Below are 261,871 nucleotides of genomic sequence, written 5' to 3'. Positions count from 1 at the left end.
GTGTGATTAGAGATGTAGTGGAGACACCAGTGTTAACCCTTTAAAACCTGAGCAAATTGTATTAATTTCTTTCAAAAGCATGGGAAGAAGGCAATTTGCGATGACAGAAGAAATAACCCAAAAATGATAAATTCTCCTTTATACATTTTTCCCTATCTTTTTGAATATTTTTATATCTAATACTAACACTTTTTTTAACCCTCGTGTTGTCCTTAGGGTCATTATGACCCCTAATGAAATCTTTTGCCGTCAAAATATGTTTTTTATACTTTTTTATACTTATGTAAACAAGGTCTATTGGCCCTAAATTCCGAAACAAAGGGAAAAATGTGTGGTAATGGGTTGGACTGAAGTAAGACTAAAGGGGTCACACAGAATTGATTGACAATTTATAGAATATGCTTTAAATAACAGTCAAACCAGACGGGATCATTTTTTACCCCAGAGGACAAAAGGTGTATGGCAGTCAGGAGGACATTACGAGAAACCACGCCAGTGTGATCAAAGGTTTCAATATCTGTGAAATGCATCTGAAAGCAGCGCAAGACAAGTGTTGTTGACCCACGTTTCACAGGGTTAAATCCGAAGTGTGCAGTCAACAAAACTCTGAGAAATTGGTGACCCCTTCTTGGTGACAAAATATTATTATGCAACTAAGACAGCTTTGGAGATGATGTGAGGCACAATTTAAGCTCCTGACAGAGACCAGCAGCTCAGCTACGTCAAGCTTTGGTGCTCGGCTCCAACAGGCTAAACACGACCTGGGGCTATCTCTGTACTGGACGCACACGGCTGAAATTGATATTGATTTTCTTTTGTGACCAGGTTTTTATAGCAAACAAGCATATTTCCTTTAAAAGCAGCTAGAATCAAACTCCAAGCTTTCATGCTCAGTTCTGGTCATTTTTTATTATAAAAAACCCAACACATTGAGCTTTTCTTTCCTATTTGGTAATGTGGATGAGCAGGTTGTGCTGCAGGGCTCTGGAGACTGCAAAGCCCTGTCATCTGCATTGCACACCATTATCAGACATGACTAATTCAGCACGTGGCCAAAAGACTCTAAATGTGTAATTAAATATTTAATAAGGCCACAGACTATCCACCCACCTCACACTAGCCATTTTCTGTGCAGCATTTATGCAGAAAGGCAGTTGAAGCTCGGGGCTCCTGCCTTACCTGAACACATCGTGGCTCTCACGGCTTGTCATCTTCTTGATGTGCCTCTGGTCAAGTGTCATGTGGGATTTAACCCTTAAACGGCCATTTTAATTACATGGTTGAGATTTTTTGCAATCAAATTGTTGTACTGAAAACACAGCAAAAGACATTGTGGGCTGTTCTTATTCCTCTCATTGATTAGAGTGTGTAATGATAATTATTTTCCCTGGGTCACAATTTTGTAAAAAAGAAAAAAAAAAACATACTGATGTCAGATGTTGATGTCTTTTCTGGACTTTAAATAACAAGTCAGAAAAAAAATTGTATCCTGTTTTATGTTCTATACCCCCGAATAACTACATTTTTGTGAAACGAACTTGACAGTCAGATGAATCCTTATTTTACTTGTGAAAGTTGCCCAATTCCTGTAAAAAGAAGCTGATGCCCTCTTTACCTCTGCATAAACACTGCATAAGATAACAATGTAACATTATTTGCCAATTTCAACGAAATATGTGTGATGTGTTTTATCTTATGATTGGCATTACTACAGCCAATTACTCTTTCCTTAAAGGTTTTAGCACAGTAAGCATGATTTACACTGACTATTCTTTTTTTTACCAAGTAGTTTATGTCGACTTTATTACTCGATTGATTGTTTTTTGTAGTTATTTAGTTTTTATGTATTTATTTTATTAAGTCTCTTTTATTTGATTTCTACAACATCAAATACTGCAATTTTAAAAAACCTTATAGGAAGAGAAATATTTATTTTTCTACATAAATTGATGCATTTTGGTAACATACTCTACAGTCTGTAATATTTCATATGAAAAAAAGCAACTTTGGTTGCACAAATGAAAAAACAAACAAACAAACAAAAAACATTGATGCCTAATACATGTTAATTTATTCTACCTGGGCATATTAACCAACACATTCTCATCCCAAGTTGTCACATAGGGCCTATTGCCGCTTTGCAGTTGGACTTCCGTGTCTACATATTACATTTTCAATATTCTTCTACATCTGCTCTTTACATTTCAAGATGTTGCTCCTGAGATGTTAACACATAGTGGTATTGAAATGCATGTGTTTATGTTTAGACAACATAAGCACATGGAAACTAACGCCGGGACGTAAACAAACGCACATACATGCTAGCACACATGGTTTGGTTCAGGGGAGGGGGGCATATTCAAACAGGAAAGTCCAGGTTTGTTTGACTCATCCACCTCACCAAATGTCCTATAGGGACCCTCTGGCTCCTTATATGACATCATAACTAGCAGCATTTCAACCTGATATCCCCTATGCATGTATCGGGTAGATGCGGAAGGTGTTGTCCAGCCATATGCTGGCTTATAATAACACCATGACCAGCTCTGTCCAGCTGCACTCTCCTCTAACAATGTCTAGTGGTGTTTTTATGCACACACAAAAGGTGCCTTTTGGCATCGCACTCAGAGTGCTATTTTACATTTTATTTTCAAAATGAAAACAGGCTGGTCAGCCAGTTGGTTGAGTAACATATCCACTTTCCATTGTATGGGTCTTCTTAAAAAAAAAAAAAAAAAAGAAGAAGAAAGGAAATGCTGCTAAATGTGGAGTCAGGAACACAATAATACTGAAACATAATGTTTTGCAAATGTTTTTGTTCGTGTGCCTGTTAAATGCAGGTGATCTTTATGCAGAAAAATGCCACTATGCGCTGGCTGTGTAAACATGTAATCTTCCTGATTTCTCCGTTTGGTCCTAAATTGTTTGTTTTGTGTGAACTCAAAGTTGCTATCTAATCTGTGGATGCAGCCCCATGTCATTTGAATTTGTACAGCTCGTGCAGGATAACACTGTCAGGGACATTAAAACCCCAATTTAAGTGTGACCTTTTTAGCTGCTTTTATCTAAAGGACTCCGGGAAAGGCGACCTCTCTCATTGTGAGGATTTCTTCACGAGTCTGCTCAGTAGCTATTCATAAATGAGCTTTTGTCCCTGCTTAATATATGCCAAATTGTCCAAACCTTGCACGAGCCTAATAACCTTTTAAATTTGGACTCAGCTACAGTCCCCGTGCCTTTAATCACACATCACACAGTGCTATTTTTAAAAGGCCGACTTTTGTACAAGGCTTATTTTAAGTGATGCATTGATCTTCTGTGGCTGGATACATTCAGGCTGTGTCGAGCCCCAGTGTTGCTGAGCTGGGATCTGGCCCCAGTCCACTTCCACCGTGGCTGGGGTGTTAACAGTGCGGGGGAGGCTGGGAGCATCCAAGCCAGAGAAATCATCGCTGCTCACATCGCCATCCCCCAGCCATGTTTCTGCTGAGGGAGGAAGAAAGGGGAGCCAGAGATGTGAATATGTGTCAGCTTATGGAGCATACAGTGAATAATGCGATTGTATGTGTGTGTGGAAGAGAATTCGACCCCGCGGATCTCCTCATGCGCTGAATGAGGGCAGGCCTGTACATAAATACAACTGCAAGGAAATGTTGGCCATCGCCTCTCAATGCTGCCGTCCCTGTTAAGGTTAATAATTCCATCAACGTGATAGCATCGAGCAAGATGAAAGTGGAATATATTTGCAATGATGTCATTTGAAGTTTGTGAGTGAAATGGGAAAATGGATGAAGAATTGGTCCGAAGCTGCTTCCCTCTGCATTATCTGCTTTGATATTAAGGTTTTCATGCAGTGTTTTCGCTACACCTACACTAACTGTGCATGGCATATCATCCAGCTCTGAATATAACACAAAGTTAAAAGTGTAAAGCCCATGTGGCCACTGTAGATACAGCGATTTTTATTATATCTTACAATATGGAAGCAGTTGGGTAATGTTTGTAGAGCTTCTTTGTAGAGGATCTGAAAATATTTCATGCTTAACCCTTTAAAATCTAAGCAAACTGGCTTGATTCGTTTCTTAAACATGGCAACAACAAAAGCAACAAAAGAAAAAAATGATCCCAAAATTAGCAAGAAATTAGTTAAGACAAAAGCCCAAAACAAACAACAAAAAAAAAAGTTAAAAATTAAAAGCAGAAAATAAAAACACAAAAAACAAAACATGTAAAAAGTGCTTTAAAATCATAATAACTTCTGTAACATAATTTCAAATGTGTAATTATCAAAATTATAAATGAGTTTTTTCCCTAGTTTTTTCATTCGATTTTTTTTTCCCCAAAGCTGTAAAAAAAGCTGCCATGACAGCATGATATGCGGGCAGTCATGTAGATTGTGGCTAGACAGATACTGCTACGTCTTAATATCATGCAGCACTGTCGATTATGACATAATATGTGGATGACATCTGAATTGCCGGACTTTCATGCTTTTGTCTACACCTTACCATGTGCCTCCTTCCCCTAATCCTAACCATACATGCCCTTGTTGCCTAATAATACACCATATATGGCAGCATGTGTGTTTGTTGATGTCCTGGCATTAATTGACATGTGCTTTTGTTGCATAAACATAACCATGTGCAGCATAATCCCTCTATGTGCTTGTGTTTAAATAATTGTAGTGGCATCCCGCAACGTAAATAGCAGATGCAGAAGGATACCTAGGGTGGAGTAATATGTAGACTGGGAAGTCTGCTGCAAAACGGCAATATGTGATGACTTGGAATGAGAACATTTGGGTGTGATAAAGCATCAATATTTGACAACCTCAACCAACATCATCGCCGCTGCGCTCATACCACTGATATTGGAACAGCATTGTTGTGGAAGCATAACATCCTCTGCCTCCCCCATCATCATTGCCGTGTGTGTAGCCTTGTGTAGTTTATGTTAGCATAGAGCACCTTTAAAGGAAAACTGCTCATCAAATTCTCATGATTTTTGTGTTCCAGGTAGAAACTTTGGCCTGATATTGTCGTAAAAATGAAAGAGAGGGGGTCAACACCTTAAGATTAATACTCAACTGAACATCAATATTAGAAGCAAAATCCATGCAAATCCAACCATTGAGATACGGGGACAAGAGCACTGGTCAGAGATAAAACTTTGTCCCGTTGGTGCTGCTGGAGAAAGGTCAAAATTTAGCAGCTGGGACCTCTGAGCAATGTTAACAGCTCCTTTTTTGGAATATTACATGGCCTCAGGTTTGTCCTGTGGTACTGGTGCATATAGAATCGGCTGAAATAATAAATGTCTTAAAGGTTTTAACACTGGGCCCTTCTTAAGGCAGGACCTCAGGATTATGTATTAATCCTTTCTGTTGTTGGCCTGACACTTTGTGCTTTCTGACTTTTACCTTCAGCTCTCAGTCTGTTGGTTATTAGAAGTTGTAAATATTTAAAAATAGTTTACGAATAATAAAATTAAGTAAATAAATGTTTTTTTTAAGTAAATGCTTTTGGGACCAATTTTTTAGTGGTGAGTCAATACATATTTTAGAAAGATCACTTCATAGTTGGTTAGTTTTTGAACATTGAATTTTCTAAATTAAAAATAAATATATATAAAAATCACCTGCGTTATTACCAAAATACTCAAAAAAACAAAAAATGCAATAAAGCACTAGTTAGATGGGGGGTGGTTTATACCCCTCCTGTCTGCATATTATACGGCCAGGCCAGGTGCTGTCCGGCAGGGTATCAATAACACTGCGAACAGTTCTGTCCCGCTGCACTGAAAACTGACACCACCGAGCGGGATATCATACTGCTGTGAAAGGTGGCTTTTGGCATCAATATCTTATGCCAAAATCACTGACAAAGTGGCGGAATATGGCGACTTTAAGACGAGAAAGAACTGGATATCAAGCTGGTTGAAAATTGTTGAAGTATCTCTTTACTCAGATTACCACAAATTGGTTGTCTGACCATGAATGTGAGGCATTTGGAGGCCCCTGTTAGATCTGGGGCCAAAGGAGGACTTTGAGAAGGTAAACTCTCTAATGAATATTTAAAGATTACCTGCTCAAATACTGAAAAAAATGTAAATATAGCTAAGTCAGAATGAAGGATGAGGCACCTACCTGCATTATTTAGTGAAATCAGTTATAATACACAATTGTCTGATCAGTGGTGGTTTAATGACTAGTTTTAATGATTAACAACAAGAAAGTTGAAACTGATTTTGGCAACATCACATCGGCCGCTTCCTGCATTCTACTATCCATCAACATGCCCGTCGGGTCACATTAGGTGGGCTGTTTATGTCCTTGAGAGCTTTGCCTCTTTTGACTATTACTGCTACATTTTTTTTCATCAGCGTCTGCTTCATGTCTGGATACTGCAACACCACTTTTGAATAGATGATCATTTCCCAAGGTGCTTTGAAGGTCTCCTGGGGTGGAAGGGAATTCGCTCTCATTTCAAGGTGCCTGCTCTCCGCCATGAGACCCTGGATTATATGCATGGTCCTGCTTGCGCATGCCTCTTAGTCACTCCCATGTATTAAATTGCATGCATACTGTGCGTGTTATAGATAGATTCCTGACGCAAGACACAAGGGCTGACAAATGAATGACATTACAGCAACTCCTATTCACCTTTGATTTAAGATCTGGAATGGTTCACACATTTCAGAATTGAGATCACAATTTTCTCCCATGACTCTCCCATGTCTGTTTATGAGAAAAATATTAATTATAGGCCATGTTGTTGTTGTCATTGTGCAGACAGACCAATGTGAGGACACATTTTATGCAGCTGTAAGGAGCAAAATTTTTGAATAAGTCTCCTCTCAGCTTTTTAGAGTAAATTTGAACAAAAGTTATCCTATGTGCATGAAAAGCTAAGATTGTAGTTAATACACAGCTCACCTGTTGCCATGAGTTGCCTGTTCACCAAAACATGTACAGGTTTCATGTGCAGATACAGGTTCCAGGGTTAACACTTTAACACCTGGGTCAACATACATTTTCTTTCTCTGGCATTTTAAGCCCCTGAAACCTGAGAAAATTTATTTGATTTCTTTCAGAAACATGGGCATGACTTGAGATCACAATCTTAATGTGCAGTCCAAACAAAAACAGTGTATGTTTGTCCAAATGATTATGGATTTGATATCAGAAATCTTCTTCAATCCATAAAATATTAGTATCGGGGATAAAAAAAATGCTGGTCCAACCCTGACTGCCTTGTTGGCTTAGCTTAGCCAGAGCTAAGTAGACACAGGATTTCAGATTCTGAGGCTCTTACAGTTACCTTTCACTTTTCAATCTCAGCAGAAGGCAGCTGAAGGCAAATAAAGCAAGTATTAGGTGAGCTGTAGAAAGCCCATTTTCCTGTAGCTGGTGTGGATAGAGAGCACTCAGAGGTCAGAATTAACTGCAGAGTGAAGCGTGTTTGCTTTGTTGTATGCTGAGTTTGTCAGTCAGCTGACTCCTAGCTGTGCCCCTTTTGATATTTTCCTCCCTGCAGATCGCAGAAGAAGACATAGCATGAACCTACTTGAAATCATCCCCCAGTGGTGGAGGTCAAGGCTTTAGAAACCAAAAGTGCTCCATGTGTTCAAGTCAGTGGCACCCCCAGAGATGTTTCATAGGGGTGGTCAGATGGGGCCACTGAAAGTCTTTGAGATGGCACACCAAAACCAAGAGCCAAAACTGAAATTCAGGAATTCTATACTAGTTCCACAATAGTCCTGTTTTAATGTGTATATCTGTATATACATGTGGTAAGTGAAACATTGTTGTGATAGGTTGGTTTTCCTTTTCTTTAAAAACACAAATATACAGCTTTAATTTCAAGGAATTGATTGTTGATTTTAAGGAGCATAACACTTACTAGGAACAAACACACTTTCTGTCCATGGAATTCCCAAAGCCTCTAGTTTGTGGTTGAGAAGTTCCGTGATGCCATTTTAGAGGTCATAATCTGACCTGCCGGTCAGTCGCATGGCACCGATTGTGGGTGCCAGTATGATATGCCAGCGGGTGTTGTCAGGTTATAACACAACTGGACAGAATCTGTTGAGGCTATATGATACGCTGCTGGATGGTGTCAGTTTGAAACGCTAACGGTGACGACATAAGGAGCTGGAAAGTCTCTATAGGGTGGGCGGAAGGGGTGGTGGATGGGTCAAAAAAAACCCAGACTTTCACCTGGGAGCCCTTTTTGTATGAATGTTGAGCCAAACCATGATGTTTTATTCTAAACCAAACCACAGGCTTTTGTTGCCTATCCCTAAACCTAAACTTGCTTGTGCTGCACAAGGAAATAAATGTAAATACGAGATAAATGACCAACATTGTAGGCATATTTTGAAAAAGACTATGCATCTAATTAGCAGAAACTGTACATTTGTGAAAACAATTGTGTATCTTGAAAAGACACAATTCATCTAACAGGCGTAAATAGACACGTTGACCTGGAATGTCAACAACAGATACAGGAGGATACCTGGTTCGTAATATGTAGACATGAATGGCATTGACCAAGAGGCAATGTTTGACGAGTTGGGATGAGAATGTGTTGTCACAATAGGTCATTTTAAACAATGAGGTTAAGTTTCAAAAAATGCTGTCACTACAATGAAACAGCTACTTTAGGGTGTAGCAAAATCATACATGGGTACAATTCAGCTCATTGAATCCGCAAGAGTTGCAGCTTCTCTGTCATACCTAATTATGCAACTGCAAGACTGTTTAGGGACACTGGTATGCAGAAATGTGCACATTTATGGAATAGGTGAAAATGACACATTTATGCTGCACAAAGAAACAGCATGGCTTTTGCCAAAAACTCAGGATATCTAGAGTTCTTCCCCTCAATATACCTGATACATTCAGTGTATTGTAACTAAACAAGACAATCATGCTGTGTATTGGATGTATTTATTTGTTAACATCCATACTTCAGCATTTTAATTGTTTTAACCAGAAAAAAAGCAATACATCTGGGGTGGACTGCCTGAATTAATATATAGATAGGCACATATTTCTCATGATGGAAGGGAGACGTGCTTTGTTTTTGTTTTGCACAACATTTTCCTACATAGTGTGAGAATTAAGAATCCTGGATTATTAATTACTCTGAATGGGAGTAATGTATAGATTTAGATTTCTCTATCATAATACAATATTCACATGTAATTCTTATATAAGAGGTTTATTGGTCACTATAATTATTCTTCCTGTCCTGGTCCTGAATGTGTTTGGTTAGCACAGACACTAGATGTGGGAAAGCCGTGGTTTATCTTCATTATGAGTGGAAAAAGATGACACTCCTTACAAAACGTTGAAGGTCCTTAAAACTCACATCTTCTCAGGTACTTTAGCAAGCCGTCCTGCACATACAGGATATGCAAACATGTTTTTACAAAATCTGGACCTCTGTTAGAACAGAAATAGCTCCAAGGTATTAATATGTTTTTAAAACCACTGTCTCATTTTGTGTCCAGGTTGTGTTAAATAAGCAAGAAACAGCTGCTTGCAGGCATAATTCATGTTTGCCAGTGCTAGACTAGCAATTTTCTCCTGGTTCTAGTCTGGGTGCAAAGTGAGTGCTCCCAGATCTGTCACAGTTCATGTAAGCAGGCCATGGACCACAGACTTAGCAGAGACTTGGCAGAGAGTTAACCGTGGCCAAATGCAGGCTTACAGACAGCTACATAGGGGCAGAAGAAACAGGCAAATAGAAGTGCAAATGTAGGCAGGATGCCAAAACACATGTTCAGATACCAGCAGGACGCAGGCAGAAATGGTACAATAACAGCTATCTGGCAAGGGATGAATGCAGGCTGGATACTATATAAACTGGGAGTTAATTAGCAATGAAAGAGTTAAAACTGGCAAGGTAAGAAAGGAAATTGGTGACAGGTAAAGATGAGCATAAACTCTACAGTTTGAGCTTGTTTCTGACCAGATTTTAAGCCACACACTCACAGTAGAGTTGGACTGAATTTCAGCATCATTTGGCATTGGATGTATGGATGACTTTCTGGCATGTCAAAAATTCTGGTCAGCCATCTTCAGGCTCTTGCGCAGTGTCACAACTTTTTATGCCTCTACCCCAGTGATAGCTATGGTCATGGGCATTATGTGCTCAGATTGCCACTCAGTCTCTCCATCCAATTCTCTTTAACACGCTATCTCAAGTCCATTCTGAAGATTTCTTTAGATTTGGCACAAACGTCTACTTGGACTCATCGATGAAATGTTTAGAACATGGTGCATCAATGGTCAAGGGCACTATGACTTGCATCTGTTCCATTCTCATGTAGACAATATCTCAAGAAGGCCTTTAGGGAGTTTTCTCAAATTTGTCACAAACGTCCAAAGTGAAGTGATGACATTTTATATCCAAAAGGTCATAGGTCAACTTCACTGTGACATCATAATATTCTGCAAAAACCCTTTCTGGCCATTTTTCAACATCATATCTCAACAAGAGGGACAGGAGGGGAGACATTTGGTCAGATACTGAATTGCTGACACTAATCTTTGGTCTCCATGTTGAAAATTGTGCTGACTGCATAGATTCTGTGTGCTGCTGGGTTTGGGATATGTGTACAACATTCAATTTTTATCAACATGGATGTTAACTGTAAGTGCAATTTCACTGGTTTGCAGTGGCATATAACCACTCGGCGGTACTTCAATGCCATGGTGACACGATGCATCATGTGGATGGAAAAATATGGAGGCTATGTTGCTCGAGGTGTGGCAACAATATATGTGCCTCTTCGATGTTTCCTCATCAAGCTATCATGACCAATATATATGAGAGAAATGTTATAAATGATGCATTATTGCAAATCATACTGGCAGAGTTACAGACCCATCTAGCAAACAAACTTCTATTCACCTTGGAGTTTTCAACTCTTTATTGACAATTTTCAATAGCCAGAATGGTCCAATGAGGCCGATGGACCATTTTATTTTCAACACATAGAGTGTGACACATAAATCATATGTTTTGGCTTTACGTCACAATCTATTTATTCGTACAATTGGAGTTGATATTAAACAACAACATTCCTAAAATCGGACTGTGAGACAGCTTAAGTGAGATATGGCAGGGCCTGGATAATGCCTTATCTATACAGGGAGAGAGGGATGATAGATATTAAAGCAATAAGGCAAAACAGTAGAATAAAGTCAATAACAGAAAGCTGCTAAAGCACATGCCAACTGTTCAGCTAATCTCGTGATCATTTGGGAAGCTTTCACACATCCACTTAGCTTGTAGAAGATGTTGCATCAGAGCTGCCTCCTCAGGCTCGTCTGCACCTGGTGTCTGGTGTAGTTATTTGGCCCCCTCTTCCCCTACTGTACCTTGATCCTGGTGTGTCACCCCTTTTGTCATGGCTGTGATCGTTATCATCTCGTAGTCTGCCTTTTTTGACTCACTGGTTAAAAGGTCTGTGATGGCTTTGGCCTGGCTCCCTAGGCTTCTGGTTCTCTCTTTTGCTCATTCATGTATGAGGTATAAAGATCAGGCTCTTAGCAATTCATAAAGTCATATCCTCATATGTCAAAATGGCTTTTTTTGTATTATCTAGAACAAACCATATGGACAAGATGATGGAATATTTTACGTTTTTACCAAATTCAGTTCTGTTTTATTTGCAACTTCATGCCCTCAAAGTCATTACTTCTGATGATACACAAAAGTACAGTATATGGACATCTGAACAGTACACCTATAGACAATCGTTGAACATCTCATTAAAAAAACATGGTCACTGGGACCCTTCACTCTCTCGTTTTACATTTTTGACTAGATATTGGAACCTCGCTGCAGATATTTACTCCCATTCAGCGAAGGAATCACTGGTGACGTCCAACACTGATGTTGTGTGATATGGTTTGACTACCAGTTTGTGTTCCAGTTCATTCTAATGGTGTTGAATGAGGTTGAGGTTGGTACTCAGTGCAGGGCGATTACACTGCTATACGTTACTCCAGACTCTGTTGGTATTGAGCATTGGGATCTTAAGTTGCCCTTTCCCCCAACAACCTATGTTGGTATTTTATATTTTGAATAGGTGTAAGCAAGTTGCAACTCTGCCAGTGTGGCTCTGGGCTACCTCCGGTTTTTATCCAGCTATAGATACACCACAAGCAGTGGTGTGAGGTTACATCTTAGATTGCTGCTGACTATTTTTACGCCTGCCCAACACATTGAGGGAGGGTCTGCTCTCCCTATGGGACCTCCACCCCATGGGACCTAGTTTTTTTGGGGGGGGGCAAGAAAACAATTTTTTTGGGGGGTGAGAAAAAAGGTTGGATTGGCTGTCGTGGTCTTTACATTAATAATAGAGGCAGCAGTGGCACCCTGGCTGTCTGAATGCACCTTTAGGCTTTTGTGCCACTGCTCAGCCATGGAATTCCATATCACAATACCCCTTAATAAACACTTACTGTGTGGTCATAGCTTTCTGACTTTTGTAACCAAGGATAAACACTTCTTACTCTCTTGTGTGGCCTACATCTGTCCCCTTAACAGCAGTGTTGGATTGGAAGCCACTGACCTCTTCCGTATGACCTAATGTTGAGCATTGAAGAATGCATGGCTAAATGCTTTATTTTATTAATCTCTTGGTTATGTGTCAGACTAAAGCAACTAAACCCACTAATTTGAAGGGGTGTACACATACTTGTGGCTATGAAGTGTAATCAGACCACTCTATTTTTTTCTACCCTGTAAGTCTGACCAGAATGACTTACAACAATACTGACAGTTCTCTGCAGACATTATACAGCCAAAGTTGGAGGGGTCTCTTCCAACTGCATCTGTCTTGTAATTGCAATGTCTTGGCAGAGTGAAGTATTTGCTTTTTGGCTGGATATCTATGAGCACATTTGGAAACTAATCATTCAGTCCTTCTCCGATGGAGCAAATACTCCAATCAGAACAGTTATGTTAATGCCCCCAATGTACTTGCTTACTTTAATTGGTTTAAGGTTTGATTCAGAGTAAGTATGCACCCTGGTTCGCTTTGTGTGTTCATGGGTCATGTAAACACCTGTGTCAGATTTCTCTCTTCATGCAATGGCCCAAATATTTATTGATAAAACTGACACCATGGTATACATTTGCAGTACAGACACTAAAAGCAAGAGAGGGGCTCTCTTGTTTCCAGTTATATCAAGACAACAATATTATGGTTTTGGAAAGCACCATACTGTCAATAATCAATGAAATTTAAAATCAAAACAGATCAAAGTGGATCAGCACATATACTTAGTAGCTTGGTAAGGTACCACTAGTTTTATTGCTTGCTGAACACATTGTCATGTTATGATAATAAAAATAAATTAAACTAAACTGTTTTCAAATGTGCAACATATTGTTGTAAAGTTGATAGTATTGATTTGTATTACAATAATATCATGATTTCCTCCTCCTTATACCCCTAAACCCATTGACATACACCCTCCAGTCAACATTCTCATCAGATGTAGACAAACAGGAAAGGCAAATTCTCTACCAGGGTGGCAGGACGGTCTGCAACAATTTTAACTACCTCGGCTGGTCCCTTTCTAACTGCCACTTTTTGCACACCTGCTCTTTTTGTGGAGATCCCTATGCCAGGAATAGCTGCACCCCCATCCCAACTACACCTGCGGACTCACCAGCAAAGCACCTCTGTACCCCCATTAGGGTAAATTTTCTAGCTACTTCTCTACAAAACCATCCAAATAAATTGTTTGGTCACTTTCTGATCAGTGGCTTCACATGTTTCATCCATCCATAGAAGTCATTACTGAAAACTCTCATATGTGCCACAAACCTGAGTCCACTCTCTCTGAACCGTACACCATCAACACCCTATTAGCTAAAGAGGGATGATAGGCCCATTTGGCAATGAATCTTTCCAGTTTTCTGCCCAATAGGTATTGCCACTCGGAAGTACTCCAGAAAAAAAGAGGCCGATAATAAACTTCCCTTCATGGCTTATATATTTCTAGCAGCATCATACCTAGTCCAGATATCTTCATGCAATGCACAACCACTGACCACACCATCACCTTCTGGCAGGCCATGGAGGTTGGTTTACCAAAGCAGACATCACTAGAACTTTCAAAATGTTACCCATCCACCCAGACTTGGCCATTAATCCAATTGCCCCCCAGACCCCCAACTAAGTGCATAGTTCTGATGAGAGTGTAGTTTGCAGGCTTTCCACTAAACCCTTTCAGTACAATAATTAGAATCATACATGACTAATACAGCTTTCAGATGCTTTCTTTAGTCTGTACTCAATGAGTTGCATCTTGTCATTATAGCTGCCAATGCTTGTGGGCTTTAATGGTCTATGAAGTTCATACGTATTCATCTCCATAACACGACAGTTGTAGAAATCCTAAAAAAAGGGTTGGTCTTGCCAAAATATTTGACTAACTTGGCAGCTGGAAAACCTTTCATATGTCCTGCAAGAGGCCATCCTACGCAGCCTCACACGCAATCTCTCAACCTATCTTACTGGCTGGAAAAGTTCAAAGCACTTCAAACAGCAATCCAGCTGCCCTTTCCCTCTCTAGATGTTATGTCTATCAGCAATTTTATCACCCACTCGTATTCCATTCTTAAAAATCTGCTCCTCTGCTGCTTGTCAGGAATAATCTTTTCTATCAAATTACTGTAGTTACCAGTGGCCATGTTCCTCTCCCATTCCCACATCTCTATGCTAATTATAGGCTGGCAAAAACAGAAACCCACTCTCACAGCAAATTCCTTGCTAATCACCAGCCTCTGCATCCATTTATTTTTACATTCAAACTACTCATCCCACATAGTTGACTTAACTTTGGGATCCATGTTCTTGCTGGCTGTTTCACAGCTCCCTGTGGTGCTCTTAATTTGCCTCAACTTAATCTACCTATAACCCTTCCACTCATCCTAGTCAAGTGGATATTCATACATATGACTCTCATACTCTCACACTCTAGAGAAGTTCTGTAAAACCAACCAACTGAGAGCTTCATTCTATCTACATTTTTAATCTAGACTCATCTTATATGAGTCACTAAACAAATACATCAAATCCAGGTATGGCCTCCCCTCAAGACCCATTCTTTCTCACCGAAACAAGGAGGATGGCTACTCAAGAAGAATTCTCAAGAATTTTCAATTCCTGAAAATTAGTTAAGTTAAACAAGTTAATCTCATGCTATGGTCTTCACAGTCACCACATTTTAAACCAACAGAACATCTATAGAATATTTTATTGGCAAGTTTTGGACAGTACCCTTCACCACATTAAGCAAAACACTAAATGAAGAAATATCTATCTACTTCAGGCATTTCACAATTTCAGAAATGTGGTAGCTGATACCAATACCAGAGAAATTCCATGATACTTGGTCCTCAATTGGGTACCACAGTAAAAATGACAAAAAAAACCCCAAAACAAAACGAGTCATTTGTGCTTAAACATACACTGTGTTATTCAAAACACTTGAATTAAATTAAATTTAAATTTTATTTAACAAGAATTTATTTTATTGGGTAACTTGCCATCATCTTCGATTTCATGTTCTTCTTTCAGGTGATAGGTGGCGTTCGTCCTCCTTTGGCCCAAACAGCAGACTAGAGCATTTGTAGGGGTAAATGTTGCCTCATTGGGATTCAAATCAATTGCATTCTACAATTCATACCTTCAGTACAGGCTAAAACGAGTACCATCACATTTTGAAAATGTTGCCAATGACTTGGTATCAAAGTATTGATTTTTTGTGACATTCCTTTTTATCTATTGTTCTAACGTTCTATCTATCGTTCTCTCGATCTATCATTGTTTCTATCGTTCTATCTATCTATTGTCTGTCTGTCCATTGATCCAATCCATCCACATGCCCATTCATTCATCTATCCATCTACTACATATTCCAAGAACCCAATGTCTTGATTACTTTGCAGTGTCTTTTCTTTGACATTGCTTGTACTTGGTTGGTGGTAGTGTGGTTATTCATTCTTATCTGAGGATGAGGTGGTTGCTTTTACCGATTAAAATATCTAATATTCTGTGACAATTTAAAAACACTATGTACAGCTCATAGGCTTTATATATGAATTCATGTTTTAGATCTCTCCAATGGAAAAAAAAAAAAGATTGTCGCCTGTGCTCATGGCGCCCCAAAACCATGGCACACTTTATGCATTAAATTTGTAATCCATCTGTAGGCTGCAATGTTACTACTGTAATTGATCTCTTTCCAACTGCAATGTTTATAAAATCAGTCTGAGGGAGGAAGCCAGTGCTGTGGGCTTGTGGGACTCATGTGTCACTGGGGCCTGTTTACTAACACAAACATGAAGCTGTTTAAATGCAGAAAGTGCATTTTGGAGATCTTTGTGACTGCATTAAACATTATGTAATCAATACTTTTTAATAGGTACTGATACCAAATGAGTGGAGTATTGAGTTGTGTATCTAGGTATGGATTACTGTGGTATTGATCTGAGCAGCTGTATCTGACAGGAGGCCCTGCTCTAACAGCAGGAAACCTTCTCCTCTCCTCTCTTGGGTCTTGAAACTCACTGCTTTTTTTTTTATCTGCCCTGTTCTGAAGTGTTTTTCTTCCTCCTTCTGTTCCCATCCTCTTCCTTCATTTTTATGCACTCCCACTAATCTGCAGGATTAACTTATTCTGCATCTACCTGTATTCTTTGATTATTGCCGAAAGCCTGAGTGCTGAAAACTGGCTGGGATTATCTCCCAGTGGAGTGTTTGATGTTCCCCTCTTAATGAGGCTGGCAGCAGAAAGCTGCCACGCTTAAAACCTTTCCTTTTATGTTGATGTAATGTTACAGCCATCTTAAAAGCAGTTATTACAGATCCATCGCATTTATTCAGGCATGTCCACTCCTGCATCAATTCAGGGTCACACCCGGGTCAAATGGTGTTTATGCTCAGCAGCATCACAAATAGTTTTGATAGCTTAAGGCAGTGCTGAATATCAGAGAGGCGTTTTGAATTGCAAACATCCCTTCAATGCAAGATAACACATCCACACACACAAACGGCAACAGCACATATAGGAAATGCTTAGTGGATGATACATGGAGCTTAGTTTATTGAATGATTATGCGAGTGCGCGTTGTATGCGTCTAAAAAACTGAAATGATCAAAAACTGTAAAGCTTGCACTAATTTGTCATCCTGGTGAGACATGCACAATCAATTCTGGTTACAGTAAAAACAGAAATCCATTGTAAAACTTGCATGCCAGTCGGCATTTTTAAGTGTCTTCAATTGTATTTTTAATTCCCCAAAAGAGAAAATCAGTTAAAAAGTAAAAAAAAAATGGAATTATTAAAATTTGTTAAATTTATATTTCTTTTTTTTGGCTCAGCCTCTACAACTATTAGTGAAAAAGTCATGATGTTAAATTTCTCTGCCGGATTGCTGCTTGCTGTCTGAAAACAGGTTCACCAGCAAAAATGACAGTAAAAGCCCATCCCAGATGTTATGATGGCATCATGGTAGCCCTCCTCTTCCCTTATGTGGTTATTGTTTGTTTTCCCCTGTGTGTGATCCTTCATGTTTCTCCCCCTACTCTGTGTCTGTGTCTTTAAGCTTGGTGGGCGTGGCCTTCTCTGGCAGGCTGTGCCAGGTGAAACTCATTCCAGCAATCAACCCTCCAGCATAAGAAGACCGGCTTGAGACTCACTGATTGCCAGATCGTTCTGTCTGCTCGTGTGGTAAACTCCGCTGTTGATCCTGGCTCCCTGTCAGTTTGTGTGTTTACCTGTGTGCCTAGCTTGTGAAGCTAATGTTTCATTGTGTTTCTCTGCTGCAGATAGCCTTGCTATTTTGTGCTTCCACGTCTCATTATCATCACCTGCCTGCCTGCCTGCTTGCCGCTTGTTGACCTCCCTCTGGACTGTGTTCATTGTTATTTGTACTGTGAACACCATTACCACGTGAAGGATGCCACGTTTCCGGATCGGAACGCCAACTCACTGTGGACGCTCCCCAGACACATCACCCCCTGCCTTTGCACAATCGGACTGTAGATATCTCTGTTCACATTAATTCACTTAGTTCGTTTTGTGTCTTACACGTGGGTCCTATGTTCGTCAGTCGTTCCTTAACACCAGATCTGTTCTAGTTTAGTGTTGCCCATGTTGACATGCTCCACTCTGTGAAGGCTCTGTTAATGTTGAAAGGTACATACAGGTTTTAAAGCAACATATGCTGCCATCCAGGCAATGTCTCTTTCATGGATACCCTTGCTTATTCCAGTACAACAATGCCAAACCACATTCTCCAAGTTACAACAGTGTGGCTTTGTTTAAGAAAAGAGTATAAGTACTAAACTGGCCTGCTTGCAGTCCAGACCTGTCCCCAATGAAATCCGCGTCACATCATGATGTGCAAAATACGAACAATGGAGACCCCTGACTGTTGAACAACTGAGGTCATAAATCGATTATAAGTAATAATGGGAAGAATTTAATTTTCAAAACTTCAACATCTAATGTCCTCAGTCCCCAAACATTTACTGAGTGTTGTTAAAGGGAAGTGGTAAACCAATTCTGCATCAAACATATTGTGCTCTGGGTATCCTTCGTCGTCTGCTGTTGAAATTCCGGAATGCCGCTACCGTGATGTCAACACAAGCTCATGGAGGGATTACACTGCATGTGGTTATGTTTAAGCAACAATAGCACATGGCAACCAAGCTAGGACATCAACAAACGCACATGCTGGCAGGGATGGTAAGCATTAGGAAAAGAAGACACATGGTAAAGTGTAGAGAACAAACATCACTTTCAGTGAAAGTGAACACCAGACTCCTTCATGAAAGTCTGGGGTTTGTTGGACCTATCCTTCACCCCTCCCATATGCCCTATGGGGACATTTGTAATCGTTATATTACATAATTACTGGCAGCATTTCAACCTGATGTTGACCAGCATCTTATCAAGTGGACGCAGCAGGTCCCGTCCGGCTGTCCAGCTACAGTGGCACCACAAACTGTTCTGTCCAGTTGTGTGCTCAGCTGACAACGTCCAGCTGTGTATCATGCAGATGCAAAAGGTTGCTTTTGGTGTCCGGATCTTATGCCAAGAGCGCTACAAAAGAAGTTTGGAATGTTAACAGGTTCGGTAAACATGCCCCTGTCCCTACTTTTTTGGTACATGTTGCCAGCATCAACTTCAGAGTGACTGTATATTTACAAAAAACAATCCAGTTTATAAGTTAAATCATTAAATATGTTATCTCTGGACTGTTTTTGATATAATATCGGTCAAAAATGATTTGAAAATCAATGTATTCTGTTGGTATTTAAGCTTTACACAGCATCTCAACTTTTTTGGGAATTGGGGTTGTATTCTTTAATGTTGGCCGAGTTGTTATCGAATAGTAATAGCTGTGTCACTGCTTTATCCATCTCTCCTTGTATTTGCTCTTCACCGATGATTCAGAGGGGACAAACAAAAAATAACAGGCTGGAGTGTTAAGGATCTCTGTCCCAATAATTAAAAAAAGCAGGTACGTGCATTGAGTTCTTCTGGAGGAGAAGTAATGATTCTCTCTTGACTGAGCTCCCCCTTTTAGTATGAAATCAGTGTGCTAGGTACCTTAATAGAGGAGTAATGAAAATATTAGGACATATTGGAATGATTCTGTTGCATTCCATCCTCAACTTTTGACAATGGAAACAAAAAACTGTTCTAATGAATAATGAATTGAGCTGAACTGGACTGCTTGGTGGAAACAAGTCTTTCTCCTGAAAATCTTATTGTTTTTATTTATATATTTTATTTGCTCTAGTGTCATGGCCTAATGGTGGTTGGTGAAGAAGATTTTGGGAATAATTAGAGGGTATACTGCTAGTACATTTGGTATGGTGCATTTAAATGATCTATCATCATTATTGCATGTACGACTTAAAATGATATCAGTTGCTGAAAACGAGCAGCTCCAGATCATCAGAGAGCCTGATGGCTTCCTCCGCCCTGAAACGAATCCAATCCAATCCAGTCCACGCCAGCCCAGCTGCTCTGGAAGGACCAATAAGTCATGGTTCACTAACTGACCCTCCAAAGGACCAGTCATGCAAGACTGAGTGTTTGAACGGCATGAAATAAGTAAGCTGGAAGAATATTAAACATGCAAGCAGAGATCACTCACACATTCTCGTCCCCCGAAGTTTCCGCTTCATTTCCTCCTCCCCTTGTCTTTACAAACATGTGAAATAAAGCTTGAATATGAAATGTTGTTTTATAAGTGAGAAAATGAGAAATTGTTGTGGTGGAACCATAGTGATGCAGGGCAGCACTTTTTTTCCCCTTCAGAAACTTTTTAATGTGTTTCTATAAATGCTTCTCTCATCAGATTCTAATGCCAAGTCAAGTACTCATCAAATCAGCAATTTATTCCACTTTGATTACTTAAACGGGAATAAATTATGGCAGCAAAGCTCTGCTGGTTGATCCATATGTAAGGGCTTAATACAGTTGGCTAACCTTGTTGAAAAAAATCTCCCAAAACAGCCGAAAACAAAGCAAAAGAAGCGTTGGAAGGCAGAGTTCCCCTTCATGGACTGTGTCTTATTTTGGAGCGGTGATCGATTCTGTCATGTCTGAGATGACGGCCGATAAAAGTGTCTGCTAATTTATCACCTTTTGCGATGCTGAAAATCAAAACACATGTTGTGAGAAAAAAAAAGAGTGGCTCAGCCCTCTTCATAAAGCCCAGGAGTGACAGGAAATCCATTTCTGTCGCATGCAATTACCAGCATGCTGATTCGGGGAAAACACTCCTGCTTTATATTTCATCAAGGCCATAGAGGCGCTGAGGTGGCGCTCAATACTGGCCTCCAGAGCAACGCACACACACACACACACACACACACACACAGACACACACACGCACGCATGCACACACACAGTAAAGATAACTAAATGTACGAACATGTTTAGAAATGCTGCACAAGGCTAAACATTAAAATGCAGATGCAAGAGAAGTCAATTTCATTTATAAAGTGAAGAGACACATAAGAGGAGAACAGGGAACTGAAGAAAACTTAAGTCCTCCATTTGCATATTGGAACAAAACATATGTAAACAAATACAAACAAAACAATTATGTTTTATTAATCCATCAACAGACAACCATCCCCACTATAGTTTTTGGCAACCATCACTTCCTCTGACTTAGGTCAATATCGTAATGCAGTGCCAGTTCTTACCAATGTGGCTCAGACAAGAAGCTGTCAAAGGCCATGTCCACACAGAAAGGGAACCTGTACCATTTCTTTTTCATTTTGAAAAAGTTTTCCGTAAACACAGAATTGTCTCAAGAAATGTGTGTGTCCACACAAAACCACTGAAAACGCTGTAAGTGGCGCTGTAACGCTGCCACAGAAATACACCAAAAACAGAGAATAAGGCATGTTGTTGTTGTTGGTGGGGTTAGCGCATGCGGGTTAAGGGAGAGGTGGGGCTACGGCATCATCGGTTCAGGAAAGATGCGTTTGGGTTGTACACACGGAAACACAACGGTGGCGTCGTCAGATTTGTTCACTCTGGGACCCGGTTTCAGAAATTAGCGTGTTCTGGGTCCTAAAACATCTGTTCCGTGTGGGCGAAACGTCCATACGATGGACGATGGCCTAAGACTGCATGCCTGAGTTCCATTAATTCTTCATTCACACTATAAGTATGCTTCTCAAGTTTGGAGATCCTTCTGTCTAGACAAGGAAATTCTTCTGTATCAGAAAAACAGACTTCACAAACAAAACCCACAAGTTGACTCAAAAAGTCCATCCATTCACTTTGTCTTCCACTTCAGTCAAGAGGATGGCTCTGGAACTGCTTTCTGGTTAGCCTAGGAAGGCCTTTGTTGTGGCAAAGATCTGCAGCAGTGGGGCTACAGTCAGTCACTGCATTGCTTTATGTCATTGCTTGGGCAAGATCAAGGGTCTCTTTATGTAGGAATTTGTGTAAACATGAAAGTCAAGTCAGGTCAGCTTTATTTATGAAGCAACAATCACAATTTACCTCAGAAGGCTTTAAAAAATATGATATTCCTTTGCACTTAGACCCTCACAGCGGATAAGGAAAAACTTTGCAAAACAACCCCTTTAATGGGGGAAAAAACAGTAGAAACCTCAGGAAGAGCAACTGAGGAGAGATCCCTCTTCCATGCAAACAGACGTGCAATTCCAGCCACGTGTCCAAAACAGATTGACATAATAAAATTACAATTAAGAGTGAGTGCAAGAGAGAGATGCCCAATGATAACAACAATTATAATAACGATAGTGACTACAACAATAGTAATAGAAATATGAATAATAATAAGAGTATTTTATAATAGTGTGTGAGTTTCATAAATATGTTATAGTATATGCATGTGACAAAATATGTGTAATAATAGCAGTAGTCGACATCAGGCAGGACTATGGCATCAGCACAAGACTACAGACACAGACTACAATTCAGGTGCAGCTGCGATCTGAGGAAACCTGCGGAATTAGGGAGCATCAAAGGCTCCCTAAAAGCGAGTTAGTGGTAAGCAGTAGTAGGACATGGATGTTTGCAAATGAAGAGAGAGAGAAGGAGAGAGGAGCTCCATGTACAAAGTCCCCTAGACCTATATCAGTCTAACTAGGGGCTGGTTTTAGGCAAGCCTGAGCCAGCCCTAACTATAAGCTTTATTAAAGAGACTGAGAATAATTACCTGAGTTTTGGAGAGAGGCATTTAATGGTGGCAGTGAAATTGTCAAGTGCTATATTTGTTAAAGGAAACGTGCATGCCCAACATGTGTTTGACAGCTGCACAAGTTCACTGTCTTACAGTTCTAACTTCCTTTGTGTGTCTATAAACTTTTGGTGTTTCATGCTCATAAGATGCCACTCTGCATGTGTGACACGAGACAAGATTCAGCTCGTGTGTGTGTGTGTGTGCGTGTATGTGTAGGTGTGTGTGAGTGTGTGTATGTTCCTTAGCATCAATTGGTGTTCTAAGGCAACCAAATATTGTCCAGAACAGAGCAGCTAGACTTGTCATACATTGTTCCATAAGAGCAAACACAGATAGCATGCATAGTAAACTCTTGCCTTGACAGTAGCTGCAGTTGCCTCTTGTGAACAACACTCTATCGTCTCACTCTGAGTGGCAGACGAGAGGTATGTGGTAAATGGACTGCATTTATATAGTGCTTTTTTGTTCTTAGCAACCACTTAAAGTGCTTCGTAAGCATTAAGCACCATTTAGAACATTCATACATTGGTGGCCGAGGCTACTAGACAAGGTGCCACCTGCTCATCGTGTTGTTTGATGGGGTGCATACTTCAGCAAAAAGGATCACATTGCCCCAAAAGTGTCATACACTCAGGAAATTCCCTTTTTTATGGCTTTCAACTGTATTGTCATGACCTCAACAAGTTTATTCCTTGCTTTCTCACTGTGCAGGCAACTGCCACATGTTGCATCTAGTCCCTCCTTTCCCTTATTTCAGTGAAGCTTGCAATCTCCAGCAAACTACAGTCCTTGTGTGACTTGGTGGTTTTATGTTTTTGAAACAAGCTTGGCTCCTTCTCTCCCTCTCCAGTTCTTCATTCCACCACTGACACATAGCTCCTGTCTGAGATTTTATACCAAAAATCTGGCAAGTGAAGCAGAAAATAGCATTTCTCCTAGAGGAGTATTCCAGGTATTTAAAACTCTGGATCTGTTTTTCTTGAAAGTTTTTCATAAAATACATGAATAAAAAAAATGGTTGAAGCTACTTTCTTTTGTCACTACAACAAGTTCACTACGTGTGCACTGTCTCACCTCCTTCCTTCTCTAACTCTCTCTCTCTTGCCTACCCCCTCTTTCTTTGCACTGACAATCCAGCTCTTTTTCATTCCATTATCCTTAACGCTGCCAGTAACAATGTGATTTAAGGAGCATCAAGGTTCATACTGAGCAGATGTATGGGTTGGTGGAAGGGTCCAAAAAATAGTGGACTTTCATGCAGGAGTCCAGTGTTTGCTTCTTGTCTGAATGTGATGTTTTACCTCATCGTGTGCCCTTTTTGCCTAATCCTAACCCTCCATGCCAGCATGTGCATTTGTTGACGTCCCAGCATTGGTTGCCATGTGCTTTTGTTGCCTAAAAATAACCACATGCAGCTCAATCCCACCATGTACTTGTGTTGACATCATAGTCGCACCATCCCAGAACGTCAAGAGCAGACACAGAAGGAAACCTAGAGCATAATATGTAGATGTGGAAGTCCACTGCAAAGTGGCAACATGTGACAACTTGGGATGAGAACTTGTTGTACAATGAGACACAAACATATTGTATTCAACAAGAAAATGACTTAAAATCTGATTTTTTTAAATTTTTTTTTAAAGAAAACAGAATATTTGCAATGTAAATAGGCATGAGAGAAGGTTGGGCTGGAAATCACAAAAAGTGAAATCATTGTGGAGTCCACTGCAATGAATGTGGGAGAAACAGAAACTGCCCTGGCGTTAAAAATATGTGGTCTTGACTATCTGTCCACCTTTATATGTTTTTCTCTATTTTTCTCTCTCTGTGCCGACTCCATCCTACTTTCTCTCTCCTTCTCTTTCTCTCTCCAATGTCCTAGGCTGTCCCACTTTGTGCTGTCAACCAATAGACAAACATAACAACCAGAGTACCTATAACCACAGACTGTATGAATAATGGACTTAACAACCGTGATGTCATCCATTTTGTGGACTGCCCTTTTGAAGCCTCAAGTTCAGCATTTTGGCTGTCGCCATCTTTTGGAGCCAGAAGTGACGTATTTGGATGAAACAGTGAGGCTGTGGAGGGACGAGGGGTAGATCTGACTCACAGACTGTTGTGATGTCGCACAGACGGCCTGTCACTCAACTGGCCCCGCCGTTAAATATGCAGAACTTTGGGCTTCATTAAAATGCATAAACAAGTGAGTTATATAACCCCCCACATACAGCTGCCATGAATGATGAAATTAGCTACAGAGACCAAACTGATTTTTGTACCAGACTGTAAGCATTTGTGCTTTAAAGTTAGGCAGTTTAACATGCTGTTCTATGGAGATTCCCATTTTGGAGCTAGCCTCAAGTGGCCATTAGAGGAAATGCAATTTTTAGAATTCCACATTGGCTTCCTTTCTCTGCCTTAGAGGTTGCCGCTTGCAAATAATCTAATAAGAAATATATATTGACCCACATACAAATGAGAAAGTTTTTGCCACCATACTGGTGCAGTCACATCGCCAACTGGTCAGAGCAAACTATTACGATTTACAGCTAAACAATACATTAAAAAATCTGAAAACATTTAAGGCCAGAAATAGGCAAGGCAGAAACACAATCTTGATTTATATTTAATCAAATGCCATTAGAGGAAGTAGGAAGAGGTGGAAAAACATGTTTTTTTCCCCCACAGATTATCTGTCTCATACTTTTTTCAGAATGTAATGACATTTCCAGCAATTATGAAAAAATGTTTTTTTCATTAAAAAAAAATTTCATTCAAAGTTACCAGCTTTAGCTTTAGTGAATACTAAATCTATTATATTAAATATAATATATTAAATATTAAATCTATTAAAGCCCAGTGAGCCTATAATGATTTGTTCCCTGTTTATAACAGACAGTGCCACAAAATCTTATGTCGGAGGTGTATTTATAATATCAGAAAATGGTCTTAACAGTAATTAACCCTTTGAAACCTGGAGCGACATCAATTTTCTTGTTCTGGTTTCAGACGCCTTCAATGAGTATTTTCATCTTCTAATCCTGAGAAAATACGATGTCTTTTAAAAACACAGGGACAAGAGGCAATGTGCAACTTGTTAAAAATGTTCTATGAATTGCAAGAAATACTGTAAGTAGATTAAGGAAATTATTTTTAAAAAGCTTGGGGGGAAACATATTTATTATTATCATAATTACATATTTAGAATTATGTTACAGAATTTTACACTTTTTTCAGGTCATTTCTTTGTTTTGTTTTTAATTTCTTTCTTTGATTTATTTTTTTCTGTTTTTTTGGCTTTTTTTAAAACTAATTTTCAGGTAATTTTCTTCTAATTTCTACTAATTTCTTATTGATTTCTTCTTTCATTGTTCTTTGCTTTCTTCACATGTTTTTGAAAGAAATCAGGCAAATTTTCTCAGGTTTCAAAGGTTTAATAGTAATTTATATATATATTTATAGGGGTACTGAGATAGGCTTCAGGTGTGTTTGAGCACAGCTAAAAAGAGTCTAAAATTGCCAGTGTCTCCCGGCCTGTTGACTGATGTCTGTGAGCTCCATGGGATGTCTCAGTTTGAAAACTGTAATAAAACATCAGCTCTTCAAAGAGTCAAATCCCTAGTTTGATGTCAGGTGGCCTGTGGCCGTAACGCTGCCAGGCCTGAATAACAGACTTTTGGAAAGGTGTGAGTTCAGTCAGGTCTGCCTTCAGTGCAGATAGAAAAAAACAAGAGAAAAAAGGAGATGAGAAGACAAGACAAGAAACAAGAAGAGAATTTTGCCTTTTATTCTTTGTGTTATTTATTACTTATACTACTTCTGTGGTAGAATATGTGAATACTTGAGGTCACATAGTCTTTTATGTAGTGACAACATGTTCTTATCCCAAATTGTCACAAATTGCTGCTTTGTAGTGGACTTCAGCGTCTATATATTATGATCTAGGCATCCTTCTGTCAACTAATGCACATGGTGGGATTATGCTGCATGTGTTTATGATAAGGCAGCACAAGCACATGGCAACCAATGCCGGGGAGTCAATAAAAGAAAATGCTGGCAAGGATGGTTAGATTTAGGCAAAAGAGGCACATGGTAAATTGTAAGAAAAAAATATCACATTCAGACAGGACACCAACTCCGCATGAAAGTCCAGGGTTTATTGGACACATTACCACCCCTCCCAGCCACCCTATAGGGACCTTTTTGCTTCTTATATTACGTCGTTGCTTGTGTTACAATCTGATGCCATCCAACTGCCCTTTTCAGACACAACAGGTTCCATTTGGCTGTGTCCTCAACTAACGCCATCCGTCTGTGTATCAGGCTGCTGCGCCAGGTGCTGTCTGCTGGCGTACAATAACACCACGACTGATTCTGTTTGGATGCTCTTAGCTAACACTATACAGTGGTGTATCATGCGGATATTAAAGCTGGCTTTTGGCATCAGGATCTTACACTGAAATCACAGCAAAAGTTCATATATTGTCTTTCTATTTTCTTACGAACTACACCTACCAACAGTGTCACCGTCCAGAAGGAAAAGTTTATCTACTCATGGACGAGAGGCTTGCGCTTGACAGTGTGAGATGTAAACATTATTGGTGTCTTCCTCAGCTCAGCTGTAAGCTAGCAGTAGATGCATGCTTCCTTTTAGAGAGAAAATAGTTCCTTTTTTCTCTTTGTCAAGAGATGGTGAAAATTGCTGCCACGACAGAAGTGGCTGGTCTCTATTGCTAAAGGTGTTTTCATGTTAGGCATGATTATTTTGTACCGTGCCTGAGCATTTTTGCTTCCCCCTCTGCTCCCCCGTTGGTTTCACAATAGTAACGTTGTTCCATGCCGGAGTACAGTTGCGTATGTGCACACTCATATAGCAGGTAGTGATATGCACATAGTTGGTTTGGATTCTGCCAATACACACAAAGAAGAAGAAGCAACTGCTTGTTTCATCAACAAGGCACGTTTTGGAAGAGACAGGAGGCATTGAGGAATGCCTTTAAAACTGTAATCCCTGACTGCAACTTACATTCGTCCAAGATGAAAAACAGACCAGTTGTTGATTAGAATATTATTTTTTTATTTCCACAGTGCATTTTAACAAGCTATGTTTTTATAATGGCAGTGACCGCGGCACACACATATATATAGACACGGTTGCTTTCACATCTCTGCGGACCATACTCATGCCCGAGACCGGCTTTTTAAGCCCAGTCTGGTACACTTGTGTTCACACAAATCATATGAGCTGGACTTTTGGATCAAGTTTACTCAGATCCAGGCACAAGTCCCTAATGTGAAACCATGCATATACCGATGCTCACAAAAACAAACAAACAGCACACTATGAATCATGCAGACGCCACATATGTAGATTGTGTCTTAAAGATGATAAATGGATGCATGTTAGTAGCCTGGAGCCAGACTGCACAGGCTGCAGTCACAGCAGAGCTAATTAATGGCTTCTGCAGCCAAATGGCCATGTGAGAGTCATTTTCTAACAACACTGTTTGCAAGGGTTAAAATAAAGGATGCTGGATGACACAGCAGAGGAAAATATCTCACCTCCAAATAACTGTCAACTTGGTTCATCCAGCGAGCTCTAACAGTATCCGACAACATATTAGCAGGTTAGACAAGCCGTGCAGGGTGCACATCACATGCTCAGAGGAGAGCTTAGAGGAGATTTCAACACTTTAAAAGATTCATTGGGGATGGCCTCAGGCGGGCATCACACTCTGGTGTCGATGATTCTGCACCGTTTAAACTCCACATGAAACTCCAGGAAATCCCTACAGGCTAATCATGCAATTGTAATCATACAGTCTCTCTCATTAAGTTTAATGGAGTGATATGTACTGATATGAAGCTGTTTGTCTGATGATGCAACTATCTCAGCTTGTTTATTTAACCCTTTGAAACCCAAGCAAATTAGCTTGATTTATTTTAAAATCACTGGAAGAAGGCAGTGAGCAATGATAGAAGAAATGACCCAAAAATTAGCAATACATTTGTAAAAAGAATAAGAAAATTACCATAAAATAAGTTAAAATAAATAAAATAAAAGTTTAAAATGTATCAATAACATGACAGAATATTTTCTGCAATGATCCAAAATCCAATGGAAAAATCCCATTGGCTTTTTGATGAGGGAACCAAGGCGACACCAACTTCTGCATCAACTTACAGAAAAATGTCATCCCTGGGGTACTCTATAAACTAATCAATTTTCTCATTATGTTCTTTTAGCTGTAATGGGCCAGTAATGTAAAACAGACTTAAGCAAATCAGCACGTCATGGTTTGAAGGAATTAGATTGCTTTTCATATGCAAGTACGCTAAATGTCATACATATAATATAGTTAACTTTTAGATGCAGCATGGATGATTGGCCAGAGAACACTACAAACATAATCAGTATCTCAGTATGGGCAAGAACCTTACAAATTGAATAAAACAACAGTATTTTTTTTTCTGCATTACCAAACGAATACATGGAAGTTCCTGTATCAGAAATACAGTTTGCTCTCCCGTAATTGCTTTATTTGGTGGCATTGTGGCTCAACAAGTTTGCATATTATGCATATTTCTCAATGGACAATCTGTATTGCTCATAGAGAGAAACAACAGAAAAAGCAAACAGATCTATTTGCTCTCCTTAACACTCTTTTTCTGGATTTAGCAAGAATGGTGACACCTTTTCAAAAGGATTTGAATAGCAGAGGGGTGGCGCTTTGTACAGGTGATTTCAATCCAAAACTCTGAACATCTGGATCTCATCTGGAGCAGGTTGGGTCTGCAGCATAAGTTACAGTGGCGATCTAGCCAGGTTAAACGAGAGCCACCGTCATGACATTGAAAACTCTTTTGGCTCAACATACCTCATTAAGCCACTAATCGAGAGGTGTGGGACCAGGCTAATGACCTGCAAAAAAGGCAGCACATGATACTGATACCATACCAACAACATACTGCCCTGGATTTAGGTAGAGAATAAAGTTTTAACTGCTGAATAATCTAACTTTATCAATAAATAAAGTCAGTTACAAACATTTGACATAATATGCCTCTATTGGGCAGAATGGACCAACCTCATAACTCATCTGTATTGGAAGCAGTTGTTAATTTTAATATGTCCGATACTTTTGTTTATTACATCCCCATAAACCTCAGCAGTTCTTTATGGTGAGTGCTAATTAGCATTTGTTAGCATACTAACACGTAACAAAGGACAAAGTCAGCTGGCAGGTCGGGAAGAGAGAGTGAAAGGGTCTTGCAGGTCTGATTTATAGACTCCTGATTCCAGCCGGCTCTACTGCATCTTAGCTCCATCCTCTTACTTCCTCAAACTCAAAATTTTTATGTTCTGTTTGAAGATAATTTAGCTAACTTTAACTAATATTTTCCCTGTTTTCTTGCTTTTCCCCTTGTTTGTAGAGTTGACATTTTTGCAGTGTACCACTTAGCTTCTTCTGGTTTATACCTTCCACAATACAAGACTAAGATAAATTACTGAGAGCATTTCATAAGAAACAACTAATCAACATAGCTTACACAAGTCACAAATACATAATTTCAGAATTTACCATGTCTCTCTAAGGCTGAGCTCACATTTCTACAAGCCGTCTCTGTTTTTTTGGTTGGTCTCTGTACTGATGTTGACTGGTAGTTCGTAGAGACAATAACAATCACTTTCTACTCCATTTCTAATTCTAACATCAGGAGAATCTCAACCAGATCTCAATGTTGACAGGCTTTTGCAACACGTCATGCAAAGTTTAAAAGAAATTTGTGTGATGGGAATAGTGGAAAGTGCATAATCCAAATTTTGCATATTCAGGTTTTTTGCATTGGCAGGCGTGAGTTCACATGTATTTGTGTTGACTTTGCACAACATTGTACCGCGTGAAACATTCGCTTCATGTTGGCTCGGAACACTCCATAAGACTTGTTTGACATTCAGTGCAACTTGGTTTAAGGTAAAAATTGTCCTCATTGTTAAATATTGACACAAGATATGAACCATCTCCTCCAACAACTCTCTACAGATCCCAACCTCTACACTTTTACTTTTCACATAGGTACAATAAATACTACTTCCTGCACTGGCACTGGACATTAGTTAGTGGACATAAATTGTGTCCTGCAGAATCGTCCGACTGGGCGAGTGCTTTGTAATTTCTCTACAGAACGCTGACACCATTAAGAAACTGGACAGGAGGAAATTAGATGACATTAATTAAAAGAATTTTAAAAATGCAAAGGTTTTAGTCTGTGGTGATAGGAGTGCCAGCAGTGACACTGTGATTTAACTGATGGTACAGCTTCAGGGGTCCCTGTGTGCGTGTGTGTGTGTGGAAGTGACCAACACTTGGGGGTCTGGCCGTCCTGTAGAGATAGCTGGGAGCAGACAGAGGCAGGATAAGAGGAGTAATAATTGTGTTCCTTTAGGTGTGTGATAATGGATGAGGTCCAGGGAAAGGAGAAGCTGGAATATCTTGCTAGGCCACAAGGTGACATGGCAAAGAAAAATAAGTGTGTGTGTGTGTGTGTGTGTGTGTGTGTGTGTGTGTGTGTGTGTGTGTGTGTGTGAGAGAGTGTGTGTGTGTGCCCATGTGCTTGTGGGAGATACAGTGAAAAAAGGTGAGCGTGTGTAAGCATGTGTGTATAAGTGCTTCTGTCTGTGTGTCTTAATGTGAAGGTGCTTCTGCTCTGAATTGTTTTAAATAGGGAACTCTGCCTTCATTAATAATTAACCAGCCCCTTCTTTTCCAACTTTTGTTAAATGTACAAAAATGAAAACTTTATGAGCATTTCACGCATGAGGGGCTTGCTAATAATAAATAAGTTAAATGTGAACGTCATGTCGCCTGCTGTTTTACTTCTGTCTGAGGGAGGAAACTTGTGAATTAAACAAAGACAGCAAAGTGAAGCCGACTCTTGTCATGTCAGGCCTTTCACTTCTTCTATCACAGGCTGATGTTAATGCTGCTTTGTGTCTGCGGGGCATGTACGGAGGCAGCTGCTCGCTGACACGTTTGCCATGAAGTTGTAATGACGGGGTGAAGTGAGGTGAAGGTGATGATAATACAATTGTTAAAAGCTTGTTCTGCTGCACCAGAGTGGTCAAAACATTCCAAACAATCTTGCAAAAGCTAAGGCTAAATAATTTCTTTTTGTAGTCCCCAGAATTAAAGCAGTTTTTTTCCCCTTTTTGGGTGGAATGAAATTAAAATGGGTTTTTAAATGCATTTGACTTTCCACTTGGCTGTAATTGAACTCTGCAGATGATACATCAATGTGCTGAATAATCCAAGGTGCTCTTCTTGTGCCATTGTAATAATGACTGTTTCATAGGGGTGATATTGGCAGCTTCAAGCTCTTGCTCTACTCGTCTTTATGCAACTCTATACCTTCACCTGTTTAGGTAGCTGCAATTAGGTTTCTCTAATGAGTTACACTCTTATCATCCGTAATTGTCACGCTGGGGACCGAGGACCCAAAAGCAGACAGACAAAGACAGATTTTTCTGATTTTTTTTTTTTATTACAAAAGTGGAACGTGCAGAAGAATGATGGATGGATGGCTGGCTGAAGGTGAAGAGTGATAGATAGATAGATAGATAGATAGATAGATATACTTTATTGATCTCAAAACTGAGAAATCGGGGTGTAGCAGCGCCATGCAGTAAGAACAAGAGAATAAAGAGCACACATTATTAATAGAATATAAAGGAATACGCTTAAAAAAACTAAAAAACTAAGAGACTGTACATATATACATATATACATGTGTAAAGTGCAGAACAGTATCTGAATAAATAAAAATAAAGTCAGCAGTGTAGAGTGACATGGAGTTAAGACCAGAGTTTAAAGAGCAGACAGAGGTGAGTTATTGTACAGGTGGATGGGTTGTGGCAGGAAAGATTTCCTGTATCTGTCCTTTCGACAGAGTTCTTGTGATGTGTTCAGCTGGCGGTGTGGACTGAGTGACTGGCTGGAATCCTGGCAGAGATCACAAAAACAAAAACATAAACAGGCAGGCGGGCAAAAACTGCCACTGAAGATATTTGCACTGCAACTCCAATTAAAGCGCAACTGTACAATCCCTCCATTGAACTTATTGTACATTCATTTTGTGTTTGATATATTCTATTTTTCATTTTAGATTTTTGTATTGCTTCTAATTTTTTAAATCTTAGGTCTTATTCTATGTTAATTTACTTTTTCTTTTTTTTTTTAATTCTTCCTTTATGTTCATTGTCTTGCACCAAAACACCAAGTCAAATTCCCTGTATATGTAAATGTTCTTAGCAAAAAAAAAAAACAGATTCTGATTCTTATTCTGAAAACTGTAGTGGTAAGAAAAAGAGCTGGACTTGGCTTGGAACAAATTGTGTAGGGCAACAATCCGGCAGGGAATGACATAGAGCGGGCTCTTTTGTAGGCACAGTCAGGTGTGCTGATTGATGCGTGCCACCAGGTGGGAAAAGTGCAGACAAGGGGTGGGGGAGAACAAAGGAGAGACAAAACCAATACACAACACGCACACACCAAACACACAAAAGTGACTGAAATAACATAAACCAAAAAAATCCCACTCACGCAGACACACAGGAGTCAGCTACAGTAGTCTTGTGTAACTGGTCTGATCTTTACTGAGCTTCTATAAAATCTGTTGGTTTATTTAGTTGAATCATTCATTTCTACAAATTTTGGGTTTTATTGTGTATTCTATTATTATAATGATTATTATTGGTATGTTATTCATTTGTCTATACGGTTTAATTTCCCTTGTTTGCCTTGTTGTCTGGTCTGCTGTGTGGTGTGAGTGTGTGATTGAGAGATTTGATCTATTTTAAACAGGCTGATTATAAGGGAAAACAGGACAGAGAAAATGATTAAAACAAAATAATCTGGGAGGCATTCGTCTGTGCAAGCTATTTTGCACCTGTGTAACCTTGTTGAGTCTAGCGTAAGTTCATAATAAAGTCACAGGGTGAATTCCCCTGGGGGGTTTGTCAGCAATACTATTTAAAAAACAAAAAAAGCTGATCGCCCTGCCACAATGGGTTAGTAAGAAAACAAATGTAACTTGCATCAGCCTCTTAAAATAAAAAGTAAAACCAATTAATTATATAAACAATTTAAAGAATGACCTAAAAATAACAAAAAGGGCTTTATTTTTGTGAACCCTGTGGCGCAGTGCAACTATCAGCTGCACTCTGCCCAGTGTGTCGTGGGCATGCCAAAAGGACTTATTGTATATTCATGGCAAAACTCACCAAGCACACCTGTGGCACAGTTGGATACGAGGTGGAATCACTAAGAATATATTATAATACATTATGGGTGAGTATTTTAGAGACTGTGACAATTATGGCCGCAGTAATTTGATAAGACTTGTTAAGAAAGAAGATGCAGTCGTCCAGCTTATCCAGTATTTTTGGATTGAGACAACAGTGGAGGTCTGGCAGTAAGACCAGGAGGGAGTTATTAGCAAAGAGACAAGTTTTAATTTTGATTTTTCAGGAAACTGTGCAAACTCTTGTCATTATGTCAGCATTCAACACATTTTTAGATTTGCAGTAGAAACCATAGCATAGTTAAACAAGATGGCATGTTTAATGCTTACTGCATACCAAAGGACTTTGAAAATACTAAAGAATGACACCCTCCGACATCCAAAGACAATGTCAGTTTATAGTCACACAATAGTAGATTTTGCAAAGACTGGGGATCTTGCAAGATCACTATTTTCAAAATTAGAACTAGATTGCTTTTGAGATTAATTACCCTCCTGTTCCTGGTAAGAACAAATATGACACCAATCTTCCTTTAGTAAATATGATTATGATTAATTCCTTACATGTCTGCAGAAACACATTACTCTAGGAACACACAACTCTAGAAACATAAAACAAAGGCACCATATTTTGTCATTGTAGTACAACTTCATAACTTTGGTGACAGAATCAGAACCGATTCTGTTTGTGACATTCATGGACAGGATCTCAAGGTGCGGCTGAAGGGAGGAAGGGGTCTGGTTTGAGGACCTCAGAATTGCATCTCTGCTCTTTTGCAGATGAGGTGGTTCTGTTGGCTTCATCACACCTCCAGACCTCCAACATGCACTGGGGCAATTTGCAGCCAAGTGTGAAGTTGCTGGGATGAGAGTCAGCACCTCCAAATCTGAGGCCATGGTTCTCTGCCAGGAAAACGGTGGATTGCCCCCTCCAGTTGAGGAGAGAGTTACTACCCCGAGGCGTCTGCAGTAATGCAGGCACTCTGCCAGACCATTGTGATACTGAGGAAGATGAGCCGGAAGGCAAAGCTCTCGATTTACTTGTTCATCTACATCCCAACCTTCACCTCTGGTCATGTGGTGTCCGAAAGTGACCGAAAGTATGAATTTGCAGACACAAGTAGTTGAAATGAGTTTCCTTTGTTGGGTGTCTGGGCTCAGCCTTAGAGAGAGGGTGAGGAGCTCGGTCATCGAAAAGAAAATTGGGGTAGAGCCACTGCTCCTTTGCATCAAAAGGGTCCACATGAGGTGGTTCAGGTTTCTGATCAGAATGCCTCCTGGGTACCGCCCTATAGGGGTGTTCCAGGAACTCGGACAGACCCAAAACACACTGAAGGTATTACATATCTAATCTGGTCTGGGAACGCCTCCCCCAGCAGGAGCTGAAAAGCGTTACTGAGGAGAGGGACATCTGGACTACTTTGCTCAGCCTACTGTCTCCTCGATCTGGCCCCAGATAAGCGGATGAAAATGGAAATGAAACTTTACATTTTGGATTTTGTCTCCTCACCTCTCTGCCTGCTTCCATTAGTAAGGTTGGCTATTTCAGTTTTCAGTTAGAATGTAAGAATTTGTTTTAAAAATTAAGATTTCTCACCCATATAAGTGCTAGCTGATGAACCAGATACACACCAAATTAAACACACTCATGAAGACACAACTCCACCAATTTCTCCTCCTTTTCCACAGTCCAAGATAACAAAGACTTGACCTTGTTCTTGTAGATCTCCAGAGTCCCCTCCATGTTCACTCTCTACCTAGTTTAATGCAATATTTTGTGCTGGAGGGAGTGCAGCTATTTGTTGTTGATGTCACATTCATGTCATTGAGCTTCAATGTTTGCAGGAGCAAAGACTAAAACTGTACGGCATTGCTAAACATGTTTGATTTTATTAGAACGTCAACATGAGAAAAAGACTGACTTAAGACCACTTGAACTGAGTTTTATGTCCATTTTACACCAAACAATTGAGATCATGGGAATGAGGACCAACTGAGGTAAAACTCTTTACAATTTTATTCAGGCATTGGAAATTTTTCTGCAAAAGTGAGATCACTTGAGCAGTCACTTTGTATAAGGCTGGCAGTAGTTGCATGTAAGCAAGGTTATTTTTTAGCATTATATTTTACAGAAAGTTTATAAAATCTGGTGCTTAACCATTCTATCTGCTATGTGTTATTGTAGTCTGATAGTGCACAACATCATTCCAGTTAGAGACAGATGGAAAAGACACCTAATGCCTTCAAATGGCTGTAAAAGGGGCAAAGGTAAGAATGAAACTTGTGCAACCACATGTCAGCTGGTTAAAAAAAACATACAAATGAAGGCAAACAAACCAAATAAACAGGGTTTGTGTTTGTATGATTTCAGAGAGCACTTTATGTGTGTGAGTCTTTACCAAATAAAGCGACAGGCAGCAGAGCGTGCGAGACACACTCATTCTTGGCACAAAGATTGCAGCGCACCACTGGATAGGCATCACCTCTCCTCCCACTGCGGCGCACCACAGGTCACCAAGAAACCAGCACAGTCAAGGAAATAACCTCAGTGTGACCCAGGAAAACACTAGTTCACCGACGCAACCCTGCACAGACATAAAAATAGAGCCCTGCATGACAAGAGAACAAAGCAGGCGGCAGAGGATATCTAACACAACGAATTATGTGATTTTACTTCTAAAATGTGCAGCACATGCACACTTATAGGCCCATAGACTATACATATGTCTACACACACACACACACACACACACACACACACACACATAGAGTGGAAACCATAATTAGGAAAGTGAAGACAGCTTTGAACCAGGAAAAATGCTAATATGAGTAGCATGTGCTCAGTGTAATCCCAGCAGCTGGATCTGGGATAACTCCTCATACAGTTGATCTGAATGACTCTATTTAGAGACTAAAACAACTCAACTCCACAACGACACATGGGTCAAACATGAAAACAGAATTACAAGATTCAAGATTCCTTTTATTTGTTTTTTTTATGCTCCACATAAAAACTAAATTGTTTCACACATCCACCACTTAGTAACTGAGTGCAAGACCATAATAACTGTAAAATAAAAAGCTAATAAATAGGAGCATGTATAAATGAGCTAAAATGATGCTAAAATAGAATAAAATGAATAGTTTTAATTCATAACTGGAAATGATTTATACTGGAAGTGATGTTAAAACCAAGCAGCAACCTCAGGAGCTGAAAAAATGAAGCCAATGCAGAAGTGCCAAAAACTGCAGTCCCTCTAACGGGCATTTGAGGCTGGCTCCAAAAGTTGGTCAGTCTCTTTAGACCTCCATGTTAAAATGCCAAACTTTAGAGAGGAAATAAACATATTTATAGGCTAGTACCAAAAATGGTTTTGGTCTTTTTAGCTAATTTCAACCTTTCTGATGTACGAGAGTTGGATTGTTATATAACTTACCTGTTTCAATGTTATTAAGGCCAAAAATTATGCTAAAATATGTGCGTGGTCCCTTGAGTGGGAGGAGGTCTGCTGATAGAGTCCTCAGCTTCTCAGTCCACACCTTGCTCCTCCACAGCTCCACCCTCTCGTGAATACATGGTCACTTCTGGTTCCAAAAAACCAAAATGGTGACGGACAAAATGTTGAATTCAAACAGCACTCCACAAACCAATGGCTGACGTTATGATGGTTACGTCCATTATGAGATTATTAGATTAAGTTTTCTAACAAATTCCAATTGACTACGTTAATACAGCAATAAAGTACTGAATCTTGAATCTTGAATGCTGTGAAAATTAAGTGTGGGCCAACATCTCAACATTTCTACACAAATACTGTGAAAATGCCATTTTAGTCAATAGTAAATAAATACAAAAACAAATACATGCAAACATATATCTATTGAATATGGCAATGACATAAATCTTGAAATAAGTAAATGATGACATACATGTGTAAATAAAATGTATGTATGTACATTTATAAATACATAAATGAGTTATTAAAGAACAATAAATACGTAAATAAATAGGCTTTTAATTTTCCAGGAAGGATATTTTCCAAGGACTACATCTATTTATTCCAGGGGCCTTTGGTTTCCTAATGCCACATTTATTACCCAACCTCTTTTTAGTTCCACCTGTTTCAATAACCATGACATACTTGATAAGGTGTTAGTGGATGTTAAGTCAAAATATCCATGAAACCTATGGCAGATACATGATAGCATGTTACAGTAAATCTTCAAAGGATGAATACTCACTAAATTACCAGGTAAAATGTCTTTTATTTCAATATTTCAACTGGGTTTTCTAAGTTGAGGAAATGCATACATACAGCTAAAGGTACACGCTCATTTGATGTATAATTTGTGTGGATTTGAAAGAAATCCAGCTGTTAAACCAGGCTTTTGTCTCACTGGTCCTGCACATGACGCCACCTCCTGCTGGGAGAGCGATATCCTGGAACAGTTAACTCCCAGCCGGCTGCCTGCTGAGCTCTGACAGTGGGGGCGACTACATAATATAGCGATCACTTTTCAATAATGTGTATTAAATGAAACAACTGCATAGTGAAATTGAAAGCCAGATATTCACAAACAAGTCTTTTTTTTAACCTGTTGCCCCTACGACCTGGCCCCAGATTGGTGGCAGAAAATGGATGGATCTTTTTTATTTTTTACCTTGTATCTTTTTGTTATGTTTTTATCCTCTGCATTGTCTGTCATCTGTGTTGAATGGAAGCATTGCAAATTATGCTGCAAAGCAAATCTACCTATGGGTACAAATAAGGTAACTTGAACCTGATAAAAAAAGGGTAGCTTAAATAGTCAGTATTGAACTTTGGACATGTCTTGAATGTAAATTTGTGTAAATACACCAGAGGATAAGTAAATCTCATACTGTCTGCATAAGAGAGTTCAACAAATGCTGGGTGGAGAGCTAGGTAACACTAAATACTTGCAACTTTGGAGTTGAAGTTGTTTTACTCTGAAATATTTACGTTAATAATACTGTATACATATTTTTTGCATGTTCTGATTGTATTTTTGTAAAGAGACTACAGAGAAATAAATATGTATGATCATTATAACCTTGCTAAAATAACAAAGTTTAAGGTGGCGTAAGACTTTTGCACAGTGCCGTATGTAGACCCAGAAGTCCACTGACAAAGTGGCAATATGTGACGACTTGGGATGATAACATGTTGAATATTACTGATTAATCTACAATAAGCTACAATAAGTTGTTGTTTGGTTGTATTGCACTTTCTTTTTAGTATGTTAGTTTGTTTAATTGTATGATTTATTTCCTTTATGTTTCTGGTGTGTTATTATTATTACCACTGGCTTTTCATGTTTTTGTACTTCTTGTTTTCTTTGTTCAATTGACTGTGGGGGTGTATGCAATGACCATATTTTAAAGAGTACTTGTCATTAAAAAAAACATGTTCAATTAAATGTGTTTTGTATATTTTTAGGATCCCATTTAGAGTGATTTTCAATCCTGCATGACCTTGTTGAGTCTTAAATATAAGTATGTGGCATTGTTGACAATAATTTAGAATAACTAACAGTTAACCAAAGTTCCAGCTGCTCATCGTACCACACTGAGAGCTGTGAACAGGATTTTATACAAAACAAGTGATCACCGTCACTCTGCCACCCTAAGACTTTTGCTCCCACACTGTTTCCTTAATCAAAAGTTTATTTATTCTAAATTTTAGAAAAAGACTATGTACAATAATAACCAAAAGAGCACAAGACACAGCCGTTAACAGCCCAAAAAACTGTAACAGCAATATGACTGCAACACAAAAGTAAGGGCAAAACACCTACTTCCCTTGCCACCTCCACCCCAGGACTAACAACGATGAACTGGACCATGACCAGGTAAGATCTACATCCACTCCTTCAAGATTTCTGCTTTTCCTCCCACATTGTTACAATACTCAGCATCCCTTGTGGCTAGTAATCAAATCAGATCAAATGTTTGATAATACTCTGAATACAGTGAAAAATGAAAACAAAAATCAAAATTCACTCAATTTATTGTACTGTCTCGGAGGATGACTTGGCCAACCTCAACATATAGTTGGCTGACAGGGAAGGGTAATTTCCTTGATTAAGCTCACCTGGACCTTCCAGGTTTTAAATACTGCCCCTTTGTTACTCCAGCAGTGCTTTATGCCCCTATCTTAGAGAGGGAGGTAAAGAAGGAGGTATATAGGTATAGACAACCCATGTGCAGAAGAGTCGTTTCAGCAAGAGCTTTGTCAGGTCTTTAAAAACATAATAATTTTATCCATGCTTGTCAAGTTTTGACACTTAGGAAGAAGCCTCGGCTGTGATTATTGTGACGCTTTTTGCAATGTATCTTATTGCAGAGGCTCGACAGTTTGGTTGATGCAACAAAACTACTTGGTTAAGGTTAGGAGATCATGGCTGACCTACATTTCATGTGACTAACGACTGACGTGCCAATAAAAACTCTATGTTTACTTTTTGTTTCACACATATCGCAAATCGCTCTCCTGGGTCAAAGTCCTGTGTGTAGAACCCAAGGTTGATAAGGGCAAGTTTCCTAAGTCAAGTGTTGCTAAAGGAACATTACTTAGTCCACCAGTCCAACGTTGCTCATTTAACTCTCATGACATTACAATGGACATTGAGGACCAGCTGAAACTTCTCTCACTCTGTCCTCCTGTTTTAAATGCCACTTGCAAACGCTTCACAGGGTGACTTAAAAATCCATCTCCCACTTCTCGTCCTTGTTCCCAGTCCATTCGTCTTACCAGGATTCCTGTGTTCTGTGTATCGATTTGCTGCCTGCTGTTACACTCCTGACCAGAGAAGACCTTGAAAGGAGAGAAGGCCGGTAATGAAGTCGTCTCCCCCTTGTTATCCCCCGTTGTCTGAGCAGGACAGGAAGCAGCCATAACCTCTATATGACCTTCACCTCCTCCCCAAAAATGAGAGATGTATACCATACAAAGTTCAACCCAACTTTCAGATTAGATGTTGGCAGTATGTGTCTACAACTCACAGGTATGTTATATTTGTATGTTATGTAGCCGACACTACATCGATACTCTACATTACATCAATGGTTAATGTGTGGTTAGGTTTAAGGCACGAAAACCATTTAGTTAAGGTTTTGGCTTAAAATACCAACGTTGGGAGGCATAATCCCAACAGGAAAAGCAGCGCTGTCTCAGCAAAAAACAACCACTTTTAGTTGCATTGTCCAGAAAAAAAACATAGTGATGGCTTGGTAAATAAACAGCTGCCTTTCTTGGCACCATCCCCATTAGAAACAGAAGCAATGGGTCACTTAACAAAAGGAAAAAAAAAACATATTGTTGGCTTAAAAGTCCATTGGAAGCACAGAAATAAAATAAACGTTTTACAGAAAATGCAGCAATGTTTTGTTTGAAAGCAAACATCTTTCATGACACTATCCTAACAAACAAGGCAGTAATGGCTTTTTGAAAAACAAACAACCAATTTTAGTGGCACCATTGGTAGTGGAAACATGGTGACGGGTCACTAAGGGAGACCTATATATTTTGGGTAAGAAGCCACTAGAAACACAGCAATTTAAACACTTTGTTGCATCAGTGCCAACATGTGTGTTTGATGTTGTGGTGTTGGTTGCCATTTAGTAGTAGTACAAGTTTATTCATTAGGATAAACCCCATGAGATGATGTTTCCTAAACATAACCATGTGCAGCATAATCCTTTTATGTGCATGTGTTGACATCACGGTAGCAGCACTCCACATAATGTGGAGATGTGGAAGGATACACAAAGTGTAGTAGACACGGAAGTCCACTGCAAAGCAGCAATATGTGACAGGGTGACAACGAGTTGTTATGGGTCGTATGACACATACAAATGAAATGTATTTGTGGTTTGCAGAAATGTACATCGCAACATTTTCTTCTGGCGACTCACCTGTGAAATGTATTGTACAGTGAGGGATGTGCTTTGTTCTCGGTTTCCCTCCACCTGTCACTCTGTAGTGATGACTATCTCGACAACTTGCAAGATGTGAGCAAAAATAAAGAGAGCAGATGAAGGAGCATCATCATACAGTGTATCAGACAGAGAAGAATCAGGGACAGGAGAGGTGTACAGATGGGAAATTTACTGTCCACATGAGAACTTTGAATCATATCTTCGCGTGGTAATTCAGTCATGATTATATGGAACAAAGGCAGTATTATCACCCAGAGCTGATGCAAAGTTATTTAAATGAGACAAAACTGTGTCCCAAGGTGACTAGTTGCAACCTGTGTCCTCACCCTCCTCCCCTCCCTGCGCAACACCATCTGTTCACTTAAAGGGGCACTCCAACAATTTTACAGGTCAGACTTATCAGTTTACTTAATACTTGGCTTGTGCGGGCAGCTTTGTAATATCTTCTGTGGTTCTCGAAGAGTTTTGTCAAATCCAAAATGACATGAGACATCAGTAATTTTAATTTTGGACTGGAGACAACAAACAATAAACGCAACTGTACATATGGAGTTTGACAGATGTTGGTATTTACCAGAGGAAGAGATGCTATCTATCAGAGGTATAGACTTGGGTTGCATGACTATAGGCTCAAATCACTCAGTTAATGAATCTGATGACGATACAGACTAGTACACAGACTTAACACCGATTATCCAGCCTGTTCTCATTCCAAAGTCGTCAAATACAACTGCTTTTGCAGTGCTTTACATGTAAGATCTTAATGCCAAAAGCCACCTCTTGCATCTGCATGATACGCCCCCTATGCATGAAAGTCCCTAAAGGGTGGGCAGGAGGGGTGGTGGATATATATATATATATATATATATATATATATATATCCTTTATTTAACCAGGTAAGAGACTCATTGAGATTTAAAATCTCTTTTCCAAGAGTGACCTTAAAACAAGGTTACAACAATAAATACAGACAGACAAATACAACTAAGTGTGATGTTGTTGTTTTTTTTTCTGCAACTTAAGAGCTATGCCCTTTTTGCCAAATTCCATCTACCCGTGCTAGCATGTCCTATATCTTTGACGTCCCAGCGTTGTTGAAACGGGGTGTGTATGAACCCAGAAGCAGTACGCCAACACTCAAAGTCAGTTGGTAATAAGCTTTATTATCGCCAACACAAATAAAGATCAGCTCACAAATGTTCAGTCCGTTCTTCGGGTGAATTACCCAATTAATGTCTCTGGTAATCCCACGAGGTGAAGACACGAAGCTGGAACTCACTGTGGCTGGAGAGTAGGAAACCCCGTAGCTCGAGGAACCGACAACACGTGTGGAAACGTCGTCGGGGAAAACGCTGGGTCGTGGTCGGGGACAGGCAGGGGATCCGTAGCCGAGGAAACAGTCCGAGGATGCAACGGTACCGTCGAGGAGCAGGCTGAAGGATCGTCGTGGTCGAGCGGGGAGGTCTTTGCCAGTGAAGCCGTCAGAGATGCGGAACGCCGAAGCGAAGCACGTGGTCAGGGACAGAAGGCAGGTAGGTACACCGGGTGGCAGGCACGGAGGGTTGGTCGGGAACAGGCTGAGTCGGCAACAGGAAATCTGGCAAAGGAACGCTGGAAAGTCATGCATGGCAGAGGAACAATCTGGCAAAGAGTGAGTGAACTGGAGAGTCTTAAATACTGCACTGATAGGAGATGAGCTGCAGCTGAGGGGAGAGCAGGCTGCAGCAGTGGGCGTGGTTAGCAGGTAGAGCAGAGCAGAGTGAGGTGAGTGGAAAAGTACTGGCAGTGAAGGAAAGGAGGAGAATGCAGGAATCATGACAGTTGTTGGCCATGTGCTTGTGTTGCCTAAACATAACCATGTGCAGCGTCATCCCACCATATCACAGTTGCGCCATCGCAGGATGTCAGCAGTAGACACAGAGAGATTCTTAGAGGCACTGAAGTTCACTGCAAAATGGCGATATGTGATGACTTGGGATTCAAATTCAGTGGTAAATACTCAACAACAAAAAAAATCAGACTACATGCAAAATGACTAAATTATCAGTGAGTTTAACTGAAACTTGTTTGACATTAAAATTAGGTTTTTGGAGATGGATGTGGTTAAAGCAAGAGGGGTGGATGTAAGAGGGGTAGTAAGAAGGGAAGGGGCCATTGTGTCAGATCCTACAAATTAGCGCCCTACAAATAACGCCTACCCTACAAATAATCCTGTCAGGGTATTTGTCATAAAATAACCCAAGTACATGGGTTATACACAATTTACTGGATCATGAATACGTTGGATATGTACAAATCTTGGTGCATTATTTTTCTTAGAAATCTACAAGAGTGCATGAGAACTGTGGTGGGCCATGACCCAAAAGAAGCGAGCCTATAGGGCATGTAGGAATCAACACTTTTGGTGCTCTATCCATTCCAAAGACTTTAAGTCAGGATACATGCAGCTTTAACTTTTACCTCCTAGAACTATTAGCCACCAGAGTCATGGGCAAATTTCAAGATGTTGCTTGAGTGTCTAAATGAGTGGCTGTTACCTTTATCAACAGTTTGTGTAATTTATTCAAACTCTTTGCTGGTTCAATTCTTTATTTATTCATTTGATTTATCCAGTCCACACAGCCCCTGTTGTTACACTGTGCTCCTTAATGTTTCTAATAACTTTGAGCGTAATTAAGCTCTGCAGTCACAACTGTGAGAAAGATTAACAGTCAAAAATGGCAGAGAGGTAGTGCATACCTGAATGTAGAAACCACAGCTGGAGGATCAGTCATAAGCATTTTAGTCAAACCCAGCATGGTCACACAACATTGTGGGTGTATGCGCGGGCCACTTAGCATGCTAACTGGATGATGCAATTAATTCAGTGATTGATTAGGTGGATGTAACCTTTTTGTACCTTTGCCCTGGCACAATAATTTTAACCCAGAATGGAGTCATCTATGATTTATGTCTGCTGTCCTGCTGCGACTGTCTTTCTCAATGGCGTGCATATGCTGCACACTGGCATGTTAGTCCATGTTGCCATGAAATGAAACATGGCATGGTGTTAGGCCTATCTCACTGAGCAAGCATGTTACTTGACAGCTATAAAACTCAACATCTATTATTCTTTCTCTGAGTATACTGTCTGTTAGAGAATGCAGTATAATAAAAACACAATGAAAGAGATTACTGAGCAGGAAAGATACTGATGGCACTGTATTACTGTCAGCTCCCAAGGCTTACATCGAGCTTGATAAATGTAACCCTGCTAATGGAGGTGAAACAATAACTTCAAGATGCCAAGCCTCTGTAACATACAGTAATTGAATACCCATATATTTATACTTCTGTTTTACAGCGGCAATTATTCTGCTACTAGAAAAATGATAGCAAATCAGCAATTAAGCAAATTTTCAACCAGTGCTCTCCTCGCCACGCTATTTGTGATTTTTATCAATCAACATTTATAATGGAAGTCTGAAGCATGTGAGTGAAAAACATGTGTTGCAAGCTCCAAAGCTTGTAAGTGGGCTTAAAGTTATTTTGTCACACATACTGATCCTATATTCAGTCACGAAAAGCTATGCTGAAGTTAAAAATGAACTTTTGGGATTTTCATGTTCTTCAAAGAAAGCGTTGGATGACCTGAGACTAGCTGTGCAGGAATGGAGCCACACAATGCAAACATTCATAGCCCAAACAGCTGGTTATCATTCCAAGTCGTCAAATTCCACCAATTTATTGGTGATTTCAGTGTCAAAAACAGCCACCTTTGTGGCAGCCAAATGGAACCTGTCATGATAGTATGATGCACCAGCAGACAGCAGAACGTGTTGGAAAAACATAGTAGGATATAAGTATATAAGTGACGTAGTATATTAGCTGACTTTGTCATCAAGAGGTGGAGGGGATGGTGGATGACATTACTAAGTGGTGACCAGAAACAAATGCCATTTTTTTCTCTCGTTGTTGTGTTTCCAGCCCTACCGTGCCCCTGTAGATGAGTACAACAAACAAGTTGCGACTTTCTGAATCAATAAAAGGATGGATCTGTAATGCACATTTGCCAGCAGAGCTACAATATCTTTCACATGTCAGCAATGCAATTGGACTGGTTGTTGGCTCCTTGGATTCGCTTCATTTTGCAGCATTGTACTCTATTACATCTACTGGCCTCCATAAGTGTTTTCACAGCACACACAGCTCAATAAAATCAATGGCTTTACACATTTAAGTGGGAGGAAAATGCGTGAGTGAAGTTCAAGGCATTATGAGGCTTGTGTACACAGAGGTATTGACAAAAATCAAAGCAATCTTTTCTTTCACGTAGATATTCAATAAATACTATCTTATATACAAGTAAGACTTGTTGATTACCACCTCATCGATTAATCTTTACATTAAATAATGTTTTATTTATACATATATATTTATTTATTTATTTATACCTTTACAACAAAGAGCACTGTCTTTTACTGCATTATCTTTGACTGAAAGGTGCCTTTTGCCATTGCGTACTTACGCCAAAAGCTCTGACAGAGTGGTGCTATGTATTTGACGAGTTCAGAATGAGAATAAGCTGAAACAGCCAGCGGTCAGCAATGGAGAGATAGAGTTTGGGTGTATTTAGAATTCAGTTTGACCAAACCGAAGCTTGTGAAGCAACCCGTTCTCACTTGTCACATGGTGATGCTCAGTCAGTGACCTTCCATGTAGGAGTGTGATGCCAAAAGCCACCTTCTGTGTCAACATGCAACATGCATGAATGTGTCTGGTTGCATGCATCTGAAAAACTAAAGGACAGCATCGGGTAATAACGCTGCCCTTAGCCATGTATTATAAGAAGCGCAAGTGCACTCACAGGGTGGGCGGATGATGAGGTGGATGGATCCGACAAACAACTGACTTTTGTGCAAAAGTCTGGAGTTTTCTTCCTTTGTGTGTGTGTGTGTGTTTTTGGCACCTTACCATGTGCCTTTTTTGCCAAAACCTAACCATACTTTGGTGCCTAATTCCAATCACTGTGAAAGTCCACACTGTTGTGTAAAAATAGGGACCGTGCTGCTTCATCCAACCAAACGTGCATTTGTTGAGATCACGGTGACAGCATCCCAGAGCGTAAACAGCTAACACACACAAGGATACCTTAAACATTGTAGTTTGACCCGGAAAGTCACTGACTGAGAGTCACCTTATGATGAGTTTGGAGTGAGAGCTTGCTGTGTGAACAGTGGACTTACTAACTTCATTACTACTAAGAGTAACGAAGATGGTTTAGATGAGTTTTATGTAGAGCTGCACCTAACAGTTATTTTTTTATCGATTATTTTTTTGATTAATCAATTAATCTATCGATTATTTCTTTCATTGATCTAACTACTATTGTTTTTGTTACTTAATTAATATAACAACAAATTTACCAAAAATATCATTTTAAAACTTGTCATACACTGCAGGGCATTATTCCCCAACAAAAAATAGTCCAGTCTTAACTGGTAATCTGTGTTTTACAGTCTGATATAAAGTCTCTCCAAAATAAAGTTAATGCAAGAGCTTGTTCCACTCAAGTAAAATGAATGTAGTGCAATCTACATTTAGCAATCCAACAGCAAAATAAATAAAACAATGAAAATTCAAGTCACTTTTAGGAGGAGTAACACAACAGTTACTCTTTTATACAGTAACAAACCTCAAACCGAGCAAAATAATCAATCAACTCAAATAGTCCAGTCTAAACTGGGCCTTAAGGCATATCCCTGCCTGCTGATATGAGTGCTGTATTTTCATATTTATAAGCACATATTCCTTCATTTATGAATTTATACAAGCTCCTGCACAGCTGACAACCCCATCCTGTAAATGTTTCAAAATAAAATGCATTGTATCAGCAACTGATGGCATTCTGTCTACAGAGACGCAGTCAGATAGCTTTTGTTTTGAAAGGGAAGCAAGGAAGTTGAGGTAAAACAAACATCTTTGTATTTCCTCATCTCTGTGACAGAGACACACTTTAAACTGCAGTATAAAGTGGTACAGAGTCAACAAAAGCGAGCATCACACTTAAAAAAACGGTGAGCCGCCGTTTCTCTAGATGTGCTGCAGCTGACACGCAGCTCAGACGCGACTGACAGGTGCTGCTCAGGGGGGTAGTGAGCACGCTCTAACTTGATACATGAGTGTCGAAACAAAAAACAACCTAAAACAACACGCCCTGCGCTGCTCACGCTCTCATTATGGTGTTGTGTGAACCAGTGTGACGCATCGATGCACATTACATGAATCGACGTATTCACGTAAGCGATTACGTCGATTATGTTGGCACATCGCCCCAGCCCTTGGTTATATTTGTTTCTGTCGAGTTTAAATATAGTGTGTTTGTGCAAATATTAGCATGCTAATTTAACATCAGGTCAAGGGACAACAGTTGGACAAACACTGGACAGTGATGTTGATCAATGTGCATTGTTGCTGAGAATAAATACATATTAACCTAAAATGGTGAACATGGTTAACAGTGTGCCTGCTTAACATCAGGATGAAAAACATTTCTCTTTTGGAGAGTTCCATTCAGTGCTGCATTGACTATGACCTGAACATGAACGTCTCATAAAGACACAGTCATTTTAATGATGGATGCAAAGTGACTGTATTCATACCACATTGTGTGCAGCACTGTGTAGACAGCTATCATTTAGAAGAATAGAAAATGTGCTAGGTCCGTTTTGTAGGGTAGGAGGGACGGCGAGTGCACCCTTCATTCACACGATAATTCGGGTCCTTATTAGGCTGACTGAGTGGTTCACTTAGCGCTTGGTTTACATTTCCGGTCTTCGCTCTTGCTCTGATTCTCCAGGTGTCTGCAGGATGATTATGTGTGAGTGATTTCTCCAATCGCTACCATCTGGGTAGGAGGACGGGAGTACACAGCCATCTCTTCGCCCGGCTGTCTGCAGCACGCAGAGTCACACGGCAGACCGTGCATGTGCTGCTATAACACAGGCATGAAAAGCAGCTGAGAGCCACACACTGTAAATAACTATCAACATGTTTAATACAGATTGTTGGCATGATATCAGCCTTTGCAACCTCTCCAAGACACTACTCTAATCTATTCAGGGTTGTTTTTTCCACAGCATGTCTGCATGTAAGGGCATTTTCTGTCCAGTGCTTTCTTTTAACACATTTACATTAAAAAATGTTCTAATTTATATTTTGACTGGGCTATAGCATAGCCTGTATAATGGAGATAGACAACATAACAGCTCCCAAAAGTGAAGCCAAAACATCTGGATAGCCCCCTGGTGGCGGCCTGTAAACCCTGCCCCCTCCATGAGACATGGACCAAATTAAAAACTGAAAGTACAGGTCAGTATTTGTCTTAGAGAGGCCCAAGGCCCACCTGGCCATCCCTTGGAGGTGCCACTGAATGAGGGAGGGTTTAGGCCTGGAACACACTGCCTGCATGAGCAGTGTTGGTCAGGTGTGGCTTAACTGTGTCTCAGCTAACGCACATCTAAAAAAATGGTGGCTTGATGATTTTTTTTTTCCAGCGTGACATGTACAGTTGCCTGCAGAAATAGGCAGTAAAAATGGTGTTTTGATGATTATGTTAACTCCACAGCACCTTTACTGGAGTTCCAATGTCTTGATCTGTCACAGACATATGGAAATGCAAAGTAATCTGTTTTAGTCAACCTTTCATAATTTCTTTTCAAAATAAAAGCCCTCTGACAACATTTCTGTCAATAAAATCCCATCAGTTATTGTTGTTGTTTGACAATGCAGGAGTTTGCACAGCTTCATAAATGAGTGGGATGTGTACTTATAATTACATAAATACACTAGTCATAGCAGCAGGCAGCCCTGCTGAAGCATTGCAGCAACAACGCTGCCAGTGTGAACACTGCAAGCCGCAAGACGCAGTAGTTTAACAAGTTTGCCGTCACGCACTGCTCACGCATGCAGTGTGTTCCAGGCAGCTTTTTTAATTTCTTCAACCAGGTCAAAACTGCAATTCCTGAAATCAAATCAGCAACCCTAAAGTCATAAGACTTCCAGCTCTAATGCTGAAAAATAAACTGCACAAAATGTCAGCCACAGTCAGCTTTGAAATATCTGATTAGTACCACAGTGAAGAAGATGTAATGGCAATGTACTGTATGTGGATATTCAGAAACAATAGCCCTGCTGGGAATACTGATGCATGCTTCTGTTTGCTCTTAAATCAGCCAATTTCACAAGGATGAACAACCTCGCAGCAGAATGAAGTGAATGGCACAGTTACCCTGAGGGATTGTGTTTTATTGTAGACACAATGGGCTGAGGAACTATAGATCAGATAAAGTGAGCTGTGTATGTATCCTTGTGTGTGTTGTGACACTGAGGAGGCCTGACAGACTTGTCTTCTGTCAGCAGATGGAGGCATGCATAATTCAATCTGGAGGCAGTTTCATGCTGTTTCTCTTCTTGTCTCATCACTGTTCCAAAAGACGGACAAAGCAGGATTGGGCTAGAAGCGGGGGCGACAAGTCCTCTTCCCTCACTGGCCCAGCAGTGGTCTGCTACCCTCATACCATGCAGCCCAAGCATCTGTCCCCAACGCCCTGTTGCATTCACCCCAACCATCATGAAGCAATTTGAGAGGCTGGTCCTGCTTATTTCTAAACAACCTTTTTCTCATTGCCAGGTCACAAATTTGGGTGTCTTAGGATAGCAAAGGCATGATCCGTCCTACTCTTCCATTTCGTTGGTTAGATTGGTAATATTTTGGCAAGAGGTTTGGGTTTTGCTAAGAATGTCAGATTCAGCCAATCAAAATCAGAGTAAGGCAGAGTAGGGCAGGTTATTCATTCCCCATTTTAGGAAACACAAATTTGCTCCTCGGTCATCCAGGGATACAAATGCCCCTTGTAGTGTGATTTCAGAGCCAAAGGCACCCTTTAGCATCTTTAAGCAACACACCAGGCTTTCAACAAACTCCAATTTTAGATGCTGAGAGCAACTGACATAGTGTAAAGTGCACTACATGGTACTGGCTCTACTCTACTCTACTCGCCTTTGGTATCAGGTACTTTCTGGGGGTCGTTTTCCATTATAAGATAGTACCACCTCAGAGTTATTATAGCAACGCTACGTGAAACTGCCGTGACATCATCTTCAAAGCACACACACCTATGCACAGACTCACACTCACTGGATAAGCTCGTCAGCCAGCAAGGTGAGGACCGTTTGCACCTCCTCGAGCAACCATGGTGTGATCTTTCTGGTTGAAAAAAAAAAGATGTAAAACTGCGGCTGCTACAAGAGCTTGAATGTTTAAAAATGTCGGGCATTGGTTTGCGCTGTCAAGGGTATTCCGTGCGTGCCGCTGATTTGTGGCAATGTGCTTTATAAATTAAATTGAATTGTATCGAATTAAATGGAACTCTTTGTGAGACCAAAAGTAAACACTGTTTTAACATAATGTTATGTTACTAAATACCATTGTTCTGTGTGAAACCAAAAGTAAACCAAAAAGTCAACATTGTTTGAGGTTACATAACTTACAAACGCGTTCACATCCCAGCTCATCATACCGCTTCATAAATGGACTTCAAAATATTACAGTTAGGTATCCTTCTGCATCTGTATTTACATTCCAGGATGCTGCTACTGTGATGTCACCAAATGTGCATGGTGGGATGATGCTGCACGTGCTAATATTTAGGCAACAGCTTGGGCCTGGTCGGGCTCAAAATTTTAGATTATGTGATGATCTCACAAATCGCTTTACAGCCATCACTGATCTTTTTTTTTTTTTTTTACTGAATATGCTAATTGCCAACCAATTTTTTTTTAAATGCATTAAATTTCTACTGTCTTCTGTCATGTTTAACTTATGTGTTTCAAAGGCATTTGCGTATATTGTGAACATAACAGAGCAAAGTCTAATTAAAATTGTAATTTCTAATGATGACAAGCAGTATTTATCTGCATTCCTTATATTTACAGTAGTCGGAGTGGTCAGAAGCAGGTGTAGATTTGTTAGTACCTTTGTAGTAAGAACAGATTGGAACTACTAAAATATTGATGAATGCCAGAAGTTGTAAAGTTGTATTTCTCTGTTTAAGAAGAACGGGTGTGGGAATATTACTTTTCTTAACATGTTGTTAGTTTCTATTTTGCATTTATGAGTCTGAAAAAACTAAGAGTGCTTATTGAAAATGGCGAACTTGGCGGTCAGGGGCTGGCTTAGTTGGGGGTTGTGCAGTCAAAAAATTACGACCTTAGGAAAAAATTACGCCCTTAGGCCTAACATCAACATTGTTATAATGTAACAATACAAATGTACATACATACGTTCTGTGTGAAACCAAAAGTCAACGTCACTCACATGACGTCACTCACGTGAAGTTATTGTTTCGTAACACACATAATATTATTTTAATAGCAAGACAACAGACAAGACAAAAAGACATACAAACAATACAGGAGAGACAATTACAATGAGTACAGGCCAGTTAAAATAACATGTTCATGTTTCACAAGTTAATTAGCAATATTTGAAACAAATTTAGGGTTACTACATGTTTGTTGTGAGCACATAAGTATGTGTACTAAGTTCTCTGGTGGAGGCTATGGGCAGGTTGGATGGGTGAAAAGGTACAGAGAAAGAAAAAAAGGCAAATAAATAGATAGATGAATAAATGAATAAATAACATGATGTTATAGCTATTATTATTATCATCACCTTTATCACTAGCATAGTAACATGGAGTCAATGTCATTGATATTGAGCCTTAACAATGAAAATAGGGGGAGTGTTGCCCAGCTAAGAACCATAATTATGTACTTACTTTAATAATAATTTATAATAAGCTTTGGTAGGAGATCCAGATCAATCAAGACTTGAAAAATTCCACAAAAATACCAAATATTTGCGTAAGACACATCATTTGTGCCTTGCTCAGTCTGTATATGAATAGTTGTTTCCTTCAGGAGCTTTCCTACAGTCCTTGGAGCTCCTTGGACGTCCTGTGCAGTGTTGAACTGTGGTCATGTCTGCAGCATCTGTCTGCTTAAATGTCCGTCTGTTCCTGTCTGTGCTGCCACTCCCCACCGCTGCTCCTCTCTGCTCATATACTTTGTGTTTGGCATATGCTGCCATGATTCTCCACACTGTTCTCCCTGCCATGTTTAATAATTGTGCAGTTTGAGTGTCGACCAGCTCTGCTGACTTTTCAGCCCCATACTGTCTCTTATTGTATGTATCTTATAGAAACACACAAATGTTGCACAGGAGGAGATGCTGCTGCATGAATGCACTTCTCATGACAACCCTAATAAATCAGTCCATCTACCAACATTAATGCTTTCTCTGACCCAAAACACACACAGTTCTATATTTTTCCCCATTAGAGATGGGGTCAACGGTTTTCAAATGGAATGACTTACATTTGTTTTTCAAGGTAGGCATCCACTGGTACCATATTGTTACAGCTTGTCAGGAATGCTATACAATTGGGCTACATTTTGGAAATGAAACAACTGGCATGTCCATTTTGGCCAGCTGAAAATGGTAAAACTGTTTGACCAGCTTGTTTGACCCCCTTAAGATATGTTTTTGCATCATTTTTGGTGGTTTAGCCAGTGGTACCAGCTTGTGATAGTCATTCTAGCTGGTTTATCCATTGAAGTTCCTGTAAAATTGAAACTAAATTTCTATCCTTATGTATAGAGAAATAACAGTGTGATGACGGGGAGGAATGTAAAGCAAAGGGAAAAATCAGTTACATCTACTGTCATGGGATATGTATTAAGATAAAAGTGCACAGCTTGATAGGCTGGTCATACCAGCATGTCCAGCTGGTGGTCCACCCAGCTAAACCATCGTAGACCAGCAAGAACTGAGTCAGGACCATCTTTTACCAGCTAGAACCAGCGACCACCATAATGGTTTTTAGCTTGTTTTTGTTTTGTGTTTCATCAGGGAGGGGTCCCCTGATCTCTCACCTCCAGATATTTAATTGAAAATAGGTTCTATGGGTGTCAACTTGTCTCCCTAAACTATAGAAAGTTTGTTCCCATTAAGTTGTTCCCTACAATCAAGGTACTCCTTCAAATTAAGTTGTAGCCTATATTTGTCTTTTCAAGGAAAAGGACAACCAGCCTATTTTAAGAGCAATTAATGAGCACATGGCAACAAATGCTGGGATATAAACAAAAGCACATGGTTAGGATTAGGATACAAAGGCATGGGTGTTTATGTTTAGGAAATTACATCATGGTTTGGCTCTACATTTATACGGGAGGCAAACAACGAGCCCTGTCCGCCCTGTTATAGGCACCCTTGTGCTCCTGATATTACATTGATATTGGCAGCCTTTCAACCTGACGCTGTACTGTCACGTTTCATGGCAGACACAACTGTTTTTCAAGTGACGCCACCCATGCCTGTATCATCCTGATGCAGGAAGTGTTGTCTGCCCTTCCCAGGCGTATAGTAACAGTGTGAACTGTTCTGTCAGGCCCTGATCTCAGCTGATGCCCGACAGCGGCGTATCATGTGGATGCGAAAGGAGGCTTTTGGTGTTTGTATCTTACACTGAAATCAATGCAAAAACAACAGTATTTGACAACTTTGGATTGGAAATGGGCTGGTAGGATATGGATTTTGGTGAATTCATTTTCATAGGAAAATGTACCCACAGCCTGCTACGAGTGACTCCTTTTACATTAAACAGAGTCATTTGACCCATTGTTAATATGAAGATTTTGGTAATTGCAGATTTAAGGAGATTTTGCCTCCCGTTAAATGGACATTAAAGAGAGAGAAAAAGAAAAAGAGAGAAAGATGGAGAAAGAGAGAAAACGAGAAGACAGTGAATAACAGACACAGAAAGATTACAGGATACTAGAAACATTCAGACCGACACCAGAACCTACAATATCTTGGCTAGTATGAATGTTATGAAAGCTGACCAATTAAAGTGTATTTCTGTTATTAAGTCTACATTCTCTCTATGCTTTATTTTACAAATTGCAACACAGAAACTCAGATTCCGCATTAAGTTTCCATCATAATTACTTCTTCAGGGAGCATGCAATATTCCTATGCAAATGAGTAGACATCCAGCTGTGTAGCAACAGTTGCTGGACCATACGCTGATGACAAAAAGTTGGAAATTCAAAATAAAGAGCTCTCTATGGTGTTTTAGATGTGTCCCAAAATGTAAGAATTAAAGTCACAGGCCAAAGTGTTTTAAGGCAGACAGGGGCAGTTTGTTTCACACAGTGACAGCATGAAGATGGAGTAAAGGGAGGAGAATCGTCCATCATCACAGACACATACAGTACAACACTGACTGGCCGAGATCCAGAAGATGTCATTAACAGCTCGATTACTGGATCTATCAGTCTCAGTGTGGACAGGACAGCTGGCCAAAGTCTCTGTAGTTTTTCTTGCCATATGCACCACACTGATCAGACAGTGGGAGGGTGTGAAGGTCACTTTGGTGTCAGCGAGGCAGATGTCTCTGTGGACACGACGCCCCTGGAGAGATCCCAGTTTATGGTTAAAAGAGCTGCAGCAGTCAGAGCGGAGCAGGGTTCAACTGCACAACACAGAGCCGCCGAGCTGAGGGGAATTTTAATATCGGAGTTAAAGCAGGCAGAAGCAAACATGAGGCTTCCGCTTAAATCTGTCACAACAAAAAACCTGCATGTGTTTGAACAAAATAAATGAGGGAATTTGTCTGAAAAAAACCCCCAAAAAACTATCTAGGCCAATACAACAAAAAAGGTTTAACTTTAAGTTTACATCCATAAACAAAATTTTGATTTACATTAATGAAGTTATTACACTTTGTACAGTGTTTTGGATAATCCTCCAGGATATATATTTTTTAATTTATGTTTTTCAACTCTTCAAATCTTCATCTGTCCTGCTATTTAGCATTTATAAACTCCATATAAAGACCTCATAAATATGGCTGGACTGCGTGTGGGATCTGTGCTAGAATTGTCAGCTGTGGGATAGTTGGTGGTGGTGTCTATAATGGGGATTCTGGACAGACTGTAAAACATCGTAGACAGCCTGTCACTCAGAGTGGCCATGCCCTTTATTATATGTAACGTTTTTTAAACTTAAATGAACAAAACAAAAACATGAGAAGATAGACAGATTGATTGATAGATAGATAGAAAGACAGATAGATAGATAGACAGATAGATAGATGTAAATAATGACAGAGACAAAATAAAAATAAATACATAATAAATAAATACATATGTAAATACATAAATATGTAAATAAACAAACAAATAAATAAATATACATAATTTTAAACCATCCAAGAGAGTTCACAAATCATTTATAATTCATAGGTTGATAAATAGTCTATTTTAGCAGGTGAGACAAATAGGGGAGAAAAGGAAAAATAATGTTCTTTATGTTATATATTTAAACCATTTCTCCCACATTTCTTCACACACACACGCACACACACACACACACACACACACACACACACACATATATATATATATATATATATATATATATATAAATTTCACACTGGTGAGTTTTTATAAAACAAAAATCTGTCTAATATAGTTTTCATGAATGTGGAAGTTGGCTTTAGAGACAAAAACTGTTTTGTTTTGTGTTTTTTTTCTACCAGGCTATAAACATGTTTATCTCTGCTGTAAAGCTGACATCATATGCCATCAGCATACTATTTGACTGTGTAAAAAAAAGCAGGATGTGTTTCCTCTGTGCTTGTTGGTTGATTATTATTATTGGTTGGTTGATTGTTATTCACAATATGGTATGAACATTTTTATGTCTCACATCTCTGCTGCATTGCAATGCAATGTATTTATTGTGTATTATAATTTATTACCTTTCTGCTCTTAATTGTTTTTATTTAACATTTCATTAAGATGAACATGTAGTTATTTACATTGTATTCTCCTAATGCTGATCTGCATGACTATTGCTTGCTAAAGATGAATATAAACAGTATTGCTTCATGTCGTTTTGCATTTCTACTTATAGTAAATCATAGATGTTTTTATGTAATTGCACCAATGTTCCTTACTGTGATTCTTCATAGTGCACTATCTGTAGTAGAGGATGCTGATCTTATTGCTCTTGTTGTTGCTATGACATCTTATCATCTTATCTTAATACTGTATGCCAGTGATACTCAATTTACAGCCCACAGGCCAAATCAGCCCCTGACAGGGTGCTGTGTGCCCCTCCCTACCATTTTCTAATTCACTAGGAATTCACTGGGAATTGTTTTAGTATACATAAGGTGCTGCGTGCATAAAACAGTATCAAAAAAGAGCTTGTTTACAAAAGAAAGTGCAAGTGGAATATTCCCAGCAGCCCCCCAACAGAGTTCCCAGCTAAGCCCCTAATGTCCTATAATCCTAGAAATGTCCTAGAAGTCCTAGAAACATGTATATATATATATATATATATGAAGTATTATATTAAATTGTATTTTAAGTTGGAAAATGACATTCTCTCTCACTGTGAAATCATGGTGGGGTTTAGAATAGTCATAATGGATCCTTTTTCTCTTGATATAGTGATATTGAATATTATCCTATTATATTGTTGTCTTAAGATAATTTTCATTATTGAAAACCAAATATAAATATTCATACAGTTTCACAGAATAAAGAAAACTGTGGGATGCTTATTATGGCTCTTGCGTGATTATTTACCACATTGTTAAAATAATATTGTAGGCCTATATATAATATAAAAACAACAATAATTAGCCATTTACAATGTATTTATTAGGGGAGTAATGATCCATTAGTCTGGATCGATATATGGATTCCATGACCAACAATGTAATTTGATCAACACTGATCCATGTCATCATCTTTACCACACTCTTTTATTTTAAAATTCTGAATCACTATCAAGCAGCAACAGGCAGATCAGGAGCAACAGGAGCCTATTTACTCATAAATGAATCTGCAGTGTTCGGTGAAACTACATGTCAACAGAAAGAGCATACAATTTAGGTAAACAACGACATTATAGGATTAAAGATGATGTAGGCTACCTGCCTGGAGAGGTGTCTCAACTGGCTAGCTTTTAGCAGCAACATTAGCCACTCTGTTTCGACAATATTTGGATAAAGTAGCGAGCATGCAGTGTGACCACGCTGTTTTGTTGGGAGATGCAGTGACTTTATTTAACCAGGGTTAAGTGAAAAAAAGTATAAATAAAACGTGTAAATTATCAGGCTAAACTCCACTAGCAGCTAGGCTAATGTGTACAATGTAAACATGCTTAAGCTAATATTGTGTCATTAGCAAAAAAACCCCAGCTGTTTTGTCTGTTAACCTTGACAATTATTAATGAACCAATTTTTTTTTACTTGTTAAGTGAGCTTGTTATAATAATCAGAGCTCTAAACCAGATTGTCCTTAAAATTTCTATAAAAGGTAATTTGGTTTAAATTGAGAACATTTCTTAAGTGTGTCAGTGGAGGCACTTAACCATTTTACCCTTTGAAACCTGTGGTTAAATTGGTTTGACTGTAGGTATATATATATATATATATATATATATATATATACATATATATTATATTTAAAAAACCTATTTATACTTAGAATCATAATTTTTTTTTCCATTTTTGTTTATTTAATTTTGGTACATTTCTTGTCACTTTTTTCTATTTTTTTCACAATTTGTGGGACATTTCTTGCCACATTGGTCATTGCCTTTATTTCTTTTTTTTTTTTTTTTTTTTTTTTTTTTCAATAAAAACAATTCACTCAGGTTTCAAAGGGTTAAGAGTTATTAACATGTTTTTGTCTGTTTATCTTTTATTGTTAAAAGTGAAACAGAAAGGCCTGGCAGCTTCTTCTGTAACAGACTGTGTTAAATGGACGGATAATATTGTTTGACATCGATGTTAGGCCCCTGATTGAAATCAAATTGAAATTGTAATGTGGCAGACTTTGTGATCTTGGCAAATAGTGTACTGTTGTCCAAATAATCAATATAATGTATTGTGATGAAACTGCAGTTTCACCGTGGTGATTTGCATCTCTAATTTTTATATATCTGAAATTATCATTAGGAAATATATGTTTTGGAAATGGCATTTAGTCTGATAAACAACAACAACAACAACAACAGAAAACAACAACAAACAAAAAAAAAAACCCATGATATTTAGCTTACTAATCTCCCATTTAGTGTTAGCATTAAATTTACACAAAATACACAATATAACCCTAGCTTGTTCCCGATACGTTTTCCTGAGGTTTTTAGAAAATAATTCTTTTGATCTACTACTTTCTTGCAATTTAAATAGGATATTTTTTTTTACCAAGTTGCTAATTGCCTCTTTTCCCATTTACCAAAATTGAAAAATAGATAAAAAGTTAATAGGTTTAAATATTGTAAATGGTGTATCAAGGCAGCACAAGAAAAATGATTTTGCTCAAGGTTTCCTGGCTACTTTTTTTAAATACTAAAAATAATTACTTATTTATCATTTAACTTTTGTATGTTCCTTTTGGGTGAAAGTGTGACAAAAATGAAAAATAAGAAATGTGGTTTTGTTTTCCCTATTCTGTCAGGAACACAGAAATTGTGATAGTTGAAGAATAACCTCCAAGGCAAAGTAATATCTTGTCACTAATTAAAAGCATTAAATGAAATATTATCAAAATATCTTGAAATATTGGTCATAGTTCTGAGATCCACGACACTCACTCATTTTCAGTCATGCTGTTTGATCACCACACAGGGTCTTGTGCAGAATGAAGTCCATCCTGTCAACTACAAATCCCACAGATCCTTGCTGGGGCTTAATCTGGTCATATGACCAGGCAGCAGGAGCAGGTGGCTCTTGGTCACATGATGTTGTTAGCCGAGGCTGAGGAGCAGGAACATCTGAGCTGAATCACAGCCCACATCACTCCCTCCACTGAAAGGTAAAGCTGGAGGAATCCCTCCTTTTCAGCCCGTGTTTTTGTGCCTTTAGTGACAGAGGCAGCCGCCGTACACAGAGACAGGGGAGGAAGAGGAGGAGGAGAGGGAGGAGAGGGGAGGAGATGGGAAGCAGGGATGAGGGGGATGGGAGGCCATCAGGGATGCCTCTTCGTTGCTTCCTTTAAACAATAAGGAAGCACAGATGTTTGTAGTGTGTAGATGTATCGGCTGTAAACATGTTGTGCCTGAGGTTGTGCATGAGGAGTGTGTGTCTTTGGAACCTTGCCATATTGTTGGAGATATGCAGAAATCTGATAGAGAGAAGGGATGGAGTGTGTTACAACCATCTCCTCTTTTAACATACAAGCTATGTGTTCTCCTGAAAGGAAGCCAAATATGGATAGATGAATCATGTTTTCTCATGCCCTCTTATTCTTCTCTTCATTCCACTCAAGTCTTAGAGAATTAGGTTTAGGCCTGTCACAGTTATTACTTTTGATGGACGACTTTGAGTCCATTATATGCCACAGATGTATTGACAGTAGGCTAATAGTGGTCATGCAGGTAAACCCTTTCGAAGAGCAATCAACTTTTAATTCTTAAAATATTCTTTAAATTGAAAAAAAAAAACAAAACACCTATTAGCCTCAAAATTATCTTCACTTTACCTGGTTTACTGTTCTTCTGTGTGTGTGCCACAGAGAACACGTGAGAATAAAATGGTAATGTGGCCAGAAATTACAACAAAACTATCAGCATAGTTATTTTCAGGTTATTTGGCTTAAACTCTGTGAAAAAAAGCCTGTTCTCATTCTGAAGTTGCCAAACACAGTAGCTTTTTCAGTGCTTTTGGTGAAAAATCCAGACTGTGTGTTCACTGTGTTATTATTCACCCTTGAACAGCTGGACAGCACCTGCCAGTCTGCATGATACGTGGACAGTTGGCATTAGTTAAGAACTAGCCGAATGGAAACTATTGCGTCTATATTGTGGATGCTGCTGGAAGCATTCAGGTTGAAACACTGCCAGTAATGACGTAATATAAGAAGCATGAAAGTCCCTATAGGGTGGGAGGTGCGGTGGATGAATCCAAAAAACCTTGAACTTTCATACAGGAGTCTTGTGTTTGCTTCCCTTCTTAATGTGACGTTACCATCCTTGCGAGCACATATGTGTCTGTTGTTGTCCCAGCAATTGTTGCCATGTGTTTTGATTGTCTAAATGTTGCCATAATGTCGTCCTGACCCACACTGCTGAGATGCCATTGTCATGAAAGTGTAACCCCCATGACCTGGTTTTCCCCTCAAATTTACACTGTTAGCTCTGCAGCACTGCTGCCATTGTTAGCACTGCGGAGATACTTAAAGAGAGTAAAGTCTGCAGCTTTGTGAGTGCAGTGGGAGAGCAGAGCTTCCTAGCAGCTTAAAAAGTCAACCAAATTGTGAACGGTACATTGGGTAGTTTCTGCTGAGAGTGGGGTACTGTAGGGGGTAGGGGTTAATTTGTCTGCTGACCCAGCTAGCTGCATCATTCGAACACAAATCTTAACATAAGGTCACTTTCGGCATAGACTTTAGATACTCTTTATTCCACAGTGACTATTCAAGAAGTTATGTGGACATAGTTAGACATGTGCAGTATCATACATACATAATACAAGATAGTTTAATAGAATCAGGTTCAATTCCTTGCTTACTGTGGGGCAATAATACACAATAAAATGACCAGAATGCAGCAAAATACATCAGGACAGAAACAACTGTAGTGTGTGTTGGTGTACAGTTGTGTGTTGCACATGCCATTCACCTTATCAAATGTTCCATTTAAATATTACATAACTTATAAAAGTTAGAAAGGCGGATGTGTGTTTGCTTAAGTTTATTAATATAATCTGAACTCTCTCCATATTTTTTGTCATGCTGGAAATGAATTCTTTCTCTGTGGTGTGTTAAGCAGAGTATATGTAACAGGATGTTGAATGGTGGGTGTTCTCTGTGTGACTCATTGCTCATCTAGGCGATCTGGACAACAGATTGCTCTCTTACCACTCTCACTTTTCTTTCATCTTCCTGTTTGTTATTCAAGTTGCTGCTTGATTATCTGCTGTTTGTCGTGATTACTCAGTGATGATTCAGTGTATCACTGTATGACTGAATACATTTTTATACCGGACCAACAATGCTTTCAGGAGTTGGGACCTAATTTGGGGTCACTCTGGAGATGGACACACTATGAAAAATATCTGTTAGGGTCAGGATAATTTGGGGGTTAGAACTGGGTCACAGCAAGCAGTTCCCTCTGGGGCTGAAAGGTGAAGCCTTTGCTGAAGTCGCCGAAAACTGCAGTTCCTCCAATGGACACTTATAAATCCCATGTTAAAATGCCTGACTACAGCAGGAATAAACATAATTACAGCCTGGTCTAAAATACAGTTTTGGTGTCTATAGCTAATTTCAGCATTTATGACAACTGTATGGGTGTTACACTTCTATTTAACTTACAATTTTCAATGTATTTGAACGTGGACGTGGCTGCTTTGACTGGCATGTGAGTTTTCACTATTTTAGTATGTTTTCAGTTCATGAAAGTTAATTCTAATGTTTTGGTCGCTAAAAAATAGTCTTGTTCAATGTTTGGGTGTACTGAGGGAAGCCCTACAAGGAGTCAGATATTCAAACTTTCGAGTAAGTGCATTTTGTTGTCATGATTTTAAGCCTGTTTTTGTCTGGCAAAAATAAGCACTAGTATTACTATTAGTATTATCAGAGTTAACCATTGCTGTGAATGCCTTGCAAGACAGCAACTACTGTCAGGGGTTTAGCACCACTATCTTGTCAAACTATTGCTAGCTTTTTAAAGCTTCAAAACAGGAGTCAATAAACAAATGGGTGATTCCACTTTGGCTATGTCTGTTAATTGTTTACAGCCTATTGGTCACTGGCCACAAACTGTTAAGCTAACATTTGTTAATACCTCAATTGTTCAGGTGCCCAAACAAAACTTGAAGGTGAATGTGTTGTCATTTTTAAAAGGACTTTCGGCTGATTATGGGCATTTGTCATTTAATACTGAAGTAGAAACTGTGTGAGTAAACCATGGAAGAGCTGGCAATGGCAGAGCCTAAGAATTGCCACACCTAAATGGAATGCAGCTAATTTAGATAACACCAATCACTTCCGGGTGGACAACTGGCAATTGATTTAAATTGCAGAGATGTAGAAAATTGTTGTTGTCTTGTTGTCATTTTTCACCCTGTTCTCACTACAAACTTGTCAAAACCATCTTCTCTGTCAGTACTTTTGGCATATGAGCCTGAAGCCAAAAGCCACTGTCTCTGTCCACCCGGAACGTGGCTGGATGGTGTCAGATGAGAATGCGACCAGACAGAACTTGTGGCGTTGTTATAATACCCCGGCAAATGGCCGGACAGCACCAGGTGCATTCACATACAGCACACATGGGCTGCGTCACATGGCCAGACAATACCAGCCGTGTGTGCATGCAACCTGAAAGGACGGCATTAAGTAATAACGCTGCCGATAAGGATGCAAGTGTGCTTATAGGGTGGGCGGGTGTCCCAAACCATTGACTTTTATGCAGGAAGTGTGTGGTTTTTTTGTACACCTTACCATGTGCCTCTTTAACCTAAACCTAACCATCTGTGACTTTGTCAGCTAATCGTACTCATCATGAGGGTCCGCTTCGTTTGCAATAAGCTTATGTTGTGTAAACATAAGGACCGTTCTGTGTCACCCAACCATGTGCATTTGTTGACATTAAGGTAACAGCATCCCAGAGTGTAAACAGCTGACGCAGAACCTAAAATGTCATAGGCAGATGCAGAAGGTCACTGACAGAGCGGCACCATGTGATGAGCTTGGATGAGAATTTGTTTTCTTTTGTATGTTTTCACCCATAACTTTAACTTTTTGATATTTAAAGTTTATCATTATGGTCTGATCTATCTGAGTTTTTTTGCTGTCTTTGTTTTATGCTCTTTGTTGCTTTGCTAGAATCTTTGATAAATTGAATTTAGCGGCATGGATGGTAAGCAGTGTACTGCTGTGGACCTGGTAGCATGTCCACAGCTGCACCGTTCGGTGCTTGGGCCCTAATAAGTGTACACTATATTTGTATCTTTGCTTTGTTTTACCTAACAAACTAACTGATTGAGGCTGTGGTAGACCACCAGCTCCAGTTTTCACCTGTGTTTTTTATGTATGTGATGCTGAGGATTTGGACCTGGAAGTTATTGTCAGTAAACATAGTGATTCTGTCTTTAGCAGGGCCCAAGAATTAGCACACCTAAATGGAATGTAGCCATCATAAAAAAAAAATTGTTAGTGGAAAAGCTGAAGTACTAATATTTTTAAATAAAAACAATGGGGCTACCCCTTGAAAGTTGGATATTCGAATCATCAGTCAAATCCATCAGTCGACTGAGATTGCTTTAAGTCGAGCAGTTGTTTCTTGTTTTTTTTTTTTAAATCAGTGGCTGTGTTTGCTTCTGGGGACGTTTTGGTCCCTAGATTTTGCTGCAGAGTCAGCGTTCTTGACTTTTATGATTCTTATTGATAAAGCTGCCGCTGACACAATGCAGCAGCACTGAGATGAAGAGAGACTCTGCACTGTAAGGCTCTGAGACAACATTATCTTCCCTCCTCTGCTTAGAAATGTTAAAATTTGCAGTGCACACTAATTAAATACAGTCTGTGGCTTTTGTTTTATATCTAGTGTCGGCAAAAGTGTTGAGCTCTTGACCCCTTTTTAGCACCATTAGCTCGCGTATAACATTGCGTGTGAATGCCACTGTCACACTGAATGTCCTGCTTAGCTCGTTCAAACGTTAAACCTTAATATGGAAAACAACAAATTGAAGAATATTGAAAAATTGCAAATTGCAAAATTCTGAATTGAGTTCAGCCCTAAACAAAAAACAATAGATCAAATGACTAAGTGTAATATGAAAGTGGCTGCTGAGTTATGTGATGTGATGAGTTATGATCTGACAGGATGTAGCTCCTCAGCACTAGGCAGCTTTTGAGCATCTTTAAGGTCATTTTCTTGGTTTTAACGCTGCAACTTTACTGCTTTGATTCAGCCTGAATGCTGCTATTCACCTTGATTCCAGTGACAGCAGTTTTAGTTCCTTATGCTGTTGCAAATATATCACTGTTGTGTTTACAGCTACCATTACAAAGGCCTGTTATCCTCAAAGTAAGAGGTACAAAGAGGTACAGACAGTTACAGATACAGATAGTTCTATTAAAGAACTAGCAAGAAAACTACAGCCACTGAAGCCAGGATCTTGCCTCATCAAAAAAAGAAGAGCAGACAGTAACCTATATACTGGGCTTTGTCAACCTTCTATGACCCCCAACCTCTTTTTAGGGTCGCCAGTTTCTCTTGACCGCAGCAATTACGGAGCATTTCTTGTTGTCACATCATTTTTTAGTGGAGAACATTTGAGGTAAATCGAGGTGACAGTTTATCCGGTTGGTCTGGTTCAAAGAGTGTAGTATTGAAATCTCCTCAGAGACACTCGGCTGTGTCAGCATGACACGAGCCCCACAGCCTCCATCACGTTGGTGAATAATGTTTACGTATGGCTCCCATTCAGAACTGCCATCTGCTGTGGTGTTTGTACAAATACACGATCATCCGTTGGCAGACAGTCCTAGTCACACTGTGGCGATAATTTGCTTTTGCTTGGTATTGTGTGATTATTCCAGCAGTCATAACACTAAGAACTCAGCTATCCATCAGCCATCATAGAGGTAACTGTAAACATTCTGCCACTGCCAGTGTATATTTCCTGACAATATGTACTTTTCTCCCGGGCAAAACTCAATAAACATGTCACGTCGCTCTGACCTGTAACTGGCATTCACCCAAGTCTGTGAGAATGTCTGAGGTAGTATATGTAAGAGGAGTGCAAAAGAAAATTTGTCCTCTTTTCTGTTTCTTAGTATTGAATAATTTGTTAACCCTTAGGGTCCGCTTTAATATTACACACCCTCATATCAGTCTGCACAAAAAATGCGCTTTTCAGAATGAAGCTCTACAAAATATCATACATTAATATTATTTTCTACTTTTATTGAGTTCATTTTGTAACCAGCATTAGTCCCACTCACAAGTATTAAATATTCATCAATTTTCAAAATTTTAACCCTTTAAATCCCAGGTTTTTGTTATGATCCCACAATGTTTTAAGATAAAAAAAATATATATATATATACACACACACACACACACACACACACACACCCATATATATGTATATAATATACTGCATGCTAAGTTGAATTTTATTATTATCATCATCATCATCAACATTATTATTATTATTATTATTATTATTATTATTATTATTATTATTTATTTATTTTATTTTATTTTTTTCTATTATCACAGCCTGAGATTTGTTAATGATTTGCAGCAACATTGGTTATTGCAGTGCACCTAGTGGAAATAACACGAATGTTCTACATATGCCAAATACGGTAAAAATTACATCATCAGGTGGAAAATAGTTCAAATTAGAAATTCCAGCAAAGTCCAGAAAGACACTCAAAAATAATGCAATGCATGTTTTTATACTTTGATGGCTGTGGGATCAAAAATTGCAGTTTGAATGGGTTTCAATACTGCATTTTTTGCACTTAACAGTATGAATGTAACTATTTTAGTTTCCACAGTGTATTTTAGACTTATTGTAGGAGCTGAGCTGGAAATTCCAAGATTCAACAAACATGTACTAAAGCCCTACAAGGACATATTTCTATACATTTAATTTTCTCTGTTTTCTCGTGAAAACAACATATTTCCAGTTGTTTTCTCGAGATCACGACTTATTTATGCCGTTATCTCTAAATTTGTGATGCTCGTTTTCTCGTGATAACGGATTCATATATCTTGTGAAAATGAAGCCCATTTTGTCGAGATAACAACATAATTTTCTGGAGATTAAGAAAACAAAACATCAGGCTGGTAATCATAAGTAGAATCCTCAGAGTTAGACAAGCACAAAACTCTCTCAAGTAAACAACCGGAAATATGTCGTTGCATGAGAAAACAACAAAAATTAAATGTATAGAAAGATGTCCTTTTAGGGCTTCTGTAAAAATGCACAATCTTGCTAAATACATGCCATATGCATGACCTCAGCTAAAATTATCAAGACACTTAGTTATCATCACATGACCCCAGTATGAGTGACAACTATGCAAACTAAGCAATGTCCTGCTGTGGAGGGGTCAGCAACAAAACCTATTTTAGCAGGGATCAACATACCATGTGCATATGCACAGTAGTGCACATAAGATTTAAGCTGTGTGTGCATATACAGCTGCCAACTCACATTCTGACAGTAAGACTCGCTTATCACAAGCTCTCACGCCACTGTCTTCTCATGCATTGAAAAACACATAACAGATAATGTTGCTGTCAAGCCAGCTGCAGCCGCCTCACCATGCTGTGGTTAATTTAAAGCGTACTCTGTTTCATCTGTTGTTGGCAGTCCGAGGACAGTTACCTGACCTCCCAGCTCTTGTGTAACTCCTGGCAACTAATGTTGGGATTATCAATCTATTATTATTTCAATAACAGAAAAAGGTACTGTTTATTCAGTACCTTTATATTGAAAAAACAAAAATTTATATAAAAAATATACTAAAATGGACTCATGTATTAGGCTACACTTAGGCTATTGTAATTATTAATGTGTGGTTCATTTCTTTTACAAAAGTATTTTATTAGAAAAAAAGGCTTTTTTTCAGTTATTTCCATGTAATGCGTCCCAGTGTAATACTAAAATGTATTGGGCCACTGGACACACAGGGCTCACCTCATCATTTATTGCATCTTCTATTTTATGTAATTACTTTTATGGAAAACTGATGTTTTTTTTTCATAAAAACTTCCATGTATTGTGACTCAACCATTCAATTTTAATATCAAAATGTATCTCTGCACAGGATACACCACTGAAAAAACATGCTTTTAACTGTCAGTGTCACATGTCAGTGTCGTTCATATTTACAAACAGCATTGACAGCTGTTGCGATCAAATTAGTAATTAAAATGTAGATGTCAGTACTCAGTCTGTAAAATTAATTAACTGATTTACAGTTTTTTACAAAATAAAAGAAAATGATTAACCAAAGAATTCCTAATGGCCAGACATCAAAATATATCTTTCTATTTTAATCAGATGTCTTCACAGGCTACATAACTAATCACATTCCACGCATGGCATACACATTACTACAGCTTGAAACACATTTTTACGCCTCTAGTTTATTTTGTGCACATCTGTGACTATGAAGGTTCTGAGCACTGCCAAATGCAGATGACCTACACTGAACACTGTTCTTGAAAGCATCCTGTGTGACAGGGAGCATGGAGTCTGCTGCTGTTCTCTCCACACAGCCGGTGGAGACAATTGTATGATTTACATGTGAGATCAGCAGGTGGATTGGTGCCACATCAGCAGTAATACGGGCACTGCACCACGCTGTGATGGTGAAGCGGGAGCTCAAATTGAAGGCGAGGCTATTTCATTCACCAATCAAGACGTTACAATGCACAACAATGGACATGAGCAGCGGGGAGGGACTGACACACTGAGGGTACAAGTGGTCCAAATGACTTTCCATAAATGGAGCCACTTCAGGTACTTTAGACTTTTATAAAGGGTGTCTAATGAAAGCCTACCATGCTGACCTGCTGTCACAGACACCCAAACCTGGATAAGTGGTGGATAATTCATAGATGAATGAGTGTGTAATTTTACCATCTTCCTATGTTATGGGTCATTTTCATTGTTGGGAAGTAAATACATGTGTGATGTGATTAAATTACAAAGTAAATGTTATTGTAATAAGCTGTGGTTACTGAGAAAAAAACATGCCATTAAATTACAGGTACTAATCAAAATGTTGGTGATGACAAAGGGGTTATGCCATATCTGAATATATTATTTTAATGCCTCCACACTGGTGACAGCTGTGGCTGGAGGCATTATGTTTTCGGGTTGTCTGTCTGTCGGTCCGTCCATTTTTTCTTGCCCTGTCTTGTGAACACGATATCTCAAGAACGCCTTAATTTCTTTGAATTTAGCACAAACATCCACTTGGATTTAAGGATTACATGATTAGATTTTGGTGGCCATAGGTCAAAGTTCAAGTTCACTGTTAATTCATCTATCTCATTCTTGTGAATGCAATATTTCAAGAACACCTTGATGGAATTACCTCAAATTTGGCACAAAGGTTTGAGTAGACTCAGTGATGACCTGATCAGATCTTGGTGATCAAAGGTGACAGTGACCTTACATTCATCTCAGTCTTGTGACAGTGATATCTCAAGAACATCTAGAGGGAATTTATACACATTTGACACAAACATTCACTTGGACTCAACAATGAGCTGAAGAATTTTGGTGTTCAAAGGTCAAGGTCACAATTACTTTGCATCATTCCATCAGATGACAGATCTGTGAGCAGGAAGATTTGGGCACTCATAAGATGGAAAGAAGTTTACCGTAAATCATTTACACATACTAGCCACATTGTTTTAAAACAAAGCTTCAGTGACATTTCCTGTACTGGCAATTTGACCCATTTTCACTTTTCAGTTGTCTGAAATGCTGGTTATCACATCATTAAGCTCACGATGTTAGGTGTGAAATGTGGACACACTGATTTGTGTGTGTGTGTGTGTGTGTGTGTGTGTGTGTGTGTGTGTGTGTGTGTGTGTGTGTGTGTGTTTGTGTGTGTGTGTGTGAAATGTCTGTGCTGTTTTTGTACACAACAATTTGATGTGCATGCTTGTTGCAAAGACGCCGATAAAAATGTATCTTTGTTGGTATGACTGTACTTCGGGGTAAACTGTAGGGTAAAAATTATCTCTTTCATTCAGAACACAACATCAGCTACAACACTACTGGGGACTGAAAACATGTCCCCTACACAGAGACAAACCTGTAACGAGGATTATTCAGAGATGTTGGCTGTTTTCTATATACTTGTATGCTATATAATCAACACATTCTCATCAGAAAACGTCACATGTTCTGCTTAGGTATCCTTCTGCAACTGCTCTTTACGTTCCAGGATGGCACTGCCGTGATGTCAACAAATGCATACTGCACGTGATTATGTTTAGCACATGGCAACCAACGCCGGGACGTCAACAAATGCACATGCTTCCAAGGATGGTAAGGATTAGGGAAAGGAGACACAAGGTAATGTGTAGAAAAAAACCCATCGCCAGAATCCGAAAGTCCTGGGTTTGTTGGACCTATCTGCCCTCCTACCCTATAGGCGCCCTCGCGCTACTTATATTATGTTGTTACTGGCAGCGTTTAAATCTCACACCGTCTGTGGTGTATCATGCACACGATTCTCAAGTGACACTGCTAGTATGTTTGTGATGGGGATGGGAACCTGGTTCTACTGAGGACCTGGTTCCATTTTTTTTTTTTTAAACACAAAAATCAAAAACGTTGGAGCTTACAGACATACAATTTAGTAAGACAATTAATCAAGGGGAAATAGCAATCAACAATACATGAGTAACAAACACCTAGAATGGATTAGAAACAGATTTTTTGTGTGGGGGAAATTATTTTTGATATTTTTACACAAGAAACATCCAAATTTAATAATTGTCATGATTACTTAATTAAATGAATTAACCAAACAAAATTAATGCTTACCGGAGCGCAGACAAATTTCACGACACATCATGAGCATTCTTCTGAGGCCTAAATATTGACATTGCACACAAAATATCTCATTCACAGATTGCTATGAAAATTTGAATTCATGTTCTCCTGTGGCATTTTCCGTTTGCACCAGCATGTTGTTTGTTATGTACAACACTAATATTGTGGGATTTAATAAACGCCGTAGCCTCTAGCAGGGCTTTACACCTTTAGTCTTGTTGTGACACAAAATATGCCATAGGAATGTATTTTCTCCCTGCCTATCAGAAAATGATGTTGGAAATGACTGTTGTAGCTCACCTAATAGCTTAAGTAAGTGACTGGAATGCCGGATGACAAGCTAGACCCTTTAGTAAGGACAGAGAGGAAAGGAAAGGAAGCCTTTTTCTGGATTTAATTTGTGAATTCGGGGAGACAAGAGGCCTCGCCGTCAGAGATAACAAGGCCAGGCTCTGTGATGTGTGAATAATGGCTGGACAGAGGTTTGGACATCATTAGAATAATCAGTCCTGATGTGGTCAGAGATGCACGGCAATACAGGGGAGGCCTTCTGATGGCTGATAGTACACTAATTAAGATGCTGCTGGTGCACTGTTGTCTTTTTTGACAACGCAGACGTACTGTGATCCAACCTCTGCCTGGGCGTCTGTTTGAATATGCCTCGGCTCAGTTTGTCCGACTAATATGCCCATTAGATTTCATTCATCTTTACTTCTTTATTCATTAAACCAACATTTTTCCTGTGTGGATTGTGCTCTATTGTGTTGGTGCTCTGTTACAGTTTTGCCTGAGCAACTCTGTCAGATATTTTTTTTTTCTTCATTTAGCTCATGCAAAACAGTGGAGCTTTTGGGAACAGTTTAGCTGCAGCTCACTGCTGCTGGAGAGCATTCAGCATGTTTGAGGTTTTATCGTATTCCGCTACTCATCTCGCTGTCTGCCGGATTGGAAATGCCATTGATCATATCAGATTGGTTAAGTAATTGATTGTTACTGGTTATTAACCTCCTAGAACTTTGGACCTGCTTGCCAGCCACGGAGAACAGCCTGTAATCAGTCACAAATGGCAGCCGCTAATGAAATTAGTTCCTGGTTCTGCCTCACAACTTTGTTTGTTCCACAAAGTATTGGCAAGGGCATAGAGATGCCATGGTTTACTCTCCCCAGAGAACCGAGTGATAGAACAACAGAATGCAGATAATGAGCTGCTGTGTCTGTGTTGTCGCTTTGTAATTACTCATGTGTCTGACCAAAATATAAAGATGAGGACATGAAAACTTGTACTTGCAACAGTTTGTGGAATTTCCCCAATGCCACTGCAGACTCGTGGCCTGAGCAATGTGTGTGCTTTAAGCACATTTAGCACAGTTTTGTCAGAAGGCTGTATTTGACCATTTACTTTTTACAGTCTGAAAACTGAAGTTCAATTACAAAAGCATGAGAGAAGACGGATGAAGCAGATTTAAATTTTTCATCATAGTATGGTGACCAGAGTTTTTAGAGCAAATCCAAAGGTATGGGAGCTTGAATGGTATTTTTAGCAAAATATATGGAGAATGAATTGAGAGAATTGCTATGAGATTAACTTCAAAAGTAAAGTTAAAGTAAATGTATTTGCATACTTGCATATTAATGTACTCACTTTAACCAATAATGTAATAATTTCCTAAAAAAAGGAATAACGTCTGAATATGAAATACAGTTTTCACTTTACCTGATTGAAAATATAATAAACACCAATAATGTAAAAAAAACAAAAAAAAAACAGACCAATGATGTAACTAACATCACTTTAAATACTGTAAATCAATCAGGGGTGTAAAAAGTAGGGATGCAAGATATTGGATTTTTTTGCTATTATCTCATGTACTGATATATAACAATTAATTTGACCAATAACAGATACTGATATATCCACTTTTTCCCTCACTTTTTTTTTAGTGATCATCAGGTCTCTTCTGTCATGGAAATAACATGTTATTGTGATGGCTCACCAGCAGATGGGAACATGAAATACAGTGCTTTTCAGTTTATATAATATTCAGTCATTGTGCAAAATAAGAAATATACTTCATCTTAGGGTTGATGTTTTGTACAAGATTACTTGGTTATTTGCATAAAGCTGTGTTGCAGTAGCCTAGCATTGAAATCTGGTTGAAATTCTCTCGACGTTAATAAGATTCAGAAAAAAAGAGGGCTTGGAGATCAGTGACCAGAGCTCTGATGTTACATGACAAGTTTATCTTTTATTGTGGAAAATAAACAACAAAGGGTGTGTAATGCGCTGTGACTGTCTGGTGAATAATAGAGAGTGTTACCTTTTTAGTTCCGTCTGTTTCAGGGCACAGAGCTTTCGTATTTACATCCAGTTATCTGTTGTGCTTCACTGCAAATCAAGTTAGCCATTAGCTGCCTCTCCGAGCCAGCACAACCATAGCTGTTGATGGCGAATTTTCGCAAGTTGCACCATGCTCCAAAAATACTCCAGCAGCTGTATACTGCATTAGGAATTTCTGTCATAGCTTCCTTTAAGCCCACTAGCTGGTGCCCAGTCTCTGTGGTCCTAACCCTTTTCCTGCCCCCTTTACGTTTGGCTGGTTAATGTGTTATCACTTCCAGTGCACCAGTGCATGAAAGTCACCATAGAAACCAGACACCAAAATTCTGGCGACAATTTGCCTAATCAGCATTGTGTAAACTGGTTTGGCCAGGGGTTGAATTTAACAGATATTTGTGTATTTTAAAAAATCCCTCACTACAGCAGTAATTGTTGACTTTAAGTGGCTCATAGGTGAACAGTTTGTCTCTGTGTGTCAGCCCTGTAACTGTCTGACAACCGGTCCAGGGTGAACCCTGCCTTTTGCCCAATTGGGATTGGCTCCAGTCCCCTGCAGCCCTGTAAGGGATAATGCTGTATTCATGTGATTTCAGAGTTGGCAATAGTTCTTTTGACTTTGTTGTGTTCATGTGCTTTTAGGCTGGAAAACAGGGTTGGAAATGTACTTTTTTGTCCACCTGCCACTGTGGCCGTTGGATTCCAAAATCTACCAGTCAATGGAATACCACTGTTTCTTTTGGCTGGTGAGTGAAGTAAGTTTAGCAGCCACTGGCATATTTTCCCAGTATTTAGCTGGTGGCTGGTGCGAATTTCCAACCCTGGTTGGAAAGTGCGAACAACATGGAAGCTACAAAGATGATAGTTTGCATTTTAATGTTAAGAGCATTTAAACAAGAGGTTGATAGCTGTTTCCAGTTCATTTATATTTTCATAGATTATCTTATTTTTTTAACATATTCAATATATGATATATTTGTATATATTTTTATATTTAATCTAGGTCACTCTACATGGGCAGCAGTTAACATTTATACCATATTACACTTTATATTTCATCAAAAATGTATATTCAATATGCAAATTTAGAAAAAAGTTTCTTACAATTGACCAAACATTGACTTTTATCCACCATGTGTATACATTTATAATGTTAAGTCGGCAACTCGGGTTATAAAATATTGTGTTATCAGTGTCAGTAAACTCACCTCATAATTATGAATTTTGAGGGCTGTTCATGTGGTTGTAACTCTTAAATATGGTAAATTCGATATTTCCAAGGAGGGCTTGAAGGCAGCATAATTGGCTACAGATAATGAATGGATGGATGGACAATGATGATAAAGGTCCCCTAACCCAAGAAAAGTAATTGTTCTAATCTTAAACTTGATCTCTCTCTGTTTTCACATTATAAAAACAAATGTTTTTCACGAGTGATTTGTAACAGTCTTTGAAGATACAGGCAAATGATGTCACCCTGCCTGATAATGTTTCCCAAAATACAATTCCTTTAAAGCTTACTAATACTGCTTATTAGCATGAAGTCCAATATAAGTGGTCTGCATAGCTGCCTTTATGCCATTTAATTTCCTCAAAGTTCTCTTTCATACATGTAAACTCTCCACCATTCTATCCACCTGCCTGCTTACATTTATCACTCTCTGCGGAGCCAATGTGATTGCAATATAATCAATCGTGTTTGCTTTCAAACTACTCTACAGATTAGCCCGAGGTTATCAGTCAGCCAAAGCAGCCCGATTGTTTCCCAAAGCATGACCAGACGACTGCTGGGTATTGTGTTTGGAAATGCCTCTGATTATCTTGTCATAACCAGAGAGTGAAATCCATTCATTCAAGGGTCGGCTTTTGTTGAGGCTCGACTGAGACGCATCTTATCATCTAGTGGCAACAATCCTGCCCCATGACACGTGAAATTTGGATATTTAGGAATATTAAGAGAAAGTGATGGTCCAGCATTACCAGTATGTGTTAGGCTGATAAAATAATATCCCACAGTGGCTTTGGAGTGCCTTGCATGTGCTGATTTAGGGCTTCAAGAGGGCTTTAATGCTGGTGTGTGTGTGTGTGTTTGTGCACGCCGAGGTCTGTTCCCCACAACTGGGATTGTGTAGCCATGGTGACGGCTGTGAGGGACTGTGAGAAAGCAATCTCCAGGAAGTCATAGCCGCAGGACGAAGCATATGTGGCATGAGGATGGCACCAGAAGGCCGCATCGTGGATGTCCATTTGGCCATCTGTTGTGGTCCTGCAGCCAGGGCCAGGAAGCCCCCCAGAAACCACACAGGAAGAACGGCATTTTCAAATGCCAGGGCCCGGGACAGCGTTCGTATCCCCCCGGAGTTCCTCAGCACATCCCAGACACTGAGCTTCAGACGCTCTCGGTGGGACTTCCAGAAAACATCCTCGACTGGAGCGATGACTCCGTGCGGAGCATTTGTTGGTGTGCAGCATGAGACCGCTAGAGTGGAAGCAGCATGGCTCACTCATCGGCCAAAGATCATTACTCTTCCTTATCTCGGGCCAAGTCCTCGGGCTGCTCCACTCTGCTCCAAACAGGGAGCCCATTACCAGACTGCTCACTGGAGGCCAGTCCACACGGCCTGAGGAGACCTATGGGCATTCCATTGCTGGTTAGGGACAATATTTGCACTTCCGTTACATCTACTACGCTACAAATGAAATGAAATACTCAGTGTGGCGTTTTACAACCTCACAAAGTCTTCTTATTTTATCGCAAAACACATGGAATAGCACTTTACCCCAGATTACCTTTTGTATATCATTCTCTCACCCGGTGTTGTGTTGAATTTGTGAAGAAAACTTTTTTTTCCTCTTGCATGCCACCGATGGAAAAAATAATCCAAAAACAAAGAAAAGTCTTGATGAATTAAGGTCATAGTGGTCCACATTAAACATCAGCAAAACTCTCTCAATACAGTTTTTTTTCAAAAAACCTTTATTCGCCATTTAGTGCAAACATATAATAAAATACAAAGTCTGTAAGTGATGATATAATGATTTTATGATAAAATGAATGTAAAAGTTAGAAAACAATACTAATCAACATAAATATACTTTAAAAAAAAAAACAAGAAGACAAACAAACAAGAGACAATGAAAAATTAAAACATTGTTTCCATACTCCCACCCAACGTGTGAAGTATAATCAAGGTTTCAGTTATCCAGTTGTATGCTTAGTACAGTAAAACATATCTACACTCTGCTTCCTGGATTGAAAGTTCGTTGTTTGTGTTGTTTGACTTTGGTGAATCCAAACTAACCTTTTAAAATAAAAAGGTCAAACAATAATACAAACTAACTTACTGATCAGGGAAGCATAAGACCTGTAGCTCCCGTGTTCAGTGAGGTAAAATTGCTGTGTATGTCAATGGAGTCTGGCTTTTAAAAAGGCATAGATAAGTTTCATTTTTAGTTCATTTCCTCTTGAGAAAGGGCTTTCTGATTTTGCATCCTTTGTTTACCAGAGGTGTGAGAGAGAACAAAAAACAATTTAGCCTAACACATGATGAGTGATTGATATACAAATGGTCATTTGGGGGTTGAAGTATTCTTTTAATGCCAATGTCACCCACCTCAAGGCCCATACACACCAAAGCAACACCAGGGAGCCAGCGTTGAAGAAACCCCCATGCTGTGTTGGTTGATGTCGCTGTGTCTCAAACAAAAAGTTGCACATGAGCACACCAAACAGACGACCAACCAACACGTATGTCCTGCGCCTGTGTGAGAGGAAATACTGCTCCATACCAGCAGAGGACTTAAGTCCATAATTGTTATACAGAGAGAGAAACCGGAAGGCCATCTTGACGCTGGTTAGCACAGCAGTGAACAGCAACACAAACAATCAGGAAACATTTCTGCTGAAGAACTCAACGGCTTAAGACAAACAAGTTTTTTCTCCTATAACAAGTTTGTTTTGATCTCACTCCCTCTTGACTTTAGCCCTTTCTTTACATTCCACACTTTGGGTCCTCTTCTCCTGTGCTGCCAGTTAGAGTGATTTATACTGATAGGCTCCGCCGTCCCCGCTGCCGATTCAAGATGCTGTATCAGAAAAAAGCCAACTAAAGCCAACAAGAGCCAACAGTGAGGGACACACCATAGTGACAAGAACTGTGTACGCTCACCGATGGCTCAACATGGACCAATGGCCAACCGTCGGCTGTGTGTGTGGCTTTTACATTTTTGAAAAATCTCCATTTCCCTCCTTGTAAGCTTTATCTTAAGGAATTGGCTTGATTCATTTCAAAATCATAGGGAAAAAAAGGAAATGAGCAATGGAAGAAGAAATGACCCAAAATTGGCAAGAAATTTATAAAAAAGAATGAGAACATTTACCTGAAATGTAGCTGGATATAAAACAACAAGAAGAAATGACCTGGAGTGCTTAAAAAGTATAACATTTTTTTTAAAATCTGTGATTATGATAATTATTTTTTTTTAACAATATTTTTTATTGAAAGTTCAAGTGCATATCAAACTTTATATTAAATGTACAAACATTTTCATTTATATCCCCTCGAACAGACATTCATTCACACAGACAAAAAAAAAACAAAAAAAAAACAAATAAGAGGCAGAATCATTCCATAACCTGTTCAGTCAACATTATCTGTTTCATTGGTCAGGAATGACATAAATGAATCCCAAATACAAGCAAACTCCTCCTGTTTACCTTTAACAATGTATGTCAATCTCTCCAGTCTAAGACAAGTCATCAACTCCTTCTTCCATATTGCCAGTGATGGTGGTTCTACATTTTTCCAATATAATGCAATCACTCTCCTTGCATGGAGAAGTCCAAAGTCAATCATTTTTGATTGCTTAGTTGTTCTGTTGAAATCCTTGGGGAATAATCCAAGTATACAGATTGTTGAAGTTAGAGGAATGTTACACTTAACCATTTGTGATAAACATTTAACTACATTTTCCCAAAATACCAAAATCTTAGAGCATTCCCATAAGCAATGAATCAATGTCCCCTTCTCGGTCAAACATTTAACACAAACATCAGGAATGTTAGGGGAGGTATGATGAAGTTTTACAGGGGTTATATAAACTCTCATTAACCACTTATACTGAATCAATTTTAATCTTGTGTTAATTGAATTCTTTTGCGCTTTTAAACATGCTCTTCCCCAGTCTTCTTCACTAATATCTTTTTGTGTGTCTTTTCTCCAAGCATTCAGTTTATCTGATGCTGATTCAGTTGAGTACTCCGCTAACAGGTTATAGAATCTAGATATGTGTTTTTTACCATTCAAATTATTAATCACCGTTTCCTCAATAATCGATAACGGGGGTGTGGCCATGAATGTCTTATATTTTGATGCTATAAAACTTCTTAATTGCAAATATTTGAAAAAATGCTTTTGAGGTACTCCATACTTTTGACAAAGTTGATCAAATCTTAGAAGGGTACCTTCAGAATAAAGGTCCGCAACCGTCTTAATTCCTTTCTGTGTCCATAATTTGAATCCTCCATCCTTTCTACCAGGTTTGAATTGTTTGTTGCCCCAGATAGGAGTGAATTGTGACAAAGTTATTGTTTCATCAACAAAGTTATGTGCTGCATACCATACTGATATTGTATTTTTAACGAAGGGGTTTTTTGTCTGTTTTTTCAGTGTCTTGATGTCTGAGGAATATAAATACTGCTTTATGGACAGATCTGACACTGATTTTTGTTCAATACTTACCCAAACGGGTGGCGTGGATGAAGAAAAATAGTACATTGCAGAGCTTAGTTGGGTAGCCCAATAATACCATTTTAGGTTTGGGACCCGAAGTCCTCCCCTTTCATAGGGTAAAAATAATAACTTAAGTCGGAGTCTACCTTTTCTATTGCTCCAAATGAACTGACTAAATATACTATCAATTTTTTTATAGAAATTACTTGGTAATGGGAGTGGGAGTGCTTGAAAGAGATATATAAATTTGGGTATAATAGACATTTTAATAAGATTTATACGACCAATCATTGATATCGGCAATTTAGACCACCGGCCCAATTTTTCTGTCACTTCATCTACTAGAGGGTCATAGTTTATAGGGACAATGTCGCCAACTTTTGGGGCAATCCTTATACCCAGATATTTAAATCCATTTTGCGTGGCCATAAATGGTGTATTTATTTTGGGATTGCGTCTTTCTTCTTCATTTAGTAATAGCAATACTGACTTGGATTTGTTTATTCTGTATCCAGAGAACTCGCCAAAGTTTTCGAGTAAAGTAATCAAATTTGGAATACTGTTTCTCAGGTGCGTTAGGAAAAAAATTATGTCATCAGCATATAATGCTATATGATGTTCTATGTCCCCGATCCTGATGCCGGATATATTCCTATGTGTCCTTGCTGCGATCGCTAGAGGTTCCATTGCTAAAGTGAAAAGCAGAGGAGACAAAGGGCAGCCTTGCCTGGTTGAGCGTTGTAAACTGAAAGGTTTAGAAATTGTATTATTAGTCAGTATTTCTGCTGTTGGGTTTGTGTATAGTAATTTAATCCATTTGAGGAATGTTTCTCCTAAACCATATCTAGGCAGTAGATCAAAAAGGTATTTCCATTCTATTCTATCGAATGCTTGACTAGCATCAATTGACAACATTGCAGTATCTTTGGCATTATTTTTCTCAAACAGTACATTTAAAACTCTCCTGATGTTATGGAAGCCTTGTCGTTGTAATACAAAACCATTCTGATCATTACTTACCAATTGAGGAAGATATTGTTCCAATCTCTTAGATGGAGCTTTGCATAATATTTTTGTATCGCATCCCATTAAACTAATGGGCCTAAAAGATGAACAACTGGTTGGCGATTTGTCAGATTTTAATATCACAGTTATCATAGCTAATCTTAATGATGGTGGAAGAGTTCCTGTCTTATATGATTCGTTGAACATATCTAATAAAGGTTTCGCAAGTTTCTGTTTAAACTTCTTGTAAAATTCTATGGGTATCCCGTCAGGACCAGGTGCTTTCCCACTGTTCATACTGTTCATAGCATCATAAAGATCCTCAACTGTTAATGCCTCATCCAGTGTTTCCCTCTCATCCTCAGATAAGCTCTGGAACTGCAGCTGATCGAGAAATGCTTGTTGTTGTGTAGCTCCTGCATATTCTGACTTATATAATAGTTCATAAAAGTTTCTGAAGGTAGCATTAATTTCAATTGGGTCTGTTGTTAAATCACCTGACATTGTTTTTATACTGTTAATTGTTCTTTCGGCTTGCATTTTCTTAACCCGCCAAGCCAGTAATTTGCTTGGCTTTTCACCCTGATCATAGTATGCTTGCTTGGTCCATAGGAGGTTTTTAGCAACTTTGTCCATTGTTAGTTTATTGTATTCAGCTCTCATTACTGTTAATTGTTGCTGTTTGTCCTCGTCATTATTGTCATAAAGATCTAGTTCTAGTGATTTAATCTGTCTTTCCAATGTTTGTATTTCCTTTTTGTACTGTTTAGTCTTTGAGCTTGTATATTTAATCATTTCCCCCCTTATATATGCTTTGAATGCTTCCCACCTTACGCTGGCGGTTGTTTCATCCGTATTTAGTTGGAAACAGTTATCTATGCAGGTTCCTATGAATTTAAGAAAGGATAAATCTTGTAACCAATATACCTGGAACCTCCACCTCTGCGAATGTTGAGGAAATGTAGATTATGATAATTATAGATATACTTTTACTTTTTTCCGCAGACATCTTCCCCTAGGTTTTTAGAAATATTTTTCTAAATCTTCTAAAATCTTGCAATTTGTAGAACATTTCTTACAGAGTTGCTAATTGCTCCGTTTCTTATCATTTTGAAAGAAACTGCACTAATTTGCTCAGTGTTCAAATTGATGTTGCTCCAGACTTCTAAGGGTGAAAGGGGTACAACACCAATTTACACATCAAACTGGGTTTACAAGCCATGAGGAGAACTACTGAGCCTTTGCAAACAGTTGTGTACGGTGTATGTAATTCTGCGACTTTGAATTAGTTTTGTAATGTCTTGAAATCTGAAGCACCTTTTACCTGAGGTGTGTGCAGCTTTGCTAACGACACAATTAAAGTGTAAACCTTAAAAGGAAAAACACATTTGCCCACATCTCTAAAAAAGACTTTTTTTTTTTTTAATTTAGGATGATCATTTTTTTTCTTGGTAAAGTTTTTCAGGGTGCTAATGCCACAGCTCTTAGAACATACCCTTTAAGGAAGAGAAGAGTTGTCCAGAAGCAGTTGTTGTAACATGGCGTCACATCCTGTGTGTGATGTGTTTGTGCTTTTGTTGAACCAAAAATATGTCGTTGTGACATATGAGTATGTTATTATGCATCAGCCTTAACTATATTCCAACATATGCCTTCTGGTTATTTTCTTTTTTGCCTTTTTTTTTCTTGTTTTCTTTCAGGGGCCACCGTTCTAAAAATACAATCAGCTGAGGTAGCTGTTGAATACCCTGAGTTGAGGTATTACTGTAGGTATCTTGGTGCGTGTAACACAACCCTGAGGTAACATAATAGCTACTTCTTTCAAAGGTCAGATTAAAAGAAGGCCAGACACAATCTACTGCACGCACTGCTGTCCTTTAGAGAAAGGCCACAAACAGTCATGAGAGCGAGAGAGGCTGAAGAAAAGGCGAGCAGGACAGTTTTTATGTGCAGATTAGTGTGAGGAGTTTGTGGAATAATGAACAGTCTCCCCTTAGGACCATCACCTGCTCCACACTGCATTCGTATGCATGCAAGGCAACAACGTGCAGCAGAAAACTCTCATCCTGCCATTGACAATCCAATCAAATAAGTGCAGAGAGGACAACCTTTTTGGTCCTTTCAAACAAATGAAAGCAGCATAGCGCTTTAGCCCCCTGTCTCAAGGTCACCTTTCACTAAAGCGCTCCCGTCTCGTCATGGGACATGTCCGCTGCCTGTCTGTACAGTGTTATTGATAATCGTCTGGCTGGAATGTATGTGTTGTGTCCAGACACCTGCCTCACTTATAAAAATAGGGCAGGTTCCTTTCAGACACAACAACAGCTTATGCATTGTTCCAATAATCTGACCTAAAGCTGCATCGATTTTTTTCCTACCAGTAAATAACTATAATACAATACAATACAATACAATAACATTGTAGTCAACAAATTAATGGCTGCGATCTGGGAGCATGGCGACATAGCTAAAAAGAAGTCCAGCAGGACAAGACACACAAGCAGTCAGACATGCTAACAAGTCCCCATGATGTCCAAAGTCATTTGGAAGAGAAAACAAAGACAAACAATACAGTTATTATTGTCCTTTCTAAACGTCCGTCATAGTTTACTGACAGAAAGGTTCAGCTATCACATTTTTCACTTTCTGAAGTTGTTCATATACATACAGAGTTTTTGTGTATAATGGCAGATTATTACCCACTTTGTCTGGGGATGGTCACCTGTACTCTTATCCTAAAAAATAAGTATTTTAGATGATTTAGCTAAATGTAACAATCAATCATATCATGTAACTGCTTGTTTTTTGCTTACATCTGTAAAACCTTTTATACTTTGGCAAGTATAATGGTCACGTGCATTGCATTCCATTATCATGCTCATGATAGACAGTTTAAAATGCAAGGATCAAATTTGAGTGTCAGAACCAGAGATGCTGTCTTATTATTTCACATATTCTTCCCTGATCCCTGCATTACCAACAATGCAACTTGACCAGGCTGTCCTCATGCATGCATATTGTTTTTACATATCCCTACAAAAAGTAATGTTCTAGAATTTGTATATCACCTATGTAATTGTGAAAGTTGCGGTCACGTGACCAGTGTGCTTACCTGAATAAAGTAGGAAGTAGTATAAAGAGCAAAAGCCCGCATACGTAGGCAGGTTGAGGTGGTGTATTTATCAAACAAACGCATGACTTTCCTCATAAGACTGGGGTTTATGTTCCAAATGATATATGTACCTTTATGTTAAGTACATAATGTAACAACACCTAACTATGATTTTTTTAAAAACTTTTTTGTAACTTTTTTTATAGCAGTTTCAAAGTGCAATGACAAATAATGTTGTCCTACCATTTTAATGGTTTGTTGGTAGGAGGAAGGTTGGACCATATTTCATGAAATGACATTTTGTTGATGTCCATCCCACATGCTAAACTATCCTTTTTTAAAACTCCATCTTTGGTTCCAGACACTTATTGCTCTTTGCTCTTTGTTCTTGTTTTTAATGTTTTTGGTATGTGTGTCTGCCTGTTCATCTGTCAGTCATAGTCTAGTGAAAATTATATATCAAATTCCTTCAAATTTTGCTCAAATGTCCAGTTGAACTCAACAATTCTAGTTTCTTCCTAGATTCCAAAGATAAGATTAAATGCCCATCTCCAAACCCTAAACAGTCAAGCTACAGATGTCCTTTACCTTTGCAACCATTTTTTTTCCTGAGTTTGGTTGTATTTCATAACCTCTGCAGTTACTGTGAATGGAAATTTCAGACAGCTTACTGTATACCCAAGGAAGGAGAGTGTTTTCTTATATAAGTTGATACCTTTTGACTTTCTGAATTCTTTAAAATGATATTTCTTTAATCTCTGACTGCTCCAACCAACTCTGTGCCTCAAGTGCCTCCGGCAATCATAGGACTGTCAGACAAATTGAATATTGTCTTCTTTTTCCTGTCATCACCTTTCTCTTTTTGAACATGGGAAGATTTCCTCTTTTCCACAAACAGTTTAGGTTCTTTGAGAGCCAGAGTAAAGGCAATTTTTGGATATTTTTTATTTTGATCATGTCGCAGTAGGTGGCTTGACACCGTCTGGGTCTCAGTTCAGTCATATGGTAACTAGCAGGCTGAGAGACAAGTGTTGCACTTCTGCACAGAGTCTGAGCTTGGTAGTAAAACGGGAAACCACATTGACCTTGCTGTCTATGAGGACTTTAATCATTATTTTATGATTGTTTGTAGAGTTCTGCAAACATTTAGTGCAGACAAAGCTGTTGTGGAAATAGAAAGTACTTCAGTTGTTGAGTTCAATCTTACTGGGTGCAGCCAAAGAACAGCTTTTCTTGGTGTACAAGGGAGAATTTCAAACAAAGAGTATAGAAAAACATCCCTTACAGGTTTCTGAAGGGATGTTTTGAAGCATTGAGTTTGGATTTATAGCTCAGTGCTGTTTTTGTCAGTTACTGTTGCAACAAAATCATAATTTGGTCAAAGAGGAGGAAGCCAGAAGTGGCATAAGCACCACAGCTGATTCTGTCAGTCATCTGTCAATCATAAAACCATATCTCTTTGATGTCACAGATGCTTCCCGTCACTACATTGGGAGGAAGAAAAAAAAACTTGGTTTTTGTACTGCTTGCATGAGGTGGCCTTATCAACAAAATAAGTCCACTATGCCAGATAGGTTGTGTCCAAAACTACATGTAGAAAATAGAAGATATATATGATAAAAATGTAACTATCTCAGAAGCTTTTTAATGGCTTACCATGATGTTCGGTCCAGTCACAGTCCCCAGAAGAAGAGTCTGGATTTCATTGATGATCCTTTATCTTTTCATCTGGGACCATCATCCAACCCAGTGTCCAGAAAAAAAATGTTGGCATTGTATGTTTCTGCAAACCACGGATAGATCACATTTGTTAGTTGTGTGTATCAGATACTTGGAAACTGTACATTTCAATAAGTCTGATGATGATGATATGTGGTTAGGTTTAGCCACAAAAAACACTTTGCTATGGTTAAGAAAAATCATGTTTTAGCTTAAAATACCTGCTTTTTATGGCATTATTGGAAAAAACAGTGACGGGTCACCAAAAACCACCATTTGCCTAAAAAAAACAACAAAGTCGGCTCATATACTACGCCACTGAAGAATCGTCAATAGGATACATACGAAATGTACAAATATTACGTATTGTGGTTTCCAGAAATGTCCAAGCTTTTCCTCTGGTGAATGGACTGGATGAACTTTAGCTGAAATGTTTATTTGTAAACTTACAAACAGTTCAAATTCAAAATGGATCAATATACCCTTTACATAAATACATTTAGGACTTAACTTGACCAATTATTACTTTGAGCTGCACATAAATGGGCCCTGAATTGATCCACTGCTGTCACACAGAACAAATTAATCCTTCTCCCACAAGTCTGAAAAACTATTTTCTCAAGAAAAACTTCAACTAAAGCAGTGAAACTGTTGTATTGATATATCTTGCTTTGCTGACTGTCACTTTTTTTTTTTTTAAACTTGTGTTACTGACGTGCTTTAGCGCAGGCATGTGTGGGAAGGTTGATGCAACACTTCCATGTCAGTCACATCTGTCTCAGTTCTTTGGAGGTTGAGACGTCTCAGTCACTGCAGAGCCAAGGCCACCTCACTCAGTGTCATCTCCTCTGTTGAAGGTGTCTCTTGCAGCTTATCAGCTCCCAGATGGAACGGCCGTCTCCATGGTTTCCAAACCCAATTAAAGAGGTTGTTCCAATTAGAGAGTGGAGAGAGCTCTTGGTGAGATAGGTAAGAGCATGAGGACCCTGGCCTCAGACAGCGGGCTAGCAACCACCCCCAGTCCCTAAACTGTCAGAGCGCTGTACTTCTGTCATCACAGTCTAGACAGTCATTTAAACAGCAGACTGCTGTATGAGCTGAACAGGGTTTCAGTGTGCCCACATGTTGGAGTTGCTGCCAAATTGACATTACAGAGATACAGATTGTGCCAATATATGTGACAAATGGTTGTTTATGGGTGTTTTATTGTGGTGGTGATGACATGATAATGTAAATGGATTAATTTACAAACAGCCAGGCTGGAATCCATCTGCAATCAATAAAACACCGGCAACAAATCCACACAGAAGCTCCCTTCAACATGTGTGACCTAATGAAAGCAGAGCAGTGTGTTCCACCTCGCTCCTTACACAGCGCTCTGTATCGAGCCAGACTGCTGCAAGTGTTTGCCTTCCTAAGGCCAAAGCTGTGACAGAGAACAAACACAGATAACACATCCTTTGTGTTCCATCAAAACCCTCCCCTCCAACAGTTTACTTTATCCCCGCCAATCCACACACGCTATTGAAAGAGGAAAAAGGGCTGTTGTAGATCCCAAGATCTTGTTTGTGTGATGACATGGAGTGTTGTGCAGGGTGAGGAAGATAAAGACGGTGTCAAGGCTGCTAACTGCTTGACATTATTACTGGGTGATACCATTAGCTAGTTTGCTTTGGAGCAGCAGTGGTGTCATGATTTGTAATCACTGTGAAACATATTGATGCGCTCTGGCATCTCAGACACATTAAGCACTGACACAACATTAGCTGCATATTTGCAGCAGTGTAGAAAAGCATGGATGTGATTTTAGAACTTAACTACCATAGGGGAGGCTAACAGGGGCAATTTAGTGTCATCTGGCTGTACATTTTCTGTTTCCCTGTAATGTGCGCATAGCACATACTTGACTGTTATCAGTAGATGATATAAATTACTAGCTGGTGGCACTTAAGCTGACCCAACACATTTTCATCCTAAATATTCACTTATTTCCACTTTGCAGGGGACTTCAGTGTCTACATATTACATTCTAGTTATCCTTCTGCGACTGCATTTTACATTCAGAGATGCCACTCCTGTGATGTCAACAAAAGCACAGTGAGATAAAGCTGCATGTGCTTATGTTTAGGCAACAAAAGCACATGGAAACCAATGCTAGGCTGTTAACAGCAGCACATACTGGAACAGATGTTAGGTTAAGGCAAAACATGCACATTGTTAGGTGTAGAAATGCAAAATAACATTACAACATAGAGGGGAAGCAAACACACATGAAAGTCTGGGGTTTGAAGAGTCCATTCACCACGTCTCCTGTCCTATAAGGATCATTGTGCTCCTGATATCACTTCCTTTCTAGCAGTGTTTCAACCTGATGCCATCCAGCATTGTATCATGTGGACGTGAAAGGTTGCTTGTGCCAAAAGCACTGAAAAAGCAATGGGATTTGACGACTTTGGAATGAGAACTGGTTGGCCGACCAGATAGCTCCCCTCTACCTAAAAACAGCCCTGCTAGCTGCGTGCTAACAGATTTTTAGTCGTGTAGTCAAATGGGCAGTGCAAGGTTCAGACTGCACATGCTACATAATGACATGGAATTGATTAAAAACAGTGTCTAAATGGTATTTAATTAATTTTCAGACAAAATCACATTGTGAATTGTAGTTCAGTCAGATCTCTGAAGTTGTGCTTGCTTTAGCTGATTGGCGTCAGTTTCTTCATTTATGCTTCAATATCATTGGCTAATTCTTCAGTGGCTCCAGGCTGATTTGTAACATTCAATCATATTTATATAGCTATGCAAGTTTATGAACTTTGAATTTTAACTTTTACTTTCCCTACTCTCCCTGTGCTTGCAGCACAGAGGGACGCCACTGTGGCTCTGTAATTTTCTCTTTATTAAACATAACTAGCTCAGGATCAGCTATATATCTAATGTTAGCTTACTACTTTGCCACTTAGGAGGTTAGCTTGATTAAATTTGCGGTGGGTATTTGGAAAGATGAGCATTTGTTTATTTGTTGCATTGAGTGCTGTCTTTGCCATGACTATAAAAAATGGTGGACTATCATCCATATTTTGTTGCAATCATCTGCTAGATAACATTAAACCGAGAGAAAGGCCACGTTAATTACTAACATTGGCTACAGAAAAGTTACAGCTGTACTGCTGATGACGTACCTTTTTATGTTACCATATCACAGGGTTTGAGAAGCAAGGGATGTGTTAATTTAAAATACTTTATAAGATGACATTAGTTGGAGATCCAGTGTAATTATGGAATAACTCTAAATTTTATTGAAAATAGGTTAAAATTAGTATTGGATGACTAATAATCCATTTTAGGTGCAAAGCACAGATATTAACTTTAAAGGCAATCTTTCACTTTGTGTTTTTTTTTCCATATAGCATTGAGACCGCCTGTTTAATTTGAATTCCTAACAACTACACAGTATCCTTGAATATAACAAAATGGCCCTCACAACCATAAGAAACTTGACTTGAACTTGTTCTTTAAAAACTGACATTGACATAAAGCTAAACTAGACCTCAAAGACTTGTGACTTGACTTGCAGAGAATGACTTGTGGGCATCTCTGGTATATGTGCACAGTCATGCGTCATGGATATGTTTCATCGGATGTCTCTACATAGGGAGGAAGAAAAAAAAACTTGCTTTTTGTACTGCTTGCATGAGATGGCCTTATCAACAAAATTAGTCCACTATGCCAGATAGGTTGTGTCCAAAACTACATGTAGAAGATAGAAGATATTGTCAATGTGATGATGAGGTTTCTCTTTGTTGCTTTTTTTCATTGAGGGGATCCAGTCACAGCGGGAAGTAGAACACCAATATTCATTGGCACATTTATTTCTTTTTAATTTTATTTTTTTGCAACATAGGTGGTGCTGAAATTTGAGCCTCTTAATGGCTCATTGCACTTTCAGGTGCTAACTGGATCAACCTTATCGCCAGACAAGAACATTTATATTGGAGGATTTTATAAAACCTTGAAATCTGTCCAATGTTAATGTTTTAATGATTGTAACTTTCTGCAATGCTTGGTCACGGGAAAAAAGATATGCTTAAGACTGTGGTTATAGCAAAAAAAAAAAAAAAAGAATGCCCATGCTACACTACACACCCATCTACCACCTCAGTAAGGAACGCACTACTTTGTACATCTACACTGAACCTTGGCATTAAATGTACTGTGAGGTGCTAAATAATCCAAAAAAGAAATAATCCATTGTATACTAAGCTGGGACAAAATGTGAAAACAGCTCATTGAGTTTTCCATACTGGCAAAAAAGGGTTCACTAAAATTTGAGTGATATTTTTAAATCCATTTTCCTGATGATTTGCAATCAGATTACAAAAGCTTCAGCTTCATTAATTCAACAACACAAGTGCAGCATTTAGAAAAACTGCTGGAAATAGACCAAATACAGAACAATGCTGCAAATACAAGACAACACAATCAAACACAGACACACTACAGATGGAACAGCACACTCTGTCAACAGCAAATAGCTGCAATAATAAGTCAATCACAATGTTAAAACTCAACTCACATACAGTAGTTTGCCCAATTTCCAACCTGCAGTAGCCAGCAGATGACTCCAGTAACTTCATGAGCCAAACCATGGTGACAGAGAGTGTGTCCCAGGTGTGTGGAGGAGTCATCATCACTTTTGTTTGTTACTCGTTTCCGTTGTCTACTGTTTGACATGCAGCGATTCTGTATCTGTATTCTGGATTTGGATGTTTTTGCACATTTCTCTATTGAGTATTGATTTATCTGGTGTTCTGTCTATATTCTTGTGTTTTCTTAAGCATTTAGGGCCACCATGGAATCCACCAAATGTGGTGCATCCATCCATTTATTGATTTAAGTTTGAAATTTTGCTTTTGTAAATGTTGTTGGGAGAAGGACCTACTGCTATAGGAGCCCACAGAAGTGTTTTAATGCAAATATGCTGAGAACGTAAGAACGAGTAGAAATAAGAAATTTCACAATTTTATTATTTTGAAAATCAGGCCATACATTTTCAACGTTTAATGCATAAGAAAAAAATGTAAGCACTTTAGGAAAGCTTTGGTATCACAATTTGTGCGACGCTGATATTGTAACAGCTCAGAGAAACTCATTAGTTCGTTAGTTAACACAAGGCAATATTTCCATGACCATATTGTTGACAATGCGGTGGCTTATGCACCTTCTTAAATTAGCGGAGTGTATGCTTTGTGGAAATACAGTAGTTACAGTTGGAGGCATCTCTATAGCAGTGCTGTGGCATCAACACTGCCTATATTAGCACAGCAAGAATGGGAACTGCAGCAGTTCAGCGAGGTAGTTGCTACGCACCGCACATGCATACAGTGTGTCCCAGACATTCGTTTGAGCAGTTTATGTAAGGGTAGGTGCATGGACCTCAGATTTTTGTGAGGCCTTATCCATGTCGAATGCATTATGGTGTTGCAAGTGGTCAGTAAGTCGGCCTCGATGCAAGCTTGCAGTTGGAGAGTTTTATAATCCAGTCCCTTGTGAAGTGTCTGTATGAACGCTGAAACAAAGTGGATAGGGAGAGAGTGTGAGGGGTGGTTTATGAAAGGTCCTTTACCACATACCTGATAAGGGAAGGCGAGTTGATGGGTAAAAGTGGGAAAGGGGACCTGCAGGTCAGCAGGGAGTTGCTGGGAAGGGGTGAGTTAGTATAACGCAGAGGACACTGGCTGGCTGCAGTAGTGACTGCTGCAGCATATTTTCTTGTCTTGTTTTAAACAGTCACTGTTTAAGCTTTTGGCCTAACCTGTTCAGTGAAAATTTTTCGTGTAGATCACACTGCCAAAGCAAAGCAACCAGAGGCAGTAGTGAATCCTCCTGGCACACAGAGCCTCAATCTGGAGAGTACACGTGATAGCTCAGACTGGATGGCAGGTGCCACAGGAAGGCAGAGTTTAGTTATGGAATAGAATGGGGTGATTTATCTCAATAATGACTCCTTTTTGTGTGACAAGGCAATTTCACTGCCCAGAGGTGTTTTTTTCTCCCCTCCCCGGGCTGAAGGTTGTTTTCAAAGGGAAGCGGTGCTGATGGAATGGCCTGAGATCAGACTGGGGACGGGGGAGGAGGCTTTAGTAAACACACATGAGCAATCCTTAAGTTTGGCTGTGTCAGCTGAAGAGGTGACAATAAAGAGAGGGGATGAGGCAGAGCCACTCTCCCGCTGAAGAGAGAGAGAGAGACATTGGTTTCAAGTTCATCTTCCTTTTCTTTTCTGAAGAGGTTACTGTCGAGGGCTGAGCCTCAAAACACACTGCCTTTTGATTTCCATCCTTTCCTTTGATCCTGTCATACAAATCTGCCATGTGGCTCATCTCTAGCTCTGAGTATGCACATCAAAAACCTTGCAATCAAAACAGCCATAACTTGGTTCTCTTTGTGGAACAGGGAAAAACATCCTTTCACTTTAATCTCAAATTACAAGCAAACATGTGGCTCATATGTAGCTATCAGGTGGTGGAATAAATGTCACACAAAGAGGCACTCAGGGGATTTTAGGAAGATACATTCATGATCTGATACAAGAGTGGAATACTGGTATTGTTATTTGCATGTATTAAATGCTGCCTTTGAAATAAAAAGCATTTTTTATTGGACTGAAAATATACAATTATTAAAAGAAAATCTCAAAGACAAATTGACAAAATTGCAAAGGATTTGCAATGTGTTTCTGAACAACAGCAGTAGTCATAAGCAAACACAAAACCAAAAAAGCTACATGTGTTTGGTTTTGTGTGTGGGTGTGTATCTTTCTGTCTGCAGCTAACCTGGCAAACTACTGGAGCAATCTGCCTAATACTCAGTCTGCACATTTATGACTTTTTGTTAAAGGACTCTGTGGTTGCAGGTTGTTATCACAAACCGTTCATATGTTTTTTGACAATAAATGAATGCACCCAGGTTTGCGCATATCACACACATTTTAAGGATGGCACTCCAATACACTGACGGGAGTAAACAATGAAGGGGTCCTGAATGGTCCCTTGGCAGGTTGAGGTGGTGGATGGGTCAGAAATGATCAGACCTTCCCTCGGGACTCTCCCCTGGTAACACTTGGTCAGAACCGTTTGGGCTTTGAGTAAACCTTTAACCAATGCTGGTTAAGGATGCATGGACTGTGCAATAGTTTCATTATGTGTTATCATTGGGTGTGAACAATATGTGTCATGCGCAAAGTATGTGCAATATTTTGTATGTGCAATTTGGATCATGTGCAATTTATTTGTATGATTTTGTACAGCTGGTGCTGTTTTATTCATATGTATTTAGTTTTTATTGTAACAGTGAAGACATTTATAGGTGCAGCATCTGAGTCCAAGACAAATTTGTATTTATGTCATCATGGAACATGTAAAAATTTTGGCTATTATTAATGCATGATTCATGCATGACTCTGCAGAATATACTGCGCTTTGCATGAATCATGCTGTGGTGTTTGGTTTTGATACCCCTGTGTTGGTTTGATGGTCATTAATGTGTATCATATGTGCTGACATAAAGCGAGTAGGCGTACATGCTTGCAGCAATGAATGCTTCTTTGCATAGCTTTGCATGCACAGTTGATCTCTCAATGCAGATCTGTTTGACGGCAGCCTCACAACTGCATGAATATAAAAAAAATAATTAGTGGTCATAAAGTGCAGCCCTTTCAGCTGTCCAGGTTTACAGCTTTTAAAGTCCAGTTATGAACAACATGTATCAAAGATGTGTGGCTGTGTTTTAGTTATTAAAAATAGATTTATCCTTATAATCATGTTGTTTATTAATTTTATATGCAGTACCTGCAGAAAAAAACAAACAAACAAACTTTTGGGACACTTCAAAAATGGACTGCACTGTGTCTGCTGAAATAACAAGAATTGTTTGTGTGATTGAATGTAGTTAGCTTGGGCAGCTGCCTGGTGGAGATCTGAAATCTATTGAGTGCACTTTTCTAGTTTTCATGCTGAGTTCACCAGAAAACACCAGCAAATGAGAAAAGGTTCGGCTCTATTGATAAGACAAAAAATTGTGGCTGATGAACTTTTTTTTTTTTTTTTTAACCATCTGAAGACATTATATGTCATTTTGTTTCACCCTCTTCTTCTGCAGTGCTTTTTGAAGCATCTGGGCAAACTCCCAATAATCAAACAGTGGAAAGAGGTGGGGTAATTCATATTTCCCTTTTCTAATTTTCTTGAAATGTGGTTATAATGTGCACAATATTTGGATGGAAACTTGGCCAGTTTTTGAGAATGTATTCCATATTTGCCCGTAGTAAGGCAAAATTTAACATCCAGATTTTCAAGGGGAGGAATTTAATGATTTGCTCAGTAACAGGAAGTTACTGGTTATAGAACGTATGAATGTTACAACTCCAGTATGAAGGTCAACCATAAATAAATCAGTCTGTTTGCTTTGATTTATAAATTCAATCAAAATCATGAATTACAAGTTAAAAATAAGCAATGTCTCTCATCAAAGACAGCTCGGAATTGAATCTACCCCCAAAATCTTTGCAATGGGTATACACATTAATTCTACAATTCTACAATTTCATTTAGCAGACGCTTTTATCCAAAGCGACGTACAACACAAGCAAGAATTTAGACTTAAGGAAAAAATCCTTAGTAAGTGCAAAAAGTGCTTCAGGTGTCACAGGTATTGCCGTCTAGTGGCAGAAGAAGTGCTGCACAGCCCCCCTTTTTTTGTTTTTTTTTGGAAACCAAAGTAATAACCAGTAGCGATCTCAGCATCTGAGATTCAACAATCTCAGTATCACTACTTACGATGACAATCAACATACAACATCACACAACTTTGTCAGTGCTAGATAATCATTAGGTGCTGGGTTTTGGACCATCAGACTTACTCTACCCCAAAGGGCAAAGAGGAGAAGAGTCAGGTTAAGTGCCTAGGTGTTCTCGGAACAATTGCGTTTTCAATTGTCTCTTAAAAGTAGAAAGGGACTCAGCAGAACGCACAGAGTTTGGAAGTTTGTTCCACCATTTGGGAACAACAGAAGAGAAGAGTCTGGCTAGAGATTTAGAGCCGTGCTGGGCTGGAAGCACCAGGCATCTTTCGCATGCAGAGCGTAGTGGGCGAGAAGGAGAGTAGACCTGGATCAGGGATTCCAGGTAGGCTGGAGCAGTTCTTGTGATTGTTTTGTAAGCCAAGAGAAGTGCTTTGAATTTCATTCTGGCTGCCACTGGAAGCCAGTGAAGAGAAATTAGCAGCGGGGTGACATGTGCTCTTTTGGGCAGGTTGAAGACCAGACGTGCTGCTGCATTCTGGATCATCTGAAGAGGTTTGAATGAGCATGCAGGGAGGCCTGCCAGAAGAGAGTTGCAGTAGTCAATGCGTGAGATCACAAGAGCCTGAACCAGAAGCTGTGTGGCCTGTTGAGTCAGGAAGGGTCTGATCTTCCTGATGTTGTAGAGGGCATAACGACAAGACCGAGAAACTGAGGCCACATGAAGCTTAAAGGTCAGCTGGTCATCAATCATGACACCCAGGTTTCTGGCTGAGTTTGTGGGCACAAGTAGGCTCGAGTCAAGTTGGACACTGATCCGACGCTGAACAGATGGACAAGCTGGAAAGACCATGAGTTCGGTCTTAGACAGATTTAGCTGAAGGTGGCGTTCCTTCATCCATGTGGAGATATCAGCCAGACACGCTGATATCCGAGCTGAGACCGTTCTGTCATCAGGTGGAAAGGAGAGGAAGAGCTGAGTGTCATCAGCATAGCAGTGGTAGGAGAAACCATGGGAGCGGATCATCACATTAAAATTAATGGCTTTATTTTTGGTTCATGGATCATTTACATAACTGTTATAGATGCCTGGGTTTTGAAAATGTATGTGGCTGGTGTTCATCCTTTCAATTTGGTAATAATTAGTTATGAATGCGATAAATGCTCATATTTCTATCACTTTCTAATGAGACACAAACTCTGCAGTTATAGATGGATAGATGGAAGGATTATGACTTTGTCACTTTCTAATAAGCCGTCACATCAGCATTTATGGCATAAATGTGAGTTATGTCAATAATGGGTTGTACAATAATGGGTTGTACAATATCTGTCAGGCCTGCAGCTGCAAATGTTAACAAGGTGTTAATAGATGGACCACATTCTCTGCAGACTTGTCATGGTAAATGGCCTAATTGTCCACTTGTCTACCCAATGAATTAAAGCTGCTGGCTAAAGGTACTGTAATGCTGTAGGGAGATAAACATCTGGCAAAAGCATCTTTAGTTGGTGTTATTCCAATTCCACCTGAGGGGGCCATGGATGTCTGAACCACGTCATGGCAATCCATCCAAATCTCAAGATATTTCACTCTGAACCACAAAAAAAAGTGTTTTGCCAATCCTTCTAATACATGTCTTGATGAAAACTCTGACACACTGATTTGCACATTATGCAAAGTAGTTGTTGATAGCCATGTTGGTCAATACACCACTTCAGTCAAGACTGAGTTATCTCAGGAGCTATTGAATGGCTCTCCATAATGTTGGGTCCATTCATAGTCCCCAGAGGAGGAATCTGATTTTCTTTGACGATCCCTTGACCTATTAACACCTAGATCGACATTTGTTTTCTTGTGCTGCATTCAGATGCCTTTCACGAGCACTCTGAAACCTGAGAAAATTGGTTGGAATTCTTTCAAAAGCGTGGGAAAAAAAAGATAATAAGCAACCTGACAAGAAGTTGTCTGTCAAAAAACTTGGCAATAAATTAGTAAAAGGTCACCAAAAGAATGACCACAAAAAATAGCTAGGGGTGATTATGTGATATCATCCCAAAACAGGGAAAAATGCTCAGCAAACTACATTAACGAATGGTTTTTGTTTCTATTTTAATTTTCTTAGAACTTTTAACACAGTTCTTGCAAATGTTGTTTGTCTTATTTTCTAATAATTTTCTTTATATGACCCTGTTTTTTTAAAGAAAGCAAGCCAATTTGCATAGTTTTTAAAGTGTTAACTTTTTATCTGCCACCATCATCCAACCGAATTGCCAGAATAAGTGTTGACATTGTACTTCTCTGCAAACCATAGATAAGTTACATTTGAATGTGTAGCAGATACATTGAAACTTTAAATTTCTTTACATTTCAACACTGCTATGAATAACATGTGGTTAGGTTAAGACCCCCAAACCATTTGGTTATTGTTCAGGAACGGTCATGGTTTTGCCTAATATACATGCTTTTTATGTAAGTATTTACAATGGAAAAACCATATGTTTTATACTAAGACCAGCTAGAAAATCAGCTGCGGGATAAACATCCTAATTGTTTGTTGGTCAAGAACATGGGTCTGCAGCTTGACAGGCATCTGGCCATCCACCATCCACTTTCAGATAACAAAGTCAGCTCATGTACTACGTAACATTTGAAACATTGAAGTAAAACGCATGAAACATGCAAATGAAACATTTTCAGGGACTGCAAAAAAAACATACAATGCCAACATTTTCTTCTGGGAAGTTGGCTGTATCATCACATCAAAATTGAAATATGTCTAATACATATTGTCATGACCTGCAAAACTGATCTCATCAGTGGCTAGTCATCAAATGTTAGCATGCTAACACAATAAACTAAGATAGTGAGCATGGTTAACCCTTAGTGCTTTAATGTTACACACATTCCTATCGGCCTGCACACAAAATGTGCTTCTCGAAATCAAACATTTTAAAAAAATGTACACAAAATACACAATCTCGCCAAAAGGTGTGCCATATGCATGAACACAGCCAAAATCGTCAAAAATGAAAAATTAATAGCATGTTAAATGCTCCAAACAGTCCCCAAGAGTTAATAATGTACTTGCCAAACATATACGCATTAATGTTGTCATTGCGAGCATGTTGCTGTTATTCCTGATTTTAGCATTTAGCCTAACATGCTGCTGTAACAGCCTCATGGGAAGGCAGCCTTCATTTTTTACCACTTTATAACTAATCTGTTAAGCATGAGTAAGCGTATTAACCATTTATAAAGCCACAAGTTTTAAATTTATCAGCCCTTTGTAAAGGATGTCTTCAGTTTTCTGAAATATATTGTCTATTTAATTATTTTTCTGACTGTATATTTCCTTTTTGACAACTGCAGTCAGACAAGTGCATAAATATAAAAAAAGTAATTAGAGGTCTTTGAGTGCAGCCCTGTCAATTGTCTCGAGTTATTTAACTTTGATATGTTGTTGTGGCAGCAACGCTTTCTTCTGATTGGCACTTTCTGCTATCTTGACATAAGATGTTAACTTCTTGGCTATTTCTGCTTCTCCACATCACTATTACAGAACTGTCCGATTCCTGAGGCTATAGATAAACATTAGGGTTAAATGAGAACCATTACAGCACACTGCGGAATATGGAATAATTCCAGCAGACATTTCTGGCTTGGTAAATGAATCATATCTAACACATTTATATATCCATTAACCTGATAGAGTCACTCAATTGAATTGTGCGCGTGAGATAATTAGGCAGGGAGGCTCCATCAGAGTTGGGAATCAGGACGTCTTGGATATCAGAATGAGCAGATTGGTCAAAAGGATCCTGGCTGATTAGGGTCAGTCCTGTCTTAAAGAAACAGCGGCGCAGTGTTCACGGTCAGCATGTCTCACTGACTCGATTCCAGACCACTGACAGTAATGCGGCTACAGTTAAATGAGCCTTGGGTCATTCTTTTGCTTTAAAATTTCATTTCATTGTTCAGTCAGTGCCTTTTGAATAAGCGCACGAACATTGGAGCTTTTGGTGTGTGTAGACATGCTCAGATGCATATTACACACACAGTAGGAAGACAAGGATATATGGGTCCACCGTGGCCTTTTATTTAATATCACATATTGACCAGTTAGTGTACACAATATATCCCAGAGTTCCCCCTGCTAAAGAACATGTATGGTGCTTCACTCTGCTTTATATAAAGGACCCAAGTGGGAGTGTGCATGCTAAGATTGATTTTCTACCTCCCAAGACTTCATTAGTTCCAGTTCATGTCAATATGTTTTGTAATACAGCTGGGCAATAAACCATAAATTTACCAAAATTGACATTATGAATAATTTACCAACCTAATTTAAGTCATGTCGCCATCTTTACAAAATCACATACAGACCTTTGATGCACCCGTAAACAAATTACATATAACCTAAAGTAACAACCAGTCCGTCAGCGGCTGTGTTAATATGGACAGTGTTGCTTCAGTCTGATTGAAATAATTTTTATGAGAGATTCCAATTTAACTGTTAACATACTAAATAATCAGATAAGATGTCCATTCAGACGTCCCAAATTCATCAGAATATAACTTGTTTGACTTGTGCATGGTGGTTCTGCCAGCTGTAAAGTGTCCAATCTGTGAGAAATATTGAATATTTCATTTTTTTTCCAACTTTACTGAAAAAATTCAATTAATTTAAAGTATGGAAGGAGAATAACTGTGTGTTAAAACAATGAAATAATACAAAAAACATAACCTGTAACCCATGCTATTTTCTGTAGCTACAATTTACTAATGTTAGGCTACCTAAATGTCTCATCAGGCTATTGCTAGAGACAGACAGTTGTTATGTCCAGAAAATCCAGGTCAATATTATTATTATTATTAATTCAGTCCCTTGTCACTTGGGCTTTAATAAACTGTAAACAGGTTTTTTGGGGTTTTTTTAGATTATTTTTTTGGGCTATTGTGCCTTTAGTTGAAAGGAAAGCTGAAGTGTGAATGGGGGAGAGAGAGAGGGGGCGACGTGCAGTAAAGGGCCGGGTGAGAACAAAGCCTCCATACATGGGGCGCCTGCTTTATCCACCAAGCCACCAGGTGCCCCAGCGGGTGGGTTTTTAAAAAATTCATCCCCCATACAGTTGTCATGATGGTTGAAATTAGCTATAGACACCAAAACACTTTGCACCAGGCTGTAAACATGTTACTTTTTGCTGTAAAGTTGGGCATTTTATCACGGGGATCTATGGGGATTGACTCGATGTTGGAGCCAGCCTCAAGTCGCCATTCGATGAACTGCAGTTTTTGGCATATCCGCATTGGCTTCATTTTCAGCGTAGTGATTTGCCGCTGAGTTCAGACAACTCATATGCTCTGACTTTTTCATAGGGCCCCTTAAAATTTATGCAATTTCCTTTATCATTTCCGATTCTGGCTCTTGTTGCTAAGACACACTCATAGCTGCAAGCATGTAGCATCAACTTTATGTCAGCACATCTGATACATAATAATCATTAATGATCATGATACAACATGGCCAACTACAGCAGGGTACAGTATACCTTGTAGTATGATCTACTATATTGTGTACTTCACTATAGTGGGTGTAGTAGCAAAACTGCCTACAAATACAAACATATGAGCAATAAATCAAAAACAGAGAACACCAGGCTGCCTACAAAGTTACACGTCACATTCAGACAAGCAAAATCATTTCTCTATACAATACATACAATACATTAAATGTTAGGGTCACATATCAACAAACCAGCATACATCAATAATCAGTTGAATTTATGCATGATCCACGATGATAAAGATACGTAAAAATAGAAATGCATGGCAAAAAACATATTTTAGAGGCACCCCCATTTCACAAATCATGTTTTCAGGAGAGCTGATGTCATATTAAGAGGAGCCAAACTCCTCCTGGCTCCCCTGTAGTTGGCACACTGCCCATACTTTTCATATTATTTTGGGTAAATTTAGGTTAGCAGGAAATTTTCTGGTCCATGTAATTATGCACTTATCACAGAAAAAGCTAGTGAACGATTTCTAAAAAAAAAAAAAACCAAAACACATCATATTATATGAAGATGGAAGAGGTCAGGTTTGTGAAGCACATAAGAAGCAGTTATTTCCTAGAATATTTCACTTGAGAGAGCTGCAAAATAATTGGATAAACTTGACACAACATGACCCTGTCCATTTGCTATCTAAGTATACTTTCAAGGCTTTCTTTGAAACTCAAATAAATCAGGGGCACTTATCAACGCGCCAACTGTTCTTTTGTCACTGTAATTAGAACACGATTTCTCAGTCCTCTGCAGGAAGCCTCTTGAAAGAAACCAAAATATTCTCCAGACATTTCCTGTGTTGGTAATTATTCAGAAACAGAAGCACCTGCAAGCTGATTTTTACAGTACAATGAAATGTACAGAAACCGTCAGCTGGCAGTAAGGATGCTAATAATCTAAATCCCACAGTTTGTTGTGGAGTCATTAATAGGTCATTTATAGCAATAAATAAACTAAAACATGCACCTTAAGATGAGGGGTGAGTGATAAATTGATTTTCATTTTATTAATATATTTGAATATATTTTATTAATGTACTGTTTGTTTGTTTGTTTCTCGCTCACAGTGAATACATCTTCACGTTTAACTGAGCTGCTGCAATGTTATACTCTTCTGGCTCTAAAGGAGACGGGAGACGATTATAACAGTACTTCTTTATTTAAATTTATTATAATGGTACTTATTGAGCTTTGTCATAAAAAAAGTACTTCATTTAACTTTGTTATAAAAGTTCATTCTTTCTTTCTTTTTTTTTTATAACAGTATGACTTTATTACTCTATTCTTATAGTATCCTATTTAACTTAATTTATGTAAGTACTTTATTTAGCTTTCTTATAACACTACTGCTTTATTTAACTTTATATCAAAGTTCCCTATTCAGCATTGTTATGAAAATACTTATCTAGCATTGTTATAAAAGTACTTTATTCAAGTTTGTTATAAAAGTTTACTATAACAGTACTATTTTATTTAACTGTATGACAACAGTACCTTGTTTAACTTTGTTTATGTTTATATTAAGTTCTTTAACTTCATTATGATATAAATACTTTATTTTACTTTATATAACAGCACCTATTTAATTTGTTACACAGGTACCTTATTTAACTTTGTTATAAAATAACTTCATTTAATTTTATTGTAAAAGAAATTTGTTAAAATGTATTATAACAGTACTCTTTCAAACTTTTGTTATATAGTAGTTCAGTATTTTAGTTGTACAGTCATTTAGAGGGAAATAATATATATATATATATGAAGATTTCTATTGTGTATTGTGATATATACTTAAAATATTGCAACAGCATTTACAAGCCATATCACTCAGCCCGGTCAAGCATATGCTACTTATATGTTAAACACATATAAGGAGCATATGCTTTTTTAAGTTTCTGGTGTGCACACAATAAACTTGATGTTTATTCACATTAACAAATTGAAAAATGCTGAAAATATTCAAAACAGCTCTCAAATCATCACATTTCATTAATAAGTGAGAGTTCCACTACAATTGCACTTTAACTTTCAAGGCCATAATTAAGGCCATTGGAAACACTGCACATTTGAATTTGTTTTGACTAGAAGAGGGTTGAATATTACAGTACTAAAAAAAACAACATTAATGGTAACTTTTGCCAAGAAATATTTATACTGGCCTTCAAAAAATACATATCAGTGTAACTCTCCCACACACACACACGCTCACACACAGTCCCGCCACAGGTTGGCCCTCGCTTGTTTGTGATAAATGCAGCATTTGTGTCCAGGGTGTAGGCTTATTTCTGCTCAGTTGCCTGCTCTGGCTAAGCTAAGCCTTGTGTTGCTGATAATGACAGCTGTGAAAGGAGTGGGGGACTGAATGAAAACCAGTGGAGGTGGGGAGTAGCTGTGGATCCAGTCACTCTGCCCTGCCAGGCCTGTATTCACTCTCCTCCTGTGTCCTGCAGTGTCACACAGGGGTGCACACTGCTTTACCTCACTTCCACTCTGTTTACCAGCATAAGGGCCTTTTTCCCCCAACAAGAGAGGACTGTCTCCAACCAACAGCGGCATTTCATATGCTAGAAAAATCGTTCACTTTTTTGTGTGCTGTGACATTACTTTAACGGGCATGTATTGCTCTAAGAAAGTACATATTTTCCAAGCAGCAGGGCTGCTGGATTACCATTTTTTCTGGATTGTGATAAAGGGCTATTACCTCCTCATCTTTTGTCACAGATGTGTGCTTCTATAAACTACATTGTCATTAATGAACCATGTTGATCTGTTTATTATAGATAAAGATAAATTGTTGTTGTAGGTGTTGTAAGTATAGGTGCAGTAATAAATACTCCTATGTAGAGTAGGGTAAATTCTAGAGATGTCCTGAATTCTGAGAAACTTTCTAAAATTCTAGAATCATCCTAAAATCCTAGTAAATATCCTAAAATCCCAGAAATGTCCTTAAAACTTAGAAATGTCATAAAATCCCAGAAATGTCTTAAAATAAAAATGTCCTTAAATCCTATAATTGTCCTAAAATACTACAAATGTCTGAAAGTCCTAGAGATGTCCCAAAATCCCAGAAAGTGCTACAATTCCACAAGCATCCTGAAAACGCTGAAAAGTCCTAAAATCCAAGAAACAACCTAAAATCCTTGAAATGTCCTAAAAGCCTATAAACGTTTCAATTTCCTAGAAACTTCCTTAAACATGAGAAATGTCTTCAAATCCTAGAAACATCCTAAAATCCAAGAAATGTCCTAAAGTCTGAGAAACAACCTAAAATCCTAGAAATGTCCTAAAATCTGAGAAATGTTTTAAACATCTATAAGGCTTGCTGCAACTGGCCCCTTGTCTCCTGTCATTTTGTCCCCCAAGCAAAGCAGGTTGAGTATCCCTGCTCTCAAAGGTAAAAGACTGTGATTATATTATAATGTAGGTTGGTAATGTATGTATTCATTGCTCGTACTACAAAAAAGTGTTGATCTCATCGGGCTGTTCTTGATTAGTTATCTCAATCCTTACTGCCTGAGCAGTTTTTAATCACATGGAAACATAGTAAATAAGCACTACATATCAAAATCACTGTATTAAAACTCTTTTATGATATAGTTTAGCCCCTGCATAACAGCTTACAGATGCTGGTTGTCATAGTAATGCAGCACGCTTTTTGAGCTAGGTTTTTTCAGGTGTACAGCAGTCATAAACGATGGCCGTCAGAGGGAAACATGTAAACAGACATGCTGATACAGTTTAAGATGAGCACCAAACAGCTGCAGCCACACCGCACACTGAAACTGGTTGGCCTGCTGCTTCATACACATTTAGCATAGTTTTGGGGATAGCACATTCAGCGTATTATTGCTATTGCCAACATCATATATCCATCAGTTGATTTTTGCATTCCTATGATGATTTCCACACACATCCATTATTGAATTTAGACCTGTGTGAAAGCCATTTCTAGTAAGTCCTTATAATTTCCAATTTTTTTTGAGTCACTTGAATGCATCACCTGCTCTGGCATCTTAAGATCCTCTCATCAATGGCAGGTGTGTCACATTAGTGCAGCAGGGAAAAGGCCAAAAGGAAATGGTCTCAAGCTGCTTTTTTTTTGGTTAAATCTTTGTTTTATTGTTTCATGAACTTGTTTATTACCCCATTGATTTGAACTTTGTTTTCGTTTTTTTTTTTTTTTTTTTGACGCAACAATCGGTAAAATCAGTTTAGCCTCAGCCTGCAACTCAAACAAAACAGTGAGTTCAACCAAATACAGCAAGTTGTTCATATTTAGGTATCTATAGTAATAACCAATAGTTAAAAAAAAGACATCCTAGCCCCTCACCAAAAAAAAACAGCAAAAATTTTGTAAAAACTACCCAAATATAGGGAAAAAAAAAAGTCTTCAAAGGCTAAGTCCCCAACATCCTCAAACACTCGACACGCCCCTGGTTTTAATGAATTTCACTTTATTCCTCCAGTGTGTTTTATTTCATTGTGTTTTAAGTAGGGCTGCACCTAATGATTATTTTTTTATCAATTAATCTCCAGATTATTTTTTCTTTTATTGATCTAACTATTATTGTTTTGTTACTTGATTAATATAACAACAAATTTACCAAAAATTACATTTTAAAACTTATCATACACTGCAGGGCATTATTCCCCAACAAAAAATAGCCCAGTGTTAACTGGTAATCTGTGTTTTACTGTCTGATGTAAAGTCTCTCCAAAATATAATTAATGCAAGAGCTTGTTCCACTAAAGTAAAAGGAATGTAGTGCAATCTACATTTAGCAATCCAACAGCAAAATAAATAAAACAATGTAAAATTCACTTAACAAAACAGTCACTCTTTGTTACAGTAACAAACCTCAAATCTAGCAGTCCAACAAAACATCTTAAGTTAAATTAGTGCAATTTGAATAACACTCTTCCTGCATCAAAATAGTCCAGCCTTAACTGGGCCTTAAGGCATATCGCTGCCTGCTGATATTAGTGCTGTATTTTCATATTTTTAAGCACATATTCCACTCATTTATGAAGTTATACAAGCTCCTGCACAGCTGATGACCCCATCCTGTAAATGTTTCAAAATAAAATGAATTGTATCAGCAGAGACAGAGACACAGACAGATAGTTTTTGTTTTGAAAGAGAAGCCAATGCGTCGCCCCAGCCCTAGTTTTAAGCCCTCATTGTATTTACATTTTATCAAATAAAATAGAATATGTGGCAATTTCTTTTATGTGTTGACCTTGAACAGATGACTAAGAAATCTGGATTTAGTGGTTGACATGAGAATGAACTCAAAATTGCTAAGGAAAACATGGAGGTGTGTTAGAAAAAAAACAAACAAACATAAATATATTATGTTTACTTAGATATGTTATATATTGAGAGCTGGTTAAGAGTAAAAATGATTGAACCACTCAACACAGGGCTATGACTACGAAGTGGCACTCTCCCAAGCACACCTGGAGAACCATCAGTTGCAATCGCGGTGATGATGTTTTGACAGACAGCTGTGATTCAGAGGACGGGCAAGCTCTGATGACATCAACAGGAATGATGTCATCATGTGCATGAGTAATGGCACAGCAATCTACCTATTTTTAATGTTTTTTAAATCTTCCGTCGCCCCTAATGACCTTAGTTTTCACTTGCATGAGCAACTAAGTGAACAAGCAGGGAATGTATAATTCTAGTGGTGAAGGGTAAGGTTATCCAAATGTGTTTGTGTGTGTGTGTGTGTGCAGAGTTGTGCATCCATGGGTGTGCATCTCATATTCACACTTGAAAAGGATGTGCGGCGCAGTCACTGGGCTTGAAGTTGAGCAGAGCAAAGATTGTTTATGGACTGCCAAAAGTAATTAATCTCCCTCCTCTATAAAAATTAATCGGATTAAACGTTCTCGTGGCCCAGTGAATCTGTTGGACGCTGAATCTCTGGCTGCTCCTCTGTCCCGCTTCGTGCCCATAATGCCGGTCCTATAGGCCGGATTCACTGGCTTCAAGCACAACAATGAGCTGCACAATGACTCGTGAGTGTAATCACATTCTCCTGCTTGTCTGAATGCTTGTCTTTCACGGTGGGGAAAGAGCATTGGCTGCTTGACCAGTATCATATTCTGACCTTTGATAGAGATGCTGAAGCGCTGAGAGGGGTTTGTTGATTAGAGTTTCATCTGTGTGTCTCTGGCCGCGGGTGAAACACATGTTCACATGATGATTTGACCTTTGCAGCAGTATTCAGATGAGGATTCTGAATCCTCCTCTCCTCTCCTCATGTAAGTGGGTTATGGGTTAACATCCTAAAGAGGCTTACTCTGAAATATGCACTGGTTACTCTGGCTCCTGCATGCCTCATGCCTCCTAAGGTTCCAGCTCCTTTCTTCTGCTGACACCCACACACACAGAGTACATAACAAAGCCCTCGCACAGCTACAAATATGTGTTAGATTGTAAGACCTTGATATTATTTCTGATGTATTCGTCATGTCTGACTCAGACTTGGCTCAACCCTTTGAATTTACTAAAAGTTTATGCCCCCGTAGCAGCCCTAACACCGTCCACGCAGGACATGTAGCGTGAGCAGCGTGGTAGTAGAGTAAAGGCGGCAGATTCAGTCCGCCATCTGTCCACACAGGATGCAATCAGGCACATTTTTTAAACTCTACACATTTTGCTTTCATTTCAAAATAAGAGTGATCAGTCATGAGATAACGTCATTTTTGATTAACAAATCAGTCCTGGAACTGCCCTCAAACAGCCGTGTTAGCTGGGTGAGAATAAATAAGCGATGATGCTGCTAAGGCAGGCGTGGGAGGCACAATCACTAGTCACACTTGCGAAAATAATAAAGAATACTTTGAGGCATCTGTGTGGTGTTTTCAGGCATGAGACATAAGCTCCCAGTAAATGCTTTGTTCATTACAATCACTCCTTCAAGTTACAGCTGTATATTGTCGCTGATGGGTTGAAAACCTCATACATCCAAAATGGCTACTTTTCATGAAACACAAAAAAAAACCTTGTGTGTTTTTCTAGATAATTAAATCCATCAAATTTGGTGTGGGTCTTTATATATGGTTAAATACTTGCATATGTCATGATATTATTAATATTTTACCAAACTCAAGCTCAAATGGCACAATTTTTTTCACCAGCAAATATCGAGATACATCTTTAGTCCGTCATTTAGTAGAGCGGCCACATCTAAGGCAGTGCCTGCAGTGTACAATACGTTATAATCAACTTACAGGTTACAGAGTTTATTGCAGCTATGTGTGCACTCAGTTTTTCCTGTCACTGAGCCCAAATCTGTCTCTCTGTTAATCAGATCACAAATGAGACCAGAAATACCAGCCTGTTTTCATTCTGAAGTCATCACATACAGTAGCTTTTATAGTGCTTTCGGTGTACGATCCCAAAGCCAAAAGCCACCTTGAACTGCCGCTGGATGGTGTTGATGAAAATGTGGCCAGACAGAACTAGTCGCGATGTTATGATACCTCGGTGAATGTCCAGACGGCTCCTGCCGTGTTCGCACTGATACGTAAACAGGCGGCATCACTTGAGAATGTGGCTGGACAGAAACCTGTCATGACGGAATGAAACACGGCAGGACGGCTTTAAGTTGGAATGCTGCTGATAACAATAAGGAGAACGGGACACCTCAAGGGCAGGTGGAAGGGGCGGTCGATGGATCCAACAAACCCCAGACTTTTATGTAGAGTCTGGTGTTTGCTTCCCGTCTGAATGTGATGGGGGTTTTTTTCTATACCTTTTTATGTTCCTCCTCCCCCTAATCCTAACCTTCCGTGGCAGCATTTGTTGATGTCCTGGCATTGGGTGCCATGTGTTTGTTGCCGAAACATAACCAAGTGCAGTATAATCCCATAATGTGCTTGTGTTGATATCACGGTAGTGGGACATCAACGGCGGACGCAGAAAGATACCTAAAGAGTAATTTGTATACACGAAAGTCCACTGCAATATGTGTGCCAACTTGCAATGAGAACGTGTTGAGCTAGTGGACCCTGTGATCTAACCCCCTGCAGCTAGGATTTGCCAGGAAGAGAGCGGGCGGAGGTTGCGGTGACGGACAATCAGTACTGGATGTTGCATATTAATTTCAGATAGCGCAGCAGGGTGGTGGCCATTAGCATCATTAGCCTCATGGCTTTTTGAGTAAAGACTACACTGTATTTTTCAGATAATCAGCTGGTCTCTAGAAGTCTAACTAAATTGCCTAATCCCCGTTTACTATCAGCTCCAATGAAAATGAACAAAATGAACATAAATCAGTGAACAGGTTTATTTATGAGAACACACATCCCTCAAGTTTTAAACAGTGTAGCTGATGCTAAAAAAAGGAAAAGTGTCAATGATATGAGTCTTTGGTGGATGGTGCGTAAAATCCATTTTACATGAGCAACTGCTCTCTCAACACTATGGCACAGAGGAGCTCTATTACGGCACTTCACCGTCAACAGTTCCAGTTCCAGGTCCAATGAAGTCATTAGATTTAGTCACAAACACCTTTGATTGGTTAAGTATTTGTGAAACCCATAATTAAATGTAAATGGTGACAAATAGCATTAATTCAAAATTAAATAAAGTTATTCAATTCAGTTCTTTTGGTCTCAGTGTCCCGTCCCAAGTTTTTCAGTGGCCCCATCTGGCCACGCCAATGAAAAACATGTGAGGGCGCCACGGTAAACAGGATTATTTAAGCCTGGTGATGGCATATCAGCCTACATTTCTTAAGCCACGTTCGAGTAGCAGGGCAGCTTACAGATACACTACCACCATATCTGTTGCTTATAATAAGCCCTGCACATCCATGTTACACCCACACATGTGATTTCACTCCTGGCAGATTAGCTGTATTCTGTGGGCTGTGTGGGTGTGTAAAGGCTGGGCTGCTGTGACCTCTCCCTCACTGCCCTGTTAGTGTTGTTGCACTTGTTAGGACAAATTAAAAATGTATTACTCTTTCTAGTTAACAGAGTGAAACGATGTCCCGTTATCCCCAGTGTAGCCTCCCACTGCAACCTCACCTCTCAACCGACATAAGTGCTCAGGCAGGATGATTGAAAACACCTGCAAAGGTGTGCAGAACCTTTAAAGCTCATGTGTTAGCAAACAATTACTTTCTTGCACACCCTGCAGATACTGAGCGACATCAGGAGCAACATTTGGAGTTGTGTTCTGAGAAGTTGAGAAGTTGTCTCTCTGATATGATCTCCACCAAAATGTGTCTCTTTAGCTGCTAAATGTTCTACAAGGCTTTCTGCATGCTCCTCTGTCTTTTGCAGGTAGAATACTTTGGATTTATTCAAGCTTTTCTTTGCATGAGCCCAGTGGCAGCAAAGACGCAACCGTACAATGAATCTGCTGCAAAACCAGGAAGCCCAGGAGATATGTAAACCATAGGTGAATGGGAGGACAGAATATATAATGTGAAAATACTTGGGGGCCAGCTGCTCCTCATATCAAATAGGCAATTAGAAAATAATAACAATCACAAAACAAATGCAACCTTTTCAACTATGAGTGACGGGGTTTCCATTAAAGATTTGCACAAAACTTAAGCAACACTTTTGAAATGTCAATAAAACACAGTTGTAAGATAACTGCATTTCCATTAAATGATATATGAATTCTCCCTCGATGTTAAGTGGCATCTCCTCTCTCAAAAAAATTCCAAGAAGCAATGGATGTTTAAAACATTAGCAGGTTTATTTCTATTGGCGAGGCGACGTAGGCGTGTTATGCCAGCAATAATGGATAATGGCCCCTTATATGTGACAGCGGCCACTTATGAGGTCTTAATGGGAGGTGATAGTCCATGATTTCACAAAGGAATTGTGGATTCAAAACTTTCGGATAATGTGTTCAACTTTTGAAGAGTTATGTGATGCAATAACACCTCTTGTAGCTCCTGCTGCATCATGAGGGAGCCAGTTCCTAACGACAAGCACATAGCCATAGCATCATGTGACCTAGAAAAGCCAAAAAAGAGTGAAATATGGCTTTTTGGAATCACCTGAAATACCAATTTATTCAAACATAAACCTCCTTTGCAATAAATGGGAGTGTTTTTCAAAATTGACATGTTTCCATTAGGTGTATTTTATATTCGCAATTTCATATAGTTAGTTTTTGCATGCTGTGATTGGTATAAAGTAGGTTATTTGTTTGGTAGGAGCCCTGGTAAATCCTTCATCACCAGCTCTAAACACAAGCCCTGTGCAGATGGCTTTCATCTGCACAGGGCTTGTGTCTACAAAGATACTAACCAAATTATAGTGCCTTCCTTCACTTACTGTCAGTGCTGTGAGTGCATTCATTTCTGACTGGCAAAGCAAAGTGGAAATAAATTGTGTTTTGTTTTTCGGATTCTTGTTCCTTCCCTAGGCGCCTGCAGCTGACACGCCACAAACCATAAGGCACAATGTCGTACGGGTCCATTGACGGAGGCTCCTTTGGCAGTCGCAACCCATTTGGAGGTCCTACGAGGCAGGGCTACCAGCCAGTAGGTATGTAAGGACAATTATTGATTTCTTCATGATTTCATGAAAATGGAATTTCTGCTGCCCTTTAAAAGTTCCTACGCCATGTCTAGCATTTTATAATATCAAAAGGTTATCACTTTAAATTTGAGACACTGGCATAATTACCATAAACAAAAAAGACGATGTCAAGATGATTTTTCTTTACCATTCTCTGCAGTTGAATCAATTTTAGTGCCAAAGGTTTGTTAGACTGTGACAGAATGACTGGGAAATGTCCTTCTTTGTCACAAAATAGATCAATGATGGCTTCTTTGATTTCCCGTTACACACACACACCTTCATTAAAACCACACTCACTTTCCTTATCTTACGTCTTATCTTACGTCTGTCTCTATATCTTACGTTGTTCTTAAAGGACAGCCCCCTTGCATGTATCATGTAGAAGCCCCTGGTGCTCTCTGGCTGTCCGCTGGCGTACAATAACAACGCCACGGGTTCTGTCCGGTCGAGTTCTCACTTGACCCCCTCCAGCTACATTCCAGATGGATGCTGACATTTGGCGTCACGCTTTTACACTGAATGCACTTACAGAGCGGACGCATTTGACGATTTCAGAATGAGAACTGGCTAGATTATCTCTTAGTTATTACTGTTGGTACCTTCTGTGTGCCTGTATAAACAGCGTATATTTGACTACATGCATTAGACTGAGCCACGAATCACACTGGGAAAGTCCAAAGAGCTCAGTGCAGATCTGAGGAAGTGCATTATTTAGACAAGGAATTCATATCTCTGAGCAACTTCAAGTCCCAAGATCGTCAGTGCAAACAATTGTTTGCCAGTACAAAGTACTGGGAATAGTGATTACTGCCAAGGTTGCCAAGTTGACAGTTGTACTGTCTGAGGCTTTTGGAAGAGCAGAGTTTATCATCCTTGTTCAATGTACCGAGTCCACATCTTATTTAGTGAGTTATTACAAAAATGCAGTCAGAGAAAAGCGAATGAAATAAGAGGAGTTTTCTTTTAGGCCACATATACCCAAGAGTAAGTGCTGTGTAACCTCTTATTGCCTCATCACATCAAGGTGAACACCGTACTTTATATTTCTTTTGTTAAGATGAATCAAAAAACAAAATCACATCACCTCACATCACCTAAACATTAACGGCACATGACCATGGAGCTGCAGACTACTGTTCAAGACCAAAAAACAACAAAACCAATTGCTTTTTAGTGACTCACATATGTATTTCCAGTGTGTCTGTGTGTCTGTATGTCTGTGTTTTCTAGCAATCCGTCATTGTTTCTCCAGCGGGGATACTGACATGAAAAGTGGTTGTTTTTTACCAAGACATCACTGCATTTTCAGCCACAATGTCAGCTGGTATTTTAAGCATAAACGTGTTCTTCACCATTTTTGAGATGCAAAGTTTTAAAGTAACAGCTATATAATATTGTGAAAATGTAACATAGGTTCATTGCAAATTGTCATTGTACACATCAGTAAACATTTTCTTTGGCGACTGGCTTGAGGTGAGACATGTTAAACATTCTTCAGTTGAAAAATAAAAAAAGTAAATGTCAAAGAAAAACTTCCTGTATTGAACTTTTGCAGAAGCTTCATGTCATCAAAGCCTCCTCAGAGCAAAAACCAGCAGCACTCAAGTGTTATAAATATCAGTTGCATGTCAACACTGTAGCAGGAGTCACCCACTTACCTACTTATAAGCAGGTAATCAGAGTCAGGTGTTCAAGTCATCACAACACATTTATTATTCATAAAGAAATGAATAATTCAAGCAATCAACACTACATGTACATGAGTAAAAATACAAATACAATACAGCCGGGAAAAAAAACAGGCATAAAAGTACTGTACAAACCACTGATGTAGTTTTCTGTTTGTTAATGCATATAGTATGTATGAACTCCCCGTTTCTTCGACATTGTATATAATTACCTACAGTGTGTGTGTGTGTGTGTGTGTGTGTGTGTGTGTGTGTGCAGGCTCTTCTGCAGAGGTCACAGGTTTTCACAAGGGTTAAGCGGTGTGAAAAGGAGCTTCATTGGATGTGATCCTCTCACTGCTTTCATTAGCCTAGTAATGGGGGTAGGAGCACGACAGAGCCCCTGAGGCAAAACCTGTTCCCAGCCAAACTGAAGGTGTGTGTGTAAGCGTGTGTGTATGTGTTTGGAAGAGGAAGATTGACAGATGGAGAGAGACTCAGTGCACATAGAGTTCGAGTTGAATAGATTGCAAGGACAATGAACCAATGTTTTATGTTGCGGGCAGGACAAAGAGCCATTTGTACATCTTAAGAATACATGTGCTTTAATGAGAAACTTAAAAATCCCATCATTTTCTGGTACTGAAAACTCATAAAATCACTGAAATGACACACAATGGCCACCTCACCTCAAAATACTAAAAAATAATTCACTACATGCTTTCCAAATCATTTCAAAGGCTGTCTGCTGATCATAGAGCAGAATAATTTATGGCTTTTAGAGCCAATTCTTTGAGGCTTACACAGCCCTTTGAAGGATGTCGTAATAAAGTTTAATGAAATAACATGTTTTTTATATACACTGCACTGTCTGGTATATGTTTCATTGGTCATTATATATTTTGGGCAAACAAATACTAATATGACAATGTCATATTGTGTTTGAGACAGAAGTAATTTTGAGATCTAAATTGCAAAGAGACTCCAAGACAAGTACACAGACACAAAACTTAGACATATGATTGGCTCAAGTTAATATGGCAAATGTGACACCAAACAATCAATACCAGCAGACATTATCGGCCCATTAGCTCCTGTTAGCTTAAGTCTCTACCAGGGTAAGGGAAACATATGCTCTTTACCTTGCTATTTTTTTTTTTTTTTTTACCTTTTCTCTGTGTTTAAAAAAATAAATAAAAAAATAAAAAGGTTAGAAGCTGTACAGAAATTGAATGCATAAAGTGCTGGTGGAGATTTTCATCACAAATCTGACTCATTTCTACACTATGTAAACTGAAGAAATAGAGTTTACAAGCTTTGATTGTACTAAGCTGCAATACCTGTCTGGTGTTTAAACAGCTGTTGAAAAAACAATGATGGAGTTAACCAAATACATCCTCATTTGGTGGCTAAAAAGCCACTGGAAAAACAGTAAACAGTCACAAAAAGAAACCCTCGCCTCATGCTTTGCCATTGACAAAACAGCCACATGTCGCAAAAAACACCCATGTCATGTGCTAGAAACACCACTGAAAAAAAACAGCAATGTGTAGCTTAAAGACACCCATGGCTAAAATGCTCAACAAACAGTCAGTTACTAAACAAACACCCAAGCTGGGGCCTAACAAGCCGCTGGAAAGCCAGTGATTCGTAGGGTTAACACAGCCAAATTTGTTCTTTGTTGGTCTGCAATGGTCTGTAGCTTTACAGCTGTCTCATCTAGGTGACAAGGCATCCACTATCCTCCACCACCAGATGACAAAGTCAACTCATATACTGCGTCATTTTAGAAACATTGATATGAAATGTCTGAAATGTGTAGATGTAACAAATTCATGGTTTGCAGAAACATGGTCCGCTGCTAGTGTTGTTGTAAACTATTGAGTTTGTTAAAAAACAGAGGGCCCTGACGGTGTTTTTTTTAACTTTTTAAATAAATAGAAATTCAAATGCGCGCACAGCAATATTTCACTTCAAACCTGATTTCTTTTTAGTTTAGTCAGTATGATTCAAATTATGTTTCATAATTATTCTCAGTACCATGGAAAACATTTAATGAAAATACTAATTTGGTCATTGCTAACGTTTTTTGTAACCTAAAGTATCATCCAGCTTGAATCAAGGTAAAATTACCAGAGTTAAATACGTCAAACTTCATGAACATGTTGATTTTTATTGTTTACCACTGAAGTATTTGCTGAGAGTGTTTGAGCAGCAGTGTGTTTCAGGCAATCACAGCCTCAGTCAGCTCATGAAAAAGCTCAGATTACAGAGCAGAACATTTAGCATTGAGCTGTATGTAAAAGGCTTCGGGGCTTTTTTTTTTTTTCCTTCCGATGTTCCCTATTTGGCCAGTCAGCGCTATGTCATGTCTATATCTGTTTGCTTTGTACTGTGCATTCATAACTGTGTATACAGAAAGTATGTTCATACCAATCATGTCTGACACTGGAGGGGAGTCGCTGGCACAAGTCATTATGCTGCAATCCAAATACACAGCGACAGAGGAAGGGAGGATGTGTCAGAGAGAGAAAATAAACATCACATATGCTTTTTGTCTCTGGACTCCAGCATACTGTACTCATATGTGTGCCCTGAAATACTCTCTTTCACTCAGTCTGACAGTCAGCTCCTCTCTCCCAGTCTCCTCTATTGTGGGCCGACAGATGGGAGCCTCAGTCACCAGAAAGGGGGTCTTTGATCACAGTGAAGCCTGGGTACATTATGAGGGATATGGGTGGTGGTGGAGGGTGGGGGTGGGGAGGTGAAAGGGGGGGAGTAGAGCAGGAGCCTGTCAGATTTGCCGTCTGTTGCTCAGGCTGATCTGAAGGGGAGCTCAGGAAATGATCAAAGCCCAGGTTAAGTCTCTAATAGAGCTGTCTTTTAGGCTAATCTCTCTCCTCCCTCTCCCGGCAAAAGCTCTCAACCCTCCACCCTCCACTCTGAGAGGCAGCATGTCACTTCCTGCACAGCCGAGTGTCTCATTCAGGATGACAGGACAACAACGCTTTAAAATGAACACGTATTGATACACCATATGTTGTTTTTAATAAGTGCTGTATTGAAATTGTCAAGGTGAAAAACCTCACTTTTTTATGCTTGACAGTTCACACCAGTGGCCAGAGATGTCATAGTATGATAGTATTACCATACATATATATGTATATATATTTATATAACTATTATTACTATGTGTTTTTTTCTGATTTGCTTATACACCATAAAATGCCCTAAAGACTTAAAATCCAAAACCAATATGCCCACAGATGGATTACTGAATGGGCCTACTGTGCACAGGGCTAGGGGCTCAAGGTGTCAGGGGGGCACCCTGACCTTCACCTTTAAAATGACACTTTAACACATACTGACCAGGAACAGACATAAAATAAGACACCAAAAAACCACAAAGAGATGCAAAAAAATGCAAAGAGACACACAATGACTACAAAAATGAGTGAAACAACCACAAAGAGACACAAAACAACTACAAAGAGACACAAAACAATCACAAAGTGACACAAAATGACTACAAAGACACAAAACCACAAGCAGACACAAAACAAGAAAGTAATCAGCCAAATATTTTTGGGTTAATCCATTAATCATGTGGTGTATGAAAGGCAAATGATTGAATGAATGAATGAATAATTGTAATGAAATGAAATGCCAAAGGCAGAGCCCAAGGTGACATCTTGTTTTGACTGACCAAAAGTCCAAAACCCAAAGACCTTCAGCTGAGAATATGTAGCATTCTTTTCTTGAAAAAGGATTGAAACCTGCAATTAAAGTTGTTTTTTGGGACACTGCTGCATATATAAAAGGTGACTTTACAATCCGTTGTCATCGCTTTACAGCTTCCCATCCCTCCCTTACCTCTCATCACAGTTTAGGGAGTCATCAGAGTGCTGGGTGTTGGGCCTGACCCACGGACATGTCCACATTGTTAGCTCCCAGTGGTGAGCTCTCCGTGGACATAGCCCTGCTTATTAGGCTCGCATAAAGCACAAGGGTGGCCTGGGCGTGACAGGGCTGTGATGAGCACTCGCTCCTGCAGCTCCATGCACTGTTGATGGGCAGTAAGTGGCCAAAGTGGGCCTTGTGTGAGACGGCCACGCATGGATTAATGGACCAACCGAGATGCCATTGATCTCGAGTCCACCCCGCTGTGACCCTGAATCCTTATATGAGCACTTTTATTGACTTTGGCTCCACTGTGCCCTCTGCACCTCCTCTCTGAATGGCTCGGGAACTATTGATACCACTCGGTGGCAGCACACGTCATGCTTTGTGAATCAGATTGGTAGATTTTGGTTGTGAAATTGTTCATTTGTTATCTGGCAGTGGAAAGCTAGCTCTCTCTTACTGACACTCAAGAGAGTGTGGATTACTGGAAATTTCCTTCTTTTTTATACAAGTTATGTCATTTTGTTAGATGATAAAGGCAACAAAAGCACACTGCTTTTCTACACAGCTTGTATCTTTTTCTCTGTGCTGGAGTAATCACACAGCATCCATCAAAGTACAGTTAAATGTTTGACAAAGAATCACTGAAAACCTTAAATGCTGTGCTTAAAAAAAGATGAAAGTGCAGTTTCTTTCAGTGATCATAGCTTTTTTTTTTAAAAAAAAATTATGTATTTTGTGGTCTTGTACATGCATAGTCCCTAGAGTCCCTTACAGTAGGAGAATTCAGGCAGATTTAGAGCTTGCGCTGACTAAAAATCACAGAATTTTTTTCTACTGTAGTATTTTGCATAGTAATTAGATTTGATGGCATTTGGTGATAATTTTATTTTTTAATGAGCACAAAATCACTTAAACAGAGGTAGACAACTCAGTGAACCAGAACTTACAACAAATGAGAAGACCATACACAAAAAAAGAAGAAAACATCCTCACCCCTTTGTAAATTTCACAGCAGATACATGCATATGTATGATATCACATTATCATGGAAAATATATATTTATATATGTGTTCAGTTGTGTATCATTTTGAGTAATTGACAAACCCGGTTTTGAGAGGACCAGTGAAAATACATTTAGATTTTCATGGTTGCTGAATGTTTGAAGGTAAAAATAAAAAAAATAAAAAAAAAACCCACAAGGACCAGACCAAGTAATGCTCCTGATAGCATCTCAGTAACCAGAAGAAAATGTTGGTGTACATTTCTGTCAACTGTATACACATTAAAGTTGCAAGTTTCACACATATCATATCAACATTTCTGAAGTGATGTTGTATATGAGCAGACTCACATCAGGACCAGGACCTGAAGGGGATGGTAGGGCGGGGTACACCCTGGAACAGATCACAAGACTATCGCAGGGCCGTGGATTGATCATAAGTTGCAATATTTATTATTATACTTTTTACAGATCAACCTCCGAATTTAGCTTCACTCACCTCACTTTTAAGCACATGAATTAGACTGAACACAGCTACCAAAATAATGATTTTTCATCACCATGATTGCAGATATTGACATATATTACTTGATTGATACTCATGTTCTTAAAAAGCACATTATTTGTTATGAATACTCATTTAGGCTGAACCCTACTATAGACACAGCATACTGATTAATTTAGACATTCAGCCAACATTTGTCTAATCAAACTAGCGGCAGTATGTTTATCAGACCGGGCTTGGACCACACTAGCAATCTGAAGACACATGTTGCGTTTTCAGCATTTGATACATGGCCTTAAGATGGTAAAAATGATTCATTCCATTCACCCAACATTTTCTTTCAAAGCTACACACTGTATCTTGAGCCCTACTTATCACATCGCTTTAACATTTGCTGTGGATAATCATGGCCCATAAAGAATTTCAGATCATTTTACAGTAGTTAGCCCCTGTGCTTTCAGCTACTGTCAAACTTTAAACAATGATAATTATTGCTGTTTATTTATTTTGTTTATTCATTAATGTATTCATTTTTAAGGTCGGATCATTTACCAAAAATTTTGAAAATGTTTTGAAATATACAATAATTCATTGGATGAAACAACTCAATAATACAAACCAGTGAGTGAAAATAAGATAATTCATTGTAATTTATAAACAAATTTTGATGAGTCTTGATCTGTAACATAGTTTCTTTTAACATTCTGTCAGTAGCATATACTGAGCTGACCTCACCCCCCTGTGAAAATAAAGATTCAGTTACTCAGAAAATCAAACAGCTGTTTTTTTGTGTGTAAACATAAAACTTGTGATAAAAAAAAATCACTTTGAACTGAGATACTGCATGATAAAACAGAGCAAAGACCTAAAACAAAGAGTCAGAGTTTTAAATCCATATAAAGTGTTAGAGTTGTGCCCGACTAAGTTGCTGACCTTAAAGAATTTATTATATCGAATGTATTTTTATCTTTTGCAGAGGAGTTTTCCTCTAGCTCTCATAATAGCTTCATTTCACTTACATGCAGCTTAAATTGTTTTATGGAAAGGTCATGTTTTGTATCATATTCTGCACTGAACATTTAATTATTTTTAAATGCCCACGGTACAGAGACAGGGCCACAAAATGATTACACTGACATATGACAGCATCATTACAGTGAGGATCAGGTTATGACAGAAAGCACATGTTATCAATGAAAAATAATCCCTTGGTCTGTGTGCGACAGCGTTAATTACTTTCTTTTTCTGTTCATTAAGAGTCACGAGTTACTAAAATTCCAAGTTTGTGCTCAGGTTGTCCAGACTTTGATTATTCTTGACTTTGTGTTCACATAATTGGTGCATTTTCTAAATGTTAAAGCTAGATCAATTTGATGACTTAATGTTTGTCTTTGCAAATCTTTCCCCGCACTTCCTGTAAATTGTCCATCTCCCACTGAGCTGAAGAATGAGGAAAAATTACGAAGAAGCTTTCATCAAAGAAAGAAAAATATTCGGCCAAATTGCACCATATGAACAGTATGGTGTCAGTCAGACCAACACCAAGCTTTTCATGGTAATGATTTCATGTTGCTCTGCATTTTCTGCATGTTTCCGGCTACAAGTGACATGATAGCACAGCAAACAGAGCCGAATGCCCTCAGACGGCTGCATGTGGGGGTGATGCTGTACAGTGTGTGTGTGTGTGTGTGTGTGTGTGTGTGTGTGTGTGTGTGAGACCCATGGTGTGTATGTACGCCTCCTCCCACTGATGCTTTTTGAATTTCTGTGTTCTCGAAGCTTGATTTAGTTGTGCCTAAAATACCCATGTCGATGAGGATGTTGCTGTACTTGTACTGTAGCATCATGGATGTTCTAACTTACAGAAACCTAATGTATATTCACATCTGGTTTTATATGGCTTCAGTCATAGCATATCAACAATGACAACCTCCTTAAATCTATATTTAAGTTTGTAGTTTGACAGCAACAACCAAAAAATCTGCCTCTGTTAATCATACAGTCATGTTATTTTGTTTCATTTGATGCTGACATGAGGTATATCAGCATGTTTTCATTCATCAAATACTGCTGCTTTGTCACTGATATCGGCGTCATACACTGACTCCAAAGCCCCCCTTTCACAGTCGCACGATATACCACCTGGCAGAATCAGTGTTATGATAGACTGCCAGTTGACTGGATGTGGCAGCATGATACGCAGACAGGCAGCGTCAATTCATAACATAGCCAAATAACAGCTGTTGTAGCATTATGATACACCACTGGACAGTATTAGTTGGAAATGCTTGTTACTTCATTTACTACCTTCTACCAACAGTAATTCCTTACACTACTTGTTATATTACTTTTCCATTAAACCCTACAAAATTGATAGGCTTACTGCTTTCAGACTTCGCAAGGTATTCATGTTGTTGTGCGTAGTAGGTGTTTAGGGAAGTCTGGGGTCATGTTTTTCTACTGTGAAAAGAATCTTGGTACCACTGCCTGGAATGTTATCGTCGTCTTTCCTCCAGACAATGTCAAAGTATTAGGGAAATTTTCAGGCGCTGAATGCAAGCATTTCCAAGCTAGCTTGCTGCTTGATGACATGTATTTGTGACGATATTGAAGACATCTGAGAATGTGATTGATTTTTGGATTGGTGGGGTGTGCGACGAATTATTGGTTTAGGGAGAAACTGTCAAGTCAATACTGACATTTTGTCAGTAAAACGTTACACTATTAATACTTAATAAGTAATATTATCACCTTAACACCTTGGAGTAGTAATATTACTGCCCCAATTTGGAGTATTTATCGGTCTAATGGCTTCTGGAATCAAAATCAACTTGCATCTATTCGTTTTACAACACATTTCTAGTGGCATCATATTAAAGTAGTCATTAAGACATCCATAGGGTCAGTGATAAACTAATATGCCTTTTTGGGAATGTCCATTAAAGTGTGCAAGAGGTCTGTGTTAAGGCCATAACTTTAGAGCTGTGGTTAACAACACCTTGCTTTTTTACCTTTAAACAAAGAGATGGAAACCAGAAAATAACTGAAAACGTTATCATACTCTTCAGTTAAAGAGGTTTCAAATGTTGTCAATATTCTCTTATCTAATTAAAAGGAGTTTAGTTTATGCGGCTGCTTAGATAAGCTTATGTTACAGACCGGGTAGGTATATTGATCAAACCCTACTGAGAACACAAATCAAAGCTTGTCGGCTCCACCTGCAGTGCCAGCTGTTGGGATCAGGCTAAGTTCATATTCCCTCAGTGGCTAAATTGCAGATTTTGGGGGAAGAGTAAAATCTGTCCCTCCTCACCGAGGAGAGACAGCCACTGACCTCAGGCATAATGAGATGGGAGCTCTTGATTAAGTTCCTCTCTGATTTGAGAGTATAATTGAACATGTTGCAGATAGCACATTTGTGCTATCTACAAGCGACTCCACGAGGGCGTGATGGTAATTCATCCCCAGCATGCTCAGGACTCTCACTCATTACAGTTGGAGAAATCAGGGCACTTGCTATTGATTATTCAAAGCTTAAAAGGGAGAAAAAGAAAATCAACCACACGGCCAAAGTGATCATCATCCATAATCAGCTCACTGAAGTTTATCATTAGCAGCTGGGGATATGCAAAGTGAGACCGTGGCCTACAGCTTTCCTTGTTGCCTAATTCCCTTCACACACTTGCTCTTATTTTGACATCTATGACACTGTATGTAGACCTAGTATTGAAAACTCCAAATCATCGATATATCAAGCAATGCAAATATCTCTCTCTGTGCATTCCCATATTGGTTGAGGCTCAGTCTTTGATAATGTATACCATTTGATGCACATATTGCTGGTAGGTTAAGATATGTCAAAGGTAAATTTTCTTACACATACATAATCTAGCATTGTCACAGTAATACATCCAATTAAAATATAATAGGAAAAATAAATAAATAAAAGAAGTTGGTGAGAATCAAAAATTTGATTGAACCTCAAACAGTTTTAGTTACAGTAACAGTAATGTTATACAGTTAGCGACTTTGACACAGTAATTTTCCAGTTCCATACATTTTATCTACAATGACATAAAGAAGTATTGTCAGTCACTCAAGCAGCAGGACTCTAGAGATGGTGTTACTGTTGGGTCTGTTCACCACTGTAATCCAGACTGAAATATCACAACCACTATTGGATGGTTTTCCATTGAAATTCTGTACACACATTTGAATGAATGTATACATTTCCCAGCAATCTTAATTACTCAAGGTTAACCTGACTAATGTCAAACACAAGGTTCACCAGGGTCAAAGTTACCAACTACTTAGTTTACATCTACCTGATGGATTGGCAAATAAAGAGGAAAATAAAGAAATAAATAAGATGAAAATATGGTTCCTACTGACTAAGGTGATCCTCATTTTGAATTTTGTATGAAACCACAACACCAGTAATTCTATCAGTGTAAGTTGTTTAAGCAAATGCCCCAAACAACAAAGTCCTATTAATTTTGACCAAAGGAGGACATCGGACTAGAACACAATACACAACTGTTTGTTTCATATTTTGAACCAATAGTTAACATTGTTTTTTTTTTTTTTTTTTTAACCCCAAATCGAAATATTTTCCTTACTTTAACTAAGTACTTATTTTAAACCCAACTCCAACCTTTCTCCAACCTGAACCAAGTTGTCTTTGTGCCTTAACCTGACCTAACCCAACCTGATCTAGCCTAACCTAACCTAACACAACCCAACACAACCTAACACAACCTAACCATAACCTTAACCATGATGTTGTCAGTTAAAAGATGTTACACTGCTAGTGTCAACGCTGAGTAAAAACCAACTTGTTACAGAAAGCATGGACAACCATCATATCTGACATTTTTTGGGTTTCAGGTGAAAAGTCTTGTTAACTATTTGATATAGTGATGACCCATACCTATTGATATGATAGCTGGCAAATTTTAGTTAACAAGCTAGATTAAGATGTTGACCATGGCAAACAATATACCTTCTAAATATCCACATGCTAACATTGTAAGCATGGATGTTTGTGTTAGCATTTAGCTTAAAACCCTGCAATGGCTACTTTGTTTGGGCACAAAGAGCTGCTATAGACTTTTAGTCTTGTTAACATTTTATCATATAATTTATATTTCTTACACCCCTCATAATCATTTCCAAAATGCCTCTGCAGGGATATAAAATAGGACAAAATCTAAGTGTATCAGACACACTGCTCAAACCACAGAGAGACTAAATTTGTCCAAGAGTGATTTTGTGAAGGCAGTGCGTATCAGTACGGCTTTGAAGTGGCATGCTGATATGGGCATGTTAAAGTGTCGAGATGTTAATATGAGAGAAAAGTTTCAAGTGTGAAAAGATAAAAAGCTGCTGAAATGATCCAAAGCAGTTACCCAAACACTGGTTGTGAAATAACCCTCTATGGATCTCCCAACCTTCCAGGGAACACGGCGTCTCTGGAGTTTCTGAAATGAACATGAAATCATAAATGCAGATTATGTGCAGTGGGCTCCAATGTGAAAATTTTGCTACTCCACCGTAATAGTATTGTGTGACAATAACATGAACTTGGCACACCTATTTAATAAAAGGATAAAGGGTATGTAAAAAATGCAATGTAAAATGCAAGTAAATACTTTTGGTTTAAACTTTCTTTTATGAAAGAAGCACATGTTGTTGAGGTGCATTGGCCATAGATATTCCACAGTCTAACCTTTGGTCATGTTTTCTGACTTTCTGTGAAGGAGGCAAGGGGAACTAAGAGCAGGACTAAAAGAAGAAAGAAAATAAAAATAACTTCTGTTTTAATGAATCACTGGGACCCGGTTCAAAACACCTTGTAATAGAGTGACTGTAAACGTGATGTACTAAGTCAAAAAAGTGGATTTAGTGTCACGTTAAAAAAAGAGGTAGCCACTGTTGCATTTTTACTTCATTCTGTTTTTTGGCCCGCCATGACCTCAAGAAAACTGAAAACACAGGCAACACACGCACACACACAAAGACAGGCATACTCATCTGCTGAAGAACCCTGTACATCACTCTGGTCTATTGGCAATGGGAAAGATGTTTTTAGCCTGTTTTGGGCTGTATTTTCCACATTAATAAAAGCTGCCTGCATGTGCTAAATTTGGTGGAACACACCATGAACAGTTATGTCTGGCCACGTTCTCAGCTGATGCCGCACAGTGGCATACGATGCCTGTGAAAATGGGAGATTTTGCTGTCAGGATCTTGCGCTGAAATCACCCTAACCCTAACCCTCCTAAAAGACTTTAACTGTATGTTTTACACCTTACCATGTGCCTCTTTTGCCTCAACCTACTCATACATGTCAGCATGTGCTTTGGTTGACGTCATGGCATTGGTTGCCATTTGCTTTTGCCTAAACATAACCATGTGCAGCTTCATCCCACCATGTGCTTGTGTTGACGTCATGGCATCCAGAAATGTCAATGGCAGAATCAGAAGGATACCTAGAGCATAATATGTAGACGCAGATGTCAGCTGCAAAGCAGAAATATGTGGCCACTTGGGATGAGATTGTAAAGGTTCATCAAAAGCATTGATTTATGAAAAATAAAAGTAAAATTGGCAGAATATGGAGAATTCTACCTGACCTTAATTATATTCATCTTTTGAGAAAAAATGACAATCAGCCAATCTGAATAACAATAAATTGCCTCACACAGTTACTTTTATAATACAAGGATACAGAGAACAGTAACTGAATTTTGAAAAAAAAAAATTTAAAAATTAAAAAAAAAAAATATATATATATATATATATATATATATATATATATATATATATATATATATATATACATATATATATATATGTATATTTTTTTCAGACTATGCTGAGTAGGAATATGGAATCCTACTCAACAGATAGCAAGGAAGCCAGGCCACCTCCACTGTAGCATGCACACTGAATACCCATCCTTCATGCTAAATGAAAGGTGGACAAAGCGTTTGTTGAAGATGAGTGCCTGCAGAGATAACATTAAATATGCAGTTAAGGTCTCACAGATGAAAAATTACCCATTTCAATGTATCACAATCTTGTAATGCTGCTCCACTGACCACATGCAATCATGTTATTACCTGGACGATTTGTCAGTATAGCTCACTGAGTAGAGTTAATGACTTGTGATGTGCAGTGGAGATCTCGCACTTCCGCTGTCCCTTTCATTCTCCAGCTCTCCTATGTCTCTGCCTTTTACCTTTCTCTCTTTCCCCACCATGTTTTGATCCACTTCTCCTCAAATTCACAGACTTTGGAGCATTTTCAACCTGTACATTTTATCTATACCCCTGTACTTTTGACCATGTCAGAAAAAAATGAGTAATTGCGGTAATTTCAGGCTGCAGAATTTGACAAAAGGGTGGGTGAGATGGCTTCTGTGTGTAGCGTATACAGGTCGTGATGTCAATCTCAGCTCGCTGTAATGGCTCCAGGCCATTAACCCTCCCTGTCATTTGCAATGACGTGCTTTTTGAAAAAGGAAAATGGCGCTGCCCACATAACTTATACAGAAAACTCGCCACTCCTGCTGCCAGCCTGTGGCTTAGTGCCATGCTATTTTCCCCATCCACTCTATCATCATCATAGCAGTTAGATTCTGCATTAGAGGGTCCCGCAGCCTTTGATGTCCATTCAATTTCCACATCTATTTAATTGAAATAACATTACACAGACTCTCAATATAATTACTGTAAATGTCAAATGTTCGACTATTTCTAATCACTATTTTGATGAGTCACTTCTTTAACATCTTTATGTTGATTATATAAAACTCCCTTTGTCAGCTCAGCTCTGGATGTAAACTTTTCATTGTTTCAGTTTAAAAAAAAAGCAGATGTGGGCATTTTGCATAAGCAGCAATTGTCACTCTTATGGAGAAGTCAAATAAAATGGTACCACCCATCAGAGGCGTGGACTCATGTTGGACTCAAGCTGAACTCATGTCAGACTCAAGTGACAAGTTTGACGACTTCAGATTTAACTTGACTTGGACTTTAACACGACTTGTTTTGCAGTGTTGGTGAATAGTGGTAGTAGTTGGGGAGGCTGTGGCTCAGAGGTACAGTAGGTTGTCCACTAATCGGAAGATGGGGGTTCGATCCACGGCTCCTCCAGTCCGCATGTTAAAGTATCCCTGGGTCAGATACTAAACCCCAAATTACTCCCGATGGTTGTTCATTTGGAGCATGAGTGTGTATGAATGGTTGCTGTGTAGCAGTTGGCACCTTGTACGGTAGCCTCGGCTACTAGTATATGAATGTGTGTGTGAATGGGTGAAATTGACTCATAGTGTGAAAGCGCGTAGAGTGGTCAATTACAAAAAGCACTTTACAAGTTCATGTCCATTAATATGTGAATAAAGTAGTTCAAGTATTTTTTGCAGTAGCTTGCTAGTAGTTTAGCTACATTCATCTTTGTATAGTGATTCAAGTAGTTAGACTACTTTTTTGATATTTTTTGTGCAGTTTCTAAAATGAGAAGGATCAATTCATCGTTTTGCAAGCCTCAAGTCTTTGCGCTCAACTCCAGTATCCCAGGTCAAGGCTTACACGTACCAAAGTCGAGCCCCAAGTCCTAAACTTGGAGTTTTGCGTTCTAAACTAGTCATTATGTGCTCTTCAACAAATAAAATGCCACTTCAACAGTATATTAAATATACTGACAAAATCATGGACACTTGTAATTGTTGAACAGAGTGTCACTGAACATCATTGACATTGAAATTATAATATGTAAAACATAGCTACCATTTTTCTAAAGTTATTAACACCTGCTTAAATAAAAGCAAGTATATGTAAAAATGCAGTAGCTCTGTAGAAGTAGCCCACAATCTTACAGATAATTAAAAAAGTATTACAGAGAATATAGCAGGTCAAATTACATGCTAGCAGTACGAAAGTCCAGCCTGTTCCTATTCTCATTTAAACTCATAAAATACTGCCGCTTTGACAGTGCTTTTGGGATACAATCCCGTTGCCAAAAGGTACTATTTGTTTGCACGATACTCTCTTGGACGGCATCAGTTGGGCATTTGATCTTCGCTTCGCGTGTGAATGTGATGTTGTTTTTTTGTACATTAACATGTGTCTTCTTTCCCTAATACTAACCACGTGCGCTAGCATGTGTGTTTGTTGGCATCCCATCGTTGGTTACCATGCGCGCTTGTTGTCTAAACATAACTACATGCAACATCATCCCTCCATGGGCTTCTGTTGACATCACAGTAATGACATACAGGATCATAAAAAGCAGATGCAGAAGGACACCTAGAGCTTATTATGTAGACACGGAGGTCCACTGCAAAGTGGCAACATCTGACGACTTGGGATGACAATGTGTTTTGAAACCTCACCTGCCAGAAATTGCATGGGGTGAAATAAAATATTTTCAGTTTTAGATGTGAACAAAATATCATCACATAGATTCCATTTCACCACCAAATGGATTCTAACATAATTATTATTTAAACATAGTCATTTTAGTCACCTGTCTAGTTGGGAGGGCTTTACCTGTTTGATTAGGTTAAAATAAACCCTGGTATATTTGCCAAGTTAGTTCGGTACATTTGGCCTGGGGCGAAAGCTGTGAACTCTGCATGAGCAGGAGGCTCTCTATCTGCTTCAAGAGTCTGCTGCTGTTTGTTTGGGCACACAAACCAACTACAGAATGTGTGATTTTAGCATGAATTTAAGAGCTAAACTACTGTTAAATCCATCTGCTGGTTGTGAACTGTGGAGGAAGCGATCTTATAATGTATTTGTATCAGAGCCATAGCATAACATATGCATGCCAGCATGTGTGTGGGGGGTTTTCCCTGATTAATCAGACGGTCAAAAACAGTTTCAGCTACAGTGCGTTGAACTTGTATCCTCTGTGTACTTTGCAGTTCATTAAGTGTGTGACACAGTGATCCCACAGTAATGCGTCCCATGTGTTATTGCTGTAAATGAATTAAATTAACTGAAGTATGGTTGGAAAAGCACCTTTAGTGCTTATATGTCACCGATAGTGGATACTAGTTACATTTTGTAATATTGTTTTCTAGTATTTCAGTCAACATTCTAAGCACCATTTAGAAAGACTACAGCCATGCTTGGAACTTTATGAGGTTGTACTTGAGGTAAATGCTAATGACAGCATACTAACCTGACATTAATTGCTTTTGTTTAGCCAACACTTGCTGATAACAAGTTGTCACATATCAGGGCTTTGTCAGTGGAAGTTTCAGAATGCAACACTGCGATGCCAACAAAAGCATGTGGGTGGTTTAGAAAAAACCTTACTGTTTTGCTTTAAATTCATATGGGAAGCAATCCCCGGGCTCTTGGGTGAAAGTCCAGGGTGTGTTGGATCCAATCATCACCCCTCCATTCTGGCAACGCTTCAACCAGATTTTGTTCAGCAGCATGTAATAACACGACAAAAGGTTCCAACTAGCCTTGTCACAAACTGATGCTGCCTGGCGGCATATCATACTGCCACAAAAGATGGCTTTTGGGGTCAGTATCTTACACCGAAATCACTGACAAAGTAGCAGTCCTTGACTACTTCAGAATTAGATTTGGCTGATTAATCGAGAACCATATGTATTACAGTCGTCATCTTAGTTTTGTGTGTTAGCATGCTTTTAGGTCTTAAGCCCAGATGAACCAAAACAACATCAGAGGACTAGCGGCGACAAAAGCCCACGTTGTGTAGCCTCACATTGCTTTATTTTGGTCAAACAGATGCACATGAACACACCAAACAGACTGCACACCAGAGTGTAAGTTTTGCACCTGGAAACAACTCTCCATACCAGCAGATGGCAGTCGCCTGTACACATTATTCAAAAAGTGAAACAGGAAGAGCATTTAGCATGCTAGTTAGCCAGTAAGCACATTAACAACACAATCTAATGTTAAAAAAAACCACAAAGTATGGCAATGAACAACAACACAAATCATCAGCAAACATAGACAGCCAGCGCAATGACCAAAGGAAAATAATCTTACTTTATTCAACAAGTTTCTTTTGTCCTCACTTCGTCTTGACTTTAGCCCTTTGTTTACATTTCTCATTTCCGTTTATTCTCGTGTGCGCTGATCAGAGTGATTTCATTCACACTTAGGCCTTGCGGCCGCCGCCACTACACACCGAATGTTGTATGTTTCACGGCCTTTTGTATAACTAAGACTAACGGAAATGCCTTTAGTTTTGCATGTATTTTGTTGTATAAGGTTTGGACAAATTGAAATTTGAGGTCGATGATTGTTTAAAATAAAAAAGTCAGATCAAATCTAATGGCAATTCATCCAAAGTTGAGATCTTTTAGACTAGACAGAAGTGGTGGACCCAGAAACTCCTTATACCTTATACTATTCACACTATGTGAAGAAAAGATGTCACAACAATGGACACAATTGTTTGATTGACAAGGAATTTCTGGGAACTGCAGTGGAGAGGCACCACAGCAACTACTTATCGCTTAAAATGAAAATGAATGAATTAAAGAGCAAATGAGTGAATAAATATTCTTTCTTCATGGATTACTGTGTGATTTAATGCAGCTCTGACAGCCTTACTGTGAGGAAGTGAGAGATAACAGAATGCAGTAGATCATGGACATTGTGTCATTGACATCAGCTTGGATGGGGTTTTACTGTTTGGTGCCATCTCTGTCATTTATTGGAGCCATTAAATACAAAATTTGCTAAAGCATTTGTGACATTACACAGCAATGCTCATTATCATGAACAAATTATTACAGACCTACAAACTACTCATAATAACCTGAAAGAGCGCTGTGAAACAGAGGCTGAGTATACTAACTCAAACAAATCTAAGATTTAACATTTATTTATTTTTTTATATTTTCTAACAAACATTAAAGTGACATTAGTCTCCTGCAAAAAACAAACAAAAAAACAAACATATGAATCCCTAGATTAAATAAACAAAACAAACTTACCCAGTTAACGAATACTTGAATAGTCAAGAATTCAGTTCCAGACCTACAAAACAGGTTTGTTCTTTAGTGAATCATCATCTTTGTGTTCAGCAGTTTTTTTGACTCAAAATGTGGTGTTTTGTAGCTAGAGGCTGACCAATAATACTTTTTCAGGGCTGATACTGATTATTAGTAGTTACTGACACTGATAAGCGATATTTGGAACCAATGTGCATGTACAATAAAAATGAAATTCTGTCTGTCAGTATTTAGAATTTGGAATATAACAGACTTCAATACAAAACTTTGTGCAAATGCCTTTAGCAAATGTTTAATCAAAACTGAAACTTTAATCATCATATGCAGAAAGTACCCAGCAACTTATTTTATAAAGTCAAGTGAAAATTAAAAAATAAAAAATGGATAAATTCAAATAGCTCCCTGGGGTTTTACAAAGTAAAAGTTCTTCCAATGCTGACACTTTCTTTGCACTTTTAATTTATTAAGTTTTTTTAAATATCATTAAAATATAACACCAATACAGATAATCTGCAAAATACCAAATATCTGCCCCAGTAATGCGGCCAGGCCGATAATCTGCCGACCCCTAGTTTTAGCAACCCATCTATGTTTTTTTTGTGTGTTTTTATTTTTTTACTGGCTTGAAAAGCATTTTTTAATTTATTTTTATTTATTTATTTTTTTTCAGAGAGATTCCTGCTTTTTGTGCCAGGATTGCTCCGCCAAAAGTGGGTGTTGTAAACCAAGATGTGATCTTTTTTCCAAGCATTACCAAGCTATTTTTGGTGCCTAAATCTAAACACATGTCAACCACAGGTGCTGCTGAAACATTAAATTTGAATGTATCTGCCACATAATAATGTGCACATGTTAACATATCCAGGGTTTGCAGAAACATACAATGCCAACATTTTTTCTTGTGCATGGGTTGCGCCATGTTTGGGTCAGTTTTGCACCTTCAGACAGGACTTTATTAGCATAGTCTCTTGGCTGTGGTGGTGCGTGCATAGAGATTACTGAAATGTTCAGTTGAATCAGCATAAATCTCAAAGCTTTGCTGAGAAGAAGCTTCCTGTCCAAACTATATCTGATATGACAGACTATTCAACAGTCATGTTGTCTTCCAAATGTTTTCTAGGTAATGCAACACTTTGGAATATTGCTGTAATGTTTTGGTACATCCCTGCAATGAGCGATTGTTCGATGAGTTTTAAGGGGGGTTTAAGGGAGATAATATATAAGTGATACTGCATTAATTAATAATTAATTAATTAATTGGACGTTTTGACCACTTAAGAGAAGTGCAATGAGCTGAAAACACAAATAAGAATTATGAGAGGGGGCTTATGGGTTAGAAATATAAATCAGTGAACCACAAGAGGTTAAAAGAACACATATGACTCAGAGAACTGCACAGTTGGTTATAAATACTCTGTCGGTTTTTCACCTGCAGTAATCCCTCTTTCACATTATACACATTTGATCTGTTGTTAATCTGAAAATGTTCGTAAATGCAGCTTTACCATTTGTTGACATTATGTAAATCCAGTGTTTTGATAAAAGAAAGCACAAAGACAGTTGTCGCCACATGCAGTCGCTGTGTAATCAGCTCTGTGTCTGCTGCAGCGTCACGCTCCGCTGGGCTGAGAAGTGTTTGCTGATATTGTGTTTTTTTTCTCCAAAGCCACACAGGTCAGCCCCTCAGAACTGCAAGATGTGTTTCAGGAGACCTCCTCCAATATCTTCCAGATCAACGCCAACGGTAAAAAGCACCATTTATCACTAAAGCTGTGTGTGTGTGTGTGTGTGTGTGTGTGTGTGTGTGTGTGTGTGTGTGCGTGTGTGTGTGTGTGTGTGTGCATGCATGCATTTGTCCTTGCGCTCCAGTCCTAACATAAATACTTTGAGACTTTTGACCAAGGACATTTTGGCCTTGGGCCTCTCTTCAAATGGATTTTGAGATTAGGATCTGGGTTTATTCTGAAAATAGGTCAGAGTTATGGTGGTTTTAGGATCACAGTTTGGATTTTGATATAAGATTAGAAGTAGTACTACAGTTAAATTAAGGTTAAGTTTACTTCAGGATTAAAGCTATGGTTTTAGGATGTACTTAGAAGTAGTCATTGGTTTATAGCAGGGTTAAACTACTTTGCATTTTGGCTTTCTAGAGCTGGTCTAGAATTAGGATGCGGGTCTTTTTTTTGAAGAAGTACTTTTAAATTGGAGTTGAATATAGTTTGAGATTTTATGTTGAGTGTTGGAGTCAAATTATCATTAGCAACACATTTTAAAGAGGTAAATGTGGCATTATTTCTTGGGTTAAGGTTAAAGATTACAAATTCTACTACATTTTAAATATGCTTATTTTTAGTTTAGAATCAAATTTTGAATAAGGGTTAAGTTTAAGATTTATGGCTGAGGTCAGGGTTCAGATAGTTAAAATAACTCTAGCAGTACGTATTGGTATTAGGGTCAAGGTTGAAAGTAGTGGGCCTTCAGAATTTAAATTTGATTCGTGGTAGTTTGTTTGGATTATGGCTTCAGTTTAAAGCCATGATTTTTGAAAAAAAAAAGTCTAAGGTAAGTCTTAAAATTTATGCAAAGGCAAGTTTAGCATGTTACCTTTAAAGATTGAAACGTGTTAAAACTGGAATTAGCACTTCATTTAAATAAGGCTGTAAGAAGAAATATAAGGATTAAAGCTAGATTGTTGAATTTATGGTAATTTTAGGTCTATATTTAGCATCGGGGTAGTTGGAAGAGCGTTGCTTTAGTTTAGGGTTATTTTTAGAATAAGTATTAGGTTTAAACCAGGGTTATAAACAGTAGTGTAGGATTAGGAAATCTTTAACAGTTCTAAACCTTATCTCTATTTTATTTGCTGGTCATCACTCTTTATCGCAATTCACCTGTTTCACAAAGGATGAAATGCAATGAAAAGTCATATTAAACATGGTGAGAATTTGCTCTAAATGAGTGTTAAAGTAATTTTCAACTAAGATTTTAGTTTAGTAAGACAAAATCATGGTAAGTTTTCTTTGAGGGTCAGTTCAGCAGGAAATAAAAAAAATAAAATAAAAAATACAAACATTTTAGAATTTCAACAGCTGTTTCCCTTTCTAGAAATCATTACCCATGATAATCCCCACACCTTGTTGTGAGCAGTTTCATATCAGTCATGTGGAATCTTGAGTTACTGGATCACGATTTCTGCAAAGAGACATTACTGTTAAGTTTTTAAATTTAATTTTTTGGTGCTTTGAGCACCACCAGCAGAGTGCCATCTAGTTCCATTATACTGGAGAGAAGGCAAACATCTCTACAGTCGATATGTCCAACACTCTGCAACTCTTTCTAAAGCAATCTAGACTACTAAATAGCACTACAGGTAAGGGGAAAATATGCATTTTTGATTTTGGGGTGAACTCTCACTTTAGTAGGCCTGAGTGCTCAATACCTACGTTCTTGTTTAGCTTTTAATTGAACTTAACCTATTCATTATTTGACTATTAATTCATAGATTTTTAGTATGTTTAACTGTTTTATTAGATGGTATATTTTTTAAACATTTTTAACATCTTTTTCATTTGATCTGTTATCCTTTTATTTTCCTTTTATCGACTATTTAGGGTATTTTATTTTTTTTATTCATTTTACTTAATGGCATTTATTCACTTTTATCTTTTATCTATAGGTTTTATCTTGCCTCTGGTGTTTCCTCACTTTTGATAGCATTTAATCAGTTCCTGGTTTGAATAAGAACTCATATTGTATTGCTTTAATTAATTACAAAGTCTTGCTTTTTTACTCGTGTGTGTGTGTGTGTGTGTGAACGTGTGTGTATGTGTGTGTGTGTAGGTAGGTGACTTCTGGTTTTATTGTATAAAGCACTATGTGTTACAGTTTTGCTTGTATGGAAAGTGCTATATAAATTATATCTGAGTAACTGACTGAGTGTGTTTGCAACTCCCATACACACTCATTGTTGGTATTGTTCCTCCAGTTGTCACACTAGAGAAGAATCTCCAATCACTGGGAACATCTAGAGACACAGCAGAGCTACGACAGAGTCTGTGAGTAACACACACACACACGCATGCACACACGCACGCACACACACACACACACACACACACACACAAACACACACTCAAAACACACAGACACATACACTAGTGGACAATGGAATGAACTAATTCATTGACTCACTGCCTGCACTTGAGTATACATTTGAAATATCTGTATTTTACTTGAGTTTCTCATTTAGTGACACTGTATATTTCTACAGTAGAGGAACTCAGTGTGCACACATCCAGGCAAAAATACTCAGGTGCAAGACAAAAAGTACCTTGCTGCAGGGCACAACACATTGTTAGGCAGCAGTTTAGACTTCTACTCTACAACATTTCAGAGTGAGATAGGCCATATTTTTACTCCACTACATATGTCTGTCTGCTTTAGTTACTAGTTACTTTACAAATCTCTACATAGATACAGTACCATGAAAAACTTTTCAAATGATAATGGATAGGAAAAAAAAATAACTTATATGAATAAGTAAAGTTATTAAATTGTAAATTAATCAATTAGTCAATCTAAAAAATGCATCAGCAAGGGAGGGCACTGTGGTGCAGTGGTTGCTAACAAGAGCATTCCAGGTTTGGGCCTGCCAGCTAGCTGTGTTGAGTTTGAATGTTAGTTAGGTCTTTATTTCAAACATGCCAATTAAAAATAGGAGACAAAAATAAAATGTGAACAAAAAAACCAAAAAAAAAACAACAACAGAATGCCCATCAGACATATTCAATAAACAAACATAAGATTTTATTTTTAAAAAGTTAATTCTATGCATGAATCCTTTATGTGCTAGCATGGCTTCTAAAGAAAAGGCCTTAAAAAGGCCCAACTTTACAGCAGAAATGTTAACAGCCTGGTACCAAAAAGGATTTTGGTCTCCTCAGGCAATTTCCCTGTTTATGACAACTGCACAGGGAACAAATTTCTGTACAAGTCAACTATTTAAATGTTATTGAGGCTCAAAGTTATGCAAAATTGAGGGCGCGGTTGCTCACAAGTTGCTAACACGGCGACAACATTGATTAGGTAACGTGATCATGGCGTATAACCATCGCTGTATTTGATGCTATTTCAGTGTGTTTTAAGATCCTCCAAGGAGCTGAATGTTCAGTTGTTCTGTTGAGAACATTTTAATTAAATATTTTAAGCCCATTCTTCATTAGTGAAAATAAGCATTTGCATTGTCAAATTTACCCAAGATGACGACAGCTAAAATGACAAACTCAAGGCTTAAAAGTCCACACACCATTGGATGATCTCAATGTGGCCATATCCATTAGGCTACTTTATGCAGTCTATGGAAATAATATATTAAAGTAGCTAGTAATATGATATAATTACATAAATTATATAAACACACAGGCCCTTTTTCTTCCACCTCCACTCCTGAGACACACAGAGACACACCTCCCAGCAACCCCTTCACTTTCTTTGTACCTACTTGGTGGTCCAGCTCAGTTTAAGCGTTTCATTTATCTCCACTTACCAGAAAAGTGCTTATTTTCTCTTTGTTTCATCGCCCTTTTTCATATTGATTATTCTTTTTTAGTTGAGCTGCCAGCAATTACCAGATTCAAAGCTGATGACAAAGTGGCCAATCTAAGATGATTGTGTCTGTTTAAAATGCATTATATCCCACTGTGTTGGCTGGCATGTCATCAATTCTATTGAATATTTTTTTATGATCGCCTTGGAAACTTACTGACAGTGCTCGGCTGCTTTTATTTTTAACTGCCCATTTTCCTTCAGCGGTATTGATGCTGGATGCAAACAACACATCCAGTGCCTCCAACTGATGCAAATTACATCCAGTATGATTTGTTGTGTTGTGGAGCAGCTCTGGGTTTTTTAAAGATTGTTCCAGAAACCAGTCAAGAATTGAATGGGGACTTCAAGAGCTCATTCACCATGGGATTTTGTTTTGATCCTTTGTTTTCTCCGTTTTTTTTTTTTTTTTTTCTTATTCCCTGTGATTTGACATGATCTTATTCTTATGACACAATATTATGACATTTAAGCTGCATACCAAAAAATGATTAAGATAATAATGTCATTATTTGGGGTTTATATGAATAGTTACTTTATTCCAATGTGGTTCAATTGTCAAATTTGAGGGCAGGAAGGCACCATGCATATAGAAAGGACCAACCTCAAGCTTTCTTTATGAGAGTCTATTGACTGAAATGTTGTTCCTGTAGGTTAGAATAAGCGTGGTCAGTTTTAGAGAAAACTGGGACAAAAATGGTGGCAATATAACTTTAGTCACTAAAGTAATATAGCAGGAAGAGATGGTCTGAGGTACTTTTTCTCTTCATATTGAGTAAAGGCTCTTATTATACAATTCTTTTAAAATATTGTCTGGAGCTTTTATATGACTTTATCTTCTTCAACATGTGGACTATACCCAGGTTTCATGAGATTCTAGATGTTTGACTGAGCACTCCAAGGTTTTCTCATCCATATTGGTTTAAAAACTAAAACTCAACCATCTATGGAGATTATGGTATCATTAGGTGAGTTTCCATTAACCCTCAAAGTGCGCGAACTGAAAATATTAATGTAAAATATGCCACATTGAAACACGTCAAACACACATTGATTGCAAAAAACTTTTATGTTCGCATGAGGTGGTATTGGTATTGGTATTGGTAAATCATTGACTATCACCTTCCAGAAATCCCTCATATGTAGCCGCTCCCATGTATAAGGGTATTGCCTTTTCATTATTGCTCGCATAACGTCGCCTTTGATTGGAAATGATGAAAGCTAGTGTGGTGACTGTAATAGAAATAAAGCTGCTAATGTTTGAACATCCATCGCCATGCTTCTTGGAATGTTATCACCAGAGGAGGAACGCAGTCATCTTCCAGTTGTGTTTTATCGTCATTTTGCACAAATCTGCTAAATGGACTGAAAGTGTTTTCTCAGCTGCTATTTTTAAGGTAAAAAATGAACTTTTAACCTCAGCTCCTATCTGTTATTTTTATTGATTATTTCTTATCATTATCAACTACATATTATCACCCTATGAGTTTCACGTTCATGTTCATGTTCATGTAAGCCTGCATTTTCAATGCAGAGTAGACTTTTGGGGATAGAATCCTATTTATTTGATCAAAGTTAGGTTTGTCAAACGCCTGATGCCAGATGCATAAATCTGTGTAGATTCAAGAATAAAGCTTTGTGTACACACGAAAGCAGAAATAGCAACCAATTCTCATTCCCTGGTTGTGAAATGCAAAGAATTTGTCACATCCCTCAGCGTCTCAGAGCAACCCACAGAGCATCCTTTAGCTTCTCAATGTGATGCAAACACCTTGTAACACATATTTAATGTTGTGAAATGGTGGTGGTTAGATTTAGGTAACAAAATTGCGCAGTTTGATTTAGAAGAATGATCATGTTTTGGGTTAAAAAGGGTAAGCTTTTTTGACATAACAATAACATAACATGGTGAAATTGCATCGAGTGAGTTATATCATTGCATGATAACTGTATATGTTACATTAAAACAACTGACTTTTGGTTTCACACAAGACACAAACCATGATCTCCTGTTTAAAAGTCCTATGTTTGTTTGACTCATCTATCTTCCCTCCCACCCCATACAGACTCTCTCACTCTTAAAATATCAGTTGCAGTTGCAAGTGTTGCCACAGATAGCCTTGAAGTTAGTTCAATGCCTAGTGCATCTCAGGAAGGAAAAATTAAGTGCAATAGATTTTAAATTGCAGATTACCAAAATGTAATATAAAGCATATATTTTAATTAAGGTGCAAATCTTACAAAGAAGCCATTCATCTGATAGCTTGAAGTTTTCTTTCTACACTGCTTTGAGACAGTTTAAACTTGCTATAACCAATTTCCCTATTAATGACAACTGTACTGAGGAGGGTGAATTTTTACAAAACTCACCTTTTCGATTTTTTAGGACTTAAAGTTAAGCATAATTAAGCCTGTGGTCACTCCCAAGTCATAACCACAGTGACAACATTGGATAATTAACGTAGGCCTAACCATGGTGTAACCCCAGATTCACAAAGTATAAGGCATAAACCTCAAAATTCACAGTTTTAAACTTGTCATGCTGCCAACCATTTCCAGATCTTAAATAATTTGGACATGGGTAGAATGAAAATACTTTCAGATTATAAATAAAAATTCCTTCTCCTGAGGTACCCTTATTGCGACACGTGTGCAGCCAATTGTTCCTATTACGTTTCAGAGACCAAACATTGCTGCAATTTGCATTTTAATGTGAGCCTATTCACCTGCAGTGTTTAGGCATCAGATGTACCTCTTACTTTAACAATGACATCAAAGTCAGAGGTACCTTTAATAATGCCATCTCTACACAGTAGGTACCGAATGTCCTAATGTAGACTGAGATATTCCAGAGCCGTCTGCCTGCTCCCTCTGAAATGTTCCTGTTGCAAGTAACCCAAGAATTTTTAAAACCTGCAGATTTACAGGAATTGGATGTTTTCTCAGTTTCTCACAAAGCTCAGGTAGAACATAGCCAGAATATCAGAAGGATCTCTAAAGACTTGTCTTATATACACATCGTCAGGGCCTTTCAACAGTGCCACAGCAGCTGCAGCTTTTTATAGAACCCACAGGGTAATCAGTGAATCACTCACCTTTAAACTGTCATCAGCAGCGATGTCTCAATTCACGTCAAAGCACTGAAAATGGAAATGATTTAGTCTATAACACTAATATCTTTGCACTTTGCAGAGTAGAAAATAAAAACAAACAAACAAAATAAAAACAAGTGGCAAATATGTCAAAAGAAAACCAGAAAACAGTGAGACCAGATACATTTTTTTTAAATAAAATTTATGTTAAATTCTGTCTCACCTTAATTTTTCATATCACACTTGGCTTGTTCTAAAAAACATGTGTGCACGGTCTGAGGTATGCATGAGGCACACACATTCTCACAACATATTCTCCTTTATAAATACCAGTTTATGTATAGGAAAATGCATATACATCACATATACATTTGGCCCCTGCTCTTTCATGAGGGCAGACATCCCCGGTGTGTCAAGTCAGACTTTTAAATAAAAGATTTTTACCATGAAACTTCCCAATTTGGTTATTTACATTTCACACTGACATTCATTTCATATATTAGTTTTCTGAAAGTGTAATGATTATATATATTTTTGCATAATATATATTTGCATATATGTCCTGAACAGTAATCTGTACAGTGGGTAAAGCCAGGTTCCAAATTTTCGTTTCATTTTGTTGACATTATAGTCCAGGTGATATGTGCTAAATTTGAGGTGATATGTACACTTGTTTTTTTTTCAAAAAGCATAAAACTTAAAGCATAAAACTTAAAGTCATAGCAGAATAATATATTTTGTATCATATGTCCTGAACCAAATATGAGAACACAGAAAAGGTGTAATCTGTCCCTATGTTTTTTTATGGTCAAGAATTACAATAATACCACATACAATCTGAGACATACATTTGTTCTCTCAGTTACACCTGATTCACACTGAACATGGAGGCAGTGTGTGAGCATCACCAAACCCGTTTTTTTTTGTTTGTTTTTTTTTTTTGGTTTTTTTTGGTGCCCTTGTTAACAAGTTAGAGCATCCACTCAACATACTCAGCCTTTCCTGCTTTCATTTTAAAATAAAAGCCCTCTGACAACTTCTCTGTTGACAGAATCCCATCAGTTGTTGACACACGACATTTTATTTTGAAACATTTGCAGGGCCGTGATGTTGACAATGCAGGAGCTTGCAGGACTTCATCAGTGAGTGGAATTTGTGCTTGTGAATGTGACATTACAGAAATCATAGCAGCAGGCAGCTCTGCAGCCACAATGCTCACAGTGTGAATGCCACAAGCGTGCAACGTGCTGCAGTGCGTTGAGGTTGCTGTCACAAACTGCTTCCACATCCAATGTGAATTCAGCCTTAGTGAAGCAATTACAGATTCCAAATCAAAAGGAATTTTGCTGTTATTAGTCCCATAACTGTTACTAATATTATTTGTAATGATAAATTATCGCCATTGGGCTCAGTTTTATTTATAAGGTGAATTTCATAATAAAGCCTTGTATTTATCCATACATTTTTTATTTATATATTCTTTAATTTATTAACTTCACTGTAAAAGTTTCAAGTTTAAAATTTGCCTTTGCAATAAAAAGTACTGGTACAATTTTAGAAGTTTTGTTTTAGCACCAATCCCAGAGGCATGTGAGATATGTGTGAGATGTGAGACTAACAAACTTGTGTTTTTATCAAATATTCATTTTGTGTGAAGTATTCCGTTAAGATGGCTAAACATTCATTCACCCAAATGTTGACTTTACCAGGAAGTAGTGGCTCAGGGTCTTTAATGGTTTTGAAAACAGAAATTGCACACATCCTCACATTGACTGACAACCCCGACACTCTCTGCTCCCCTCTCCTGCACCGTGTCTCCTTCAACCTTAACTGCAGTAACATACAACACACCAACATACACAGCAGCAATCTGATCTCTATCCAGACACACTGAAAAAGGCTGAATACACACATACTCACAAGCACACACACACACACACACACACACACACACACACACACGTTCCTCTGTAAGAAACAAGACTCTTGAGTTATGTGAAATATAAGCAAGTCTTGTTTGTGCCCGTGGTAAGAATGGGAACCCGCCATCTGCCTTCCTGTCTTCAGGCAAAAAAACTCAAATCTCACGGTTAATAGAATTTGACCCGCCCCTGTAATCGTGGAAATGCACACGGCAAAAAGTCTAAGTAGATTAATGGCCGGCACCCCCTGAGTGTCATTGTCTTTGTTAACGCATTAGACATTCACTGGTGTTCTGGCGGTAGCATGCCAGAGGACACCGGGCTGTGTTTGGAGGAGAGCGCCCCCGACTGACTGACGCTCCCTCTGCAGACACAGTATATTACAGTGCATCATAATGCCAGACACACTCTGCAGCAAAGAGGGAAATAACTGAAATTAAACAAGAGCAACTGAAACATTGCAAATAATTGCAGCACTTGGATGATTTTCTTTTTTAAAATGTTTCAAACATTACACATTGTGGAAAGTAAGGACACGTGAAGCTATGTATGCATTACCAAAGTATTTTTCTTTTCTCATACTTTGTCCTTGTATTCCACCTCATTTCAGAAAGAAAATGATTACTGGATGTAAAGCAAGTGAAACTTCATAGAAATCAACTGGTCTCATTAATTTTAGAAAACAGGGTGATAGCAGTCAACATTGTCAGCAAAATGTGTCAACCTCTGCTTGACAGATTGCCATCAAATTTAGTACATACATCCAAACTTCATCATCAGGTCAACAATTTGTCCAATACTTAAGTTTATGACAAAAACTAATGACATTCCATCAGCCTCAGCTGCAGTTTGTGTTTACTGCTAATTAACAAATGTTAACATGCTTAGGGCTCAGCTAAGATGATCAACATGTTAAACATAATAGGCATGCATGTTTAATATTACCATGTTAGCTTTGCAGCCTTTTCTCATTCCCACATCGTCAAAAACTGATGCTCAGCCTCTAATAGTGATGCACAGGGCACACGAAAGTCTTCCACCTCTTCTTCCTCAGACCTTATGCAGACTTTCTCGCTCTTTATAGTATGCCAGTTGCCCACAACATCAAGTATTGCTGTTGTACAGAGCATAAAAACATATGAAACAAACAACATATGAAAGGATAAAGACTTACTAAAAATCAGTAAAGAAAAAAGAAAAAAAAAGGTAAAATTATTTACTAAATAATTTACAAATGCTAAACAATAAAATGAAATAAAATTAAAGGAGCAAAAGTCCAGACAAGAGGTGCAAAGATAACATGAGGTGCAAAGTTATAAAAGTTATTTGAGAGCTCTACCATTTAGACACTAAAGGGTACATTGGTTAACTCATTTAGTGCCAGCCCTATTATATAATGGAAAGTGGCTTATGCCAGCTTTTCCGGCCATTTTGAGTCATCTTTCAAGACCCACAGAATATTTTATACAAAGACTAGCTCAAATGAATGAAGAAACTCTCTTTTTCGTCATGGAAAAAAATGTCTGTTTGCACCTTGTTCCATTCTTGATTTTTTTTGAAGTTGAATATTGAATTGATGAAGCTTTGTTGCTGTAGTTTCAAATCACCTCCGTACAGATCACTCTGCTCTCTGATTTTGATTTTTTTGATTTTTTGAATGACATACATATGCGTCAATGGCACTCAATGGGTTAATGATGCCTAAACATTTTGTTTGTTTTCTGTTGATAATCTTTACAAATGAATAAAACTATTATAATTTTCAAAGTATAAATGGAATTGCCACATGTAAAAAGCTAATGTTTGGCTAAAACCACATTGCAGTGGCATGACTTTAATGTGACCACCATAATAAGGCTGTAAAACTGTGTTTGACGTAATGATGCTCTGTTGCCTCATTTAGCTACATGTTAGCACCACCTTTTTTAACCCTTAGGGACTGTTTGGCATGTTTTATGCGCTTTTCATTTTTCAATTTTTCCTTTTATATTTTTGGGTTTGTCCATGCATATGGCATACATTTTACTGCAAGATTATATATTTTTGTTTAATCTTGGAATTTCTGGTTCAGCTCTTACAATGAAACTAAAACACAGTGTAAACAAAATTGTTGCATTCATACTGTTAAGTGCAAAAAATGTGCCATTGAAACCCATTCAAACTGCAAGTTTTGATCCCACAGCTATTTATTTTTTTTCCACCTGATTCTCATTTTTACCATATTTGGCATATGGAAAAATGCATGCTATTTTGACAGGTGCACTGTCACAATCAATGCTGCTGCAAAATATTGACATATCCCAGACTGTGAAATTCTGAAACTTAATGAATATCTTATATTTATGATTAGGACTGATGGTTAAAAGAATAACTCAATGAAAGAAGAAAATAATATTAATGTATAATATCTTTTAAAACTTGATTTTGTGTGTATAATAGTAAAGCAGGCCCAAAGGGTAAAGATATGGAAAAGCCTCAAAGTTCACCAGTGGGGTATTTACTGACGTATTTCATGTTGCTGTACAAAACATGAAAGTCTCTTAAGCTTGTGTTCAGCACAGACCTTTTTTCAGGCATCTCATCAAAAACCCACTGACTTGAAAATGAGCCAGGAGTTCTATAATGCTAATGCATTTCTATGTTTCAGGACTTATTCCTGCAGCACTCAATTTGGATAACTTCTTGGAATATTCATAACACACTTGCATTATCCCAACACCCAGCACAACAGTGTGTGCCAGCACAAACAGGGGATTCCTTCAGTGAACACACAGTTGCATGGACCAACACATTTACCGGCATAACACACAAGGCTTCAGTCATAGAACTGGTAATTACAGCTCTATGTTACCACTTCACAGCTGTAAAAGCACTTCCTAGACAGAAATGGAAATTCAATGCAAACATGGCAGGGCCCAAGCAGGAAATGGGCAGAAATGTCACAGCCATCTTTTCAGCCTCAGATCATGACTGTGTAGATGCACCTCCCCACCTCATCCTCCTCCACTCTTACACAACAAGCAGGCATCACTCTGCCTCTCAAACCCACGTGAAAGCACCGCTTTCATACAGCCATGTGTATGTGTGAACCAGCAGTAGGTGTATGTTCTGTTGGTGATGCACATTTAAATGTCAGATGGATTTCATAACAGCAGCTATGCGTGTTCGTATAGCTATAATTTTCCTGTGTTTGTGATGCAGGAGCTGAACTCTACTTTCCTGTTGCTCTTATGGTAGTCTCTTGATATCCACCTGAAATATACATCCCTATAGATGTAAAAAAAAAAAAAAAAAGATCAGGTTAGAGTTGAGTTGATTTCCAATTTTACTTGGTACAGTCAGGTATATGAGCTTTAACCAGTTAGATGCTATCACCATTTGTCATAATTTCACGCTCTGGCAGTTTTAAAAGTAGCCTACCACAATGCTTAATCAAAGTGATTCACTCTTTGAAACCTGAGCAAATTTCTCTTAAAAAGGTTAACAAGAAATGCCTCAAAAAATAGCAAGAAATTATTTAAAATTTACAAGAAAATTACTAGGCAAAATACAAAACCCCCCTAGAAAATAACTTCGTGAGGGTGATAAAAAATTAATTATATAACAATTATTATATAATATATAATTATGAGCAAATTTTCAGGCAATTTTCTCATCACCATTTACTAATCTTTTTGCAATTTGCGGGATATTTCTAGCCAAGTTGCTCATTATGTATTTTCCCATGTTTTTGAAAGAAATCAAACCAGTTTTCTCAGGTTGAAAGGTAATTATATGAACATTATATATTATATTATACATACGTACTAATATTAATATTAGTAGTTCGGTTTAAATTTTATTGATATATTCTACACTTTCCTACTTCTTTTAAGACTTTTGAATGGGAGCATCTGTAACTAAAGGCAATTTCCCCTCAGGGATCAATAAGGTATTTCTGATCTGATTCTTATCTGATCTGATATTACTGTATGTTGATCAACACAGAGAAACGAACGGAGCCACTATTGTCCAATAGGTTTTGTGTAGTTTAGCGTCAGGAACAGTAGAGAGATTGATTTTAAGCTGAGGGGGGAGAGAAGTGCACACCCTGTTATGTTTATTTTTTGGGGTGAGGAGAGGAGACATGGCGACATCGAATTATTCTCTTAAAAAGACTAACATTGCGCCAGTATGACAACATTTTGGAAGAGCTGTCTTACTGGCTGCAGATGTGTGAGCTGAACTTTCGCTGTGTTTTGTTTTATCACTGTCGTTGCTCGGAAGAAGATCGGCTGATTCATGAAGTTGAAATAAGGAATTATTCATACAAAACCTCCATGTTTAACTACAATTGACCATCGCTAACAACAAGCTAGGCTAATCTTTCTTGCTGTTAGCTATATTTTATGTAATTTCCAATTAATGTCACAATTTAAAACATGTTTTCTGCTTTAAAAAGTAATATTACAAATGTATATAAATATAACAGATTTAGCAATTGGGCTACTCACCCATCTTTTAAGTGTTTATGTCTCTGGTCTGATTTTGAGCGCACAGCTGATAGCTGCATGGTTTGTTTACGTTAAGTGACAGAGGTGCATATTTAATGGATTCATTGTGGACAGAGAGCTCCAATGTTACTGATGTTACAATGTCATTGTGTTCCAATGAGGGGCACCTGCTGAGTCAAGAGGGGCACCTGTTAAAATTGGGTAAGCCGTTTCGGTCTGGTGTTTGGCTTAATATCAAACTGGTTTGAAATGTTCACAGTGGCCCGACATTAGATCAGGCGCTTTATCAGTGTGTAGTCAACATGTCAGGCACAGTGGAAATTTCTTTTAAACAAGCACAGTTACGCTCACATAAATACACTGCATGTATGCCTGACAAAGATGTTGAATTCATTTCCTTCCTTAAAGAAGTGTTTCAAAGCTGGCTGTTTGAATACATATATGGATGTTCATTCTTTGGGAATATTTTGTGGTGAGAGTCTCAGCTCAAAGGTCTTCTTACTAATGACGAGGGGCTTTTCACAGCATCTCAGGTTCTTCATTCAGTGCGTAGCAATGGCTCAGGCAACAGAAAGTGAGCAGAATACTGCTGACTACATTGTTCACATCCATGTTTATTTCAACTACAGGTCTTCTTCTTCCCTGCTCATTGCCAACACATCGCTTCATGTCATAGTCATCCTGTCTGTCAGACGAATAGAGCCAGAGAAGTATCTTATAACCTGCTTTCATTCGGCCTGTCTTTGAGAAAAATGCCACTTTCATTTCCCATCAAGCTTTGTGTTGTGATGTGCAGACCTAGACTATGTTTTAGACACCAACCCTTCATTCGTTTATCTACTATTCCCGCCACTCTAAGTGAGACTAAAATGAGATTTCAGACTCTTACAAATGATCTTTGTGCGTCAAGTGAAACTGCACAATACGTAACTCCAGTTTCAACATACTGTGTATCAAAGGCAGACCATTGCACTGTGGGATTTTTTTTGTAAAAACTAATGCCCGTGCAGTGGACACTTTTTTTTTAATCCCTTGTGAACTCAAATAAAAGTTTGGAAACTAATGTACTCGGTAGGAAATTTCAGCCTGTTCTTATTCCCAGATCAGAGTTCATCATCAAATCATCCGCTGCCACAAATAGACTGTTGGAGCTGGACTGGTAATTGGGAGTGCTATTGGAATATATTCACCATTGGGTTATTTACAGTGCACTTTGGGCAGAGACAGCGCTGCAGAACATCAGGCACATTGCAAATGAAACTAATCCTTTCATTCTGCGCGGTCTAAAAGTTTACTTTCACTTGTAAACTGCTCGTCTCATCTGTCAATGTGATCTGATCAGCTGTGAACTGATCGACAGCTCAATTACAGTATTTACCTTACAAATGACAAACTGCTGCCGAGGAAAAAAAACTTATGGAGGGCATTCAGAGACCCCAGAAACGTCCAGATTTAGAGAGAGATGATATGAAGGGACACACAGGCAATTAAAATATGCAAAATAACTAAGAAAATAAATTAAGTAAATTCTTCATTAATTGAATTTATTTGAGTTTATTAATTGTCGGTCATCAAATACGGAAGCTTTATCATGCCCCTGAGAGTCTCATAACGATGCACAGGGCACCCTTTAGCGTATGTGATGCACAGGTGAAACACAGGTGGTTGATATTGTGAAACTGTTGCCTGAGGTTTGGGCAACAAAAGTACTTAAGATAGGAATGTTTTTTACATAAGGTACACAGAAATATGTCATATGAGCAATGTCAGTGCATGACGACTGTACTTAAATAACGCAATGTTATGTTCAAAGTTATGTTCAAAGTTATGTAACATTACTGCAAAGAAATACTGACTTTTGGTTTCACATGGGATATAAACTGTGGTCTTCTGGGTCCACAGTTTTTGCGTGACCTATTTCTGAAGCACAGACAATTGCTATGGATGTGGTTCTTTTCATAGATGCAAGTGGTAGCAATAAAATCATTTGGAACAAAAAATTAAAAAAAAAAAATATTTTGTTGAGTTATTAATTTCCTAAGTAAGTAGCTTTGGTATAATGTACAGCAAGCTTTGGAGTCCTGCATCACCCAGTCAGGATTAATTTTGCAGTAATGAATACCCCGCTCTAGTCTATGTTTTCCAGCACTCTCTCCTTTGTGGGTGCCTTTGATTAACTCATACTTCATACCCATATGTTGCATAGACCTGCAGCTAGCTGGGAGCTAAAACACACAGCATGAACATAAGACAACTGTGGACTAATCAGTGTCAGTAGTTTCCATCACAATAGCTTGAAGGATAGTTGAATTGCCTTGGAAACCAGCTCCCACACACCTTTCAGACATCAGAGTGGTGGAGCCCTGATTAAAATAGAGCTAAGATCATCACGTGTTTCATGTCATAAATGATCTCTCCATGTGTTAGAAGCTCTCTGTTTAAACCAGGATGGAAAGAGAAAGCCTTGAACAATAAAACAATTGTACTTCTACCTGAAACACTTCACTCTTTTACCTGTCACTCAGGACTGTTGTCCATGTTGGGACAGTGACGTGACTTGAAACAGTATGAAAGTATTCAACTTTGAATGTTAACTCTTTGAAACCTGAACAAATTGGGTTGATTTATTTCAAAAAATAGAAAGAAGGCAATGGCTAACTTAACATGAAATGACATAACAGAACAAAACAGCAAGGAAGTGGTATTAAAAAAAGAAAAAAGAAAATTGCCTAAAAACAACAATACATTAGCTAAAAGAAGCACTAAAATTACTTGATGATTCTCTCTTTAAAAAAAATGTTCAAGTCACTTTCTTTTCACCTGTTACTATTTTTATGCAATTTGCAGGACATTTCTTGCCAAGTAGCTCATTTTTTTCCCATGGTTTTGAAAAAAATCTAACCAATTTCTTCAGAGTTCAAAAGGGTTAATGTCCGGGTTTCCCACCGATAGCTGCTGCTTTTGGGGAACCCTGTAACCCCCTCAACACACCTCCACCAGAGCATGTCATGAGTAACACATCTCAGACCAGTCCACTGAACGATTTAACTAGTATTAACTCAAACAAACTGCCGGGAATTACTTACTTTAAACTGGTGATGATGTATTGGGCTGTGAGCTCTACAGGAACACATACTGTATGAGGCCACATCAGTTCTGCAGCTGAACACATCCTGTACAGACACTGATGGAGGGCATAAACGGTTGATGTGCTGTCTTCACTCTGGGGTCAGTGCACACAAGGTGCCATCATGCAGCACCGGTGTATTCTGAACTTGAGTCAGTGCTGAGTTTTACAAATAAGCTGCATTGTCATCTGAGCCAGCGACACGTCAGCAGTGTGTATAAAGCATCTCCAGTTTGGTGGCTTAATCCTTATCAGAGCCTGGTATAAGCGCCGCTCTATCCCTTAAAGCCCTCAAACTATGATTGCAGTCAGAGAACAGCAACCCCCACCACCACCAGTGTCCCCCTGACACCCTACCCTCTCCATCCTTCACACCTCCCCCTGAAGCCAGCTGCTCCCAGACTCCTCAGTTCTCCTTCACCAGGGCTAGCCAGACCTCAAAGGAATACCAAACACCGAGCGAGCGGGAGAAACACACAACAGAGGTGACTGATTGAAATTCACAGTGTGAGCAATTCCAATCTTTTGCATGCTGTTTCTGGCCGCCTGGCTCTCCAAGCTTGTTGTGGGGGAAGAGTGTGACGAGCAGATGTATCACTGTGCAGCTATACTGCAGAGGTCTTCTCGGGGGTCCTCAGTGGTGGGCGAGCTCTGATTGTTTGGTAACAGCATATCAGTGGTGGGCAGGGCTTCCACTGACTCATGGACCATCCATCAGAGCTCATCAGCTCTGAAGCACAGCTCAGGTTGTATTTTTAGACTGCGAGTTTTAAAGGATTCCCTTCACTTGCCTCTACTTCTGCCTGTCAAATGAATATAATTCTTCATCTGTCGCAGAAAGTTGCAGTTGATTGAGTCTCTTAAAAGTAATTTTATATAATCCGGTTGGTGAACAAAATTTGACCTTATCCAAGCTGACAACTGCTCCCTTTTAACTTAATTTCCAAACTTAAAATCAATGATGGTTGATCCAATGGTCAGTCTGTCATTCTCCTGGCCACGCAGTTTGGTATTTCCTGTTAACCCCTTGACCTTTGGTCTAGTGCCAACATTAAACCATAATTAAGATACAATAAGAACTTTCCAAGAACTACTACAGTTGCACTATAGAATTTTTCTGAAGATTCTGGAGAACAGCTGTGCTTTGAGGTGATATTGGATACTGTCCTTCTCCAAAATAGAACCACATGCGTCATTTAACAAGCACAAATTATATAATACAATATATGTGTCTGTCCTAAGGCAGTGACATCTAGTCACTGTAGTAAAGGAGGAAGTCAGACTGCCTGATCGCAAGTTGTCACATACCGCTGTTTGTTAGTTGACTTCACATCTTTATATTACACGCAAGGTTTACTGTTGACTTTCTCAGACCCTCACCAGCATGCCAACAAAAGCACATGGTTATTTTAAAGGAGCTATTTGGAATTTCCAGCCATCCAGTCAAACCGAATAGGGGGCAGTATTTCATCCTTTAAACGTTGGTCGACTACTGTGTCCATACCTTGCAATTTGCATGATCTTCACGTGTGGCTTTTGTGTATAGTTTACTTTATCGCTTACTTAGCTCAGTTTTAGCAATGCCACAGTAATCAGAAAACAGTCACATCACGCCATTTGAGAAGTTTATCATGAACTGTAAGCCTACAGTTTGTGTTGTCAGTAGTTACACTAAAGATACATTTCAGTAAATAGCCATTGTTAGATGCTATGTACCTGTCTAAAAGAAAAGTTCCAAGTTTACAATCAAACCGCATCTTTTTACTCTCCAAGAGCTGTCTTCAGCACTGGAAATCCACACCAGTATTTAATTTGTTTTAGTTGTTTTGATGCTTGTGATGGGGATAACAGTCATTTTCCCGGAGCTGTGTTTTTTACACAACTTATTCACGATGACTGAAACTTCTAACTTTATTCACTGAGTCCGCTGTTGTGTTTAGGGCTTCCGCATTGATATTTGTTTCCTCTCTGACCCACCCCCTCAGCCCTAATCATGACCACAAAGGAGGGTGCCACGCATTTACATGGAGGGACACTACTTGAACAGGGGAACACACTTCAATACAACACCAATCACTCAACTTCTTCATTATCTCTTGTGGCTCACTCGAGGCTGCAGTGACTCACTATCGCCTCTCAGGCCAGGTTGTATTACTACAGGAGGGATGACCGATCTCTGGCTGCTAAGCGGTGGATATCTCTGCTATACAACACATCTTAGACATAAAATCAAAGGTGTTATTTCTTCACACTCAGACAGGGTTAGTTCATTTTATGAATGTTTTAAACTAAAATGATGCCTAGATCATACATATAGCTCCTTTAAGGCAACAAAGGACATCAATAAAAGCATATGGTTAAGTTTAGGTCAAAAAAAAGCACATGGTGGGGTGTCAGCGGCTGAGTGGATAAAGCAGGCGCCCTATGAATAAAAAGGCACTGTCCTTGCCGCAGCAGCCTTGGGTTCAAGTCCCTGAGGCCCTTTGCTGCATGTCATCCCCACTCTCTCTCCCCCATTCACACTATTGATCTGTCCTATCTAATAAAGGCAAAAATGCCAAAAAAATAACCTTTAAAAAAAAAAAAAAAGCATGTGGTTAGGTTTGGAGAACATCATGGCGCTGGGCATCTGGATTAAAGTCCAGGTTTATTGGACCCATCCTGCCCCTCCCACCCGTCCTAAAGGGCCCTTCCATATTCTTATATGACATCATTACCGGCAACATTTCAACCTGACACTGCCTATCATATGGCCATGCCAGGTGGCGTCTGGCTGCGTCATGAACTTGGGCTGCCCGTCTGCATATCATACTGCTGTGTCATGTGCCCCCTTGTTTGACAGACGGCGTATGATTGCACTGCAAAAACGCTCTGTCTGGCAGCTGAAATAGCTGATGCTGCCTGGTGGCGTGGCTTTTGTCATCAGTGTCTGATGCTGAAATCACTGACAAAGTGACAATATTTGATGACATCAGAATGAGAACAGGCTGTATCAAGAGGGGGGAGGGGACAGAGGTGGATGGGTAAAACAAGCACTGGACTTTGATCTATGACAGCACTATTCATGTCAGTTGTGAAATAAAAAGTCAACTTTGAGTTGCTTTAACAACACCATGTATTACTGGGGTCAAGCTAAACACATCAGGCACGGATGATATAATTTTTACAAATAGGAGTATAATCCGAACAAATTGTGTTGTAATCATACTCTTGAGGAGGGAAAATCCTCATTTAGGTAACTTTTTTTCTGTCAAAATTTTAAATTTGGAATACAACAAACTAAATCTTTGTTTAAATTTAATAAAAACTGAAACTATCAACATCATATACAAATTCCCATTTCCACAAACATTGTTTTATAAAGTTCAATGAAAATTTAAATAAAAAATGAATAAATAAAAATAGTTCCCGGAGGTTTTACAAAGTAAAAGTTCCTCCTATGCTGACACTTGCTTTGCATGTGTTGCAGACTGCCTTCCTTGGTGTTGGTTGAGTGTAAAACGCACACTTTTTCATTAATTGATTTTATCTGCGATCATTAAAATAAAAGGCAAATACAGATAATTGGCAAAATGCCAAATATCGGACCCAATAATCGGCCAGGCCGATAATCTGTTGATCTCTAGTTGAGTCTCTTACTCTTGTAATCAAAAAATGATTTGAAGCATAATAATGAAACTGTTCTGTAAATTGTTTTATTATAAATATATTTTTGTAAATATATTTGATCAACCCATCTCAAAGTTTCCTTGGGAAAGATACATAATCCCAAATATCTCCCGATGGCTTTTCCATTACTGTATGAATGTGTTGTTGTGGAATGAGTGTTTATAAACCTCAATAGCAGGTGGAACCTTGTACGGTATCCTCAGCCACCAGTGTATGAATGTGTGTGAATGGGTGAATGTGACAAGTAGTGTGAAGGGACCTTGAGCAATTGAATGACTAGAAAAGCACAATGCAAGTGCATTTCCATGTATTATTTACTCTAAGGTGTCATGACAATCAGCTGGACTTGGGCTTGGTTTGTCAAATGTTTAACAGAAAACCTATGTTACAAGTTGTTTGCAACAATCACCTCAAGGTGACATATCCATTATTGACTTGTTAGCTGGGTTCTACAATTGATGAGGGCAACTCTTTGAATGTCACATTGTCGATTGTCTGATGCGTTGCACGTGTTCCTAAAATGAAACTCTCCATATGTTTCTCATTGTGCATCACAGCTGCACATTCATACTGAGATTTAGTTGTCATTCCTCCAGATCCCTAATGCACGGTGCCAGCCTCACTCACAGCCTGTGCTCTGCTGTGTAATTTTGGTGGCTAACATGATGGGCCATTAGCTGACTGTGATTTCAAAATAATCCTTCACGTCTGTTACGAGGACGTGATGCGTCATCGTTTAGCTCGACAGCTAAACAATGACGCATCCAAAGTTCAGGCTGAGGTTTAGCACTTGTTAATATTTCTGTTTTGTGTGCCTGCTAGTGTGTGTGTGTGTGTGTGTGTGTGTGTGTGTATTTGTGTGTGTATACCCAATTTGCTAAGGCTGTCATAAATGTATCATGTATCATAAAGCATACGCACTGTAATGGCTGATCATATAGAAGAATCAATAGTACAGCATGTAGTACAGCCCAAGACAAGTAACCCGTGTAACTAAAATGGATTTTTTTTATATCATCGATTATACACTATACTGCTATACAGTACTCCATTCTTTGGAATATTTAATTTATATTATCAGACTTACTGATCTCAAGCATATACCCATTTACTAACTCTTTACAGCAGTCATATAAGACTGCATTCTGGCTATTCAAAGCCTTAAATCCTGATTAGATTATAAGTGTAAAACTTCCTCAAATAGAAGACACTATTTCTGTCTTTTACGACTTTGGCCAGGCAGAGACACTGGCTACATTCCAATTTAATTATTTCGTTACAGTAAAATTTTATATCAAGCAGCAAAATTTACTTTTACAGTGTCTACTTCCCTGACTCTCTTTAACTCTGCTCTGCACAGATATGACCAGAGATGTTTTTCAGGTACCATCATGACACTGGCTTTTTCCACAACAGTTACTTCTAGCCAGGGTGCACTATGGTGCGCCTGCTCCTCCTGCCACCAGCTACACGTAGATCAATATTTGAAGAGGGAATGCAGCAGCAGAGGTGTGTTTGTGTAACTGCCTATCTCCGCGGGGCAGCCCGTTATAGTGTCAAGTCTGGAGGATGGGAGTTGACCTTTGGGGGGACGGAGGCTGCCGAAAGAGATGGGAGCGGGAGGGGTTTTAAGCCCGGGATGACCCGACAGTATAGATATTTAATAACTGTCTTAACCCGGGCTTCCAGCAGACGTGCTGGTGAGGTATGAATATGGTCGCACCTTCAACCTTTCACCCCAGTCAAGCTTTCCAGTAAAAACATGAAGGAGCAGAGAGGATTTGGCCGTGGTACACTGTTCAACTCGATCAGACAAGTGTTAATACTCAGTGGCTCTGCTGGTCGAATGTAATCTTAGCCATACATACCTGAGAGCAGGCTGGCTCAGAGAGTCCTGCAGGGGTTACTTAAAGGGGTTGTTTTTCAGATTTTCAGCTTTTCCAGGAATTTACTAAGATCCCCTGAATACCCATTGGCCTATCTACTGTGAACTTACTTTCAGTCAAAGTTGCTTGGGCATGAACCACTGTGAACCACTGCTTCCATGCAGGATTCTTGGAACCTTGGTGCAACTAGTGAACCAGCTAGCATTTCCACTGGTTTTGAGTGAAACCATTGTAATCAAGAATGTGTCATCAATGTAAGGCGTTGCACAATCCACCATGGAACTAAACAGTGGAAACAAAATCATGGATTAGATTGATTACCTGCAAACTTTCGTTCTGTTTTTACTCATAAAACGACCATGGATCAACTATTAATGAGACCAGTGACCAGTATTTTTTTTTTTTTTTTCCAACAATTTCTCACTTGACTTCTCCATGAAGTAGGTTTCCATTACAAATTTGCGCAAAACTCAAGCAATATTTTCAAAATATTGATAAAATACAGTTGTAAGATGACTGTGTTTCCATTGAGTGATCTATGTGACTTCTCCTCTTGTGACAACATTACAAGCAGCATGGCAATGGAACTTTTTTTTTTTTTTTGGTTCCTGCTGGGAACCCACATTTAGTCTCTGAACAAATTCATTCTTTGTCAAAATGATCTGAACGGTTTAAAATTAGGTGTGGGAAAGACTCATTTTGGAACTAGTTTGGTTCAGAAACTAGTAGGGCAAAAATGTTTATAGCCATTCAAAACAGCACTTGGAGGCAGGATGAGAGGCCATTGTAGAGAGGGGGGAGATGGGATATTGTGACCATGAAAGCGATGTTGTCGGTGTATCAAAATGACTGGACACAATCCCACATTGGAAAGGTGTCAGGCTAGAGTATAAATGTAACAAAATATAACAAGCCCAGCCCAAAGGATATTAACAAGTAATACCCATCCCAGCAACAACCTGTTAACAACCTGTTAACCCAGCTGCCGTTTGGAGAGCGAAACAGAAGTAGTACCACCAGAGTACAGAGCAGCTTCTTTCCTCAGGCTGTGAGACTCCTCGACTTATCCTCTGTTCTCCAGCAAAATATATATATATATATATATATATATATATATATATATATATATTTTTTTTTCTTGTGCAGCATAAAGGGAGTACAACTCACATTTTGTTGTGTAACTGCATTGTAGTATAAGAGCCAGTGAATCCAGTGTTCATCTCTGGAAGCTTTTGTTCCTGATGTTGTTCCATTTCTGAAACCACACGAACAATTGATCATTTTTGACTTGACAGCGGTTACTTTTGGGTAAAATGTACAAAATAGGAATGAAGTACTGCTTAAAACTATAATTTCATGATCATTTTTGTATAAAAATATAGACATATTGGCAAGTCTTATTTTTTTCTGAATTATCCTGTTAATGATGTCTCTCCCTCTCTCCCTCGTTTCCAATCGTTTTTCCCCAGACACTCCATGCAGCAGCAAACCAACAAAGTCATCACCAGCACAAGCCAACTCATCAAACAGCTCTCTGATATAATCAGTGGCTCTTCACGGGTATTATATGCTCCCTTTCCTCCCTCATTCACTGTCATTTTGAAGAATAAACAGTGGATTAGACAACATTTGAGCTAATTAAGGCTAATCTTGTTTTGCTGCACAGCAAGACCGTCTGCACCTGACCAGACTAAAGACTGAACTCTCAGAGTCTGTACAGCGCTATGGGGATCTGCAGAAGGTATCCACAATATATTTCTTCGCTTGCATAAATTCATTACTATAGTTAACAAATTATTAATATCTAATAGAAATGCTCTTTTACAGAGAGTTGTACACATCTTTAGGTTAACTTTTTGCACTTACAGGCAAAACAAACACGGACTTGTTTAATAAGGAAAACAACACTCCTCTTGACCCTATCTCTTCATTTGTTCCTCTTTCAGAAAATTGCAGAGCGTTCAAGGGCCTTGCTGCCTCCTGCACAGAAAGACAAGAAGAAGGTAAGCTAATACTGTGGGTAAAAAAAAATGCCCTTTGTTTCAATGTCATTCATAAAAGAGCAGTATGATGAGATGCCATTTCTCTGCTCGATTTCATCTTCACAAGGGCTCCTTTGAAGCTGTCTAGTCTTTTCCACTCTGGTATAGTGGACTCCATTCAAATCCAACTCTCATTCTGTGTGGTTTTTTTTTCATCTGAATCTAAAATGGTTACTGGCAAGAGTTTTTACTCTGCAGCCTTATGAAAGCAAAGAGACAGAGGCTGGTATTAAGTAAAGAATGAAAGTCAGACAGAAAGACGGACCGTAAGTGAACAAATCCTTATTTTGTATTACTTAACCCATTAATGTCCGTAGTAGAATTTCAACATTTCCTTCACAGAATTTAAAGTAATAGCGGACCAAAAAACAAATCATTTGGAATTTTTCAAATAGGTCAAAGTATAAAGCTACAGTGCATGTTTTTTCTTAATTTCCTTTTTAGTCACAAGGGGTTTCTTGTTTTTTGACTTTTCATGAAAACACATCCAAAACAAAAGGTTAGGAATTTCAGATCTTTATCATTTTTTCCCACACATTGTCCCAAAAAAAAAGATATTTCACTGATTTTTCTTGCTCCATGGTTGACATTGTGCACGGCATAAAAGCATTTTAGATTGTATTCCTATGGGGTTTTAAATGTGAATTATCTGTTTAGAATCTAAATCTTCCACCCAAACAAAATTATATACAACCTTAATCAGTGCAATCCCTGCAGTGGCAGTGCTTGCCATAGGTGATATAGGGCACCAAACTTGTACCCAAAACAAAAAAAAAAGTCATCATGAGTCTGAACAATGCACGATGCGTGAGGCAAATGGATATCAGAGGATATTTATTATGGCTGTATAACTACAACCACCTCCCAGCAAAAAAAGCCATTGAAATATATTGAAGAGCATTGCCTACCTACTTCCCCCTCTGTAACCTGCCTTTCTACCTAGCAGAACACCCACCTCATCAACTACCACTTCACCATTGAGAGGAGTGTGTGTGGAGAGAAAGAAACTGAAAAATCAGCAATCTGTTGAGATCAGCAGGAGGAAGAGCTCATTAACGTTAGAACAGGGAGACTGCACAGGGTTACACTGTGATGCGTTCAAGCCCTATTCAGTAAATATGAACTTGAGGCAAAGGTAATTAATAACGTTCTCATGGTGTGTTCAATGTAATCTTGGAAAATGTAGCTTTAGGCGAGAAACTTAGAATAAATACAGCTGTTTGAAGGAGATATTTGTTTTCACAACAATATAAAGTAGATATTAGACAGGGTTTTATGATGAATTATTTAGGCTGGAGATAGAGTTGCTGTTAAACCTTGTGTTTGTGTACGTGTCAGGCTGCATCTGGCTGTGTCCAGCAGCGTCATGAGCCTTTTTGTATAGACTTGCCTATACGCAACAAGTGTTACTGGAGGATACTTCAGAGGGCACACAAGAGAGCTCAGGCCGCATACAACTACACATGGTGACTATACATGGTGACACTTGAGGAGGTCACTATCATTATGATGCTGAAATCTAGGCACAAAGGGTGACAGCAGCGGCAACGTAGGTGGTACATAAGTCCTGTAAATCATGCCCGTCAGGACAATGCAGAGTACGTGTCTCTTGTTCTGCCAATACTATATTTGCTCTGTCACATCCGCTCTGCCTCGACACTGTTCTCGCTGTTTATATACATACTGCATCTCGCATCCACTTCACGTTAATGTTGGGGACATGCGCAGCCACCGCACCAAATCAAGCAGGGGACATGTGGCAGCTATCATGCATACTTGTATGCGTAGTTAACAGCAACATATTTTGATGTTAGTGTAAACACTTTTTTGCTTGTTTTTTTTTTAAGTTGTTTTCCAGGTGAAAGAAGATTGTTTTATAAATGTGTATCACTGAATTTGTGCTCACTATGTTCATGTAATGAAGGGCTTGGTTACTTTAAAACAGTGTCAGCATTTTTTACAGTGTAGATATCTTTGTTTCCTTGGCACAAAAGAAGAATAAATAAAATCAACATAAAGAACAAAATAAAAACGACTGTATGGGCTATCAGCCAAATTGTTATTACATTGGTATCAGTATCGGTCCATAATTTCAAAATCGGTACAGGCTTACTAAGGGCACCAGATGTGCTTGAACCACCACTGGATCCCTGTTTGTATTTGGGGTAATTGCAGCAGCCAAAGTAAATGCAGATGTGTACGGCACTGACCAAGCATTGATATTTAATGACTCAGGATGGAAACATATTGAAAAAACTCTGTATTTATTTGACTTTTTTTTCATAACATTTTCTTTTTTTCTTGTGGGTTGTCATATTGGATTTAATTGTTTACTGAGGAAATTTACGGTGCGTTGAGCTCTCTTGGTCACTTTATGAAGGCCATTAAAGTCAATTAAAAACTGTTAAAGCTACACTCCCCAATTTTTAGCACTGCCCAACGTCTGCCAAATCCCAATTATTGTTCCCGCTTAATTTACATTTAGTCATTTCATGCATTTAAGGCCTATCAGATAACCATCCAGGAAGCATTTGAGACGGAGTGATAGAAATTACCCAAAAATGAGCCACCACCCTCCCCGTCACATTTAAACCAATAGAAAAAAAATAGCTCTAGTGATTTCAACACATAGGATTATACAGAAGGTGGAATGCTTTGTTTCTGCATTTTTCTGACCCCTGATCACTCGGGCCACTGAATGATCTGAGTGGGTGAGAAAGCAGCATAAGTGAAGAACAATATTTTTATCCTGCTCATAAATAATGCTTCATCCACGTGTTTAAATTCGTTTGTGCACAGCTGTTTGCAGTCTGCTAAACTGTTATTGTTGGAAATAAACTGCTAAAGTGCAGAAGTGCACAATGGTCATGAAAGCTCAATGCAGTGCAATTTCAGAAAACACTAGCAAGAATATGACACTGATGATGGCTCCTATGTCTCATGAGGTTACTAATTTGTACCTGAAGGCTTTCTTTTTATATGTTTTTAATTAGCATTGTTGGATAGAGACTGAGATTTTCATAATCAGTGACTGTTTCTCTGTAAATGATGTCTAGATAATGATACAGTCAGCTTAAAACTTAGTGGGAGCACAATGGACAAAACACAAGCAAATGAAAAAAAAAAAAATTGCTAATTTGACATGGGGTCATGCAGGGCATTTACAGAAACACGCTGCAAAGTGGAAAAAAAAAGAAAAGAAAAAAGAAACAAGTAAATAGTGAAACACACAGCAAAGAGTTAACTCAATTAAATGGAGAAATATGGTTCAAACTTGAAAAAAAAGTTTTTTGTTTTTTTTCTAATTTGTATACATTTTAATTTTATGGTTTGGTCCTAATCTGGAAATAGTGCAGGACATAACCCATTGTTTGTTTGTTGTTTTACACTTAATTATTTGTAATAATGAAAAAAACACAATAAAATGTGTTAATTAATGAGTTTTAGAGGTGTTGGACAGAGTGAGGTCAGCCTGTTCCCCCTGTTTTCATGTTTTGTGCTAAGCTAAGCTCGCAAGCTGCTGGTTGTAGCTTCATAATTAGCATTCACACATCAGCACAGTATCAGTCTTCTCATCTAACTCTTGGCAAGCATAAGCAAAAAAAAAGTGTAAGTTGAAAAAGTTGAAACTGAATTGACTTCTGAAGAAGTGTAACTTGACGTCATGCTGCAGTGGCCAATCACGTAACTGCCAATTAAACCAGAAGACACAGCAGTCCATGAGAAACAAGCAATACAGTCTCTATCTATTGTTAATTATTATAGTGAATAATAACAAAGTATGTATCAGGAGCTTGTGTGTACTATCCTAGTATTCTCAAATGGGGAAACACGTACCACTTGGGGTATTTGGGAGTAATTCAGGGGGTGTGTGAGATTTAATTTTTGTTTTAATCATTTAAAAAATATTACTCATGTATAATTCCTAAAATTATATTATACTATAATAACTTCCATAAAACTGTAAATACAATTCATTAACCATAGTTTTATTCAGTATTACCATTTGTAGTGTAATTGTTAACCTCGTAAACTGCTGCAACTACAATTATTCCCAACCTGATTTCACGATGCTGCGATCGCAGCAGTTAATGCAAATTCAGCCCGTTCTGAATTCTGTGCAACCTATTTTGTCCAGTCATCTCAGTTTTTACCCCACATTTGACCTTTCAGAACTAAATATCTAATGTCATTGAAAGTCTTCACACAGGGTATTGATTCACTTAGCCCCACTCTGTCCCTCTCTATTTATCATGAGACTGTAGCTGCGAGACCAGAGTTCTGTGACTGGAGTCAAAGATACACAGTGACAGAGCCAACTGTTAGCATCACACAAATAAAATTGCCCAATGGCCATTAACACATTTAGTGACAGTCAAGCTCATCTGCTGTCGGTGTAAGAATAATAGCTGTGTCAGATGTTAACCACTGCTGCTGGCCTTCTGCCCAAGCAGCAAAATATGACGAGCAAGAATGATACCACGTTATGTTCTGTCAGGTTGTGCTGAATGTGCGGAGAAACAGTCCCTTTGCACTGAATATGTCAAATGGCACTCACAGCTGATCGGCTGGTCAGGTGGCACTTGGCTGAAAAAAATATTTTCAATATTTTTTAATATTTTTAATAAATGGTTAAATTACTGACAAAGGTTCGACAACCATAAAGCAGATCACTTGCTTTGTTTGTGTCTGCCTGCACATCCATCTTCTGTATCAGTAAAGATACAGTAACAATAATCAGATGGAATACTACAGATCCTTTACGCCAACATAAACAAACTTACTGAAGACAAATACTGAGTCTCTGAAATGGAGAGACTGGCTTTTTGTAGTTGGACTCTCCACCCTCCACTCCCCCACAAATGGGCCATTTATGTGACACACCCACACCGCTGCACAACCCTGCAGCTATTTCCCGCAACGCCTGATTTGGTGTGAATGCCGCCTCAGGAGAAAGGTCAGTCCAGCAGCAGAACGGCACCTCTGTGTTTCACTCAAAAGTACTTCAGTGGGGTGGAGGTTTGAACTCTTTTGATTGAAGGGCCCATCTTGAACACCACCTCGCTGCTGAACTGAAGGGAAAATCATTTATGGCTTCAACTCTTCAACTGGTTGGACAGTAACAATTCTGTGAAGAACCATTTTGCTCACAAAGAGCCTCTAAAAATCTCCCTTTTCTTCCAGAGGGGAGAGTCGTGTATTAAGGGTTTATGTCCCTCTGAAGGCATATTATCAGGGTCTTTTATACTACTAGCATTAGGGGTAAAGGTCTCTGGGGGCAGCATGGTGGATGGTACATTATATAAATCTGACTACCTTCAATACATTGCAGCAAGTTCACTAATCAGCAAGTACATTGTGGAAGAACAAATTGGTGAAACTACATAGCAGTGACAGTAGAAGCAGAGTCTGTATTTTCTGCTGTTGAAGAGGTGGAAGGTTCTTACATTTCATGGGTAGCAAACAGTAGGAGGTGTCCTGACGTCTAAAATGCAGTACATATGTGCATTTAGACAGACATTTGCAGATCAATGCAAATGTTATTGACTCTTTTCCTCCCACATCTTTGAATTCACGTCATCAGTTGACTGGAATCGACAGCAGGGAGCTCGAGAAACTGTGTGAACTTTTCCGCAGCATGTGAACTTGTGCAATAAGGTGTCAGAATGATTGTCTTGAGAGCCTTTCCTATCTGTGTGATGTACTAATATATTCTTGAGCACTGGCGGTGGGTATGTATGTGGAGGAGTGAGCACGATGCTGCAGAATTTGTTGAGGAGCGGTGAGTCACATTGTGGCCAGTAGACACATTGCTGTGACTCAGCCCGGGTTGGTCCTTGTGCTCTGACCCACACCGACCCCTCTACCATGAATTAGTTGTGCAGTGAGCCACACAAAGGTGGAACACATTAGCAATGCAAAAAAGAAAAAAAAGAAGTCGAACAGGCTTTACTCTGACTATAGGTTTCTTTCATTTTCTTCTGCTTTTGTTTGCAAATATAATAAAGAATGTACATACTGAGTGTACACATGCTGATGGATTAACAGCTTCGCTCTTGGCTAACCCCTGCAGTTCTTTTCACTAAGCTAACATGCACTGTTCAAATATCAGTAGCTGGCCAGACCAAATTCGCATCCACTTCATTGAAAGGTCTGTTCTTTAATTCCTAAATTAAACATTGCTTGTTTTAAACTTGCTATTGTTTTAAATATATATTCAGCATTTTCATATAATGGTAGATATTAACTCTTTTTGTCACCGCTGTGGTGGCTGTAGCTGTGGCTTACTTTGACAAGATATGCAAAAGAAAAAGAACTTGTTAAAGGACACTGATTACCTACAAAAAAGAGAGGTGGACATTGTAAGTATTTTTCTTTGAATGTGGATGCATGAAGTCCCTTCTGGAGGTTGAAGAAGTATGTAGGAGCTTGTTTTACAAATTCAATTTACAAGCAATACGCATACACAAATAGCAGCAGCAGCATGTTTTTACAAATATTAGCTGTTAGTTGCATTTGTTAGCATGTTAGCTTTGCGGAACAGTCACGGTTGCTCTACATGGTTAGGTTTGGATCATGGTTTGGATTTAAAATAAGTATATTTGTTACTAACATAACATAATGGGATGTATGCCAAATGACTACATTATATTAATATAAGTTTGATTTTTGGTTTAACATGGACACAAATAGACATCTCCTGGGTGAAGGTCCTGTCTTTTTTTGACCCTACGCAAACTTTCTTAATACTTCCTCTCCTGACATCTGCCTTTGCTCCCATCATGATTACTATGGCTCCTAGAAGTCTTGATAAATATGTATATACAACATGTTCTCATCCCAAGTCTTAACATCTTGCCGCTTTGAAGCGGATTTCTGTGTCAACAGTCAAGTCTAGATATCCTTCTACATCTGCTATTTACGTGCCAGGATGCTGTTATTGCGATGTCAACACAAGCACATGGTGGGATTACACATCACTTTGTTATATTTAGGCAACAAAACCACATGGCAACCAACTCTGGGACATAAACAAAAGAACATGCTGACACAGATGGTTAGGATTGGGCAACAGGGGCACAGATGGCTAGGATTAGGGAAAAGAGGCACATGGTAAGGTGTTGACAAAAAAACCCAGCACATTCAAATGGGAACCAGGAACACCAGGCTCCCACATTAAAGTCCTGGGTTTGTTGGACCCATCCTTTAGGTGTCCTTGCGCTCCTCATATTACTTTGTTACTGGCAGCGTTTCAACCTGATGCTGTTCTGCTGTGTTTCATGCGGATTCCTCAGGTTCTGTTCGGCTGCATTCTCAAGTGACGTGGCTGGTGCCATCCGGCCATCCGCTGATGTATAATAACACTGTGACAGGCAGATGCAAAAGGTGGCTTTTGGCAATCTTATGCCAAAACTTCCCTGAGTTGATGATAGTTGAACTTTTCTAAACTTGCTGCTGATATCTTAGTTCCCCCTTTAACAAGCAGTAAACCTGTGAATTTAACTTGTTCTCACTTTTAAATTTTCAAATACTGATGTTTGTTCAATGGTCCTCAGCATTAATTAGAATCCCACCAGGGCTGCCTTTAGAATTTGTATGCGGCGCACCAGTCCAAGTCATCATCTCAATGGAGAAAGTAAGAAATCCAAGTAGGGCAGGTAGGTCAAACAAGCACAGGACTTTCGCCCAGGAGATTGCTGTTCATGTCCTGTGTGAAAGTCACCAATTAGTTATTTTATATCTTAAATTTAAATGCGTCCTTGACCTATCAAATGTAACTTTGGACTGGTACCTAGAGCATCATGGTTTGATGTGTAGGGTCACTGACCAAGTGTCTGTATTTGATGGGTTGAAAGTGATAATGTGTTGATCTGTTGATTATTCAGGGTCGATAAAATAGTATGTTTATGTTATGAGTTCTCAAAAAATTGCTGTATTGACAACTAACCATTTCTTATACCTTAAAATATAACACTCTGCTATGTCTATTTTAATCTCATAATCACATAACCTAATGTAGTCTGTATTGTATGGCATAGGTTATCTGTAGGATTATCTGTAGGATAACTTGTAACCATGGCGGTGGAATTGTAACCTTCTGCTGCCCTTTTGAACACTAAACACTAACATTACCAGGCATCATACACAGCAGTAATCCCTCAGCTGTTGCTGTATTTACTACTATTCTAACCACAGCATAGAATCTATTCAAATCTTGTGTTTTTGTATCTGTTTGTCCGCCTACAGAGTCCTCAGACACCGTCCGCAGAGCTGATCGATGAGGGTCCACTGTTTGGTGAACCAGTCGGCTCAGAGGGAGGGGCTCAGGCTTTCCTGTCCGAGATCAGCGAGGAGGATGTGGAGGTACTTCGCCAAAGGGAGGAGGCCCTGCTGCAGATTGAAGTAAGAACACTGACATCCATTCAGCTTTACACATGTACTGTATCTCTACACATTTCATGTCATTTGAACAACTGAAGTAATCATACACAGAGATCACACAGTTGTCCAGTGCAATCACTAACCAGAAAAACTTAGTGTTCATTCGGTAGCCAATGAGTGGCACAGGGCATCCTGTCTGTAACTGCGTCACACACAAAAATGAAACTCTGTGAAGACCTTAACAGTTGCCACTGACAGTACAGGTTGTGCTTGATTCAGGTGAAACGTTCTTGATGAGGGAAAATGGCTTTGTGGGAACAGACGCTTTAACGCCCCTTCGTACATAGCAGTCCTCCTATATTGCATCCTTTTCAGGGTGACTTTAACAGCAAAGTGCTGCTGTTGGTTGAAAACAATACCCACATTTTATATTTTGTCTGGCTGGAGATGAAAAGAGGTTGTCTAGCTCCTTCCCAAAATTTACAGGGCAAATCCACATTGACACTCATCTCCACAAGTATGTACAGAGCCACTACCGAGAAAATGATTGGAAACCATGACAGAAAGCCTGTTTTGAAAGTTATATGTTCTTAAAGTACAGTTCATTTAAATTATTTTGGCTTTGTATTACCCTTTTATGTACTTCACTAAAATATTATGTGGGAAGTAATTTGTATAACAATAAAATAAAATGTCAGACTCAGTATTGTTGACAACTCAGTATGAATCCAGAGAAAAGAAGCAGGATATCAGTACTTTTGACTGAGATCTTCGACTTATATATGTAAAATATAAAATATGTTCAAATTTAAAATGTAGTTTCAATAATTTTCTTATTGTCCTTTAAACCCAGAAAATGGCCACCCTCTGTGAATGTTCCATTGTTGTCCAAAAATGATTGAACACATCAATGAGCCAAATTGACAGTTTGGCTCATTGATGAGCCAAATTGCACACAATGCACACAGCCACTAGTTTATTTTACTCAGCATGTCACACTACATCTTGCAGCCTTAAATACTCACTAGAGAACCAAATGTAGATTAATCTGTTGCTGAAAGTTGTCCTTCACAAATGTTTGATAAAAACTACAGTGACCAGCTGTTTCAGAATATTACCAAGTTCTTTTTTTTGTTTGTTTGTTTGTTTTTTGAACAAGTATGGAGGTCAGAATAACAAAGTATTGAGTGAGACAAACATGGTTTTGGTGGGGGTTTTTTTGTTTTGTTTTGTTTTGTTTTTTTAAAGAAAACTTGTGCTCCATAAGTAAACCAAACACCAGAATAAATGCTGGCATTGCATGTTTTGTAGAATTATGTTTTTTGTACGCTTTTCAACGATGCTTACGTTAACACGTGGTTATGCTTAGGCACAAAAAATACTTGATTATGGAATGGAAAAGAACAGTTATTTGGCTTGAAACACCCACGTTTAGTGGCACTGATAAAAGGGTCACTAAAAAAGTACTTTTGTATTGTATTTTTGTATGGTATATTTATATATATATATATATATATATATATATATATATGTATGTATGTATGTATGTGTGTGTGTGTGTGTGTGTGTGTATTGCAGTATATCTAGGTATTGCCAAAATATGGTAATGATATTATTGATGTTCTCTAAAGATGACCACTGCATGTATTGTTTCTATATGTATTTACTATGCATTTTTACTTGTTTGGTTGTATTTAAATGATCTGTGAAGTTTTTCTCCCATTGGGGTTTTTTCGGTTTACCACACGTGCATCATCATGCTTATCAGCTTATTGGTGTCCAGTATCTATATATATGGGTGTGGATCCCTTTGTTCAAAAAAGCTATCACCTGAGGAAGACCTTTTGTGGCACTGAGTAAGTGTGCGGGCATACCTTCCTTTTTCCTTACTAAAAAAGTCCTACATTGTGTGGCACAGAAGCCGCTGGAAATGCAGTAAGGGTTCGCCAAAAAACCCCACAATTGGTGGTACAAAGGCTGCTGGAAATGCAGTGCAGTTGTTAAAAAAACCCATGTGTCATGGCCAAAACGCCACTGGAGATGCAGTAATGGGTCGACACGAACACCTATATTTGGTGGTGGCACTAATTCAGCTGGAAATGCTAAAAAATACCCATCTTTGGTGGGATAAACCACTTAGTGGTCTTAGTGGTCTACAGCTGTCTCGTCTACTTGTCACATCAACCATCATCCACTTCCACCTCTATATGACAGTCAGCTCATATACTATGTCATCTTAGAAACATTGATATGACTCTAATGAAACATACAAATGTATTGCATCTATGTTTGCAGAAACATATAATGCTACATTTTCTTCTGGCGACTGAGCTGCCTAAACTCCTCTTCCTTATCCTGTAATAACAGTCACACAAAGTTCACGCAAAGGCAGTGTAATTAGGCCCCCAGTCCCGTAGGCCCCTGTGTCTGGGCCCACAAGCCACACAACATTACTTTCTTGCTGTTAATAATATGATTTTCTGGAGTTGCATTTACCATAAAAATGTCCCTGTGTAGATATATTTCACACATGTCCCAGAAGCCAAACAAATGTCACTCAAGGTTCACTTTCCCCACTCATGTATTCCCAGCCAGCCTACAACATTCAAAACCAGCAGCCTTGTGATTATAAGCCTGTTTACCGATATTCTCCGAGGGCCCGTTTAAGCTGCTTGCACCTTGTGTCAGATGAGAAATGAGAACCTGTGTTTTCATGTTCATGGCCTACAGTCTTATACACCACAAACAGGAAGCCCTGGCCATTTACCTTTAAAACAGTCAGGTTTCTGAGATAGAAAACACCTGAATTTAAAACACACTTTCCAAAAAATGAAGAAGCAAAAAAAAAAGGAAAAACAAACTAGGTATTTGTTTTCGTCAAATATAGCCTCCCAGGAGGCCGGCACACGCCAAGTTAGTAACTAGAAACTCAGAGAGGCTCCATCTTCTTCTCCCACCTCCAAAAACTTATTAGTATTTTGTCACAGTACCCCCATGCTGCTGCAGGATATTGAATGCTACCCAATTACTAAGGTGCTTATATAGAGCTGTTTGTTCCTTTACCTGGGTAACATGTGTATGGAATCATAATGTCTCCAGACTAAACTTTTCAAGCCATAATGACCACATCAGTCTATTAAATACTGTAAACTCATTTCAAAGATATCTCAAATTTGATTGATCAAATTTCCAATGTGGGCAGCCTTGCTGTATGATGTCTGCCTTGATGCAAAAGATTAAACACCTATTTTTGCCGGAGGCGGACAGCAGTCATGTCAAGCCACACAGTGCAGATCGTACCCGACAAGAAGTCAAGCAGAGATGTATCTAGTCAATTTTCAAAATAAAACGCCTTGCACGGCCTCGGATCATGTTTCACCTAACAAACGTTACATCAACAATATCTGCTCCTGCCAGCAGCCACTGTACGCAAAATAGACACAAAGTAGATAATAATTACAAGAAAAAGAACAGTACTGTTTTTTTAACAAAAGCACAGTTAAAATCTTCATATCTATTTCGTTCATGATTGAATATTAATTACTCATCTGTATAATTGTTAAGATGGAAATGTTTTTAACTAAAACAGCCACAAATCTTCTATTTATTCCATGTATGACTGGGTTTTTTTTAATACTGATTTGTACAATTATCAAGATGAGCATGTTTTTTGACTGAAATACAGCCAGAATTCTTTGATGTACTTCATTCATGGCTGGAATGTTGGCTGCAGCACAACAAAATGGGCAAAAACATCAATAAACAGAATTTAAACAAACAGAAAAGGAAAGCTTTAATATTTGTAGCCTATTCATCCTTGGTAGAATCGTGAAAAATCAAGGGAAAACTACCACAAAATCAAGGGAAAATGTCAAAATAAGCACAATCTCAGCAAATCTACAGTATCAGCCAGCAGGATGCTCCGCTTCTGAACACTCACAGACACTCCCGGTGGAATAAAGAGTTGCGTGGAGGACAGAGCAAAACAACATTGCAGATGTAATGTCATTGCCACGCTGCCGGTGGAATCAAGGCATAATATCTGGTTTTCTTCTTTAGTGGGAGAGGTTACATTTAGCATTTGTTTCCAGTAGAAATGTACTAGTCATGGAAATATGACAGCTGCGTGAACACACTTTTACAGCATGATGCAATGACACAAAATACCGTTCATATCCGTCCAAGCAGCCCCTTCCAAATTAGCCATAACTGAATTTGAAAGAGTGATTTATAAGTGACAGATATTAAAAAGAGGTAACCACCATAACATTTTCACTTGCCTCAATATTGCCTGTAACTGTATATTAATCCTGTTTTCGTGTCACAACAAAAACCAGTAATACGTAAGGCATACTTGTCTTCTGCACAGTGGTGTACACCTACAGGCAAAAGGAAAGCAATCTATCACCAACATTATATATATTAAAAAAAGAAAAAGAAAAAACTATGTATATGTTTCTTTTGGTGAACATAGGGTAATTGAGACAAACTCATGACAAATTAATGCTCACATCCATAGCCATGTATTTGGACTGTGGGAGAAAGCCAAAGGACATGATAATAAACCTACACTGACTCAGGGAGAACATTCAAGGAGGGATGAAGACCAGCTATTATGTTTGAACCTAGAACATGACAGTGCTTATTTATTGTCCAACAACGATTCTGTACATATTTGACATTTGTATAATGATCTGTTCCGTATGAACTGGTGGACTTTATTCCTTTTAGTTGTAGACACACTGTTGTGTATCACCTTTCAGTTGGTAAACTTGTTAGCAAACGGTTGTTTATTTCCACATCCAGCAGTTACGGAGAACCTTGGTCATTTATTTGATGTTTCTGGAGACCTGATGAATCTTAGTCGAACAGACACTCTTTTAGTTCTGTTTTTTTGTCTTTTAAGCTGCAAAATGCTCCACTGTGTTCACCAGCTGGCCTTTTAACTCTGTGTGTCTGCTATTTGCTGCTGAGCAGAAAGTGTACAGAAGGCTTTTTACAGTTTTTTCACTGAAATCAGCTGCCTGCTGTGTTGGAAAACAACACTATGATGGTGATAAGAGTGAACCAAATGGGTAAGATTGTGGGTCAGGTAGCTAAACTATGAACACTGTAAAGCTCAGTAAAGCTGAGGGGAGCTGCTTAGTCAGGCTATAATTCCCTGTATTTTCATCACCACCAGCAACGCTCCTCAGCCACACTGTTTCCACTTTGTCATTTGATACATTTTTCTAACATAAAATGTCCATTATAGCTGCTTTAAAGTCCATTAACAAGTAGGAAAAGCCTTACAATAAAAGTATGTTTACAGACGTGATATAAACGCGTGAGCAGTGTCAGCAGATCTGATGCTCAGTGGGAGGTTGTTCCACAGCTGAAGAGCAAGTACCGCAAAAGCTCAATCACCTTTAGTTATCCATCTGGACTGGGCTTGGACTAGCAGACCTGAGGAGCCTGTTTGGATGGTACAGTGGGATGAGTTCAGTTAAATACTCTGGTGCAAGATCATTCAGAACCTTGTATGTGATTAAAAGCACTTTAAAATGGATCCTAAAAGAGACTGGAAGCCAATGCAATGAAGGAAAAATTGGCGTGATGTGTGAGGATCATTTTGTTTTGGTTAATAGTCTAGCTGCCGACAAAATTTTCAATCTTGTTGCAAATTAGAAACGCAGGTAGTAAGATAAAAACTGTAAAAGCAAATGTTAGCAGAACTGTTAATGTTGGAGCTTACTGATCCGCCGATCTTTAATAATTCTGCACCGGGGCATGTTTAATACTGGTTTCCGATACCCATCCCTACACGATGTTGCAGACATAATGTATGAGGTTATATATAGTTGTGACTTTGCTGCAAATTTTGCTAAAACTATGTCTTCGTTACCTTAGAGCAAATGTAGACATCCCTGTTTATCTTCTTTTTACATTGAGCTGACTCTGTGGTCTGCCACACAGCTTAATCCAAAGGAGACACTCTGCTGTGTTTATGTGAGGTTTAGGGAATGGGATAAAATACATTTTATTCTCAAGCCTCTCAGGATACCTCGTATCAGTGGTGCATTTACCCCATGCACGTTGTTTTACCATTTTTTTAAGTTGTAACTGGATAAATGTAAATAGAACAGCAGGAAAATAAAAAATTCGAATGCTTTTCTGTGGAAGTCTACGAGCAGGATGTCTGAGTGCATTGTGTAGCTGCATGAAATGTGATTGGCTCGTGGCATTCGGGGGTGGGGCTTAGTCATAGGTCAGTTGTTTAAAAACGTGTTTCTCTGACAGTCTTTAACTATCATTCCCTTTCTTATGGATGCTATTTTTGATGGGAATGGTCTTGACAGCCCTCCTGATCTCTCCGTATGTGCAAAATCTACTGGTGAAACTTTTGTGAACATATTGTAAAATTTCATTCCTGGTCATAGAACCATATGGCTGAATGAAAGCAGATAGAGGCCAGACATACGGCACCGCAGTCTGCTTTTAAAATGACAGGCCTATATGTGGCAGTCCAAGCTTTTGTCATCCAGAGGTTTGAAGACTAATGATAATGCTTTAGGAGCACTTCACAGCATAATGAAGACGTATCTCTGTGCCCAGTTAGAGCCGTCTGAACTTCATCAACGTTTCAAATCGGCTAATCCCACTGCAGGAGCTGAATAGGAGCGGAAGAAAAGGGAAGAGCATCAATCTCTCGCAGCAGAGTGACACGCAGTGAAAGAGCGGTGGCGGGAATGACAGCTTCATTTCAGCGCGGCGGCCGAGATGGGCCAGTCAGATGGTTTGTGTTCAAGACAGGGTCGTCTGGCCGGCGCTTTAGTCATAGCAGCACGGATAAATGTCATAGTCAGCGCTCAGGCAGGTGCTGAGGGGCTTGACTTTGGGGAGAGTGATAGTATCTGACAATGTGCTTTTTCACCTCCATACCACCCTCCTCGCCTCACCATCCGAGCACCCCCACCTCATCCCTTCTTACCTCTATATCAGCAGTGTTTGTCGTTAGCCCCGTCACACCTCACTTTTCTCCACTGCTCTCCTCCCAGAGGACCAACAGAGCATAGAGTCCGTCATCGTTATCAGCCTGCATCTCTGCGGAGAGGCTTGGATGTGTTCGGAGGTTAATTTCGCCTTCCTCAGAGACTGAATGTGTGTGAACCTTGCCGAGACTTCCTGGCTGCAGCTGGTAGTCATGGTGCACTGACTGTAAGTAACATTCTCTCTGGGGTTTACACAGTTTACAGAGGCGTTCCACACATGTCTACACCACCATTATGTTTTCCTAAAGACCTCTCCAAGACCAGTCCTGTGCAGTGTTCTTTGTACATGGACGACTGAGCAAATCTAGATTTCTCTGAAACATGGACAAGACTTTAGATGAAAATGTCCGATTTCTTTTGAGGCACCAATAAAAAAAAGCTTATAACTTTGTGATTTAAGACACAGAATGACCATGATTTTTTGGCTTAAGTGTCCCCATTTTAATTCACAAGAACTAAGTATGAACACATAGTGAAACTGGCTCCATCAGTGGTTCTCAACCATTTTCAAGCACTGTATGATGAGCTTGCATTTATCAAGGCCCCTCACAGGGGAAACTCCCAGCATCCCCTCTTCACAGTACATTCAAATCAATTATCCTGTTGAGTACAGGGGGATTTCCATAGCCAGCCAGCTGTGGTTCTTCTCTTTTTTTCTTCAGTGGCCCGTCCAGTGGACAGTGTTTTTTCAATAATCTGTCTCACGTGCATGTGGTTTAGCAAATAAGCTTCAATTTGTCCTTGTCCATGCATACAGGCTCATGCTTTGTTCATGTTTCTTTGATCTGTAGCTGCAGCATTGTGCACTGTTGTGCTGGGGATGTGCTGTTCTCACCTTAGCTGTTTTTGACAAGGTGGAGGGTCAGCACTTAGTAATAATGAAAATAATCAATTTGCACTCAGAACTTTTTGCACTTTTGCACTTGATTGGAATATATATTTTTTAAAGTTTTATTTTTTTTATTTTTTATTTTTCTATATTATATATCGGAATTGAATTCACAAAATTAATGCAAACACAGACACACACGCACACACGGACACACACGCACACACGCGCGCACACACACACACACACACACACAAAGACAGATCCATTGCAATGCCAGTTATGATTGGTAAGGTTTATATTCAGCTAAAAGTTCATAATGGTTTTCAGACCAGTGAGTTTGAAAATATGATATTAAATTACCACCTTTGTATGACAATACAAAGAAAAAAAACCCCTCCATTTTAAATTAAATAATCAGGGGAAAAATCCTCTCTCCTCTTAAATTGTGTGAGCTAAATGTGGAATTAGAGAGTTGAATATTCAGTGAGGATCAAATACAGTTTTGGAGCAACTTAATGAACTTTTATAATATTTCACTCACTTTCAACTGTATTAACTTCCAAGCTAATACATTCATTTTTAAATTATGCAAGTCAGATTCTGTTTTTCCATGCAGTTATTTAAGTTAGACAATGCAAATACAAATGACATGATGGGACACATTTTTTATTAGAGATGAGCAGTTCAAATTCAGATAGAAATTATTCAAATTCAGTTTCTAGTGACACATATTTATGCTCTACCACAGGGTCATACCACTGAATCAATACTGCCACCATATGATAAGAACATTGCTAATTATTAATTCTTTATTTCATCCGAGATGAATAATTCAATGCTCAAACTGTGTTTGAGGAACCAAGTGAGCTGGATTAGAATGAGCAAGATAATTCCAACTGGGTAACATCATGTTTGGCTGTATTAATTAAACCATATTTTAAAAACAGGGCCCTGGGGGAGCTGATAGCTGTCCGGGGCCCTGTTTGTAATTGAATTTTTGAACATATCGTCCTTGAGTGTAGTTTTATTATTCCACATGTTCTGACAAGAAATATTCCGAATATTAGTATCCAGCCTGTGCAGCACTTTCCTGCACATTGACACCCCCCCACCTTAGACTGTCACCTCCCAGCTGCACTTTATATGCTTTGGCACAGGAGATCATTTCATCAAAAATGAATTCATAAAAAACTCAGGGCATAACAGAGGACAGCTTTCAAGGGGACTCTGAATACAACACCTGGCCCGGTAGGAAAAGAAAAAAAAAAGAATAACAGAGGCCCACAGCAAAGCGTGTCTGTCCTACCAATGCATAGTCAGGACGATCTGTCCACAGAGTTTACCCTTGAGTGGAGACAGGTATGGTGGGAATCACCACCAGATAACTCATCCCCGTAGACAAACGCAGAGACTTTTACACCCTCAGCAGAAAGGATCACAGAGAAAGTGGTTTATTAGCAAAAGCATTTGTTATTAACCCTGGCAATCAAAACCATATTGATTTCCCTCTCTTTACACACTGAAGCTAAGAGTACGATGGCAGATCACGTAGTGCTTGCTGGCTTGCTCGAGATAATGAGAATATCAGCCTTCTGTGAAATCCAAATGCTGATATTCCACCCCACACCTGATTATCCACTAAAGCGTACTCATACAGGCTTTAGGTTCCCACTAGGATCCTAAAAAACAACACTGCCCAAGAATCTATGTCATTTCTGCAAAAGTTAGACACTGACAGTAAGCACAGCAGGTACATTTATTTCTAATTTCCAACATTTCTAACTTCTAGTATTAAAATATGAACTAATGAGCTCTGGCACTTTGTCGCAAATTTAATTGCAGTAGAGGTAAAAGTATTGTTGTAAAAGGAACTGTTAAATAAAAGATAACTCAGTTATAGATTTTAATTCAAGAGCATTATTAACTTTATTTCATGTATCACGTCAAAAGATTAAGAGGACTGAGGTTTAATTAAAATTTAATTAAAATATAATAAAGTGAAATCAGAAGAATGGACTACTTCTATTTTTCTGCCTGACAAAACTGCCACCGCTACATATACCACAATCAATTCAATCCAACTCCGGGCCGCTGCTTTTTTTTTTTTTCCTGTTTCCAACAAATTAGTTGGAATCCAAACCATGATGTTTCCAGAAACCCAATCAGATGGGTTTTTTTTTGGTTTTTTTTTTTGTTTGTTTGTTTCTAAACCTTTATGATATCATAAAACAGATATATTTTTCCAAAGCAAGAGATTTTGGAAGATAGATGATCCTGCTGATAGTGGTTTCAGATCCGAAAATGCTTTCTGTGTGTTCTAGAGGGCATGGACAAACCACATATGTGTTTTCATGTTAAATACTTTTGTTGGGTAATAAATTGTTCCAAAGATAATTGGGATAAACAATATTCGTGTCATTTTGAGACCATTTGATGTTACTGATAAAATAGGAATATGATAGCACAACTTTTTCTCATACAACAGGTCATATGATATCCTACAAAGGTCTGTACCTGATTCAGAATTATGTCAGTCGATTTGGCACCTCAATATAAATATTCAACAACTTGTTTTGTTTTCCATACAAAATTTTAGTCCAAGCTTTAGTCTACTGGTTCTTCACCTTACAATGCAGTGTCTTCCTCTTCGTCTGTGCTGCTGCTTGCTTGTCAGCAGCTGCAAAAAGTCCCCAAAAGTCAAAAGCAATCTCTCCGCAGCAAGATCTGGGGACCAAAACATCCCCTGTACACTGCACAGGGAAAAAAGGACTGCTTCACTTCAAGTAATCTCAGTTGACTGAGGTTCTCTTAATGCTGATTGGAGGTGCTGACTTTCAAGGGGCAAGATGTTGGAAACTAAGAGGCCAATTACACTGCAATGGGTCTTGCATGAAACGTTAAATTTTTGTTGCGGTTTGGCCTGTCATTCACACGACAACAGTGTTTTGGGGGCTTGAAAATGCAAACATTTGCAACCGGGTTCCAGAGTGTCATCTTTTGAAAACGTAACCCCTACTGTCACCGTTTAAACTGGCAATGCGCAGATCCTGTTCAAATAGTGATGTCACAGCTGCACTTTACACATGCAGGTTGTGATCTTCAGTGTTTTTTCATCTCAAAGTTACATTGCCAACTAGTGGCCTTGCATGCATACCACAGCGGTTTTGGTTGTTTTTGCAGATCTCTGTTCATGGGGATCATTCTCACAACATAATTATATGAATTTGGGTATTGTTAAAAACACAAAGGAAAGACTTTTCTGTTTTTAGCAAGGCGGTTCTCATCTAAACGTGGTCATAACCTAAAAACGACAGACTTTTTGGCTTGCTGCCAGGGGCTGGAAAAGCAAAGACTGCGGCTCTTGCATAAAAAAAAAAAAAAAAAAGTGCAGCTGCAGGCTACCTGTAACCGAGGCTGTGCTGTTTTTACAGTTTTGTTATATTTTTCTTCAGGTGGGAAAGAAAAACTAAAAGTGAGGATCAATGCACCCAAGTCTTATGATGGTTGGGAAACCCTGGCTTTTTATTCAAAAATGTTGGTGACATTGTAACATAAACAGACACACTTGTAAGCACAACAGGCAATATCAAGGTTTCCAAAATGATTTTGGTCATGTTCATATCTTGTACGATAAGTTGATAACATATTATCCTAACAGGCCTTACTATGTATTCTGTCATTAGATTTGGAGGATTTGCTGGGATGGACGGATGGACAGATTTACAGCCCCTTAGGCGCATCACTTGTGTGGCAGAGAGTACAAGTCTACAGAGCTATTCAATAATAGTAACAGGAGTAAATGTCATTCGTTGCCTCCATCCTTGTTATTTAGAAATCACAGAAGAGGAAGCAGGTCGAGCCTGAGCAGGCTGTAACCTCTGCTTCTAATATTTTCAGCTTGGTCTCCTCGCTGCCCTTCAGGCCCCGCTGCCGGCATCGCGTTATCATATTCAGGGGTGTTAGGTCCTTGGGCAACCGCCAGTGAGAAAACATGATTTTACATATATAAACCGTTTATTCAGTAAGGGCAAAAAAGAGATGTCTCTCATGCAGTCAGTGTGGGAAAAAAATGTCATAGTTTATTCCCCCCCCCCCCCCTTTTTCTCGCCGGTAAGCGTGCAAGTAAATCTGCTTAACGGTTTTTCTGCTGTGGCAGTGACACTGTGTCCTGTTGCCCGATGCCTTTGGGCTCGGGTGGGAGATGTGGGGAGAATTTCATATCAGCATTAAGCACACTTATCAAGGAGAGTATGAATGAGGTGGAGGGAGGGTGAATGACGAAGCATGAGGGAGAACAGTAGATAAACCTATCTGTCCTTTGTCCTAGACACTTTGATCGTCTGTATCTAAACTATGTTTCCTATCATATGAGAAAATGTATGATACAAATAATGCACTGGGCTTCATTGACAAACAGTATGTACTCAGATATCCTTGCTAAAACTGTGTGTATGGATGTTTAAGTAGAAATCTGGGATTCATCATTATTTTCTTATCTGAATTTTTCGTACGTGAACAAATTCAGCACTGAGACAGACTCTTTGTACACTAAATGGTGAAGGGACTTTTACTAATTTCTTGAAAAAGTTTGGGTCATTTCCTTTTGTGTTGCTCATTGCCTTCTTCCCATGTTTTGAAAGATATCAAGCTAATTCATTCAGGTTTCAAAGAGTTTATTCCCTGAGTAAAAACATTTCTGTGCACATATTTGTAAATGAGGCCCAACGTGCTCATGGCAGTCATCAACAAGAATTCTTCCTTTATTTGATTGGACCAATATGCCACTCTCTGGGCTGTCATTGGTCTTTGATTTTCAAACTTCAACAACAAGATGGCAGGCATTCTTGAAAACCATCCTATAACTTTTAATTTTTAATTTTCCCTGTTTTATCCAATAAATCAGATTCGTAATAAAATTGAAACAAAAATTAGACAATACATTTGCAGACTGTTTTCATTGCCTTTTAATCTAATATGCAGATAAGTAATATTGGAATCTTAATAATTGTTCTTGAGCATTAATCAACAAACAAACAGTCATCATCCCAACACCCCCCACAGTCTGCTGATTGGTCTGGCCTCCAGCTGCCAGGCTAAATTGCTTCTCAGTGTATGTTTCCCACAATAAACTGTAACAACAATGTGAAATAGCACACAATGTGACATAAAAGAGCAGGCACTAACCAAAATGAATTATAATAATACATAATATTTTAATTGAATGGGTGTTTTAACAATTTCAAACGTACACATATATGTGTGTGTGTGTGTGTGTGTGTGTGTGTGTGTGTGAAAAACAACATGAGGAGACATTTTTTTTCTCTTAATGAAAACAGAGATACAAGAGACAAATAAACAAAGTACAAATTATACAAAATTACAACTGACATTTCATAATTTCTTTCAATAATTCATCTATATTCAGCAATGAGTAAAAAGGTTGAATCTGAATTTTCCAACGGTAGGGTAATTTTTAAATTTCACTAACTCTGCAAACTCAGCCAGATTTAATTTTGTCATGCCAGGTGTGACTGTGAATATGTGAGTAAAAGAAATAAAATTATATATATATATATATATATATATATATTTAATTTTTGAGGCTATAATTAACTACACATAGCAATGGCAGAAGCCTAGATATCAAAATTTTATAGAATAAAACATTTGAAAAAATAATGATAAGAAATGTCTGGTCTATGTTAAAAAATAAAGAAATAAAATGTGTTATTAATGTTAATAATGTAATAGTTTGGCAACAGTGGAATAGAAATACTGAGCACCAAACAGTTACATATAACCTGTAATGAGAAAACAAACCAAACCAGAAAAATCTGTTTCCATTGTACATAAATGCAAAACAGAGATATGTCACATTTGTACACTTTACATTAAGTATCCTATCAAGATTTCTGCAAACCCCTCATTGTGTTTCCAGTGGCTTTTTTAACTGCTAAGTGTAGATGTGTATGAAGTAGCTGTAACTGAATATTTTAAGCCTTCTTTTTTGTGATGAGTAGTTTTTGTGGCTAATAAGCCACATGTTAACCACCACACTTTGCACTGATGATACATGATTGTTGCTAATTTAACTGATATAGCCATGATGATTGATGGAATAGTTACACCCCTACCTACCATTAGGTTTGTAAATGCCACCAGGATCACGATGTAATAGCCATCGCTGTATGTAATAATGCACAAAGTTATGTTCTAAGGAGCTACATATTTTATCACTTTTCCAGTTATCAAACAATTATAAGTTTCTACAAGGTGCAGCTCTTTAGGGGGCAGCCAGAGAGCTGATAAGATAGAAGAAGGTAGAAGGTAGATGTATTAGATATTTTCTAAACAAAATTTAAGACATGACATTAAATTTGTCCTTGATCCTGCTACATCTTTGGAGTTGAAAGATGAGTTGGTTAAAATCAGCAGCTACTATGAAGATTCCATCCTGTTACTTAGTGATGTTGCTGCTGATGGCATCATTCAATTCCTGCAGTGCATTTTTTGAATTTGCATCAGAGTCCTGTGTCCTTATGGCTCTCGACAAGGTCTGCCCGTCCAGTGCAACGGCTTGATCCGGGATGTTAGGTGTTCACCATGTCTCTGTGAAGATGTACGCAGAGCAGCCCCAGATTTCCCGTCGCTGAGTAAGCCAGAATCACATCTCATCCAGAGTTTAGCCAAAAGAAGGTTTGGTAGAGGAACAGCTCCCGGTCCAAGTCGGATCAGCCTCACCCTGATGCCGGCTCTCCTCCCTCTCTTCATCCGGCAATTTCAGTTTCGTTTCTGCCCTCTGGTCTAACCGCTGGTCAGCGTATGCCGTTGGTGGGGATCCTTTTGCAGTCTGCTGCATTCAGTCTAAGCCCCACACTGCTTCTTTATTGTACTGCTTTCTTTATTGTAGAAAAGTCATGCATCAGCAGAAAGGGGCCATGATGTAGAAAAAATAGAAAAACTTAGCGAAAAAGTAGCAAGGATATGAGGAGCTAGTGGCTGATGTATCTACATGTGCTGCCATCATCAGTGGCATGAGATGATTTGACTCAATTTTCCACTGTTAGTTTTGTTTATATCCAATTAATCTCATAACTGGAGTCTTTGTAACACTACTTTGTGACTCCACCACTAACAACCATCCATCCAGTAAATCTCCTCAGCATGTTTAACATTTTTTGTCTGTTATTAGTTAGCTCAAATCCATTGAGATAAAAGAAGACATCTGTGGTGTCAAAATGTAAACACAACATTAGCAAGCATTAAAGATTACTGCGCCCACAGTATGGAATGTTAACACAGTTTGTTTACATCTATTGAAACATGTGAAAAAGTCATGTTTTGATGTTTCTCTTTCAATTAAATAGCAAAGGCAGCAGGTCTCTATCTTCTCACTGACGCACACAAATATCACTTGTGGAACTTTAATTAAAAGCTTGGGGTGAGTTGAGCTAACTTTAAATGTATTATGCTGGAGGGATTTCATAACTCAGATAGCATGTAATACCAACTCTACATCGCAAACTCACATGAGTTCTTCATGTGTAGTGCGGGTGATGGAGCACTCACTGTGAAGGACAGTTGTTCTTTTGTTCTGACTCAACGCCTGTGTTGTGCATTGAGTGCATTTCTTTTTCAGTTACAATCTGAACACAGGTGTTCTCATTTGTATCTACAGCATCTAAATTAGTGCGGTTGGAACACTTGTCTCTGTCACAGCCCTGCTGTGTGATTTAAACTGATAAGATGTTAGGATTTTTTACATAAAAAATCTGGCTTTGTTCAACTTGAGTTCATGTAAGGCTGCAGACTGATCTATATTCAGGGTTGATTGGGAGCACAGAGTTCCACTGAGCAGCTCCTCACACAGTAAAGAATTACTTCCCTCCTCCGTGGGCTATGGATTTGCCAGTATGCAGTGGAAACAGAGGGGACTTGAAATGACAAGCGTTGACAGCGAATGATGACTAATGTGCCTAAGGAGAGCGGATACGTCACAGGACGCAGTCAAATGGCAATTGACATGACGGAGTCAGAGCTGTGCTCCCTAAACCAGTCTACACCTGAGATACACAACAACTCAGCCTCCAAAACACAACACGGCACATGTTCCACTGTTCTCAGCCATCGGCACTGCGCTGCCTTAACAGTGTTCAACTCTTCTACCAGAACACTTTGTCACGCTACAGCAGTGAGGAGCAAAAAAATCATTTTATAGATATTACCGTAGCACCTTACATGGCAGCTCATTAACCTGTAAATGGGCAGACACAAATAAATATTTTGGGAAATCAGTCAATTGCTATTGTCTAATGTATTTAGGCTAAAATAACAGAATATCAACTTCTTTTTTCTAAATATGAAATGAAGTTTCCAAAATACAGTTTGTATCTCTCAAGATACACTGACCATTTAGGGTATACATTTAACACTTTCCCCTTTATGGAACCCTTTACCAAACATTTTATTAACAGTTTATTAGCTACTTTTTATTATGTTTTGCAAACAAAATTTGTAAAGTTAACTGAAAAACTCCGAAAATTAGTTTTTTTTTACATATACTAGGTTTTGAATGCTCAAAACAAATATACTCTTTGAATAAACAACGATCAATTAAAATTTATCAACAAAACATTTATTTGCTTTTATACTCTTCACTGTGGTAACACTACACGATCAATATCCTATCAAGGAAAGTATTGATTAGTGGATAATTAAAAATTAATAAAGAAAAATAAATAGCAATCAATTCACGTAGGATTACATTTTGAATTTTGATACAAATGATGAGTGAATTTACAATGTTGGCAGGCAGTCACATGACCTGAATAGTTAAATATGTTTTGTACCAAAAATATTTTGAACTCTATAATAAATAGCCAGGTGTCTTTCACTGCATCAAATCAGCCAGATTTTTGTTTTTTTGTGGGATGTTCAGGAGGCAAGCTGAGCTGGTCAGTGGCATTACAACTAATTTGAGTGTAGAATTAATAATTTTTGCAATCATCAGTAGGGGTCATCAAATGAAATGGCAACATCCAGTAATTCCTATAACTGGTCACATGAGCATTATGTGTAAAATCAATGGGATGCTCCACTATAATCCCATCTCATTCCTTATTTAGGAATATCGATACTGATATATCAGTATAAAACAAATGTTGACTTCATACTTAAATAATATCTTAAATATGAGGCAGAAAAGTGTTAAATGTCGATTGTAAACACTCAAAACATTTTTAGTTTCTCAGCCATAGAGTTGAGATCTCCTAGTGAGTCACTTGAGTATTGATGCTAATATTTGCTTGATATATTATAATATAATTACATTTTAATTGATTTTAATTAAATGTCAAGTATACCATACTTCAGTATACCTGAAATACAAATTATACATTAAACACTGTGGCGTATTCATTAGAAAAGGAAACAGGGTCACAGACTTGAGAGGCTTGAGAAACCCTGTCTGATTTGTCGCACAGCTTTCGTCACTCTTATTTTCTATGAATGAATACAGTCACATGAACAGGCGGCGTACGCTGACAAGCCCTTTCTGTAGTTTGATCACAGTCAGATCACGTTCACAGTCCAGAGGAGGTGTCAATTTGGTTTGGGAATGTACTGAGAGACTTTTCTCTCTGCGAGGTCTCGCTCTGATTGCTGTGCTCTCATTTGGCCAAAAGAAGGAAACTAAGTGGGAGAGAGCACTTCAGAGTTCCAAGTAACTTCTCCAAACGAACAAGGTGTGAAAACGCCTTAAATCTCCCAGACGCCTCTTCGGGGTCGTGCTGTCTATCAGCGCTTTCCCCCTCCTTGTGGCTGACTCGCATACTTAATCAGCTCTTATTACTGGAGCCGCTTCACCTTAAAGAGGCTGATAGGAGGCTGTGCTGTGCCATACTTCCCTCTGCAGGCACAAGAGGAGTCCTCCATGCACAGATATTTGTCTCATCACCTTTCTGCAGTGTAAGACTGAATACATAGATGCTGCTGGCCTCTGTAAACTGCAGTCTTTGCATGAAACCCTTGCTGGGAGAATCATGCACTGTATGTGGCACTTTCTCTAATCCCCGCTGCTCGCTGTCATATATTGGATTGTAAATCACCTCCATTGTGCTGATACCTTGTAAAGTATCAAACTGTGCCCAGCAAATTTGACTTCGAATAAAGTATGTTTTCAAGACACAAGCAGATTAAAGTAATCACACAGGAGATGCTCATTTACCCTTTGAGAAATGAGCAAACTGGTTTGATTTCTTTTGGAAAAAAAATGGGGGGAAAAGCAGTGAGCAAAAAAATGTCCCAAAAATTGCATGAAATTGGTAAGAGGGGACATAAATGTCCTGAAAATTAGTTAAGATTTTCATGGTGGAAAAACTATGCCAATAATAATAATAATAATAAAACATGTTTTAGGTATTATTATTATTATTATTATTATTATTATTATTATTATTATTATTATTATTATTATTATCATTATTACTATTATTATTGTTATCATCAACATAGTTTTCAGGTACTTTTCTTGTAACTTTTTGCAAATTTCTTGCTAACTTTGGCCATGTTTTGTTAAGCTGCTAATTTTTTTCTGTCTATGTTTTTGCTAGAAATCAAAAGTGTGCAACTGATCTTTGTGGATAATTAGTACTATGTGAAAATAAGAGGCAAGAAGAGTTACTTTTCCCTTTTTTGCTCAACCTCTATCAGAAGATCTGCAGGTTGCAAAGCTTTGAATGGAGCTGCAGTCTCTCCCACAAGTGCTCATATCAGCTCGTATCAGACAGATCCTTATGACTGGAGAAATGCGAGGCATGCAGCGCTGGTGACTGAGGTGCCAATCAGACGCTGCCGCCAGGCTTGTTTTGTTATTTATTTATATATTTTTTATCTTGGCCTCAAGTTTAATTGTGTTTTTGCTGTCTCTGCAGTGGCCTCAGTGTCAGATGGAACAGATGTCTGAATCGCAGACTGACATTTCAGTCTCATGAAAATATACAGACCCCTCGGAGTATGTTCTTTTCATCAGTCACACACAATAACAATAGCAGCAGGATTGACAGGAGGCGTCAGAGGACCAGTAGAGGTGAGCGTCGCAACTGAGGACGAGATTGGCTCGTAACGATTTTTGGAACGCAGCAAAAGTTCTGTGACTCTTTATTGTCCCCTGTGCAGGGAGTTAATTTTTTGCATGTGTCCCTCACAGATAGGGGAGGTCAGGGTCAGCTGTAGAGCTTTGCCCCTTGGAACTGCTGCACATTCAGAACCAGCCATAAAGAAAGGCCCCTCACGTCTACATGTTTCCTTGCCAATTTCCTTGACTATGATGAAAACATGATGTGCTGCAGGAGAGAAGCAAAAGAGAATTTCTTGGAGTGCTGTACATTTTCAATCAGGAGAGACTTAGAGTGGAAAAAAATATGTATTTACATGTGCATATTAGAAAATTAAACCCCATCATGTCATGTATTTACAGAGGATGCTGAAGCCGTAGTAGGAAAGGGAACCTACATAGACTACATAGTGGTGATGCAATTAAGAGGGTGCTGAGGATCTGGATGTGAAGAGTAGTGGGCTTTTGATTGGCTCGTTCTAGACTCTGGATAGGATGAGAGCAGGTGAAAGGGGTTAAAGAGGGCAAAACAATTCCAACTAGAAAAACAGCTGACAGGAAAATTTCAAGTTGACAGTAGAAACATAATGAAAGTCCTCCTGATTAAATGTATGCTAAGGTTCATTCAGGCAAACTTATAGTTATCTTCTCAGTATATATACAGGAGGCATATATATATATATATATATATATATATATATATATATATATATATATATATATATACAGGAGACAGGGAGGTGCTGCAGATCAAGAGATCAAGAGGCGGCACAATTGGCCATGCCTATTTTTGAGACTTTTTCCACACTCCAGAGTGGAAGTGCCCAACCAAAAGTCGGGGGTATAGTTACTCTTATTATGGCTTAAAGTTTAGCAAAATTAAGGGTTTCAGTTCATGAAACTTAATGGTAATGCTTTGGTCACCTAAAAAAAAAAGTCTTGGTCAGTGTTTGGTTGTTCTAAAAGTCTAACACAAGGAATCAAATGTTCAGTTTTTTTGCAGTAAGTACATTTTACCTTAATGGTTTTATACCTGTTTTGGCTAGTGGAAATTAGCATTAGGATTATCACAGTTAACCACTGTTGTAAATGCACAGTGCTAACCAAGCTGGCAGCTAGTGATAGGGTTAATGCCACTTTCTTGTCCACATATGATAACTTTTTGTTTCAAAAATCCAAGCAAAGCGGGCCAAACTCAATGCCAAACTAAATGTTTCAATAGGAGTCCAAAACTAACTGGTGATGTCTTGTGGCTAGGTTTGTTATTTTGTGCAGTGTATGGTATTGACATTACATTATATTTAAAGGTAACATTGGTGTTACAGCCATTTTTTAACCATTTTGTTGACACTTTGTACTTTTTTTTTGACTCCTGTCCTGTCTCCAGCTCAGAATGTCAGCTATGGGGCTGATGTTAATGGTTTCCCCACTTCTGCTTGTACAGTGTGTACAGTGTGATGTGGCATTAGTTACCAAGATGTGTGACTTTGGTCAAAAACACCCACACTGTAAATTGTCTATGACAGGAGCTGGAAATAGTAAATCAACAGTATTCCCTACCCTATCTTAAAGGACTTACTTTTCTTTCCTGGGAATACAAATATAATAGCATGCTTTGTTTTGGCTTTTAGAGAACTTAGTGCCTTATGGAAGAATAATTAACAGACCTCCTAGAGTGCTTTCACACCTACCACTTTGGTACAATTCAAACAAACTGTGGTGCGTTTAACCATTAGGGTCGGTTCATTTAGGCTGAAATGAAAGCTGTTATTTGAACTTGGATCAAACAGACGCACCAAAAACCACCCGTGAAAAAGGTGGTCTCGCTTCATTTCCAAGCAGACTGACTGATGGTGTGGTTTTGTTTTCCATGAGAAGGCAAAGTGGACTACCACAGGATTTTTTGGTAATACATTTGTGGCATTAGTATAATTTCAAAAGCCAAACTACCACAGTTTTTCGAACTAACTTTTTTTTTTTTCTCAACTGTGAAGGAAGCAATATCCTAAGCAGTTATGATCCACAGTAACAACCAACTGTGATAATATGTGTGACTGTAAAGTTTTCCATTGTAAAGTGAGAAGTTAACATGTCATAATCATCGTTTAATAGATGAATATGACAAGTATACCAGACAAAAATAAGAAAGTGTTCATTTAATATTAAATACCTAATGAAAAAGTATATTTATAGTTTTCATAGTTAATGTAGAGTGACCATATAATATTTACATAGATTGCTACTGACAATAATAAAAAAGGAAATGAAAATGGAAACTATAATAGAGATGAGTTGGTTTTTTTGAAGGCATATATAGCCAGTGTTGGGGAGTTTTATTAAAACATTAAATTATATTGTAATTAGTACAATTATAGTTAAGTAGAACATAACATTTATTTTGTTGCTTTGCATCTTTTCACCATGCAGGGATGCCTTTTTACGGACATTCTTCAGCTTTATTGCCCAGTTTCAAACTTTTGTTGTAAAAGTAATCAAACGTAATGGGTTACAATAATTTGATGAAGTAATTAATATAGTTATATTTCATTATATATTTTTAACAAGATACATAGGAATCTGCAGCTTATTACATTTGAAAAAGGTTAAAAAACTGCAAATTGCACAGTTTTTAATCTAGCATGAATTATTCTTTGAACACAAGTGTATTTCAGCAACAAATTATTGTTAAGTATGCTGTTTCTATGTATCTCACATCTATAGGCTACTACATATTAATTCTACACACAATGTTCCACCTGACTGTCCTAGTATACTGTTTTACCAGTTAGAATTCAATCAGCTCAACATAACTGCTTTATACAAGAAGTAATATGATAAACGTCACATCAGACATCCATCACACGTTGGACTGCTTCACAAACAGAAAGAAAACTGTCTTTAATGTGTTAGTTTTATTTAGACACCTCAATAATGTAAAATGATAGGCCCATTTCAAACTATTTCTGGGAAAATAGATTTTTCTTTTTTTTGTAATGTATTTTTTTTAAACCCATATTTAACCAGGTCAGTCTTGCTGAGATCAACATTCTCTTTTGATCTCAATAAAAAAAAATGTTTTATTGACCTGTTGCTATACAAATAGATTTTTCATGTCCTACTTTGCACATAATTGTTTTGATGCTCTTCAGTGTGGATTACGACAATATCAAAGCACTGAGACAGCGCTTATAAAAAGCCCTGAATGACTTTTTAAATACAGACAATGACTAAGTCTCTGTCTCGTTACTGCTGGATCTCAGTGTTGTGTTTGACACTATTCACTGTAAGACATTACTGGACAGACTTGGAAACTAGGAGGGACTTTCAGCCGCAGCCTTAACTTGCTTAAATCCTATTTGTGAGATAGATTTTCTGATCATTTTGATAACTTTTTTACTGATTTTTTACTTATTCCAAGCTATTTCTCATGGCTGTTGCTCATTACTGTTTCCCCATGCTTTTGAAAGGAATCCGAGACAATTTGCTAAAGTTTCAAAGGATTAATGGACCAAAGATCTGGAACACGCCTCCTGTACTCCCTAAGATTTGTTCTTTTCAAACAAGGCTCAAAACATCTCTGTTTGCCACTGTTTTACCCAAGGTCACTTAGAGATGTAACATTGTTGTACTTTTATGCTTCTTAAACCCTTTAGATCTCATTTAATTGTTTGTTTTTGTTTTGTTTTCTGAATTGTCTTATTTTCTGTTTTATAAGTTTGATATGTTTATGCTTACACAAAGCATTTTGAGTTGCCTGTCAGAGATGTGCCGTATAAATAATATTAGATTGGATTTAAGATTGGTTGCTTTTGTTTGTTGTCCTCAATTTATTTTAGTTTTTCCTGCATTGAGATGTTCCGCTGCTCATTTGGGCAATGCATTGTGGGAAAATACATCCATCAACAGCACTCTCAAAAATCAATCGGGATTATTATGCATACAGTGTGAGTGACATCATTTTGTCACTTTTCAATAATCTTCAACAATCTTCAGGCTCAGGATTAGTATGGAGTGTGGATTCGGGACGCATCATCAGTGAAGACCAAACAGACTGAACTCACAGGCCACTGTACTCTTTTTTTTTTTTTTTTCTTTAAGTCCAGGCCAAGTGAACCAAACTAAATATGTCAAAGCAACCCTAGCTCTGGACTACCGTCCCCTGCACCTGATCAGGTCCACACAGGAACTGAAGCAGAAACTATCTCCGAGCAGTGCTGATAGACTTGCTCTGGGTGATAAGAAAATCTCCCCATAGGAAACCTGTTGTTGGAAATATAATAGAAAAATCTGCGGCCCTGGTTCCCAGCCCAGTGCCAGTATCCAGTGGCTGCTAGATGAGCAGAATTTAAAGCCCATGAAATATGGAAAAGGGCACAGTGTTGGCCTGGAGCCTGGCCACCCACTCAGCCCCCAGGCAGGGGTCCCAACCCATCACATCACTGCCTCCTCCCTGTGTGCGTCTCCCTCGCTGCCTATTCACTTCCACACACTATTTGCTAAATTGGTTACACACTGTTCATGTCATTATGATGAAATGAGGCCTGATTGCCCAACACTTTGCCAGGTAAAATAAATTTGTTATTCTATTACAGCGTGATAGACAGGGTTGCCCAAAGATAAATACAAAAAAAAAAAAAAAAAAAAAGTCTTTAGCATTACAAGGTTTGCCAGGGGCCATTTTGGCTCCATTCAAATGGGTTTTGCCAAGTGGCAGGATGGCTGCCAGTTTCCACAGCAATCTCTGCCACCTGTGATGGATGGCCCAGTGGGTTAGGCTACACAAACGCAGCTGTGATTGCACGGAGCCATAATGGAGGAGAGGGGGGACCTGTGAGCAGGAGATAGACAGAGGTTTTATAAGCTTTCATATTGCTTTGAGCTGAAACACTGAGAGCAGATTCAAAGCTCAGGGACTGCGGAGAATTAGCTGCGGTCAACCATAGCTGCACTAGTTTGCTCTGTTCCCTGACAGGGAAGTAATTGAACAAAAACTTTGAACTGCTTTTTTCTTTCCTCGAGGGGCAGCGACCTTGATTTGGAATTTCATTTTCTTACAAATCCATGCATATAGTCGCTCATCTGAGGTCTTGTGCCAAGCATGTTAAGTTGTGTTAAACATCAAATAGCAATCAAAATCCACTGTAGTTTAATTTGATGTTTCTAAGGGGAATCTTGCAGATGTCACTAACACCGAGCAGACCAGAACCTTTGGTATTTTTAAGCAAAACAGCAAAGGTTAACTCTCTAATTTTTCATTGGGGCTGAAGTGTGCTGGGGCAGCAGGCTGGAGGCCACTAATGCTAACAGACTCAATAAGCTCATCAGGAAAGGTGGTTCTTCCCTGGGGGTGGAACTGGAGTCTTTAGTGGACGTATCAGAGAGGAGGATGCTTAGAAAACTGCTAGGTACAATGGAAAACATCTCTCATCCCTGCATGTCACGTTGGAGTCCTATCAGAGCACCTTCAGCCATAGACTGAGACCACCGAGGAGCACCAAAGAATATTAGAAGGTCTTTTCCACCTGTGGCCATCAGCTCCTCCCACTTATGCAGGAAAGAAAACTGAAGTATATGTTTTGCAATAGTACTGTACTTATGTTAACTTACATTTTTAAACTCCATGTGCAAGATTTTTTTTTTTTTTTACTTTGACTTTTTACATTCTTATTTACTAGTTACTTTTAAACATTATTATTACTAGACAATTTGTATTTTATTTCAGACACTTTGTATTTTAATTTATGTCAGACACTTTGTATTTTATTTCATTTTATTTTCACTTATTTGATGCTCTGTTGTATTATTTTTTTTAAATATAGTCTGATGAAGAGCGGTTGCGCTCGAACTGTCACTTTGGTGCATTAAACTAGTGAAAGGTGTCAATGTATCCACATAATAACATGCAAATGTGACGTATTTGTGATTTGCAGAAACAAAATGCCAACATCTTTTTTCTGGTGATTGGGTTGATTAATGTGATTTGGGGTTTCCTGTATCTGTTATGTGTTCTCAGCCAATAAGTGCCAGTGACTGATAATATGAGAAACAACGAGGGAAAGGGAGGTGTAACATTAGTATGTGCTGTGTGTTTCCTCTACAGAGAGACATGCTTGATGTCAGCCAAATCATGAAGGATCTGGCCAGCATGGTCCACGAACAAGGCGACGCCATAGGTAAGACTTTGTGTGTGCGGTTAGTGTGAGCTTGAATGTTCCTCACTTTGTTGTCCTCGACTCAATTAGCGGAGATAACCTTTGTGGTCATGTTTTTAATTTGATGTGCTTGATTAATAACTTGAGCCTGAAAATTCTGCTGTGCAAAAACAAACTTTGTAACCTCCACCTCGCTTGCCACGCTGTTAAGATTCTTTGATGAGAAGCAAAGTGCTCTGGGTTTAAACAAACAGTGGACTGTTAGAGAAAATCCATTTAGACACCCTGATATCTGTAAACGGCTCTCCACACCCTGCAGTGATTTAGACTTGGCCAAAACAACTAGACGTAGCACACAGATATAGGGCAGATATAGAGGCTTTGCTGCTGGGTCACAAATCTGCCATCAGCTATGTCTAGCTCCATCACCAACATTCACCAGGGAATTGGTTAATGCTTGTTTAAGTCAAACGACCACGCAGACAAAGAGACATACCTGAAAAATGTTGTTTTGATGGGGTTGTAGATCAGCTCTGAGTAAAAGTCAAAGGTCTGATAGGGAAGATGACTCTCCAAATTGAGGTGATTGTCTTTAGCTGTGTGGTGCAGCACAACACTTTGAGCAGTAGCTAGAGTTACTGAATGATAGTTCATTTACATTTTGTTTTTTTTCGGCTTGCTTAGTTAAATAAATAACTGGGAGGCTTATTTAACTTTTAACCTGAAAGCAACTTGCAGGATGAATTCAAATTTATACTTAACGTTTCCTAAAAAAGATCATTCCAAAAGCTAATTCAGGGTTTTATATGTTTATAAGACATAATGGCTGGAATTCAAAGTAAAAAAGCAAGTAGGAGTTAAGTAGGAGTGCTGTGCTGATGTTAAAATAATCCAGTTAATTAATTCATGCCAGTTAATATAGCTTACATTACCAAACTTTGCATAACCAATTGCATTGTCACTGAGCAAAACTAATATGCACACAATGAAGATGATAAAGACAAAGTTCGTGTAGCAGGTAAAAAAAAAAGAGAGAAAATGCCTCGCCACAGGCAACAAAAGTAGTACTAGTTTTGTTATGGGCTATATGTGTGATTGCAGAAAATATATAAGTCTATATATATATATATATATATATATATATATATATATATATATATATATATATATATATATATATATATATATATTAGTGCTGGGCATAGATTAATTTTTTTAATCTAGATTAATCTCACTGCAATCCTGTAGTTAATCTAGATTAATCTAGATTAAAATTATAGATTTGAATTTTGCCAGACATTCAAAATAATATCTATCTATCTAAATGATGAAAATGCATCACAAACTGCTTGAGAAAGCTGTTCTACTATAATATTTGGTAAAGAAAAATAATATTCCATAAGATTTACTTTGGTGTTTAACTTTTTTTTTTATTTTGTTAAACACAGACATTTAGGAACACAGGTTCTGTCTCCATGTGGAAAAAGCTTTTTCCTGCTTACTGGAATGAACAGCAGAGGGCGCAGCCTCTGATAACATGACCCTAACTGAACTGTGGGCCTACATTAGAGGTCATGAAGAAGACCATTAACAGTCAGCAGCTTTGTGACACGGCTTGAGCCAATCACTCCAGTCACTCAGGCAGACCAGCTTCCGCCTTGTTCACGCCCCCTCCGCGTAATTCGACCAGGTATACATCCGCGCTACAGTGAAATTGGTGCCTTGCTCACTGTATAGACCCAACTTAGTGAATAGTTTATATAAGAATCCCGTGTTAACGCAGCACGTTAACGCCGTTAACGGCCCAGCACTAATATATATATAATATAAGTACATAATCCACAATATCTCCTGAAATAAAGTTATGTACTGAAACAGTTCTAAGGATTTAAAAAAAAAAAAATGCTTATGTGACTTTAATTAGCCAATGAAAGATGCCGTTAATGCCTAAAAAGGTCAATTTATTCTCTGTTCCTTGTATTCACAATGGTGAAGTCATGAGCTTTCTGAAAGTATCAGAAGTGTTATGTTCACCAAACACAAGAATCCTAAAGGGCACATGGCCATCTCTGAAGACGTTGGTATCCCTGTTTTAACAGGGTGCAACATTATTAAGAAGTTTGCTTCTTGTGGAAGTGTCAAGACTCTCTTGGGACATGTGGAAAAGAAAAATCAATGGGAGAAGTCATCAAAGGTTGATGCCAACTGTGGATAAAACACCAGATAAAGCATCCAAAGAGCTAATGGCTTACCTAGAGTGATCTGCAATGGTTTACCATGAGCCTCACACTAACCCAAGAACAGTTTCATGAGCCACGGCCACTGCTGAATGAAAGACGTAAAACAAAAATGTTTGTCAAAACCTTCCGAGGCAAAGCCTTTTGGGCACATTTTCTGTGGACAGATGAAACCAACAAAGAGCTCTTTGTTAATGCAGAACAGGAATCATAAAGTCAAAGGCCTGCTTTGCTGCCTCTGGTACTGGAGGCCTATTCTGTATTAAAGGAATCATGAAATCAGAGGATTACTGAGGCATTTTTGAGCAAATCTGTGCTACCCAGTGTTTGGTTCAAAGATGATGGGCCCCCGGGCATGATAAAGACCCAAAATGCACATTCAAAAACACAAAAGGACAGCAATTGTCCATGACAGCTGGGAGAGAAGAATGGCAAAAACTAATCTAAAAACTAAACCTGCCAGAAACATTTGGTGGCAGATCTTATTGCCAAAGGCTGTGCAAATAAAGTCTAGGTAAAGGTGTAGTTAATATTGCAAAGTTATACAAGTAAGTTGCCCTAACTTCAAAAAGACTGTTTTGTTGTTTGTTTTTGTTAAATACCTCTAGACATCTTATTGAAATATTCAGATGATAAAAAGTAAGTACATTTCCATTTATTTTTGAAGATGCAACGTGCATGTTATACAAATAACCCAAAGGCCAATAATGTTGACCAGAACTGTAGAAAATTAGTTCCATTTTGTTTTCTCTCATACTTTTTTACTGGGATCTGTGCTATATTCACTTTAAAAGGGTAAAAACAGATATTTTGGCTTATCTTGTTACTTGGAGAAAGCTTAATGAATGGAGAAAAACAAGCTCTATCAAGACAAAGTATAGATTTGTCGCAGGTCTTTTCACTGACAATTAATTTTGAAATGTTTTGTACTTTTTAAAAGTGTTGTATAAATATGTTTGTAAAGTAAGATGTAAGAAGTAAGAAGCTGTGAATGATATTTGATATCATATTGGATTGGGTATACGTTTGGCAAAAATGTTCATCTTAGTAAAGGAACATATTACCCAGTGCAACAGTGTGGCTTATTGATATGTTTTTCATACTTTTGGGAAACAGTGGAGGTCTAAAGGACAGAGAAATGAGATATAGACATCAGTTATTGTTTTGGTCAGTGTTAGTGGTGTTGAGTGACTATAAAAAGCATGCATTATCTCCAGACTTAAACTTTAATTTTATGAATGTTGTGTAGCTCCTAATAGTACCCCCAAAACTTTAAATACGAACAAGACATTGCTTCAATATATCATAAAAATACTATTGATATATGAACTGCAGAGCTGTAAGTTTTTTTCCAGCTTGCAGAGGATGAATCCTCAAACTGCATTTACAGTTAAACTTTTTGCTACGGCTGACATCCAACTGTTGACTGGGAGCGTCAAGTCCACACTAAAAACATCAACACACCAGGTCCAAGACGAGCCGGGTCCTTCAAAGTAAAAGCACCGCAGGTTCAGCTTTGAATTATTTAATCATAACAATTAATTATTTAACTTTAACATAACAGTACTTTAACTTTATACTTTACTTTATTTAAAATTAAAACTGTATTTTATCAAACTTTATTGTAACAGCAGTTCATGTGATTTAATTTTTTGGCAGTAGCTACTTTATGTGTAACTGTAGTTCCTTTAATAGTTTTTCATTTTAGTAGTTTACAGTAATTTAGATGAGATTTCAAACGATCAAGATATATTTTGTGCATCGTGATATAGGCTAAAAATATCATGATATTTTTTGAAAGCTATATCACTCAGCCCTAAATGGCACTAACCCACCTTAGGGCACTGGAGTTGAAAAGGTGAGCATAGCACCTGTGATGATAACTAGCAATTGAATATCATATAATGCTAGCTTTGAAAATAAGTGTCTCTTCAGAAAGCCCTCGACCCATGTTGAACACACAAGGCTCATCTACAGTGTTATGAATCCTAAATGAAAAAAATGATGATTTGGCTGACCTGTAAAGACCCATGTGTCCACAATCAAAGGCTATTATGGGTGAAAGTTGGGCTACAAAACATATTGTCTCCCATAAAGAGGAAGACAAAAGCAAAGAGCAATGCTGTTCGTTTTACTGTGTGTGTGTGTGTGTGTGTGTGTGTGTGTGTGTGTGTGTGTCAGAGAGAGAAAGACGGAGAGAGAGCAAGAGAGAGAGAGAGAGAGAGAGAGAGAGATGAAGTTTTTTTTTTTTTGGAAGGAATGGGGTGCAATAACTTTTGCTAATTGCTGCCTTTTTGTTGCAGAGTGTCCTTTTGTCTGCCTCCTTCAATCAGGCTAATGTAGATGCCCTTTACATACCCTTTAGAGTCAGGCTGACTCAGACTGCCTCACCACAATTGGACAAGAATGGGATACCTGTATTCTTTTCCGTCTTTTTTTTTTTTTCTCAAATGCACTATTCTTAATTATTATGGCTCACATTTAGAGCCATGAATGATGCACGTAATGGAGAAGTAGTGTTTTTCTTCTTTCCCAAAGTGCTTTTTACTTTATTTTAGTATTTTGTTTTTAAACTGGTAACATTTTAGTGAACCATATAGAAACAGTAGCACACAGTAAATAATTAATTCACAACAAAAGATAAATCCAAGACCATTAGAAGTCTTCACAATGACTAAAGTGTTTTGTGCCTCCCAGTAAGAGAGTCTTAAGGCCAATGCTCTCAAAACAAATTATTAAGAGTCATATTTGAATTTTTTTGTGTGTGTGTTCGATTGTAAAAGCCTAAAACATAAACCACCAGTAAGTGGGCTTCTCACATTCATTTATTGCAAATTGAAATCTGGGCAAGTGCAAGATAAGTCACACATAGCAAATAAAAAAATAACATCATAGCTATACTGCTCTCAAGCTTTCAAGTATGTCATGCCTCTAGCCAAGCCCGAATCAATGATGTCACACTACGGCAGGTGTTTTTCATCAGCCGTTAAGAGCAGGACTGCTGTTAGATCGCTGATAACTGAGATTTGCAACCTGCTTGAAAGTGTTACCCACAGAGAGCCGCGCACAAGGACTTCTACCTTTATGATCCGGGGTGAGTTTATGTTTCAAGTTCACATCTATAAAAATTACAAGGTCCTTTTTGGCAAAATACATAGTTCTGAGAATTATTAAGTGGATTTGCAATTGTCCACATCGCCTTTGATGATTTGTGCTATATCCAGTTGTTTTTACTACATGTTATTTCCAGTACAACACTTTTCTTTTTAATGTAAGTGAAAATGGTCAAATAACATTACTTACAAATGAAAAAAAGGCATGCATTGCGATACTTTTTATCCCCTTTTAATATCATTTGCAAAACCTGAATTTGCTCACATCCATGTTAATTTGTTTGCGGTCGTCTTTCTTTTTGCCTTTGCTGGAGCATTGCTGCACTTCTTGGAGCATAATTGCAGGCCATCAGCATTGAGAAAATGTTGGCATTGTATGTTTCTGCATACCAGGAACATGTTACACATTCCATTCCATTTTTTTCACATTATATATACTTTTTTTTCACACAATTGTGTCACTGTGTGCATAAAATGTGCTTTTAAAAATCAAGCTTTAAAAAAATATTATCCATTAATATTATTTTCTACATTAATTGACTTAATTTTTTTATCCAACATTAGTCCTAATCATGAACATCAAAAATCCATTACACTTTCAGAATTTAACCATTAAATGCCAGTTGTTTTTTTTTTCCTGATGCCACTATTTTTTAGATGGAAAAAGTCTTTCTTTCTTTTTTTTTGGATTATCATAAAAAAGACAACAAAATACAGAAGACACAAGCAAATGCAGAATGCAGTAGAAATAAGTGACAAAAAAAACTATTCACCCAATGTTTTTTTTTGTTTGTTTGTTTTTTCTTCTGAATGCTGCAGTGTGTTGTCAAGTAGATGAAGATGATTTTGCTTTGGTTAAGTTTATGTGCGTGTTTTTTGTAATATTTCACTACATTGAGTTTTCCGGGTCATCATAACAAAAACTGAGCCTTTTGGGCATACCATTAATTAACAAAGCACCAAATTAATTGCTCAGCAAACTACTGCACAAGGAGTTTGGATTCGTAAATGAAATAAAAAGTAAAAAAGAAAAGGTAATGCTGTGCACTTCAACACATTCCACATGTTCCCCAGACAGATATAGAAGACATTTAACACCTGCTTCCATCACACTTGGTTCTTCACTCTATTTGTGAATTCTGCCACATCTCCTGCTAGTTCATCATAATAAGACATGCATGAGCTGCACTGAGTTTGTCAGACATTTTTTTTTTTCCATTTGCATGTGAAAGACTACTGATATGGTATTCTAGACATGGAAGGTAGAGGAACACAGCGTGCTCCCACCCAAATGGGTGAACAGAGGGAGAGAGGAGAGCACTCTGTGGAAGACTGCAGAGTTCACGACATTATACCACAGCAGAAGTCCAATCTGATCATTACACAGCCTTGCAATAATGGACCTCTCCCCATTAAAAAGAGATGCACTGAAATTGCCTTTGGCCTTTTTGGAAGGCTTTCTTAGTGTAGTGGCGGATATGAATAATATGTGATTGTGCCGTGGAGGCGTTTGTTGCAAAAGCAGCAGGTAATACAAAGAAATGAATAGGCTCAAGAAGGAAGGATTAGTGCTTTTATGGCCTATTCATGCTGGCTAAGGACATACTATTTTAAAGCCCGCAAGTTGAGATATGCAATCAACAAGGTTGGTTCTGCAGGCGGAGGTGTTTAAAAATGTATTTATTTGAACACATCAAAGAGTGCATTCTTTTTTGTTTTACAAGATGATTAAAATATTCTGGTATTGGACATGCTGGGGGCTTGTTACTATTGGATACTATTATGTATTACAGATCTGTGTTTATTGGGTATTATATTATTGGGTATTTTGGTATTTGGAATGTTTGAATAAATTGGTCTAGAAGGTGGGATCTCTTGGTGAATGTTGATGTGACAAACAACTAAAATGCATTAAAACAGTGTTGATGTTGTGCAGTGGTCAGGGTGAAGGGTTTAGGCAACAAATGTTATTGTTTTAGAACACTGATTGTTTGTTACATGACAATAATGTCATGTGAAGTAATTACATCATGTGTAATTACATCGCCTTTGAGCGAACAGTGGTCTCCTGAGTAAACGTCCTTTTTTCTTTGATCCATCGAACAGCCTTCCTTCCAGCCTTACATGGACTTTTTTTTCCTTACAACATCAGTTAGTTGAAAGCAAAGTGCATCTCATTGACATACTACAGGGTGCCTGTGGCATCAACACCACATGCAGAGGGGCATGAGAAAACATAGTATTTGATTTTGGGTATGGGCAGTGGTATTGTGGAGGATATACGCAGTTGTACAGGGTATGCCCACGTCTTTTTCTGGGCATTTACAGTATGCCAGCCAAAAAGCCATTGAAATATATCGGAAAGTATACCCACTCCCTCTTCGGTAATCTATCAGTAACCCATCTACCTAGTGGCACACTCACCTCATCAACTAGCACTACACCTCTGTGTAGTGGTTGTTTTCACATATTGACATCTTTGTCAGTGGACATCTGGGTCAACATATCCCGTTCTAGATATCCCTCTGCATCTGCTGTTGATGTCACTATCAATTCCAGGATGTTAAAAAAAGCACATGGTTGGATTAGAGAATCCAGAGAATGGGCTGGAATATTCTGAAAAGAAAATCTAGAGTCAAGAGTCTACCTGAAATAACTGCCTTTTATATAACAGCCTTTTTAAAAAAATGGTTTAAAATAGTTTGGGTAAATTAAAGCTGTATCCATAACCCAGTTTACCAATGAATTAATTTGCTGGATGTTGCTATGTATAATAGCTGCTAATGCTCTCAAAAGGGTCTACAGCGTTTGGTGGATTTATAATGCTCCACTTCGGCACAGTGATGCTTTAACCTAAATGCTAATGTCAGCATGATAGCATAGTCACTAGGACAATGCTAACATGCTTTTGGGTATAATGTCTACCATGTCCGCCATGTTTGCATGCTAATCACCACTATACCAGCTGCAGCTGATGGGAGTGCCATTAGTTTTGCAGATATTTTGTCATCTTGGCAGTTTAAATGTGCTCTAATTGTAACTTGCATAGCAAAAACAAGATTTAAGTTTAAAGTGAAATACCTTCTTTTTTTTTTTTTTTTTTTTTTTACCAAAACAAAATGAATAAATCAGTCTAGGGAGTCAACCTTATTCTGATCTTCAGCTGGTGAGTCTAAACATGTCCCTCCTCCTTCTTCAACTCTCTAAAGGAGTAAATTCAGTTAGTCACTGAGCTCGGTTCCTTTACCTAACCTCCTGCTCTTTTTGAGTTCAAAGGGTAATTTGAACATGCTCAAGTGGTGCTGTAATTATCAGAGGCCATCACAACATGGAACACTGAGTCTGTATCCATATCTCTGAATTGGCTGTTGCCTTCTCAGTCTCACATTACCAAAAACAATCAATAGCACTCTCACTGTTATTAGCCAGTTGTAAATATATGTGGGTAATTATGTGGTGATACCAAATATTTTGGACTACCAGTTCATTAAACGTGTTCTGTCTCATCCCATTAACTTCAGTGTATTGATGGCTTTTAAAAGAGGCCCTGCTGCTTTAACAGTTTTAACTATTAGACCAGTAGTCCTTGGTAACACCGACAGTTGGTGGGCTGTCACATAAGCTGCTGTCAAGGCTGCATGCCAAGTAATGATGAATAAAAGTCGGTCCAAGATGATTCAGCAAGGTAGGACACAAAGAGTAGAGAATGTGCTGTTCTGTTTGCTGTATACAATAACAGAGTATGCAGTCTTCCTTTTTACATTTTTTTCCCATGAAAAATTGGGATTCAAGTCATCTATTTTTGTCTAAATTGAGAATGCTTCACCTTGTAATCCTTCATATTGCTTCTTGACTGAATGTTAAAAGTATAAATGCAGAGCTAGTGGAAGTTAGTTTAGATGTTATGTTAATTTATCTGGTATTTTTGCTGATGTCACTGTTTAGTAAATTCCTCAATGCAAAAATGCAGATGCAAACATTAAATGCGACTACTGGAATTTGGATAGGAAAAGCATTTTAAATGTCCAGAACCTCTTAATGCCCTAAGAAGACTAATGATACTTAAAAATATAATACTACAGAAAATCTTTGCATTACTTTGATTGTTTCATAATCTACACTGTGATTTGCCTGCACCAAAACCATCTAGGTGCTTATCCTCGTCAAACCAGTGCTTAGTTATGAAAGCTATGTTATTACTTTTTAAATATGCATTAAATGTACACTACTTTTTTTTCTCTAAAACAAACTTGGCCATGCTGCATCATGGAAGCTCACTTGGCAATAAGATCTTTATTTTTGGCATTTTTTCTATACAATACTGAAACAATGGAGAACCCCCAAACTTTTTTTTTTATTTTATTTTTTTTTTAAGTTTAATAAACCAAACCTTACTCTAACCTTAGCTACAATAATTCATCCAATCCCAATACAGTGAACCAATACAAAAAAAAGGTTTGGTGGAGTTTTTTATACTAATTAAATGAAAGTGGATTTTTGTGTTTACTTTGCCAAAATGATTAAATGAACAAATTAGCCTGTACTTTTTGTAGTGTGTTAAATGACAACGTGTGAGTCACACAGTTTAAGCATTAACTGAAATCAACTGCTGTGACAACACATTGTGTGGCCACCTGACCACATCACAGCACTTTATTTTAATGACCCATTAAAAATCAATCTGCTCTTTGTGTCCTCAGACAGCATCGAAGATTACATCCAGACTACATCATCCAACGTGGAATCAGCCAATCAGGAGCTTGCGAAGGCCAACCAATACCAGGTACAGTGAACCGCCCCGTGCTGTGGCGCCCTCCACACTATGGCATTCACTTTGATCTGTTTTAATTTTGTGTACTTGACTGAGCTTTCGCATTGTAATGCAGTCACAAGAAGCTTAGCTTGATCAGCCATGCAAACAGGGACTTTGCTAACTAGATTACACAGCTTTATCACATCCCCCACTAGCATAATAACAGAGATGATGTAATTTCATGTCATACTTTACTGGCTTTTGCCTTCAGTTAGATTAATTGTATGTAGAGACAAAAAAAAAAAAAAAAAAAAAAATAACATAAAATACTTGCCTGGAGTCTTATAATAACACAAAACCACATATGTGATTCCAATTCCAAGTCTTACTTCTACAGAGATAATGGTTATAAATTAACTTTTTTTCCTACAAGTGTATTGACGTAGAGAGGAAAATGTATTAATGGGAAACAACTGCACTCAGAAATTAAATAGAAAATGTGTTTTTTTTTTTTTTTTTTTCTCTGTGGTTTTTGGGGTGGCTTGAATTTCCACTTCACAGCACATATTGGAGAAACGTTTTATGAGATGCCCAAGGGTCTGCTTTCGCTCTTTTCTTTTCAAGGAAATATACAGTATACATCTACTGCTATTCTTTTAGGGACTATCTCAGTAGGCCAGAGCTCAGAGTGGCTCTGTGCTGTGTAGGCCTCTGGCCATGGTAAATAATGTATTGACTTAAGTGACATTGGGTTAATAAAGGTTCTACCTTTTTTACATGGATAAAATCGCTTCAGAGCTGCATCTGAATTTTCTCACTGCAACACCTTTAGACAGCCATGGAAAACATTGTGTTGTGATTTTATACATTCAGACTGTCAGTTTTTTCGTCCATTAAATGAAGGGGCAATGAAAGGTATACAGTGATATTTAAACAGTTCAGAAGACCATTTCAGTCTGATCACAAAATTGTATTCTATTAAATTGTATTTTGACTAGAATTTGGCGTTTCTAGGATTTGAGGACATTGGGGACTAAGCCCCGATCTCTATAGGTGGATGTGGGGGGGTTATTAGATCTGGAACATTTTATCATTATTAAGGATGATTATTTATGAGAGGGGAATTGCAAAAAGGAGGAACCATGTCAAATTCTAACGGTACTGGGGAGTAATATATGTTTTTATTTAGGCTTATGGGATGTGCATACAACTTTGAATTTCTGCATTTTTTATTTATTTTTAAATATAATATTCCTTCCAAAACCCTGGGCCCGCAAGTGTGGAAGGCATGGTTGCTTTGTAGAATTTTGCCAAATTTGTTCTATCTCTGGTTCTATTTTTGGCTTTTTTTTCCTTTAAAATTTTGGTTAACTTTTAAAGACTTTTGTTGATTCTCTTTTTCTTTAAAACCTTTTGCTGATTTTTTTTTTCTTTTTTTCAAAATTGTTTGTGATTTTATTTTTTGTTTTTCCTTTAAATTTTTTGGGTATATTTTAGAGAAAGCATGCATCCCAAACCTGTATTACAACATTTTTTTATAGCCAGAAACTGTAAAAACAAAATTTATCATCGGATTTTCAAATTTGTCACAGTCCTTGAACAAATCCTGTGGTATGAACACTTAATGCATTTTCGCAAAGTCACCCAGGGAGGCTCAAGGAAAAAAAAATGTAGGATTAGGGAGGGTCAAAAGAAAAAAAAATTCTCTCTCTCTCTCTCTCTATATATATATATATATATATATACGTATTTTGAGTTCAATCCTCGGATGCCAAGGACACCACTGCTAGACAGCTATAGACTCTAGAATTTATTTTTTTCAACATATGCATAGATTTTTAACATCACATCAGCAGCAATTCGATATGAAAACAATTGCTGGGCAGTTTCCAGAGTCTGACATGACTGCAGTGGTTTCTGTCTGTCCCCCCATGCTGCTGCTCTACTACCGAGCGAACAAATGAGCGAATGGCAACAGCTTTCCCATTAATTGTCATTTCATTATCTCAAGGAGAGCTGAGGCGTGACCGAGCTCACAGCGAGCAATTTAGCTCTCCGCCAATCCAGACAGCCGCTGTCTTCGCAGAGGCAGAGCAGCTGAAAGGAAGAAAAACAACAAAGGAGAAGAGGGACAGACAGACAGGCGCAAAGTCAGACAGACAGCAGGATGAACCAAGTCCATATTTTACACTGTCCCATGTTGACAGAAAGTACCATAAAGTACATTTATAGAGTGACATCATAAAAATATGTCACTGTGCATGACTGCAGTCAATTAAAACCATAAATTAGCTCCAGCACTTTATTAAAGCTATTGTGCATTAAAGGGAAATATTGTATGTTCAAGTAATTTTAACAGCTGTCAGGGCTTCTGTACCAGCTGACACTTCAGTTGCTTTCAATGCACATTCAAACTGTCTCCACATTTGTTCTTTAAGCTGACATTTCAACTGCTTTTAGCAGCTACACATCAATTAACAATTCACTAGCTGTCATCTTTTTACCTTTTCACTGACTTTTCAATGGCCCTTGGTGCTAACTCTTCAACTAAGCTGTTTTCGTTGGTGTACTGCACTTCAACTGCAACTTCAACTGGTTGCATCTCGAACCATTCAGCTGACCGTTTAAGTACCTTTGAAGCTTCCACTCCAACTGAAATGTCATGTTCTGTCTGATTGACTGACTGACACTTCTGCAGCTGCTTTAACCTGATATTTATCAACACATTCACACTCACAACTCATCAAGTACAGCTTCGTCAGTGGCCCTTTGCCTAAACTATAAAGCTTTAGGTATTACTATAGCATCAGATTTGGGACGTGTAATTTTCCATTTCCACTTTGCTACATGCTACAGTGTCTTTCAAAATACACTTCATCACTCATAAGGAACTTATGTTTCACCACCAAAAGTAGTTTAAGTTTAAGCAGCAAAACTATTTGGTCGGGTTTCAAAAAATTAAACCATATCACGAGACGACTGTCTAACTTCTATTACCTGGTTGAAAAACTCTAAAATCCACTTTTGTGTCACATGGGACACAAACACTAGTCTCGTGGGTGATGGTCTGTTGTGTGTTTAACCTGTCAACAACTTCTCCCTCCTGCCTGCCTTTACTTAAACTTTCTCATTTTTTTCAGTGTTATTACATTTGACTTAATTGGAGTTAATTGAGTACAATTGAGTTCAACAACCAGAAGGTCTTCCACCTCAAAAGATTTTTCATGTTACTTGACAGTTGGAGTGTTCTCATCAATTACATTTAAACTGCTTTCAATGTCTTTATGCCAGTGGACACTGACGTAACTAAACTGGATTGTTGAACTTAAACCCTGTCTCCTAGAAATTACAGTTGTATGTAACTAAATTGCTGTCTTAATTATGCTGTGGCAATGTAATCGCTGCCCGGATAATGTTCAGAGAAAAGTCCTCTTTCAAAGCACTACAGTCTGTCTTGTACTGTTCCACAAAGGCTTCTCAAGGAGGTGTTTGGATAGGATGGTGGGCATACAAAAGTGCAGAACCTTTCCAAAAAAAACCCTTCATTTGAATCCTTACTACTGTCTGTTGTAAGTTTGGCTAACAAAAGCCCTTTGGCTAAAGGGAAAGTTCACCCAAAAATGTAAATTCAGTTATCGTTTAGTCACCCTCATGTTGATGGAAAGTTGAGTGAAGTTGTATAGTCCACAAAACACTGCTGGAGGTTCACAGGTAAAAGGTGTTCAACTCATCTCCCAAACACTTGACACCACTGACATTTTTCAAAATAACTTGTTATGTCAGGGCTTCAGGACACCTGGATTACTTCAGACAAGCAGTATGGAGACATTCTGTGGTTTTATTATGTTTGGGTTTTTTTTATGTTTGAATCTTGGTTACCATATGCTTCAGTTGTTTTGGAGAGGAGTGCAATGCCTTTTCCCATGAACCTCCGGCAGTGTTTTGTGTAGTATAAAACTTTACCCAACTTCCCATTGTCATGAGGGTGAGTAGATAATGACTGAATTTTCAATTTTGCGTGAACTATCCCTTTAAGTTCAGGGCTAGACCATGATTTGGTTAAATGTTCAGTATCATTCATACTCAACATTTGGGCATTGTACTTCAATTAGCATCATTTCCTTATTATGTAAATAGAACACTTTGCTTGGCATTACATTTTCCTCAAAGCGCATTTGCTGTTTCACATTTGTGATTTATAATTGTAATTTCTAGGGGACACGGCAGGCAGAGGACAGCTCAAACACGTTGAGTTCTAAAATTTCATTGCCATTTCTTTTGCTGTCAGTGCTTACATACTAAAGGGACAATTCACTGTTGAAAGTGGACACTTCAGTTGAAATTGTAGTTGCTCTTATTGCTTACAACTGCTCATTTATCTGCTTTCAGTGATCACTCTTCAGCTGACACTGAACTCTAAATGCTTTAGGTGTAACTCAAATTTTAGGTCTTCAGGTTTAATTCCATATGCTAAGAAATAACATTAGGAATTTTAATCTGTTAACAAGTAGAATTTTCAGCACAAGAGAGCACACTTGAATTATCTTTGATAAGATGTTTTCTAGTCTTTCTCTAAAAATTTGATGTGCCATATTTGGCAGTGTCACTAGAATTTAAGCAAGGTTCTTTAAGTTTGAACAATACCAGTCTGCACAGCCTGCAAAGCTCCCATTGCTGAGTTCATTTCACTATAATAGGTGTTGTCTCTCTCAAACACATTTTAACACTTTTGTCAGTGGCGGTGATGCACATGAACCCTGAACAAATGTTTAAAAAGACCTTCAGTGTCGTATTTTGATGAGACAGATCAGAAGAGGCTGACTCTTTCTGATGCTGTCATGTCCAGACAAAATGATGCAGACCTTCGTGACATATTGATTTTAAGTCAGGGCCAATCTGGAAATAAAGCAGACTAGATGTGCGGACCCAAGATCTGGTTCAGGTTCACTCAGGTGTCGGCAGTTTGGGGGCTGGATCTGCCCCAAGACTTCAAAATGAAAGAAAGAGATTGAACACTTTGCAGCAAGTCTGAGCTCTGACACAGCCCTGAACACTCCTTGATGCGGGGCTACATGCACCACTGCACATCTCCACCGATGGTCAATTAAGAGCGGATGTCATTTTCTTCTCGTGCCCCGCCTTGTCTACTCAGTTTACACTGAAAATAAATTGAATCTATAATCCATTATCCGGGGGGCAGATTACTCTCCGCACTGCAAGTTTCTCTAGTTGCGAAGATGTTTTATCACCTCATCTGTGTTCAGTGGACCACAAACTCTGATTGTTGATCGCTGCACAAGATGGTTTATAATTACCAATAAAACACAGATGTTCGAGCACTTCAGCTGTTGCCTTTTCACACGTCTAAAAAAATAACTTCTTATTGATTTGATTTTGGGTTGGGGGGGTTCCATGCTGATGTCATTGTTAAGACTTAAAAGTCCATCCATCTTCGGAGCTGAAATTGATCTCCCAGTGAGCAACTACATCCCTCTGGGCCTAAAAAAAATCAATGTAACACAGTTTTCCTCCAGCTTAATTGAGGATAATATAGAGCTCTGGCTATTGTGATCATGAAAGGAGCAGAGGAAGAAGGAGGGGGGGGAAAGAAGGCAAAAAAGAGGAAGATGGCTTGTAAATGAATGGGTAGAAGGATGATGAACCTATCCACACACAGACACATACAAATTGTTGCCCTTTTGACAAATAGGATAATGAAAAAGAATAACCTAATCACAGTGTTAAAGCTCTGAGTGATCACTGCGCTCGGACAGGGGGGATGGGCTAATGCTGACAGATTGTAGGGAAACCAGCCCACTGTTCAATCACTCTTGGCCCAGTCCCTCCGGACTCTTTATGCTTCTTTGAAGGATATGGAGTGGAAATAACAATGTTTGAAGTCACCCAAGTTGATGTCAGTGACACTCCTCTGACTCTGCCGCATAAGCCACAGCTGGCCAGAGTATACTGAGGAGAAAGGAGAAAACTTGACTTCAAATAAAAGGTAAAGAAACATTTTTGAGCTGAACCTTTTAAATCAATTAAAAATAATATTAAATGTCAAAAGGCTCACTAGCAACTGTGGTGTTCAATATACCCAATAACCCAAACGTGTTAGATAGAACAATCCAAATGCAAACACATTTTGGGATTTTAAAGAAGTATTTCACTGCTGGAAAGATGGAGTTTTAAAAAAAATTAGGCCATCTCTGCAGTAGAAAGACACACATACCTTTGAAATTGTCGTTACATGACCAGAGAAAAAGGGGAAAAGAATGCTTTTGCTCAAGAAGTAGAAAAAATACAACCATCAAAATGCACTGCACCCCACTAGACCAAAATAACAACAACAGTCACGTGAAAAAAAAGGAAAAAAAGCTAAAAAAAAAATAAAATTAAAAATATAATTTTCTAATGATTTTCTCTCTTTCTCTATTTCTCTCTGTTTTTACAAATTAATTTCAAGCTTGTTTTCTTTCCACATTTTACTAGTTTCTTAGTTGTTGATTTTTTTCATGTTTTTGAAAGAAACCAAACCGTTTTTCCTCAAGTTTTTAATGCTTGTGAAAAGCATCTAAATGCAGCACAAGAAACTGATGTAGATCCAGGTTTCAAAGGGTTAAATGCTAAGCTAAGTCATGGTCTAAAACTTTTGAGGCAAGAAATAGACAGCTCAGTAACACAATCTTGGTTTATATTTGATCAGCGCTGCTCAGTTTAACTGTTTGATCTCAGTTTTTTAGCCTCCGTTTTGCCTAATCAGGAAACAGCATGGTGACCACTTCCTGTTCACAAACTCTTGCTATTACAGCTAAACAGGGCATTAAAACATGTCTCTGAAAACATTTTAGGAGAGAAATAGGCATCGCTGTAATTGAATCTTTATATCTGATGGGTACTGCCTAGTTTTACCGTTTAATCTGAATTTGCTCCGAGTTGGAAAGAGAGAGAAATAAAGAGGGGCAGGTGAATCTCTTGATGCACTTCTGTACTCTCTGTGTTTGTGGTGGCACCATGGGTGATGGGCAATACTAAAATGCGAAAGTAGAGACTGTAGTTTGAGCAAAAGCCGGAGAGTAAATGCATTGAATTGAGCAAGAGTGCATTTTATTGCTTTTGAATTCAGCTTTTCATTTGAGGAAGGAAAGGGTATGCTGTATTGCCATTTGGCTGGGCTGGTGTTAGACGTGGCAATAGAAAGTCCACTTTAGATTTATTAATATGACTCCCTGAAAAAGCGATTTGGTAAACTGCTTTCCGGTCAAGGGCATTGTCTCCATAGTGTAAATTTGGGAAAGAAAAGCATGATCAAAAACTCATAGATATGGTAATAGAACTCATGTATGCTTTTTGATGCCCTAAATGAATATCAATACATAACAAAGCCGTTTTTACAGTTAAAGTGCATCTCATTTTTTGGCGGCGTGGATGTGTTGTATTACCCTGTTGTTGAAGGATGAATGTCACTGTTTATGCACTTTTACTATTTTATTGTCTAGGTTTATGATGATTCAATACCATATGCTGTACCATGTTGGTCTATAAGGTAATGGCTATTCTTGAGGCATGAGTCCGTTGACATTGGCAGGAATGGAAAAGTACTAAAACATTTTACTCAAGTTAAAGTATTGTTATTTAAAAGCAGTTCTCAGGTACAAGTAAATTTCTTGTACTTACCTAATGCTATGGGGGGTGTATGATGCTGTTATATGATAGACCTATTAAATTTGGATATTAAATTAAAAAAGCTAAAGATACCCCTGAGAGTGCAACAAGCAATATTAAGCCACATAAATTAAATAACCTGCCATTTAACAGCAGGATAAAACATCTCCAAGGCAGCTAACATGGACACAGAAACAATAAAGTCCACAGCAGCCGCAGCCACAAACACAAAGCAAAAAAAAAAGAGAGCTGCACAATTTTGCACAATGTGTAGCACACATGCAACACTTTGTTGCCTAGCAACGTTGATGTCCTCCTCTGGAGAGTGCGGTACATTCATCACAGTGAGTTTGTTGTCGTACTCACCTGTCTGAACGTCACTCTGAGCCTTGAGCACTGCAAAGTCCTCTTCACTCTACTCCAGGTTTTTCTATGCTTGTTCATTCTCAAAGCTTAAGATAAGCAGTCCACTCAGCCTCTCTGTCCCACTGCACAGCTCAGAGGGAGAGCGGAAATCACCTCTGGAGGATTCACCATGAGCATTTCAGTATTTTATCAGATACGTGCACCTATAGGTAATGCAACATTGTGGATGTGTTTGATTCGGGTCACTTAGCATGCTCGCCAGGTGGTGCATTAAACCACTGCTTTATTAAGGTAGATTCAGCCTTTTTTTCATATAGTAACCAGGTATGATAATGATATCCCTAACCCTTACAGACATAGTTGCATTGTTAAACTTACAAATTGCGAGGCTCAAGCCCAATATAAATGCTGCGATTTTAGGTTTTCCAGCATGAAAGATGACCAACATGAAAGAAACATGGCGATATCTTTGTTCATGGCTTCATCTTTAGTCATGGCTCTAAAACGGTGGTCCTGCTTTGCGCAGTGAGAGTTCTTGCAAGCAAAGACAGCCAGTTAGTTACGACCTGCGTCTAGTAACTAACCAATAAAAATGCAGCATGAAATGACTCATCGATCAGCACAACTCAGCTACATGCAAGTAGATGCTAAGACTAACTTCAAGCTCTTGTTGCACAATTGGCGTGCCAAGTTGGTCTCTTTTCCCCAGAGATGACCACATCAACATTTTCCTCCTCCTCCTTTTCTTCAGACTTAGATGGTTGATGCACGCCGACAATGTGTTGATTTTGCGTGTTGATGTAGATGCACATACATCATAACATACAATTCAGTAGGTGATGTCATCGTACAGTCTGTATACATTAAACTTAATGTCATACCCACGTTTTTTAAGATCCATGTTGCCCAGTGTAGCTGCACTAAACTTATAAGATCGATTAAAATCACACAGTCTGTAGGAGGCTTAAGAACGTGTGTTTCAAGGATGTCACCTGTCTGGACATGAAGCTCTGTCCTCCTGCAGTTAAAAACACACCGGCAGCTTTTGAGGCAGCGGATGATTTGGGTCTCCCTCCTGCTTCATTCTTATGCAATTAGTCAAAACTTTTCCATGTGACTTTTTTGTTTTTACTTTGTAATGTGAAATGAAAATACGTACTAAAAGTTAAAAAAAATGCTTCCAAAAGTAAAAGTACACAGTTGTTACAATAACAAGTGAAACTTTAATTTGTCACTTCCACCCCTGTTTCTGGCTGTAACTATATAGCCTGTTTGAATATGTACCGCTATATGTTGGGAGTTCTTTCTCAATAACCCTATCAACTCCCCACCGATACAATGTATCATCATCATGCTGGCATAAGTCAACAAAAGTCTTAGATTTTGCAACTTTATATCAATAATGTTTGACACTCAGTATGTTTATTAGCACAAAATAGTCCGGTTTTGCCCTGATTCAAATCAGGGCAAAATCCTCATTCAATATTCTTACTAAGCTATTTACATGTCTAATGAAAATGAATATTCCATTAACACTCCTGTTTACATGCAGCTGTGCATACTCTAATTAACATGTCCAAATATATGTTGTTTTATCATGTCAACATATGTAAAAGTACAACAGCTGGAGCTGCTTGTCATTTTGCTTCTTTGCATCAAAATAGGATTTTTTCACAGTTTGCCTTGTTTGCCCATATGAGCTCTGCTTCCCTCTTTCATTCCCTCAACCTCCTTGAAAAAGTAGTGATACTTGTGCTCATCCAAAAACCTCTTGATATCCAAGTCTTTCATAGTGTTTAAAAGTGGATGTGTGACTTCTCCCAACCAGAAATGAGAGCTTTTCTACATGCAACTTTCCCACAGTCTTGCAAACTTTTGAAAAGATGGTTTGTGTACAATGTATCCATGACAACGGAAAGAGCATAGTGTAAACAGATGAAAGGCATATGTCACAAACTGAAGTAAAAACACCATTTGAGATGCATGTTCCGAAATGGCTGTATACACGCCCAATTAATGCTTCACAAACCAGAATAAAACGTATCTCACGTCTTAATTGGAAAATACAAAACTTGGAAACAGTAATATTTAAGTGGAATATGCTGTTAATAGGACCCAGATCAAATTGAGAATATTGTAATATTTGTAATATTCAGGGTACTGGTGCGCATGTAATCACAGCAAATTTCGTAGAGGCGATTGTCTACTTTCTGTCACTGGTTACTGTAGAGAAGCAGTAACTACGTAGTTAGGTCATCAAAGCCTTTCCATCAGCTGTTTTACATAGCTACTGTAAGTTTGGTAGGCTTAAAACCCTCTATTAGGCACAAAGTCATGCTTTTTGTTTCAAGTTTAGAATTTGAAATCTTACAAAAACTGTATGTTTTGAGTGAACACTGTTGACAAAGTGCCTCCTACAGAAACTTGATTAACTGTAAATCCCAAATCAGAAAGCCCAAGCAAAAAAAGCAATCACAGAGGCAGTCATGCTGTTTGACTGACAAGTGATCTGTAGACAGTGCCATGCACAAACAGAAACGAGGTCTGAGCAACAAAGTTTGAGGACAAAGAAGAACACAAGAACACAACAGTGATGATTACTGAGCTGTGATGTTTATAGTCAAACTGCAAACAGCATTATTTTCATATTTTACATTCAGATATTTTCATTGCATGTATGTTTCCGAATTAGAATGCAATATGTCGTTTGGACCCTCCAATGACCACTACCCCAAAATTTCTACCTCCAACCCTGAAGCAGGGAGCAAATACCTGCAGGGTTTAAAGTTGCAGCAGAGTACAAAGCCAGGCTGCACCACAGTTTTGGTGGTTTCCTTTGTTGATTCTCTCTCTCTCTCTCTCTCTCTCTCTCTCTCTCTCTCTCTCTCTCACACACACACACACACACACACACACACACACACACACACACAAACACACACACAGATGTGATGTTAAAGGCACTACAAAACCAGATTTTCCCTATTGAATCCAGTGTGATTGTGTACACCGCACTTTGCTCTTAGATTAGTTCACCTCTCTTGCCCAAGGTTAACCCTCAGTAGCTACCTCTGTGAAAAAAAGGCTTCAGTCTGTCTTCATTTCTAGTCTTTAAGAGTTTGGATGAATAAATCATGTCATAATAAATGGATTTGCTGTTACTTTAGACAATGAGATCTGTAGTATTTGGACAGAGGAGAAACAGTTGTATAACTCTATCGTGATGCATGTTACTGGGGATTTAACGATGCAACTCATTTTTCAATATCACTTGCAAATTGTTATTGATACTGTCATAGCACTGAAAAAGAAGAAAGAAAACACTTGAGAAGAAAACACTGGACTCCCACATCAAAGTCCAGGGTTTGTTGGATCCATCCACCACCATAGGCACTTTCATACTCCTTATATCACATTTTTACGGGCAGTGTTTGAACTTGATGCAATCCAGCGGCATGCCATGCGGACGTGACAGGTTCCGTTCAGCTGTGCTCTAAACTGATGCTGCCTTTCCACCAATCATCTTGCCGTGGCAGGTGCTGTCTGGTCATCTGGTGGCATATCATAACACTGCAAACGTTTCTGTCCAGCCGCATTCTCAACTGACGCCGTCCAGCAGCGTATTATGATCTTACACCAAAAGCTCTGCAAAAGTGATATTTGACTTTGGAATTACAACGGGCTGGCTAGCATGAATGTAATGCCAGGGTGAGTTATTTGGGTGAAGCAAAATGGTAATTCACACTGGCATTGAGCTGACCAATCGTCAGTTGTTTCTGTTGCTGAAGTCTGTAGGTTCTTTTAACATAACCCCAGGCCCACTGCACATCTTACCTGCCAGCTGATGCACTCTACTGCCTGCCAGTGCTGGCCTTCACAATTACACCAGTGCAGTTTGGCTGGTGGGTGTCTCTTGACGCAGGCAACTTTGGGGTCAGTGAACAGCTTTGTTTTGTGGATTGGCTGGGGTCTCTGTTACCAACACATCTAATTAAATAATAGTTACAGACATTTTGCACAGCTGGCCTAGAAACACAGTCTTGGCATTGTTGTATTTGTTTCTCAGTGGGTGACAGTTTAGAGGTCTACTTAACGTATGTAAAACAAACATCGAGACACTTGATGTATACCCTATGATAGTAGTCCTATTGTTCCATTGTTGTCAAGATATGTGTAGCCTACATTTTGAATGAAAGACACAGTGCAGTTGATTCAGGATTTTTTTATTTAAACAGCACCAAATGTCAGCAGTGTACAAAGTAATCTGCTGGTTTTCTTGGTTTATCTAGGTTGTCTGGTAGGATTTCTGGTGCTTGCTGTAGATTTCTGCACAATGCTGATGACAGTGTAGACGTATAGAAGCTCCTGAAAGAAAAAGAGTGCCGCAGAGTGTGTACGCATCTGTGGTTGCTGAGAGGATGAGGCATACAGTACTAAGACTTTTCAAATTCTTAATCTGGTTTTAACTATTTCTTTTGACAATGTGTCTTGATAAATACGTATGGGTTGTGATAGGTCCCTTCAAGGTTTCAATAACTTTCCTTGCTTTTGTTGCCAAGATTGTGTATGCAAGATGGCCACTGAGTATTCATGGCTAATGTTATGTTGGTCTGTAAGTCAGCAGGGTCTGACATGACTAGTCAGTCTTAGTTTTCCAGTTGTCTGTATGTTGCTCAGGTCAGAGTGACAGGCCCAGAACAAAGTGACTCGGGGTGTATTTGAAACTTGTTTGGATGCCTTTGCAGCTGCAGAGCTAGCAACCAAAAGCTATAAAAATAGTGTAGGTGTTAATGGTCCTGTGTGTGCTCCCATAAAAGCAGATTATGATAGAGCACAGCTGGAAAAACCTGTGAACTGTAGGAGGTAAATACGGCATGTTACTTTTTCTGCAACAGTTTGCTTTATTTGCAGTGGTTCCTCAAAAGTATTGTATGTCTTGCAGTTACATCCCAGGACCTCTCTAACTAAAAGAGCTGTTTTACTCAAGAATCAGTTTTACTGCTGTTCAGAGTGCATTTAGCTTGACACATATCACTAACTATGGCTACTACTTTGTCATTATAAAACACATTATACAATCATACCTTCAGGCTTTTAAACTCTGTTTGTTATTGTTGACAGCTATTGTTAGCATACATATGAATATGCATAAGCACCCACCGGGGTGATGCTTGTGAAGACGTGGGCAGATGAGTCAAAATTCTAAACACAGTTTGAGACTCAGACTTCAAGCAAACATAACAAGATGGTGATATCGAGTTATCTAAGAACTCAGCCTTTTGCTTTTTTTTAAAAACCCATTTGGCAGAAAATGTTGACTCTGTATGTTTCTGCAAACTAGATACATTTGCATGTTGTTATGTAGTACTGAAACTTTATACTTCAGCAATGCTGTGGTTAAAATGTGGTCAGGTTTAGGCAAAAAACAAAACAAAACAAAAAAAAAAACACTTGGTTATGGTTTGAAAAAGATCATGTTTTGGCTTAGAATACTTGGTTTTGGGGGTATAATGCATATTCTTAATTTAACCAGGTAAAAGACTCATTGAGATTTAAAGTATCTTTTCCAATAGTGACCTGACCAAGAGGGCAGCTTAAAAAAGCTACAACAATAAAGGGGGCAGCAAATTTAAAAGCTTATTTGCCAAGTTCTGTGCGAACCTTGGGGACGACATCAAAAGAGTACTGTGAGAGTGCAGGCCATATTGATTCTGGTTTTTACACATATAAGTACATAAATAAGAGGGAACCAGCCCAAGTAGACTCTTATGTATAAAAACTGACCAGTGTGAGAACCTGCGAACAGATAGAGAAGGCCAATTAGCAGCAGTGTACAATGTACAGTGGTGTACACAGTACCCACAGCCAGTAATGACATGTAAAGCACAATGGTAAACAGTGTCTAATTTCTTTAGGCAATGATCAGGTGCATTCATAAAAAGCAGATCACTATAATCCAACATAGGTAAAAATGTTGCCAGAATCAAGTGTTTCCTTGACTTAAGCGAGAAACAAGATTTATTTCGGAAAAAGAAACTTAATTTGAGCTTCAGCTTTGAAACAAGGTTATCAATGTGAGGTTTGAATGACAAAGTTTGGTCATTAGTAATAACAAAATACTTGTAGGTGTTAACCATTTCAATTTCAACTCCTTGGGCAGTTACGATCTTAGGTAGAGTAGATGGGAGCTTTTTTTTCCATTCGAAAAGAGCACGACTTTTGATTTGTCTGCATTTAAAACAGGCTTGAGTTGAGTCAGATGGGACTGAACAACATCAAAGGCAGACTGCAGAAATGTAAGAGTTTGGGCTGCTGGGGGAGACAAGCAGTAGATAAGGGTGTCATCTGCATAAAAATGAAAAGCAGCATTTGATAAATTGACACAAAGATTATTCACATATATGGTGAACAACAGTAGACCTAATATGGAGCGCTGGGGCACGCCTTTTGATACAGGGAGGAAGGCAGAACAAGACCCAGCAAACTCTACACACTGTGTTCTATCAGACAATTAATCAGTGAACCACCTGATGCAGACTGATGCAGTGACAGAGTATTTGTGTCTGAAAAATCTTTCAGTTGTTCACTAACAAGCTTCTTAAGTACTTTTGCTAAAACACACAACATACAGATTGGCCTGTAGTTATTAATGATGGTGGGATCCCCTCCCTTCAACAAAGGAAGAACATATGCAGATTTCCACACTTCTGGAATCACGTTTTGAAAATGTAAAGATTACAAATATGAGTCGGAGGTTCCGCAATAAAGTCAACAGCCAACCCTAAGAAGTAGGGATCAAGCCCATCAGGACCTGCAAAATGTTCATTAAAACAATTAAGAATAGCAGATTTATCAGTTATAGTATGTGAGTCTTTCACAATGCAGGCTGGCAACTCATTATTAACCACATTTCCAATAGAGGTTTTTATTGTTTTCCAGAATTTCTTGGGGTCATTCAAATTTGTAGTAGTTTTAGAGAGTTAAAATTCTGATTTCACCTTTTTAACGAGAGAGATAAAACAATTACGAAGCTGTCTAAACACCACCCAGTCAGCCTGGGATTTTGATTGTCTTGCCTTAGCCCAAGCAACATCCCTGTCTTTTAACAAATTAGACAGCTCAGGGGACAATCAGGGAAAATCCGACCTTTAACAATGAATTTGCAAAATGGGGCATGTTTATTTATAATATCAGTAAGGGCATTGTGAAAGTATTTCCAGGCAAATTCCACTTCATTAATAAGATGGATTTTTTTTCCAGTCAAAGTTCCACAAATCATCGAAGAACGCTTGCTCATAGAAAAATTAACTTAAAATCAAGTTTAAAAATTATTCGTGATTTTGTTTTTGGGAGCATACTTAGTCTGACTGTAGCTATTACACAGTGATCGCTCAAATCGTTGGCAAAAATTCCAATGTCTGAAAATTTGTGGGCAGCATTTGTCAAAAATAAATCAAGATCTGCACTAGAAAAACAGCCATTTTGGGGTAAAAACAGTCTGATTTTGACATAATCCCCACTGGAAAAACAGCAAAGGGTCTCTACAACACGACTGCAATTGGAGCCTAAAAAGCCACCAGAAACGCAGCAATTTCTTAAACACAAAGTGTTTTGTAGTTTGTTGATCTTAAAAAATGGTCTGCAGCTTGGTGAGCTACCATCCACTGTCTCTCCACCATCTGTTGATAACATCAGCTCATACACTTACAATGCAAACATTTTCTTCTAGCGAGTGTGCTGTCTTTTTTCAGCTTCAATTAACATTAAAACCTTAGCTTCACAATCTTAAACTGAAGCAACTTAAACTACATCACTCATCGAATGATTTACAAAGAAAATATGGCAGATATAAGGTCAACATGAAATATTGTGCTAAAAATATTATGCTTTCTTTACTGTTTTATGCAATTGGTTTACTGTGAACAGAATTGCCCTTTTGGGATAAATAAAGTTGTCTTTATCTTAAAACTAAAATATAAACACTAACACTGCAAATGAGTTTATCTGAAAAAAAAATCTAGCACCAGCACCAATTTAACATTACAGCTCTTTTTTTTTTTAACTGCAACAAAACTGTGGCAATGAAACAAGATAATGCTCGAAGGGATTATTACAGCCCATTCTTAACTTTCTAAACCTAACCATGTCATTTTGTTGACTGCTGGCATTGGTTGCCAAGTGCTTTTGTGTCCTAATGCTTTTGTTGACATCTCGACATTGGTTGTGGCATCCTGGAGCATAAACAGTAGATGCAGGAGGATACACTGCTTATTATATGTAAATGTGAAAGTCCACTGACAAAGCAGCGATATGTGACAACTTTGGGTGCGAACATATTGCACATTAATGTTTTCTTTTTCTTTCATGTTGTTTTGGAATGCTGTGCATCCCCTCATATCTGAAAACAGTAATAAGTAAATTCAGCATGCCTTTCATGTTTTTTATACTTATGTAAACAAGGACTATTGGCCCTATATTCCAAAACAAAGGGATAATGTGTTGTAATGCGTTGGACTGAAGTAAAACTAAAGGTGTAACACAGAACTGATTGACAATTTATACAATATGCTTTAAATAACAGTCAAACCAGGCGGGATCAGAATGATCCCAGAGGACGAAAGGTGTATGGCAATCGGGAGGACAATTTATGAGCCAGAATGGCACCCATACCCTTAAACTGTGATCCCCAATAAGATGCCTGCCACCATGTAGGACTGTAATGACAGTGATCCACATCCACAAATGCACATATGTTATTTAATTACTGTTTGGCAAATAGCGTACATTTTACTACCGTTGTTTGTTTGTTTTATAATCACATTATTATGAATTTTAAATTTGTATGCTATTTAGTATTAAATTTTTTAAGTGAGGGTGCAACGCATGCTTTTGCACTCTTGCCCTTGTAAAACCAAGCTTGCAGAGAGAAATATTCATTATGTCAGAGGTAAAGGACATGACTTGCTGATATGTTTCTCTTCTTTTTTTTTTTTTCTTTCTCAACAAAAGGCCAATCAGTCTTTAATAAAATCCCAAATATGCTGATGCTGGTGAGAGTTTTTGTTCCATTGTTGACAATGGCTGTGACAGGGCTTCCTCCCAGGATGCCAGGATTGGCCGTGAAGTCTGTGTTTATTTGCTGCTCTTCTTAAATATCATAATCAGGGTGACTGCATGGGACTCTGAGTTTTATGTAAATTGCATATAAGCCGATTACAAGTGAGGCAGTTCCGCTGTAAACATTATTTATTTTATGGACTTCCAATTTTCCCAACCAGATGCGATAAAGGGAAAATAATATTATGGCCATTATCATTGCATTGCATTATTGTTGTATTATGAGGATATTTCTCATGTCACACAAGGTAAGTAGTTTTTCTCCCAGAGACACAGCAAGTTTGTCTTCCATGTTAGGGAGGCGGAGATGAGATAGATCGTTGCTTCGTATGGCAGTCCCATCAGCTTTAATGGTTATCATGCAGTTTTCTGCATTCTGCCTCAGAGAAATAAATGTTTTTTAAATGGTTTATGGTTGTTAAAGTCTCAGAGGGCCTTTGAAATATTGAAAAATAGAAAGGTTCATTCTCTCCCTTTCCTATCTCCTCTTTTCTGCTCTTGACCAGCAACGCTGACCTTCATATGGAGGTGCGGGATTTCTTGAAAGTGAAGCTGTTAAAAGGAAGACTTCTATATAAAAAAACTGACACTGCACTAAAGAAAACCATGCTCTCTTCCCAGAGTAAGATGCCTTCATGGACCCTATTTTCCCATAACATTTTAGTGAGGACATTGTGGAGAATCCCTCTCCACATAGGAAATAATATCCTAAACCTGAACCTCCAGCTCATTTCCAGAGCCTTCTGTTTTGTCTTTGGTATTCTTTTGTGTAAGAATCAGACTGAATGGGGCTTTGGTAACTTTTGCTATGACCTTAAGATATTTCAGAGAATAAAACGCTGCAGGGATGAGATTTGTTTCTAGGCCAACATGGTAGTTAGTATCGCCAAGGTTTCTTTGACAAAAAAAAGCCTATGGCATTTTTCCATTGGATTTTGGATGATTGCAGGAGAGTTGGAAAACAAAATGTAATCATGCGTAAATGTTTTGTTCAGCAAGATAATATTCACAAATGAACACTGATGTAATGATTTTTGAAGAAAAACTGCAATTATCAGAAGTAAAAAGCTAATGTTAGATTGTAAACAAAGTACACTCTTCTCATGATGGCAACATCACCGCTACCATAAGGCTATAAAGCAGCCTGGAGTGATGGCATCCTGTAGTCTCGTTGAGCCACTTGTTAGCGTGAAGACATGTAAAAAGCTACAAAATTCATGAAAGAGATATTAGCAGAGCTTTTTTTATGTTGGAGAACAAAATGTGAAAGTCTCTTCAGCTTGTGTTAACCACAGACTGCATTTCAGGCATCCACCCAAAAACACATTCCAAAAACCCTTTGACTTTGAGACGAAGGAACCACAAGTGCTAAAATGCTAACTCATTTCCAGGCTTTAGTACTTGTCCCTGTACTGCTCTATTGAAGTCCTTATTCTTCAAAACAGTTAACCCTTTGAAACCTGGATGGATTAGGTTCAGGGGAAAGAGACGCATGGTAAAGTGTAGAGAAAATACATCACATTTCAGATAGGAAGCAAAAATAAGACTCCTGCATTAAAGTCCACGGTTTATAAAACCCATCCACCTCCTCTCCAGCTTATAATAACACCCCTGACCAGTTCTGTTTGGCTGCGTTCTCAGCTGATGCCATCCAGTAACCCATCATGTTGATGCAGAAGGTGGGTTTTGGTGTTGGGATCTTACACAGAAATCACTTGAATGAGAAAATTAGTAACAGATCATTTTGTTCTGTAAAGTTAGGCTATTTTCTTTTTTCCCTTTTTTTTTGTTTTTACAGTTTTTATTGGGATCAACTCACTTTTGGAGCCAGCCTTAAGTGGCCATTCAAGGAACTGCAGTTTTTGTCACTTCCTCATTCCACACTCCATTTTTCAGTCTTAATGCTGCTGCTTGGTCAGTGCCACTGAGGAAAAACTGCTTAAGAGGATTCTCAGCTCCTACAAGAATTAAACTCTCACTAAAACTTTTTTTTTTTTTTTTTTTTTTCACCTACAACATCATACTTTAAGTTGACTTTAGCTTGTGGGAGCCTAATTTGTCAAATAGCAGATATCCATCTTTAAAAAAAACAAAAACAAAACAAAACAAAAAAAAACCAGATTGATCATATTCCAGCTTAAATATGAACTTGTATTAGACTTTAAGAGTGACTAGTATAGAAGGTGTGAGAAAGACACTGTCTCCTCCCTGAGGGCTTGCAGCACCCATAGGCCCTGAAGCGCTGGCACTAAGGACACCATTCTCTGGCAGATTAAGTCACTGGTGATAAGAGCATCCCTCCTCTATCCTCCTCTGTCTCTCCCTCTGCGAGTCTCTCTGTCCCGCCTCTCAGCCTGCCCCACAATCTGGAAAATTCTGGTTTTAAAAATACCGCAACACTTCCTTTGTTGTACTAAGCCCTTTTTTGTTCCCCTCTACCTTATTTATTTTCTTGTTCCCCCCAAATAACAGCAGCACCGGGATGAGCGAGCAGGAGAAATAGAAAACGGAGGGAAAGAGCGTTTGGAAGAGAGAGGGAGGGAGGGAATACAGTATATAGAGAGAGGGAGCGACTCAGCACTGTCAGAGTGAGCAGAGAGAAGGAGAGGATGGCAGAGAAAGTTTATAAGGCATAGTTTAGGAGGAAACGCGTGAGAGAAGCTGGGGAATCTGTGGTGGCCAGCTGCAAGAGGGGAGATAGCGGAGAAAGGCTTTTAATTCTCAATCCCCACAGAGCCTTTGAAAATTACCAATCTTCTTATCACAGACGCAGGGCTGCTTATGCAAATTGTTGTGGAGTGGAACGTTTAAACGGAAAATTACTCGACAGCATTTTTTTTCTCCCCCTCTCCCTCTCTCCCTCTCTCTTCCACACAGAAAGCCTGTTTTGAGTCTCAGATAAGAAGATGAATTGCTCTCTCCGTGCTTTGAAGCGCGTCAGGATTTAAAGACTCCAGCCTCGGCTCTGGTCTAACGCGGCTGCTCTCGCTGCCTTTGTAGCAGAAAACAGGCTGGGGAAAAAAAACGGGAGAAAAGGCATTTCAAAACAACATAGATTCTTTGCTCCAACACAGCGTCAATGCCTGAGGAGACAAGGAAATATAAATATTCCCTAACCCCCCTCTTCACTCTATTTACTTTAATTTTTAAATTTTTTCTTTTTTTTTGCTTAACACAGTCAACACTTTTTTTTCAGACATGGAAAGTAATTGACATGGATGAATAAAGCTATGCTGCGAAGTGGAAATGTTTGAAGCATTTGAAATCTAAATTTGACCACAGGCAATATTAGAAATGAAATGGCAAATCGTGTTGAAAATATATAATATAAGCACTTAAAATGAAAAGGCCTATTGAATGCGTTTATGGGATTGTTTCGTTTAACATGTTTCTGAGCTTCATGCTCTGTGATCAGGTAGTTTTTGATACATGCTTCATTTCTCGGTATAAACACACTGTTAGAGCAGCTATTGACTGCCATCTTGCTTGCACATTTCATCAACATGACAACGATCGAAGAAAAGCACTTCAATGCAAAAGTGAGTTGGAATATAAGTGAAATGAAAAAAAAAGAGAAATTATTAAACCAAAAAATACAATGGAACAACAAATAATGTCTTTTAAGAATTCATCTATATTGAAACAACTGGTAAAATTAATTTTTAAACAACATTACACTTACATATGCATCTTAAAGTGATTTTTTTTTAGATAATTGTTCCTTTTGGGAAATTTACACATCAATTAGGACAGGGTGCCAATAAATGATAAAACACATAATAACTTTTATCAGGGTTTCCAACACACTCAATCAGTTGTGGCAGCCCACCACAAGCAAAAAATCTGCATTCTGATTTTCTATTTTTTAAGAGCACAGTCGAGATTCACCTTTCAGTTATACACTGCACACTCTCAAAGCGCAGAGCATACTTCGGGTACAGATGAAGCGGCAGAATGCCGGGCGCAATGAAACTGAAACTTAATCACGAATTGCACTAGGTCTAAAGGTTTGCATTTACTCACCTCTGCAGCAGCTGTGCCTCTCATCCTACTGAAATGCTCCCAGGCAGGTATAATGTTGAGCGTTGGAGTGGGCAGAGACAATAACAAAAATAAATAAAAATAATGATTTATTATAGCTACTATATAGATTATAACACACTGCAAACCTGGAGTTACCCGAAAGCCAACTACTGTGTGCAATACACTAACTATACATAAGTACCTTATATAGCCCAACTTCAGAAATCCCGAAATGTCCCTTTAACGAACATATAAACAGTCAATAAATAAAAGTTATTCAACAATTGTGAATCACTGCAACTGCGAGCTGTCCTCGAGCATACAACCATGAAAGTGTTCACCAAATATTAGGCTGATTGGTCCAGTAGTTTGCATGATTAGCTGCGCACACACACACACGACCAAATGCACAATCCCCTCTAGGCTTCCAGCTGCAACTTATGAAGTAAAAAAAACATGTAGGGTACAATCAAGTACATGTACAAACAATGTACTACTTGTATATGCAAACATTTTTAGAAAGTAAAAATGTAATGAAGTGAATTTGCATATATATATAGTTCAGTACTCTGACAAACCATATTATATTATACATTTAGAAAACATTGAGTCAGCAAAAGCAACAGTCACATTTTATCAGTTTTTTCTTGACTCCTTTTTTTGTTTGCTTGTTTTATTTCTAACTTTTGAGGTACAGCAATGACACAAGCATTAAACAATCTATTTAATGTTCTGAACAGATAAGTTTTTTTAATTCTTTAAGTGGTTCATATCTTTTACCTCCCTCCTCCTCTTAGTCATGTAAGAGTGCCTCATAGACAAGAATAATGTGCAGCAGAGGCATCACAGGGCTGAGTGCACAACATTTTCATGGAGTGAAGCGTAGGCCACCACCGGACAGTCATCCCATTTAACCATTCCCACATTTTATCTGTATTTGTCAGTGTGACCTTGAATCTTCTAGTGCCTCTAGAACTGCGTCAATCTTATGCAGGCTGAAATGCCACTTTCCTTGTTCTTCCATGTTCCCTTTCAAGACGTCTGTCCCTCTTTGTTCTTGGAATTTTTGTGTTCATGCAAAGGTGTCCTGTGCAGGTTGCATTGAATTTGCTAAAAAAAACAAAAAAAAACAGGGCAGTTGGTGGTGTCATGGCTCTGTAGTTATTAAACTGGAATTTGACATTTGCAGGGTGGCTAATGTTCTGTATGCAAACATTGGTCACTGGTTATATTACTGCTGTCTCATGTTTAACCACCAGCTGAGAGTTTATGAGTATTTAATGGCAAACCGGTTATGCAAAGATTTAAGGCAGCATCATTATTTTTAGTTTTGATGGCATGTCTTGGCTAACACAGCAGACAGTGTGCAGTGTCCAATAGGGACCAGACTAATGCTTGAACTCCACCCACCTACTGAATCCTTTCTCCCCACAGAGGCAGCTGAGGAAGAGGAAATGCTACCTCCTGGTGGCTGGAGCCATCGTTCTCACCATCCTCATAATCATCATTGCTGTTTCAGCAAGAAAATGAGACCGGCCACTGTGGTAAGAACTATCATTCTCAATACAACATGCGGCCGCTGTTCCTGACATCTGACACTGTCAGTTCCATACTAATACTGCTAGGACTGGACAAATATAATAGTCTGACAAGAGCTGATATTCATCTTTTATTGAAAGTGGGATATTAGTCAATTGTGATTGGTAGAAAAAAATTTCAGGTGTGCCCTCAGTTTGAAAACTGCATTTTAAACACACACACACACACACACACACACACACACACACACACACAGAGAGAGTATTGGCTCAATTAGGCCATTTAATTGAACTACTGTCCTTGTCCCAGTATAAAAGCGAGACTCTATTAATTGGTGGAGGTATGTTCAACTCTGCAACAGTAGGAGATTAGATGCCCCTTTTTAGCTAGTTGCTATTTGATTATGTAACATACCAACAAGTAAGCAAGCGGCAAATGTATATCAGCCTCTCGCTCTAGCAGTCACCATGTTGTTGTTCATCTTGTTTTGTTTTCTTTGCTTCTTATTTTTTATGACTTTATGCTGTTCAACTTCCTGGTCAAAGCCTGCTGTGGGGACTATGGAGCATGAGCAGAGCGCCTAGGCCAGTTCAGGTTTGGTTGAGGTGTATACATGACAGCATAAATCGACCCCCAACAACCCATTTAGGTGTGTTAATCTGACATCAAGAAATTCAACTTAGGTTAACTCTTGGGTCGCTGTCATGTTTTCCATCTTTGGTTTATGTACAGTGTATGTACTCAGGAGATACATTTTTGTGGTAAAGGGCTGCAACTAGTGATTATTATCATTGTCAATCCATCTTTTAACTGATCAGTCATTTCATTGTTTAGTCTATAAAATGTCAGAACATAGTGAAAAATACTCCTCACAATGTCCCAGAACCTGAGGTGATGTTGTCAAATGTCATGTTTGTTTTATATAATCTCCCCATATTATAAATTTGCTACGATATGAAATAGAGAAAAGCAGAATATCCTCAGATTTGCTTAATTCTGAGAATATTCAGCATTTTTGCCTTGTAAATAACATTATAATCAATTGTGGCAGCTATTCCCGTGTTGTAATTGTTAAACTTTTTATCACGAGAATCTTTTTAGATTATTGTTGGCACTCAGTTGCGTTTTTAATTTTAATTTTGTTCCCAATTGGCAATATGCAGCTACATACTATCTGACAGAAGTGTTATTCCTCTCTCATTTTTTTAAGCAAAAGGCAATATAGAAAACATTCAAGTCGCAAGCTTGTATTTTTTAGTTGTCACTGACCATCACTTTTTCCAGTTAAAATGACAGCTGATCAGGGTAGATCCCATCAGCTGTAACTGCTGACAAGACATGTTGGCAGTTGTCTTGTTAAAGTGTTCTCAAAAAGGACAGGGTGGTTATTTTGTAGTAAAACAAGACCAATAAAGAGGCAAAATGATCCAAAAATGATCATCCTAATGGTGGCATGTAAATTTAATCAAAAGTTTCATAACCCATTAAATGCTGATGTTACCTAAATGTCTAAGAAAAACCTTATCAGATTTGCTAAGAGATCTGAAAGGATTTGATTTTTGATAATTGGATTTGATGTTGGACTCCAAAGTCAAATGTTCACCGACCCCAAACCAATGTCAATTGCACATAATGTAGGTGGAAATTGAAGGCTGGCCCTTCGATAGTCTGGCGACCTGTGCAGGGTGTACCCCGCCTTATGTCCAATGACAGCTGGGATTGGCTCCAGCAGCTTCAACAACAACACAGCAGTTTCCTGGGTGAAGGTGCTGTGTTTTTTGACCCATCTCGACCTCATTCATATAAGGTCTTTCTTGCTCTTTTTGCTTTCTATAGGGTTGTAACAATAACCACCACCCACTGTGTGACATCATAGAACTTGTGAATTTGTGTGTCCAGCACAACAAATGATCCTGATTGCCCTGTTTTTGTGCCGTCGGCATGTCATTTCAATACATTACATGCCACCACCACATAATGTGGTGTTAAGAGGCCATAGTCATGTCATATATTTCTGTGAGACCAGGTTGCAGAGAGCAATTTGTTCATAATTTTCATCTTGTATGGAAGGTAGTTCCCTACAGTCATACCAGATATCTTCATGGCTCTTGTGTACAGAACTGTAGACAGCCTTCCCAGGCTTCTTCATGTCGCTGCAGTTGACTTCCCCAACAATTTAGATATATTTGTGATTGCTGCCGGATGCTATTGATCATGTAGGAAACTTTATAGAAATATTTGAAAACCTAAAGGAATATCCAAGCTTTAAGACAGGCGATTTAAATTCAATTCCAAATCCTGATTCCAATAAAACTTTAATAACCTCTCTCTTGTGTGTTTTGAGACTGAGATTTAAACTGTGCTGTTTTATTTGCCAAAGCCTTAAAAATCATCAAACTGGCCTCGAGAGGCCATAAACATAAAGTCTCTCAAAGTGAAATATGATGGTATGTGTTGGTCGGGTCCAGCTTAGTTTTCTCCAAATGTTCATTGGCTTAATAAAAAATGCTGTAAAATTGTGTGCCAAACATTGGCAAGGAGTGTTAATCCCTCTGCTCACATACTTACTGCCTAATTTGCGGTTTGTACTTTTATCAAATATCATCCACATTTTTGCCTGATAGAATCCTTCAATAGAGGACAATAATGGATGTTTGGTGATTTTGTTTTGACCACCTGCTGTCTGACTGAGACCAAATGGAAGACATCACTTTCTGATACCATGTATTATGTAGAGAAATACATGGAAATAAAAGAAGAAAAAATCATATTTAATTAATTTTATGAAAAAAGGAAACCAACTGCATTGACCGCTACAAATTCAAAGGAGCATTCAGAGCATTTTGAATGTGAGCAAGCACTTTGCAAGTCATATTGGTTCCATTGTTATAGTCATATTGCTTTGCATTTCGAATAGCAGCGTCCATTTGTTTCAAAGCCTTCGTCAGTGAGATAAATGGTGACTCGCTGGTATGGCTGTCTTTTACATTTGATAAGATATTAGAAAAAATGTCCCTCATTTATGTCTTTCTCATGATATTGGCATATGATAATCTGCTTTATCCATTTAATATCTTGCATTGAGCATAGCAAAGCTTGTTTTACACATATCTAACATTAGTTTGAGGAGTTTGTCTGTAAAAGTTGATACATGTTGTTTGCTTGCAAAAACCTGGCACTGTTGGAATTCGTAGCTCTGACATGAATTCAGACTGATCATAAAAACTGTTCTCCAACAGTGTAGAAACTTCTAACTTGCCGTGTTTGATACTCAAAAGATAGAGTATTGTGTTAACTTGCCAATTCTGCTAGAAAACAAGATGTCACCTTGCCTGTATAATGAGTAAGCACTCAAAATCAACACTCATCAGAAGCAAGCGGCAACCACAGCTGAGCAATGGGTCCAACTTGAATACAGATTTTTTTTTAAAAACATCTCATTTTCTTATTTTTTGTTCTTGTGTGGTTTGGTGGAAGTTTTTGATTGCCTCACTAAAAAGATACAGAGGGTTAAAGAGAATTCTTTTGGACACACATTTGCTGGAGTAACTGGTAGTCAATCACAGTTAGCCTGCTGATAGTCATTCCCTCGTATCACCCCTCAGTCGAATAACAATATCTAAATTATTTCACATTGAAGGTGAACTGACAGGTTGTCACCCATGTATGACTGTACTACAGAAGCCCTGAAGTGCATAGTGATTTTTCAGGCAATGTTGCCCAAAATCAAAATAATTTTATCTCCTAAATTATCTTCTTCTTAAGAGATAGGAGATAAATATTAAGGCTTAATTGGACTATTTAGAAAGTCATGCAGAATGAAGCTCTTAATGCACAGTACAAATTGATGGCATTGGTAGTTCAGCCAAATGCTGCATTAAAAAAAGTTTTACATTCTCAGTTCAATTTACAAATGTCCACTGTAAACATAAAGCAGTGATGCTGGCAGGATACTATTTCATACACCAACCGGCAGCAACATTGGGGTTACCACTCACGCACATACACATTCTACCCAGAGAGTCAGTAAGCTAGCAGGTGAAAGAAAGATTGCAGGGTTTGCCACACATTCATGTTTTTTGTGGTAGCCTGCCATGATCAAGACATCTATCACCACATAATGGTTGTCTATTTTGTGGCTGGACTGTTCATTAGGAGCACTATCAGTTGTCCATTGCACCACACTCTCGAAGCACAGTGCATACTCTGGACACAGAGGGAGCAGTTGAAAGCCAGGCACAGTGAAAGCAAATCTTAATCTTTCATTGTGCTGGGTGTAAAAGTTTGCATTCACTCCTCTCTGCAGCAGCTGCTCCTCCAAAACGTTCTCATCCCAAGTCATCAGGTGTTGCTGCTTTGCAGTTGACTTCTGCATCTCCATATTATGTTTTAGGTATCCTTCTGCGTCTGCAGTTGACATTCCAGGATGCTGCTACAGTGACGTCAACAAATGCATAAGCAACACAAGCACATGGCAACCAAAGCCTGCACATCAGCAAACGCAAATGCTGGCACAGATGGTTAGGTTAAGGGAAAGGAGGCACCTGGTAAGGTGAAGAAAAAAAAACATCACATTCAGAAGGGAAGTGAACACTAGACTCCCACATAAAAGTCTGGGGTTTTTTGGATCCATCCACTGCCCCTGACTCTTTCCCTATAAGTGACCTCGCTTTACCGCAGATTTTCTACCTGATGCCGTTCTATGTTGTATGATGCAGGTTCCATTAAGCCGTGTTCTCAAGTGACGCTGCCCATCTGCATATCGGGCTTCTGCAACAGGTGCCCATCTGGCTGTCTGGCAGCGTATAGTAACACTCTGTCTGTCTAAGCTGCGTTATTTGCAGGCTTTGTAATGAGAACGGGCTGGCTCCTCTCATCCATCAATCTGATCAGCTCTAACGGTATCAACTGATCAATTTTCCACCCCACGACTCAAACTCCACAACCTGCTGCTGAAGAAAAAAATTCTTCTGCCTGATACAATGGTGTGTGAAATCAAGAAAAAAAATGGAAATAAACGTAAGTTTTGGCTAACACTGCCCATTAAAAAAAGACAAAGAAAAAGAAAGAATCTCCGTATAAAATATATGGTATGTGATGTTTTCCACTGTCTACTGGCTAAATTCATTCACTTATTTATTGCTTAATATTTTTATATATTATAAGATGCTGGTGGTAGAACTGAAGTCAGATGCTTCATGTCTGTCACCTAGTGACCTAGTTGGATTTCTCATTTCAAATAGGAACGAGTAAAGATAAGCTGAGTGATGGTTAAATCATGACCCTAAGTGATGACAGGGCCGGCTCTTGGCATAGGCGATATAGGCGGTCACCTAGGGCGGCATCTGCTGGAGGGGCGCCGCCATGCCGCCAGTCCCCCTTGGCGTCGAGTGAAAATAATAATGAAATAATAATTTTCGATGCCCACTGGCGACCTCACTAAGTGTTTTCTGTCTAGAAAAAAATATATATATTAACATTATAAATATATAAACAGTGACATGTTCCTAAATTATGTGTGGGTTATATGTGTGGGTTAGGGTTAGGGCGCCCAGGGCACCAAATTGGGTAGAGCCAGCCCTGAGTGATGATAAGATAACTTGAAATTCATTTTACAAAATGATATGACATTTGATGACATTTGATTTCCCACAATAATTTGAAGAAAGTTTATTTTGTTTTAAATTAGGTATGTGTGATCTCTGTGTTCCTGCAAGTTTAACACAGCTGTCATATGCCACCAAAGGACCATCTAACTAACTTTAGCCTCATATTACTCATGGCTGGAAAATCTCTCTTGACAAGCACAGTTTCTTTCTCTTACTTGACGCTCAATACAAGATGTCTCTGCTTGCATAAAGTATTGACCGTCACCTATTTTTCTCTGGGGGGAGAAAAATGGAAATCCTGTGGAACAAGGCATTCTATTCATAAAACAGCAGGGTGAATCGATGCTCCTGTGGAGACTGGCCTGTGTTGAGGCTCAGCATTTGGCAGTCGACGCTCAAGTGGCTAGACAATACCAGTTACCACAGCAAGACAGTCTCAGTGCTAAGAAAAGAAACTGGCCATTGTTCAGTCCACCACTGGCTGTTGTGCTGTTTACACATGTTAAAAGCAAGCTTTATCGATGTTCACTTGTGCTTTCACAAAGCAGCGCCACAGTCTAGGCAAACTAATGACTGCAGACAGGTGGGGAACATATTATTTTTGTCCAAATTACTATGAATCAGATGATCTTTTGTCCTCTGTTTTTAAGCTCTTAGCATCTTCGAATGGAGTCTTGACCTAAAGGTTAAACTAAAGTTGCAAGAAGTGGTCAAGTTTACAAAACATTTTCTAAATGTTACTTTTACACACTGTATTTAAACATGCATGTTTAATAAGATTCTATTTAAAGGTCCAATGGGATTTAGGGGCTACTGGCAGAAATGGAATATTTAAACTATATTTTGTTTCATGTGTAATGACCTGAAATAAAGAACTGTTATGTTTTCACTACTTTAGAAAAATATGTTTTTATCTACACATGGAATTGTCCTCTTTCACAGAGTTCACTATGTTGTGACACTGGCTCCAGATAGGACTATTACTGTTTTGCATTAGCTATTGTTCTCCTTCATGCCTGGCCAGCCCATTCACATTCTGATGTCATCAAATACCGCCATTTTGTCAGTGATTTTGGCATAACATAACAACGCCAAAAGCCACTTTTGGGGGTGGCAGGATATGCCAGGCAATGTCAGTTTGTAATGCGGCCAAACAGAGTCTTTTGTGGTGTTATGACACAACCCCCGTCAGCCAGACAGCACCTGGCGCAACAGTATGACATACAGAAGGGATGGAAACTGTCATGGCCATATGATATGCCGTTTGACCACATCAGGGTAAAACGCTGCCAGTAATGATGCAATATAAGGAGCTGGAGGGCCCCCACAGGGCGAGCGAGATGGGTGGTAGATGGGTCCAAAAATCCCTGGACGTTCATGCAGAAGCCCTTGTTGACTTCTCATATGAATGTAGAGCCAAACCATGATGTCGTTTTGTAAACCTAACCATGTTATCCATGTTATTTTAGCAGGATGCCTAAGAGGATACCTAGGGTGTAAAATTTAGACACGAAAGTCCTCTGACAAAGCGGCGATATGTGATGACCTGGGATGAGAGGGTGTTGGCTTGGCCCACTGGCTGCAACGTGCAACCTCACCTTGAGATGCCATTAAATCCAAGACAGAAGAATTTAAAATACCCCAAAAAACACTTAGTTAGCAGAGTAAGATACTTGCCCAAATTTTAACAGAAGCTACAGTACATTGGACTAGTCATGAGCATGCATCTTCACAAACACCCAATTTGAAGCTAACTGAGGCCCCCGTCCTCCTGAAACCTGGAAATTCATACCTGTCCTCTGTGGGGAACATGACAACGAGGCCTATAATTCAAACATACAGTGTACCTGAGTTTTGATGTACTGTGAAAAGCACATCCTTAGCTTTCTAGTCATGTTTCACACACAGGGGTGTGACCACATCTCGTCTTTTCAGAATGGGGAGAATTGCAGCAGATTCGTTTTATATCAGTAAGGGAGATAAATGATTGCATTTCTGTTCTTAAAAAATATGTTGGATTTTTTCTTTTTTTTTTTATCAAGAGTTGTAACTATATCTGTAAGACTTTAAAAGTACATATTTTCACTTATGTCCTTTTTGGGGGACACTTTCCATACCTCAGGAAACAAAGCACTGACTGAGGCAGAAAATATTTTTTTAAGCATTAATGATGAATACATAGTCATAAAGTATTGGTCTTGGACACACACACACACACACACACACACTTTAATATTACATTTCTGAAACATTAATTTATTCATGCGATGTAAATATACTGTATGTAATGTTCTTTTTGTGGTTAAGTTTGACCCGATGCGGCATGTTAAAAAAATATTTCTGTTATCTGTTTAAAATAATCTAAATATTAAAAGCCTTTTCTTTAGGGTCTCAAGAAGCTAGAATCTGTAATTCAGTTCCTGATTTTTAAAACCTTTACCCAAGAGCTTTTTAAGAATTTGCTTAATTAGTCAGTGCAGTTTTCACCATGGAATATTGGTCTGTCCACCAGTTTGGTTAAGACTGAAATATCCTGACACGTATCGAATGGAATGCCATGAAATTATATACAAACACACCCTGGTCTTGCTGACTCCTAATCATTCTGGGAATATCAAAACTTTTCCTCTATACTCACAGCATCCAGCTGCATCATGTTATGGTTGCACTCAGCCTCTGTCACACTGCTTTTTAGACTTGTTTTGCTGACATTGTTCGTGCTCTACAAGCATAAATACATGGTTGCAGGTCATTTAGTTGGTGACGGTGCTTTGAGGATGTACTTGAATGTGGCCACCTTTTGTTGCTCTTATCTCTCTCTGTCGCTCATTTTAAATGTCAGCAGCTGATCTCACATAACAGCTGCTGCGATCAACCTGTATTTTGCATCACTGTGTCTGCCATTGCTGTGATAGGAAATTATGATTTTATCTGCAGCTCAACAGCTTGCCAATGACAGCTGGTCAACAAGTCGCATGGTTGAGATCAGATTTCATATTTGTTATCTGAAAGCAGACACAGAAAATTATGTAAATGAGAACAAGTATATTGTGAAGTCAAATGATAATCATCACAGGTATATTTTTAGAGTGACAGCTGTGATGGAGCTGGAACGCTACGCAGCCGGATCCTTTTTACAAAGGCAGCATTACCACCAGCAGGGGAGTCGTATTTGGGGGTAAAAGCAGGACTGATTACCTAGGGCCCCAGAAAACCTGGAATTAGAATTTTGGGTTTTTTTGTTGCTTGTTTTTTTTCCATTTCTAAGTAATAAGTGACATAAATATATTAATATTTGCCAAATAAATAAAGCAAACTGATATTGAAAAATTAAAAAAAGAAAAAAGACAGAAAAACTTAAAAAGGTGTGTAAAGAGACATGGATCAAGAGGAGAAGGAGGCCCACAGAGACTGCTTACTGTATATACAGGGCCTAGCATTAATGCCCCTTGTCACCAGGGTCCAGTCCAGAATTAAATATCTTTCGGTAGGCTGCCATTAAATGTTGTTCATAAATTCATTTTTGCCACTTTTCTTTGAGCACCATAATCAAATTGAAAATTTACTGCCTATTGGTAGATGTTAGCTTGCCTATTTGCTAAAGTAAGATTATAATTGTTATTTTCATACTAGTACTGTCACTCTGAGAATTAGAGCTGGGTATGGTTTTAAAAAAAATTACAAAACCAGTACCAATACCAGTAACCTTAAAGAGATATTAGTAGGCCTACTTCATTAGATAACCGTAATGTGAATGTAATGGCGTGTAGTATAGTTATACTGTATAATATTTTGGTGGCATCTCAAATACCCTACACTTGACATCACTACGAAAGACTGTATGTGTTGTAACATTGGCTACTGCTGCAGGAGTGTGAGCTCCGGGGACAGTTGTGAGAGTCCACTGCTCACAGAGTGATAACTGTTAGCATCACACTACTAATGTTACCTAATAGCTGTTATTGGGTGTAACAATAGAGTCAAGCTGTTTTGGTGTGAGTGTGAGTTCGTTGGGACAGTTTAATGGATTGTTGCTGGGAAATAGCCACTGCGGCTGTGCTAACTCGTGCTAACCAGGCCGACATGTTCTCATCCCAGCTCTTCACATGGTACCACTCTGTCAAGACTTTCTGCCTCAACTTATGACATTTTCTTCTGCGTCAGCTGTTTACGCTCCAGGATGCACCACCAGGATGTCAACAAATGCACATAGTGGGAATATGCAGCATGTGATTAAGCTTTGATAACATAGGCTCATGACTACCAACATGAACCGTCAACAAATGAGGATTATGCAACACGGTCAGGAATGGTTAGAGATATAGATATTTAGTATTTCATTTAATTATTTTAATGTATTTGGTACTGATTTTCAGCCTTCCTGAGGACGTTAGAGGGTTAGTACCACTGTACCAAATACACTTGCTAGCATGACTGTTGATTTTCTTTAATTAATTTAATTTATTTATTCACACTATTACAAAGAGTAACAGAAAACAGGTCAGAAAGAATACAGAAAAACAGGTGTGGGAGAGGTTAGAGACCTGAATGGGCTTATAGAAATACCCCACTTAAGGTAATACAATAAATTACAAGTAATGCAATAATTGTCAATACTTTGATACAAGCAATATACAATGGGGTCAGCAATAAATGACAAAAAATGTGGTATTGCTGTTACAAAGATGATTCCATGACTCTTTGTCTCTGAAATTGAATGAGAGCCACGCAATGGCTACACATCTGTTTTCAGCTCCCAGCTCTGATTTTCCCATGTGTTTACTCTATGATAATTCATCATTTTATTGTCTGCTAGAATGAAAAGAAAAAAAAAAGATATGAAAGTTTATAATGTTGATATTTTTCTTGTATATTACTTTTTGGAATGTTTACAGTATAGAAGGCACTGTATACATCCGTCTCTGTTTAGATTTTTTTTTTTTTTTTTGGATAGTAGCACTTCATGTTTATAGAAAAAGACCAAAATCTTTGTTTTAGCAGATGAGGCAGGATTACTAACTACTCCGTGTGTGCATGTGTGTGGGAGAGTAGCTATCGTCACAACTCTCCCACTGGAGGGAAATAATATTATAGCCCACTATTTGAGTGTAGCAGAGGAGACTGGGTTTATTGCCTCAGCAGAGCAGGCATACGCCTGGCAAAGTCAACAGCTTCTTGTACTAAAGATCCAAATGAACACACTTGGCTTTAGCTCCAACAAACATTTTGGTATCTGCAGTAACAACTTAATTTTACTGCAATAACCACCCTACCGTTACATCATTTTTTTTAGTGATTTTCACACCCGCACATTAAGTGTAAACCAAGTTGTCCTCTTCTATAAAACTGTTATTGGTACAGATAAATATTTTAATGTATGAAGTATTTAGCTTTCTCCCCCTAAAATCATTGTTGAAACTGTTGCAAGCATTACAGTGAAAAACAGCCTTTGTCAATGTTGTCAATTTTCTTTAAGGGCTTCACCACCTACAGTGGCAGCACAAAATGGACAGATGGAGAGGAAAACTGACGAATGACTTCTTGCTTCATTTTAATAAGAGTAGATGAGTTGGAAGTGTTTTTGCTGTATTGGTGTAATGAGAGAATAAATATCCCTGGACCTTTCAGCTGAATCTTTGGAGGCCCTGAGAGACGAGGTGAAAAAATTGTTTTGCTGGCATTGTTGGCCAAAACCTGAGTTTATCTCCTATGTAGGACATATTATTTTGTCTGTCTGAAACTCTGTTTGTGACATAAATTCTTATAATGATAATATAGATAGATTAAAAAAAAAATTTAAAAAAACCCTGAGAAATATATTTCTTTTCCTCTCAGCTGCAGCTATGGAAGTCCTGGGAGGCAATATCTTCTACACGTAGGAGATATTATGTCCTGTGTACCAGATTTTATTTCCTAGGAGAAATAAGCTCATCTGTATGAATCTCTGTGATTTAATTATTTAATAATTTGATTACCAATATGTTTTAAAGACTAATAAAAAAAAATTCTGACCTAAGTCATAAAACTGCTGGAGATATTCCAAATCAACACACTAAAAACACACAGAAACAAGAGTGGACATGAACAATAGTTGAGTTAATTTCAGTCCATGGTTATTCTTTGTTTGCTGATAGGAACAAAAAATATATAGACCAGTAAATGTGGTCAAATTTTTTGGTGCCTTGTCAATCTGTATTAAGGAACAGAAATCGAAGCCTTCAAACAATATGGTCAGATACCTGTTTATATATGAGTTTAGAAATATTCTTGGATCACCTGACATGCTTGATATGTTATGTTGTGAGATTTTAACAGATTTTTTTATTTTAGCAGAGACTATAATTGATCTATTGATCTATTATTGATATTGAAACACTGGCAAAGCAGACTAATAATAATTTATAGACACACGTTATCCATAATATATCTTAAGTATTCTTTCTGGGTTGTGCGTGTGCTCACCAGATGAATTTAAGTCCAATTTTCACTCTCTTTTAGCTCTGTTTTTGGTCTCTACCAACTCCTGAGGAAAACATTTGGCTCTTTAGCTTTTAAATGCTCCTGTAAGTTAACCAGCAAGTTGCTAACTTTGTCTGCTGTTTGGTGATGAGCAGAGGGCTGCACTACAAAAGTCTGACAGAGCTAGTCTTTATTTGCATCAGCTGGCATGATAACTCCTAAAACTCCAATCAGAGGTAAAGGATGTCACGACAGTGGTTATATATTTCCTTTGTTGACCATGTTTTCTTCAACACAAGGCAGTTTGCATTTTTTTATATTTACACATCTCATAACGGTAGATTTTTGACCTGCTGGCTGAGATTTTGCAGCCAGCAGGTCTTCATATCCTTTTATTGGCGGCAAGTTAAAATTATTGACCTGACACTCTTTCTCCTATTCATTATGAAGGCAAAAGATTTCATCATCCATCATCCAAAACCTAAGCAGTGAATCTGCTACAGTAAGTGACTGACCACTTAATAGCTCAATGCACATTCATATCCCCCTTTAAACTTTTCTTCTGTCAGTGTCTGTATCAGTGTCAAATTTTTGGATGTGGTACTTTAAAACCAAAATACGTTTGACCAGTGTGCTTCAAAAGGTGTATAATTAAAAAAAACCACAGGAATAAAGAAAAATCAAAGAGACTGAAAAACATATATACAAGCTGTGAGGTAAACACAGAGGCAGTACAAGACACACAAACAGAAACCATGGAGAAAAGGAATGATCTTGAAACTGTGTCCAAAAATATATCAAATGAAAATGGACATTTAACTGAAGGACACGCAATGTATCTAGAGGTTAAGAAATGATTTCAAAATAAATGGAAGGATTTTCAAAGGGACTAAAAACTTGACTGGATGCTCAACTGAAAGGATTCAAAATTGATATAACATGCCACACCTTTTTTCAGAGCCAACCAATAAATGTTTATGTCAATACAGGCTATGAATAAACAGGCATTAATGAATGAAGAGAACAAAAAACACCTTTTATGTTTGGGTAGAGGACTATAATGTTAAAGGGAAAAAGCATTTTCTCTTAACAGGCTTTTTTTGAAAATGCAATATTTCAAAGTGACACATACGAGGCCAAGTTCATTTTGTAGCAGAGCTCATAATTATTAGTAACACTCAAAGGAGTTGACTGAGGAATTGTCTATCAAAATATAACATAACAGTCGCAGGGGAAAATAAAACAATAAAAGGATGCAAAAATATAAGGCAAAGCTTGGCAAAAGTAGACAGAGAATCATGAACAATCCAGTAGACACATTACAAGAATACACCTGGCTAACCTTGTCTATATTACCTCCTGCTACCAACCAGATATGAGGTAAAGGTCATAAAGTGAGCAGAAGAGGGAACCTACAGAAAGTTATCAGTTGAATCTGCAGCTCCCCTCAGCTTTACTGATCTTTGTAGTGATACAGCTAGTGAACGTAGTGTTGCATTTAAGGGCTAAAGGGCCAGATACATTTAAAGCTAAAAAAAAAAAAAAAAGGATTTTCAGATGACCAAATGCATCACTCCAAATTAATTTTGCTTCTTTTGGGTGTAGAAATAAGCAGCTCTTTGCTAAAAAGTTCTCCATATCATCTTAAAATGTAAAGATATATTAGTGTAGTCACAACTGGCCAAGTGGCCAAAAGATCAATTCAAAGTTTATGGTGCAGTCAGACTGATACTTATTTGCTCCCTTTTGCGAAATGACTGGCATCTTTTTGTTCAGTAAGATTTAACTTTGATTTGCAATAATTGCGAGGCTCTGCAACATCCATCTTTGAGAGAGTGAGTGATGACCTCTTACTGTATTTCTCTGCATGGTGAAAGAATCAGCTGCAGTGAGTGCAATCTATGTGTTTAGAGGCTAATGACTGGTAACTTTGATAGCTGTATAATTTACAACTTTATAGACTGCTGCCACCAGACACACACAAGCTCCCACAGATTCTGCTTATCCATGCTAATGCATATCTATGCAGAATTTGCAGGCAACAGGACAAGATTTTAGTATCAGGAAAGTTCTGGTTTCCCTTTGTAGACTGAAGTCCATGTAGTATTGACTAATGAGGCTTGAGTGATAGGTAAACAGTACACACACAAGAGGAAGTATTGTCTCAGATATCCACTGGTTATACTGGATCTCCAGAAATATTGTCCCTTGCCCCCAGAGGCTTATCGTCATCAGACTGATAGTCGATGGGTTCCACGTAATATTGTGACCACGCTATCTGCTCTCCCATGTGCTTTGTGCCTTAGCATGCAAGGACATTATGCCAGGCAAAATCCTCTGTGACCGCAGTTTTTGTCAAAGTGTTGGTGACTTTAGAGGTGGTGCTAAAGATGACAAAACATAAAAAGGAAACATGATCATTTTTAACCTAAAACACATTTAAGAAACTTCCTAACACATAAAACAATCAGGTGAGCACTTGCTTTCAGAATGATTGATACTGTAAAAACAATAGGAAATGGTGTTATTTCTTCATTACAGACCAACTGCATCTAAACAATTTTAAAGCAATTAATTCTTTCTCTGCAATATAATTTTATCCATAACAGTGGGGTGTTTCAAAGGATGACAGATTAGGTTTGTCAAACAGTTGATTGGTTGGTCTGTCCAACACTCCTGTCCAGAGTGAAATATCTGAACAATTACTGGATGGATTGCCAGGGTATTAGTTACAGATATTCGATCACCTCTGGTCTGATCCCCATTGACAAGACTAGTGATCCCAATATTTCATCTAGTGCTGCCATCAGAGCTTTAATTATCCAGGAAATATCTTAACAAGTACTTAACCTATTTGCATAAAATTAGACAGACGTAAATGTTCCTAGGTGATGTATCTCCATGGAGATGTCCATCACCTGATTTTTAATCTGGCCCCATCAAGTCAAAATTTCTATCATTTATTTGTCCAGTACATTAAAGAGAAACATTTCAGATTCTCAAGCAGTTCTGTATCTTTGCAGTGTGCGTATATAACAGGGTTTGGTTTCCCATGTGCTGCACCCAGATCTCGGGTTTTAGGACATTTCTAAGACTTATGTTTGTAGGATTTTGGGACATTTCCGGTAAAGGATTCTAAGACATTTCTAGGACTTTAGGACATTTCTATGATTAAACAGGTTTCTAGGCTTTTAGGACATTTCTCTGGTTTTAGGCAGTTTCTATAATTTAAACAGGTTTCTAGGATATTAGGACATTTCTCTGATTTTAGGCAGTTTCTATAATTTAAACAGGTTTCTAGGATTTTAGGACATTTCTCTTATTTTAGGACGTTACCATTATTTTAAAGGTGTCTAGGATTTTGGGGCATTTCTCTGATTTTAGGACATTTCTTGAATTTCAGGACATATGTACAATGTTAAGGCATTCCGTGGATCTCAGGACATTTCTTGAATTTTAGGTTGTTTTTAGGATCTTAGGACGTTTCTCGGTTTTCAGGATTTTTCGAGGATATTAGAACATCTGTAGGATTTTAGAATGGGGATTGTATACAGCATGGTTAAACTGGCAAAGGGACAACAATAACTGTGAAAGGTGGACACATATCTTTCACCAATGATGCAAACACACAATTGAAATGGCCATTAATAGCAACAAGTGTGTTCCCTATTATATTTTTTTTCCCTAGTACCGACATCCAGCCAGACAGAGTGCATAAAGTGAGAGAAGGAGAGATGGAGAACTAAAGCAAGAGAGGCAGAAAGGAGAATAGCAAGTGTCATACATCAGTTTAATGAGGGTGACGATGACAGAAATAACTGCTGAGCCGCTTCTGCTCTCAAATCAATAGCCTGGCTCTTTATGGCACTCTAAATAATGCAATAACTGCTTCCTGACACTTATTCCTTACCTTATACGAATTATGTTACTGGAACTGCCCTCACATCTTGTTTACAAAGTCATTTGGGGAGTGAGATTTCTCTATATGCATGTCGGCGCTGTGTGCTAAAACCACTCTTCGTGCATTTTGCTGTTTTCTATGAGCTCCAGCAGAGAGTAAACAAGACTTCAGCGCTATAAGGGTTAAAATAATAACCCATCATGTTTATGATAAGTACATTTAAATTGCACTTCATCCTTTTACTTACAAGGTAAAAATTTCCTTTAAGTTCTCCAATCTCGAGTCATTCCAGTCCCAGCCCTGCCATTATAGACATGACTCGGGCAAAGGGGGTTATAAAAGTCTATTATAATAAATACAGCATAGAAAAAAGAAATACGGGGTCATTTACTGCTCAGGATATTCAGTAGATTTCTAGTAAGGCTGAACTCTGATGTAGAACACATGGAGAGGCTAAAAAGAGAGATTGCTGGAACAAGTTGTGCTTTCAGGTTCCTGTTGGTGCCTTTAATCTTGTTGATATCCCACAGCTTTTATATGCTAACTAGGGATGTCAAACATTTTTTTTTTTAAAATCACAAGTAATCGCTGAATATCAATATTCAGTGATCACATTTTTAATTGTATTTGAAAATTGTATTATTTTGCATTTCAAAACAGCTATAAAGTCCATATTAAAAAGTCTCAGAACCCTGCCTTTCCAGAGAGATAAATGGCTTTGATTCTTCCATTATCTTACTGTTGGGCCTGACAACTTATTGCTGCATTTCCCCTGAAATGTTGTGTTGTGGTCGCCTACCCTCTTGTTCTTTTTATCTTTTGTGGCGGTTGGCAAACAATGTGAAAGTCAGTTCCACCACCTACTGCTGTGGAGTGTGTTTTTGTTTTTCCCTCAGAACCTTTGTTTACTCCTGTAGTCTATGAACACAGCCATGACGGTACTTTTTAGCCAACAAATCTAGGAAATGGTTGTATCTGACCACTTAAAAAAAAGTGCCACGTTAATATAAGAATGCTATTTCTTGCATATACGTTTATATCAAACTATCAAGTAATACATTCTTATGAAATTGGTTACATGGATGAAAATGAAAAACATAGATGGTGCACGCTGAGGACATTTTTTTTCTAGCATATTGACATAGATGACATATGTATTAGCCTGTGATTCAGTAGGTGATGTCATCTCACAGTCTGCATACATCAAGATCCATATTGTAGTGTAGCTTGCATCAAACTTGCATCAAACAGGAAGCTTAATGCCTTATATTATATAGATATTTAATTTTATCTTTCTACAAAAACACTGACTTTAAATACATTAATTAACAAATGTACCTCCAAAATATGGCCTGCAGGTCCTTCTCTCAGTTACGACTTCCACTCAACAGAGGGCAAACTATATATTCAGAACAGGCAAAGAAATTCTAAAATTAGGCGCAAAGTTCTCCTATTATTATTATTATTATCATTTCCTGTGTATTTGTATAGGGATAAGTATATAGGATAAAACTGATGCCACATATTACAACATTTATAGCCTAAGCTAATTTCCAAAGCCCAACTCTAGATGGGCCTTTAAAATAAATAAATTTAACTTATATATTCACAATATATAATATAACTTTTTCTGAACTTCAATCACACTAACAGAGAACTTCCATTCACTTTCTAAGACATACAGCCATTAAAATCCTGATGGTTTAGAGAGAGTCACAAATACAGTAAAGTGCACAGTATTAACAGGAACAGTAAGATTGTTAGCATGGAAACAGTCGCAATGCTGGCTGACAAAACTATACATTTCATGACATTTTATAGAAAGATATCAGTTATGGCTGGAGGGTTGCTGTGCTTGGGAGACCTCACCAAGAAAATCACAAATTTTTGTCTTACAGACTTTTTAACTTTTGTTCATGACTTGGATAGTTCCTTCCATATTGCTGTTTACATCCACACAAATTGTTGTTCTCCTGATTGGAAAACAATTGCTCTCAAGATCAAATGAATATAAAAGGCTCTTCTGAGCCATTATGACTTTTCATCTGGTGCAGAGTTTACTCTCCAACAACATAAGCATCCATTAATGACAGCAATCAGAGACTTCTGTGCATGGACTTAACACACAGGCTATTGAAGCAGAGTACGTGATTTAACTGACTTCACACATTAGAGCTCCGCAGTCCATTGTAAAGGTACACACGCCCTGTTTCTTCTGTCTGTTGCCCTCACATAAATCATTCAGTACAGTACACACAAAATATCCATTTTAATCTTTAACCATCTGCTTTTATTAAATCTTTTTTTTAATCTAACATCTCCAGTGAGTCAGCTTATTTCAAAATGATGAAGTGATAAAAATGCTAAAGTAACTCAATATATTGAAACTGTGACACTAAATTAAGTTTCACTAATTTGAAGGAAATGAATTAGTGAGGCAAACTGACACTTGATTCCAATAACCAAGAGACCTGACAAAACTTATCACTGAGATGCGAAGTGATTCTCTTTCAGAACTGATGTAAATGTTATATTAAACCTCTTTCTATTTTCTGTTTTTTTCATACAGTAATTAAAACACCTACAGTTGAGTCAAAGAGTAAGAGGAAGAGATATTTTTTGTTTGTGTTGGCACTTTACTCAAGCTCTTTACATTTGAAATCAAATAGGCGCATTTCCATCCACCTGTCTTCCTTGGATTTCTAATGTGTGCATTAAAACAAAAAAGTGGTAACACCATAAATGCAAAATGCGTCAAATCATGACGTACATGAGGCATGTGACTTACATGTCTTTCAAGTTCCAATCTCAAACTTTTATAAAATTAGTAAATAAATATAAATAAATGTTTCTTTTCTTCAAAAGTTTCACTTTATTTGACATTCGGCATTCTTTTAAAATGGCAGCCAACAGTTGAATCAATGCCACAAGCTGTCTATATTGAACTAAATGTTGCAACTCCTAATACTGACATAACAGTAGTGGATAAAATATTAACATTTCCTTCTGCTAAAAATACTGTTAAAATTTGCATTGCATTTGTATAGAAACCTTCCTAATGTAGAGGTAATAATAATGAGCATGTTAGCAGCTAAAGGACCAGATATTTGTGTTGGTGGAGACCAAAAACAGAGCAAAAAGTAGAATGACTATTGCTTTCACCACACTGACACCAAAAAAAGTCCAAATGCTAGTAATGCAAATATTTTGCCATAACTTTAAATGTGATGGTATATAAATACTGGGTTTGACTCGATGTGCAGCCACCAAGCACACAAAAAAGATCCTCAAATATGATATTTGTTTGAAAAGACTTTAACCCACAGACCTTAATAAACACCTCCTTCCAGGTGATGTTACATCCGGACTTAAAAAATTATAAAAAATAAATTGTGTGATCTGTTACTGGTATAGAAACTTGCAAGAGTGGTCAAGATTTCGATTCTTATTTAAGTGATCCTCCACATCTTGGGAAAGATGGAAGAAGGAAGAAACATGTGTCAATGTAAAGTGCCAGAAAGACATCTTGGGCCAATAACATTTTTGTTTGCCATCTTATTATATCAGAGGTGGACTGCCTTGAACTGCAGAACCTCAACTGTAGGAGCCAATGAACATTAAAGGCAGCAATCTACCTCCATTAGAAATAAAAAGGCACACTTGAGTGGAAAAGAGTTTTTTAAGCACTATCACATTTTTATTTACCAATTACTCGGTTCAATAAATAGCAACTCATTGGCCTCTGTTTCCAGAAGCAGTAAAGGGAAATATTATTAAAGCAATATGTAACAGATTTCATTTTATGCACAGTCGTAATTTGGATGAAAACCAAATACCAATGACATGAGATTCCTATTTCCTGGCCTCATGTGCTTACCAGTAAACATACAAAGATTACACAATTCATTGAATGATTATACATTAATGTTTAACAAGTCTAAACTCTAAAGCACTGTTATTGTCCATAAGGCGTTATAAAAATCAGATTACATTCATAATACAGAAGTGATAGAATAAAAAACACACTAATGGTTGTCTTATTCACAGAAATTAACCAACATTTGGGCTAAAAAAACTGTCCTGAGAGTTTCACGAGCAAGGACCACGCCACAACAATACAGTATATTGTTGAAAGATTTATTGTAATATGAAGATTTGGTTGTATGGGTCAGTGATGGATGTGAGTGACTGGTTTGGGAGGAAGTCTTGATGCTGGGTAGAGGGAGACTCAGAATGTGGGGAACCATCTTGTGCGTGTCCACCTGATCCGATTTCCGAGCCCCAGACGTGCCTACATAGGACATAGGAGAGGCATGCAGAGGGATGAACAATGAAATTGAGGAGAGAAGGAAATGAGGTAGGGACTAGGAGATGGGAGATGAGAATGGACAAGGCAGGAGCTCAAACAGACAAGGGAAAGGGAGGGCGGGCAGAGAGATCCAAAATAAACAAAGCAGAATGGGCTGGCCGGGTATAAGTAGGCGGGCAGGTAAGTAGAGGTGTGGTGGAGGAATGGTTGAGGCATTGTCCTGCTCCTGAACCTAAGTTAACAAATTAACTTCATATACAGAGTCGTAAAAATTGATCAGGTTCATTCTCTTATTCACAAATGTGCTCACTCCATTTTATGGCAATCTTCATATTAGATGACATGCATTTTGTGTGAACAAGTGAAACTTTGGCCAAAATCCTAAGAAAGTGGAAAGCATAGATATCAGTATCAAAGTTCTTGCTATTGCAAGAGTCGTAGTAAGGTGTTGTTCCATCAAAAGCCTCTAGATCAGCATCAGTACCCCTTGTCATAGATTCTCCCAGTGTGTGGATCTCTACTCTACTAAATGTGTTGATCATTTTTCTACCCCACTATAGATAAAACTACACCCACTTATGCATGACGAAAGCAGGCTGTCAGATGTCAAGGCTCAATGACCAGCTGCAAGCCTATAGCTGCATGTAATTCTCACTGTGGCAAGCTGGGCATCTTGCGGAACTGCAAGGCTTGAGTTCATCGGTGACTTCGAAAACCCCCATAAAAAAAATAAATAAATAAAAATTGACTTTTAAAAATACATGTAAACATGTTTGTCTGACTGACATAGCACTAAGTTGTATTTCTCTAAGTCGGACTAATACACCTCAGTAATGTGGTTGGGGTTGATTTACTTAGTCATGTATATGCCTGAACCAAATCTGAACTGGCCTTGATGCTCTGCTCATGCTCCACAGTCCCCTTGCCAGGCTTTGACCCAGCAGTCAAACAGCATAAATTCATAGAAGATACCAGGATAAAACAAATGATGAGGAATGATATGCTAGCTTACTAGTAGCAGTCTCTTTAAATGACGCCGGCTGGCAGACATCAGGCTGCCTTTCGTCATGCAAAAGTGGGCATGGCCGGAAAAACGATAGATGCTGGATTAACAGCATTGTTGACAATAGTTTTCAGCTACTTTGGCAGGACTTCTCACTTCATTTTGCAGATTTGCCAAAATGTAAACACATACCGTAAGTAAAGGTTTAAAGGGAAAGAAGAATGTGCAATGAAGCAAGAGTGGGCTGGTGAGGTATGTTGAGCTTAAGCCAGAGATTTCAGTATCACAAAGTTTGCTCTCTTTTGAGCTGGCTAGATTACCATGGCAACTTATGCTGCACACCAAGAGGGTTTAGAGACTGAGTAGATCTAGTGGCGAGAATATTGTATATTGGCCTATTTGCAAATATGTTCTTGCTTTTATTTAACTAATGAATATGTTTGTAGTGTTTTCTGGACATTTTACCATGCTGGCTCTAAAAGAAGCCCTGTATTAAATTGCATGAAGCATACATTAATATTTTTGCATATGAAATGCGGTGTAATTCCTGCATAGGATACCCTGGGGTCATAGGTGCAGTAAATTGCACCCACACACCCATCACTGGAGCTTTAGCAAAGCATGAGGGGGATTTTGTTAATAGAATTCACAACATCAATGTTCCGGTAATATTAACACTTTAGGCAGCATATCATTTATACACTAAAAAAGAAAGGTTAAGGCATAACAGCTACATACTGCTTGGAATTATGTTTTTATGATTGGTCCTCATGTGCATTTTACACTGCTGGCATTGCAGCAAACAGAACGTCGATTAGAAAAATTAATTAGTCCTTTGGTATTCATCGTAGATAATATCCAAACAATGAAATTCATTTCACTTTGATCTGGTCACAAACTAAAGTGATTTCCAGGTACCTTTCATTGTGGAACAGTGTCAGACCTAAAGTTCTTGAGTAACAGTGTTAAACTGTTGCATCAAGTCCCAACTTTAGGCTGTGGAATGTTCAGCTGTCATGTTAGAAATAAAAGGTATGCAATGAGAGTGCACTGAGTGGTAAGACATCATTTTAATGTATGGATTCACACAAAAATGTTTGAATAAAACAACCTCATCAGGCTTAAATTGCAAATATTTACTGTGACCTCCATTTCCACCTAGCATGTCTTGAACTGTCTTTGGCAATGTGATATTTCCAGTATTAATCTGGTGTATTTACACCAGGTAGCATTCAAGACATGTCCAAAGCTCAATATTGATTGTTTGAGCAACCCTTTTGTTATGGTTGCATGAGTCCATGTTTCACACTAAATATTGACTTCAGTCATAAGAAGCCATTTTGTTTTGACTTCATTGCTGTTGTAAAACATTGTACATGTTCTTTGTATTCTTCTTATTGCTTAGTCTCTTAAAAAAGAGACTAAGCAATAAATGTATATATTATGTCCTCATTACAACTTTTCTAAAACAAAAAATCTATGGTGGCCTAAGATTTTTGCACAGTACTGTATATAAAAGCCTGAGAAAATATATTAAAACCTGATATATATATGAAAGTTTGAGAATGTATATATTAAAACCTGAGAATATATATGAAAGTTTGAGAATAGTATATATGAAATGCATTGATGTCATCAGAGCAGTGGTGCCATCTTGTGTTTTTGCAGCAGTGTCAGCAAGAAAGCTGAGCTGTATGGGCCAAAATAATACAGGTAACCGTACTCAACAGTACCGCTGTACCGACGAAGAAATTAATTTGCTTTTTAATTGCGGAAGACCGAATGCAGTGAACATCCAAAGCCAAGCAGTAGGTGGAGTAAGTAAGTAAGTAAGTAAGTAAGTAGGTGGAGTTTGGTGTCACACTCATATGTTAAAAGCACTAACTGTTCAGATGTATTTGACGAGTACGGAGTGAGAACAGGCTGGAACAGAAGAAGAGACAGTTGGTTGGATACTGAATTAGTGACACTAATTTAAAAATTGTGCTGATTGTAGAGATTTTCTTTGCTGCAGGGTTGAATACGTGTGTAACACATCCATGTTTGTTTGTTGTTTGTATTTGTACCTCCTTTGCAGCTACATCCATATTTGAACCACTGTCTACTGTCATGGCTACATACTATTAGTCTGAACAGACATGGATATATCTGCAAAAATACAACCCTGAGGTGGTAAATCTACTTTTTAATTAAATCTAGCCCGAACATGCCATTTGATGGCATTTCTGAGTAACCCAGTTTACTCTCAATAGATAGTACAGTCAGTAATAACCTCCCTGGCTAAGACCTTTGGTGACAGACAACCTGGGTTCACCTGTTGGATCTCTGGACAGACCATTCAGGTGTGTTCTCAGGGTGCTCTCCATCTCACACTTCTTCAGCTACAGCAGACAAAAAAAAACTTGACCAGTAGCTCAGTCTACACTGAGCTATTTGCCTCTAAATGCCATCACCTCACAAGCTTGTGTGTGTATCATCTCCGGTCCCCCTCCTGTGAGCCTATCGGGAGTAGATGGATAGAGAGATAAGACACAAAAGAATGTGTAATCATTTAGTGCCTTTAAAAACTCTGTTTGCATTCCATTGTCATTTCGCTCCACAAAAGAGGTGGATTACACAGCGACTGTGATGTGCTTCACATCCTCGACACGCCACTTTGCTCAAGGGAATAAACTGTTCAGTTCTGATGTATCATAACAGCCTGTTGTTACACTTGAGCAGCTATCACACAAGTGAGAGTCAGTTCTCCGATTGCTATTATAATTCACGCAGTGGATCACTAACACAATGTGGGCAGTGGTAGACCAGATAGAGTTTTATATTTCTAAAGGATACTGAAGAATTTGTAATGTCCTGAAGGTGCAGGCTGAGTGTGTGTTGATCAAACTGTCAGAACTTGAGCAGAACTTGTGTTTTTTTTTTTTTTCCTACTGAATTTTAAACACGGATATAAGCCACATTTCAAGCACCTTTTTCCTGCTGATAAATATTAAAGAATTAATGCAGTGGATACATGTTATATTTAGCCTCCAAAGCTGCTTTAGTTACTATGAAACACAGCACACGCGCTCGCGCTGAAAGAGGCTTATTCAAATGATGTAAAAAGCTAAGTTGACAACAGAGCGGGAATTCAGGAGCGCTGCCACGCTACGATGATATGACAAAAAAATAAATAAATATTGAAAGAGAAACTGATATTTGGGAAACAGAGAGGTAAGTGTTGGCGAATCAGTTCTGTAAAAACAGTCATCAGAGTTGGCTTTTATATGTGATTTTGATGGATGCTTAACAAACTGGCACCAGACAAGTTATTTGTATAAATTAAACAAATATGTGGTTATTTTGCTGTGCATGCTGCAGACTGTCTGGATCTCCATCCCCTGTGAAACACAGATCTGAGCCAGTGAAGGGGAACTTGTGAGTTGCTGCCACAGTTAGTGGAGTTCTTTGGGCCTAGTATCGTTAATCCATGTCTATGAACAAGTGTGACAATAAGCTCTCTGTCTGAACAGCAATCCTCTTAGGCGAAGCTTTGTGGGTAAACTCGCCTCATGCAAATTCTAAACCCCATTAGCTTTGAGGGACTAGTCAGCTGCATTGAGATTAATGGCCAAGTGACTACTTGATTTAATAGGGTTATTTCACATCTTCCGGGGGAAAAATAAACAACAAAGTTAATGCAAGACATTTGTCACTGACGTCCTCAATCTCTCTTCTCTAAGTGGGAGAAGTTTCTTGCGAGTATAGACGTGATACTTACTCAGCCTGGCACCGCTGGAATAAAGCTTAGTAGATGTTAAATGTCTATGTGCTTAGTCCCCAAAATAATGATTTTAAATAAGTTTCAGTTGTTTGCACTGTTAAAAACCCAAGGTGGGAAGTTTTTTTGTGCATTGTGGTAAATTACAGCACAGGAATATCTCAAACTGTACTGCAGATAAATGTAGCGCAGAGAGGAAGCACCATGCAATTTTTCATTACAGGGTAAAAAATGAAAATCCTTATTTATCTTTTTTCCATGCCGTCAGCTTACTCCAAACTTTGCTGCAGGGGATTACTGGCTGGGTGGGTAAGGCTCTGTCACCGCAAAGTGGGAGACAACACAGTGTGACAACGGTGATCTGAGAGCGCTGCCGACTCCTCCAACTCACAGCTGTGGAGGAATGATTAGCCCAAAGTTGAGCATGAGCGTTTAAATACTTCTACATGACCTTTAATCCCCAATCAAATCAAAATGCCACCCTTCCCTCCACCGCCAAACACAAGCAAACACTCCACTGCCTGTGTGTCTGCTCAGCTCTCAGCATGCACTGCTGACAGCTTTCCACCAGATGTGAGATTACCTAAAGCTGACTGATTACCTTAACAGGTGAAATAAGTGTCATCCTCCAGTGGAGGGCTTAATGCTGGATCACATCTTATGAGAAGTGCTGTGGGACTGGGACAGCTCAGAGGGACATGTATAAAGTGTTCAGTTGTTTGGAACAGTTTGAATGCTTTTTACTCTTAAAGCCTCTGGAAACATGGCTTAAAATAGTAAGAATGCACATATATCAAAGTTGAGTGTCTTATAAAGTATCCGCAAAAATCTAAGTGAAAATAAATGTTCCCAACTATTAGAAAACAGAGTTCAAATCAGCTCATTTTGAGGCATAGCATTTCTCCAGACTGTGTGGGTGTGGCATATTACATTTTGAGTGACACCTCCTCGGATCCCACCTTTGTCAGCTGTCTCTCATCTCCATGACAACAGCCATGGAGCAAAGCAGGGTCAATATGGCACAGCTCTATCTGTCCCAGCCCTCTGACTCTGGCTGCGTCCCTACATCCAGTCTGACGATCTAAGCTAAAATGAGAGAGTTGCTGTTGGAAGCCATGAAGCATTCTATTTTCCATGAATTATCAAACAGTTAAGTTCATTACACAGTCCCTCCATGCGGTGCTTTACTGCTCCTTCTCCTCAGACCAAAATGCCCAGAGTGCGCTGTGACAGTCTCAATGCGCTCCGAGTCAGAGATTGTGTTAGAGTGCTTCTGAATGCACCCTATTGAAAGGAGTGTTGAGGGATTCCAATTTGGCTTGTTAAATTAGCATCAACTGACACCTGAATTTGAATTTTTGATTGGCTTTATTTCGTAATATGAATTGGGGATAACCACACCCAAATCAACCCAGCTTCAGGAAACTGTGCCACATCTGAGTGATGCTGTTGAATATGCGTTAGCATTTTAACTGTGTTTCTATTCACATACCTACAACACACCTTGAGTTATAACGGTAGAGCAGCATCAACACAACATTGTCTTATACACAAGGTGTGTCTTTCAGCTCAGGTGTTTCACCCTAGTGTGACTTATGCCCATGTCAGTCTGCTTGATGTGCTCAGCATTTGTCTTTTGTGTTTCATATGACAGGCCAGAAATATTCATCACTAAAATGTATCAGTCATTGATACTCTGTCTGACTGCCCATCCCCATCCCTGTGCTCAAGGCTATCTTAAAAGGTTTAGACTATATTATTGTACTTATCAAACTATTGTCAATACATGAAACCAGTGTTTTGTAAGATACTTTTTTGGGGTGCATCTACAAGGTGAACATGGTTATAGTTTACCAGCATTGACTGTTTGCTGGAAATGTCACTTAACAGGAAAATATGTCTTTTTGGGGCACTTGCTGAAATGAGTAATGCTGTTTTACTTCTTGGGAGGAGAGTCTCAAAAAAGTCCGGGGATCACCAAAGACATTAGGATTTGTCCTTTGGGAACTATAAATGTCATAATAAAATGTCATGGCAATCCACTGAAAAGTGTTTAAGATATTTCAGACTCAACCAAAAGTGATGCACAAATTTACCAACAGAGCAAGCCACTAGCATTGCTAAAAATAGTAATGCTTTGGTACTAAATAAACCTTGACCAGGACGTGACTGTGGTTAAGGAGGTAGTTTGGCCATCTTATTAGGAAGGTTGGTGGTTCAATCCCTGGCCCCTGTGGACTACATGTCCAACTGTTCTTGGACAAGATTCTAAACCTTAAGTTGCTCCCAATGGCTGTGCCATCAAATGATTATCTGATGGCACCTTGTATGGTAGACCACCTGCATTAACTCGTGAGTGAAACAGTCCACCATGGACTTCCTCTTTTACTGTGTTAACCCTGGTGTTTCCTTGTCTCTGTGAGAGCTACTTCCTCCCTTTGTTCTGCTCTACCTGCTTGAAATCAGTTAATCACCTGTCTCTTGTATTTAAACCTTACTTTTTCCACCTGTGGGCAAATTATCTTGTAGACCTACTCCAGTGGTCTTGCATATCAGCCATTCTCTTTGTGTTTTTTTTTTGTTTTGTTTTGTTTTGTTTTGTTTTTGGTTAAAGACTTTAGACTACCTTGTTTTTTCTTACCTCCAATTTTGCCTGTTCCATGTAGGTTTTGTTGCTTGCCTTGTTGTTAATTTTTGTTTGAATTTTTGAACAGTTATTCAGTTTTTTGCCCTTGCTGCCTGCTCTTTACCTGTATTGTTGCTAGATTGTTCGCCTTCCCCTTTTTGACCTTGCTTTGAACTTAACTTTTTAAACTTGGACTTTTTGTCTGCAATTTCTGTGTAAAGATCATTCCTCTCCTCTGGCCTTCACAGTGTGTAATTTGAATGAATGGTCCCTGTAGTGTATAGCCATTTGAGTGGTTACAAAGAGTAGAAAAGCCCTGTATAAATGCAGTCCATTTACCATTCCGTTTGCAATGGTGAGATCCAAAACAATGCATCAGAGGTAATAATAATAATCTTTGAAGTGTGCTCTTTACGAAGCACATTCATGTTTATACAGAATTAACCCTTTCCATTCGGATGCTCTGAGGTTTCCTTAGCTGAATATGTATTCAAAACTTAAAGGGCCATATTTACAAAGCTTCCTAGTACTAAGAGCTGCTTCTAGTGATGAAATTTTAAGAAAAGTCTTAGAATTATGGCATTTTGTAAGAATTTTCCCCATAAAGTTAAGACTTATTGCTGGTAAAGATGAATGTTATTTACAAATATAGGCTGTGTATAAAGATGGACAACACTCCCCCACTTACCCCTTGCTATGCTTAAGTAAGGTTAAAATATTCAGCGTGTACTTGGAGTTTTTAGTTTTTTGCAGAGAAGAGGACTTACAAATTGCTTAAGTAGAGGAGAAAATGGTAGAACGACAAAGAGAAAGGATAAATATTATCCAAACACTGGATGGTATTGATTTAATGTAATGCCACAGATTAGATGGTGCAGGGATGATGTTTGTGTTCGATCACATTGAAGATGTGCTTACATCTCCCACCCAACACCGTCACAATATAGCATTACTATATCTGGCAACTGGAAAAATGCAACAGTGCAGCAGCATGACCATGCCAACAGGACTTCCAGTCTCCTATTGTGACACGTTCATTTCATTTCCACTGGGTGTCCACACCTTGCAGCCAACAAAAGGGCATGTCTGTGACAACCAACCACATCTGTTACATGAATGCATCACACCTAGTAATGGGTCAACCTTTTCATTATGACAAAGGTTTCTGTCCCTTCCTTGCTCAGAGTTGAGACCTTTCCTAAACAGTTCCTTATAGATAGACAATGTGCTGCCCTGAGTTCCCCAAGAATGAGAAAGTGAAAGCATGATCCCCTATTGTTTTAATGTTTTCTTGCAGTATGAATTTCAGTTTGTTTATGTAGAAATGGAAAACTAGGAATAATCAGGGCCGACTTAGTTTAAAACCCTTTTCTTTAACCACTGCGCTCATTTTCTTCAGACATCACAGCATTTGACAGATGGATAACAAAACAAGTGAGTCAGACAGAATAATACAAAATGAGATCAGCCATAACCAATACAAAAACAAGGAAACCCGTAAACAGCATGCAGAGACATGGTGGCACTGATGAAGCATGTGGGTGTTGAGTGGTGAAAATGATGACAGTTAGTGATTACAGCTTAGTCCTTCAATCTGTAACAGTTTATGTGTGTTTGAAGTTATAAAGAGTAGTGCTGGATGTGATATGATAGGAGGTATCTTTCCTGGAAGGGAGGGAAAGTAATTGTTGACCATATTGGTTGTAAATGCTGGTGCAAATGTTGAATGAGTGTGTCTTTGTGACTTCTATCTCAGATATACACTGACAAAAAAAAAGTTGATTAAGCTAAGAGACAGTTTCGAAGCTGGTAGTCAAGTTAAGTCAAGTAATTTTTTTTTTAAAACCCCTTATCAAAAAAACCTATTTAATTTAAATTAATTTGTTTACATCCTTAGCAGTTATGGAGGTTAAAGGTTTAAGCATTTTAAATTACAGTGGTTCAGTTTAAACAAAACATGGTTGGGCGTGTTTAGATTTGTGCTAGTAAAATTGTTGTAGTCAGGTTGAGGAAAAGAATCATGGCGAGGACGTACCTAAAATTAAGTTCAGGTGCTTCTGAACAACAGTTACTGGGGACAAGTTTTGTGTTTTATGACCCATCTGCCAAACCCACCTGCCTCCTAACTGGACCCCTCAGTACTGATTCCTTGGTCACGTGATTGCAGCTTTCCAAAATTTAGTTTTATTTATTTAGTTAACCTTTATTTAATCAGGTTGGTCCCCTTGAGATTAAGAATCTCATTTTTTTTAAGGGGGGCTGGGCCAAAGACAGTCACCAGTGAAGACACAAAGTTGCAGACAGAGACACAAAGGGAGAGAAGAATACCATTCACGAGCACTTAAATTTGCGTTAAAAGAGAACTATCTATGAGTCAAAGAGAACTTTCTGGGAGTCAGCTGTACAACCATGCAGGCTAACATCAACACTCTATAGCATCTGCTTATAAGTATTTCTTTTTAGATTTAAACACATTTAGCAACACCAGTTCCTTGAGTTTCAAGTCATTCTGCAACAAATTCCATGCTGAGGATGTGGAATACCCAAGCCTTTTCCCCAATTTCTGTTTGCGTGTTTGGGTTATAGAGCATAAAGACATCCTGAGACCACAATGAATACTGTCCTGTACTTGACCACAATGTCAGTTTGCACTGTACTTTTATATATGTACATCTCCTTTTTTTTCTTTTTCTACAATACAAGTGATAACTGGTAAGCTACTGCTGGATCTGATCCCAAAAATCCTAAAAAAAAGCACTAGCATAGCAGTAAAGGAAGAGAAAGGGAAAACTAATTTATGTTTAACAGGAACTTCATACATATTGCTATGATATATCAGTGTTATTTGAGTGTTTTAAATCATAGTGTAAATAATAAACTTTTGTTAAAGTGGGAATTTAGGGAAACTTTGTATGTGGCTCAAGAAGTAAAATGAGTTTGACACTTTGCTCCTAAACTATCGATTCCAACCTTTTGATCCCTATAACACATCCATCAATACTGTCATCCATCTTAACAAACATTCTTTGTGTTTTACCATGTTCAATTTGACATTTTGCACAGTAATGTTTGCTAAATAGCAGTAAACACAAACTACAGCTCTAGTCATGTGATTAGTTTTGCAGGTGGTGAGTCATAAACAAAAAGTATTGGACAAATAAAAGATTAAGATCATCCAAATTATTACAACACATGCTGAGTGTGATATGAGTGTGTGTAACAGTTTTCATGGCAAATCATCCAACAGTTGATGTGACATTTCACTCAAACCACGAATATCAACTTCACAACATCCATCTGATGGCTGTTTAGATATTTCAGTCAGGATGAAAATGGTAGACTGAAGGGTTTGCATCCATAGAGCCACAACTTTAACAAAAATGATTTACTGGACACAAATATGCTTTAGATTTAGGTAAGTAAAGTGCATGATCTGCGATGAACAGACTAAAACAATCAATGCCACTGTTGTTAGGCCTGTGCCAACATGACTTTGCAACTTTCAATTTAAAGTTGTTTTTGAGGGTTTTTTTTTGTATCCTTATGCACCCTCTTCTACTACTTCTTCAATATGCTCAGTGTGATTGATTGAGAATACATTTACCAATAAAGCTTTCAGTCTTGCGCGGACCTCTGGACATTTCACTCCTCTGCCACACAAATCGTGCTGGCTTGGCCTCCACAACATTACAGAGATGCCATTCATCCTGCCCCTGACTGACAATCAATGGCAGTGCCATGGAACCGGTTTTGGCTGTGATTGATACGAGCTATTAGCTCCCTGCATCTGGACACGTTGTTCTGGAAATGGGGCAGGACAGCACTGACCCACCCAATGAGTCTGTATTGATCTGGACTAGATTGAAACCTCTAAATCTCCCAAACACTCTGAGTTAAACACTTTAACTTCACTCTGATATACAGTAGATCACTGTGTTGTTTAGGATTGGACTTTTTTATGTTTGTTTGATGTAGCCTATTGTCGGTATTGAGAACTTATTTGAACCTGTTGGAAGCAGGGTAGTCTTTGGATGGAGATGTGACTGAATGCTTCATGGAACCTCTTAGCCATATTTATGTTGCACTGCTTGTGTTGCAATGCTTTATGCTGCTGCTGCTGTGCTATTGTTTTGTGCTGTTGTTTGCTGTTTCTTGTTGCTTCCTTTGGCTTGTGTTCCTGTTTGTTGTAGCTGTTGCTGTCTTTACAATGTCCTGTTTTTTGTTCTAATGTGAATTTGATCATTTTAAAGGTTTAAAAACATCTTGCCAAAGGACTACAGGTGAAAATTAGCCTGATGGCTAACACTGGCCCATTTACAAAAATTTTGATTAATGTGGGTTGTTCTTATAAATAAAATAAAATACAAGTATAAATACAAACTATGTCACAGACAGCAATTAATATTTCTGAAAAATAGCTAAAATAAACTTAATGCAAAATTAATATTCAGTTTAGTATATAATTAAATCATGACTCACCATTTTATTGAGGTTCAGCAGCAATTTATCATTTGTGGCAGTTCAGTGATTTTATTGGTCGGCCTATTTTCGCAGCAAAACTCTAAGGCAACAGTTCAGCACTTATGACAATGTTCTTACTTTTCTCTGTCACAGTTCTTTGCTTTGATGACACGTTGCTGACAGCTGTATTAATATTTTCTAATTGTTTCCAATCTCCTAATACCACAACTGACACTGCTGCATTTGTTATGTTTTTCTCTGCTGATTTCTGACGGCAAGACTTTAAGTCTCGTGAAATTTGGTGCAAAAATCTTCTTTTTACTCTCTGGTAACAGTATTGATAATAAAAGCCCACAAAACAGAGCAGTGGCCTTATTTGGCAGTTTAGTTGTTATGTAATGAAGTCGGCTATAGCAGGGTCTATACAATCACTCTCTGATGCAGTAACTGTCAGTTAAGATACAGTGAAACACTGACACCAACACAGCTTGCTGTGTGTATTGATTCATGGGATGTCAACCTGTGTCCAACAATTGCTCATTATGATTCATCAAAGGTTAAGGGAGAGCTGTAAAAAGAACGTGGCAATCTTTTAAAGGGCTTTTATTTTGTTTAGAAACCATTTTTTATGAGTAAGAGCCGAGTCTAATTTCAGTAAAAGACCATTCACAAGTTGAGTCTGAAATCTGTTCCCAGTTGTGTGTGACCAACCCTTGTGTCTGGTTATGGTTGAAAGGACAGTTGAATTGAACTACATTTTTTGTGATTCTCTGTCAACTTATTCACCAAGATAACTTCTGAGACCTAGGAAAATAGTGACATAGTGACCAGACAATCAAATGGGTCATAAAAAACCCCAGCTTCAACACTTTGACCTACTGTACATGCACTAGTGATGTGCATGTACAGTTTTCCTGCACGATGAGGGATTTTTACAGTTTCAAGCCAATACTGGTCCAGGGGAGAGGGGAGTTACATAAGATCCCAGTATTTAATAAAACACATAAAAACAAAATGCTTAACACTGCTAAACAAAACACGGAGAACTTACAGTGTCAGAATTGGCATGCTCTAGTCCAACCTCCTTACCAAGGTACATGATGAACAGAATGACCAAAGACAAGTAAACACCATGGATAACACCATTGGTAACACCCCATCATCCTATTCTTGACTAGCACCCATACAGTATTTCTACAGCATAGCTACAGGTATAACGTCAGTGCTTTAATGTTCCTTGCAATTCAGGGTGATATGAACAAGATGCAACATGTTTGATTGATGGATATACAGTATAAAGAGAACTGATACAGCTTAGGTAGATCTTTGAGAGCTGCTCCGAAGTGCATGAAGCTAAAAATGGGTATGACATTACCCTGATCTTCTGCATCATGGAGCCCATAGAGCAGGTGCATAGAGACTTTCAGCCCATTCTCACTCCAAACTCGTCAAATACGTCTGCTCTGTCAGTGCTTTTGGAGTAAAAGCGTGATGCCAAAAGCCACCTTCTGCAACCAACTGGAATGCAGCTGGATGGGGTCACGTGCGAACATGCCCGGACAGAACCAGTGGTGTTGTTATCATATGCTGGCAGACAGCCAGAGGGCACTGAGCGTATCCATATGTGCCGCGCACTGAAATGCTGAAGGACAGCGTCAGGTAATAATGCTGCCGGTAATCATGTAGCATTAGTGTGCTTATAGGGCAGGCAGGTGGGTCCCACAAACAACTGACTTTCGTGTGGGAGTCTGGAGTTAGCTTCCCGTGTGGTTTTGAGTTGAGCTTTTTTCTACACCTCACCATGTGCAAATTTTGCCTAAACCTAACCATCACTGACCCAGCCATGGGGACAGTCTGCGCTGTTGTCTTAATGTAAGGACCTTGCTGCTTCATCCCAACATGTGCATTTGTTGTCATTACAGTAATGGGCTGCGTCATCCCACCATGATGTCCTCCTGCCACATGCATTTGTTGACATCACCATAACTGCATCCCAGAGCATAAACCACTGACACAGAAGGATACTTAAAGTATCATAATTAGACACGGAAGGTCACTGACAGAGCTGTACCATGTAATGAGTTGGGAGGAGAATGTGTTGAGACGTTTGAAACCGAGCATGAGAATTGGAAAAATAAAATGAGAATTTTAAATTCTGGTTAAGCCCTGTGCTAACTTGAGCGGGAATACAATTATACAATCGTGTGGCCCTACTTTCAAAATGTTTAACACATTTTCATCAAAAGTTGTCATAAAGTGCTGCTTTGCAGTGGACTTCCACGTCTACATACTGTGCTGCTAGTATCCTTATTTGTTTGCTCTTCATGTTCCGGGTGTAAACATCTTGCACCAAAAGCACTGTCAAAGTGACGGCATTTGATGACTTTGGAATGAGAACCAACTGATCAATTATGATGTCAACTTCCTTTTTATAGCATTACATTTATTGTTAATTGTCAGAAAAAACCCTTTCACAGACATCAGGACACCATCTGTTGGCTAGTGGTCCATGTCCTATTTACTAACATGGAGCAGGCGGGGTTTTTGACCTATACTGCAGCCAGCCACCAGGGGGCGATGGAGATGTTTTGGCTTTATTATTATTGATAGAAATGAAGCCCAAAGCAGTAAAAATACAACATAAGCATTAGTCTTAAAAGCTTAGGTGAAGGCTCAAACAAAGAACAAGCAGTGGTGAAGGCTGACAGCAGGAATATGTGCTGAGGAATGAATGCATTCATACAAATGTGTGGGTGTGTTTGTGTGTGTGCACTCCGGAAACAGAGGGGGACACTCTCTGTGGTGGCGGGCAGGCGGAGCTTTGATGTGGCCATGACTGGCAACTCTCTCTGGCTGTGTGAGCCAAGCAGACACAGTCACTGCATGGACTCTGATCTCTACAAAGAACTATCTTTACATCTCCCTCTCTCGCTCTCTCAACACCCCCCCCCCCCCACACACACACACACACACACACACACTCCCACTCCCTAAACACACATGCAGACACAAACAGTTCCACCTTGACATAAATCTGCTCTATCCACCTCCTCTCCTCCTAAACTGGCATCCTTCCAGTCAGTCTGGATCGGAACATTGTGCAGATGGGCACAAAATCACCAATCTGACGGACGCCTCAGGTCTTTTCATGGACGGGCTCTGCAGTGTAGTCATGTTCATTCTCCTGTCAAACTTCATAGTCCTCTCATCACTCTTCTTCTCCCCACAGCTCTCTCTATTCTCTCCATCTCGCTCCCTTCTCCTCTCCTCATGCTCGCCTTTTACTGCGTCACTTTCAGTGATCCCCTCTCACTCTGATGCTGGGTTTTTCATTCCCCAAATTCCCCGTAACTGTTGATGATAGCTGCCGATCAAGTGGATGACATGTTTCTAAGATGTTTGATATGTTGGTTCGTCCAGTTGCTTTATTAACTTTGTCTGTCTGTGTGGGTGCAGTTTTCGGCACTATCTGTCTTGTTTGATATTCAAATTTTTGTTGCCATTTTCGGGCAAAACTATGTAAAGTGAGCCATGATGTCAGCCCAGGCTCTGCTCACCTAATACAATTTTAATCTTTTTTTTATCACTCAGCCTTTGGAAGCCCTCGAGTCCATCAAAAAACTTTGGGGAACACAAATTAATTTTCTTTCCACACTTACTTCTATTCAATTTAATCTTCTTTACTAGTATTGCCAGAGTCTCTAAATAAAATTCAATAAAAATGGAAATAACCACCACATAAAAAAATATATTATATGAAAAGAAATAAAATTTGTTCTTGAGTGTGTCTGGGTGTCTGTCTTTGCTGCTCCTCTCTTGCCGTTTCTCTCTTTAATTCTCTGTAAATGGACAGTGTGTGTGTGTGTGTGTGTGTGTGTGTGTGTGTGTGTGGTTAGTTGCAGCTGAGATAAAAGACGAGACATTTAATGATTATTTGGAGGGGTCTGATTGGAGGTTATAGGCTGGAGGAATGTGTAAAAAAGAAGCCTATCACACCAAGTTTCAGGTTGATTGGTATGACTGTTAGCAGTGACGCGTGTATCTATGACCCAAGTATGTACTATACTCATCCACGTGTGTTGGTTGTTGGTATGGTGCATATACAATTATGGTTAACTGTGACAATGCTAATGCTAATTTTTGTCTGCAAAAAAAGTCTTTAATCCATTTAAATAAAATGTTCTTACTGGAAAAAAAACTGGATATATGACCAATAGGATGGTCTTTCGGTTCAAAACACTAAACTAGATAGCAATAGCAACGTTTATGGCCATGCCTATGGAAATCTCTTGTTTCACCCTGATTGTTACCCTAAGCAACGTTGTCACCCTGGAAGCAATTTGTAAACAGATGGCACTGCCCTATCACTCGAAGCCACCTATAATAATGCATAACTAAGCTTTAATAACATTAAGGCAAGTACATCATAAAAATCTCCCCACCGTACTGTTGTCAAAAAAGTTGAAATCAGCTTTAGAGACCAAAACTGTTTTTCTTACCAGGCTGTAAACATGTTTGTTTCTCCTGTAAAGTTGAACATTTTAACATGGGGAGTCGATTGGGAGCCAGCCTATAGTGGCCATGAGACAAACTGCAGTTTTGGGCAACCATCGCGTTAGCTTCATTTTTCAGCATCGGAGGTTGCCGCTTGCTCCTAACTGCTTCAATACTGACACGTGGTTGGTGGCCCTTTGTGTCAGCCAAACATATTCTCATCTTAACCCCTCATATGAAAGCGCTTTGTCAGTGACCTTCTGTGTCTAGTCATTATGTTGAATTTATCCTCCTGCATCAGCTGCTTACGCTCCAGGATGCTGTTAGCCTACATTATGTGGTGTGACCACTAGCTTATGATGGCAAATGTTAGCACTGACTAATTGACTCTTTTTATCTTCTGCCATTGCTACATTATGCCATTCACCATTTTCCCCTTAAGTTTCAGAATCAAGCTGTCTGGTGAAGTAACTCAGTTTGTGTTTTTCATAGTTTTCAAAATTCAGTTTCATTTCCTGTTTTATTTTGTCACTCACCCCTCTTCTCAATTCAGATCTCCACTTCCTGTCCATGTGTGGTTCCCACCTCTCTGATTGTCTGCTCCTCCCTGATGTGTTTCACCTGTGTCTAATTATCCCCACCAGTATTTAACCTGTGAGCTCCCTGCTCCCTGTACCAGATTGTCTTTGTGCCTTGTGTAGAGTATTCCAGCATTCTTCCCAGTGGAATTTTTCCTGGTCACTTAGATCCTCGCTTGTGATTTGACTTTGTCTTTAACCTAGATCTTTTTGGTTTGCCTGTTTGACTGCCTGCCTGTGTGCCAAAGTATTTGTGAAAGTAGGGATTTCTACTTTCTACTGAATCTTTCTCCTGACTTGTGCGTTTGATTCCTCATCCATGTGAACCAGTCTTGTCCAAGCTACATGATGGTACACAAAAACACTCTATTCTCTCTCTACTCATTCTATGCTGACTAAGCATAGGCCATGTGTTGTCTGTTGTTGTTTAGTGGCCCTTTCATGAAATATGAAACGGCCAGTAAACATATATATATATATATTAGGATTGGGCGATAAAGCGATAACATTATCAATTGTGAAGTAACGTTTCCTCGATTGAAATATGAGATGTAGTCGATAGAATGTTGATAGAACGCGTTCCAGCCATGTTTTGACAAACAACATGAACAGCCAATGATAATAAGAGTAGCGCCGCGGTGAACCAAATGCAGTGACCAACTTTGACTCTAGAATACAACTGTGTTTGACAACCGAGTTGTATCTGCTTCCATAGTGTTTTATTATGGCGGATCAAACAGCTGATGGTTTGACAAACAGAGCGCAGCTTCTTCAGCACCAAAGTGTCAAACAATTAAATTTGTGAAACAATTAAATTTGCAGAGGTGGAAAGTGACTTCTTTAGACATCTACAGATTACTTTGTGATAGTTTCAGGTTTCATCAGACTTTGGATGGAATTATTTAAAAAAAAACCACCAACAACAACAACAACAAAAAAAAACAGGAAGCATTGCTCCGTGTCTCACCCAGCTGCTTGCTCTGAGCTCTCATTATTATTACCAGGGGCAGGTGTAATGTTTTGGGGGGCCTGGAGCCACAGGCACATGACGTTATTTTCACCCTTTCTCTAACTGGGAATGATGGCAGGCTGTTGGTAGCTAAAGGAGAAGTCAGCCTACTCAAACGTTTTTAATTCCTGATTAAATTATTAATAGCAAAGATGTTTCACAGAAGATTCACAGAAGTTGAAGTCAGAGTCCTGAAGTCAGGAGAGGTTGGCCTATTAGCACAGTGTGCTTAAATTTACCTGAAGTTGTTTAAGATGTAGCTTTTAATTTTTATATAATACTGGAAAGTTTAATAAATAATAATAAATCATGTTTATTACACTCTAACAGAATAGTCAAATGAAACTATGTCAGTGAACTATGAGGGCAAAAAACAAACCACAAAGACAATCGTTCATTAATCATAATGTAAGTAAATTTTTCAAATAATCGTGATATTGATTTTAGGTATGAGGTTCGGCCTTTGCTGGGGGGAAATTTTAGTAACTGGACCTCTTTGAATTTTAGTAGAATAGGTCCGCCAGTTGGCAATGCCTTTTCTACAGTATATTTGTCATGTCAATGTCTGACAAAAAATAAATATTTAAACCAAAATTCACCTTATGATATTTTCATATCTTATTTAGGAGTAAAAGGGAACCTTAAAACTTGACAGAAATAGTGAGTTAATGTGATATATATCAATATCGACTGATATGAAAAAAAATATCGTGATAACACTTTTTTCCATATTGCCCAGCTCATATATATAAGGTGACTTTTGGCATTGTGATGTTATGCCAAAAGCACATTGACAAAGTGTCGGTATATTATGAGTTTGGAATGAGAACAGGCTGGTATCTTGTGACCTATGAATGAGAACGGGTTGAAATATTTTATTATTTTAATATTTTTTTAAGTCTTTGTGATGTTTTGGTCCAATTTCTACAATTGTTTACTTTTAAGTCTTGACAGCTGTTTCTAATAACTGACAGATGCCTTCCACCTGAACTAACAGAACTCGGCAGTGTTGGACTTCATCTACCAACTTGAAAACTTTTCAAAACATATATATATATATATATATATATATATATATATATATATATATATTTATTTATTTATTTTTTTTTCATTGTGCAAAAGGTTGGGTCTATAAACCAGGGTTGATGTTAACCTTTACTTTGAAAGCACACATCACTCAGTGTTGTACATCTCTTTGTTGATGACATATTAATTCACATACAGATTGGGAAGCTCTTGAATTGATTCTTAATCCATACTTTGGTTGGATTCAACCCGTGTCTGTTCATCAAACGCCAGCATGATCTTCAGAATCTTCTCCTCTGGCACGGCTTAATTCACTTACATGTTTCCTATTGGCCAACTATTAACTGTAATTCAGATAAAAGTGATGCGCTTTGGCCTTTCATGTAGCAGCCTGGTCTGCTAGTTGGTGATTAATGAACCACTTCCATCTCCAGCACTGTGAACTCTGGCCTGGACTTAATTAAAACTGCGCCGCTGACCACCAATCATAAATTACTTCCCACAACCTGTGACACTTTTAGAATAAAAAGAACAAATTGGTTTCTTGCCAATTAATAATTCACAAATGAAAGGGAATAACAAGCTGGAGGCAGCTGCTGCTGGAGGAGTTGTGCATCCTGCTTTGTGAGTGCAGAGCGTGAGGCGCCGGTGTCTGCTGGGTGATTGATGCCTGTTGTCTGCTTTGCTTGTGTTTTACAGGTAGCTGCTGTCATTACCGTGTCACCGCAGTGCTCCTGCCCAGTCTGAACCCTGACCTGAGCAGCTGGTTTCCAGTAGGAGGGAGCTGCCCTGCAACAACATCTCTACTCCATCATCCCTGCCTCTGTTTACATGTGCGTCAGCGTGGGGATGGAGGCCTTTTTCAGCAAAACAATTTGAAAAAAGAGAGCCCCAGCCAGAGCCGCTCATCTAATCAACTTTGTGCTTATTTTTCCCTTTTTTTTCTGTGACTTAAATGTTATCATCAAAGCTGAAGTCACACATATGAATTTAGTGATTGCATCAGAGGCACAGGCTGGGGTGTTTCCCCTACTGTTGTATATCAGAGAGTTTCAGCTCCTTACTGTGGTGTTTTATCCAAAAAACAGATGAAGGTTGAGCAGGAGCTTCAGGGTGTGACGAGACAGCTCGGGCTTTACAGTCTCCGCTGAATGCTGTGTTTCTTTTATGTATTTTTACGAAAATTATCTTCATATTTATCAGCTTGTAGTGTACTTTAATCAGTATTATATTGTAGCGTTTGTTGCTATTGGTAAATATTGTTTGACCAAATATATCTTCCCAAATAAAAGTCTAAGTTCAACATCAGCAGAAAGTTTTGCCTTTGTTTGTGTTTTGTTGACAGAAAATAAAATTATACAATATTAATAACATTCTATTGGTGTGTCGCTTGGAATCTGAATAGAGGCCTGTTTCTTACAGGTTACAATCAGCATTCACACTCATGTCAAATGACTGCAGTAGTCACAGTTAACAGGCTTCCGCGCTGATTGGCAGTGACGGAGTAATCTTTAACAGCAAGGGGCACTTGAGAATACAATTAAAATAGAAAAATAAAATCTGAATATTTAAAACATGTCGATTTCGGAAAAACAGGCAAAAAGTTTTTACGCTTGCCTAAAGTGATATTTCAGGGAATTTTAAAAGGCCATAATTCACAAAAAACTGCAATGGAAACACTTTTTTGGCTTTTATCGGTCACATGATGCTAATGGCTTATGAATATGAGATACCAGCCTGCTCTCATTTCAAACTCTTCAAATATTGCCACATCGACAGTTCTTTCAGCATACAATCCTGACATCAAAAGTCACCTTTTGCATTCCCCTGAA

General features: G+C 38.5%; 1 protein-coding gene across 1 annotated transcript; it reads left to right on the top strand.

The window, feature by feature from the left end:
* The first annotated feature begins 59,870 nt into the window (after positions 1–59,870).
* tsnare1 (T-SNARE Domain Containing 1) lies at positions 59,871–261,410 on the top strand. Its single transcript, XM_042490496.2, has 12 exons — positions 59,871–59,991; positions 109,394–109,515; positions 130,310–130,387; positions 132,629–132,698; positions 153,906–153,996; positions 154,103–154,177; positions 154,383–154,439; positions 162,726–162,881; positions 187,937–188,009; positions 198,039–198,121; positions 220,697–220,806; positions 260,739–261,410. Exons 2-11 carry the CDS (start codon positions 109,431–109,433, stop codon positions 220,790–220,792), a joined length of 864 nt encoding a protein of 287 aa, XP_042346430.1. The 5' UTR covers positions 59,871–59,991; positions 109,394–109,430; the 3' UTR covers positions 220,793–220,806; positions 260,739–261,410.
* Positions 261,411–261,871: the final 461 nt, after the last annotated feature.

Source organism: Plectropomus leopardus, chromosome 11, assembly GCF_026936395.1.
Source record: "Plectropomus leopardus strain MGB_pleo_1.0 chromosome 11, ASM2693639v1, whole genome shotgun sequence".
NCBI lineage: Eukaryota > Metazoa > Chordata > Actinopteri > Perciformes > Serranidae > Plectropomus > Plectropomus leopardus.
Note: the sequence above shows the minus strand (reverse complement) of the source record. Positions and strands in the feature narration are given on the sequence as shown.

Coding starts and splice junctions, on each gene's coding strand:
- tsnare1 (XM_042490496.2), top strand. CDS start 109,431: ATGTCGTACGGGTCCATTGACGGAGGCTCCTTTGGCAGTCGCAACCCA. Junction 154,440..162,725: donor CACAGAAAGACAAGAAGAAG/GTAAGCTAATAC, acceptor GTCCGCCTACAG/AGTCCTCAGACACCGTCCGC. Junction 162,882..187,936: donor AGGCCCTGCTGCAGATTGAA/GTAAGAACACTG, acceptor TTTCCTCTACAG/AGAGACATGCTTGATGTCAG.